Source organism: Hypanus sabinus, chromosome 26, assembly GCF_030144855.1.
Source record: "Hypanus sabinus isolate sHypSab1 chromosome 26, sHypSab1.hap1, whole genome shotgun sequence".
In the NCBI taxonomy this organism is placed as follows: Eukaryota; Metazoa; Chordata; class Chondrichthyes; order Myliobatiformes; family Dasyatidae; genus Hypanus; species Hypanus sabinus.
The window spans coordinates 34,758,638-35,046,995 of record NC_082731.1 but is presented as its reverse complement, the minus strand read 5'-3'; positions in this window follow the sequence as shown (position 1 = coordinate 35,046,995).

Sequence of the window (288,358 nt, the reverse complement as noted above, 5' to 3'; positions counted from 1 at the left end):
CCGGATTCTTCCCTCGGGGTTTACTCCCGAAGCCTTCCCCATGAGCAGAGGCTTGAGATGAGAGTTTCTCTTCTCACAGGTGAGCTGCCAACCACAGCTGACAAGACCTATCTGCCCGGCGCCGGGTGTTAACCCGCCTTTGCCCCTTCTCCTGTCAGTAGAAACGGTTCCGCCTGGCTTAGTAGCTAAGCCACTCGTGAAGGCCGGGAGCTGGAATTGGTTGTCAGGGGCTGTTTGAGGCGCACGCCGTTGGGAGCATTTAATAGTTAGTGGGTGCTTATCTCTGCTACCTCCTCCGGCTATGACAACCTTAAGGAACATTAGTCAGCACAACCATATTACAGCACCAGTGATGAGTGATCAGGGTTTACTACTGCCTCTGTCCATAAGGAGTTTGTACAATTTCCCTGTGACTCTGCGGCTTGTCTCCAGGTATTCCCATTTCCTCCCACATCCCAAAGACGTACGGCTTAGTGAGTTGTGGGCCTGCTACCTCGGTGCTGGAAGCAAGGCAAGACTTGCAGGCTGCCCCCAGACCACTGGCGATCCCAGTGACAAAACTGTACGTTTCAATGTTTTGATACACATGTGAGAAATAAAACTAATCTTTAATTTATCGATAGACGGTCAATGTTTAGTGAGGGACCCTCCAGTAAAAGGGAGTCAGAAATCTTACAGGCAGATGTGACTTTCAGATACAGAAAGACCATAAAACATAGGAGCAGGCAGACCATTTGGCCCATCGAGTCTGTGTTGCTACTCCATCATGGCTGATTTATCACCCTTTTCAACCCCATTCTCCCACCTTCTCCCCCGCAACCTTTGCCACCCTTACTAATCAAGAAGCTATCAATCTCCGCTTTAAATACACCCAATGACCTTGTCCCACAGCCAGCTGTGGCAATGAATTCCACAAATTCAACACCCTCTCGCTAAAAAATTCCTCATCTCTCTCCTAAATAGACAACCATTCTATTCTGGGACTCTGCTCCCTGGCCCTAGAAACCCCCACTAAAGGAAACACCCTCGCCACATCCACTCTATTTAGGCTTTCGATATTCGATGGAGATCTCCTCTCGTTCTTCTAAAACTCCAGCAAGTACAAGGGACGGAGCCATCAAGCGCCCCTCGTACCTTAACCCTTTCATTCCTGGGAGCATCCGCATGAAGTTCCTCTGGAGCCTACCCATCCTTTTACCCTGCCGTTTCTTCCTCATAGTTCCTGCCGTTACGATGTCTTACTTGCTGTGCACAAGCTGGGGAAGAGAGAGAGAGAGAAAGGAAATCAGTCAGACTTGATTGCTTATATGCTGCCACCAAAGCAGTTTAAGTGGTTAACCAACTCTTGGCAATAGCAGGCATTAAGAGGCTTAGTTGGATCAGCCCAGATCTCCCCAGAGTAAACAAGCAGAATGGAACAACAGGTGTTTCAGTGACTATATAAAAGAGGCTTTATGTACAAGTAATGACAAAGGTTGGAGATTCATGTCTGTACGATTTGGAACTGATCTGAGTGATTTATATTTTTTTTAATTTTTATTTTTTTAGAGAAGCGGCGCAGTGAGAGGTCCCTCAGGCCCAACGAGTGTCTTCTTTTGCCCCAATCTCTCCTTAATCGGTTCGGTATCTAACTGCGTTTCAAATTTCCACGAATGTGCACATTATACAATCTGTCTCCTTGCAGGCAGCCACAAAGCAAAGAACCCGCAAAGTAAAGAGGGCTGCCGCAGACCCAGGGCGCAGAGAAAGAAGATCAGAACGTGCAAGTAATAACTGAAAGCAAATAGCGCTCTGGGCTGAAGTCTGTAGAGAGTCCGTCCACTGGCCCATGGTTCAGCGCAGAGCTGAGGAAGCGGCGAGGAGTGGTGAGCGCAACCGGCCCGACCCTCGCCTCTGGCCTTGACACCCCGATCCTTTCAATCAGGCCCAGTGCCTAAACTGACATCTAAAGATCAGGTTCACTCACCTTAATTCACTGCCGCCTTTGATGTGCTTCTTGTTAAGTTCCCAAGAGTTTTGATGGTGTGACTTGAATGCGGGCTGCTGTTGAATACACAAGATCTCAGGGGCACCGTTGCCCCTGGTAATGTCAAAAGCACTGCATGCTACCGGTCTTGAAGGTGAGTGTATTTAGCAGAGGTGTGTCACAGTGCAGAATTTACTCCTATTGTGGAGTTTTCTTATCGATGGCCACGGCTTTTCATTTTCCCCTCCGATATCACCCCCACGAATGGGATTTATGGCATTCTCTCTCGGTCTCTGCCTCTCCTGTAGGGGCATGTTTTCTGACAACTATCGAGTCGAAGGACTTGAAAATAAATGACTCGCAGACTTTAACACCATCATCAGCCAGTTGTTTTGCTTTTGTTGGTCTCCTCGTTGTGTGACTCCTCTCTGCCCCTTTATTAGAGAGAGAGAAAGCCTGCGATATGTTGAGTTGCTGGGTGAATGATTAATCCTTGTTGGACTGCAGATCATGGTCTTTCTTGGGGGCTTTGCTATTGCTTACATAGAGGGTGGAGGGCGCTGATACTTTTTGCTGAAGTAAGTGGGAGACAGGGAGGGGAGGAGTTGATGCTATGCTTCTGCTTGTGTGTGGGAGGTGGAAGAAGGAGGCTTTGGGGTCCTAGTGTTTTTACTGTCATTCATTCTTTGGTGTACCCTTCTGTTTTTGTGGATGTCTGCTAAGAGCAAGAATTTCAGGTTGTATAGTGTATACATTCATCTGATATTAAACGGAACCATTGAATGATTGTTGGTGCCAGATGGGGTGGTTTGAGTATTTCAGAAACTGCCGATCTCCTAGGATTTCAAGCACAACGGTCTACAGGGGATGGCAGAATAAACAAAAATCATTCAGTGAGTGGCAGTTCTGTGAGCAAAACAGAGAGGGGGCAGAGGGGAGTGGCCGGACTGGTTCAAGCTGACAAAAAGGTGACAATAACTCCGATAACCATGACAGTGGTGTACAGAAAAATATCTCTGAACGCACAACTCGTTAAACTTTGAAATGGATGGGCTCCGTGGCCACTTTATTAAGTACAGGAAGTAACTCACAAAATGGCCACTGGATGTATAAATTGAAGGATAAAGGGAAGCTCTGGGTGAACACTCCCTCCAGGCCTGCTCCTGAAGCATGGCATCAGTGCACAGAACACCTTTTGATCTCTCGTTTAGTCATTGTGCATGCAGGATCTGTTCAGAGAGACCTGGCTTCCTTACTGTTCAGACCGGGAGAGAAGGCATCAGTTTGGATTGAAGACCCTTGTCTGCAGTCCTGGAATGCACAAGCCATGAGATCCAAGGTCATTATATTGAGGAATCGATGAGGGAACAAACTTATTTAAATCTGGGATTTATTTATTTATTGATATCCTGCACGGAGTAGGCCCTTCCAGCCCTTTGAGCTGTGCAGCCCAGCATTCCTCAGTTTAATCTTAGCCTAATCACAGGACAATTTGCAATGATCAATTAACTTACCAATTGGTATGCCTTTGGACTGTGGGAGGAGACCAGAGCACCCGGAGGAAACCCACATGGTCCCAGGGAGAACGTACAAACTCCTTACAGGCAGTGGTGGGAAGTGAACCTGAGTTACTGGTGCTGTGTAATGAGAATGGGTTAATGAAAAATCTGGTTCCTGGGGTTTTTAGGGAAGTGCGATGTACGCAACTTCATAGGAAGTCAAGGTTTTAAGCCTAAACAAAAGAATGAGGCTAGAGTTCGCTATGACAGTTTGGGAAATGACATAAAAAGACAGTTTTAAAGTAGTTTTAATGAAGCAGCAATGGGTAAAGAGTAAAGAATTAATGCAAGAACTCAGCATGAAAAATGATCCAACCGTAGCTATCAAGAGAATTTACAATTGGTATCAGATCAAAGGGAAAGGACATAGTGTTGCCAAAAAGAGTTATCGAATGAGGACTGGACAACGTTCAGAATTCAGACTCTCAGAATCCAGTGGAAACCGATACTGAGAGAAAAAGAAGGATATAAAAATGGACTGTATAAACTTCCATGGATATCTCAATACATAAGTACAGTGGAAAAGACAGCAAATGTGAAAGTGGGTCATTTACAGATTGAGGTTATATTGAGGTGTAAGGAAATGGCAGAGAAATTAAAAAGATATTTTATGTCTGTCTGCCCAGAATACTTCTAGTAGTACCTGAAATCTTTAACATGAGAGATTCTGCAGATGCTGGAAATCCAGAGTAAAGCACGCGCGCGCACACACACACACACACACACACACACACACACACACACACACACACACACACACACACACTCACACACACACTCACACACACACACTCACACACTCACACACACACACACACACACTCACACACTCACACACACTCACACACACACTCACACGCACACACACACACACACACTCACACACACACACACACTCACACGCACACACACACACACACACACTCACTCACACACACAAACACACACACACACACTCACACACACACACTCACACACACACACTCACTCACACACACAAACACACACACACACACACACTCACACACACACACTCACACGCACACACTCACACGCACACACACAAACACACACACACTCACAGACACACACACACACACACTCACACACTCACAGACACACACACACTCACACACACACTCACAAACACACACAAACACACACACACTCACACACACACACTCACACACACACTCACACTTACTCACACACACTTACACACACACACACTTACACACACTCACACACACACAAACACACACACTCACAGACACACACACTCTCACACAGACACACACACACTCACACTCACACAAACACACACACTCACACACACACTCACACACACACTTACACACACTCACACACACACTCACACACACAAACACACACACTCACACTCACAGACACACACACTCTCACACAGACACACACACACACACACACACACACACTCACATAAGCACACACACTCACACACACACACATATTTGGAGAGAGGAGCGGAGTTATTGACATTATCAATTATGTCTGTTGTAATATAGTAACCCAGCTTTGTTTTGTTTAGTTTAGTTTTTCTTGATTTCTAATTTGGACTTTGTTTTTTGGTATGTTTTTTTCTATCATGTTAAATACATCATGAGTTTGGAAGGCTTAGTACATTTGTGTTATACTTGTGTTATAGCTTATACTTGTATATATTGTTTATTAACTATATTTCCAATCGTTCTGTATTACTATTGTTATTACTATTACTATGTTTCAAAATTAATAAAAAGAATTAAAAAGAAAGAAAGAAGGGCAGTGCGATCATTAACCCCCAAATCCCTCTGCCTGCACAAAAAGAAAAACCTGAACAAAATGGAACAGGCACATTGACCCCCCCCAAAAAAACCTCTCCCTCCACAAAAAAATTCAGAAAGGTTGGGTGAAAAACACAGAATAAAAAAGTCTACAGGACTGAAGAAAAGAGTCTACAGTCTAAGTCCACACCCAAAATGCAGAAAACTTGGGAAACACTTTCTGGGCACAGTGGCAGGCTCTCTCCTTTCTGTAGCAGAGTGATCAAGAGGCAGGCAGCCATCGCTCACCCTCCGCAATTGCCTCAATGCTTCAATCTCCCTCGTCACTTTAATTGGCGCACAATGGAAGCTTTAGTCGGAAGCCATAGAAAGGGTGCAGAGGAGATTTACAAGGATGTTGCCTGGATTGGGGAGCGTGCCTTATGAGAATAGGTTGAGTGAACTCGGCATTTTCTCCTTGGAGTGAAGGAGGATGAGGGGTGACCTGATAGAGGTGTATAAGATGATGAGAGGCATTGATTGTGTAGATAGTCAGAGGCTTTTTCCCAGGACTGAAATGGTTGCCACAAGAGGACAGAGTTTTAAGTGCTGGGGAATAGGTACAGAGGAGATGTCAGGGGTAAGTTTTTTACTCAGAGAGTGGTGAGTGTGTGGAATGGGCTGCTGGCAACAGTGGTGGAGGCGGATACGATAGGGTCTTTTAAGAGACTTTTGGATAGGTACATGCAGCTTTGTAAAACAGAGGGCTATCGGTAAGCCTAGTAATTTCTAAGGTAGCGATGTGTTTGGCACAACTTTGTGGGCCGAAGGGCCTGTATTGTGCTGTAGGTTTTCTACGTTTCTATAGGAAACATCCTCTCCATCAAGGCCTTCCACCATTCGATAGGTTTCAATGAGGTTACCCCTCATTCCTCTGAACTCCAGTGAGTACAGGCCCAGAGCCATCAATCGTTATGTGTTATGGAGCCTAACTGTTAACCGAGGGGTCCATGGACCCCAGGTTGGGAGCCCCTGCTTTACAGCAAGTGTGAGCCGACATTTTAACTATAAAAGCACACTCCAAGGTTACAATGAATAAAGCAGAGGTGTGACAACTCTGTTGAATGGAGCTTTGGAAGAAAGCCTTGGCAGTGGTACTTTGACATTGGAACTTACTGCTCACTCGCTGGCTTATAGAAAATGGAACCCTCAGTGTCACCCTGAGCAAACTCCAGTGCAGGAATCACAGAGACTTCAGCTATTCAAAGTTGAAGATAATGAGAGGCATTGATCGTGTGGATAGTCACAGGCTTTTCCCCAGGGCTGAAATGGCTAGCATGAGAAGGCATAGTTTTAAAGTGCTTGGAAGTAGGTACAGAGGAGATGTCAGGAGTAAGTTTTTTATGCAGAGAGTGGTGAGTGGATGGAATGGGCTGCCGGCATCGGTGGTGGAGGCGGAAACAACAGGGTCCTTGAAGAGACTCCTGGATGGCTACATGGAGCTTAGAAAAATAGAGGGTTATGGGTGAAGACTAGGTGGTTCTAAGGTAGGGACATGTTCGGCACAGTTTTGTGGGCTGAAGGGCCTGCATTGTGCTGTGGGTTTTCTATGTTTCTGTGTTTCTAAAAACATCAGCTCGTGCCCCATCCCACAACCTGTCCACCATAAAGTTCTGCCTTCCGGAATCCTCTGGGAGACTGCAGAGCTCCGAAACCCCCGAATGATCTCCAAGCAGCAAATCACAGGCTCCAGCAGTTTTAGAATCACTTCCAGGACGAAAACAAAGGAAGAAGACGTAAAAGAAGTGAAATATATGGCTTCGTGATCTATCCAGGAGACGTGGACCGAAGGACCGTTATATCTTGCCTGGAAGCAAATATCAAGCATCAATCATTCCTGTGCGTTTGATTTGCTGCTGTGCCAGAGGATGATGCAACCAGAGGATACGTTTAACAGTACAGCTGTAGACATTCGTAGACTAGCTTGTGACTTGCCGAAGCTTCTTTCCTTTCTAAGGAAGTGAAGACGCCAGAGTGCCTTCCTTGTGATTGTGTCTAAGTGCTGGATCCAGCAGTGGTATGTTAGCACCTTGGAATTAACAGTTTCCAGCTCTCTCCCCCATCGATCATCCAACACAGGCAGGTGCTGTTCATCCTCCTTCCTGTTCCTGAAGCCAACTTATTAGCTCTGCAAGTTGTAAACTGTTGTCCAACGACCGTTGCTTGGAATTTTTTTTCCTCTGCTTGGGTCAAAAAGTCGCTTGATCGGTATAATCCGAGCATCCGAAGGCTAGGCAAGGAACTAAGTTTTCTGTTGGAATAATGCTCCTGTCAGATTGTATCCTTGGAAATGCCTAAAACTTTGTCTCGCCAATAAATTGTCCCCATTAATAAAACTGAATCAGCTTTTGGAGTTGAACGCAAATAACTAGGCTCATCAAAGATGAGTTCACTAGATAAGAATGTGATTATATCATTCCTGTCTGGGCCCGTCTCTGTTCAAATGGTTCAATTTAAAATCAGAGAATGTATTCTATATATATATACACACACACAATATATATACAACCGGAAGTTCTTCCTCTTCGCAAGCATCCATGAAACAGAAGCAAAACCACAAAGAATGAATGATTGAAAATGTTCGAACCGCAAAGTACCCCCCCACCCCTCGCTTACACAAGCTGCAGCAAAAGCACCAGCCCCCATCACCCACACGGAAGCAATATCAAAACCCCAGAGACCATGGTCGAGAGTCCATCTAAAACTATTGTCCATCCCAACAGTTCGACATTTGATGTGCTGACATTGGAGAGGGTTCAGAGAAGATTCACTAGAATGATTCCGGGAATGAGAGGGTTAACATATGAGGGGCATTACTTCTATCTACATTGTAACTTGTTCTTTGTTGTTGTTTTGTGCTGGTTAGTAATTACCTCTCATTCAGAGAAGATTCACTAGAATGATTCTGGGAATGAGAGGGTTAGCGTTTAACCGCTCTCGGACTGTACTCCTTGGAGTTTAGAAGAATGAGGGGGGACCTCGTAGAAACATTTCGAATGTTGAGAGGCGTGGACAGAGTGGACGTGGCAAAGTTGTTTCCCGTGGTGGGGGAGTCTAGTACGAGGGGACATGACTTGAGGATTGAAGGGCGCCCATTCAGAACAGAGATGCCAAAAATTCTTTTTAGCCAGAGGGTGGTGAATCCATGGAATTTGTTGCCGCAGGTGTCAGTGGAGGCCAAGTCATTGGGTGTATTTAAGGCAGAGATTGACGGGTATCTGAGTAGTCAGGGCATCAAAGGTTATGGTGAGAAGGTGGGGGAATGGGACTAAAGGGGAGATTGGATCAGCTCATGATGAAATGGCGGAGCAGACTCAATGGGCTGAATGGCCGACTTCTGCTCCTGTGTCTTATGGACTTATGCCACAGGATCTCTCTCTCTGCTGCAGAGAATAGGCCCTTCTGGTCCTTCGAGCTGTGCCACCCAGCAATGCCTCGATTTAGTCCTAACCTAACCACAGGACAATTTACAATGACCAATTAACCTACTGACCAGTAGGTCTTTGGACTGTGGGAGGAAACCGGATCACCCGGAGGAAACCCATGTGGTCACGGGGGAGAGAGAGATATCGCTCCTGCAACACTGAGAGGGGAGGACCAACAGCTTTGCTGTTTCAACGTTGCAGTCTGTGGCATTGCCAGTCCAAGACCCTGACTTGAGGACCAACTGGCTGTCACCCTCCGTGAGTGCGCGAGATGGAGAGAGGGAGAGTGGGACCAGGAGAGGGAGAGGGAAAGATAGTGAGGGGGAGAGAGAGGGAGTTAGTGGGAGAGAGGGAAAGGGAGGGTGAGAGAGGGGAGAAGGGGAGAGGGGGAGAGGGAAGGGGAAGGGAAGAGGGGTGGGTGAGTGGGGAGAGAGGGAGGGGAGAGGGGAAGCGGGGAGGGGTGGGGGGAGGGGACAGGAAAGGGGAGGGGGAGTGTGAAGGGGAGAGAAGTGGGAGGAGGAGGGAGGGGGTTGGGAGAGGGGCAGGGTGAGGGTGAAGAGGGAGAGGGATTGGATCTTTAGCTCCGTCATTGTCCTATCTAACCTTATTTGTTTCCAATAAGTAATAATATGACTTATCTGGCATCTCTAGTGTAGTTAAATTCCAATGTAATCTACAGAGGAGCTTCATCACAGATTGATACTGCAACCATGATAGAATGCAGGACTGAAGGTCGGGTTCAAATTGACATTAGTTTGTTACATGTACATTGAAGCATACTGGAGTCATTTGGATTTAACAACCAGCACACTCGGGATGTGCTGGGGCCGGCCGGCGGGTGTTGTCACGCATTCAGCCGAGAACGTAGCACGTCCGCCATGCTTGACAGAACAATAGAACACAGGCCTCGATAAAATGGACGCAGAGAGAAGGGGGGAATCTAGGACCAGAGGGCACCGGCTCGGAGTAGAAGGTCGTCCATTTAGAACAGAGGGTGCCTGAGGGTGGTCGATCTGTGGAATCATTCACCACAGACAGCGGTGCAGGCCAAATCATTGGGGATATTTAAGGCAGAGATTGATAGTTTCTTGATTAATCAGGATGTCAAATGTTAAGGGGAGAAGGCAGGAGAATTAGGTTGAGAGGGAGAATAAATCAACCATGATGGAGCAGATTTAATGGCCCAATTATGCTGCTATGACTTATGATCTTACGACAAAACAACAACATCAAAACAAGCCTCTTTCCTCTCTAAACATCCACCCATGCAGCACTCTGTTTCAGGAGCACTGGAGGCAAGTCTCCAAGACTCCAAGTTCCAGCCTTCAGCTACCAGACTTCCAATTAATCTTCTTGCTGCAATCATTGGTATTGATTTCTGGAGTAGATGGTGATGGTGTCCCAAACTCATGGTTCAGACTCCAGAAACGCTGACTGACCGGTCTTCGCACCTCCTGCTTGCATGGACGTCCGATCCTGGGGCTCACAGACCTGAATATTGGTGGCTCGGGTTGAGGAGTTTGACGTTGTGGTGTTCATCAAGTTTGGCAATTAGCTTGCAGATGTTTCATCACCAGTCAAGGCAACATCCTCAGTGTGAAGTTGTTGGTGTTTCTCTACGGGACTGTTTGCCTTTATACGAACCCTCTAAGAGCTAAAGAAATGTGAGCCAATACAACTCAAAGGTCTACTGAAGGGGTAGCCAATCAGGACCAAGGCAATCAAATGGGCCTACATAAACAAGAGTTCTCCCAGAGAGACCTCCAAGAACACCACAATCTCCAAGAGGTGAAATCATCGGACAAAGTCAGCATGGATTTGTGAAAGGAAAATCATGTCTGATGAATCTTATAGAACTTTTTGAAGATGTAACTAGTAGAGTGGATAGGGCAGAGCCAGTGGATGTGGTATATTTAGATTTTCAAAAGGCTTTTGACAAGGTCCCACACAGGAGATTAGTGTGCAAACTTAAAGCACACGGTATTGTGGGTATGGTATTGACGTGGATAGAGAATTGGTTGGCAGACAGGAAGCAAAGAGTGGGAGTAAACGGGACCTTTTCAGAATGGCAGGCAGTGACTAGTGGGGTACCGCAAGGCTCAGTGCTGGGACTCCAGTTGTTTACAATATATATTAATGATTTAGACAAGGGAATTAAATGCAGCATCTCCAAGTTTGCGGATGACACGAAGCTGGGCGGTGGTGTTAGCTGTAAGGAGGATGCTAAGAGGATGCAGGGTGACTTGGATAGGTTAGGTGAGTGGGCAAATTCATGGCAGATGCAATTTAATGTGGATAAATGTGAGGTTATCCACTTTGGTTGCAAGAACAGGAAAACAGATTATTATCTGAACGGTGGCCGATTAGGAAAAGGGGAGATGCAACGAGACCTGGGTGTCATTGTACACCAGTTTTTGAAGGTGGGCATGCAGGTACAGCAGGCGGTGAAAAAGGCAAATGGTATGTTGGTATTCATAGCAAAAGGATTTGAGTACAGGAGCAGGGAGGTTCTACTGCAGTTGTACAAGGCCTCGGTGAGACCGCACCTAGAGTATTGTGTGCAGTTTTGGTCCCCTAATCGGAGGAAAGACATTCTTGCCATAGAGGGAGTACAGAGAAGGTTCACCAGATTGACTCCTGGGATGGCAGGACTTTCATATGAAGAAAGACTGGATCGACTAGGCTTATACTCACTGGAATTTAGAAGATTGAGGGGGGATCTTATTGAAAAAAATTCTAAAGGGATTGGACAGGCTAGATGCAGGAAGATTCTTTCCGATGTTGGGGGAGTCCAGAACTAGGGGTCACAGTTTAAGGATAAAGGGGAAGCCTTTTAGGACTGAGATGAGGAAAAACTTCTTCACACAGAGAGTGGTGAATCTGTGGAATTCTCTGCCACAGGAAACAGTTGAGGTCGGTTCATTGGCTATATTTAAGAGGGAGTTAGATATGGCCCTTGTGGCTGAAGGGATCAGGGGGTATGGAGAGAAAGCAGGTACAGGGTTCTGAGTTGGATGATCAGCCATGATCATACTGAATGGCGGTGCAGGCTCAAAGGGCCGAATGGCCTACTCCTGCACCTATTTTCTATGTTTCTATGTTTCTAACCTTGTTGTGGTTTGGTGGCTTACGTGCCTCGGTGACCCGGGAGAGCCATGTTGGCTGGAGTCAGGGCTTTATGCTTTGGCTCTTGATAGGGTCATCCATGCCAAACAGGTCAAAGGGTAGAGGCCAGACTAAGAGTTCAGGGGGTTCAGCTCAGGGCTAACAACCTGACTGGTAAAACAAAACTGTTGCAGAAACGGCAGTGAAGAATCCTTCTACATCTGAGTGTGACGGTATTCCTGAATCAATACGGTCCATTGACTGTCGTGAAAATCGAGAGGAAGCTACTGACATGATGAAGGAAGCCCTGAACACCGACAGAGATGGAGGACCTTCATTGCTGCCCTAAATGGCCAGCAGCGTAACAGGCAATAGCACACTTCTAGAGAGAAACACCAACAACTGTGCACTGAGGATGCCAACTCTACTGGTGATGAAACGACTGCAAGCAAATCGCCATGCTCGATGAACACCACAACATCAGACAGATGAATTGAGTGAGTGGGTGGACAGTTGAAAACTGGAGTTCAACGTGGGCAAATTGCAAGGGCACGAACTTCCGTAAGTGTAGAATCAGTAGACAAGTTACTGTCCAACTGGAAACTGAAGTCAGTGAAGACCAGAGGTTATGTGTTCTTAATGCATGAATCACAAAAAGACACATGCTGTACTCCAGAGTGTTGTGGGTGCCAGATCATTAGATGCAGAAGACTGTAAAACTCAGAAAGATCAGGGAAATTAGGGCTATGGGGAACCAGAAAAGTAGTTGAGCCCTGGGGCAGATCACCGTTGATCTAATGAATGGTAGGCCAGGTTTGAGGGGTTGAGTGGCCATCTTCTGCCCCTGTTTTTTTGCAAATGCCACGAGTCTGATAGTTCTAGGAGCAATGATTTGGTGGGGTAGACTTCTTAAAGTGTCTGGAGATATAGGCTGAGTATAATCTGTACCAGAAGACCCAATTAACCTTGCAGGGCCTTGATCTTTTCTGGGTCTGACCTGCAAGGAACCTCAGACATTTGTATTATTACACACAGTGACCACAAATAATTGTAGATCATAAGACCATAAGACACAGGAGCAGAATTAGCCATTTGGCCCATCGAGACTATTTCATTTGATCATGGCTGATTCATTATCCCTCCCAACTCCATTCTCTTGACTCGTCCCCACAACCTTTTGTTGCCCTGACTAATCAAGAACCTAACATCTCTACTTTAAATATTCCCGATAGCTTGCCTCCACAGCTGTCTGTGGCAATGAATACTTCAGATTCACGACCCTCTGGCATTTTGACAGATGCTTTGGAAACTTGTGAATTCCTGAAGTGTCTGCCGCTTTTAAAACATGAGTTGTCTCCCAAAAATAATGATTCCATATAGACGGCTTAAGTTCGGTTACCCAACCTAGGTGTGGTGGGTTGGAGATGGGTGCAGCTGTATCCCCAGAAGTTCCTACTGCTGTGTTTGTATATTTTGACGGTGAGCCAAATGGTCCCCAACTACGCTGTACAACCATGCTTCTTTAAATTTACAGAATTGCAGGAAGAATGGAGATCGGGGTTACTTATGTAAGTTGAGAACTGAAGCAGCAAAATTTGCTACAAGCCTTGACAGATTCCCCTCTTGAATGGAGAGTTATCCCACCCTTCAGTGACTTATTGGAAAGAGAATTGGATCGCTGATCAGGTCAAAGGTTAAAGTGAAGCCGTTGATAATCAATCACCATTGAACTGCCTTGACTATACACTCAGTTGCCACTTTATTAGGCACTCCTGCTCGTTAATGCAAATACCTCATCAGCCAATCATGTGACAGCAACTCAGTGTGTAAAAGCATGCAGACATGGCCAAGAGGTTCGGTTGCTGTTCAGACCAAACATCAGAATGGTGAAGAAGTGTCATCTTCGAATGCGGAATGATCGTTTGTTCCGGATGGGATGGTTTGTGTATGTCAGAAACGTCTGATCTCCTGGGACTTTCACAGCGCAACAGCCTCTAGAATTTAGAGAGAATGCTGCGAAAAACAAACAAAGAAAATGTCCAGTTACGTGGGCGAAAGTACGTTGTTAACGAGAGAGGTCAGAGGAGAATGGTCAGACTGGTTCAAGCTGACAGGAAGGTGACGGTAAATCAAATAATCGTGTATTACAACAGTGGTGCGCAGAAAAGCATCTCTGAATGCACAACATGTTGAATCTTGAAGCAGAAGACCATGAACATATACTCGGTAATTAATTTATTCGGTACAGGAGGTACTGTACCTAATAAAGTGGCCACTGTGTGCATACAGCTTCAGCGGCAGGTTACTGTCAATGCAATGCTCCTCAGACAGGATGAAGAGATCATTACTCCCCAACGCCATTCGGCTCTACAATTCAACCACCAGGGGCAAGACATGTTAAAGTGCCGGGGTTAGGACTGAGCTTAAGTTACCACTCAATGCACTTTAGTAAACTATTTAAGAACTTTTTAAAAGCTATTTATTAATGCTTTTGGGAGGGTGATTTTAGATGCATATCATATTTATACTGAGTTAAATGCTGTATGTAATTAGTTTTGCTACAATAAGTGTATGGGACACTGGAAAAATGTTGAATTTCCCCTTGGGGATGAATAAAGTATCTATCTATCTATCTACAACACAAACAACACACCGGAGGAGCTCAGCAGGTCAGCCCCTCTGATGAGCTTGGCTTGGGGTGTGGGCTGGGAATAAACGGTTGACATTTCAGGGCAAGACCCTTCACCGGGACTGGAAAGAAATGTGGGAGGTGGAGGGGTACAGGACCAGAGGTCATAGATGTTACCCGCCGAGTTCCTCCGGCACTTTTTGTGTGTCGCTGAAGATTTCCAGACTCTGCAGAGTCTCCTGTGTTTGATTATCAGTCTGAAATGATCCCTCTCAGTCCGCCTGCCCACCTTCAGCAGTGGAGAGGGGCTATTGTACAGGTTAATGGAATGATGGTGGCCCGAACACACTCTTCGGAACATCCCTGAACAGGAAGGGCAAATGGCAATGGCCAATTAACTTCCCAGCGCACCCATCTTTCAAATGTATGAGGAAACCAGAACAGCCAAGAGAATTTCATGCAGTCCGTAAAATGTGGGAGGAGAACCAGGCCATTCTGTTCATCAAGTCTGCTCTGATATCCTATGGCTGATTTATTACCCCCTCAACCCCTTTCTCCTGCTTTCTCCCTTTGACTAATCAAGAACCTATCAACCTTCGCTTTAAGTATACTCAAAGACCCGGCCTCCACAGCCGTCTGTGGCTACGACTTCCACAGATTCACCACCACTCTGGATGTACCTTGATAGGGGACATCCTCTCCGCATCCACCCTACCTTGGCCTTTCAATATTCGATATGCTTCAATGAGATTCCCCCCCCCCCCCCACCACTCATTCTTCTAAACTTCAAGAAGTACGGACCGAGAGGCCATCAAACACTTCTCAGATGTTAACCCTTTTATTTCTGGAGTCATTCCCGGTCATAGAACGACTGTGCATACTCCACACAGACAGTATCAGAGGTCAAGACTGAGCCTGTATTACTGGAGCTTGGAGACGGTATGTCGGCTGGCTTTGTTACTGTGTTGTCCTTAATAATCATTACTTGCTATTGCAAATATGATTACAATCAGCAACAACTTGCCTTAGTGTAGCAGTTACAGAGTAATAAATGATTCCAAAGCACTTCAGAGATGTAATCAGACACTGAGCTTCAGAGTACAAACACAGGAGATTCTGCAGATGCCAAAAATCCACAGTAGCACAGACAAAATGGAGGAACTCAGCGGGTCAGGCAGCATCTATGGAGAGGAATCGACAGTCGACGTTTCTGGCTGAGACCCTTCATCAGGACTGGAAAGGAAGGGGGAGAAAGCTCGAGTAAGAAGGGGCGGGGAGAGGGAAAGGTGTACGAACTTGCAGGTGACGGGTGGGACTGCATGAGGGAGAATGTGGGAAGAAGGAGGGGGCTGAAGTAAAAAAAAAGTTGGGAAGGGATAGGTGGCAAAGGTAAGGCTGAAGAAGAAGGGATTTGATAGTAGAGGAGAGAGGACTAAACGAGAAAAGGAAGGACGAGGGATGTCAGAGGCAGAGGGTGGTGAAAGCCGAGTGGGGAGAAGAGAAGAGAGTAAGAGAGTGCAGCAGTAGAGGAGACCATGGACCATTACTTGAGAATGGGAACGGGAAGTAGAATTAAAATGGGTGGCCAACATGAAATCCTACCTGTTATGACAGATGAAGTGAAAGTGTTTGACAAAGCCGTTCCCCCAGTCCATGTCAGGTCCCGATCGAAAGTGGGGAGTTGGTAGTGGGGGAGATGTTTTGCGGTGGGAACCCTCGAAGATGGCGGACGTTACGAGGAATGATGTGTTGGATGCGGAGGTTAGCGGGGTGTGAGGACAGAGTCCCTTAACGACTGTTTATCCCTCTCTGTAGGTGCTACCTTACCCGACGAGTTCCTCCAGCCTCTCGCCTGTGTTGCACTGAGCTACAGAGGCAGCCTTCATTAAGTGGTACATTGAAAGGAGCGTCTGAAGGAGAGAGGAGAGTCATTGAGAGAGGGAAGTTTAAGGGTTAAGCCCCAGGCAATGTTGGACCAAAGTGCACAATATGGGAAAAGTTGAAGGGATGTAGAAATAGAGTCATTAGAACACTGGGCACCAAGAGACCAATTGGCTCACCAAATCTGTTCCATTTCTTTGAAAGAGCAATTTAAATTAGTCCTGTGCACTTGTCCTTTCCCCTAGTCCTAGGAATTATTCATGCAGTGCTCTGATTTCATTTTAAACTTACTGCAGGATCTCTTCTACCACCTTCTCCGGCACCACATTCAAGATTGTAATGATTTGTCCCGTCAAGGAGCTGAAGTCGAAGTCAACTGGGTCACATGAATGATTTTAAATTCACAGTCAAGTGAAAATCTGCGGGTGCTGGAAATCCAAGCAACACGCAAAAATGCTGGTGTTTTGTGCGTGTTGTTTAAATTCATGGTGCTATTGTTTCAGAGGACCTGTCCTGGGCACTGCCGTAAGTGCAGTTACAAAGAAAGCATGGCAGCTCCTCTACTTCCTTAGGAGATTCAGCATGACATGTAATACTTAGACAAACTTCTATAGATGGTGTAGTGGGAAGTGTACTAACTGGATGCATCATAGCCTAGAATGGAGGCACCGATGCCCTTGAGGAGAAAATCCTACAAAATGTTGTAGGTATGGCCCAACCCACCACTGAGCACATCCACATAAAGCACTGTCGCGGGAAAGCAGCATCCATCATCAGTGACCTCCCCCCCCCCCCACCACCACCCAGGCCGTGCTCTCTTCTTGCTGCTGCTATCGGGAAGAAGGTACAGGAGCCTCAGGACTTGCAGTACCCGGTTCAGGAACAGTTACTACCCCGAAACCATCAGGCTGTTAAGCCAAAGGGGAAAACTTCACTCAACTTTACTTGCACCGCCATCCCACAACAAATAGACTCACTTTCAAGAACTCTTCATCTCACGCTCTTGATGGTTATTGCTATCTATCTATCTATCTATCTATCTATCTATCTATCTATCTAATTGATTGATTGATTTAACTATCTATCTATTTATTATTCTTTCTATCTATCTATCTATCTATCTATCTAATTGATTGATTGATTTAACTATCTATCTATCCATTGATTGATTGATTTAACTATCTATCTATTTATTATTCTTTATATCTATCTATTGATTGATTTAACTATCTATCTATTTATTATTCTTTCTATCTATCTATCTATTGATTGATTTAACTATCTATTTATTATTCTTTCTATCTATCTATCGATTGATTGATTTAACTATCTATCTATTTATTATTCTTTCTATCTATCTATCTATCTATCCATTGATTGATCGATTTAACTATTTATCTATTTATTATTCTATCTATCAATTTATTTATTTATTCCTTGTTTTTTGCATTTGCATAGTTTGTTGTCCTTTGCACTCTGGTAGAATGCCCAAGTTGGATGGTCTTTCATTGATTCAGTTATGATTATTGGTCTAAATCAATTGACTTAGCAATAAAATAAATCTCAGGGTTGTATATGATATGTGCTTTGATAATACCATTTATTTTGAACCTGTATGCACGGGGACAATGAAGAACGTACTTGCAGCATCAAAGGAAGTTCAGATCGTATCAGCAGCATTCACAAGAAAAGCATAAACATAAATAATACAGGAGTTTTACAAGAAAGAGCACAATTAGAACAAAATAGAGGTCAATCTCTCCGCTACCCCAGCTCTTTGGCCAAGTGCTTTAGGGAGACCTGATGGGAGTTTATAAGATTAAGAGAGACTCACATAAAGTGGATAGTATCTCTTGTTTCCCAGGGTCAAAAGATCGAATACTAGAGGGCATTCATTTAAAGGCAACATGAGTGAATCTGCAGATGCAGGAAATAAATAAAAGATTTTTAAAAAAACACAAAATACTGGCAGTACTCAGCAGGCTAGACTGCATCTATGTGAGGAGGAAGTGACGACGTTTCAGGCCGAAACCCTTCATCAGGAGTGAAGTAACATGGGATGGTCGAGGGGGGGATAAGAAGTGGGGGGAGGGATGAGGTAGAGAGCTGGGAAGTGATAGGCTGGAGGGAAATGGACTGGGGGAAGGTGGAGAATTATGGGAAATAAAAGAGAAAGAAAGGTAGGGCTGGGGGGAGATTATAGTGAGGGGGGAAAAGAGAGAGAAAGAGAACCAGACTGAAATGATAGATAGGGATGGGGGATCTCCCGCCTAGGTATCCTCCTACCTGCCGGCATGAACATTCAACTCACAGACCTCCGTTGATACCCCTGCCCCCCCTCACCCCCATCCCTATCTATTATTTTAGTCTGGTTCTCTTTCTCTCTCTTTTTCCCCCCCTCACTATAATCTCCCCCCAGCCCTACCTTTCTTTCTCTTTTATTTCCCATAATTCTCCACATTCCCCCTAGCCCATTTCCCTTCAGCCTATCACTTCCCAGCTCTCTACTTTATCCCTCCCCCCACTTCTTATCCCCCCCTCGACCATCCCATGTTACTTCACTCCCGATGAAGGGTTTCGTCCCGAAACATCGTCTCTACCTCCTCCCACAGATGCTGTCTGGCCTGCTGAGTTCTGTCAGCATTTTGTGTTTTTAAAATTTTTTTTTAGGGCGTTCATTTAGCGCGGGGAGGAAAGTTTAAAGGGATGTGTGAGGCAGGTTTTTTTTCCCCTACAGAGAGTGGAGAGTGTCTGGACTGCATTGCCAGGAGGGAGCGAGATTAGCTTTATATGTCACGTGAAACGTGGAAACGTACAGTGAAATGCATCATTTGTGTCAAAAACCAACACAGTCTGTGGATCTGCTGGGGGCAGCCTGCAAGTGTTCCCACGCTCCCACACCGACATAGCACAGCCGTAACTTACTAACCCTCACCGGTGGGAGGGAACGGGAGCACCCAGAGGAAATCCATGTCGTCACGGGGGGTGGCGGCAAAGGGGAGAGGAACGTACAAGTTCCTTACAGCAGCAGCGGGAATTGAACCCCGATCTTCCAGTCGTTGGTACGGTAAAGCATTACTCCGACTGCTGCGCTAATGGGAGACGTTTAAGTGGATCTTAAGTAGGCACAGGTATGTGCAAAGAATGGAGGATCGTGGATGTTATTTAGGCAGAAGGTGTTTGTTTTGGTCCGAAACTGTTTATTCCCCTCCATGGATGCTGCCTGTCCATTATGCTGAGTTAGCCTAGATTTCCAGCATCTGCAGAATCTCTTGTGTCAAGGAGTTAGTTTAGTTCGGTCATCCAAGTTCAAGTTCGGTTCCATTGTCTTGTGACTGCACATCCATACAACCAAACGAAACAATGTTCCTCCGGACCACAATGCACCCGAAAAACATATAGTACGCACACAGCACGTAAACCAGAATATTATCATCACTAAGTTAACAAAATGCAACTCAAAAGCAGGCAGCACAGATCAACAGTAAACAGCTCGTTGTCCTAGTGACGAGACCTCGGTGGTGGCAGGCTATTCATTAGTCTCACAGCCTGAGGGAAGAAGCTGCTACCCAGTCTGGCAGTCCTGCATCTCCTTGGTGACATTAGCGGTTCAAAGAGGTTGTGGGATGGGTGGTGGGGATCCTCGACAATGCTTTGGCCCCTTCGCCCGCGATGCTCCTGGTAAGTGTCTCGTATAGCAGGGAGGAAGGGAGGCTCCAGTGGCCCTCTCGCTGGCTTTATCTACCTTCCGTAGGGTTCTGCGGTTGGATGCCTTGAAGTCTCTGTACCACACAATGACGCAGGCGGACAGGACACTCTCAAAGGTGCTCCTGCAGAAAGTTGTTAGAATGATGCTGTGGGGCTTTGCTCAATCTCCTCAGAAAGAGTAGAGGCTACTGTGCCTTCTTGACCAGCGAGGAAGTGTTGTGGGCCCAGGCTGGATCATCCATTATGTGCAACTTAGTTACTGTGGTACAACATCGCATACTAGTGATCTGGGAATAATGGTGCATAGTTCCCTGAAGGTGGAATCTCATGTGGGTAGGGTGGTGAAGAAAGCTTTTGGTATGCTGGCCTTTATAAATCAGAGCACTGAGTATAGGAGTTGGGATGTAATGTTAAAATTGTACAAGGCATTGGTGAGGCCAAATTGTGTACAGTTCTGGTCACCGAATTATAGGAAAGATGTCAATAAAATAGAGAGAGTGCTGAGGAGATTTACTAGAATGTTACCTGGGTTTCAGCACCTAAGTTACAGAGAAAGGTTGAACAAGTTGGGTCTTTATTCTTTGGAGCGTAGAAGGTTGAGGGGGGACTTGATAGAGGTATTTAAAATTATGAGAGGGGTAGATAGAGTTGACGTGGATAGGCTTTTTCCATTGAGAGTAGGGGATATTCAAACAAGAGGACATGAGTTGAGAGCTAAGGGGCAAAAGTTTAGGGGTAACACGAGGGGGAATTTCTTTACTCAGAGAGCGGTAGCTGTGTGGAACGAGCTTCCAGTAGAAGTGATAGAGGCAGGTTCGATTTTGTCAGTTAAAAAAATTGGTTAGGTATATGGACAGGAAAGGAATGGAGGGTTATGGGCTGAGTGCAGGTCAGGTGGGACTAGGTGAGAGTAAGCGTTCGGCACGGAGTAGAGGGGCGGAGATGGCTTGTTTCTGTGCTGTGATTGTTATATGTTATATGGTTATAAAGGGCCTGTACTTGGGCTATAGTCCTTTATGTACTACGTTCCAGAATATTTGAAGTCAACTACATTTCATTAGATACAGCTGTACACCTGCTTGTTAATGCAAACATCTAATCAGCCCAGCAACTTGATGCATAAAAGCATGCAGACATGGTCAAGAGGTTCAGTTGTTCAGACCAAATATTAGAATGGGGAAGAGATGTGATCCAAGTGATTTTGACCATGGAATGATTGTTGGTGCCAGATGGGGTGGTTGGAGTATCTCAGAAACTGCTGATCTCCTGGGATTTTCACACCCAACTGTCTCTAGAGTTTACAGAGAGTGCTACAAAAGCAAAACAAAAATAATAGATAGGGTAAGTGCAAGTAGATTTCTTTCACTGAGGTTTGATGGGACTCCAATCAGAAAATTGAAGTCCGTCCTGAGCGCTATAGGCTCATCAGGCTGGTGCTTATGCCGGTTTCCCTGGCATGAAGCCACTGAGAGTTCAAAACTCACCCCCCCCCCACCCCCCAGATAGGACGCCAGTCTATCGCGAGGTTAACTCCCAGAATTTTGCCGGTACCCATTTTCATCTGGGTGGACTGGAGCAATGTGTGGTTAAGAGCCTTGCTCAAGGACACAACACGCTGCCTTGGCCAAGGCTCGAACTCTTGACCCTCAGATCACTAGTCCGACGCCTTATCCACTTGGTCACGTGCCACACTCCAATCAGAGGTCATGGGTTAAGGGTGAAAGGAGAAAGTTTTGTGGGGAATATGAGGGGAAATCCGAGCACACACGCAAAATGCTGGAGGAACTCAGCAGGCCAGGAAGCATCTATGGAAAAGAGTCCAGTCAACGTTTTGGTCCAAGACGCTGTCCTGTTGAAGGGTTTCAGCCTGAAACGCTGACTGTTTAGTTTCTTCCACAGATGCTGCCCGGCCTGCTGAGTTCCTCCAGCATTTTGTGTGTGTTGCTCGAATTTCCAGCATCTGCACATTTTCTCTTGCTTGTGAGGGGAATTCTTCACTCAGAGAGTCGTGAGAGTGTGCGCGCGAGCTCGATTTCAACATTTAAACATGATTTGGATAGGGACATTTTTTTTTAGGGTGTCGTACCATCCGGGATGTCTGTGCTGAACTAATTAACTTGGTAACCAAACCCTTAACTAAACCAATTGCCTCATTCTCGGTGCGTTCATGTGCCTACCTTGTTGTTGCTCCTTTCTGCGCCTTGTGACGCAGCGGTACGTTTGACTGCTTTTCACGAGGCCGAGCTGCCAGCTCAGCGCTTGACCGAGCACGGATGGAAAACGTGCGAGGGGGCCGGCCGGGTTCGAACCCGGGACCACTCGCCCCAAAGTCTGGTGCTGATACCACTACGCCACCCGCCCAGCCAAATTGTCTACCTGCTAAAGGCCTATATCAGGTTTCCCTCCGCCACCGCATCAGGCAGCACGTTTCGGGTATCCACCAGTCTTTCATACTAAGAGCAGTGTAGTTATACTCTACTGATTAATTTGATGAAACTAGGCCACTGAGCCTTTACGCTGATGGCTATCCAGTGCATTTCCGATCTTTTTGGATCAGAAGATGATCTTAACTTTGCTAAAATTCCCACCTGTGCATCCGTTCACTGGCTCCTTGGAGGAATACTGCAGACTAAGAAGCTGACGGTTCTCCACAGAAGCAAAAGCACGTTGGATTCCTTCACTCCTTATCATCAAAGGGCTTTCCTATAAATAAATAATCAGGGCTCACAAAGGCAGAACTGAACGTCCAGAAGACGCTGTGGGCAGCCGTCAGTAGTGGAATTGTGGATGTTTCAACCTGTAGCTTCGAGTCTGGGAAAAAAAAGCTTAAATCTTCAATCGCCGTTAACGCGAGGAGACAGCTCCAGCTCTCTGGGAAGGTTTGGTTACAGTGATAGTCCAAAGCAGTGACCCCTGTATGTTCAGTACAAGGAATATGGTACAGCAAGGGCAAATAGCCTGACTCTTCCCAGTCGGGAAGGAAAGTGGGCAATTAACAGGGGCAGGAAAAGCTCAAGCAACCTTTCTCTCTTAACGACAGCACAATGGACAAACCTGAAGGGAAGAACCCACACTGTCTGTCAGATTCCGCGGAGAGAACAAGGGGCTGTTATAATCGTCTGTGCCACATATATGATCTCATTCGCCTCCTCCTGAGGTCACACCAGCACCCACAGACGAGCTTTCTTTGTCAGATGTACAGGAAGACATCAAAACGTGCAGTAAAATGCACGGTTGGATGTCAGTCGCCGACATTTTGCAGAGGGCAGTCCGCAAGCGTCGCCACGCCCCAGCGTCAACGTGGCATGCCCACAGCTCGCTAACCCCTAACCGTACGTCCTTGGGGTGTCGGGGGGGGGGGGAATGGGCGAGCTTGGGAGGAAGCCCGCGCGGTGACGGGGAGAACGTACAAACTCCTCACAGGCAGTGGCGGGAGTCGACCACCCCCAGTCTGCAATTTCAGGCGCAGTAAAGCAAAACGCGCTGGCCGCCCAGTCCTCATCAGTCTGTGCAACACCAAGAAGGTCTAATAAACTTGAGTGCGCGCCAGAGCATTAGAAATAAGATCAGAAGCCGGCACTTGTCCACCGAGTTTGCTCTGCTAACCATTTGAGATCATGCCCTATCTTTGAACTCAGCATGGTCCATATATTCATGATTCCTTTTGTAGCCAGAAATCTGCTGATCCCTAAACTCAAGCATTGAACAGCCCCCTGAGGTGAGAATCCCCAAAGACCACCATCCTCTGAACGAAGAGACGGCTGAGCCCTTATTCAGAGACTGAGAACCCCACAGCCACATGAAACACCTTCCCCATACAGGACCTGTTCAGTTCCATGGGAACTTTATAAACTTCAGTGAGATCTCCTCTCATTCATCTGAACGCCAGAGAACATATGGGTGCCAGAGTGGTAGGGCCTCTGCCTCACGGTGCCAGAGAGCCGGGCTCCATCCCGCCTCCACTGCTGTCTGTGTGGTGTTCGCGCATCCCCTCCCCGCGACTGTGTGGACTTTCTCCAGGTCCTCTGCTGTCCGCTCCCCCACCTCCCAAAGACTTGAGAGTTGAATGGTTAATTGCTCTGAGTACGAAGGCGAGCGGTGGATTGTGGGAGGGTCGATGGAAAAGCGGGGAGCACGAAAATAGGTTCATGAGGTTCAACTTAATATCAGAGAATGCATAGAATATACAACCTGAAATTCTTACTCTTCACAAACACCCAGAAAGCAGAAAAAAACCCAAAGAAAGAATGGCATGAAAATGTTAGCACCCCACCTCCCTAGCAGAAGCATCAACCCCCCACTTCCTTCCACACCAGCAAAAGCACCAACAACCCCCCCCCATACCCTCACCAAACAGGCAATAACAAAAGCCCCCAAATGGGTATTGATTACAGTATGTCAAAAAAAATACATTCCGTAACCCCAACACTTCGGTACGTCAGACAGGCTCCCTCTTGTTAGCGAGGGAGAGAGAGATCACTCCTGAAACAATGAGAGTGGGTCCCCCGACTCGAGGAGTGACAGGTTCTCACCCACCATCAAAAACATTGAGAGAGGGATCTTCTGACAGCAGCAGACAGCGCCTGCAGTCTCGATGTTTCAGTCTCCCACGATGCCTCAGTCCGCAACGTCGGCAAGGAACCGGGGGTCGCCTACAGGGGCTGCACCCTGAAGGCGCACGTCCTCCAGGCTGCACGTGGAGATAGCGAGACACCAGGCCGCACGACGCGTCTGAGAACACGCCGCCCGCGGAGAACCGTAGTTTGAGCAAGCAGCTGAAGATCGGGGACTCCGACAGGCCCCCAGTCACCTTGAAAAGAAAAGAAAGACGTGAGGAAAAAAAAGAAGAAGCTGTTTTGCGGATGAACTGGATTAGGGTCAGATTAGTGTAAGTGAGTGGTTGATGACTGTTTGCATGTGCTACCTCTCAGTGGATGTTGCGTCCTGGATGTCTACGTGAAACACAAACCGGGGCAGGGCAATATGGAGAGTGAGCTGTTTCCCATGTAGCAAGCATCTCCACGCATCTGATGTGCCTGAAGGAACGGCGGAGACCGATACAGTCTGATACCAGCAGCATCGCAGGAGTTGCCAGTCAGCGTTGAACTCAACGTCGGACTGCCTCGGGGACTCCAGCTCCGGTTCTTTCCCTCAGGGTTCACTCTTGAAGCCTTCCCCTTGAGCAGATATAGCCACGAGGCAGCCAAGATTTGAGATCAGAGTTTCCCTCTCCTAGATGAGCTGCCAAACACGGCTGACGGGCCCCATCTGCCCAAAGCGACTGGCTTTCAGGCGCTCGTAATCTGCCGTTGCCCCTTCCCTTATCAACAGGATTAGTAGCTAAGCCACACGTGAAGGCCGGGAGCTGGACTTAGCTGTCAGAGGCTATCTGAGGCACACGCCATTGGGAGCATTTAATAGGTAGCGGGAGCTTGTCTCCATTTTGAGGGCAGGGAGACCTCGCTCCCTTTGAAGAAAGCGACCCTATCTGAGATATCGAAGTGCTGGGTTATGGACTGTAGTTTTTGATGGGCTCTAGATCAAGGATCTTAGGGGGCATTTGTTATTGCCTGCATGGTGGTGGGGTGTAGGGGTAGGTGCTTCTGTTGGTGCAAGTGGAGGGTAGGGGGAGAGGGAGGGGGGAGGGTTGATGCTTTTTCTGCTATTTGTGCATGGGAGAGGGGGAAGGGGGCTTTGGGATTCTAATGTTACCATCATTCTTGCTTCATGGATGTCTGTGAAGATTATGACTTTCAGGTTGTACATTCTCCGATATTAAATGAAACCATTTGATTTGAACCATCTGAAGATTAAGAACACATAATCTTTTACCATTCAAAACTCCCTGCTAATCTACTTTCCACAGAAAAGTGGATAACTTCACATTTTCAACATTACATTGCATCTGCCTTGCGAACACAGAACATACTGTAAAACAAAACAGCACAATACAGGCCCTTTGGCGAGGATGGAGTGCCGCGGGAGGGGTGTGGGACAGGTTGGCAGAGAATGAGTGCCGGGGCGGGTGGCATGCGTGCGCACACACACCCAGCCTAGAGACACCAGGCAAGGCCATTTGATTCCAAACAATTGGTTTACTGATCACTACAGGTCTGCCTAAAGCTTCCCTCTCCCTCACCCTTACCTTTTTCTCTAACCCCGATTCCCCTCCCTGCTCCCTTCCCATTCTCAGTCCACAACAGAGACCCAGATCAGAATCGGGTTTATCATCTCTCACGTACATCATGAAGTTTGTTTGTTTGTTTGGCAGCAGTACAATGTGATACATAAAATTACTACAGTCCTGTGCAAAGGTCTTGAGGCACCCTACCTATATATATGCCAAAGGCTTTTTAAAAGTTTCTTAAAAGTTTTTAATGAATGTGCCTCAACCATCCCTGGCAGGGTTTTCCACGTACCCATCACTCTCTGTGTTAAAAAAAACTTACCTCTGACATTCCCCCTATACTTTCCTCCAATTGCCATAAAATTACATCCTCTGATATTTGCCACTTCTATCCTGGGAAAAAGTCTTTGACTCGATCTATGCCTCTTATTATCTGTCAAGTCACCTCTCCTCCTCCTTCACTCCAAAGAGCCCTAGCCCACTCAACCTATCCTCATAAAAACATGCACTCTGGTCCAGGCAGCATCCTGGTAAATCTTCCCTGCACCCTCTCTGACGTTTTCACATCCTTCCTTTCTCAATATTCCAAGTGATCTCTAGCCAGTGCTTTATAGAGCTGCAACATTACTTCACAGCTCTTGATCTCAATCTGCTGACTAATGAAGTACAACACCCTATATTAACCGTCCCATCAACTTGCGTAGCAACTTTGAGAGATCTATGGATCCTTCGCACTCCTCCTGCCTTCATATTTTCGCTTTCCTGCGTTGAACTCCAGTTGCCGCTTCTCAGCCCTGTTCTGCATCCACACTACTCACTGTCATAGTCCCTTCTGGCACCTGGCTATCTTCCTCAGGAATTGGGCCTTAACCACCTCGTTTAGTTCCCAATCATCCCCCGGTTTCAACAACTACAAACACCTGCATCCCATCAACCAATGCGGTATAAGAATCCTGTGACCACAACCAGAAGGTGCCAGCTCGTTGGTTGACTCGTGTACGAGTAACCTCATTCCATGGGACTTAGGATTATCAGTTCTAAGTCGAACCTCATTCCCGAAATATCTGCTAGAACCAAGACTCGGGGCAAAGGCTCCCTTGGAACCCTTTCCACGCTCGCTACGACGGCAACGCCTCCCAACTCAGCCTCCGTGCCCGCGTTTAGCACTTGGGTTTGTTCCACCGCCACGTCCATGCAGCATTCACAGCCCCCCCTAACCTTTCTGCAATCTGTGAACTTGCTAATCCACCCTCCTACTTCCTCATCCAAGTCTTTTATAAAAATAACAACAAGCAGGATATAGCCCCACTAGTCACCAATCTGCTGGGCAGTGTCTTTACAAGATGGATGATCCCAGACATTATCAATACTCTTCAGAGATTGTCTACTTGGTGTCAGTGGTGAGATAACCAGCACATGTATCTGCACCAGCCACTCATATGAACATCCACCACCTGCTCCCATGGCTTTCCATAACATAGGTCGGGGGTTTGTGGGGACGGTGAGCAAGTACTACCCCTTGCTCAAGGGTGACTTGCAGGCTAGCGGAGGGAAGGAGTGCCTTACTCCTCCTTTGGAGGGACAGATATCCACTCTGCCATCCAGGGCCTGCAACTTTAAATTTCTCAGTGCTATTATTTCAGAGAATCTGTCCTCGGCCATAAACGCAAGTGCAATTACAAAGAAAGCACTACACCGTCTCTGCATCCTTAGAAGTTTGTGAGGATTCAGCACGAAATCTGAAACTTAGACAAACTTCTATAGATGTGTGGTGGGGAGTATATTGACTGGCTGCATCATGGCCTGGTATGGAAACACCAAAGCCCTTGAACGGAAAACCCTACAAAACGTAGTGGATAGGGCCCAATCTATTAAGCCATCACCACCATTAAGCATATCAACATGGAGCACTGTCGCAGGAAAGTAGCATCAATCAGGGACCCCCAGGCCATGCTCTCTTTTCGCTTTGGCCATCAGGAAGAAAGGACTCACCCCACCGAGTTCCGGGACAGTTATTACCCCTCAAACATCAGGCTCTTAAACCAAAGGGGATAACGTCACTCAGCTTCACTTGCCCCATCATTGAAATGTTCCCACAACCTATGGACTCACTTTCAAGGGCTCTTCATCTCAGGTTTTGGATATTAATAGCTTATCAATTTATTATTTTTTCTCTCTTTCCTATTTGCAGTTAGTTGTCCTTTTCACACTGGTTGTCTGTCTGTCCTGTTGGGTGCGATCTTTCACTGATTCTATTCTGTTTCTTGGATTTATGCCTGCAGCGAAACTCAAGGTTGTATATGGTGACATAAATGCACTTTGATAATAAATTTACTTTGAACTTTGAGTGGGGATGACTGGAAGAATTGGATCAGCCCATGATTGAATGGCAGACCAGACTCGATGGGCTGAATGGACTACTTCTGCTCCTATGTCTTATGATCTTATGGGTAAAACGCCTTGTAGCTTTTCTTAATCCTACTCGCAAAGGCCTTGTCATGCCTTTGTCTAGCCCTGATCCTTGCTTGCTAATCCATAGATAAGCTTCTTGTCTATTCACTCAAAAGCCTTCTGAATCTCCTAAAGCACCATTCCACTGGTTGCCCATATCCCCTCGAAGCTTCCCCTCCCTCCTCAGTTTCCTAAATCCCCTCAATCTATTCTACCGGTCATGTCCTTCAAGAATACCAGTAGATTATTGGCCCAGATTTTCCATTCATGCTTTCCTTTCTGCTCAGTTTTATTGCCCTTCTCAAGGTATTCTGTTATTGCCATCACCATTAGAGACGCTGGGACTTTCCCTGCTCCACCCACAGTGGCAGGAGAGGAGGGCATGGGCAGGAATGGGAGCGGGGAGCGGCATGAAAATTAGAAGCCATCGGACAGAGCGAAGGTGCTCGGCCAAGAGGCCCCCCAAACTACGCCGGGTCCCGCTGATGCGCAGGATACTGTACCAGGAGCACTGGATACAGTTGCTGATCCAGACTGACTGGCAGAAGAAGTGTTGTCTCACCTGGAGGGATGGTTTGGGATGCTAAATGCTGGCCAGAGGAGGAGAAGAATTCATTCGAATGCTTAAGAAACACATCCTTTGTTCATTATGTGCTGTATCGTTTGATGGGTCGGGGCAATCATGATATTTCCATGACCATGATTGTTCCTGGCGAATTTTTCTACAGAAATAGTTTTCAATTGCCTTCTAGGCAGTGTCTTGACAAGATAATTTACAACATGGCTCAGAGTTTGTCAACCTGGCATCTGTGATCATCTAGCCAGCTGTTCAATTTGCTCTGATACAATCGTATTTCTATATTATATTGACTGTCCTGCTTTACATACTACTTATTATAAATTACATAAATAAATTGCACATTGCACCTTCAGACGGAGACATAACGTGAAGATTTTTACTCCTCGTGTATGTGAAGGATGTACGAGGGGTGATTGATAAGTTTATGGAAGGAGATGAGTTATGAACTTCAAACTTTCTGCATAATCACTCAAAGAGTTGAACTGCACGTGCATGTAACGAGAGCTGTATAACTCATCTCCTTCTACCTTAGGCCACAAACTTATCAATCACCCCGGTAAGTAATAAAGTCAATTCATTTCAATTCATACAACAATCTACCTCCTGCTCTGATGGTTTCAAGTGACCCTGATCAGGGGCCTAAGCAAGTGCTACACCTTGCCCAAGGGTGACCCGCAGGCCAGCAGAGTGAAGGAGCGTCGTACACCTCTTTTGGTTGAGATGTGTCCCACCCCAGCACCCACAAGAAACACACCGGCAGGCATTTGAAAAGGCAAGGCGGAAAAGGATACGGACTAACCTTAGTCACGTAGGGGTATGTAGATGGGGAAGGGCTAGCACGAGCATGGTGGGCTGAAGGGCCTGTGTCTGTGACTCCATGACACACAATCAAGTGCTCATAAGCCCACTAACACACGACAGTCCAAAGAAGTGCATATATTAAATATACACGCAATCATGAAAACAAACATATAGAAGAATTCCCCATATACACAAACTCACGTACAGTACCCAAAGGGGGTATAATCCTCATCATACACACATACTTTGGACTTGTAGACATATGAAGTTCACAGGACCACGCAATTACAAGGTCAATTTCAAACTTAAAAGAACTTTTATTATTTAAGCATGTACACATTATACAACCTTGTGATTTGTCTCCTTACAGGCAGCCAGTAAACAAAGAAACCCAAAAGAACCAGGTTTTAAAAATCCTCACAAACACCCAATGCACAGGGACAGAGAGAGAAAAAAGCAGAAATTGTGAAAGCGGGAGAAGTAAGCAAACAGCATTTAGTATGAAAGTGGGTCCTGAGACAAGAATGCTGGAGCAGGCCCACAGCCTCTGCCTTAGTTAGGAAAACGGGAAGTACAACGAGATCTAGAAGTCCTTGTTCATCAGTCACTGAAAGCAAGCATGCAGGTACAGCAGTCAGTGAAGAAAGCTAATGGCATGCTGGCCTTTATAACAAGGGGAGTTGAGTATAGGAGCAACGAGGTCCTTTTGCAGTCGTACTGGGTCCTGGTGAGACCCCCACCTGGAGTATTGTGTTCAGTTTTGGTCTCCAAATTTGAGGAAGGACATTCTTGCTATTGAGGGAGTTCAGCATAAGTTCACGAGGTTTATTCCTGGGATGGCGGGACTGTCATATGTTGAAAGATTGGAGTGACTGGGCTTGTATACACTGGAATTTAGAAGGATGAGAGGGGATCTGATTGAAACATATAAGATTATTAAGGGATTGGACACGCTAGAGGCAGGAAACATGTTCCCGCTGTTGGGTGAGTCCAGAACCAGAGGCCACAGTTTAAGAATAAGGGGTAGGCCATTTAGAACAGAGTTGAAGAAAAACTTTTTCACCCAGAGAGTTGTGGATCTGTGGAATGCTCTGCCTCAGAAGGCAGTGGAGGCCAAGTCTCTGGATGCTTTTGTAACCCCCTGGGTCACCTCAGGCTCGCTCAGCTCGTTCTCGTCTAGGGGGAGCAGCCTTCAGCCCCGCCAAACTGGGTAATCAGCTGGTGTGGATGCTGTGTGATGTCCCCGCCTCGCCCAAAAACAGACAGTACACCATATGCGATTAAATGAGTACAATTTATAAAGGTTGCTATAACTAAGTGATTAATAACGTTACAGTATATATGAAGGAAAAGAAAATAAAGAAAAGGCGCCAAACTTATCAAAGTCCAAACCACTTCATACACAACCGTTGGAGTTCAATTACCAAAGTCTTCTGGCCACCATTCGATCCCCTCTGAACTCCTCGACCTGCAGCTTAGGACCATCTGAAGTGGTCAACCAAGCACATCTATCTTCCTCTCCTCTCCTCGGAGTACCTCCGGGCCTTGGACCCCCACTTGGGGTCCGTTCCTCACCCAGTTTACAGCATCACGTCCTCTCTCTCTCACCCCCTCGTGCCGATCTCCCCAAAATGCCCATCAACAATCGCTTACAGACTTAGAAGAAAGAACAACATTAATCCCAATTGGTTAGCAAAAGAATACAATTCTCCTTATCAGTAAATTTTAACCCAAACAAGCTTCCAGCACTCTCTCGCAACAAAGAAGCATTCCTACTCTTAACAAAGCCATTTTGATTAACATACGCAGTAACAAAGAAAAAGAAGAAACCCCTTTACACTTTCAAGGAAGAGTGAGATAGAACTCTTAAAGACAGCAGAGTCAAGGGATATGGGGAGAAGGCAGGAACGGGGTACTGATTGTGGATGATCAGCCATGATCACAGTGAATGGCGGTGCTGGCTCGAAGGGCTGAATGGCCTCCTGCACCTATTGTCTATTGTTCAGCGCAGAGTGGGGTAAACACAGCAAAACCAGCCCAACTCTCGCCTCTGGTCCCGCCACCCTGCCTTTTCAATCCACCTGCCCCGCTTCAAAATCGTCCGGACATTGGGCCGCTCCTTGCACTAGGACCCGACCACACCGTATCGATGTAGAAACTCAACCCCCCTCGCCCCTGCCAACTAGCTCCGCCACTTACCCGACCTTTTCAAATTGGCCCAGTGCTTAGAGCAATCCAACCTTGCTCAACGTTTACGTGGACGGGCCCCGAATCTGCTGCTCCTCCGTCCGACTTTTCTCCGCCTCGCACGCCCCAACTCCACTCTGACTGCTATTAGTAAATTTCTTTCATGCTGAGAGTGCCCAGTACTTGGAATGGGGGTCCCTGGAGAGCCATGACTGCAAAAATCCTGGAATCATTTAACGAACAGTTTGATGGTACAATCTGTAATTTATCTTGAATTCTCCTCAATTTTCCTTTTAAATTGATTTCTTTTTGATCAATGGCTCAAATGGCCTCCTCGTCTGTATTTATCGCTTGATCTGGGCGAACAAAGTAGGATAGGAAATTAAAAGTTAAATGTTTTTGTGAAAGATAAGCAAATGAATGAAAAATAAGCAGCTTTAACATGTGGACAGATCACAAACAGCTCAATAGATCTTTTGACAACTGTTATAAATCACAGATATACCCAGCCCCAAAGGGGAGGAGTAGTCCGCTGTACGCATCAGCTGGACGGTGAAGGTGTTTAAAATTAAGTTACAAGCCCAGAACACCGCCTAACGCAGGAAGGAACATTCTCTCACTTTAGTCTCATCAAGCATTCTGACTTCGATCAAAGTTTTACTCGAAAGTTTACATGGAGAGCTAAAGAAGAACCTTAGGACATTCTCCTTGTGTGTCCCAGATGAATCAAAACAAAACAATTACTTCTCGGCAGCTTGAAGCAGTTCCAAGAACTTTGCGGCTTGTTAACAGCCGGCCGAGGTGATTACCTCTGGGTAAGATTTCGAGTTAAATTGCAAGCACGTTTGTCCTCCCTTTGGTCCTCTGTCTGTCATTGCTTCAGGAAGGTGCAGATGGACCATTCCCTCCCCCCCCCCACCCCCATGGCTTCTTCGTCAGTGCACCGAGTTCCTGGGAGTTCGCATCGCAGGTGACCTCGCCCCTCCCCAAACAAGAAAGCACAGGAGGCTCAGTGAGACAAACGAGGCCCCCCCCCCTCCACCACCCCTTCTGAACTGCATTTGATAGGAGCACCATTGAGAGCATCCTGAAAAGTTGTATCTCCATCTGGTGTGGGGGCAGCCAAGCATCTGCTGGGAAGTCCCTATAAAGGACTGCAAGAGCAGCTGAGAGGTTCATGGGGGCCATCCATCGGAGGCATTTATCAGGAGCTCTGCATACACGGGGCCCTTAGTATTATCAAGGGTCCTACCCATCCATCCAGCATCCTCTTTGATATTCTACCACCAGGCAGGAGACTCCGATGCATAAATACAAGAACGGTCAGGATGGGAAACAGTTTCTTCCCTCAGGCTGTTAGGCTTCTGAACTCCCTGCCACATCGCATTTAAAGTGTCACTGGTTAATCTGTTCCATACCTTATGATACTTAATTTATGCACTTTAGTTTATTTATGCATAATTCATCTGTAGTTTTTATCCTCACCTTTATAAGTTATTGTGTGTCATGCATACTGCTGTGCTTGATACCCTGGTTCAAAGAAACACTGTTGTGTTTCTATGTGTATTACGTATATAGTTAAATGACAATAAACTTGACCTGACTAGATTGCTGTGTATCCTGCCCTCCCTTCACCTCATCATCAGAAGAAGAACTTTGACCACCTGTATCCATCTCCATCGAGTTTTTGTTTGGATACAACTCCTCCTTAAACCCAAGCAGCCTGACTGGTTTCCTTGAACCTGGTCTCTGGACCAATCTCACAATCCCGAATTGTCCCAGCCAACATGGATCCCCCATCAAGCATTATCTGGTATTTTTGCTCAAGGGAGCTTGTTGTAAGATCAAAGGGCATCTTTGTTTCATTACGACTGTGGCCACATTTACTCTCCCTCCTGGACTTACCTATCATCTGCCACGTTATGTTCCTCCCCCGCAATCTTCTTGTGCTCTTCCTGATGACTGGCCTGAGGGAAGAAACTGTTTCCCATCCTGACCGTTCTCGTTTTTATGCATCGGAGTCTCCTGCCTGATGGTAGAAAGTCAAGTAGGATGCTGGATGGACGGGTGGGATCCTGGATAATTACCCTCAATAGACCATAAGGCTATAAGATATAAGAGCAGAAATAGGCCATTTGGCCTGTTGATTCTACTCTGCCATTCATTCCATCATGGCTGATTCATTTTCCCTGTCAGACCCAATCCCTTGCTTTCTCCCCTTATCCCTTCATGCTCTGACTAATCAAGAATCTAGCAACCTCTGCCTTAAATAGATGCTGCCTAGCCTGCTGAGTTCCTCCAGCATTTTGTGTGTGTTTCTCAAGGTTCCCACCATCTGCCAAATCCCTTGTGTCTTAAGCTTAAATCTTAGCTTTACTTCTCACGTGTACATCGGAACATCAAAACACGCAGAGAAATGCATCATTTGCGCCAATGGCCCACAGCGTCAGATGTTGTGCTCAAGTGTTGCCAAGTTGCTGGTGTCAACATGGCATGCCCACAACTTGCTAACTCTACTCCTAACCTGTCTGTCAATGGATTGTGGAAACAAATTGCGTATTTGATGAATACAAAAGCATCTGAACATTTTCATTCAATCGACGAAGTTAGAACCAGGTTGATATGATGTTATCACGACTTTAATCTGAATTTTACAGATTTTTTTCAATGTTCAAAGCAAAATTATTGTCAAAGTATGAGGGGTGGTTGATAAGTTTGTGGCCTAAGGTAGAAGGAGTCAATTTTAGAAAACCTAGCACATTTATTTTTCAACATAGTCCCCTCCTACATTTACACACTTAGTCCAGCGGTCATGGAGCATACGGATCTTGGACCTCCAGAAAGTGTCCACAGATAGGTGATTGATAAGATCGTGGCCACAGGTAGAAGGAGATGAGTTGTACAGCTCTCGTTACATGCACGTGCAGTTCAACTCTTTGAGTGATTATGCAGAAAGTTTGAAGTTAATAACTTATCGGGGTGATTGATAAGTTCGTGGCCTAAGGTAGAAGGAGATGAGTTAGTAACTCCTTCTACCTTAGGCCACAAACTTATCAATCACCCCTGCCGTGGACACTTTCTGTAGGTCCAAGATCCGTATGCTCCACGACTGCTGGACTAAGTGTGTAAATGTAGGAGGGGACTGTGTTGAAAAATAAATGTGCTAGGTTTTCTAAAATTGACTCCTTCTACCTTGGGCCACAAATTTATCAATCACCCCTCATATACTATCCTGAGATTCACTTTCTTGCAGGCATTCACAGTATATACATAGAGATATGATAAAACCAGTGAAAGACTACATGCAAAGACGGGCGTTTGACAAACAACCAAGGTGCAAAAGACAAACTGTGCCAATACGAAAGCAAATTGACTAAGTAAGCGAAAAATAATATTGAGAACCTGAGTCATAGAGTCCTTGAGAGTGAGTCCATGGGTTAACTGATCATTTCAGTGTTGAAGTGAGTGAACTATTCCACGCTGGTTTAGGATCCTGATGGTGAAGGGTAATAACCATTCCTGATCCTGGTGGTGAGGACCTCAGGTTCCTGCACTTTCTGCCTGATGAGGAGGGAAGAGAGAAGAAAGCTTGGCCTAGATGGTGAGAGTCCCTGAAGATGGATGCTGCTCTCTTGGGACAGCGCTCTTTGCAGACATGTTCGGTGGTGGGGAGGGCATTTCCTGTGATGGACTGGGCCGTCTCTACTACCTTTTGTTGGCTTTTCCGTTCCTAGGCACCAGTGTTTCCATACCAGTTAGGATAGTCCCCACTGTGCATCTATAGAAGTTCGTCAAAGTTTTATTTGTCCGGTTCGTTTCGAAATGAAGACAGATTTGACAACTGATCCCTATCACACTCCAGGGAGTTTTTATCATGGGTGGATTTCAGATGCTGCTCTTTCTTGGTGTAATGACTGAGTTGTGCCACAGGGTGTCAGCAGCAGCACATTGCACACTCCTTCCCTCACCCTGGGTTTGGGGAGCAGAGACGTTGAGTTCAGACACACGCAGAGTCACCCTTGCATGACGGAGAAAGCTCCAGTTGGAGCAGGGACTGAGCATTTGTGCACCAGCCCCATCCTATCCCTGCATTTAGCTAAAATTGAATCCGGACTTTGCCGAAGAAAACTAATCTTTGTCATGGCTAATGGCCCTGGTCAACCTGAGGTTCAAGTTCAAGCTCAAGTTTAATTATCATTCAACCGTACATGAATACAGCCAAAGGAAAGAGTGACCCTAAGGGGCCAAGGTGCAAAATGCATTACCAACAACACACAACACACTGCAAATAGCACACAGCAAGAACAGCACATATGGTTATGAAATGGTTCCTGTTTCCCTACCATCACACCTTGGTTACTGTGTCATTTTGTGCATGGCAAGTAACCTCAAGCAGTTTAGCAATGATCAGATAGTCTATGTGTATCAATGCTGTGACTTTTCTTCAATATTTAATCGGATTGTTCAAACTCACTGGGTGGAAACAGGTTGATCCTCAGGTTTATAGTTAACAACAGCGCCTCTTTCATCTCAGACGGTTGAAGAAGTTTGGTATTGTCTCCCGAATCCCTAGAACTTTCTACAGGGGCACAATTGAGGGCATCCTGACTGGCTGCATCACTGCCTGGTATGGGAACTGTACCTCCCTCAATCGCAGGACTCTGCAGGGAGTGGTGCAGACAGCCCAGTGCATCTGTAGTTGTGAACTTCCCACTATTCAGGACATTTACAAAGATAGGTGTGAGAAAAGGGCCTGAAGGATCACTGGGGACCCAAGTCACTCTAACCACAAACTGTTCCAGTTGCTACCATCTGGGAAACGGCACCGCAGCATAAAAGCCAGGACCAACAGGCTCTGGGACAGCTTCTTCCACCAGACTGATTAATTCATGCTGATACTATTGTATTTCTATGTTATATTGACTGTCCTGTTATACATACTATTTATTATAAATTACTATAAATTGCACATTTAGTTGGAGATGTAACATAAAGATTTTTACTCCTCATGTATATGAAGGATGTAAGAAATAAAATCAAATTCATTCATTCTCAAGTATCGGGAGTTGTAGAGTGCAGAAAGAGGCCCTTCGGCCCCGCTTTGTACTTGTCACCTGTTGAACCGATGGACCCTACTTTCCTGCATACTCACTGTGAGCTTCTGTGACTGTCTAAATGCCTCTTAAGTATTGGGGTTGCCTGCCTCAGCTCTTCATGCAGCACGTTCGGAATTGCCTCACTTCTGACCACTTTTGCACTATTTTCTAATTGTATTTATTTATTCACTTTTATTGTAACTTGTGGTAATTTTTTTTTAAGTCTTGCACTGTACTGCTGCCACAAATGCACAAATTTCCCAGTGAACGTGAGAGATAATAATCCTGACCCTGATTCTGCCTATTACTTCTCCTGCTTTGCCCCCTCACCCTGGCTTCACCTATCACCTGCCAGTTTGTACTCCTTCTCCTGCCCCCAACTTCCCATTCCAACTTCGTCCCCCTTCCTTTCCAGTCTTAATGAAGGATTTTGGCCCGAAGCATTCCTCTCTGTTTATGCTACCCGACCCGTTGAATTCCTCCACCATTTTTTGTGTGTTAATCTCAAGTTTCAGGCATATTTATGAGCTCCCGGCTTATTTTTACTTATTGAGATACAATGCGGAATAGGCCTTTCCAACCCTTCGAAAAATCTTCCAACTTAATATCTCTTACTATCTTTCCTTTCGGTTAGTCCTGATGAAGGGTCTCAGCCCGAAACGTCGACAGTGCTTCTCCCTATAGATGCTGCCTGGCCTGCCGCATTCCACCAGCATTTTGTGTGTGTTGTTGTTAACGTCGACAGTGCTTCTCCCTGTAGATGCTGCCTGGCCTGCTGCGTTCCACCAGCATTTTGTGTGTGTTGTTGTTTGAATTTCCAGCATCTGCAGATTTCCTTGTGTTTGCTCTTCCAACTTAATCCTAGCCTAATCACAGGACAGTTTACAATGACGGAACTACCTACAAATTTGGATGTCTTTGGCAATGGTGGGAGGAAACCCACGCAGTCAGGCGGAGAACATACAAACTCCGCACAGGCAGCATCAGGAATTGAACCCAGGCCGCCTGTAGTAATGCACTGTGCTAACCACCATACTCCCATGCTGACTCCTAGTCTGGCTTGAAACCCCATCTTCTTATCAAGAACATCTCCAAACTTTGGTAGAGCTGGATCCCTACACAGGAGCTACATCAGCTGGGGAAGTGGGCCACAAAGAATATCAGATGGAATTTAACTCAGACAAGTGTGAGGCGTTGCAATTTGCTAAGTTTAACGGGTGACACAGCTAATGGTAGGACATGTAGATGAAAGGCCAAGGGGTCCACGTGGGTGCGTAGTTCTCTGAAAGCGGGGCACAAGTAGACAGAAGGGTGAAGGAGGTATTTGGTATGCTTGACTTGTTCAGTCAGGGCATTGGGTACAGGAGCTGAGACGTCACATTGCCAATGTATCAGACCATGGCCAGTTGGCCACTAGATTCTTGTGTTCAGTTCTGGTTTCCCACCATCAGCTGGAAAGTGTGCAGAAAAGCCTCATGATAACATTACTGGGACTGGAGGGCTTGAGGTTTAAGGGAGACTAGACAAGTTAGGACTGTTTTCCCTGGAGTGAAGGAGGCTGAGGGGTGACCTTTAGAGGTTTATAAAATCTTGAGGGCATGGATAAGCTGAATAGTCTCAGTCTTTTCCCCAGGATCATTGTCATCATCATCATCATCTCCATCACCATCACCATCACCATCACCATCATCATCATCAACATCATCATCATCAACATCATCATCATCATCACCATCACCATCACCATCACCATCACCATCACCATCATCATCATCACCATCACCATCACCATCATCATCACCCTCATCATCACCATCATCATCATCATGTGTCGTGTCCAATGACGATCGCGGTTTCATGAATATGACTGTTCTTGGCAAATCTTTCTACCGAAGTAGCTTGCTATTTGTCACCTTCTGGGCAGTGTCTTTACAAGACAGGTGACTCCAGCCATTACCAACACTACTCTAAAATTGTCTCACACACAAAATGTTGGTGGAACACAGCAGGCCAGGCAGCATCTATAGGAAGAAGCACTGTCGACGTTTCGGGCCAAGACCCTTCATCAGGATTAACTGAAAAAAGAGAGAGCAAGAGATTTGGAAGTGGGAGGGGGAGGGGAGACCTGAAATGATAGGAGAAAGACAGGAGGGGGAGGGATGAAGCTAAGAGCTGGGAAGTTGATTGGCAAAAGGGATACAAGGCTGGAGAAGGGGGAATATCATAGGATGGAAGGCCTTGGAAGAAAGAAAGGCCAGGAAGTCCATTCATGGCCAGGCACAGGTGTGAATGTCTGTCGAAATACTTATCCTATTGGAGGTCTTCGATCCGTGACTCCTCACCGGGCAGTGTCCACTGGTGCTCTCAAAACCTCGGTATCTTGGAAAGACTCATAGATTTTGTGGAGTCATAGAGTTTAGCCCCACAGAAATGAGCCGTTCGGCCCACACGTCCCTGCTGACCATTGCACTTGCCTATACTAACCCTATTTGCCCGCATGAGGTCTGGAGGTCCAATCCTTGCGACATTGTGACAAATCTTCCCTGCCCCCTCTTCAGCACAACCCCATCAGTACTGTGGTGGCCAGAACTGCCCTTAGCACTTTGAGTCTGGTCAGATCAGAGTTTTATAGAGTTGTAACATGCTCTTCCCGCTCCGATATTCTGTGCCATGACTTATGAAGGCAGGCTTGTCATATACCCCCTTCGCCACATGTTGCCACTTTTTGGGAACAATGGATTCGTGTCCCAGGGCTTTCATCTGGCTGCTGGCACTGGGAGTGTATTCCTGCCTGTTGCACTCACATTTGGTCAACAGCGTTCCTTCCGGCCCTGACGTCTATTGTTACCCTCTTAGTAGTGCTGCTATTGGGGAACCCTCTTCCAGCTTAAACAAATCTTTCCCCTTGGGTTCCAATTGCTTTCAAACCTTCTGAGGTTAATAGGAACTGTCTGTGTTAACTCTTTCAACCAATTCTGTTCTCTCCTCCCAGAGCAACGAGCACTCAAAGTGCTGGAGGAACAGAGTGGACCGGGCAGCATTTCCGGCATCTGCAGATCTTCTTCGGTTTGAGGCCCTCCTCCCAAACGAGGGATTTAGCACCTCCCATCTCTCTCCTGGGTAGGACGACCAAGCCCAGGCCGAGAGAGTGGTACACTGTCAGTGGTACCATCTCTCAGCTGGGACATTAGACAGAGGCCCTACCTCCCCCCTCTCCAGGAGGGTGTCGAACACCCCACTTTGCAGATTACCTTTACTTGTATATCGAAGCATATAGTGAAGTGCACGTTTGCATCAAATTGGCCGCTGGGCAGCCTGCAAATGTTGTCTGGCTTCAGGCGCCAACGTAGTACGCCCATAACTCACTAACCCTAACCATATGTCTTTGGACTGTGGGAGGAAACCAGAGCAGTTGGAGGAAACCCACGCAGTTCGAGCAAACCCACGCAGTCATGGGGGAAACGTACAAAGTCCTTGAGTACTGAAGAAGGGGTCTCGGCCTAAAACGTCGATTGTTTACTCATTTCCGTAGGCGCTGCCCGGCCTGCTGAGCTCCTCCAGCATGTTGCGTGTGTTGCTTTGGACTTCCAGCATCTGCAGACATTCCTGTGTTTGTACAAACTCCTTGCAGGCATAGTGGGGAATCGAACTCTAATCAGTGGAATCTGGTGCTATAAAGTGAAATGCTATTGCCTGCACTATTGCCCCATGCCAATATTGATCCCTCAGTCACTGGCTCAAAAGCAATTTTCTCATTATCGTTCATAAGAGTAAACCTGTGTCAATTTTCCACACGGACCACGCCTTATGGCTGATTGCTGTGCGATTCGGTACCTCCTAAACACAGGCCCTTTCTCTTTATGTCTGCCTTTCTCTTTGGGCTTCACCTGACTGCACCGCACAGGCCCCCGGGTTGCTTTGAGACCGTCCCTGGAACCCGCTCGCCAGCTTTCAAGCACAGGAGTGACGGCCTGTGCTTGATTGATGCCCAACAAACAGACCGCACCACTCAGTATGAAAACAACGGGAGGGGTTTGACGTTAGCAGGTCAGGCCCCTGTGAAACAGCACTTAACCTTTCGCAGTGCTTTAAGATCGTAGGACCGTAAAACACCGAAGGATTAAGCTGTTTGGCCCATCTGCAATTCCATGATGGCTGATTTATTATCCCTCTCAACTCCATTCTTCTACCTTCTCCTCGTAATCTTTGATGCCCTTACTAATATAGAACTTCTTCAACCTCTGCCTTAAATATACTAAATGACTTGGCCTCCACAGCCCTCTGTGGCAATGAATTCCAACAACTCAGTGCTCTCTGGCTAAAGAGATTCCTCCTGATCTCTGTTCTAATGGGACGTCCTTCTATCCCGAGTTCATGCCTTTTGGTCCTAGACTTCCCCACTACGAGAAACGTCCTCTCCACATCCACTGAATCCAAAGTAGTCAAGTTCTGCTTATAGCTGTGGGGTCTGCACTGTAATGTAAACTGGAGAGAAATGTCCGAGTTTGCAGTCCCACAAATGGCAAACCTAGGTAATGTTTCCACTTCCCACTCTATAGCTGTTATTGCGGCCTCTAAGTGAGATTAGCCAATTACTGCTAAATTATAGGCAGTTTGGTGTCACGAGGTGAACTCCGCAGGGATCGAGGCTAAAACTTCCCAAACTCATTCCATGTCGAATCCTTAATAACTTTCAAAGGCAGGAGACCCAAATCCCATCTGGTCTAAACCACCGCCCAGGTTCCCAAGACAAAAGCAGGGGACCCAAATCCCATCTGGTCTAAAGCATAGACCAGGTTACCAAGACAAAGTTGCGCATACAATCTTCTTTACCTTTGTAAGTCCGATGTAAGCTCGTCCTTGCCATTTGTACGTAATTGTACTGGAGCGCTATTTCTTTGTTCATGGGTAAGTCATCCAGGAAGGCAGAAATCAAAGAGTGAGTCCAGATGGTTTTCTTTAAGCAGAGGTTTCCTGGGGTCAAGGTGCCCAAAAGTGGTGGGAGCAGAATCCATGAGGAATGTTGGTGGAGAATCTGTTTAAATACCGCGAAGAAAGGAAATGGGACTGAGTGGATAGACCCTCCAGAGAAACGGCCCTGGGAGGAATTCCCACTCACGGTCGCTACTTCTTCTGTACAGCAGTGGTTGGACTCAGGATCAACTCCTACTGTGGCAAGTAAAGAGTTTGCCCGTTCTCCGCGTGACGGTGTGGGTTTCCTCCGGATGCTCCAGTTTCCTCCCAGAGTCCAAAGACGTACTGGCGGGTAGGCTAATCGGTTGTTGTAAATTGTCCCATGATTAGGTGAACGTTAAATTGCAGGATTGTTGGGCAGGGTGGCTCAAAGAGACAGAAGGGCCTTCTCTGTGCTGAACCTCAACAAACAAACAACGAAATAAACTAACACTGGGAGTGAGGAATCTCCTTTGTGTATGGTGACATATATCTACTTTGATAATAAATTTACTTTGAACTTTGAGGGAATTTCAGCCCATCACACTCACTTCCAGCCACTTAATCAATGAATACAAAAGCGAGGGAGATGCTTACCACTATAAACAGGAGAAAGTCCCTAGAACATAAATTTGGAGTTTTATATTGCAAATTTTCAAAATACTGGCCAAAATATTTTGTGTAGTTCTTCATGGTATACCATAGGAAGCACATGGTTGCATTGGAGAGGGTTCAGAGGAGATTAATTTCGATATGGTGACTGGACTGGATGACTTTATTTATGGTAGAGATCGGAAAGGCCGTTTTCCCTGAAGTAAAGGGGGCTGAGAATAGGTTAGATACAGTCATTTTACCACAGCAGGGATAAAATGCAAACGGGTGTTCGTTTAAACGGAAAGAGAAGAACGTTAAAAGGGATGCAAGGGTAAGTTATTTTTTACACAGAGAGTTGTCGAAAGGTAGAACTTCCTGACAGAAGAGGCAGTGAAAAAGCAGGTGAAATAAGTAAGCTATGTTTAAGAGATGTTTAAACAGGCATTTAAATAAGCAAGGTATAGAAGTCAAGTCAAGTCACGTCAAGTTTATTGTCATTTAGCTATAAACATGAATACTGTCAAACGAGACAGTGTTTCTCCGCACCAAGGTGTAAGGCACAATAGTACACATAACACACATATAGCACACAAAAACTTAGGAAAGTAAGGATAAAATCTACAGATGAATTATGCATATACAAACAAAGTATGAGGGGTGATTGATAAGTTTGTGGCCTAGGGTAGAAAGAGTCGATTTTATAAAACCTAGCACATTTACTTTTCAACATAGTCCCCTCCTACATTTACACACTTAGTCCAGCGGTCGTGGAGTGTACGGATCTTGGGCCTCCAGAAAGTGTCCACAGCAGGGGTGATTGATAAGTTTGAGGCCTAAGGTAGAAGGAGATGAGATATACAGCTCTCGTTACATGCACATGCAGTTCAACTCTTTGAGTGATTATGCAGAAAGTTTGAAGTTAATAACATCTCCTTCTACCTTAGGCCACGGACTTATCAATCACCCCTGATGTGTTATTAACTGACGAGTTATTAACTTCAAACTTTCTGCATAATCACTCAGAGTTGAACTGCACGTGCATGTAATGAGAGCTGTATAACTCATCTCCTTCTACCACAGGCCACAAACTTATCAATCACCCCTGCTGTGGACACTCTCTGGATGTCCATGATCCGTATGCTCCATGACCGCTGGACTAAGTGTGTAAAAGTAGGAGGGGACTATGTTGAAAAATAAATGTGCTAGGTTTTCTAAAATTGACTCCTTCTACCTTAGGCCACAAACTTATCAATCACCCCTCGTAAAGTGAATAAATGAAATATTGTAAGGCACAGAACACTTTGAATGCGATGCGACAGGGGGTTCAGAAGCCTAATGGCCTGAGGGAAGAAACTGTTTCCCATCCTGACCATTCTTGAAGCAAGCAGACCTAAAGCAGACAAATAAGATTAGAGTACTAGCATAATAGCACAGAACCAGTCCCTTCAGCCCATCTTCTCCATCCAGACCAAGACACATACCTAGGCCAGTCTCATCTGTATTAGTGTAAATGGTCAAAATGGTCAGCATGGTTGTAATGGGTTGAAGGGCCTGTTCTATGAACCTGTGACTCTCTGACTTCATGATAGGGAGGTTAATAAGAGATAGTTATCAACAGTCGGGATTTCAGAATCAGAATCGAGTGTAATATCATCAGAATATGTTGGGAAATCTGTTGTCTTGGCACCAACAGTACAATGCAATACATAATTATAGAGGAAAAAATGTGAATTACAGTAACTATATATATATATATATTAGTTAAATTAAACAAGTAGTTCAAAATAGAAATAACAAGGTAGTGTTCATGGGTTCAATGTCCATTCAGAGATTGGATGGCAGAGGGGAAGAAGCTGTTCCTGAATTGCTGAGTGTGTGCCTTCAGGCTTCTGTACCTCCTCCCTGATGGCAACAGTGAGAAAAGACATGACCTGGGTGATGGGGAAGTGCCTTAATAATGGACGCCACCTTTTTCAGTTATGGCTCCTTGCAGATGTCCTGGATACTATGGAGGCTAGTGCCCATGATGGAACTGACTAATTTTACAACTCTGCAGCTTACTTCAATCTTGTGTAGTACCCACCCTCTCCCCGTAGCAGACAATGATGCAGCCAGTTAGGATGGTCTCCACGACACATCTGTGGAGATGGCAACGTACCGAATCTGCTCACGCTGCTCATGAAATATAAGAACTTTCTTTACTTGAGACAGGTCTCGAGAATGGGCAAGTCACTTCCCTAGGAGGTAGTTGAGAACGGTTTAGCTACATTCGGGAGGTTTGACAATAGGAGAAGGGGAAGGGAAGAGTTGTGCAGATCGATTTTCATGAGAGAAGCTGGCATGTTCTAGTTGGGTCACATGACCTGTGTCCATGCCAGGCGGACGCTGCCTCGAGATCTTTAGGCTTCGGAGTTTCATCCCCCTGTCCAACAAGTTATCTTTACACCCGCAGCAGGACTATGCTGTGAGACCTCTTTCCAGCTGCCCAAACTCTGCGAGACGGACAATAAAACAGGGCCAAATTCCACTATTCTGTGAGTTGCCTTGCGCTTGTGTGTGCAGTGGGAGCTCTACTGTGACAGTCCAAATCCATTTCACGCGAGAGACCTTGCAGCTGGAATATAGCATCATCCCAGTTTGCATCCTAACTCAGGTCTACAAGGTGAGAACTAAGAACATGAATTCCCCTTTCTGGGTGAGTTACTTCCTGGGACACATGACCCACAATCTAAGTCACAAGATGGATCTTTTTTAAATATCTAATAATGCGCAGAGACTATTTTTCTCAAAACATGAGGGAACACAATCCTCATCGAAGGATCAGAAGTGGAGAGAGTCAAGATCTCTGAGGAGCTAACCTGGTCCCAACATATCGATGCAGCTATAAAGAAGGCAAAACAGCAGCTATACTTCATTCGAGTGTGAGGAGATTTGGTGCGTCAATGAAAACACTCGAAAACTTCTACAAATGTACGCTGGGGAGCATTCTAACTGGCTGGGTTACCGTTTGGTATGGGGGGGGGGGTGGCGGTGGTCGTTGCTACTGCACAGGATTGAAGGAAGTTGCAGAAATATAAAATCAGTCAGCTCCATCTGTAGTATCCAAGATGTCTTCAAGGAGCAAGACATCTTGAGAAGGTGCTGTCCATCATTCAGGGTCCCCACCACCCAGGACGTTCAGAAATCTGCAGCCGAGGGGAAGAACCGGAATCGTTGAGTGTGTGCCTTCAGGCTTTTGTACCTGCTTTCTGATGGCGACAATGAGGAGGGGGCATGTCCTGGGTGATGGGGTCCTTAACGTTGGCCACTGCCTTTCTGAGACACCGCTCCTTGAAGGTGTCCTGGACAGTACGGAGGCTTGTGCCCATGGTGGAGCTGACTGACTTTACAACCCCGCAGCCCCACACCTACACCCCCATACCAGACAGTGACGCAGCCAGTTAGAAAGCTCTCCACAGTATACCCGTAGATATTTTCGAGCGTCTGAGGCAACAAACCAAATCTCAGACTCCTAATGAAGTGTAGCCACCGTCTTGCCTTCTTTATAGCGGTATTGATATGTTGGGACCGTGGACTAGATGGGCCGAAAGGTCTGTTGTAATGCTCTGCGACTCTAGGTATCAAGCACCTTCAGGAGGGGGGAATTGGAACTGAAAGAAAATACCAGGCGCAGCACAAAGCCTGTTAGAGATTTTTTGGATTGCAATGTTAATAATCTGCTAATGATACCATTTACATCAATTGCTCTTAAACCAAATAGAGCTGAGAAAGGCACCTTAACAAGTGACCACTCGACTTTCTGGTTCTTATTAGAGAGAAATTGCCCAAAATTAGAGTTGGCTCTGTCAGAATCAATGAGATGAATTGGCAAGGTTGTACTTCTGCCACCAGTGCTATATTTGAGTTCAGTCACGTGTGACTGAAACATTCTAATGATCCCAATTGGTGAGCGTTACCAGTCTGTTCATAATTAACTCACTTCACAAGAGATCCTTACTGCAAACACAGGCCATCTCGAAACACTTAACCATGTCTCCATACCACTTCCCCTTGACCGCACCTCACCTTCCCTGCCCCCCTCCCCGTCCACTCCACTGCACCTCGCCGGGCAGATCTTTTGTGTAATGCACACCACACAGAATCCAAACCTCTCGGGGCTGTTCTGAGTGGAAGGGAGCCCTCAAAAATGACGTAACTGTCTGCTGGGCAAACTGACTTTTCTGGGGTTCTGCTGGTTGTGAAAAGACCAAGTGATTTGGAGACTGGGAGAACCACCAAGCTGAAGTCATGTCACACGACTTTAAAGTGTCCCCTTCTCCGTTGCAGTTGGGAAATTTGTGAGAAACACAGGCAAAGGACAATTCGTTGTCAAACAGGGGCTGCTCACTTTGCAGTACCTTGATTCTTTTAGCACGTGTACCTTGCTGTTGATACACACATCACCGATGATCTCACCTGAACTGTACCACACTGGCTGTCGGCAAAGAAAAAGGCACAACAGCACCTCTTCCACTTAAGACTACTAAAGAAATTCAGCATGAGCCCCCATTTCCTCAGGACCTTCTACAGGGGCAACGTTGAGAACATCCTGACTGCCTGTATCACCGCCTGGGATGGGACCTGCACCAACCGCAGAGAGCAGTATGGACAGCCCACAGCACCAGTGGACGCAAACCTCCCTCCATTTGGGGCAATTACAGCAGCAGGTGCAGAAAGAAGGCCTGGAAGATCATCAGGGGCTCCGGTCACCCAGCTGCTTCCGTCTGGCAAACAGTACCGCAGCATTAAAGCCCGGACCAACAGGCCACAGGACAGCTTCTTTCTACAAGCCATCAGACTTATAAACTCACAAGTCTGTACATTGCGACGGAGTCATAGCACAAAGATTTTTTACTCCCTCGCGTTGAAGGATGGACGTGAGATTTAAATAAATAAATAAATGTGGTCTATCTATCTCACTGGGCAGAAGTCCTTTAGATATTCCTTTATTGCTCTTGGCTGGCCAAGAGTGAGTGATACTGGATCTGCTAATTGAGAATGAAACAGGGCAGGTGACAGAAATTTGTGTAGGGGAACACTTTGCACCTAGTGACCACAATGCCATTAGTTTTAAAGTAAATATGCAAAAAGATAGGACTGGTCTGCGAGCTGAGATCCTTAATTGGAGAAGGGCCAAATTTGATGGTATCAGAAATCATTTGGCAAGTGTAGATTGGGGCAGGCTGTTTTCCGGCAAAGGTGTACTTGATAAGTGGGAGGCCTTCGAAAGTGAAATTTTGAGAGTACAATGCTAGTTTGTACCTGTCAGAATAAAAGGTAAATGTAACAAGAGTAGGGAACCTTGGTTTTCAAGAGATATTGAGGCCTTGGTTAAGAGTAAAAAGGAGGTGCATAACATAGAAACAGGTTTCATCTTTGTCAGTTCTACTGGGGTGTCATTGACCTGAAACAGTTAGACCATAAGACCATAAAATATAGGAGCAGAATTAGGCCATTTGGCTCATCAAGTCTCCTCTGCCATTTCATCATGGCTGATCCAATTTTCCTTCTCAGCCCTAATCTTCTGCCTTCTCACCACATCCCTTCATGCCCTGACTAATCAAGAATCTATTAGCCTCTGCTTTAAATATACCCTGTGACTTGACCTCCACAGTTGCCTGTGGAGATTCACCACTCCCTGTGAATTCCTTAATTCCTCCTTATCACCATTCTAAAAGGATGCCCCTCTATTCTGAGGCTGTGACCTCTGGTCTGAGGCTCCACCACCATAGGAAGCACCCTTTCCACATCCACTCAGTCAAGGCCTTTCAATAGTCAATAGGTTTCAATGAGGTCACCCTTTATTCTGAATTCCAGTGAGTACAGGCCCTGAGCTGTCAAACACTCCTCACATGACAAGCCTTTCAATTTCAATCTCTTTCTGAATATAGTTATGTTTTGCAGTTGTATTGAGGTTAGCATTGACTTAAGCAGTTCTATGCTGTTCAATGGGGCTAAAAAAACATTCCCTGCTTATGGGAGATAAGATTGCTGAGCCTCTGGCAATGATCTTTGCATCATCAGTGGGGATGGGAGAAGTTCCGCGGGATTGGAGGATGGCAGATGTTGCTCCCTTATTCAAGAAAAGGAGTAAAGATAGCCCAGGAAATTATAGACCAGAGAGTCTTACTTCAGTGGTTGGTAATTTGATGGAAAAGATCTTGAGAGGCAGGATTTCTGAACATTTGGAGAGGCATAATATGATTAGGAATAGTTAGCATGGCTTTGTCAAAGGCAGGCTGTGCCTTACGAGCCTGATTGAATTTTTTGAGGATGTGACTAAATACATTTGATGAAGGAAGAGCAGTAGATGTAGTGTATGTGGATTTTAGCAAGGCATTTGATAAGGTACCCCATGCAAGGCTTATTGAGAAAGTAAGGAGGCATGGGATCCAAGGGGACCTTGCTTTGTGGATCCAGAATTGGCTTGCTCACAGAAGGCAAAGAGTAGTTGTAGATGGGTCATATTCTGCATGGAGGTCAGTGACCAGTGCTGTGCCTCAGGGATCTGTCTGGGACCCCTTCTTTTTGTGATTTTTATAAATGACCTGGATGAGGAAGTGGAGGGATGGATTAGTAACTTTGCTGATGACACAAAGGTTGGGGGTGTTGTGGACAGTGTGGAGGGCTGTCAGAGGTTACAGTGGGACATAACTGGATCCATAACTGGGCTGAGAAGTGGCAGATGGAGTTCAACCCAGGTAAGTGTGAGGTGGTTCATTTTGGTAGGTCAAATGTGATGGCAGAATATAGTATTAATGGTAAGACTCTTGGCAGTGTGGAGGATCAGAGGGATCTTGGGGTCCGAGTCCATAGAACATTCCAAACTTCTGCGCAGATTGACTCTGTGGTTAAGAAGGCATACGGTGTATTGGCCTTCATCAATCATAGGACTGAGTTTCAGAGCTAAGAGGTAATGTTGCAGCTATATAGGACCCTGGTCAGACCCCACTTGGAGTACCGTGCTCAGTTCTGGTCACCTCACTACAGGAAGGATGTGGAAACCATAGAAAGGGTGCAGAGGAGATTTACAAGGATGTTGCTTGGATTGGGGAGCATGCCTTATGAGAATAGGTTGAGTGAACTCGGCCTTTTCTCCTTGGAGTGTCGGAGGATGAGGGGTGACCTGATAGAGGTGTATAAGATGATGGGAGGCATTGATCGTGTGGATAGTCAGAGGCTTTCTCCTAGGGCTGAAATAGCTAACTTGAGAGAGTACAGTTTTAAGGTGCTTGGAGGTAAATACAGAGGAGATACCAGGGGCAAGTTTTTACTCAGAGAGTGCTGAGTGCGTGGAATGGGCTGCCGGCAACGGTGTTGGAGGCGGATACGATAAGGTCTTTTAAGAGACTCCTGGATAGGTAACCCTAGGTAATTTCTAAAGTAAGTACATGTTCAGCTCAGCATTGTGGGCCAAAGGGCCTGATTCGAGCTGTAGGTTTACTATGTTTCTATATAGCTAGGCTGGGCTAGTTAGAAATGGTTACCAAATAATTACCAGCAGGAGGAACACACCCAGATCTTTGAAACTGCAGCCAGTATAACAACAAAAAGGTTTCACTCACAGTCGCAGAAAGCAGCCTCACCCTTTACGGAAGCCAATACTCCTGACTTTGGTGACTGGGAACCTCACGCAGAGAGGGGAAGAAGCACCGTTCCGGTTTCTGTTCAACGAACCAGTCTAATGAAGGCTGCCTCTGACCTGTGGAGGGCATGACATGAGCCACATAGAAACAGTTGGACAGCCACAGAGCTGGGAAGTGTAATCAGCTGCAGGAGCTCCCCCACCAGGTTTTGGAGCTTTGAGCAGCAGCTACTGTCAATGCAGTCCAACTGTGAAGGGATAGTGTCATAAGGAAGATGCAATGCAACTAGATGGGGATATGGCGACTGCCACTCAAACATTAAAGGGAAGGCAGGTTGTTCTCTTTAACCATTCAGCTCTTTTGAGCAACCCTTTGACCACCTTGCACTAAAACAGACTTTGTTTCTTTGTACTATTTGCGTTTCCTTGTAAGATTGTGCTTTCTTGTAAAATTTGCACGTTATTTATTAATTGATCTCTTTCTTGTGAACGTTGGTCATATGAGGGCCATAGTTAGGGTGGTGGAGTTGAGATAGTTCTCTCCCAAACGAGGTGTAAGGTGCTACTTCCCTCCGCTAGCCTGCAGGTCACCCTTGGGCAAGGTGTAGCACCTCCTTAGCCCTCCCCAAGCAGGGTCACATGAACCCATGGGAGCAGGTGGTGGATGATCGTATGAGCAGCCGGTGCATATCACAAGTCCTGGTTATGCGACCACTGACTCCAGGCAGACAATCTCTGAAGAGGATTGATAATGGCTAGGGTCAGCCATCTTGAAAAGACACTGTCCAGAAGAAGGCAATGGCAAACCACTTCTGTAGAAAGATTTGCCAAGAACAATCATGGTCATGGAAAGACCGGGATTGCCCTCGGCACATGACAAACAAACGATATATAGGCTAGAAGCAAGCAGGTTTTTTTTCCACTGAGGTTGGCTGAGATTAGATCCGGAGGTCATGGGTTAAGGATGAAAGGTGAAAAATTCAAGGGGAACAAAAAGAGTAACTTCTTCTCTCAGAGGGGTGGTGAAAATGTGGTGAAAGTGGGCTTGATTTCAACATTCAACAGAAGTTTGCACAACAGGCACCAGAAGATCTGGGAGAATAGAGAAGGGGTGGGAGTTAAATTAGAAGAAAGGTAGGAAATTATGAAAGGTCTGAACAAACACTGACAAGCAAAATCACAGAGAATTCAAACGTGCTTTAGGTGTGCAAACAGTATAACTACAAAATGACTGTGGCTTTTAAAGAACCAGAAGGTTGTCTGTGTAAGTTAAGGTTCGAATAAGTACTTTGCCTCTGTTTCCCAAATGAAGAGAAGTGGTTAAGGTGACTGAAAATGGAATATTGGATTGAATCACCATCATTATGTGTCGTGTCGTATGATGTAGGTGATTATGACCATGATTGCAAATTACTGGATTTGGAGAACCACAGGGAAAGGAGGATTTAAGGCTTTTATCATCATTAAAAATGGATAACTTAACAGGACCAGATGAAATGTATCCCAAAGAAGCAAAAGAGGAAATTGAGGAAGATTTGACTCCAATTTGCCAATTGTTTCTGGGCACAGAAGTCATGTCAGAGAACTGGAGGAATGTGAACTTTATATTGTTTTTTTAAAGGGAAGAAGGGATACCAGCAAGTTATTATCTGAAGTCAGTATGGTTAAATAATGAAATCCTTTCAAAAGGACCTGTATGAAATTCAATTTATAAAAGCAAAAATTAATCAGTGATGTTCAATATGGATTTGTTAAGGAAAGATTATGACTGATTAATCCTTGACTGAATGAACACAGTAGGCTTGATAAACTGCAAGAGGATTTTAGGAAGGCTTTGCACATTGTCACACATGGTACGCTGGTCAAAAATATAAAGGGAGTTGTGAGAGTGACAAACTGGTTCTAGAATTGGCTCGATGATAGGAAGCAAAGGGACATGGCTGATAGGCGTTTTCTGATTGGTGAGCTGTTGCTAAGGAGATTCCATTGGCTCCATGATTGGTGCCTTACTTACTTTAGACCTGAAGGTAGTGGATGTGATAAACAAATATGGACGTGATACTAATATTGGCTATGTGGTTGATTGTGAGAAGGAAGGCTTAAGAACGCAGAACTAATTTTGGCTCTGATCAGTTGGACAAGCATTGCCAAGAATGCGAGGGAACACATTTGAGAAAGTACACCCAGGGAAGGGAATGTCCAGTGAATGTGAGGGTGGTAAGTTGGGTTCAGGGACCTTGGAACACAATTCTGCAGATCCTTGAGAGTAGCAGAACAGAGTGCGAATGAGAATCAGGCTTAATTTCACAGGCATATGTTGTGAAATTTGTTCTTATGTGGCAGCAGTACATTGAAATACATAATAATAAGACTGGTTGTCCTCTGAGGCTCCTCAGGACATAACCGTATAACCATATAACAATTACAGCACGGAAACAGGCCATCTCGGCCCTTCTAGTCCATGCCGAACGCTTACTCTCACCTAGTCCCACCGACCCGCACTCAACCCATAACCCTCCATTCCTTTCCTGTCCATATACCTATCCAGTTTTACTTTAAATGACAATACCAAACCTGCCTCTACCACTTCTACTGGAAGTTCATTCCACACAGCTACCACTCTCTGAGTAAAGAAATTCCCCCTCGTGTTACCCTTAAATTTTTGCCCCCTAACTCTCAACACATGTCCTCTTATTTGAATCTCCCTTACTCTCAATGGAAAAAAGCCTATCCACGTCAACTCTATCTATCCCCCTCATTATTTTAAATACCTCTATCAAGTCCCCCCTCAACATTCTACGCTCCAAAGAATAAAGACCTAACTTGTTCAACCTTTCCCTGTAACTTAGGTGCTGAAACTCAGGTAACATTCTGGTAAATCTCCTCTGTATTCTCTCTATTTTGTTGACACCTTTCCTATAATTTGGTGACCAGAACTGTACACAATACTCCAAATTCAGCCTCACCAATGCCTTGTACAATTTTAATATTACATCCCAACTCCTATACTCAATGCTCTGATTTATAAAGGCCAGCATTCCAAAAGCTTTCTTCACCACCCTATCCACACGAGAATCCACCTTCAGGGAACTATGCACCATTATTCCTAGATCACTCTGTTCTACTGCATTCTTCAATGCCCGACCATTTACCATGCATGTCCTATTTGGATTATTCCTACCAAAATGGTTCAGACATTCCACACAGACGCGACGGACGTCGCTCAGTTTGACGGCTCTTCTTCGGAGGCCTTCAGCATCCGCAGTGGTGTGAAGCGGGGCTGTGTGCTTGCCCCCACCCTGTTCGGCATCTTCTTCGCCGTCATGCTGAAGCAGGCCTTTGGAACATCAACTGATGGTGTCTACCTCCACACCAGATCGGACGGGAGGCTGTGCAGTCTGTCCCGGCTGAGGGCGTAAACCAAGGTTCGTGAAGTGCTCATCAGGGAGATGTTGTCTGCAGATGACGCGGCACCGGCTACACACTCTGAAAAGCAACTGCGATGCCTCATGGACAGCTTCTCACGGGCCTGCCAGGACTTCAGCTTGACCATCAGCCCGAAGAAGACCAACGTGTTGGGCCAAGGCGTTGAGCACCCCCCTGCCATTACCATCAACAACTACGAGCTGGAGGTAGTTCACGAGTTTGCATAACTTGGCCCCACCATCACGGACAGTCTCTCCCTAGACCCCGAGGTCAACAGGCGGATCGGACAAGCAGCCTCAACATTCGCCAGGCTGACAAAGAGAGTCAGGGAGAATAGAAAGCTGACGTCGCACACCAAGATTGCAGTCTACAGGGCCTGCGTCCTCAGCACACTGCTTTTCAGCAGCGAGACCTGGAGCCTCTACATCAGACAAGAGCAGCGTCTCAACGTCTTCCACTTTCGCAGCCTGAGACGCATCCTGGACATCAAGTGGACTGACCGAGTCACCTACAATGAGGTCCTGGCCCACACCCAGATACCCAGCCTCTTCACCCTGCTCCAACAACGCCATCTCCGCTGGCTGGGCCACGTATACCACATGTCAGACAGGAGGATCCCGAAAGACCTGCTGTATGGGGAACTGGCCTCCGGCAAGGGAGCACTAAGGCGGTCCCATCTTCATTTCAAAGATGTCTGCGAGGGAGACACGAAGTCACTAAACATGAACGTCGAGAGGTGGGAGGACATTGCAAGTGAGGCTGGAACTAGGCAGAGGTCTAAAAAGAGAAGAAGAGAAGCTGAGGTTGGCTGTTGAAGAAAAGTGCAGTCGCCAAGGAAACAGCTCCAAGACAACACCGGAGGACAGCGCCTTCAAGTGCAGTCGCTGCAGCTGAGACTGTCACTCCCGTGTGGGCCTCTACAGCCACAACAGACGCTGCTTTACCAACACAGACTGAAGCAAGACTTTCCAGGCGCAGGTCCATGATCTCATCAAGATCAAGCAGTAAGAAATACTCATATATATATATTAAAACATTAAATTAAATAAGTAGTGCAAAAAAGAGAAAAAAAAGTAGTGGGGTATTGTTCATGGGATCAGAAATCTGATGGCAAAGAGGAAGAAGCAATTCCTAAATCATTGAGTTTGTACTTTCAGGCTCCTGTACCTCCTCCCTGGTGGTAGCAATGAGAAGAGGACATGTCCTGGGTGATGGGTGTGGGGGTTAATGATGGATTGTGCCTTTTTGAGTTATCACTCCTTGAATGCTGGGGAGGCAAGTTCCCATGATGAAGCTGACAAATTTTTGCAGCTGACTGGAATCCTGTGCAGTGCCCCACTGCCCCCCAGCCCCATACCAGGCAGTGATGCAGCCAGTTAGACTGAGTCCACAGTAAAGAATGTCTTCGGTGACATACTGACTCACCTCAAACTCCTAATGAAGTATTGTGCCTTCTTTGCGACTGCATCGATATGTCGGGCCCAAGATAGATCTTCAGAGATGTTGACATCCAGGAACTTGAAATTCATCCCCAATCCACTCCTGATCCCTTTACGAGGACTGGTGTATGTTCCCTCATCTTACCCTCTCTGAAGTCCACAATCAACTCTTTGGTCTTACTGACGTTGAGTGCCAGGATGTTGTTGTGGCACCACTCAACGAGCTGATCTAGCTCGCTCCTGTACAACTCTTCATCAACATCTGAAATTCTGCCAACAATAATGAATAACATGTGAATAAACGGTTATACAGGAAAATTAGACACTTCGTTAGCCGAGGGGTAGGTAATAAGAGAGGGTGGTGATGCTGGAACTTGGAATGACACTCAAGTGCTCCAAAGAGTTCTGACCAGGACTGAAGAAGCAGCAAAGAAGATTTATAATGATGTTGCTTGAGCTCGAAAACTAACTATGGAGAAAGATTAGATAAATTAGGACTTTTTTCTTTGGAAATGAGGAGACAGAAGGGAAATTTAATTAATGTATACAAAATTATGAACAGTATTGATGAATAAGAAGGAGGTATTTCCATTTAGGAGACCAGGTAAAAATGAGAGAGTATTGATTACTTACTGATGAATATCATTTTCTTGTGTTGATTGTTTGCACAATTTGTTTTTTTTTCTCTCTCTGCGCAATGGGTGTCAGTTGATTTTTTTTGAGTTCTTCTTGATTTCTTATTTTGTGACTCAATTGTGACTCAATCAACACTGATTGTTTTCAATTCTGGTCACCTCATTATAGGAAGGATGTGGAAGCTATGGAGAGGGTGCAGAGGAGATTTACCAGGATGTTGCCTGGTTTAGAGAACAAGTCATATGAAGCAAGGTTAGCAGAGCTGGGGCTTTTCTCTCTGGAGCGTAGAAGAATGAGAGGGGACTTGATAGAGGTCTGCAAGATTATGAGAGGCATAGATAGGGTGGATAGTCAGTACCTGTTTCCCAGGGCACCAATAGCAAACACCAGAGGGCATATGTACAAAATTATGGGAGGGAAGTTTAGGGGAGACATCAGGGGTAAGTTTTTTACACAGAGGGTTGGAATGACTTGCCAGGGATGGTGGTGGAGGCTAAAACATTAGGGGTGTTTAAGAGCCTCTTGCACAGGCACGTGGTTGAAAGAAAAATAGAGGGTTATGGGGTAGTGTGGGTTTAGTACTTTGTTTTAAGGATTATATGGGTCGGCACAACATGGAGGGCTGAAGGGCCTGTACTGTGCTGTAGTGTTCAATGGTGACTGCCTGTAAGGAGTCGAATGTCAAGGTTGTATAATGTATACATAGCTTGATAATAAATGACCTTTGAACTTGGAACTATGTAATTGGTTGAGTAGTTAGAGCAAAAATAAGGAAACAACCTTTCGTAGGGTCTGGAACACACACTGCCAGAATGAGTAAGAAAGGAATTTGTGCCAGCATTTGTGCGCACAATTGAAGAGCTGTAACCAGAAAAGGTGTAGAGCCACAGAGCCCATGTTAGAGATAGCTCTTTCTTGTCCAGCAGCCAGGAGTATTGCTAAATTACCATCAGAAAAAAGTGGGATCTCCAACGGCCACTTCTTTTAATTCCACTTCCCATTCCTACTCCAACATGCTAATCCATGGTCTCTTCTACTGACGTGATGAGGCCACACTCAGGTTGGAGGGGGAACAGCTCTTTACCTCACCCCTCCCTCTCACCTACGAATTTGTGCTTCTTCCTCCCCTTCCCCACATTCTTACTCTTGCCCCTCATCTATTTTTCCAGTCCTGCTGAAGGGTCTCATCCTGAACTCGTGACTGTACTCTTTTCCAGAGATGCTGCCCAGCCTGCTGAGTTTCTCCAGCATTTAGCATGTGTTGCTTCGATTTCTCGTATCTGCAGACTTTCTCTTGTTTGGGACTGGATATCTTCCATCTGTGTAAATTTCCATGATTCTGTGATTCCATGATACAAAATCAATTAGGTTTTAATTCCTTGCCAATACAGCTTTTATGGGGGAAATTAAACAGTGAGTTACATTTCCAGTATGATGTAACCTGGACAGCTAATTTTTTCAGAAGTGTTGCTTCCTCAGAATTTTTTTGTTTATGATAGACCGTTTGAAGATGAACCCAAGTATAATTTTGCATAATAGTGCTGACACTTTGCAATGGTTCAACTGTTCTAAAAAAGTCTTTTTGATGATTTTCATTTGTACTCAGTGTCCAACAATAATCAGCCAGCACTGATGGATTCCAATTGCCCTGATACCATTGCTCCGTGACCACAATGTTCTGGTGGAACCTTTCACCGTGCTCGTCACTGACAGCGCCGAGATTTGCAGGAAAGAAGTCTAAATGGGAATGCAGAAAATGTATCTTTAGTGACCTGATGCACTTCATAGTTTTGTATGCTTAAAGCATGTTGTCAACCAGCTGGACGTAGTTCGGTGCTCTGTAGTTGCCTAGAAAAATTTCAACAACATCCTTGAATGCCTTCCATGCGATTTTCTCTGGTCCCACTAGAAGTTCTTCGAATTGCCTGTCATTGACGACCTGTTTGATCTGTGGACCAACAAAAAAATGCCTTCCTTAATCTTGGCATCAAATATCCTGGGAAACATCTGTCTCAAGTATTAAAATCCTTCACAGAAAAGTATAGCATTTCTAAAATCTGTCCGGCCGTGCTGTATCCGCCCTGCCTGAGCATACCTAGAAGATTGAAAACCCTTCAGCTTATATTAAGTGCAACATTTTTTTGACTTGAATTATGAATTGAAATAATGTGTTTTTTTTAAAAAATTGGTGCATGATAGGGAAATTTCATGAATATTTTCATGATCAGCAGCCCAAAATCCATAAGATACACCCAGAAGTATTCAGAAAGCAAAATCTTTGCTGCCCAATGTAGTAACAGCCAACTTAAAAAAAATCTGATTAAATCTGATTAAATATTTGTTTATTTCCAAATTGTTTATTACATTGATTTACTGTTTTTTTCACTCTACACAAAGAAACTGAAATAACAATCCATGCAGCTATGTATTCTGCAGCTTCTTTCGGTCCTGTGCAGTAGCCCCTCCATACCAGACAGCAATGCAGCCTGTTAGAATGCTCTCCACGGTACAACTATAGAAGTTTTTGAATGTATTTGTTGACATGCCATATGTCCTCAAACTGTTTGCCTTCACATACCCTCTCCCCCTTGTTTCTCTACTGAATCCCGCTTCCCACACAAAATTCTCCTTTGCACGCCCATCGCCATGCACAATCTCCTCTTCATTCCCTCCTCCTGCAGTGGCCCTCACGTTGTCTCATATACACACTGTTACATACCCTGTGGGTATCTTGTGACTGTCTTATGACCATGATGCAATTGAGCATCTGGTGAGCATGATGTAATTGTGATGGTGGGGTGATGTAATTTCCTGCCAGTATGAGGTCACATGATGTAATTTTCCAGCCAGTGGGAGGTCATGTGATGGCCTGTTCCAACAGGTATAAAAGGGGAAGGCCTTGCTGTGACACAGGTCAGTTCGTTGTTTAATTTGTCAGTTACTCCGTTATGCTGCGTATTCATCTCATGTTTGAAATTTGTTGTTTTACAGCAACAGTACAGTGTAACACATGAAGTATGTATGTATGTTATGGATCTGTGCCTGGAAATCCTTCTCCAGGGCGTAGGCCTGGGCGAGGTTGTATGGGAGACCGGCAGTTGCCCATGCAGCGAGTCTCCCCTCTCCACACCACCGATGTTGCCCAAGGGAAGGGCAAGGGCCGATACAGCTTGGCACCAGTGTCGTCGCAGGAGTTGCCGGAACGAGGTTGAAGGCAACGTCGGACTGCCTTAGGGACTCCAGCTCCGGATTTGTCCTCAGGGTTTACTCCCGAAGCCTCTCCCATGAGTGGGTATGGCTGCAAGGCAGCGGAGGTTTGAAATCAGAGTTTTCCCTCTCTTAGATGGACTGCCTTCCCAGGCTGACAAGCTCCATCTACCCAAAGTATGCTATATATTATAATAGGCAATATGCTGGAGATAAAAATCTTAAACAAGCACTGCAAAAAGAGCACAAAAGTAGCAAAACTGTTCATGGCAGAGGGCGAGGAGCTGTTCTTCAAACTTTGAGTGTGAGTCTTCAGGCTCCTCTACCTCCTCCCTGATGGCAGTAATAAGAAGAGGGCATATCCTGGATTGTGGAGGTCTTTAATAATAGACGCTGCCTTTGTGAGTATCGCCCCTGGATACTAGGGAGGCTACGCCCGCGATGGAGCCAACTGATTTTACAACTCTCTGCAACTTACTTCGATCCTATGCAGTACCGCCCCCCCAAACCCCCAATACCAGACGGTGATACAGCCAGTTAGAATGCTCTCCATGCCACATCTGTAGAAATTTGCGAGTGTCTTTTGGGACTTAGCAAACCTATTCAAACTCCTAATGAAATATAGCTGCTGTCATGCCTTCTTTGTAATTGTGTCAATATGTTGGGCAGCAATTTTCATTCCTATGACACCAATTATGCAACATAAACATTCCAAAGTTGTTAACAGAAGCAATGGCAACCAAAGCAATTGAGACTGAACCAAATAACATTAGATCTTGTTCTGTCCCCGTCCCACACCCTGTTCCTGACAAACCCTCCGCTTTCTCTGTAAAATCTCCGTCAGCTCTCAAACCCTCTTTAGTTCTGGCCTTTTCTTTCATTTGACTAGTTGCATCATCGTCTGGTGTAGGGGTGTGGGGCTATTGCACGAGATCAAGGTAAGCTGCAGAAACTTGTTAAAATTCGGCAGCTCCATCATGAGTACTAGCCTCAGTAGTATCCAGGAAACCTTCTTGGAGTGGTGCCTTAGGTAGGTGGCATCCATCATTAAGGACCCCCACCACCCAGGACATGCCCTCTCCTCATTGTTACCATCGGAAGGGAGGTACAGAAGCCTGAAGGCATGCACTCGGCAATTCAGGAACAGCTTCTGCCATTCGATTTCCAAATCGTTATTGAACCCAAGAACACTACCTCACTACTTTTTTTTATGTCGACCCCGGTAGGCCTCAGGCTCGCTCAGCTCACTTCCGTCTTGGGGGAGCAGCCTTCGGCCCCGCCAAACTGGATAATCAGCTTGTGTAGACACTGTGTGATGTTCCCACCCCGTCAAATAACAGACAGTACACCATAGGCGATTAAATGTTTACACTTTATAGATCTTACCAGAACTAACTGATTAATAACAATACAGTATATATGAAAGAAAATAAAATAAGGAAAAGGCGCCAAACTTATCGAAGTCCAAACCACTTCATGCTTGGAGCTCAAACCACTTGGAGCTCAATCAATGAAGTCTTCTAGCCACCATTTGATCCTCATCAGACATCCTTGACTCGCAGCTCAGGACCACCTGAAGTGATCAACCAAGAATGTCTGTCCTTGTCTCCTCTCCTCCCCGAAAGTCCTAGCCTCGGACCCCCGCTCAGGGTCCGTTCCGTCGCCCAGCTTACAGCATCGCGTCCTCTCTCTCTCTCTCTCTCTCTCACCCCCTCGGGCCGACTCCCCCAAAAGCCCGCCAACACTACTCGCTTAACAGGCCCACCAGAAGAATAACCTCTATCCCAACTGGTTAATAAATGAGTACAATTCTCATTATCAGCAACTCTAAACCCAAACAAGCTTTGAGAGAAAGCACTTTTCATAACAGAGAAGCATTCCTACTTTTAACAAAACAAAGAAGCCATTTTGATTAACACACGCAGTAACATAAAGAAAGAAGAAATCCCCTTACATTTATTTCTGTTTTTTTTCACATTTTTTAACTTATTAATAGATTTATATATATATACACATATCTGTGTGTGTGTGTGCGTGTGTATAATCAGTTCTTTTCTACACTGATTTATCATGTATTGCATTGTACTGTTGCTGTAAAGTTAACAAATTTCACTACATTTACCGATGATATTAAACCCGATTCTGAGTTGGGGTCCGATTCTGCCAACAGGGTCAATGAAAGGTCAAACCGGAGTGCAAATGCAAATATAAATAATCAGCAATAAATAATAAGAACAGGAAATAACAAGACAGAGCCCTTAAAGTGAGATCATTGGTTGTGGGAACATCTCAAATGATGGAGAAGTGAGAAGGCTCCCTTTTGTTCAGGAGCCTGGTGGTTGAGGGGTAGTAACTGTTCTTGAACCTGGTGGTGCAAGTCCTGAGGCTCTTGTACCTTCTACCTGGTGGTTGAGGGGTAGTAACTGTTCTTGAACCTGGTGGTGCAAGTCCTGAGGCTCTTGTACCTTCTACCTGATGGTTGAGGGGTAATAACTGTTCTTGAACCTGGTGGTGCAAGTCCTGAGGCTCTTGTACCTTCTACCTGGTGGTTGAGGGGTAGTAACTGTTCTTGAACCTGGTGGTGCAAGTCCTGAGGCTCTTGTACCTTCTACCTGATGGTTGAGGGGTAATAACTGTTCTTGAACCTGGTGGTGCAAGTCCTGAGGCTCTTGTACCTTCTACCTGGTGGTTGAGGGGTAGTAACTGTTCTTGAACCTGGTGGTGCAAGTCCTGAGGCTCTTGTACCTTCTACCTGATGGTTGAGGGGTAATAACTGTTCTTGAACCTGGTGGTGCAAGTCCTGAGGCTCTTGTACCTTCTACCTGATGGTTGAGGGGTAATAACTGTTCTTGAACCTGGTGGTGCAGGTCCTGAGGCTCTTGTACCTTCTACCTGATGGCAGCAGTGAGAAAAGAGCACGGCCTGGGTGGTGGGGGTCCCTGATGATGGACGCTGCTTTCCTGTGGAAGTGTGTCATGTTGATGTGCTCAATGGTTGGGAGGGCTTTACCCGTGAGGTACTGGGCCGAATCGATTACCTTCTGTAAGATTTTCTGTTCAAAGGCGTTGGTGTTTCCATACCAGTCCATGATGCAGCCAGTCTCTACACATCTATAGAAGTTTGTCAAAGTTTTAGATGTCATGCCAAAAGTTTGCAGTCTACTAAGGAAGTGTAAGTTTCTTTCCTACTTTATGTTGCTTAAAAAACCTACCTCTCTGACCAAGTGTTATGTGGCTCAGCCAGAATTGCTTTAGACTTACATTGCTTCTGTGAAGTCTTTTGTATTGAATTGTAGGTGTTATGGAGTATCCAGGGAGCGTTATCTCTGGTGAAGGGGCTTTCCGTGTCCGATCTGGGGCAGCTCCCTCACCTTGGTTGCACACTGGACAGTCAGCTCTCACCTGTGGCTCAGAGAAGCGCTTCGGTACCATTTTGACAGGTGGGCTAAAACAGGTGAGGGTAGCCAGCGGCCTCTTACCCCAGTGAGTGGGGGACGTACCTGCCCTGGCGTCTGAAAGTCAGCTCCGGCGGACTGGGCAGAGGAGATCTATGGTGAGATCCGATGGCCAGGGAATTCGGTACTGCAACACTCCACGGAGCGTGAAGGGCACGACGTGGCACAGAAGACATCATGGTCACCCACTGCAACCGAGGAAGAGCCAGTTTGTGACGCTTGTTCATACCACTGGACCTGGACTTCAGAGGCTGAGGGATTTAACTGCCCCAGTGCAATGGCCTTCCTTCTTTTGAAACCTCTCCCACACAGGTTTCCTATCATCGTCAGACATGGTGGACAACCACCATAGGTGCTATACAAATGAAAGACATTGTCAATGTTGGGCTCCTTTAGTTACATTTCCTCTTCACATTCACCATACCAAATTGTGCCTCTTGGCAATTCCCGACCTTAAACTGTACCCGCCGTGTATTTGCCCATTTCCCAGTCCCTCCGCTTCTCTCCTGAAGTTGATCTCTTTATTTGCTTCGGATTAATTCTCTCAATGTGAAAGAGTCACATTCTCTTATCTCCCTCATGCCTGCACGTTGTGTCACAGGACGTCAGAGTTTGTGTCCTTGGCAATTACTAAAACCGCCAAGGCATCAGCATGGGCAAGATAACCCTCACCCTATCTATCCACATACTGCTCCAGTATTCCCATGTTCTATTCTCCATACACTTGAGGACTTCTAAAACACACCTCTCTCCTGTTATAACTCAAAGTTCAAAGTACATTTATTATCGAAGTGTGTAGACATAACACAACCCTGAGATTCGTCTCCTCACAGGCAGCCATGAAAGAAGAAACCCAAAGAACCCATTTTAAAAATCCAACAAACACCCAGGGAGGAAAAAATACACAAATTGTGCAAACGGTTAAAGCAAGCAAGCAGCTTTCACAGACATCCCACCCTTGCAAAAACTCATTTCAGGGAGGTAGCACCATCAATTTGCGGGAGACTCCCGGGGGAGGCGGGATATCTGCAATAGAGTAGCTCCTTAGTAGCTAGCCAGCTAGTTTAAAAAACATTAGCTATGCTAATAAACAAATGACACCTGTTAAACTCACCTCAACATGGGCAATAGAAAAGTCACTGTTGCAAACAGTGCAGCGAACAACACTGGCATTATTTTTGACCCCTATTAGGCAGGGGTACACTTTAGTGTAGTCTGGGGTGAAGTACGTTTTTTTGGAATGTTCTGCCACGTTGCGCGCGTTCTCTCTCTCCCTCTGTCTCTCCCTCGCTCACTCTCTCTTTCTCTGTCTGTCTGTCAGTCTCTCTCTCTAACTGTCTCTGTCTCTCTCGGTCTCTCTCTTGCTTGCTCTCTCGCTCTCTCTGTCTTGCTCTCTCTATCTCCCCCTCTCGTTCGCTCGCTCTCAAGAAAGTCGATTTCCGGGATATTGTATATAATTTGCAGGTGTCAGGGAGCCGCTATCAATATGTGGGATACTCCCGGAAGTTCCGGGAGAGGTGGGATGTCTGCTTTCAGAATGAAAGTGAGTCCTTAGACACGCAGCCCAGTCTAGGCCCGCAGCCTCAGCCTCAGTGGAGTGAAGAGCAGAGCAGGTGTCTCTGAACCGGCCTGTCTCTTGCCTCTAGTCCCGACACCCTGCCTTTACAATCCATCTGGCCTGGTGTTTAAGCCATCTAAACATCAGGTCATTCCTCTCTCAAAGGATTAGGCCCTGCTGCATCGATACGCTCTGGGCCTGGACCCGGTGCCACATCCTGGCCCTTACCCGACCTTTCCAAATCGGCCTGGCGTTTAGATCAATAAAACCTCGCTCACGGTTTGGGTGGATGAGCTCCAAAGTCAGACCAGAGGGTCCGAACTTTTTTAATGTCATGGACTCTTACCATTAACCGAGGGGGTAGATGGAGCTCGTCAGCCTGGGAAGGCAGCCCAGCTAAGAAAGGGAAAACTGATTTCAAACCTCCGCGGCCACTCATGGGAAAGGCTTCGGGAGTAAACCCTGAGGACAAATCCGGAGCTGGGGTCCCTAAGGCAGTCCAACGTTGCCTTCAACCTCGTTCTGGCAGCTCCTGGGATGACACCGGTGCCAAGCTGTATCAGGCCTTGCCCTTCCCTTGGACAACATCAGTGGCATGGAGAGGGGAGACTCACTGCATGGGCAACTGCCAGTCCTCCATACAACCCTGCCCAGGCCTGCGCCCTGGAGAGGACTTTCCAGGGGCAGATCCATGATCTCGTGAGACTAATGGATACCATACATATGGACCCCAGGCTGGGAACGCCTGCTCTAGCTGGTACCTATACAGAGTTTTATAAAGCTACAATGTAACTTCCTGACTCTTGACCTCAAAGTCTCAACTAATAGAGACACAAGCATTTCCTATACCTTCTTTACCACCTAAATCACTTAAGTAACACACACAAAATGCTGGAGGAACTCAGCAGGTCAGGCAGCCTCCATGGAAATGAATAAGCAGCTAGCATTTCAGGCTGAGACCCTTCATGGGGATTGGAAAGAGAGGGAGAATAAAGGAAAAGGAGGTGGAGGGAGGGGAAGGAGGGAAGGTTGGAAGGCGTTAAGTGAAGCCAGGTGCGAGGGGGAGAGGCGATGAAAGGAGCGGCTGGAAGATGATAGGTGGAAAGGTAAAGAGGGAGGAAGGGAGGAACCTGATAGGAGAGGAGAGGGGACAGTAGGGAAAAAGGGGAGGAGACAAGGCACCGGGTAGGGGGGAGGGAATGACAGGCAGGTGAGGAGAAGAGAAGGACTAAGTGGGGAGCCAAAATAGGGAAAGTAAATGGAGAGGAGGGGGAGGTGAGAGAAATCACCTAATTTGGAGAACTTGATGTTCAGCATCTTTGGTCCTCTTCGTCATCATCATCGTCGTTTGCCGCGTCATCCTTACGCGGGTGATCACGGTCGCATCCATGACCGCGATTGTTCTCGGCAGATTTTTCTACTGAAGTGGTCTGCCATTGCCTCCTTCGGGGCAGTGTCGTGACAAGACGGGTGACCCCCAGCCACTATCAATACTCTTCAGAGATTGTCTGCCTGGAGTCAGTGGTGGCATAACCAGGACTTGTCATCTGCACCGGCTGCTCGTGCGACCATCCACCACCCGCTCCCATGGCTTCTCATTACCCTGATTGGGGGGGACTAAGTAGGTGCTACACCTTGCCCAAGGGTGACCTGCAGGCTAGTAGAGGGAAGGGGGGGCCTTACACCTCTTATCGCTCCCTGAAATCTACCTGTCTGACCAAGCCTTTGCCACCTTACCTTCAGTGGCCTGGAGACAAACTGGTCAGGCATCACTCCTTTGGCAATGCATTGGAACATTCGCTGTGTGAAACGTACTGCACAGTTATACTTCACTCTCCTGCTTCTGTAACTTTCCCTTCCTGAGGATCTCTCGGTAAACAGAATCTGAGGTCAAGCACCTGGACTCCCAAGATGGGCATTGTGTTTGCCTGGAAGAACCTGCCGAGTTCAAGGAGCTGCTTGAAGAAAAATGTGCTCAAGAGGTTTCACATTACTGCTGGAGAGAAGGTTTCAGAGCAGAAAGCAGCCGATTTATTTACAATTATCTGATCCTAAATGCATTATAAATGTTGTAGGGATTTAAGTCCACAATTGTCTGATTTTTGTGATGCTGTTTTAGTTTCTGCCATGGGGGAAGCCTGGAATCCCAAACCATCAGGCTGAAGAATAGCTAATTTCTTTCGAATCAACCTGCAGAGCCTAGCCAGTATTTTGGTATAGCAATGCTATGACCACTTTGCACTAAAACGGACTTCCCTATTTCGTTCTAATTGTGTTCTTGCTTGTAGAAGCTTGAATAATTTATCCCTATTTTATGTTTTTCCTGGTGAATTTTGTGTCGCAGGGAGCGCTGGGGAGGGGAGGTTCGCACTACCTATTAAATCAGTTGGCGAGTGGCCAAGTGGATAAGGCATTCGTCTAGCTACCTGAAGGTCGCTGGTTCGAGCCTTGGCTGAGGCAGCGTGTTGTGTCCTTGAGTGAGGCACTTAACCACACATTGCTCTGTGATGACACCAGTGCCAAGCTGCTTGGGTCCTAGTGCCCTTCCCTTGCACAACATCGGTGGCGTGGAGAGGGGAGACTTGCAGCTTGGGCAATTGCCAGTCTCCCATACAACCAGGCCTGCACCCTGGAAACTTTCCAAGGCGCAAATCCATGGTCTATCGAGACTAATGGAGGCCTACTAAGTGGTCCAAATGGCATGTGCCAAGTCCAGCTCCTGGCCTTCACGCGTGGTTTAGCTACTACGCCAAGTGGAATCATTTCTACTGACAGGAGAAGGGGCAAAGATGGGTTAAAACCAGTTGCTTCAGGCAGATGGGGTTCGTCAGCCATGGCTGGCTTCTCATCTCGGAGAAGGAAATCTCTGATCTCTGCCTTGCGGCTATAACCACTCATGAGGAATGCTTCGGGAGTAAACACTGAGGAAAAATTCAGAGCAAGAGTCCGTTCGGCTGTTCTGCGTTGAGCTGAATGCTGCCTGAGAAGTCCTGTGATGCTACCAAGCTGTATTGGTTCCTTTGGATTCATCAGCTGCATGGAGAGGGGAGTTCTAATTGTGCTCTTTCTTGTAGAAGTTTAAATAATTTATCCAACAGTTTTTTTTTCCAATCTTTTTATTAAATTTTCAAAGACAGTCATAATAGTACAAAGGGAGTGGGAGTACATTGTTGGCAATTAACACATGTGAGTAGAAACTATAGGTAACACCAATGTAATTGACCTCCCAAACTCTTAATATAGACAAGATGCAAAAAAATAAAAAGATGGAAAAAAAACCCAAATGAAAAATCAAAAACAAAGTGAACTAAACTAAACCAAACTAAAACTAAACTAAACTAAGCTGGGCTATTCTATTATATCGGATAAAGTCATTAATGTCGTCAACTCCACTCCTCTACTCAAATTGATAAATAATATAAAGGAATCGGAAAAGGTCAAATTACATTCTATGAAAGTAGTGGCCTCCAAGTTTCTTCAAATTTAACCGAGGGATCAAAGGTACCACTTCTAATTTTTTCTAAGACTAAACATGATTTGGTTTGGGAAAACCACTGAGATGCAGTTGGGGGATTCATCTCTTTACAATTCAATAAAATAGATCTTCTAGCCATTAAAGTAGCAAATGCAATCTTCTGACGAGCTGAAGAGGGCAGATCAATCATTGGTAAACCAAAAATTACGGTGATAGGGTGAGGTTGTAAATCAATGTGCAAAACTATAGAGAATGTATCAAACAACACCACACACAAAATGCTGGTGGAACACAGCAGGCCAGGCAGTGAGAGGAAATCTGCATGCTGGTTCTAATGCTGGAAATTCAAGCAACACACACAAAATGCTGGTGGAACACCAGCTGGGCAGAATCTATAGGGAGAAGCGCTGTCGACGTTTTGGGCCGAGACCCTTCGTCAGGACTAACCAAAAGGAAAGATAGTAAGAGATTTGAAAGTAGTGGGGGGAGGGGGAAATGCGAAATGATAGGAGAAGACCGGAGGGGGTGGGATGAAGCTAAGAGCTGGAAGGGTGATTGGCGAAAGTGATACAGAGCTGGAGAAGGGAAAGGATCATGGGACGGGAGGCCTCAGGAGAAAGAAAGGGGGTGGGGGGGAAGCACCAGAGGGAGATGGAGAACAGGCAAACAACTAAATATGTCAGGGATGGGGTAGGAAGGGGAGGAGGGGCATTAACGGAAGTCAATGTTCATGCCATCAGGTTGGAGGCTACCCAGCCGGTTTATAAGGTGTTGTTCCTCCAACCTGAGTTTGGATTCATTTTGAGAATAGAGGAGGCCATGGATAGACATATCAGAATGGGAATGGGACGTGGAATTAAAATGTGTGGCCACTGGGAGATCCTGCTTTTTCTGGCAGACCGAGCGTAGGTGTTCAAAATGTATCAAAAATATCTTTCCAAAATTTTTCCAGAAGAGGGCAAGGCCAAAACATATGAGTCAGACAGGCTACCTTAGAGTGACATCTATCACAAATCAGATTTATATGAGAGTAAAAACAAGCTAATTTATCATTAGCTTGCCATTATCAACAGCTTGCCCTCCATATTGTACTACTCTGGCTTGTACTTCAACTTTGAGAGCTAGGACACAGCATCCATGGTTAGCTCGGACCAATGGAGGCTATGGTTTGGTTCTCTGATGCTGATGTAAGTAGGTTTTTTTATTAGACCAGAAGACCATAAGACATAGGAGCAGAACTGGGCCATCTGGCCCATAGAGTCTGCTCCGTCGTTCAATCATGGCTGATCCTTTTTTTTTTCTCCTCCTCAACCCCAGTTCCCGGCCTTCTCCCCGTAATCTTTGATGCCGTGTCCAATCAAGAACCTATCGACCTCTGCCTTAAATGTACCCCACGACCTGGCCTCCACAGCTGCCTGTGGCAACAAATTCCACAAATTCACCACCCTTTGGCTGAAGAAATTTCTCCGCATCTCTGCTTTGAAAGGGCGCCGATCTGTCCTGAGGCTGTGCCCTCTTGTCCTAGATTCCCCCACCATGGGAAACATCCTTTCCACATCTATTCTGTCTAGGCCTTTCAAAGTTCGAAAGATTTCAATGAGATCCCCCCCTCATCCTTCTGAATTCCATACATGTACTTGTGCAGATGATAATAAACTCGGCATTGCCTTTGACTTTTGATAGAACAATGATTCAGAGACCAATATAAGGAGCACAGACAGAAGAAATAATGGAAGTATTTTCCTGTCATCAGAGGTATCTATTTTTTTGTAGGGCTGTTTGCCGAGCCTGGAGATTCAGTCGCAAACATTTTGTTGAGGTGACATCATGATAACGGAGTGGTTTTTCTGCGGTGTGCGACTCATCGTTCGGATTGGTTGGCTGTTGCGCCGGCCGCTCGTCTCTGCTGGGTCCCAGGCAGCTGGGTAGCCGGGTGATCTCCCTGGTTATCAGTCATTGTGAACATTGGTTCCTCCGGTGTCCACTGCCCAAGGCCAGGTCACTCAATCGGCCCGAAAACACCCCACCAGAATGCAGATCACGGGCTCCAACGGTAGCAGAACCACACTTGAAAGGAAAAAAAAGAGGACGCGAAAGAAGTGATTTTGTGAACTGCCGGGGGGGACGCCGCATTTGGTAGCGTTGTTCTCTGGTGCCATCTTTCTCCAGTGATTCATTCTGACGTAGCATGAATGAAGAGGGTTTGGTTGTTGGAGGTCAATCATTCCAGCCCTAGGACATCACTGCACATGTTCCCCAGTGCTGTGTCCTGCACCCAATTATCACCAGTTACTTTACTGATGTCCTCCCTTCCATCATAAGGTCAGAAGTGGGGATGTTTGCTGACGATTGCACAGGTATTACTTTCAGTCAGCTACTCAGCAAATGTAACAGTCCGTGTATTTGTACACCAAGAGTTGGACCGCACTCAGACACGCTCCAATCAGTGGAGTGTATCTTGCACGACAAATAGTGAGGCAATGATCAGCTCCACCAAGAGGAACTCAAGTCATCTACCTTTGCCACTCAATGGCATCTATCTTGCCTTGTCTCTCATCGTCAGCTGTGCAAAGGCAACCATTGACCAGAACTTAGAACACAGAACAACAGTACAGCACCGTGCAGGCCCTTCAACCCACAATGTTGTGTTGACCCTTTAACCCACTGCAAGATGAATCTAATGCTTCCCTCCCACATAGCTCTCCATTTTTCTACCATCTATGTGCACGTTTAAGAGACCCTTGAATATCATTTCATGCACCTACCGCTTTGTGTAAAATAACTTGCCGCTGACCTCCCTGCATACTTTCCTCCCAACATCTTAAAGTAATGTTCCTTTGATTTCCCATTTTTGCCCTGGGGAAACATCTCTGGCTGCCTATTCCATCCATGCCTCTTATCATCCTGAGCACTTCTATCAGGCCTCCTCTCATCCTCCTTCTCTTTTAAGATAAAAGTCCTAGCTCCCTCACCGGTCCTTGCTCTCTAATCCAGGCACCACTCTGGTAAATCTCTCTGTACCCTCTCTAAAGCTTCTGCATCCTTCCTGTAATGAAGCAACTAGAACTAAACACAAGTGTGGTTAAACCAGTGTTTTATAGAGCTGCAATACTACCTCGTGGCTCTTGAGCTCAATTGCCTGACTAACGAAGGCCAACACGATATGCCTTCTTACCAACTCTATCATCTTCACTGCAACTTGGAGGAATCTATGGCCGTGAAGCCCAAGATCCTCTGTCCCTCCACACTATTAAGAATCCTGCCATTAACTCACTATTCTCCAGATTAAGATTAAGAATCTCAACTGGATCAGGAATATAAATTGAGGTGAGTGAATCACCTCTTAACATCCCGAAGTCTTTTCACCATCACAAGGAAAAAGTCGGAATTATTGTGGAATCCATTCCTCTTGCCTAGATGAGTGTAGCTTAACAATACCTAAGAAACTCAATGCATTCAGGACAAAGGTGATCAACACATCATCCACCACCTTAAACATTTTCTCCCTCTATGAAGAGGGAAAGAGCTTTTGAATGCATTGTTTAAGGAAGTAACATTTTAAGGGTAGGCCAGCAAATGTCATCTAGATGAACTTTAGTGAGGTGCTTGACAAGGTGCTCCCTCGCAAGTACAGAATTTGCTGGGGTCCTTGCAGAGAAATTTAAAACAACCTTGGCAACAGGTGGAGTAACTGAAGGATTGGAGGATAGACAATGTTGTCCTGCTGTTTAAAAAAGGCTCTAAACGCAGACCAGGAAATTATAGGCCAGTGAGTCTGACATCAATTGTGGGTAAGTTATTGGAAGGTATATGGGTATATAAGTAAATGGATAGACTTCCCACACCTTCCCTCTCCCTTCCCCTTTTCCCAACTATGATTCCCCTCTCCCTGCTCCCTTCCCACTCTCAGTCCACAATAGAGACCCACACCAGAATCAGGTTTATCATCACTCACATATCTCATGATTATTTTTGCACAGGAGTACAGAGTTTTATAGATCTACAACATTATCTCAGGGCTCTTGAACTCGTTCCCTGATTAATGAAGGCCAATGCACAACCTTTGTAATCGGCCTATGAACTTGTGCAGCAGCTTTGAGGGATTCATGGACGAGATCTCTCTGTTCCTCCACAGTTACGACAGATTACCTATGCTTTTCATCCTGGTCTCACTATCCTCCATGTCATTCTCCTCACTGAATCCACATGGGAGTTACTCATTGAGAACCTCACCTCACCTGGTTCTACACACTGATTGCTTCTTTTGGCTCTATGGTGGCCCTGGCTGCCTTTATGCTCCTCACGTGTTTTATAGAGCCGCAAAATTACCTCATGGCTCTTGAACTCAATCGCCTGACTAACCAAGGCCAACACGGTATGCCTTCTTACCAACTCTACCATCTTCACTGCAACTTGGAGGAATCTATGGCCGTGAACCCCAAGATCCTCTGCTTGAAATTCTAAAAGCTTGATTGATTGATTGATTGATTGATTTATTGAGATGCGCTGCAGAGAAGTACGTCTTTGGACTGTGAGAGGAAACCAGAGCGCCCGGAGAACACGCGTGCATTCTGAATGGAGGACGTACAAATTCGTTACTGATGACATCGGATTTGAACTCCAAATTACAACACCCCAAGCTGTAATAGCTTCACGTTACCCTGGTGCCCGGAACCAGGTGTGAACTTTGTGACAATGTTATCAGTGTTCTGGCTTTCTCCATGTCACTTAACCCCCTCCTCTCGCTGTGGTGAACTGCCAGCTCAATATCCACACTCCGATGTTGGAATTGCAGGTTTCTGAGCAGGTTCTGGTAGACAACGTGGAGAGAGAAGAAGCAACACAAGCAAAATGCTGGAGGAACCCAGCAGGCCGGGCAGCATCCATGGGAAAAAGTACAGTCCATGTTTCGGGCTGGGAGCCTTCAGCAGGACTGGAGAAAAAAAGACTGAGGAGTAGATTTGAAAGTTCGGGGAAGGGGAGAGATAAGCACCAGGTGAAAGGTGAAACTGGGAGGGGGAGGGATGAAGCAAAGAGCTAGGAAGCTGATTGGGGAAAGAGACAGTAGGCCAGTAGAAAGAAAAAAAGGGGAGGGTGGGAGGAGAACTAGAGGGAGGCGATGGGAGGGCAAGGAGGTAGCATGAGAGAGGGACAGGGGGATGGGAAGTACTGAAGAGGTGGGGGAGGCATTATGGGCAGTTTGAGAAATTGATGTTCATGCCATCAGGTTGGAAGCTACCCAAACAGAATATAAGGTGTTGTTCCCTCAACCTAAGTGTGACCTCATTGCGACAGTGGAGGAGGCCATTGATGGACTATCAGAATGGGAATGGGACGTGGAATTAAAATGGGTGCCAACTGGGAGATCCCTCCGGTGATTTCCTTGCCTGCCCATTGCCTTCCTCTGGTGCTCCTCCCCTCCCACCACCTTTCAAATCTACTTCTCAGCTTTTTTTCCTCCTGCCCTGCCAAAGGATTTGGGCCTGAAACATCGACTATACTTTTTTCCAGAGATGGCCTGCTGAGTTCTTCCACAATTGTGTGTGTGTGTGTGTGTGTGTTGCTCAGATTTCCAGCATCTGCGGATTTTCTCTTGTTTGTGGAGAGAGAAGAGCGTTTGTTGAAGGGCAGTACTTTGACATCCTGCATGACATCACTCATATCCTGTTCTAAGCTCTGCATTCTCTTCCTAAATCTTTCTGTCCTCCAAGAGGACCACAACCTCATCGTGGTTTGGAGATTTCCCCACCTCAATGACCCGGAGAGCTACGTTGGCTGGAGTCAGGGGCTTTATGCTTTGGCTCTTGGTGGGGTCACCCATGCCAAACAGGTCAAAGGGTAGAGGCCAGACTAAGAGTGGTCCACCGGTCCACCCAGTTCAGGGGTTCACCTCAGGGCTCAGAACCATAGAACATTACAGCACAGAAACAGGTCCTTCGGCCCTACTTGGCTGTGCCAAACCATTTTTCTGCCTAGTCCCACTGACCTGCACCTGGACCATATCCCTCTATTCCCCTCTCATCCATGTAACAACCCTGACTGGTAAAACAAAATTGTTACAGAAACAGCAATGAAGAATCCTTCTACATCTGAGTGCGATGGTATCCCTGAATCACCACCCAGGACTTGCAAGACTGATAGAGGTGAAAACCGGGAGGAAGCTGCTGACTTGAAGTCCACCAAAGATGGAGGACCTTCATTGCTGCTGTAACAGGCAGTAAGTAAGTAAATTTCTCTCTAGCTTTTGAAGATATCTACTTCTCCCCATTCCTTGCCTTTTGGCTTTCCCTAAATCCCTCTTCAGCTCCCAAATTCTGGAATTCTCTCCCTAAATCCTTGTGCCTCCTTTTCCTCATAGAAATGCTCTTTAAGAATTATGCCCTCAATCAAAGATTTGCTTCTCCAGCATCCCCGGACATGGTCCAATGCCCAACAGCTCTGCCTTGATGTGACTTTCGCATTGTGATTCAGGGAGACGGCAGGAGATTGGGGCTGGGAGGGAAAGTGGATCAGCCATGATGAAATGGTGGGACAGTCTCGGTGGGACAGTCTCAGTGGGCCGAATGGCCTAATTCTACTCTATAAACACAGACCGGTGTTGCTAGATCATTGGTGATTGGATTAATAAAAGTTAATAAGAGAATTCACAATAGAAAGGGAGGGATTTCACTGATAAAAGGGGAGTGAGGGGTTGATGAAGGCTTTTTTTCCTGCAGGGGTTTATTCTGATTTGTGATATAGTGTGCATGTAGTGTAGCAGGGGTGGGTAGAGTAATTGTGAAAAGGTAATTGGATAAACATCATCCCAATAAAGGAAATGGGTGCATGACCATGAGTGTGAGGAAGCAGGTGAGATCACTCTCTCAAAGAGCCAGCAGACACGAAGGGTGGAATAGCCACACTCTAGCCTGTCTGGGGACACACCAAAACAGATAAGTGGAAGGATTCCATCATGAGGGCCTGCGCTGGCTTTGTTCCTTCCTCACCGATTCTGGCAAAGGGACGGGAGGTCTTGCGGAGAACCCTCCGCAGGGATTGTAAAACTGCCGAGACACAGCCCTGCCTGTCACATCCCAGCCGGCTTGTTGCAATGTGTGGAATTTCCTGTTGCTGGTGGTTTCCTCAGACTTAGGTTACTGGAAAACTCACTGACAGGTCGGGAGGTGTCCCTGTGGCGAGGGGCGGTGGGGGGTGGCCGGAGGGTTCTCCTGTCTGGACCCTTACTCTCTCACTCTCTCCCACTCAGGGAGCACATCAGAACAGCACCGATATGTGAAATCCTGAAATCTAGATTCTAGGCTTTCCAAAGAAGTACTTGATGACCACAATCTTGTCGTGGTTTGGAGATTTGTATGCATCAGTGACCCACCCGGAGAGCTATGCTGGCTGGAGTCAGGGCTTTATGTTTTGGCTCTTGGTAGGGTCACCCATGCCCAACAGGTCAAAGGGTAGAGGCCAGGCTAAGAGTGGCCCACCGGTCCTCCAGGTTCAGGGGTTCAGCTCAGGTCTAGTGACTGGTCAAACAAAACTGTTACAGAAACAGTGAAGAAGAATCTTTCTACATCTGAGTGTGACAGTATTCCAGAGTCTCCACCCGCGACTTGTGTGACTGACAGTGATGAAAAGTGAAAGGAAGCTACTGACACGATGAAAGAAGCCCTGAACATCGCCAGAGATGGAGGATCTTCCTTGCTTCCGTAAATGCCAGCAGCCTGACTGGCGTTAGGTAAGCACTTGATCTTAAAGGACTATGTTATCCCATGGAAAGGTTAAAACTGACCAGGTGCTGGTAATCTGAAATAAAACAAGGAGCATCGGAACTACTCAGCGGGTCAGTCAGCATCCATGGAAGGTAAAGCGGAGTCAATAAATCAGGTTGATAAACTTTCATCAGAATTGAGCTACGGGGGAGGGGGTGTTTGATAAGTTCATGACCTAAGATAGAAGGAGTCAATCTTAGAAAGCCTAGCACATTTGTATTTCAACATAGTCCCCTCCTACATTTACACACTTAGTCCAGCGGTCATGGAGCGTACGGATCTTGGATTTCCGGAAAGTGTCCACAGCAGGGGTGATTGATAAGTTCATGGCCTAAGGTAGAAGGAGATGAGTTATACAGCTCTCGTTACATGCACATGCAGTTCAAATCTTTGAGTGATTATGCAGAAAGTTTGAAGTTAATCACTCATTGGGGTGATTGATAAGTTTCTGGCCTCGGGTAGAAGGAGATGAGTTATTATCTTCAAACTTTCTGCATAACCACTCAAAGAGTTGAACTGCATGTGCATGTGACGAGAGCTGTATAACTCATCTCCTTCTACCTTAGGCCACGAACTTATCAATCACCGTGTGTGTGTAATCACAGCTCTGTTGGCACAGTGCCATTGCTCATTGTCCCTTTACTCAGCAAGACTTCAAATCCACAGGAGCACAAAAAGTTGCAAGAAAGACCATAAAATCATAAGATATAGGAGCAGAATTAGGCTATTTGGCTCCATTTCATCATGGTTTCCTTCTTCTCCAGCCCTTTACCTTTCCCACCCACTTGGCTTCAACAATCACCTTCCGGCCACCCTCCTTCCCCTCCACCCCTCAACCCTTTCTACTCTGGCACCTCCCTGCTTCTGTTTCAGTCCCGAAGAAGGGTCTCGGCCCGAAAGTTGGCCTCTTTATTCATTTCCATAGATGCTGAGTTCCTCCAGCATTGTTGTGTGGGTTGCTTTGTGCCTTTTGCTTGAAGAGTACTCCAATGCACCATAGGATGTTTGTCGAGTCAATCGTGCCAGCGATGGGATTCTTCTCCATTCTTTCAAATGGGATCTGTATCCCTTAGGGCATAACCTGTAATCCAGCTGAGAGCTAGCTCAAAAAACGGGATCTTTACTTCACCAGCAGGCTATCCCGGAAGCCGGGAACGGGAACTCATGCTCCAGGTTAGACTGTGCTCAGGATTCACAGCGTGCTAATATAGAGCACGTAAACCCACTAGTCCCCATGCACAGAGCACCTGAACAGGTTATCACACAAGAAATCCATGGGTCAGGCAGCTGGAAATGGATAGTCGACGTTTCAGGTGCAGTCACTCTTTCACAAGATCACAAGACAAAGGAGCAGAAGTAGGCCATTCGGCCCATCGAGTCTGCTCCGCCACTCCACCATGAGCTAAACTATTCTCCCATCTAGTTCCAATTTCTGGCTTTTTCCCCATATCCCTTGATACCCTGACTAATTAGATACCTATCAATCTCCTCCTTAAACACCCTCAATGATCGGGCCTCCACAGTTGTATGTGGCAACGAATTCCATAAATCCACGACCCTCTGGCCAAAAAAATTTCTCCTCATCTTTGTTTTCAATGGGTACCCTCTAATTCTAAGACTGTGAACTCTTGTCCTGGACTCACCCACCAAGGGAAACAGCCTTTCCACATCTACTCTGTCCAACCCTTTCAACATTCAAACATTCACCTGGAGTGAAAGGTAGTTGGTATGAACAGGTGAGGGGGAGGGGTGGAGCAAGAGGTGGATCCAGGTGAGGGTGTGTCGGGAAGGTGGGGGTTGATAGGCAGACGAAAGAACAGTACCAGGAGCTCGGAGATGATATGTGGAAGCGGCAAAGGAACTGAAGGTAATGGAAACAACACACATAAAATGCTGGTGGAACACAGCAGACCAGGCAGCATCTATAAGGAGAAGCACTGTTGATGTTTCGGGTCGAGACTCTTCGTCAGGACTAACTGATAGGAGAGATACTAAGAGATTTGAAAGTAGTGGGGGGAGGGGGAAATGCGAAATGATAGGAGAAGACCGGAAGAGGTGGGATGAAGCTAAGAGCTGGAAAGGTGATTGGTGAAAGTGATACAGAGCTGGAGAAGGGAAAGGATCGTGGGACGGGAGGCCTAGGGAGAAAGAAGGGGGGGAGCACCAGAGGGAGATGGAGAACAGGCAGAGTGATGGGCAGAGAGAGAGAGAAAAAAAAACAAACAACTAAATATATCAGGGATGGGGTAAGAAGGGGAGGAGGGGCATTAACAGAAGTTAGAGAAGTCAATGTTCATGCCATCAGGTTGGATGCTACCCAGCCGGTATATAAGGTGTTGTTCCTCCAACCTGAGTTTGGCTTCATCTTGACAGTAGAGAGGCCATGGATAGACATATCAGAATGGGAATGGGACGTGGAATTAAAATTTGTGGCCACTGGGAGACCCTGCTTTCTCTGGTGGACCAAGCGTAGGTGATCAGTGAAACGGTCTCCCAGTCTGTGTCGGGTCTCACCAATATATAAAAGGCCACACCGGGAGCACCGGACGCAGTATACCACACCAACCGACTCACAGGTGAAGTGTCGCCTCACCTGGAAGGACTGTCTGGGGCCCTGAATGGTGGTGAGGGAGGAAGCGTAAGGGCAGGTGTAGTACTTGTTCCGCTTACAAGGATAAGTGCCAGGAGGGAGATCGGTGGGAAGGGATGGGGGGGACGAGTGGACAAGGGAGTCGCGTAGGGAGCGATCCCTGCGGAAAGCAGGAGGGGGAAGGAAAGACGTGCTGGGTAGTGGGATCCCGTTGGAGGTGGCGGAAGTTACGGAGAATCTGAGTGGGGGAGGGGTGGAAGGTGAGGCATGAAAGTGAAGGAGGAGTGAGAGGAACAGTGGGGGGGGTAGGGGACAGTGAGGAGTGTGTGGGGTGATGGGCAGGTGGACAATCTGGCGGAGGGGAATGAGAGAAGGTGATGGGGGCTGGGTCAGGGTCAGAAGGGAGGTGGAAAGGGACAGAGGCAGAATATTTCACTCGAAGTTGGAGAATTCAAGGTTCGAAACATCAACTATCCATTCCCCCCCCACCCCACCTCAGAGATTCTGACCCAATGAGTCCTTTCAACTCTTTGGATCTTATATCTTTGAATCTGCACTCTCTTCTCGCCGTCATCCACTTTAACAGGAATAACCTCCTACCTTCCCCGTGTTATTATGTGTGTACATGATAAAGAACTTCAGTTCCCAGCGTGCCGTGTGGGCGGTTCACCCGGAACCAGAAGCGGCTTTGGTGAGCTGGTCGCACCCGCGCAGGTCGAGCTGAAGCCAAGAGCTGGTCGCATGCACTCGTGACAGACTGGAATGTTCTGAATGAAATGTGTTAGCTTTACCCACGCTAACTTTGTCTTTTATCAAGAACAAACTTAACACCTTCCCGCCCCCACTCCCCAAAGATGGGCGCATTCTCCTAATTCTGATCTCTTCAGTACCTCCTTCACCTTGCTGTGGCCCTACCCGACCAGTACCTGAATTTTATTTCTTTTTCTGGGAACCTCGCTGCCTCTTTACCTCCCTTTCATCCTTTCAGATGCTCCTCGGAGCCCATTTATTTAGCATCGTCTTTACTCGGCTGCAGTTGGTAAATCATTCCTCGCTTCCCTCTCGGTGAGGATGATTTTGCTGAACAGAAGAAGCCGAACAAGCAGAGCTGGACTCTCAGCTTGGCCTAAATAATGCAGCTGCTGTTTTCATCTGCCTTTGCTAGTCAGCGATGATATACCCAGAGGCTGGCTACAGGCAAGTCTAACCAACCTTTGCATTGCTGTGTCAGCCCAGAGAGCGTGGGTGAGTGATAGACACACTTCAACTGTCTCCATCTGTTCACCAAGCTGTCTATCTGTCTGTCTGCCTATAATGTTATAACTACCATGACTTTATTCCCCCACATTATCCATCGAATGTACCTCTATTATTTAATCTTGGTCTACTTATCTCTGTATGTACACCATCCACCTTGTTCTCTCAGTTTATCTATCAAATTCTGCCTATGGTTTTCGATTTATGGACTCTCTGTGTATATTATCCAATGGCCCTTACCTGATCTGGGCTGGGTTTCTTTGTTTTGTGGCCGCCTGTAAAGGGAAGGATCTCAAGGTTGTATATCAGAATCAGAATCTATCAGACAACACTCACAAAATGCTGATGGAACGCAGCAGGCCAGGCAGCATCTATAGGGAGAAGCGCTGTCGACGTTAACAACAACACACACAAAACGCTGGTGGAACGCAGCAGGCCAGGCAGCATCTATAGGGAGAAGCACTGTCGACGTTAACAACAACACACACAAAATGCTGGTGGAACGCAGCAGGCCAGGCAGCATCTACAGGGAGAAGCACTGTCGACGTTAACAACAACACACACAAAATGCTGGTGGAACACAGCAGGCCAGGCAGCATCTATAGGGAGAAGCACTGTCGACGTTAACAACAACACACACAAAATGCTGGTGGAACACAGCAGGCCAGGCAGCATCTATAGGGAGAAGCACTGTCGACGTTAACAACAACACACACAAAATGCTGTTGGAACGCAGCAGGCCAGGCAGCATCTATAGGGAGAAGCACTGTCGACGTTAACAACAACACACACAAAATGCTGGTGGAACGCAGCAGGCCAGGCAGCATCTATAGGGAGAAGCACTGTCGACGTTAACAACAACATACACAAAATGCTGGTGGAACACAGCAGGCCAGGCAGCATCTATAGGGAGAAGCACAGTCGACGTTTCAATAGACAATAGGTGCAAGAGTAGGCCATTCAGCCTTTCGAGCCAGCACCTCCATTCAATGTGATCATGGCTGATCATCCACAATCAGTACCCCTTTCCTGCCCTCTCCCCATATCCTTTGACTCCGCTATCTTTAAGAATTCTATCTAACTCTCTCTTGAAAGCATCCAGAGAATTGGACTCCACTGCCTTCTGAGACGGAGCATTCCACAGATCCACAAGTCTCTGGGTGAAAAAGTTTTTCCTCAACTCTGTTCTAAATGGCCTGTCCCTTATTCTTAAACTGCGGCCTCTGGTTCTGGACTCTCCCAACATCGGGAACATGTTTCCTGCCTCTAGCGTGTCCTATCCCTTATTAATCTTACATGTTTCAATCAGATCCCCTCTTATCCTTCTAAATTCCAGTGTATACAAGTTTTAGTACTGATGAAGGGTCTCGACCTGAAACGTCGACAGTACTTCTCCCTATAGATGCTGCCTGGCCTGCTGCGTTCCACCAGCATTTTGTGTGTGTTGCTTGAATTTCCAGCATCTGCAGTGTTTGCCAGTAAAATGTCTGACAGGTTAGACTTTCTGAACTTGCTATCCTCCTGACACTAGCTGCCCAGGCTATCCTATTCTCCTGACACTAGTCCCACAGTACAGGATCAGAATCAGAATCAGGTTTATTATCACCGGCATGTGTCGTGAAATTTGTTAACTTAGCAGCAGCAGTTCAATACAATATATAATCTAGAGGAAGAAATAAATAAATCACGGTATATGTATATTGAATAGAGTAAAATATTGTGCAAAAGCAGAAGTAATATATATTAACAAAGTGAGGTAGTGTTCATGGGTTCAACATCCATTCAGGAATCAGGTGGCAGAGGGGAAAAAGCTGTCACTGAATCGCTGAGTGTGTGCCTTCAGGCTTCTGTACCTCCTACCCAGTAGATGGTAACAGTGAGAAAAGGGCACACCCTGGGTGCTGGAGGTCCTTAATAATGGACGCTGCCTTTCTGAGACACTGCTCCCCGAAGATGACCTGGATACTTCGTAGACCAGAACCCAAGATGGAGCCGACTAGATTTACAACCCACTGCAGCTTCTTTCGGACCTGTGCAGTAGCCCCCCACCCCCATACCAGACAGTGATGCAGCCTGTCAGAATGCTCTCCACAGTACATCTAGAGAAGATTTTGAGTGTTTTTGTTGACATTCCAAATCTTTTCAAACTCTGTGTCTTGCCTTTTTAGCTGGATCGATAAGTTGGGACCAAGGTTAGATCCTCAGAGATCTTGACAACCAGGAACTTGAAACTGCTCACTCTCTCCACTTCTGATCCCTCTATGAGGATTGGTATGTGTTCCTTCGCCTTACCCTTCCTGAAGTCCCAATCGGCTCTTCCGTTTCAGTGACGTTGAGTGCCAGGTTGTTGCTGTGGCACCACTCCACTAGTTGGCATATCTCGCTAGTATACACACTTTGATAATAAATGTACTTGGAACTTTTTCGTCTCGTTATTTTTATTGCTTCTCTTTTCCATCAATCTACCTTCTAGCTATCCATGTCTACATCTAATTATCTATCTATCAATCAATGTCTACATCTATCATACATTTATCTATGAAACTATCTTTCTATCTATCTGCTGTATGTATCTACACTACTACTGGGCAGGTCCTAGGTAGATAGATATATATATATAAAAAACCATATAACGATTACAGCACAGTAACAGGCCATCTCAGCCCTTCTAGTCCGTGCTGAATGCTTACTCTCACCTAGTCCCACCGACCTGCACTCAGCCCATAACCCTCCATTCCTTTCCTGCCCATATACCTATCCAATTTTTTTTTTAATGACAATATCAAAGCTGCCTCTACCACTTCTACTGGAAGCTCGTTCCACACAGCTACCACTCTCTGAGTAAAGAAGTTCCCTCTCGTGCTCACCCTAAACTTTTCCCCCCTAACTCTCAAGTCCTCTTGTTTGAATCTCCCCTACTCTCAATGGAAAAAGCCAATCCACGTCAACTCTATCTACTCCCCTCGTAATTTTAAATACCTCTATCAAGTCTCCCCTCAACCTTCTACGTTCCAAAGAATAAAGACCTAACTTGTTCAACCTTTCTCTGTAACTTAGGTGCTGAAACCCAGGTAACATTCTAGTAAATCTCCTCTGTACTCTCTCTGTTTTGTTGACATCTTATAGCTAGGATGTCTAAAGTTCTTGTATCGTTCTGTAGTAATTTTATGTGGTTGTTCTGAGCAGAAATGTTGATTGGCGTACAGCATCATGAGGCTGCAGAGATGGGACTCGTGTACCGGACTGTTACCTGGAACATAGTGATGAAAAACTGTGAATATTCCACAGACCTGCATTTGGGCATCCACATAAATATTTTGGCTACCAGGGCAGGTCAGAGGCTGGGAAGCCTACAGTGAGTGACTCACCTCCTGACATCTCAAAGCCCGTCCACCATCCACAAGGAGGAAGTCTGGGGTGCGGTGGAGTGTTGTCCAGAGGGCTGACGACACTGCACGGACTGGCCTAATCTCAAACAATAATGAGGTGGCCTACAGGGAAGAAGTCAACCCTCTGACACAGTGGTGTCAAGAAAACAATCTCTCCCTCAGTCGCAAAAACAAAGGAGCTGGTTGTGGACTACAGGAGGAATGGAGACAGGCTAACCCCTATTGACATCGATGAATCTGGGGCTGAGTTCCTCGGCATCCACATCACCGAGGAGATTACGTGGTCTGTACACACCAGCTGTGTGGTGAAAAAGACACAACAGCGCCTCTTTCACCTCAGGCAGTTGAGGAAGTGTGGTGAACTACATATACCTGTCTGGACACGCCCCCTGCTGACTGCTCTTGTGGCTCCTCCCACAGACCCCGGTATAAAGGCGATCGAGGCCTGAGCCCGGCCTCTCAGTCTCCAGGATGTAGTATGGTGGTCAACCACTGCTTGTTCCTTCTTCCAGTCAATGAAAGCCGATATCTTGCCTTCACGTCTCAGAGTGAGTTATTGATAGTGCATCAGGAAGTTTGATTTGGGCCTCCAAATCCTAAGAACTTTCTACAGGGGCACAACTGGGGGCATCCTGACTGGCTGCATCACTGCCTGGTATGGGAACTGTACTTCCCTCAATCGCAGGACTCTGCAGACAGTTGTGCAGACAGCTCAATGCATCCGTAGTTATGCTTCGTAAGATTCAGGACAGTTACAAAGACAGGTGTGACAGAAGGGCACAAAGGATCATCGGGGACCTGAGTCACCCCAACCACAATCTATCCCAGCTACTACCATCTGGGAAACGGTACGGCAGCATAAAAGCCAGGACCAACAGGCTCCGGGGACAGCCTCTTCTGCCAGGCCATCAGACTGATTAACTTACGCTGACTTGAGTATTGACTGTTCTATTTATTATAAATTACTATGATTGCACATTGCACATTTCGACGGAGAGGTAATGCAAAGATTTTTACTCCTCATGTTTGTGAAGGATGTAAGAAATAAAGTCAATTCAGATATTCTAATTCAAATTCAATTCAAATCCACTTGGCTGGGTGAGAGCAGTTGTGATACAAGGCGGGTTTAACACAACCCGGGACAAAGCAGCCCGTTTGTCTGACATCCCATGCATCACACCCAAGCAGGAGTTCACAACCTATTTTATGCCAAGGACCCCTACCATTAAAGGAGGCGTCTGAGGACTCCAGGTTGGAAATCCCTGCCCAAAAGACTTACTCCCCTCCAAAACACCCTGCACCTATTGGCATAGCCTAATCTGACAATCCTCGGTGAATGCACGTAGGCTTTGTCCCCTCAGGTTGGGTAGGACTGGAACTAAAGGTCATAGGTTTAGAGTGAAAAGTGAAATATTTATGGGGAATTGAGGGGAGATTTCATGAAAATGATTCTATTGAATGGCTCGTCATCTGAAGAGCGTTTGATGGCTCTGGGCCTGTATTCACTGGTATTCAGAAGAATGAGGGGTGACCTATCGAACGATGAAAGGCCTTGGTAGTGTGGATGTGGAGAGGACGTTTCTTGTGGTGGGAGAGTCTGAGACCAGAGGACACAGCCTCCGAATAGAAGGGTGTCCTTTTCGAACAAAGATAAGGAGGAATTTCAAGCAACACACACAAAATGCTGGTGGAACACAGCAGGTCAGGCAGCATCTATAGGGAGAAGCAGCGTCAATGTTTCGGGCCGAGACCCTTCGTCGGGAATTTCTTTAGCCAGGGAGTGCTGAATCTGTGGAATTCCTTGCCACAGGCAGCTGTGGAGGCCAAGTCATTGGGTATATTTAAGGAAGAGGTTAATAGATTCTTGATTGATCAGAGCATGAAGGGAAGAAGGCAGGAGATTGGGGCTGAGAGGGAAATGGATCAGCCATGATGAAATGTCAGAACATACTTGATGGGCCAAATGGCCTAGTTCAACACCTATACCTTATGGTCTCATACTTTAAATTTCTTCATTCAGTGGGTAGTGAAAGTGTGGAATTAGCTGCCAGTGGAACTGGTAGAACAAGTTCCATTACAACCCTAAAGAGAAATTTGGATAGGTACAACAGTTTGCAAACGTCTTCAGCACAGAAGTGTAGCTAGAGTGCCTAAGACCTTTGCAGAGCGCAGTACTGTCGTAATTCTATGTATCACACTGTACTGCTGCCACAAAAAAAAAACAAATTTCATGACATATGTGAGTGATGATAAACCTGATTCTGATCTGGGTCCCTATTGTGGACTGAGAGTGGGAAGGGGGCAGGGAAAGGGGAGAGAGTGAGAAGCACCAGAGAGACATTCTGTAATGATCAATAAACCAATTGTTTAGAATCAAATGATCTTGCCTGGTGTCTCAGGGCTGGCTGTGTCTGCCACCTCCTCTGTCACTGCTTCTCTGCCACCTGTCTCACACTGCTCCCGCGATGCTCCACCCTTGCTATTCTGAACACCCTTTGCTGCCGCCATATATTTACAAACATGCTCTCTGCTCCACGTTGCCAAAAACAGTACTGTGTAAAAGTCTTAGGCACCCCAGCTATCTGTGTGTGTGTGTCTATATATATATATACACACACACACACATATATACATATACCTATACATACATATATATATGTGTGTGTGTGTGTGTGTGCCTAAAACTTTTGCACAGTACTGTATTTGTCAATGTGGAGCAGTAAGATGTGGAGAACTGTATTTGTCAATATATCTATCTATCTATCTATTTATCTACCTTTCTGTCTATCTACAGAGTCAGCAGCTTTTAATTTCTGGGTATTAACATATTGGATGACTTGTCCTGAGCCCAGCCCATAGTTGCATTTATAATGAAAGTGTTCCTCAGGAGGTTAAGGAGCTTTGGCTTATCATTGAGCACTCTAACAATCTTCTACAGAGGTACTGTTGAAAGTATCCCGACTGATAGCACCAGGGTCTGGAAAAGGTAGTCCGAATGTGCAGGAACTTAGGGAGCTGCAGAGAGTAGTGGACTCTCAGCAGAGGCGCACCCTTCTCCACCACTACAGGAGGCGCTACATCTGGTATCAGAATCAGGTTTAATATCACTGGCATATGTCGTGAAATCTGTTAATTTGCAACAGCATTACAATACAAAACATGATACTGGTCACCTCACTACAGGAGGGATGTGGATACTATAGAGGGAGCGCAGAGGAGATTTGAAAGGATGTTGCCTGGATTGGAGAGTGTGCCTTATGAAAACAGGTTGTGTGAACGTGGCCTTTTCTCCTCGGAGCGACGGAGGATGAGAAGTGACTTTAATAGAGGCGTATAAGATGATGAGCAGCATTGCTCGTGTGGACAGCCAGAGACCTTTTCCCAGGGCTGAAATGGCTAGCACGAGGGGGGCATAGTTTTGAAGTGATTGGAAGTAAGAGGGAAAGTCAGAGGCAAGTTTCCAGCTGCTACCATCTGGGAGACGGTACCGCAGCATAAAAGCCAGGACCAACAGGCTCCGGGACAGCTTCTTCCACCAGGCCATCAGACTGATTAACTCATGCCGACACAACTATATTTCTATGTTATATTGACTATCCTGTCATAATACTATTTATTATAAATGACATTGCACATTAAGACGGAGATTAAGACGTAAGACGGACATTAAGACGTAAAGATTTTTACTCATTTATGTGAAGGATGTAAATAATGTCAATTCAGTTCAATTCAAAATTCAATTCAATTCTCACAGAGAGTGGTGAGTGCATGGAATGCACTGCCAGTGATGGTGTTGGAGGTGGATGCCATAGGGTCTTTTAAAAGACTCTCAGAGAGGTATATGGAGCTTAGAAAAACATGAGGGGTAATTGATAAGTTCGTGGCCTAAGGTAGGAGATGAGTTATACAGCTCTCATTACATGCACATGCAGTTCAACTCTTCGATTATGCAGAAAGTTTGAAGTTAATAATTCATTTGGGTGATTGATAAGCTCGTGGCCTAAGGAAGAAGGAGATGAGTTATTAAAGGGCTAATCGGTAGGGTAATTCTAGGCAGTTTCTAGAGTGGGTTACACAGTCGGCACAAAATTGTGGGCCGAAGGGCCTGTAATCTGCTGTAGATCCCTACGTTCTATTCTCTATATAAATAAATATAGATAAAAAACAGAATTACATTAAGTCTGTATATGTCTATTAAATAGTTAAGTTAAAATAAGTAGTACAAAAAATAGCTGAAATAAAAAAGTAGTGAGGTAGTGTTCATGGGTTCAATGACCATTCAGGAATCTGATGACAGGGGGGAATAAGCTGCTCCTGAATCATTGAGTGTGTGGCTTCAGACTTCTGAATGTCCTTCCCAACAGTAACAATGAGAAGAGGGCACATCCTGGAACACTTTCCTTGAGCTGGGCCCAGAGCAAGTCATCCAATACGTTAACACCCAGGAATTTAAAGCTGCTGTATATCTATAGATAGATAGAAATGTAGATAAGTAGGAGGTAGATTGACAGATAGAGTGCTGTGCAGAAGTCTTGGGCATATATACAGAACTCTGTACAGCTCGGCTGCCTATGACTTTTACACGATCAAAGATCTCCACAGCCCGAGTCATGCCATCTTTTTGCAGCTACCATCGGATAGGAGATACAGAAGCCTGAAGTCACCCATCACCGGCTTCAAGAATAGCTACTTCCCTTCAATCATTCGGACTTGAACCAACTGGCAAATTCCAAATCACTACTCTTTAGTAGCACTAATGTTATGTCTTGATTAAATTTAGAGAAGATTCGCCGTTCTATTTCTGAACCTAAACAAGGTTTTTTAACATTGTGGGGACCTTTTTGGAATTAATTTAAAAATCTTTGATTTGCTATTAAGCACAGATGTTGGCTAACAATATGCTTTACTATATGTTAAGGATTTTTTCTTTTTCTTTTTTTTTAACCAAACAGCTGTTTTTTTTCTGGTAGTGGGTTTAGATTTTTTTGTATCATAAATTACTTCTTTTCAATTTTATGTTTACATTTAATCTATATGGATATGGGGTAATTACACTTCATCTGTGATCTCAATATATTGTAATTGATATATATTATGTATCTTACTGTACCCTGCATTCTGTTAGGTAAGAAATTAATAAAAATAATGAAAAAGAAAGTAGCACTATGAAACTTTGCATAACATGGAATATATTTTAATTTTAATTTTTTTTCTTATAAAACATGTATAAATTAAGCTTAATTATGTTTTTTATACTTGTGATGCAATGAGTAAGGTTTTCATTGCACCTGTGCAGACAGGTATTTGAGCAAATGTTAATAAACTCAACTTTATCAGTCCAACTACCTATTTAGTTATCTCTCTGTCTGTCTGTGTGTCACTGTGTCTGTCCATCCTGAAGAAGGGTCTCTTCCCAATATGTCAACTGTCTACTCTTTTCCATAGATGCTGCCTGGCCTGCTGAGTTCCTCCAGCATCTTATGTGTGTTTCTTTGGATTGTCAGCATCTGTCTGTCTGTCTACCTGTCTGTCTATCTGTCTGTCTGCTACCAACCACCGTATCTGAAATCTTTCTATAACTGTCTTATAATGAACAAAAATTTCAGTGGATTCACAACAGTGGCTGAAATGCTTCAGGCCATTTCAATTAGTTTTATTCTGACTACTAGACAAGATGTTGGACTACTGATGGATTTTAACACTCCCGTATTGTAGAGGAGACACAGTATTTACTTTATCATTGGGAACACTGATATTATGTGAATAACGTATCACACCTTACACAGTTCAGTGCATTACAACTTACAGATTTTGTGGTAAAAAAAGAGACTTAAAAGTTTCGAAAGAGTTCATTATCAGAGATCCCCATCACCGTGGCCGTGCTCTTTTCTCGCTGCTGCCATCAGGCAGAAGGTTCAGGAGCCTCAGGACTCACACCCCCAGGTTCAAGAACATTTACTACCCCTCAACAATCAGGCTCTTGAACAAAAGGGGATAACTACACTCACTTGCCCATCCATTGAGATGTTCCCACAACCAATTATCTCACTTTAAGGACTCTTTATCTCGTTATTTATTGCTATTTATATTTGCGCTCACACAGTTTGTTTTCTTCTGCACTCTGTTCAATCTTCACCGATCAGAATCAGGTTTAATATCACTGGCATATGTCGTGAAATTCGTTAAATTAGTGGCAGCAGTACAGTGCAATACACAATAATATAGAAAAAATAAATAAGGAAATCAATTACAGTAAGTATATATGTATATTAAATTGTTAAAAATAGTGCAAAATCAGAAATAATATAAAAAAGTGAGGTAGTGTTCATGGGTTCAATTTCCATTTAGAAGTTGGATGGCAGAGGGGAAGAAGCTGTTCCTGAATCACTGAGTGTGTGTCTTCAGGCTTCTGGTCCTCCTCCCTGATGGTAACAATGAGAAGAGGGCATGTCCTGGGTGGCTGGGGTCCTTAAAGATGGACTTTGCCCCTTCTCCTGTAGAAATTATTCTGCCAGGCTTAGTAGCTGAGCCACACGTGAAAAGGCCAGGAGTTGGACTTGGTTGTCAGAGGCTATTTAAGACGCACGCCATTGGGAGAATATAATAGGTAGTGGGGCTTGTCCTTGCTACACCCCTAACTATGACAACCTTAAGGAACCTAGTAATAAGTACAACAAGAAACAACGTGACAAGCACAACACATTAGAATAGTGCACAGTACAGTAGTGCAAGAGGAAAAGTTAGTCTTCTTGCACTACTTCAGTTTGCACTACTGTACAAGAAGACGTAGAATGAAAGGTTTGTCAATGTAGCGGTAACACCGGGGAGGCGATGTGGAAGTCATAAAGGGGATCTATGAAGTAACGTGCTACGGTAAAGAAGGCAAGACAGCAGCTTTATTTCACTTGGAGTTTGAGATTCGCTATTTCAAAAAAACAACTGTAAATTTCTACAGATGTACTGTGGAGAGCATTCTAACTGGATGCATCACTGTCTGGAATGCGTGGGGTGCGGGGGCAACTATTGTACAGGATTGAAGTAAGCTGCAGAGAGTTGTAAACTTAGCGAGTCCATCATCAATGTTCCCTCTAATTTGTAGTGACCAGTGCACATATCTTGTGTTGTGCATTCTTTTGTCCAATGTGCGCACTGAATAATTTCTTCAATAAAAACAGTATAAGTAAGCCAGTTCTAAAATCTGCAGACAAATCATCGCAGACTGCAAGTTGTCACCACCGTCGGCTTCAGAAACTGGCAAAGGAAATGTGGTTGTGTACAATCGTGAAATATGCTTAACACGCCAACACAAGGGAGAGAGTGACAACCTTTTGTGCGCGGGTCAAATTCCTCGGTGCGCTCGCAGCAAAAGATGTGTGCGTGCGCCCACCTTAGCGGGAACATTGTCCATCATGGGCGCTAGCCTCCACAGTATCCAGCCACATCTCCAAGGAGCAATGCGGTGTCCATCACCCAAGGTCATGCCTTGTTCTCATTGTTACCATCAGGGAGGAGGTACAGAAGCCTGAAGACACACACTCAGTGATTCAGGTACAGCTTCTTCCCCTCTGCCATCTGATTTGTGAATGGATATTGAATCCACGAACACTACTTCACTACTTTTATCCTCTCTTTTTGAACAATGATTTAATATACATATTTTATAGATTTGGTCTATTATTATGTTTTGCTGCCACAAAGTCAACAAATCTCACGACATATGCCGGTGATATTAAACCCGATTCTGATTGTAAAAGAGGTACTCAAAGAGTTAAAGCACTTTTACCAAGCAAAGTAAAACTAAAATCTTTGCCAAGTGTTTGAAAAGTACAAATTCTAAAGCTAAGCATTTAGTTTTCTTCTGGGACTTTTTTTGATGTTTGTTGCAGTTATTTGATGTTGTTTTTGCAGCTTTGGTAATTTCCCCACAGTCTCCCTTCCTTTCTGTAAAAAGGTTGCACCCCCCTCTCACTTCCAGTAACATCTTCTCTTGCTCGAAAGGCTGAACTCTGGAATAGGAGTCAGGAGAATTAGTCCAACATTGGCATCTCTCTCCCCTGGGTGCTCAAGAGGGAGTTTTAAACTTACCTAAATTGAATGGCCCCGGGCTGTTATTGAACAAGAGGGGAAGCGGCTCACAGTACACAAGACATTTTCTAGTGTGCGCGCTCAGCCTGTCTGCGGGCTCCACTGCAGGTCCGTTTCACATGAGCTGCGTCCAGCCCTGGCCCAGGCGCACCAAGAGCAGCTCTGTTAACCATTTCAGCGCCAGTTCCTGCTGCTTCATCTTTCCATGGAAACTCCTGAAATAAGGAACTTGCGTCGATTGGTGTCTTCAGAATCAGAATCAGGTTTAATATCACTGGCGTACGTTGTGAAAATTAATAAACTACATGATAATATAGAAAAAGCCTGTGTATTACAGTATGTGTCTATATCTATCTATTTTACATATATAAATTAAGATTAAGATATAAATCGATTAAAATATAATCTAATAATAATATAATAGATTAAAATATTAAAATAATATAGATTAAAATTTAGATATAAATTAAGATATTATTTATTAATAGAGAATATTAAGTAGAGAAAACACAGAAATAAAAAAGTGGTGAGGTGGTGTTCATGGGTTCAATGTCCATTCAGAAATCTGATGGTAGAGGCGTAAAAGCTGTTCCTGAATCGCTGAGTGTGTGCTTTCAGGCTGCTGTACCTCCTTCCTGATGGCAGCAGTGAGAAGGGGGCATGTCCTGGGTGGTGGGGGTCCTTAGTGATGGACGCTGCCTTCCCGAGGCACCGCTCCTTGAAGATGTCCTGGATACAACGGACGCTAGTGCCCACAATGGAGCTGACTGAGTTTACAACTCTCTGCAGTTTGCTTCAATCTTGTGCAGTAGCCCCCACCCTCATACCGAACGGTGATGCAACAGTCAGAATGATCTCCATGGAATATCTGTGGAAGTTTTCCTCGAGCTCCTCAAACTCCGAATGAAGTATTTCCGCCATCTTGCCTTCTTTATAGCTGCCTCGATATGTTGGGACCAGGTTAGGTCCTCAGAGATCCTGGCACCCAGAAACTTGAAATTGCTCACCCTTTCCACTTCTGATCTCTCTTTGACAATTGGCATAAGTCCCCCCATCTTACCCTTTCTGAAGTCCACAATCAGCTCTCTGGTCTTACTGACGTTGAGTGGCAGGTTGTTGCTACGACACCACTCAACTAGCTGGTATATCTCACTCCTGTACGCCCTCTCGTTTCCATCTGAGATTCTGCCAACAACTGTTCCATCATCAGCAAACCTACAGATGATGTCTGAGCTGTCATTAGAGATGCACTGATGTGAGAGATGTAACTTATCTATAAAGAAACATTGAACAATTCACCCAGCTGATTAACACACATTCGTAATGGAAATGACAGTCAGAGTGAACTTTATTAGGTATCTCCTGTACCTAGTAAAGTGGTCACTGCGTGTACGTTCGTAGCTTACTGCTGCTGTAGCCCATCTACTTTAAGGTTAGATGTGTTGTGTGTTCAGACATTCTTTTCTTCACACCACTGTTGTAATGTCACTTTCCTGCCAGCTTGAACTAGTCTGCCCATTCTCCTCTGTCCTCTCTCATTAACAAGATGTTTTCACCCACGGAACTGACCCTCACTGGATGATTTTTTTGTTTCCCCGCACCACCCTCTGTAAACCCTAGAGACTGTCCCACACGAAAATCCCAGGAGATCAGCTGTTTCTGAGATACTCGAACCACCCCGTCTGGCACCAGCAATCAAAGTTGCTGAGACCACGTTTGTTCCCCATTCTTACATTTGGTCTGAACAACAACTGAACCTTTTGACTGTGTCAGCATGCTTTTATGCATTGAGCTGTTGCCTCATGATTGGCTGATTAGATATTTGCATCATCGAGCAGGTGTGCAAGTGTATCTAATAAACTGGCCACTGAGTTTATATATTATTTATTAATGTACATACGAGGGGTGATTGATAAGTTTGTGGCCTAAGGTAGAAGGCGTCGATTTTAGAAAACCTAGCACATTTATTTTTCATCATAGTCCCCTCCAACATTTACACACTTAGTCCAGCGGTCGTGGAGCATACGGATCTTGGACCTCCAGAAAGTGTCCACGGCAGGGGTGATTGATAAGTTTGTGGCCTAAGGTAGAAGGAGATGAGTTATACAGCTCTCGTTACATGCACGTGCAGTTCAACTCTTTGAGTGATTATGCAGAAAGTTTGAAGTTAATAACTCATCTCCTTCCACCTTAGGCCACGAACTTATCAATCACCCCTGCTGTGGACGCTTTCTGGATGTCCAAGATCCGTATGCCCCACGACCGCTGGACTAAGTGTGTAAATGTAGGAGGGGACGATGTTGAAAAATAAATGTGCTAGGTTTTCTAAAATTGACTCCTTCTACCTGAGGCCAGGAACTTATCAATCACCCTTGGTGTGTGTGTGTGTGTGTGTGTGTGTGTGTGTGTGTGTGTGTGTGTGTGTGTGTGTGTGTGTGTGCGTGTGTGTGCGCGCGCACACGCCTGTATATTTGCGTTTCGGTGCATGACCGATGTTGCCTCGCCTGCTCAGTGATTCCAGCATTTCATAGAACATAGAAAATCTACAGTACATTACTGGCCCTTCGGCCCACAATGTTGTGCCGACCATGTAACCTACTCTAGAAACTGCCTGGAATTTCCCTACTGCATAGCCCTCTGTTTTTCTAAGCTCCGTGTCCTCAATTTAAGAGCTCTAAGAGTCTCTTAAAAGACCCTATTGTATCTGCCTCTACCACTGTCACTGGCAGTGCATTCCATGCACCAACCACTCTCTGTGTAAAGAAATTACCTCTGACATCACCTCTGTACCTACTTCCAAGCACCTTAAAACTATGCCCCCTTGTGTTAGCCATTTCTGCCCTGAGAGAAAGCCTCTGGTTGTCCACGTGATCAATGCCTCTCATCATCTTGTACACCTCTATCAGGTCACCTCTCATCCTCCGTCGCTCAAAGGAGAAAAGGCCGAGTTCACTCAACCTACTCTCATAAGGCATGCACTTCCTGTAGTGATGTGATTTCTGGAATGTTTTACAGTGATCTGGTTATTCTATGATTGTCATTATGAGAAGGATTAAATAACCAAAATGCTTTAAAAAAATAAAAGATTGCATCCAATAAACTAAAAAAAAGTTACAATTGTAATGCCCTGGTTCATATTTTTACAGTTATGCTGTATGTATTTCATTTTTGGCAGCTCTGTAACAGCAGTCTGCTCTGTTTTCATGCTTGTTTGGGTTATTATTGAAGATAAGGGACGAGGGGAAATGTGTTGCCATCCAATTAAGATGGTCAAATTTAGGGGTGGTTTTTCTGTTGAGCAACACTAAGGTTGGGTTTGGGAGTTTTGTTCAAGAGGAGATGAAGAAGCAGGAGAGAGGAGGTAGTCAGATTCGACCCAGAGTGGGACCGTGACTCGACGAAGCCAGGGGTGAAATCGATGGAGGATCGGTGACTGTGGAGAAACTGTGAGCTCCAACTTGTGCACATTCGACTGTTTGATTAAAATGGGCCCTTTTCTCTTCTTTTTTTTGTTCTTTACTAAGCCTTTAGTCAAATTAAGAATCATGAAGATAATCTTTCAGTCGTGTGCGGTGTACCGTCTGGTATTTCGTGGCGCTAATTTGTAACAGGGTAGCAAATGACACAGCATCCACACAAACAGCGGCTTGGGATGGGGAGACCAGCTCAATCTCACGAGTTTGGTTGGGCCAGAGGTTGTCTTCCTGAGACTTATGCAGCCAAGGAAACCAAGGAACGATCAAAATAATATATTGAAGGACGGACAAGAATGTGCAAACAGATCTATGCCAGCCCTCGCCAGAAACAGACATCCTGTAAGCGCACGAACTGCTGTGCAGAAATGGAGCCACTGACACTGAGACGTATAGGTATAAACGCCTGAAAAATGCATCCGTCCTGCATTTGCAGCATGAGACGCAGTTGGCAAGATAGAACACTTGTCAACCCTGCCCTTGCATTCAGAAACGTAACACTGGTCCTTAGCATCGCATACAACACACTGGAGGAACTCAGCAGGCCAGACAGCGTCGATAGTAAAGAGTAAACAGTTGACGTTTTGGGTCAAGTCCCTCCATCAGGACTCGCTAGTCCTTATACCAGTTATCTTCCCTCACCACTTTTAGTCCTGATGCGGGTCTTCACTCTGAAACGTTGGCAATTCTCTTCCACCTCTAGGTGCTGTCTAATCTATTTATTTCCTGCAGCCGACTGTCTACTACTTCAGATTCTAGCATCTGCATGCTGGTCTAATCTTGGACTCAACTCCACCTTCCTGTCCAGTCTTCATAACGTTTGTCTTCCCTGTGGGCCCGTAATCTCTCAATCGTGGTCCCGAATATACTCCGCGATCAAATTCCACTGCTCCTTGGAGTAGAGCATTCCACAGAGTAGTTCAGTGGTCAGCACAACGTTTTACAGTACCGGTGCCCAGGGTTCAATTCCCACCAATGACTGTAAGGAGCTTGTACGTTCTCCCTGTGACCATGTCGGTTTCCTCCGGGTGCTCTGGTTTACTCGCCCAGTCCAAAGACGTATGTAGGGCTATTAGTACCATTAACTGTGGTGTTAACTTTTCAGGCTAACAAAATGGCTTCTCTGTAATGTTACTTAATGCTGTAATGGGTTTCTGAATCTGGAATGTTTGGGTTATAACTGCAGATAAGGGGTGAATTAACCAATGGAGAATTGTTATGCCATCTTGCATCTTGTATGTTTAAGTTGAGTGGGAGTTCGCGGTCTTTTTCGGGAGGTGAGCGAGCGGACAGCGGTTCCAGGGCCGCGGATACTGGACGTTGGCGGTTCGGACGGTGGCCGAAGGCTCGGAAGGTCGTTGTGGATGGAACCGGAGGCGTGAGCTCCAACGTATTAAAATATTATGCGCACAAACTGATAAACTTACTGATTTGGCGCCTTTAGGTTATCTGTTTCTACTAACCCATCACTAAGAAATAACTATAAAGTTGTAATTATTTACTCACCTTTGGTGTATTGTCTGGTATCTGTGTTGCGAGCGTGTACTGGGGGGGGGGCATTACTCCATATTTACACCAAAGTATTGCACTGTTGGTTGGGCGACCGCAGTTCACCCCAGGTGAATGGGGGTAAATTGGGACATGGATGCTACACGTACAAGTTGTTAGGTTAATTAGGCATTGTGTTTAGGCTAGGATTAAATTGGGGGATTGGTGGACAGAATGGCCTACTCTGTGCTGCATAGCAATAAACAAGTATGTTCAGAAACCTTTGCGGGAAGAACTTCTTCATCTCCCTCTGAAACGGGTATTCTAATGTCTATACATCTACCTTGTAAACCCTCCACAGAATCTGATACACTTGGTGAGATCACATCTCATTCTTCTAAGCTCCAGTGAGTACACAGTACGTAGCTACAATGTGCTCAACCTTTCTTTGTAAAAAGCCCCTTAATCACAGAAATCAACCACATGAATCCTCCTTAACCATCTTATGTGTCTTTCCATTAATATGATGACCAAAACAGCGTGCAGTTTCTGCCGCCTTTAATGAGATGAGACCTTCTCCTTCACTCCCTGTTCAGCATTTTGAGAGAGTTCTCCTCTAAACAAATGTCTGGACTACTCTTCCACCACTACCAATCACTCCCTCCTTATAACACTTCCCCATGCCCACAACAAATCCAACACTTAGCCTCTTGTTTTTGCCTTTCCCACCTTCCAGGGACCCAAATAATCTTTCCAGGTAAACCAGCGATTCACTTGTGTTTTTTTCAGTCTAGCGTAGTGCCAGAAATGGGTTGTTCAGCTTAACTTGTCCAAGCAAGTCAAGTTGCCTACCAGAGCTAGGCCCATCTGTCTGCGTTTGGCCCCTATCCCTCTAAACCAAAGTTCCCAACCTTTTTTATGCCATGGTCCAATGCAAGCGGTCCGTGGACCCCCATTGTGGAACCCCTGCTTTAAGGTCATGGTTATCCATAAACCAGTTTAAATTTCCAGGATGACCAACTCATACCTGCCACTATCACTTCTTATGACAGATCCATAAAACCCCCCACCCTCTGTTTGAAAAAATTGCCTATCAGGTCCTGTTTGAAACTTTAAAGTCTGTGCCCTCTAGATCTAAATTTCCTTAAGTTAAAGTCCGTCCTTAGCCTTATAGGCTCATTAGGCTGGTGCTTATCTGTGGCATGAAGTGACTGAGAGTACGAGACTCCCCCCACCCCCCCCAGATAGGACGCCAGTCTATTGCGAGGTTAGCCCCCAGCATTTTGCCGGTACCATTTTCAGCTGGGTGGACTGGAGCAATGTGTGGTTAAGTGCCTTGCTCAAGGACACACACGCTGCCTCGGCCAAGGCTCGAACTCACAACCTTCAGATCGCTAGTCCAACGCTTTAACCACTTGGCCATGTGCCAAGGAAAAAGGCTGTGACCCCTGAGGTCTCATCTAGCCTCCTTGGCTCCAGGGAAAACAGTCCCACCCTGTCTAGGTTCTCCTCATAACTCAAGCCCTGTAGTCCTAGTGAATCTTTTCTGCGCTCTCTCCAGCCTAATTGCATCCTTCCTGTGTTAGGCGGCCAAAACTGTGCACAAGACTGCAGCTGTGGTCTCAGCAGCAACTATAACCTGATGACCAACTCATAAGACCATAAGACATAGGAGCAGTATTTGGCCACTCAGCCCATCAAGCCTGCTCCACCATTCTGTCATGGCTAATTTATGATCCCTCTCAACCCCATTCTCTTCCCGTAACATTCCACACCCTGATTCATCAAGAAGCTATCAACATCTGCCTTCACTATACCCAACGACTTGGCCTCCAAAAGTGCCTGTCGCAACAAATTCCACAGATTCACCACTCTCTGGCTAAAGAAATTCCACTCTCATCTCTGTACTAAATGGGTGCCCCCCTAGACTCAGGCTGTGCCCTCTGGTCCTAGACTCTCACATTATAGGAAACATCCTCTACACATTCATGCTATGTAGGCCTTTCGATATTCAATATGTTTCAATGAGATCCCCCTCCCCCCCCAACTCTTTCTTCTAAATTTCAGCAAGTACAGGTCCCAAACCATCAAACGCTGCTCATATGTTAACCTTTTCATTCCTGGGATCATCCTCATGAGCCTCTTCTGGACCCTCTCCAAAGCCAGCACGTGTCTTATTAGACAAGGGTACCAAAGCAGTAAACAATACTCAAAGTGCAGTCTCAAACAAGTCTCAACCCTCTACAGATGCTGGAAATCCGAGCAACACACACAAAACGGCGGAGGAACTCAGCAGGCCAGGCAGCGCGAGGAAATCTGCAGATGCTGGAAATCCGAGCAACACACACAAAATGCTGGTGGAGCGCAGCAGGCCAGGCAGCATCTATAGGGAGAAGCGCAATCGATGTTTCGGGCCGAGACCCTTCGTTCCACCAGCAGTTTTTGTGTGAGGCCAGGCAGGATCTGGGCATTTTATGTCTGTTGCTCAAGAAGGAAGGATCTCGGCCCAAATCATCGACTGTATTCTTTTCCGTAGATACTGCCTGGCCTGCTGAGTTCCTCCAGCATTTTGTGTGAGTTGCTCAAAGTCCAGTCTGACCAGTTTGAAAACTCATAATCTCATAAAACCTCAGCATTACTTCCTTGCTTTAGCATACTAGTTCTCTTAAAATGAATGTTAAGATTGCACTTGTCCTCCATAACACCAACGCAGCCTGCAAGTTAACTTTCAGCGAATCCTGCATGAGGATTCCCTAATCCCTTTGCACCTCAGATTTGTGATTTTTCTCCCCATTTACAAAATAGTCCACATCTTTATTCCTTCTGCCACACTGTGTGGCCATGCTTTTCCCTACGTCTGTCACTTCTTTGCCCATTCTCCCAACCTGTCTAGGACCTTCTGTAGACGCCCTGCTTCCTCAACACTACCTACCCCTCCACCTATCTTTAGATCATTCAGAAAGTCATGAATTCCTGCATCCAAATCACTGACACATAACAAGAAAAGATGTGGTCCCAACATCGAGCCCTGCAGCACGCTACTAGTCACCAGCAGATATCTGAAAAGGCTCTTTTATTCCACTCTGCCTCCTGCCAGTCAGCCAATCTTCTATCCATGCTAGTACCTGTCCCATAATACCATGGGGTCTTGTCAAGTGGCCTCATGTCACGGTACCTTGTAAAAGTCCCTCTGAGAATCCAAATAAACATCTTCCACTGATTCTATTCTGTCTGTCCTGCCTGTTAGTACCTCAAAGAATTCAAACAAATTTATTACAGAAGATTTCTCCTTGATAAAACAATGCTGACTCAGGACTATTTTATCACGAGCTTCCAGGTACCCTTCAACTGCATTCTTAATAATAGATTCTAACATTTTTCCAGTCGGTGAAGCCAGACTAACTGGTCTTATAACTTGCTTTCTTCTGTTCCTCCCCCATCCACCCCCCACTTCTTAAAGTGTGACGTGAGATTTGCAATTTTCCAGACCTCCGGGACCATTCCTTTTACTAATGCCTCCACCATCTCTTCAGCTTCCCCTTTCAGAACATCGGGATGCAGCCCATCTGGTGCAGGTGACTTATCTAATCAGTCTTTTCAGCTCCCCAGGCACCTTCTCCTCAGTTATGGCAATGACTCTCACTCTAGCTCCCGACTCTCCCACGTTTCTGGCATACTGCAGGTGTCTTCCACAGTGATGACTGACGCAAAATACTTATTCAGGTTTTTCTGCCATTTCTTTGCCCCCCATCGCTACCTCTCCAGCAACATTTTCCAGAGGTCCGATATTTACTCTCATCTCTATTTTATTCTTCATATAGATTAAAAATTCTTATTGTATCCTATTATATCATTGGCCACCTTTCCTTATATTTCATCTTTTCCTCCTTATTGCTTTCTTAGTTGCCCTCTGTTGGTTTTTAAATGCTTCCCAATCCTCTAACTTTTTGCAATATTATATGCTTTCTCATATCTTTTATGCTGTCTTTGACTTCATCTGTCAGCCACGTTTGCCTCATGCTCCCTTTAGAATACTTATCTTTAGAATATATCTTTCTGCACCTTCCAAACTTCCCTGAGAAACACCAGCCATTGCTTTTCTGCTGTCTTCCCTGCTGGTGTTCCCTTCCAATCAACTTTGGCCAACTCCTCTCTTGTGCTTCTGTAATTTCCTTTGCTCCACTGTAATACTGGTACATCTGGTTTTAGCTTCTCCTTCTCAAATTGCAGGGTGAATTCCACCATATTATGATCACTGCCTCTTAAGGGCTCCTTTCAACTCCAGATCATTATATAACACCCAAACCCAGAATTGCTATACCCCTAGTGGGCCCAATGACAAGCTGCTCAGAAAGCCATTGTGTAGGCATTCTATAAACTCTCTCTCTTGGAATCCAGCACCAACCTAATTTTCCCAATCTACTTGCTTATTGAAGTCATCCATGATTATCACAACATTGGCCTTTTTACAGGCCCTTTTCTATCTCTCCTTGTAATTTGTAGCCCAGTTCCTGGTCACAGTTCACAGGCCTGTAAATAACTCCCATCAGGGTCTTTTTGCCCTTGCAGTTTCTTAACTCTACCCACAAGAAGTCTACTTCTTATATTCCTGTGTCATTGCTTTCCAAGGATCTGATTGTATTTTTTAACCAGTCTTTCAGCATACCTGCCTGCCTTTTCATTACAATTTGTATCCTTGGATGTTAAGCTCCCAACTATAATCTTCTTTCACCATTATCAGAGTTTTACAGTATGGGGCCACCCTATGACATTATATGATTATCTTGCACTTCACTATTAAATCTTCCAGTAACTAGCACGCCAGGATAGTGTTGAATAAGCTCCCAGAACAATACTGGGCCAACAGCTCCACTTATTAATCAAAAATGCATCAAATTTGTTATATGCAAAATAAGATGTTTTCAGTATGCAACTAGAATACAAGGACCAAGGTAAATAAAATCTGTTTCCAGTTACAATTCCACTTGGAGTTTAACTTACCCTGAAGGCATCTGATCAGCTGAAATGGCCCATGTCCAATACATGCAAGCATGCCATAGACCTTCTTAAGCCCATAAGATATAGGAACAGAATTAGGCCATTTGGCCCATTATGGCATCAATTTTCTTCTTAGCCCCAACCTCCTGCCTTCTCCCAGTATCCCTTCATGCCCTGACCAATTAAGGATCCATCAACCTCTGCCTTAAATATACATAAAGACATGGCCTCCATAGCTGGCTGGGCAAAGAATTCACATTCACGATGTGTTGGCTAAAGAAATTCCTCCTAAGAGGATGCCCCTCTATTCTGAGGCTGTGTCCTCTGCTCCTAGACTCTCCTACCATAGGAAACATCCTCTCCACATCAATTCTATCGAGGCATTTCACCATTCAATTGGTTTCAATGAGTTTCCCTCAGTTTTCTAAATTCCAGTGAACACAGGTCCAAAACCATCAAATGCTCTTCATACGACAGACCATTCTATCCTGAAATCATTTTCTGGAACCTCCTTTGAACTCTCTCCAGTATCATCACATCCTTTCTAAGATATGGGGCCCAAAACTGCTCACAATACTCCAAATGAGGTCTCACCACTGCTTTATAAAGTCTCAACATTACATCCTTGCTTTTTTATTCTAGTCCTCTTGAAATAAATGCTAGCGTTGCTTTTGCCTTCCTCACCACAGATTCAACCTCAAATTAAGCTTTAGGGAATCCTACACAAATCCCTTAGTACTTCCGATTTTTGTATATTGTTTCTCCATTTAGAAAATAGTTAACCTTCATTTCTTCTATCAAATTGCATCACCATGCACTTCCCTACGCCGTATTCCTTCTGCCACTTCTTTGCCCGTTCTTGCAGAAATTCCAGCCGTCGCTGCCCTTCTGTCATCCCTGCCAGTGTTCTTTTCTAATCAATTCTGACCAACTCCTCTCTCGTGACTCTGTAATTCCCTTTACTCCACTGTAATGCTGATACATCTGACTTTAGCTTCTCCCTCTCAAATTTCAGGGTGAATTCAATCATATTATGATCATTTCCCCTAAGGGTTCCTTTACCTTAGGCTCTCTAATCAATTCTGGTTCATTGCAAAACACTTCTTCATGTGGTACTGCAGTGAATATCTTTGTTTGGCGTACCATCTATATAGATAATTTCACAATGTTAGTTGATAGGTGGGTTATGACTAAAGAAAAAAAATGAGTAGAGTCACTTAGCATTTTAGTGCAAGGGTGCATCAAAAATCAAACTTACAAAAATTAAAGAAAATAGTGAAAAGAAAGCTGCCAATATTTACAAAAACTCATCGACCGGAAAACACAATACTATAACCATATAACAATTACAGCATGGAAACAGGCCATCTCGGCCCTTCTAGTCTGTGCTGAACACTTACCCTCACCTTGTCCCACCAACCTGCACTCAGCCCATAACCCTCCACTCCTTTCCTGTCCATATACCTATCCAATTTTTTTTTAAATGACAATATCGAACCTGCCTCTACCACTTCTACTGGAAGCTCGTTCCACACAGCTACCACTCTCTGAGTAAAGAAGTTTCCCCTCGTGTTACCCTTAAACTTTTGGCCTTTAACTCTCAACTCATGTCCTCTTGTTTGAATCTCCCCTACTCTCAATGGAAAAAGCCTATCCATGTCAACTCTATCTATCCCCCTCATAATTTTAAATACCTCTATCAAGTCCCCCCTCAACCTTCTACGCTCCAAAGAATAAAGACCTAACTTGTTCAACCTTTCCCTGTAACTTAGGTGCTGAAACCCAGGTAACATTCTCGTAAATCTCCTCTGTACTCTGTCTATTTTGTTGACATCTTTCCTGTAAGTCGGTGACCAGAACTGTACACAATACTCCAAATTTGGCCTCACCAGTGCCTTGTACAATTTTAATATTACATCCCAACTCCTATACTCCATGCTCTGATTTATAAAGGCCAGCGTACCAAAAGCTTTCTTCACCACCCTATCCACTATCCACATGAGATTCTAATACTCAATCCACTCTCATGCCTCCAGTGTGAATTCCTGGCAGCCCCTATCTCTTTCTCTCTCTTACTGAGGGCAATCTGCTCCTGATTTTTAGGCCCTAGGACATACTATCTTTAATTACCAGCAAAGTTAACTTAAGACGATACATGAATTAGAATATGATGCATCCCACAATGTAGTTACAAACATGCCGGCACAGTAGTGCAGAGGTTAGCACAAAACGTTTTACAATACCAGCGTACCAGGTTCAGTTCCTGCCACTTTATTCGTTCTCCCTGTGACCGTGTGGGTTTCCTCTGGGTGATCCGGTTTCCTCCCACAGACCAAAGAGATACCGGTTGATAGGTTGATTGGTCCTGTCAGATAGGATTAAATTGGGAGTTGCTGGGCAGTGCAGCTCGAAGGGGCAGATGGGCCTATTCCATGCTGTATCTCAATAAATAAAAACACATAAACTGAAGTACCTATCTTATTTAGAAGATTGAGGGGGGATCTTATTGAAACATATAAAATTCTAAAAGGATTGGACAGGCTAGATGCAGGAAGATTGTTTCCGATGTTGGGGAAGTCCAGAACGAGGGGTCACAGTTTAAGGATAAAGGGGAAGCCTTTTAGGACCGAGATGAGGAAAAACTTCTTCACACGGAGAGTGGTGAATCTGTGGAATTCTCTGCCACAGGAAACAGTTGAGGCCGGTTCATTGGCTATATTTAAGAGGAAGTTAGATATGGCCCTTGTGGCTAAAGGGATCAGGGGGTATGGAGAGAAAGCAGGTACAGGGTTCTGAGTTGGATAATCAGCCATGATCATACTGAATGGCGGTGCAGGTTCGAAGGGCCGAATGGCCTACTCCTGCACCTATTTTCTATGTTTCTAAAAATAGTATACAAATTATATATGCTCATTAATGGAATATCCTGCCGAATGTGACAGGAAAGGCACCATAAAACCAACCCAAATGCATCAGCTCAGTTTAGGACCCATTAGGAGAACGTACCAGGGAAGATGGTGAAATGTGTACACTCAGCACAAGGCGATGTTTGTGTGTGTGTGTTATGAATGAAGGCATCCGTTAGTCTCACGAGACCATGGATTTGCACCCTTAGAAGGTTTCCAGGGTGCAGGCCTGGGCAGGGTTGTATGGGAGACTGGCAGCTGCCCGTGCTGCAAGTCTCCCCTCTCCACGACACCGATGTTGTCCAAGGGAAGGGCACTACGACCCAAGCAGCTTGGCACCGGTGTCGTCGCAGAGCAATGTGTGGTTAAGTGCCTTGCTCAAGAACACAATGTGCTGCCTCAGCTGAGGCTCGAACCAGTGACCTTCAGATCACTAGACCGATGCCTTATCCACTAGGCCACGCGCCAACACGTGTTATGCAATGTGCGTGTGTAAATGTTATGTATAATGAGTGTTCTCTGTCATAGCGATACGTCAAGGTTGAACCAAAGAAGAGCTACAACAGAATGCAGAACTTACTGTCAAGAGAAATGCACTGCAGGTAGACAATCAGGTGCAGGTCAACGATGATTTGATGATGAGGTCAAGGAGCCATCTTAATGTTCTATTCAATGGTCATGTAACTGTCCTTAAAGCTAGGGTGATGTGCTTTCGAGGTTTTGCACCACTTTCCCTTTGAGAAAAGAAAGAAGAGAAAATGTCCAAGGTGGGCAGAGTCTTTAATTAGTTTGGCTACTTTCCTGAGGCAGTGAGAAGTGTCAACAGGGTCCATGGAGGTGACGATGAATCAGAATTAATATCACCAGCAGATGTCATGAAACTTGTTAACTTTGCGGCAGCAATACATGATAAGGGAGAGAAAAAGAACTGGATTACAGTAAGAATCCAGCGGCTCTGGCGGCACTTTCATTGTGCGCTGCGTCCGCGAGGCTGAGTCCAGCGGTGCCGTGGAAGTCCATAGCGGGGGTATTCCCTACTGCCACTTGCGTGGGATGAAGAGTCCATTGGGACCCTGAGGACTTGTGGAAACTGTGTGGTAGTTTCTTTCAAACTTATAGTCTTTTAACATCTTTGGACTATTTTTACTGTGCCCATGGTCCGTTTTAATCAATTATGGTATTGTTTGCACTGTTGTAACTATATGTTAACTATAACTATATGTAACTATGTGGTTTTGTGCAGGTCTTGTAGCTTTAGATTTTGGTTTGTTGGGTGGTAGAGTTGGTCTCCTGACTTGGTGTGTCTGGGTAGTCTTGTTTTGTCTGGTGAATTTGGAGCTCCTTTCCGGGGAATGCGCTAAGACGGTAGCGCGATATTAATACGCAGCAGCCTCTCCGGACTCTAGATTTGGGGATTGCTAAATGTTATGTGAATTTTCTGGTGTAGTCTGTTTTGTCGTGTGCTTTTGTAATATCATTCTGGAGGAGCGTTGTCTCATTTTTTAACTGCATTGCAGTTATGGTTTCTAAATGACAATAAACTGAAATTCAATTCAATATGTATTGAATAGTTAAATTAAGCAAGTAGTGCAAAAATAGAAATAAAACCATAGTGAGGTAGTGTTCATGGGTTCAACGTACATTCAGAAATCTGATGGCAGAGGGGAAGAAGTTGTTTCTGAATCATTCAGTGTGTATCTTCACTATCTGTTCCTCCTTCCTGATGGTAACAATGAGAACAAGGCATGTCCTTAGCTAGTTCATTGATGATAAAAAAATACCCAATGTAATAAGCTCCATTGCTGCAAAAATTTTTATGACACCTTCTAAAAACCCAGAAAGATTACATCAACAATATTTCCCTATATCTCCATAAAGAATATCAATTTTCTTTTTATAAAATTATGCTAATCTGCTCAATTAATATATAATACCTCTCTATGGACAGCTGAGTGGAGATACATCTGTAGCAAAGGAGGTGTAAGGTGCTCCTTCAATCAGGGTCATGTGAAGCCACGGGAGCAGGTGGTGGATGGCCGTATGAGCAGCTGGCGCAGATCACAAGTCCTGGCAACCTCTTGACGCCAGGCAAACAACCTCTGAAGAAATAATGGCTGTAAGTCCATAAGACAAAGGAGCAGAAGTCAGCCATTCGGCCCATTGAGTCTGCTCCGCCATTTCATCATGAGCTGATCCAATCTCCCCTTTAGTCCCATTCCCCCACCTTCTCACCATAACCTTTGATGCCCTGACTACTCAGATACCTATCAATCGCTGCCTTAAATACACTCAATGACTCGGCCTCCACTGCTGCCCGTGGCAACAAATTCCATGGATTCACCACCCTCTGGCTAAAAAATTTTTTTGGCATCTCTGTTCTGAATGGGTGCCCTGCAATCCCCAAGTCATGTCCTCTCGTACTAGACTCCCCCACCGTGGGAAACAACTTTGCCACATCCACTCTGTCCATGCCTTTCAGCATTCGATATGTTTCTATGAGGCCCCCTCCCCTCATTCTTCTAAACTCCAAAGAGTCACTGGACTTGTGAAGGCTCTACCCAGAAGAAGGCAATGACAATCCACTTCTGTGGAAAAATTTGCCAAGAACAATCCTGGTCATGGAAAGGGAACGATCACCCACGTTACACGACACGGCATATAATGAATGAAAGACTGGATCTCCTACTGTTATTCCCAATTTACAGCAGTTAAACACCTACATATGTACACAGATGAAATACAAGCGCATGCATTATCAAAACAGCACATCCACAAAATGCAGTAACTACATACAGTTGACCACCTTGTTCTCATGATTGTACATACAGAAGACACGATGTGTCACCTCTTGGCCAGCAGCCTCGCTCCCAGTTCCAAGACCACACTGTTTTTGTCCTGATCCCTTCGGGCTAGCAAGGAGCACCCGGTAGCAGCAGGTCTCGACGCACCTGAATGCCATTCATTTCAGTTTATTAAAGTTGCTTAATGACCACTCTCATCATTAAGCTGTCAAAGTGATTTTTTATGACACTTGTTATGTGAATAGTTTCCTTATGCTTCTCGTTCTTAAGTGATTAGTTTTTGATTTTGGCCCACATGGGTTGTTGGAGTCTGATGCTGTATTTAAGGTTATTCTCGAGCAGGGTTCATTGCTGAGCCCTGGATTTGAGTTCTCTGTGAACTATTGTTTTGAGTGCTCAAGTCCCAAGTGAGTGAGCTCTTTGTTTGATTATTCCTTGTATTGTTCTCTAAATAATTTTTCATTGTTAATTCCTGCTGCTGTATCCTGAGTTTGTTAGCACCGAGGGTGTCAGGGGTCATGAAGTGTGCGCAGTTACCATTGCTAGGAGAAGGTTTCTTGGGGAAGTGAAATCTCTGAAGTTTCTGGACCAGATACTTCAGAGTTCAGATAAGTCACCTGAACCAGATGGTGTACACCCCAGGGTTCGGAAGGAGGTGGCCGAAGTGATTGTGGAGGCATTAGCAATGATCTTTCAAGAATCACTAGATTCTGGAATGGTTCTGGAAGACTGGAAAATTGTAAACGTCGCTCCACACTTCTGGAAGGGAGAGAAGCAGAAGGAGGTAAGGTATAGGCCAGTTAGCCTGACAGCAGTGGTTGGGAAGATGTAGGAATCGATTATTGAGGATTTAGATCTCAGTGTACTTGGAAGCACATGATAAAATAGACCATGGTCATCATGGCTTCCTCAAGGGAAAATCTTACCTGACAAATCTGTTGGAATTCTTTGAAGAAATAACAAGCAGGTTAGACAAAGGAGAATCAGTTGATGTGTATTTGGATTTTCAGAAGGTCTTTGACAAGGTTCCACAGATGAGGCTGCTTAACAAGCTAAGAGCCCATGATATAACAGAAAAGGTTCTAGCATGCATAAAGCAGTGTCTGGCTGCCAGGAGGCAAACTGTGTGAATTAAAGGGAGCCTTTTCTCATTGGCAGTTGATGGCTAGTAGCTTTCTATAGAGGTCTGTGTTGGAGCCAATTCTTTTTACATTATATATTAATGATTTAGATGATGGTATTGATGGCATTGTTGCAAAGTTGGCAGATGATCCAAAGATCGATGGAGAGGAAGGTAGTTTTGAGGAAGTAGAGAGGCTACAGAAGGATAGACAGAGTAGGAGAATGGGCAAAGAAGTGGCAGATGGAAGCCAGCATTGGGAAGTGTCTGGTAATGCACATTGGTAGAAGAAGTGAAAGGGTTGACTATTTTCTAAATGGAGAGAAAACACAAAAACCTGAGGTGCAAGTGGATTTGGAAGAACTTGTGCAGGATTCACGAAGGGTTGATTTGCAGGTCGAGTCTGTGGTGAGGAAGGCAACTGGGATGCTAGCATTCATTTGGAGAGGGCTAGAATACAAAAGCAAGGATGTAATGTTCAGACTTTATAAAGCACTGGTGAGGCCTCACTCGGAGTATTGTGAGCAGGGGTTGGATCTGAAAAAGGATGTGCTGACACTGGAGCGGGTTCAAAGGAGGTTCTCGAAAATGATTCCAGGATTAAACGGCTTGTCACATGAAGAGCGTTTCATGGCTCTGGGCCTGTATTCACTGGAATTCAGAAACCTGTTGAATCGTGAAAGACCTTGATGGTGTGGATGTCAAGAGGATATATCCTATGGTGGGAGAGTCTAAAACCAGAGGACAAGGCCTCAGAACAGAGAAGATGAGGAGGAATATCTTTAGCCAGCGGGTGGTAAATGTGTGGGATTCGTTCCCACAGGCAGCTGTGGAGGCCAAGCCTATGTGTATATTTAAGGCAGAGGTTGATAGATTCTTGATTGGTCAGGGCATGAAGTGATACAGGGAGAAGGGAGGAGATTGGGGCTGAGAGGGCAAAAGGATCAGCCATGATGAAGTGGTGATGCAGACTCAATGGGCCGAATGGTCTAATTCTGTGGTCTTATGGACTTGCATGACTCAAAGAAGTGAGATCTGAGAGGAAGCTACTGATATGATGAAGCAAGCCTTGAACACCGCCAGAGATGGAGGACCTTCAATGCTGCCCTACATGCCAATGGCCCAATAAGCAGTAACTAAGTAGATGGCCTGTGTGGGGCGCTAGAGAGTATTGGAAGCCGAGGTTTTCAGAGCACATTAATTGTTTGTTTTTCAACAACAGTTGTTAATCATTTAGAGTTCCTTGTGTTTTTTCTCAAGTGTCTCATTATCTGTAATGTGGTCTCCTGATGTTTTCTGTTTAAACTTGTTAAGTTTATTTTGATAGGCTCAGGGATTCTGTGTTAATTGTATTATTTAAATGGATGCCCAACTAGCACTAATTGAGGGGTCCTAGTTCTGAGAACGCTGCTACTTGCAGTGTTGCTGGGCCGAATCATCAATGTTCTTTTGGGATTATTATGAATAAACTCTTTTTGCTGTTTCTACAGCAAGCGTCTGTCTCTCCACTTGGGTTCCAACATGGCCAGTGCACATTGTGACACAGCATCACAGCTAATACAGGTTCGAAGGCATCAAGAGGTCCATAGAGGCTGGGCCAACATTGTCCAGTGAAGGTTTCACCCTCCCCTGTGAGGTAGTGGAGGGAAGAGGGTGATCACAGTTGAGGGCACATCATTCCGATCATTGGCAAGGGCGAAAGAGAGAAAGACGGCATATAAAGCTGTGCCTTCCGTGTTTAGCACACAGTATGGGGGGGGGGGGGGAAATGTAGTTCTGATGGCGGGGCACAATTTTTCACTTTCCAGTGTAATGCTTGCAGTGGGGATGTGAAGCGACCTTCCCTGGGGCGTGGTCAGTGAGGGCAGACGCCAGTGGGGCACCCGGTGTGATGCACAGACCACCACTGTTTTTAATTATTTGTGTATGTCTGCCATGAGGTAATGGTTCGGGCATCTACGCAGGGCCAGCGAGCTGACAGGCAGTTATAACAGCTCAGCTCAGAGCTCGTCAAACTGAACCCCTTACAAACGCTGACATTTGGCTTATGTGAACAACTGCCTTGTGTTGTGGCCAAGATAGTGATTAACTTCTCAACCATTAAACCCAAGGAAAACGCACCCCACCCTTTAGAAATCACATTGGCGTTGAACGATTAAGCTGGCTCCAGTGCTCGGTGCTCCTTCCAAGTGGTAGGTGGCGGATATTTGGCTCCTGTCATGGTTGCCCCCCCGTCTCCTCGTTGGTTCCCTGTTCTCATAATATGGTTCATCAAATGCCTTGTTCTGCTCTCACCTCCAGTTCAATATTGGGCTGCCAAAGGATTTTCTCATCACTGACCTCAAAAGTGTTCAGAAGTAGCCTCTGCTTTCTCTACCATCTCCCCTCCTTTTACCCATGGCATTAATTAGCTCAGCACAGTGGATTGTCCCACCAAGAGGACCACAACCTTGTTGGACTTGAGGCTTGCATGTCTCAATGACCCAGAGAGCGATGTTGGCTGGAGTCAGGGAACTATGCTTTGATTCTCGGTAGAGTCACTTATGCCAAAAAAGGTCAAATGGTAGAAGACAGACTAAGAGTGGTTCTAGGTTTACCGCGACTGGTAAAACAAAATTGTTACAGAAACAGCAATGAAGAATTCTTCTACATCTGAGTGCGATGGTATTCCTGAGTCTCCACCTGGGATTTGTATCACTGACGGTAGTGAAAACTGAGAGGAAGCTACTGACGCGATGAAGGAAGCCCTGAACACCGCCAGAGATGGAGGACCTTTCATTGCTGCCCTAATCGCCAATGGTGTAACAGACAGTAAGTAAGTACAGTGAATGATCTGGCCATGGTGAGCGTTGTAAAAAAAGAGAGACAAAGTTAACAAATGCCCAGAAAAGGCAAGGAGCTGAAGCTGTTTGGCATGATTGCCTTCATCGGATGAAGGATGGGATACAAGAGGTGGGATGTCATAACCTTGCATGTGACACCCTGCTTGGAGAATTGCGTGCATTTTTGATCACTCAGCTACTAAGAAGGACATGATTAAGCTGGAAAGGTGAGGAACCCAGCAGGTCAGGCAGCATCCATGGAGAGGAATATAGTTGACATTTCGGGAGGAGATCCATCTTGGGTACTAAAAAGGAAGGGGGGAAGATCCAGAATTTAAAAAAAAAAGGCTTGGGGGAGAGGAAGGAGGCTAGCCAGAAGGTGCTAGGTGAAGCTGGGCGGAAAGGTAAAGGGCTAGAGAAGAAGAAATCTGATGGGAGAGGAGAATGGACCACAGGAGCAAGGGAAAGAGGAGAGGACCCAGTGGGAAGTTAGTCAGGTGAGAATAGGTCAAAGGTGAGAGTGAGGAATGGAAAGGGGGTGGAATTTGAGGGTAAGCCTAGAAGATTCACGAGGATGTTGCCAGGCTTGAGTTACATGAAGAGTCTGGTTAGGCAGGGATTGTTTTCCTTGGAGTGTAGGAGGCTCAGGAGTGACTTTTTGAGGTCTTTATGGATAAGGTGGATAAGGGTAGGGAAGTCTAAAATGAGATTGATGCATAACTTTAAGGTGATAGGAAAATAATTAAAAGGAGACTTAAGAGAGTAAGGTTGCTACACAGTGCTAGACTTGGTTACAATGCTGATGTTTAAGACGTGGATAGGAAATATTCAGAAGGGTGACAGGTAGACAAAAGCAATTTGCTCTGGAGTGCCCATGGATGAGTTAGAACATAGAAATCTACAGCACATTACAGGCCCTTCAGCCCACAATGTTGTGCTGACTATGGAACCTACTCTAGAAACTGTTTAGAATTGCCCTACCGCATAGCCCTTTATTTTCCTAAGCTGCTTATACCTATCTAAGAGTCTCTTAAAAGATCCTATTGTATCCAACTCTACCATCATCACTGGCAGTGCATTCCACGCACCCACCACTCTCTGTGTGGAAAAATTGTACCTACTTCCAAGCATCTTCAAAACTATGTCCCCTCATGTTAGTCATTCCAGCCCTGGGAAAAAGCCTCTGGCTATCCACATGATCAATGCCTCTCATTATCTTGTACACCTCTATCAGGTGTGTTGGCCTTCATCAACTATAGGATTGAGTTCAAGGGCTATGAGGTAATGTTACAGCTATATAAGACCTTGGTCAGACCCCATTTGGAGTACTGTGCTCAGTTCTGGTCACCTCACTACAGGAAGGACGTGGAAACCATAGAAAGGGTGCAGAGGAGATTTACAAGGATGTTGCCTGGGTTGGGGAGCATGCCTTACGAGAATACGCTGAGTGAACTTGGCCTTTTCTCCTTGGAGTGACGGAGGATGAGAAGTGACCTGATAGAGGTGTATAAGGTATCGCCTCATGCTCGGTCGTGGGGAGTTTCATGCCTGTGGTGAAGCTTGTTGAGTCGACAGTCCTCTGCGGCCTCTTCTGAGCCAGTGCAAAGGAGCCTCCATACCAGGCTGTGTTGCAATGTGTTCTCCATAGTGCACCTATCAAAATTTTGAATCTTTGTTGACAGAACAAGTCTCTTCAGGCTCTAGGCCTTCTTCATTATTGCATCAACATTCTGGTCCCAAGGCAGATCCTCTGCAATCTTTGACCCACCCATACAACAGCTGTTTGCAAGACCCATCAGTGAAAGCCAACAGCCACCACTCCACTGGTTTCCCCTTCTAATCCCTTCTCCATGCCTCAGGCCGAGTCCTCTTTTGCTGGTGTCCTCATGCATACAAGTCTCAGACGTCCCTTGCTCTGAACTCGGTGCTTCTCCTTGTGTAGGACAGCTCAGCCGGGCCTGATCCATTGGGACCAGCCTATGAGAATTTCGAAGTGACAGACCGCTGGATTTGGTGCACCATGCAGTCACCGGTCAATAGGCCCCTGAGGAAACATTCTGCTGATTCCTCTGTTCCTCTCCTTCTAGTTATCATTTTCTCACTCTCTCGTACCCTTTTGCTGTTTCCTCTTTGATTCTTTCTTTTCCAATTTGCTCTTTCTCTCTTTTTGTGGTGAACTACGTATACCTGTCTGGACACGCCCCCTGCTGACTGCCCCTGTGGCTCCTCCCACAGACCCCTGTATAAAGGCGATTGAGGCCTGAGCCCGGCCTCTCAGTCTCCAGGATGTAGCATGGTGGTCAATTGCTGCTTGTTCTTTCTTCCAGTCAATAAAAGCCAATATCTTGACTTCACGTCTCAGAGAGTTATTGATGGTGCAGCAATTTTATTGACTGGAAGTTTTAAAACATGGAAAGCGTTTTATGTCCAGAGAGATTGGATTTGGACCCCCAAGACCCTGAAGCAGCTCTTGCCTATGAACTCTGGCTTGCATGCTTCCAATCATACTTGGAGGAGGTTAGTGTAACTGAACTCGCTGTTATGCACTGAATTCTCCTCTCGAGGGTCACCCCGAAAGTTTACTCACTTATCAGGGGCCTGCCGACCTATGAAGGGGCACTGGATGCCCTCAAAAGACAGTACCTGCGGCCGGTGAACACCATCTACGCAAGACATCGTTTAGCTACCCGGCGACAGCGGCCTGCAGAGTTGAGCGCCGAGTTTCTCTGAGTCCTACAGACACTCGTCCGAACTTGTGACTGCAAAACGCTCACGGCAGAACAGCATGCGAAGCTCCTGGTACGAGACGCCTTTGTTACAGGAATCAGGTCAGTGTACATACGCCAGCGGCTGCTGGAAAATGCTGATCTTACCTTGTGCTCGGCGATCGAGACGGCCGACACGCTGGAGGCTGCTCTGCACAACGCTGACGCTGTCCAGCCGCGAGATTCCGTGGACACCTCAGACCCCGCCGCCGGTTCCCGCGAGCGAATTCGCCAACGCCGCTGCCAGTCGCAATTCCACAAACTCCCCGAACCTGACCACAGCTGCTGCCAGTCGCAAGCCTGCGCAGTGTTACTTCTGCGGACTCGAAAGGCACCCCCGAAAACGCTGCCTGGCCCGAGAAGTGACCTGCTCCAGCTGTGGGAAGAAGGGCCATTTCGCCAAGGTCTGTAAGTCTAAACCACGAGCGGGGTCGGGCAGCGCTGCGTGTGAGGCATGGGGGCCGTCATCTTGCCTGCCCGCCTCGTGCGAGGCATGGGGGCCGCCATCTTGCATGCCCGGATGCGGGCAGCCATCATTGTTGGCGCCACCTCGCCCCGCCCCCTACCCACCGGTGCTTACCGGGCACCAAGACGGCAGTTCAACTCTGGCCTCCACAACCCTTGACCAAAGTGCTCCCCACCAGCTTGCAAGGTCAATGATGGACATCCTGGTGGAGGGGCACAGGACTAGCTGCCTGTTTGACACGGGCAGCACTGAGAGTTTTATTGACCCGGACACAGTGCAACGCTGTGGACTCCTGACACGGCCGGTAAGTCAGAGGGTCACCTTGGCTTCTGCGTCGCATTCCACAGACATCCGGGGGGGTTGTGTAGTGACATTGGTGGTGCAGGGCACAGAATATTGGAACTTTGCGCTACTGGTCGTGCCTCAACTGTGCGCGCCTGTGTTATTGGGGCTGGACTTCCAGAGCCACCTCGAAAGTGTGACTATGGCATATGACGGGCCCCTCCCACCACTCACTGTCAGGAATCCTCGGTTTTGTGGCACTTCGCCATATACCCCGCTACTGACCACACACACACACCGAACCACACATCCCACCCAGCACCATGCCGACAGCTGCGCCACTGACTCCACTTGCAGCCTCTCCACCCTCAAGATCCCTCCCCCACCGCTGTTTGCCAACCTGACCCCCCAACTGTAAACCCGTGGCAACTAAAAGCAGGAGGTACAGCGCGGGGGACAGGGCCTTCATTCAGTCAGAGGTGCAGCGGCTGCTCAGGGAGGGGATCATTGAGCCAAGCACAAGTCCTTGGAGGGCCCAGGTGGTTGTTGTTCGGACTGGGCAGAAAAATAGGATGGTGGTGGACTATAGTCAAACCATCAATAGGTTTACACAGCTTGACGCGTACCCCCTACCCCACATCGCGGATATGGTCAACCAGATAGCTCAGTACAAGGTGTACTCGACAACAGATCTGAAATCCGCTTATCACCAGCTCCCAGAGGACCGCCCCTACACCGCCTTCGAGGCGGGCGGCAGGCTCTACCACTTCCTGTGCGTCCCCTTCTGTGTCACAAATGGTGTCTCTGTCTTCCAGAGGGAAATGGACCGGATGGTGGACCAGTGCCAACTGAAGGCCACATTTCCCTATCTGGATAACATCACCGTCTGCGGTCACATCAAGCAACCGCCAATGATTTTTCCAAGTGGCCAAAGCCCTGAACCTTACTTGTAATAGGGACAAGTGTGTGTTCGGAACCACCCGACTCGCTATCCTTGGGTATGTCATGGAAAACGGGGTCATTGGCCCTGATCCCAACCATATGCACCCCCTGTTAGAATTCCCTCTTCCCACCACTCTCAAAGCCCTCAGACGGAGCCTGGGCTTCTTTTCCTATTACGCCCAATGGGTCCCCCATTATGCAGACAAGGCCCGCCCCCTGGTCAAGTCTACCACTTTTCCCCTCTCTGCCGAGGCCTGCGTGGCCTTCAGCTGCATTAAAGGGGACATTGCCAAAGCAACGATGCATGCGGTGGACGAGACCATTCCCTTCCAAGTAGAGTGTGACGCCTCCGATTTCGCGCTTGCTGCTACCCTCCATCAGGAAGGCAGGCCAGTAGCATTCTTTTCTCGCACCCTCCAAGGCTCTGAAATTCGGCACTCCGCGGTGGAGAAAGAAGCCCAGGCCATAGTGGAAGCTATTAGGCACTGGAGGTACTATCTCGCCGGCAAAAGTTTCACCTTGCTGACTAACCAACGCTCAGTTGCATTCATGTTCAGCAACTAACAGCGGGGCAACTATCATGAGGGATAAAATTTTGCGGTGGAGAATAGAACTCTCCACCTACAACTATGATATCCTGTACTGGCCTGGAAGGCTCAGTGAGCCCCCTGATGCCCTATCCCGGGGAGCATGTGCTAGCGCACAGCTCGACCAGCTATACGCCCTCCATGCACATCTTTGCCACCCGGGGGTCACCTGATTTTACCATTTTGTGAAAGCCGGGAACCTGCCGTACTCCCTTGAGGACATCAGGACGATGACCAGGGACTGCCAAGTCTGCGCTGAGTGCAAACCGCACTTCTACCATCCTGAAAAGGCGCAACTTATCAAGGCTACCCGCCCTTTTGAGCGACTGAGTGTTGACTTTAAGGGCCCCCTTCCCTCCGCTGATCGCAATGTCTACTTTCTCAATATTATTGACGAGTACTCGCGGTTCCCCTTTGCCATCCCCTGCCCCAACACCGCTACCACGTCCGTCATAAAAGCCCTGCGCCAGCTCTTCACTCTGTTCGGATATCCCTGCTATATCCACAGTGATAGAGGGTCCTCCTTTATGAGTGACGAGCTGCGCCGGTACCTGCTGGCTAGGGGCATTGCTACTAGTCGGACCACGAGTTATAATCCCCGGGGAAATGGACAGGTGGAGAGGGAGAATGCCACAGTGTGGCAGGCCACACTTTTAGCCCTTAATTCAAAGGGTTGCCGGTCTCTCGATGGCAGGAGGTCCTCCCTGAGGCACTGCACTCTATCCGCTCTCTGTTATGTACGTCCACCAATGCCACCCCTCACGAGCGCCTATTCTCTTTTCCCAGGAAGTCTGTCACTGGGACCACCCTACCAGCTTGGCTGACATCCCCAGGGCCAGTGCTGCTCCGGAAACATGTGAGGAGCAATAAATACTCCCCGCTGGTAGAGAGGGTTCACCTTCTACATGCGAACCCCCAGTATGCTTACGTGGTCTTACCTGATGGGCGGGAGGACACGGTCTCCGTTCGCGACCTGGCGCCCGCAGGAGCAGCAGACCGCTACCCCGAACACTCCCCGGTAACTATGAACCCTGTACCCGAGGTGACACCACGCACACCAAGCCCTACACAGACTCCTCATGACACTCCTATACTGGGCGTCTCGTACGCGCGTATACCAGGCGCCTCGCACACGCATGAGGGATCACTGACGCCTAGTGGGCTGACACCTCCAGTTAGGCCGGAACCAACACAACCTCCGTCTCCGGTGCAATCACCACCGGCACCTGTGCAATCACAGTGGGTGCTACGTAGATCACAGAAACAGATTTGACCACCTGATAGACAACCTGTAAATATACTTGTAAAAAACTTCGCCCCATGGGGACTCTCTTTTAAAACAAAGAATGTACTGAACTACATATACCTGTCTGGACACGCCCCCTGCTGACCGCTCCTGTGGCTCCTCCCACAGACCCCGGTATAATGGCGATTGAGGCCTGAGCCCAGCCTCTCAGTCTCCAGGATGTAGTATGGTGGTCACTCACTGCTTGTTCCTTCTTCCAGTCAATAAAAGCTGACATCTCGCCTTCACGTCTCAGAGAGAGTTATTGATGCATCACTTTTCTTTTTTTTTCTCCTCAAGGATCACAGCACTCTTTCTCTCTCACTCTCTCTCTCTCTCTCTCTCTCTCTCTCTCTCTCTCCAGAGCATTGCGATACCTCTTGGGAGGCCCCGCTGTGAAGCAAACACCATGAATCCTCAATATTAACTGCACCTGACAACCATCCAATTACAGGGGGAAGTTGTTATTTCTGGTTTAACATTGTAATGATTAACTCTACAAATGACTGATAGAACGGGGCAGTGTGAGACTTGGAGGCTGTGCCCATTGCAACACACCCACTTGCTCCCTAAATTATTCAGGGACCAATGTAGAGAGGAGCAGGGATCTGTGACTAATACTTGACGGTGTGGGTATGATTTACGCTGTCTCCAGTACAACATGCCGCGCGGATGGCATCTGAATGATCCTGCAAAGTGATTTTGATTTGAATTTGCACAATCCTGCCCACTAAATGCTTGTCATTAAACAGCCGTAGGCTTTGCAAACCATCAATGCCTGACAAAGTGTTGGCTATCAAATAGATTACTGCTTTTGAACCATGCTTAATAACATCATCGAGTTAAAGGGCAAAGTAATGAGAAGGGGTCAGCTTGGATTCCCCTGAGTTTAAAATTAAATAATTGAGGGTAAGGAAGGATTTAATAATTTGAAAGCATTTAAATGATCTGCCATGCTGGGGAATCCAGAATGGAGAGGACAGAATATTAAAATTACCACTAATAACCGATAGAGAACAGGAATTGTTCTCTTCAAAAGCTTTGGACTCTGGATAACGAACCACTCCATGTCAGACATCAGTAGGTTTCTGTGTGATGGGAATAGCAGAAGATGGAACTGTTAGGATATGCACACGACTGCGTCAGCTTGCTAAGATTTAAACGCTCAAACTTCCCAGAATATGGCTCGCTGGCGTGGCCCGCTGATTGGTGGCCATGTTTTGGCACCAGAATCTTAGTATTTAAAGAGCACCTGAATAGGGGTTTGCAGCTTCATTGTCAGCTCTAGTTGGACTCTCATTTCGTTTAGTACCCTCTTCTCGTTTCAGTCTCGTATCACGTCTCGATTCTACTCTCTGGTCCTCCAGCACTTGGGTCCTAACCATTCTTGCCTAGGTCTCTTGTCTCTAGAACGTAGAAGAGTATGGCACAGGAACAGGCCCTTCGGCCCACAATGTTGTGCTGACCCTGCTAAAAATCAGAAAAACTCTCAAAACGAATCCCTTGTACCCAAACGATGTCCATATCTCTCCATCTTCCTCATATTCCTGTGCCTATGTAAATGTCTCTTGAGAGCCTCTAATATAGAACATAGTTTATAGAACAGTACGGCATTGGGACAGGTTCTTTGGCTCACAATGTTGTGCCAATCCAATTAAATTAGTAATCAAGTGGCCAACTAAACTAATCCCTTCTGCCTACACAATGTCTATTTCTCTCACATGCTTGTGCCATTATCAATACACTTCAGAGATTGTCTGCCTGGCGTCAGTGGTCACATAACCAGGACCTGTGATCTACACCGGCTGCTCGTACGACCGTCCGCCACCCATTCCCTTGGCTTCACGTGACCCTGATCGGGGGCTAAGCAGGTCCTACCCCTTGCCCAAGGGTGACCTGCAGGCTAGCGGAGGGACAGAGCACATTACACCTCCTCCTCAATCGTTCCATATTTCCATTTAATGTCAGGGAATGTACACAATATACAATCGAAAATTCTTGTTCTGCACAGACACCCACAGAAACCGAAGTGTATCCTAAAGAATGGGTGACAGTAAAAACATTAAATCACCAAAGCCCCCTCCCCTACTCTCCCTCCCCCACACAAGCAGCAGCAAAGTATCAACCTCCCCCTCAGCAAAAAGCATCAACGCCCTCCACCTCCCAAGCAAGCAATAGCAAAGCCCCCAAGGTGGTAGAGACGGATGTCCACCCCACCGCCTGCTCTAAATAAACTTTAAAAAAAAATTAAATAAGATAAAGATCAGTCATGATCTCATTAGATGAGTAAAAAAGATCTGCTTGAACAAGTCAATGGGTTGAGTCATATTCACGGAGGCAAAGGAGTAGTTGAGTCCAGGGTCTGCATCAAGACTGGGAGCTTAAAAGGAAGATTAAAGGTGAGAGGGAGGGATCGGACAGATGCTGGAAGGTGATAGGTGGAACCAGAGAAGGGACGAGTGATGATGGACCGATCGGACCAGCCAGAGAAGTGTTGTGTCTGGATTCTTGGGGTGGGGGTGGTGTGTGGGTGTGCAGATTACATAGTGGACTAGTGGGGGAAGGTACTTGGACTAGTAGGGGAAGGTAGGTGGTCTGGTGGGGAGAAAGTAGCTGGTCTGGTGGGGGAAAGGTAGCTGGTCTGGTGGGGGGAGGGTAGGTGGTCTGGTGGGGGAAAGGTAGCTGGTCTGGTGGGGGGGAGGGTAGGTGGTCTGGTGGGGGGAGGGTAGGTGGTCTGGTGGGGAGAAGGTAGGTGGACCATCGGGGGAAGGTAGCTGGTCTGGTGGGGGGAGGGTAGGTGGTCTGGTGGGGGAAAGGTAGCTGGTCCGGTGGGGGGAGGGTAGGTGGTCTGGTGGGGGGAGGGTAGCTGGTCTGGTGGGGGGAGGGGAGGTGGACCATCGGGGGAAGGTAGCTGGTCTAGTGGGGGGAGGGTAGGTGGTCTGGTGGGGGGAAGTTAGGTGGACCATCGGGGGAAGGTAGGTGGTCTGGTGGAGGGAGGGTAGGTGGTCTGGTGGGGGGAAGTTAGGTGGACCATCGGGGGAAGGTAGGTGGTCTGGTGGGGGGAGGGTAGGTGGTCTGGTGGGGGGAGGGTAGGTGGACCATCGGGGGAAGGTAGCTGGTCTAGTGGGGGGAGGGTAGGTGGTCTGGTGGGGGGAAGTTAGGTGGACCATCGGGGGAAGGTAGGTGGTCTGGTGGGGGGAGGGTAGGTGGTCTGGTTGGGGGAAGTTAGGTGGACCATCGGGGGAAGGTAGGTGGTCTGGTGGGGGGAGGGTAGGTGGTCTGGTGGGGGAAAGGTAGCTGGTCTGGTGGGGGGAGGGTAGGTGGTCTGGTGGGGAGAAGGTAGGTGGACCATCGGGGGAAGGTAGCTGGTCTGATGGGGGGAGGGTAGGTGGTCTGGTGGGGGAAAGGTAGCTGGTCCGGTGGGGGGAGGGTAGGTGGTCTGGTGGGGGGAAGTTAGGTGGACCATCGGGGGAAGGTAGCTGGTCTGGTGGGGGGAGGGTAGGTGGTCTGGTGGGGGAAAGGTAGCTGGTCTGGTGGGGGGAGGGTAGGTGGTCTGGTGGGGGGAGGGTAGGTGGTCTGGTGGGGAGAAGGTAGGTGGACCATCGGGGGAAGGTAGCTGGTCTGATGGGGGGAGGGTAGGTGGTCTGGTGGGGGGAGGTTAGGTGGACCATCGGGGGAAGGTAGCTGGTCCGGTGGGGGGAGGGTAGGTGGTCTGGTGGGGGGAAGTTAGGTGGACCATCGGGGGAAGGTAGGTGGTCTGGTGGGGGGAGGGTAGGTGGTCTGGTGGGGGGAAATTAGGTGGACCATCGGGGGAAGGTAGCTGGTCTGGTGGGGGGAGGGTAGGTGGTCTGGTGGGGGGAAGTTAGGTGGACCATCGGGGGAAGGTAGCTGGTCTGGTGGGGGGAAGGTAGCTGGTCTGGTGGGGAGAAGGTAGCTGGTCTGGTGGGGAGAAGGTAGCTGGTCTGGTGGGGGGAGGGTAGGTGGTCTGGTGGGGGGAAGTTAGGTGGACCATCGGGGGAAGGTAGGTGGTCTGGTGGGGGGAAGGTAGGTGGTCTGGTGGGGGGAAGGTAGGTGGTCTGGTGGGGGGAAGGTAGCTGGTCTGGTGAGGGGAAGGTAGGTGGTCTGGTGGGGGGAGGGTAGGTGGTCTGGTGGGGGGAAGTTAGGTGGACCATCGGGGGAAGGTAGGTGGTCTGGTGGGGAGAAGGTAGCTGGTCTGGTGGGGAGAAGGTAGCTGGTCTGGTGGGGAGAAGGTAGCTGGTCTGGTGGGGAGAAGGTAGGTGTTCTGGTGGGGGGAAGGTAGCTGGTCTGGTGGAGGGAAGTTAGGTGGGCCATCGGGGGAAGGTAGCTGGTCTGGTGGGGGGAGGGTAGGTGTTCTGGTGGGGGGCAGGTAGCTGGTCTGGTGGAGGGAAGGTAGGTGGTCTGGTGAGGGGAAGTTAGGTGGGCCATCGGGGGAAGGTAGGTGGTCTGGTGGGGAGAAGGTAGCTGGTCTGGTGGGGAGAAGGTAGGTGTTCTGGTGGGGGGAAGGTAGCTGGTCTGGTGGAGGGAAGTTAGGTGGGCCATCGGGGGAAGGTAGCTGGTCTGGTGGGGGGAGGGTAGGTGGTCTGGTGGGGAGAAGGTAGCTGGTCTGGTGGGGAGAAGGTAGGTGTTCTGGTGGGGGGAAGGTAGCTGGTCTGGTGGAGGGAAGGTAGGTGGTCTGGTGAGGGGAAGTTAGGTGGGCCATCGGGGGAAGGTAGGTGGTCTGGTGGGGAGAAGGTAGCTGGTCTGGTGGGGGGAAGGTAGGTGGACCATCGGGGGAAGGTAGCTCGTCTGGTGGGGGGAAGATAGCTGGTCTGGTGGGAGGAAGGTAGGTGGTCTGGTGGGGGGAAGTTAGGTGGACCATTGGGGGAAGGTAGATGGTCTGGTGGGGAGAAGGTAGTTGGTCTGGTGGAGAGAAGGTAGCTGGTCTGGTGGGGAGAAGGTAGCTGGTCTGGTGGGGAGAAGGTAGCTGGTCTGGTGGGGAGAAGGTAGATGGTCTGGTGGGGAGAAGGTAGTTGGTCTGGTGGAGAGAAGGTAGCTGGTCTGGTGGGGAGAAGGTAGCTGGTCTGGTGGGGAGAAGGTAGCTGGTCTGGTGGGGAGAAGGTAGCTGGTCTGGTGGGGAGAAGGTAGCTGGTCTGGTGGAGAGAAGGTAGCTGGTCTGGTGGGGAGAAGGTAGCTGGTCTGGTGGGGAGAAGGTAGCTGGTCTGGTGGGGAGAAGGTAGCTGGTCTGGTGGAGAGAAGGTAGCTGGTCTGGTGGGGAGAAGGTAGCTGGTCTGGTGGAGAGAAGGTAGGTGGTCTGGTGGGGGGAGGGTAGGTGGACCATCGGGGGAAGGTAGCTGGTCTAGTGGGGGGAGGGTAGGTGGTCTGGTGGGGGGAAGTTAGGTGGACCATCGGGGGAAGGTAGGTGGTCTGGTGGGGGGAGGGTAGGTGGTCTGGTTGGGGGAAGTTAGGTGGACCATCGGGGGAAGGTAGGTGGTCTGGTGGGGGGAGGGTAGGTGGTCTGGTGGGGGAAAGGTAGCTGGTCTGGTGGGGGGAGGGTAGGTGGTCTGGTGGGGAGAAGGTAGGTGGACCATCGGGGGAAGGTAGCTGGTCTGATGGGGGGAGGGTAGGTGGTCTGGTGGGGGAAAGGTAGCTGGTCCGGTGGGGGGAGGGTAGGTGGTCTGGTGGGGGGAAGTTAGGTGGACCATCGGGGGAAGGTAGCTGGTCTGGTGGGGGGAGGGTAGGTGGTCTGGTGGGGGAAAGGTAGCTGGTCTGGTGGGGGGAGGGTAGGTGGTCTGGTGGGGGGAGGGTAGGTGGTCTGGTGGGGGGAAATTAGGTGGACCATCGGGGGAAGGTAGCTGGTCTGGTGGGGGGAGGGTAGGTGGTCTGGTGGGGGGAAGTTAGGTGGACCATCGGGGGAAGGTAGCTGGTCTGGTGGGGGGAAGGTAGCTGGTCTGGTGGGGAGAAGGTAGCTGGTCTGGTGGGGAGAAGGTAGCTGGTCTGGTGGGGGGAGGGTAGGTGGTCTGGTGGGGGGAAGTTAGGTGGACCATCGGGGGAAGGTAGGTGGTCTGGTGGGGGGAAGGTAGGTGGTCTGGTGGGGGGAAGGTAGGTGGTTTGGTGGGGGGAAGGTAGCTGGTCTGGTGGGGAGAAGGTAGGTGTTCTGGTGGGGGGAAGGTAGCTGGTCTGGTGGAGGGAAGTTAGGTGGGCCATCGGGGGAAGGTAGCTGGTCTGGTGGGGGGAGGGTAGGTGTTCTGGTGGGGGGCAGGTAGCTGGTCTGGTGGAGGGAAGGTAGGTGGTCTGGTGAGGGGAAGTTAGGTGGGCCATCGGGGGAAGGTAGGTGGTCTGGTGGGGAGAAGGTAGCTGGTCTGGTGGGGAGAAGGTAGGTGTTCTGGTGGGGGGAAGGTAGCTGGTCTGGTGGAGGGAAGTTAGGTGGGCCATCGGGGGAAGGTAGCTGGTCTGGTGGGGGGAGGGTAGGTGGTCTGGTGGGGAGAAGGTAGCTGGTCTGGTGGGGAGAAGGTAGGTGTTCTGGTGGGGGGAAGGTAGCTGGTCTGGTGGAGGGAAGGTAGGTGGTCTGGTGAGGGGAAGTTAGGTGGGCCATCGGGGGAAGGTAGGTGGTCTGGTGGGGAGAAGGTAGCTGGTCTGGTGGGGGGAAGGTAGGTGGACCATCGGGGGAAGGTAGCTCGTCTGGTGGGGGGAAGATAGCTGGTCTGGTGGGAGGAAGGTAGGTGGTCTGGTGGGGGGAAGTTAGGTGGACCATTGGGGGAAGGTAGATGGTCTGGTGGGGAGAAGGTAGTTGGTCTGGTGGAGAGAAGGTAGCTGGTCTGGTGGGGAGAAGGTAGCTGGTCTGGTGGGGAGAAGGTAGCTGGTCTGGTGGGGAGAAGGTAGATGGTCTGGTGGGGAGAAGGTAGTTGGTCTGGTGGAGAGAAGGTAGCTGGTCTGGTGGGGAGAAGGTAGCTGGTCTGGTGGGGGGAGGGTAGGTGGTCTGGTGGGGGAAAGGTAGCTGGTCTGGTGGGGGGGAGGGTAGGTGGTCTGGTGGGGGGAGGGTAGGTGGTCTGGTGGGGAGAAGGTAGGTGGACCATCGGGGGAAGGTAGCTGGTCTGGTGGGGGGAGGGTAGGTGGTCTGGTGGGGGAAAGGTAGCTGGTCCGGTGGGGGGAGGGTAGGTGGTCTGGTGGGGGGAGGGTAGCTGGTCTGGTGGGGGGAGGGGAGGTGGACCATCGGGGGAAGGTAGCTGGTCTAGTGGGGGGAGGGTAGGTGGTCTGGTGGGGGGAAGTTAGGTGGACCATCGGGGGAAGGTAGGTGGTCTGGTGGAGGGAGGGTAGGTGGTCTGGTGGGGGGAAGTTAGGTGGACCATCGGGGGAAGGTAGGTGGTCTGGTGGGGGGAGGGTAGGTGGTCTGGTGGGGGGAGGGTAGGTGGACCATCGGGGGAAGGTAGCTGGTCTAGTGGGGGGAGGGTAGGTGGTCTGGTGGGGGGAAGTTAGGTGGACCATCGGGGGAAGGTAGGTGGTCTGGTGGGGGGAGGGTAGGTGGTCTGGTTGGGGGAAGTTAGGTGGACCATCGGGGGAAGGTAGGTGGTCTGGTGGGGGGAGGGTAGGTGGTCTGGTGGGGGAAAGGTAGCTGGTCTGGTGGGGGGAGGGTAGGTGGTCTGGTGGGGAGAAGGTAGGTGGACCATCGGGGGAAGGTAGCTGGTCTGATGGGGGGAGGGTAGGTGGTCTGGTGGGGGAAAGGTAGCTGGTCCGGTGGGGGGAGGGTAGGTGGTCTGGTGGGGGGAAGTTAGGTGGACCATCGGGGGAAGGTAGCTGGTCTGGTGGGGGGAGGGTAGGTGGTCTGGTGGGGGAAAGGTAGCTGGTCTGGTGGGGGGAGGGTAGGTGGTCTGGTGGGGGGAGGGTAGGTGGTCTGGTGGGGAGAAGGTAGGTGGACCATCGGGGGAAGGTAGCTGGTCTGATGGGGGGAGGGTAGGTGGTCTGGTGGGGGGAGGTTAGGTGGACCATCGGGGGAAGGTAGCTGGTCCGGTGGGGGGAGGGTAGGTGGTCTGGTGGGGGGAAGTTAGGTGGACCATCGGGGGAAGGTAGGTGGTCTGGTGGGGGGAGGGTAGGTGGTCTGGTGGGGGGAAATTAGGTGGACCATCGGGGGAAGGTAGCTGGTCTGGTGGGGGGAGGGTAGGTGGTCTGGTGGGGGGAAGTTAGGTGGACCATCGGGGGAAGGTAGCTGGTCTGGTGGGGGGAAGGTAGCTGGTCTGGTGGGGAGAAGGTAGCTGGTCTGGTGGGGAGAAGGTAGCTGGTCTGGTGGGGGGAGGGTAGGTGGTCTGGTGGGGGGAAGTTAGGTGGACCATCGGGGGAAGGTAGGTGGTCTGGTGGGGGGAAGGTAGGTGGTCTGGTGGGGGGAAGGTAGGTGGTCTGGTGGGGGGAAGGTAGCTGGTCTGGTGAGGGGAAGGTAGGTGGTCTGGTGGGGGGAGGGTAGGTGGTCTGGTGGGGGGAAGTTAGGTGGACCATCGGGGGAAGGTAGGTGGTCTGGTGGGGAGAAGGTAGCTGGTCTGGTGGGGAGAAGGTAGCTGGTCTGGTGGGGAGAAGGTAGCTGGTCTGGTGGGGAGAAGGTAGGTGTTCTGGTGGGGGGAAGGTAGCTGGTCTGGTGGAGGGAAGTTAGGTGGGCCATCGGGGGAAGGTAGCTGGTCTGGTGGGGGGAGGGTAGGTGTTCTGGTGGGGGGCAGGTAGCTGGTCTGGTGGAGGGAAGGTAGGTGGTCTGGTGAGGGGAAGTTAGGTGGGCCATCGGGGGAAGGTAGGTGGTCTGGTGGGGAGAAGGTAGCTGGTCTGGTGGGGAGAAGGTAGGTGTTCTGGTGGGGGGAAGGTAGCTGGTCTGGTGGAGGGAAGTTAGGTGGGCCATCGGGGGAAGGTAGCTGGTCTGGTGGGGGGAGGGTAGGTGGTCTGGTGGGGAGAAGGTAGCTGGTCTGGTGGGGAGAAGGTAGGTGTTCTGGTGGGGGGAAGGTAGCTGGTCTGGTGGAGGGAAGGTAGGTGGTCTGGTGAGGGGAAGTTAGGTGGGCCATCGGGGGAAGGTAGGTGGTCTGGTGGGGAGAAGGTAGCTGGTCTGGTGGGGGGAAGGTAGGTGGACCATCGGGGGAAGGTAGCTCGTCTGGTGGGGGGAAGATAGCTGGTCTGGTGGGAGGAAGGTAGGTGGTCTGGTGGGGGGAAGTTAGGTGGACCATTGGGGGAAGGTAGATGGTCTGGTGGGGAGAAGGTAGTTGGTCTGGTGGAGAGAAGGTAGCTGGTCTGGTGGGGAGAAGGTAGCTGGTCTGGTGGGGAGAAGGTAGCTGGTCTGGTGGGGAGAAGGTAGATGGTCTGGTGGGGAGAAGGTAGTTGGTCTGGTGGAGAGAAGGTAGCTGGTCTGGTGGGGAGAAGGTAGCTGGTCTGGTGGGGAGAAGGTAGCTGGTCTGGTGGGGAGAAGGTAGCTGGTCTGGTGGGGAGAAGGTAGCTGGTCTGGTGGAGAGAAGGTAGCTGGTCTGGTGGGGAGAAGGTAGCTGGTCTGGTGGGGAGAAGGTAGCTGGTCTGGTGGGGAGAAGGTAGCTGGTCTGGTGGAGAGAAGGTAGCTGGTCTGGTGGGGAGAAGGTAGCTGGTCTGGTGGAGAGAAGGTAGCTGGTCTGGTGGGGAGAAGGTAGTTGGTCTGGTGGAGAGAAGGTAGCTGGTCTGGTGGAGAGAAGGTAGCTGGTCTGGTGGGGAGAAGGTAGCTGGTCTGGTGGGGAGAAGGTAGCTGGTCTGGTGGGGGAAGGTAGGTGGACCATCGGGGGACGGTAGGTGGTCTGGTGGGGAGAAGTTAGGTGGACCATCGGGGGAAGGTAGCTGTTCTGGTGGAGGAGGAAAGGAACAGAAAGATTGTGGGTTACTTGACATCGGAAAATCCAATGCCCATACCATTGGGTTTGATGCATTATCATCCTTTGCCACTCTGCTGTCATCCTTGTCCTCTCCCGCCCTTTCTGCTTTCCACAGGAACAACCCCCTCCCTCACTCACTGGTTCACTCATCCCTCTCCACGCACCCCACCATTCAGCACACCTACAAGGGGTACTGCCACAAGGAAGCGGCATCCATCATCAAGGACGGACATTATCCAGGCCATGATCTCTTCTCACTGCTGCCATCGTTACAGGCGCTTTAGGTCCCACACCACCATATTCAGGAACAGTTATTACCATTCAACCATCGGGCTCCTAAACCGGAGTGGATAACTTCACTTACCTCAACTCTGAACTGATTCCACAACCTATGGGTTTACTTTAAATGACTCTACAACCCATGGTCTCAGCATATTTATGTAGTTATTTACTTATTATTATTGGAAAAAGGATCCAGTGCTTTCCCGGCATATATGATGAATAAACTCTTCTTGGGCTTCCAACCGAGTACGGTATCAACTTTGACCTACGTTTCAATAACAAACCCTGCCATCTTCATCAGGGATGATGCAGAGGCATGTCTAGTCTGGTGGTACTTATACCCCCATCATCACAATGGAGGAATGTCCATTTAGAACAGAGATGAGGAATTTATTTAGCCAACGAGCGGTGAATCTGTGCAATTTACCACCACAGATGGCTATGGAGGCCAAGTCATTGAGTGTATTTAAAACGGAGGTTGATAACTTGATTAGGAAGGGTATCAAAGATTATGGGGAGAAGGCAGGAGAATGGGGTTGAGAGGGAGAATAAATCAGCCATATTGGAATAGCGGAGAAGACTTGATGGGTCTAATTCTGCTCCTATGCCTTATGCTCTTATGGTATTAATCTACCTCACACCCTATGTGTTCCTTCTTTACTTCCACCAGTCCAGCTGGGTTACCTCTCCTTTCTCCTCCCACCCCCACCAAGTCAAGTCAAGTCACTTTTTATTGTCATTTCGACCATAACTGCTGGTACAGTACACAGTAAAAATGAGACAATGTTTTTTCAGGACAAAAACTAGACTGAACTACATAAAAAAACAACACAGAAAAAAACTACACTAGACTACAGACCTATCCAGGACAGCATAAAGTGCACAAAACAGTGCAGGCATTACAATAAATAATAAACAAGGCAATAGGGCAGTAAGGTGTCAGTCCAGGCTCTGGGTAATAGAATAATCACCCCAGTTGCCTAGAATTCCTCCACAAGTTGGCTCCATCTGCCCATCGTTCCTCCCTTTATGGTTTCACCCAACTACTCTCTCATTTCTGCACACCAGCATTTTTCCCGCCACACCCTCAGTTCTGATGCTCACTCTTTACCTGAAATGTTGACGACTTCTTTGCTTCCACAGTTACTGCTGACTTTTTCCACCAATTGGGTTTTTTGTTTCTGCGGCAGGTTCCAGCATCTGCGGCCTCTTGTGTCTCTCACTGGCTGGAGAATAGGCGTGAGGGAATGAACTGTGATTGCCTGGCAGAGCAACCAGAGGACACTTATACTGATCTCTGTGTTATGCCTGCTCATTTTCACGTTGCTGATCAAGTGGGTCAGAGAGAGAAAAAAGCAGCAGGGCTGTGACAATAGAGCAGGAAAGCAGTAACAAAACATACTTCAGATTAGAATTGTGTTGAAGATCCTTTGGTATCATCTGGGCTTTAGTGTGTGTGTTAGAGTGGGTCCCGGATTTGTCATTTGCTCAGTTGTGATGTTAAGGCAAGAGGAAAACGTACCTAGTGTCAGTATCAATGTCAGCACCAATCGATTTGTTTATATGCTTGTCCGCCTGCCCGTCCCCAACAGTTATTTACCATTTCTGAAATGGATACACTCCTTATCTCTCTCTCACTCTTAAATTGATTTGCCTTTCTATCTCAATTCAGGTTTATTTGTCATTCAACCATACACGAATACTCATGAATACATCTAAACGAGACAGTGTTACTCTGGGACCAAAGTGCAAAACAAAACACCAACAGTCACACACAGCACAAAGCCCGCACAGTACGCACAAGACAGCGAAAACAAGCAGTGTCACAAGCACGCAATAAAAGAGTGCAATCTCCAGCCATCGGTCTACAGTTGACCTCAATCGAGGTTGTCTTCTGCTGAGCAGATACCGATTGGGGTGGGGGGGACCGAGCGACTCCAGTACGAGTACCGCGCCACACCGTCCGCGATGGAGCGCATCAGCTCCGATACCTTTCTCAGGCGGCACCACGGCTTGAGGCTAGTCCTCACATGTAGTGTACAAGATAACAAGCTCATATGCGAGAGGTGATTGATAAGTTTGTGGCCTAAGGTAGAAAGAGCCAGTTTAAGAAAACCTAGCACATTTATTTTTTCAACATAGTCCCCTCCTACATTTACACACAGTCCAGCGGTTGTGGAGCATACGGATCTTGGACCTCCAGAAAGTCAGGGGTGATTGATAAGTTTGTGGCCTAAGGTAGAAGCAGATGAGTTGTACAGCTCTCGTTACATGCACATGCAGTTCAACTCTTTGAGTGATTATGCAGAAAGCTTGAAGTTAATATCTCACCTCCTTCTACCTTAGGCCATGAACTTATCAATTACCCTGATTAGTTATTAACTGATGAATTATTAACAAACTTTCTGCATAATCAGTCAAAGAGTTGAACCATGTGCATGTAACAAGAGCTGTATAACTCATCTCCTTCTACCTTAGGCCACAAACTTATCAATCACCCCTCGTAGAATGTAAGTGAAATACAGTCACACAATCTATATGTATATAGTCCAGGCCATTAGGTCCATTGAAATCCTCAGTTAGCCACAATAGAGATTGAATTCTATTTGAGTATCACGTTTATCTATTAATTACTTACTCTTTAGCTATTAGAACATTAATCTATCTGTCCATCTATCCATCTACTTGTCTATCTATCTACCCACAGTACTACGCAAAATCTTAGGCACCCTGGACTACTTGGATGGTTTCAGATGGTCTGGCCTCCACAGAGCCCTGATCTCAACATCATCGAGGCTGTCTGGGATCACCGGGAGAGACAGAAGCAAGCGAGACAGCCAAGGTCTGCAGAAGAACTGTGGCAAGTTCTCCAAGATGCTCGGAACATCTTGCCAGCCGAGTTTCTTAACAAACTTCATGACAGTGTACCTTGGAGAATTGACGCTAGTTTGAGAGTAAAGGGTGGTCACACCAAATATTGATTTGATTTAATTTTTTATTGTTAACTTCCCTTCATGGTTTTTTTTATATTTAGAAGCTTTTCATTGTTTTTAAAGCACCTTTGCTTTACAGAATTTATTTATTTGTGGTTAAGTCTTTTTGCACAGGACTGCACCAATCTAACTATATCTAGCCCAGTGCCATTACAGCTCAGGATATTGTAGTTCGGAGTTCAATTCTGACATCATCTCTAAGGAGTCTGTATGCCCTCCCTGTGGAATGTGTAGGTTTTCTCCAGGACTGTGAGTTTCCTCCCACAGTCCAAAGTTATGCCGATTCGTAGGTTAATTGATCATTGTAAATTATCCTATGATTAGGCTAGGGTTGAATTGGGGAGTGCCGGTTGGCAGGGATCCAAGGGTTGGAAGGCTTTACCTCAATAAATAAGTAACAATCTACCCAAATAGTTAGTCATTTTTCTTTGTCGGATCTCTGTCCCGCGTGGAATGAATCACAAACTGCGGCTCTGACTCCAGTAGTGCTACAATAGCCGGATTGCCGGATTACAATGATTTGATAACTCTGGGTACAGCCTTGTGCCTGACACTGCCTGAAGATGAGATAATGTGAGCCAGTGACGGGTTAAGGGATAGCCGCTAGGAGCCAGAAGCACTGCCCGCTGTGAGCTGTATCGGGGCCACGACCTGTTCCCAAACTCGGAATTAAATTATGATTCTGTTCCGCAGGGAATCTTCCCTGCATCCCAGGAATAACACAACAGGCCATAAGTCATGCAGCTGCCAAGGCAAGAATGTGTTTACTCAGTATTTAGAAAAGGGGATAAGTACAGAGAGACCAGGAGGGAGGAAGTGAAGGAGGTAGGATTGTGAAGATTTGCCCAAACGCTTCTTACTATAAAATATAGAACTTGCAATCTTTGTTTTATCTGATGTTATAGATAGCCAAAGAGCTCAGAGAAGCAGTAAAACTTTGTGATGCAAAGGGCCTTGGGAGTCCTTGTGCAGGATTCCCAAAAGATTAACTTGCAGGTTGAGTCTGTGGTGAGGAAGGCAAATGCAATGTTTGCATTCGTTTCAAGAGGTCTGGAATATAAAAGCAAAGATGAAATGGTGATGCTTTATAAGGCATTGGCCAGGCTGCGCATGGTGTACTGTGAGCAGTTTCGGGCACCTTACAAGGATGTGCTGGCAATGGAGAGGGTCTGGAGGAGGTTCAAGAGTATGATTCCAGGATGGAAAGGGTTAACATATGAGGAGCTTTTGATGGCTTTGGGGCTGTACCCATTGGAGTTTAGAAGAATGAGGGGAGACCTCAATGAATCTCAATGAACAAACAGGGTCCTCGTGGTGGGAGATTTTAATTTCCCCAATATTGATTGGCATCTCCTCAGAGCAAGGGGTTTAGATGGGGTGCAGTTCATCAGGTATGTTCAGGAAGGTTTCCTGACACAATAAGCCTACAAGAGGAGAGGCTGTACTTGAGCTAGTATTGGGAAATGAACCTGGTCAGGTGTCAGATCTCTCAGTGGGAGAGCATTTTGGAGATGGTGATCACAATTCTATCTCCTTTGCCATAGCATTGGAGAGGGACAGGAACAGACAAGTTAGGAAAGCATTTAGTTGGAGTAAAGGGAAATATGAAGCTAAATGTCTCAGGGAAATGTACAGCAGAAATTTGGCAAATGTTCAGGAGATAATTGCATGGCGTTCTGCAGAAGTACGTTCTAATGAGACAGGGAAAGGATGGTAGGCTACAGGAACCGTGGTGTACAAAGGCTGTTGAAAATCTAGTTGAAAAGAAAAGCTTACAAAAGGTTCAAACAACTAGGTAATGATAAAGATCTAGAAGATTATAAGGCTAGCAGGAAGGAGCTTAAGAATGAAATTAGGAGAGCCAAAAGGGGCCATGAGAAGGTTTTGGAGAAGGCATTTTACAAGTATGCGAAGACCAAGAGGATAAAACGTGAGAGAATAGGACTAATCAAGTGTGACAGTAGAAAGGTGTGTATGGAACCAGTGGAGATAGCGGAGGTACTTAATGAATACTTGGCTTCAGTATTCAGTACGGAAAAGGACTTTAATAAGAGATGCAGAGATGGCAGAGGAACTAAAAGCGTATTTCACATCAGTCTTCACAGTGGAAGATGTCTGTAGTGTACCGGACATTCAAGAGTGACAGGGAATTACAACTTGTGCAGTGAAAATAACGACTGTGAAGGTGCTCAGGGAGCTTAATGGTCTGAGGGTGGATAAATCTCCTGGACCTGATGGAATGCACCCTTGGGTTCTGAAGGAAGAATCAATAGATTCTGGCATTGTATCGGATGACTGGAAAATTGCAACTGTTACTCCATTATTTAAGAAGGATGGGAGGCAGCAGAAAGGAAACTATAGAGCTGTTAGCCTAACATCAGTGGTTGGGAAGTTGTTGGAATCGATTGTTAGGGATGAGATTATGATGTACCTGGAGGCACATGACAAGATAGGCCAAAGCCAGCTTGTTTTCCTGAATGGAAAATCCTGCCTGATAAACCTACTGCAATACTTTGAGGAAATTACGACCAGGGTAGATAAAGGAGATGCAGTAGATGTGGTGAACTTGGATTTTCAGAAGGCCTTTGATAAGGTGCTGCACATGAGGCTGCTTAGCAAGATAAGAGCCCATGGAATTACAGGGAAGTTACGAGCAGGAGTGGAGCATTGACTGGTCGGTAGAAAACAGAAAGTGGGAATAAAACGATCCTATTCTGGCTGGCTGCTGATTGCCAGTGGAGTTCCACAGGGGTCGGTGTTGAGATCACTGCTCTTTATAATGTATGTCAATGAATTAGAATAAAGTATTAATGGATTTGTGGCTAGATTTGCCGATGATACAAAGATAGGTGGAGGAGCAGGTAGTGTTGAGGAAACAGAGAGCCTGCAGAGAGACTTAGATAGTTTAGGGGAATGGGCAAAGAAGTGGCAAGTGAAATATAGTGTTGGAAATGGTATGGTCATGCACTTTGGTGGATGAAATAAACGAGCAGTCTATTACTTAGATGGGGAGAAAATCAAAATGAAGAGATGCAAAGGGACTTGGGAGACTTTGTGCAAGATACCCTTAAGGTTAACCTCCAGGTTGAGTTGGTGGTGAAGAAGGTGAATGCAATGTTGGCATTCATTTCTAGAGGTATAGAATATAAGAGAAGGGATGTGATGTTGAGGATCTATAAGGCACTCATGAGACCACACATGGAGAATTGTATGCAGTTTTGGGCTCCTTATTTTAGAAAGGATATACTGATATTGGAGGGGGCTCAGAGAAGATTCACAAGAATGATTCCAGGAATGAAAGGGTTACCATATGAGAAACGTCTGGTAGCTCTTGGGCTGTATTCTCTGGAGTTCAGGAGAATGAGGGGGGATCTCATAGAAACATTCTGAATGTTAAAAAGCCTGAACAGATAAGATATGGCAGTTATTTTCCATGGTAGGAGATTTTAGGACAAAAGGGCACAACTTCAGGATTGAAGGACATCCATTTAGAACAGAGGTGCGGAGAAATTACTTTAGTCAGATGATGATAAATCTATGGAATTTGTTGCCACGAGTGGCTGTGGAGGCCAAGTCACTGGGTGTATTTAAGGCAGAGATAGGTAGGTTCTTGATTAGCCAGGGCATCAAAGGGTATCGGGAGAAGGCAGGGCAGTGGGGATGACTGGAAGAATTGGATTAGCCCATGATTGAATGGCGGTGCAGACTCAATGGGTTGAATGGCCTACTTCTGCTCCTATATCTTATGGTCTTATGATTGTAGGGATGACTTACAGCGGACTGAAAAGCTTGAGCATAAGACATTAAGAAAGGGGATGTGCTGGAGATTTTGGAAAGCATCAAGTTGGATAAGTCACAGACACCAGGCAAGATAGACTCCAGGCTACGGTGGGAGGTGAGGGAGGAGATTGCTGAGCCTCTGGCAATGATCTTTGCATTATCAATGGAGGCGAGAGAGGTTCTGGAGGATTACAGATGTTGTCCCCTTATTCAAGACAGGGAGTAGAGATAACCCAGGAAATTATAGACCAGTCAGTCTTTCTTCAGTGGTTGCTAAGTTAATAGAGAAGATCCTGAGAGACAGGATTTATGAACATATGGAGAGGCATAATATGATCAGGTATAGTCAGCATGGCTTTGTCAAAGGTAGGTTGTGCCTTATGAGCATTATTGAATTTTTTTGAGGATGTGACTAAACACATTGATGAAGGAAGAGCAGTAGATGTAGTGTGTATGGAGTTCAGCAAGGTACCCCATGCAAGACATTGAGAAAGTAAGGATGCATGAGATCCAAGGGGCATTGCTTTGTGGATCCAGAACTGGCTTGCCCACAAAAAGCAAGGAATGGTTGTAGACAGGTCATATTCTGCATTTGTGATTTTTATAAATGACCTGGATGAGGAAATGGAGGGATGGGTTAGTAAGTTTGCTGATGACACAAAGGTTGGAGGTGTTGTGGATAGTGTGGAGGGCTGTCAGAGGTTACAGCGGGACATCAATAGGATGCAAAACTGTACTGAGAAGTGGCAGGTGGAGTTCAACCCAGATAAGTGTGAGGTGGTTCATTTTGGTAGGTCAAATATGTTGACAGAATATAGTAATAATGGTAAGACTCTTGACAGTGTGGAGGATCAGAGGGATCTTGGGGGTTAGAGTCCATAGGACATTCCAAGCTTCTGTGCAGGTTGACTGTGTGATTAAGAAGGCACTTGGTGCATTGGCCTTCATCAACCATGGGATTGAATTCAAGAGCCGAGAGGTAATGTTGCAGCTATATAGGACCCTGGTCAGACCCCACTTGGAGTACTTTCTGGTTCTGGTCACCTCACTACAGGAAGGATGTGGAAACTATTGAAAGGGTGTAGAGGAGATTTACAAGGATGTTGCCTGGATTGGGGAGCATGCCTTATGAGGATAGGTTGAGTGAACTCGGCCTTTCCTCCTTGGAGCGACGGAGGATGAGGGGTGACCTGAGAGAGGTGTACAAGATGATGAGGCACTGATCATGTGATAGTCAGAGGCTTGCTCCCAGAGCTGAAATGGCTAGCATGAGAGGGCACAGCTTAAAGCTGCTTGAAAGTAGGTACAGAGGAGGTGTCAGAGGTGTTTTACATAGAGAGTGGTGAGTGCGTGGAATGGGCTGGATGGTGCGTGGATGGTGGTGGAGGCAGATACTACAGGGTTTTTTTTAAGAGACTCTTGTATAGGTACATGGAGCTTAGAAACATAGAGAGCTATGGGTAACCCAAGGTAATTTCTAAAGTAAGTATATGTTCAGCACAGCATTGCGGGCTGAAGGGCCTGTATTGTGCTGTAGGTTTTCTATGTTTTTAATCCTATACATTATTGAAAGGCCTAGATAGAATGTTTGTTGAAAGGATATTTCCAGTAGTCAGGTTGTCTAGGACCAGGGAGCACAGCCTCAGAATACAAGGACATCCCTTTGGAACAAAGATGAGGAGGGATTTCTTTTCCCTGAGGGTGGTGAATCTGTGGAATTCATTGCCACCGATGGCTGTGGAGGCAAGTCATTGGCTGCACTTAAAGCAGAGTAGGGAGTTCGTGAAGGTTCCTTTGTGCTTTGAAGGTCAAAGTGAGCATAGAAGGCATTGAGCTTATCTGGAAGTGAATCCTTGTTGCCACCTCTGTCACTTGGTGTCATTTGCAATCGAGTCTTGTCGAGCGTCCTTCAGCGATTCGCATCTGAGATGAATTTCTGGAGATTTTACCTGGACCTCTCTACCTTGGTCGCTAGTCCCTGAGTGTCACTTACCTAGCCCTCAGCAGACGGTTTCAGATAAGTGTGGTGGCACATTCTTCTATGACTGTTTTTATAAAGTCTGTGACAACTGTGGTATATTCATTCAGGTCCTTTGATAAATCCTTGAACACAGCGCAACCCATCAAATTGAAGTAACACTGAAGCCGCTTCTGTCTCCCATGACCACTCGTTATCTGTCCTTATCTCTGGAGCATTAGTCTCCAGCCTTTGCCTCTATGGAGGTTGAAGGACAGCCAAGAAATATGGTCTAGGCATGGAATGGTAGGTATTTCTAATTGTTGCACAGTGGTGCTCGAGTGTATTGGGACTCCTGGTGCTGAGAGCTATACGCTGATGATAATTGGGCAGAGATCACTTCAAACCAGCCTGATTGAAGTCCCCGCGAATGATGTGAAAGGTGACGAGGTATGTTGTTTCTTGTTTGCTACTGGCGGCATTCAATATCTCGAGTGCCTGATAAGCATTGGCCTTTGTCGGTATGTAAACTGCAGTGAGGATCATGGAGGAAAAGACTCTTGCTGAGTGGAATGGACAGCACTTAATTGTTAAACGTTCCAGGTTGAGGGAACAAAAGTGCAACCAGACCGCTGCACCATAAAGCACCACAAAGAGTTATAAACACAAAGTGCACTGTAGGTGCTGTGGTCAAATCAAGACATACAAAAAAGCTGGATGTACTCAGCAGGTCGGGCACCACAAAGAGTTTGTCATGAAACACAGACACCCAGCTTTTGCCTTCTCTGAATCAACAAACCAGTCTGTCCTGCAAATCAAGAAGTCCTCAGGTCTTAAGGACGCATCCAGTGTGGCTGTAGCAAGCCATGTCTCCGTGAAACACAGAATGCTGCAATTTCCCATCTCTATCCGATACAACAATCTTGTCCTTAGGTCCTCAGTCTTGTTTTCCAGAAACTTTACATTTGCTAACAAATGCTGGGTAGAGGAAGCTTCATTGCACTGTGTTTTAGTCTAGCTTGGAGTCTTCCCATTCTCCTCTTATGGCCATGGTGAAGTACCCTCATCTGCTTAAAGGTCCTTGCTAGTTCAATATAATGGTTCTAACTTACACTACCTTAAGGGATATCACAGGCTGCAGATTGCAGAGACGGTGGTTCAGAAGTATCTTCAGACGTTTCGTAAACAAAAGTTGCCTCCTACCACCCACAATGCAAGCAACAGCAAAGCTCTCAGAGACCATGATCTAGAGTCCATCCCAAATCTTTGACATCTCAGACAGGTTCTACCTCTCACTCATAAGGGGGAGAGAGATATCGCCCCTGCCACAGCAAAGGGGAAGACCACCAGCTCGCTGCTTCAACGTTACAATCTGCTGTGTCACTGGTCTGAATCTCCACCCCACCACGACTCAAGGACCAGCAGTCTTTCAGTCGCCAGTGAGAGAGATTGCTCGAGTGCAGAGGCCTTATTTCTACAACAGCATACACCACCTGCTGTCTCAATATTTCTATCTCCTGTGATGCTTCAGCTGGTGACTCCACTGAGGAACCAGGTTGACCACAGGGCCACTTCCCGACGGTGCACGTCTTCCAGGCTGCACCTGGAGATATCGAACGCCAGGCCGCTCAGCGAGTTCCAAAAGTGAGAACCCACCGCCAATGGAGAACCGTAGTTTGAGTTGCAGCTGTAGTTCATAGACTCCGACAAGACCCCTGCAACCTTGATAAGGAAAATGAGAAGAGAAGAATAATCTGAATACATGTTGGGCTGAATGGCCTAATTCAGCACCTATGTCTTATAGTCTTATAAGCAGCTAGATAAAACACCAACAGACCTTGTTGCACTTTCATAAACGCATTGAAAGTAGTCGGTCGTCTTTCTCAGCATACTGTACAGGCCAACCAATCACAGCAAGCCAACAGATAATCATTGAAGCATTACTTGGCAATCTTAACAAAGGATTTCTTCAAACGCATGATTAAAATAGCAGAGGCAAGAAAGAAGTCATCTGTTAAGTGTTAATTCTGCCAAGTTATTGCTGAGGTGAATGGAGAAATTTCAACATATTGCGTCACACGAGTGCAAGTAACCTGAGATTGCTCGTCTTATTTGGACTGGTACTTAAACCACCGCGTCCTAACCTCTGGCATGCACAAGTATCTCATTTAGAAGCTGAAACATTTGACCTTAATTACTTCAGCAATGAGGGGACTCTGAGATCATGCCTATCAGATTGCCACTATGGATAATTGCTCCGGGATAAATCTGGTAAAGAATGAATGAGGAATTTTGCTGGAACAGTGAAAGCCAGATGTTTACAAATGATGCTGCTCACACCCCTTCATTTAATTATCAAGAACAGTGCCACCATCAATGAGACTAAGTGCCAAAATAATTTAGCATTTAAACCGTGGCATTTACAGAAAGCAGAGCTAAGGTATTTGCTCTGAGTAGTTATCAAGCTGCCACATACAAAGCATACTCGGGGTTGGAGTTAAGTAAGCCAAGAGGAGGAGGAGGAGGAGGAGGAGTAAGGTACGGCCAGCAACGAGGCCGTAGATGGCAGAAGGCACGTGGAAGCAATGAGCACCCTGAAGCTAGAGGAACACAACTGGACAAGCAACATCTGTGGGTTGGGGTGTGGGCGGGAAAGATATTATCAATATTTTGAGTCTGGTTTATAATCCTAAAGAACATAGGGACACACATATCTACCAGTCACACAGTAGTCCACGATCTCCCGCTAGGTCATACAGAGAGAAGCATGCTCATCCCCGTGGGTCATACAGGGACAGCGAGAAGTCACTAGGCCTATCAGCACATCTCACTCAATTATTTTGTGGCCATCACCAACATGACTTTTCCTTCACTTCCTCCGTCATCACCTCCTCCAAGACGTTTTGCATTACCTCCCTTACCATCACCTCCACAACCTCCTCCATTGTCTCTTCTGTCACCTCCACAATCATTTCCAATATCACCTACATCATCACTTCCTCCAATAACATCCTCCTCCATCACCTCCAACATCTCGTCTTCCATCCACCTCCATTATGTCTAATGATATCCCCTCCAACATCATCTCCTCCATCACCACCTCCATTACATCTAACAATATCCCCTTCAACATCTCGTCTCCCATCACCTCCTCCATTAAGTCTTATGATATCCCCTCCAACACCATCTCCTCCATCAACTCCACCTCATTCCACCAGCTCCTCCACCAGCTCCTCCACCATCAGCTCCCTATCACCTTGTCTCCTGCACCTTCTCCATCACCTCCTCCATGCCTCCTCTAACACCTTCTCCATATACACCTCCATCTTTTCCTCCATCACCTGCAATGCATCACTTGATCAGTTCCTCCATCTCCTCCTCAATCTCCTTATCCTTCTCCACTTTGTTTTCCTCCTTTATTTGCTCATCCTTCTCCTCCATCAGTAACTCTGTCTTCTCTTCCACTACCTCCTCCATCACCTTCTCCTCCATCTCCTCCACCATTGCCTAGTCTAATATATCCTCAGTCAGCTACTCCATCTATTCCTCCAGCGGCTTTTCCATCCCATCCTCCATCTCTCATTATTCTCCTGCACCATTTTCTTACCCTTGTCCTCCTCCATCAGCTCCTCCATTATCTCCATCATAAGCTCCCCATTTCCTCCCCTATTTCCTCATCCACTCCCATCATTCCCTTCCCTAACAGTTCCTCCATCTCTTTTTCCATCACCTCTTCTACCATCAAATCCTTCACCACCTTCTCCATCATGTCCTCCATCACCTCCACCATTTCCTCCTCTAACCCCACCATCAAATCCATCATTACCTCCACTAAAACCTCCTCTATCTCCACCTTAGTTAGATTCTCCATCTCCTACTTCTATCACATCCTTCAACACTTCCTCTATCATTTCCTCATCCAAGACCTCCTGCTCAAGCACCTCCAATATCACCTGCACCATCACTTCCTTCAGTACCTTCTCAGTCAGTTCCTCCATCACGTCCTCAACCCTCATCTGTTCCTCCATCACCTTCAGGTCGCCTCACCTATCACAACACTTCCATCACTGCCTTTTCTGACCTTTCCTCCATATTCATACAATCAGCTCCTTCATCTCTTGCTCCATCACCCCACCATCATCTTTTCTAACAGTTCTTCCATCACCTCCTCTATTACTTCCTCAATGCCTCCTCCATCTCGACCTCCATAAATTGCTTCATCAACTCCTACTCTTTCTTCATTACTTCCACCTCCATCACCTCTTATCTGCTCCAACACCTCCTCCATCATTTCATCCTTCTCTTCATCTTTCTTTTCCTACATTGGCACCTCAATCATCTCCTTCAGCAGCTCCTACATGTCCTCCTCCATTTCCTCATCCATTTACTTATCCACCTCCTCTTCCTTAGCTCCTCCATCATCTGCTTCATCACCTCCTCCATCAGCTTCTCTCTCCTCATCTTTCTCCATTTCCATCACCTCTTCTGTCAACACCTCTTCCATTTCACCTCTTCCCCATCGCCTCCTCCATTTCATCCTCCTACATCAACTTGACCTCCATTACCACTTCTAATATCACCACCTACTCCATCACCAGCACTATCACCTCCAACATCACACCTTACATTATCATCTCTTCCTCCATCAGCTCCTCTATCACCTCATCCTTCTCCTCCTCCATCACCTTTTCCTCCAGCACCTCTTCCTCTATTGCCTCTTCCATCTACACCATCACCTCCTACACCACCTCCTCCTCTACCTTCTCTATCTCCACCACCTCCTCCATTACCACTTCCAATATCACCACCTACACCAGGGGTCGGCAACCCGTGGCTCCGGAGCCGCATGTGACTCTTTCATCTCTGTGTTGCGGCTCCCCGTGGTTTGTTAGTTTTTGAAATGTAATTCGAAATTTGAAGATTATGTTGATCTTGCACAATCTAAATAAAGCATTGTGGCGACCCCATTTCCTGGCACATCCGAACCGGCTCACAATTAGCCACCGTTCCGGCTAAGGGAGATAGCCTACGGGGGTTTGTGAGTATGTGTCTTTTGGAGCATCCGCGCCCACGGGGACGGGTTGAGGGAGGCTTTAAAGCAAGGCCGTTTAGTTCAAATAAAGTTATCTTTGACTGCAGTGTCGTTATTTTAGCGCTGCGTGAAGCACACAGCCACAACGTGTTTTTTATCGCTATTAATATACGTCACCACTGCCAATCCCTGACACCCGCCAGTGCGCGATTTCTTTTAATTTTTCGATCGAAGGTAGGCTAACTATGGAGTAACCTTCAACCCAACGTCTTTTTTTCAGAGTTCAAAATGTTTTTGTTGCATGCAGAAATGTAATTTTGTTTTCTCTGCAGGAGTTCATCAATTTCATAAATGCAACACATTATAGTTTGTTTACACATAGCATAAAGGCAAAAAAAAACCGTTGTATGCAGTGTTATTTCATTTTAAATGTCAAACGGGTTTTGTGGCTCCCAGTGTTTTCTTTTCTGTGGGAAATGGGTCCATATGGCTCTTTCAGTGGTAATGGTTGCCGACCCCTGACCTACACCATTACCTCCTCTTCCATCACTTCTTGCATCACCCCCAACATCAACTCCTCCATCACATTCTCCATCTGCTCCACAGTCTTCTTATCCTTCTCCTCCATCTCTTTATCCTTCTCCACCTTTATCTCCAAGTTCTGTCCTCCATCTCTTCCTTCATCTTCTCATCCTCATTTATCAGCTTCACCATCTGCTTCTCCTTCTCAGACATCACCACCTCAAGTATCACACCCACCTTACTTCCACTAACAACTCCTCCATCTCCATTTCTATCAATTTCTCCATCTCTTCCTGCATCATTTCTTCCAGCATCAAAACACTCACCAACTCCTCCATCACTTCCACTGTTGCCTTCTCTAACATGCCCTCCATCATCTGCAAGGTCACTTCCCCCATTGCCTCATCCATCGCTCCCACCATTGCCTTTTCTTCCTCCATCTCTTCCTCCAAAACTTCTTCCAGCATCAAATCATCCAATACTTACACCAACAAGCTATTAAGAGGAATAGACAGAGTGGACAGCCAGCACCTCTTCCCCAGGGCACCACTGCTCAGTACAAGAGGACATGGCTTTAAGGTAAGGGGGAGGGAAGTTCAAGGGGGATATTAGAGGAAGGTTTTTTACTCAGAGAGTGGTTGGTGCGTGGAATGCACTGCCTGAGTCAGATACACTAGTGAAATTTAAGAGACTACTAGACAGATATATGGAGGAATTTAAGGTGAAGGTTTATATGGGATGCAGGGTTTAAGGGCTGCCACAACACTGTGGGCCGAAGGACCTGTACTGTGTCGTATTGTTCTATGTTCTACATCCTCCATCACCTACACCATCTCCTCCAGCATTACTACCTCGATCACCTCCTTCATCATCTCTTCCAGCTCCTCTTCCAACAACTCCTCCATTACCTTCTTCACTGCCTCTCACTCCTCCATCTCTACCTCAGTCAGATCTTCCATGCCCCCTCCATCAATAACACCATCACCTCCTCCATCATCACCTTAGACATGACCTCCTCCAATTGTCACCTCCACAATTACATCCACCATCACAATTCTTCAGTATCACCTCCATTATTTCCTCATCCCTCACCTGCTTCTCCATCACCTTCACAATCCCCTCCACCATTACACTCACCACAGCCTCCTGCAGCCCCTCCGACATCACTTCCACCATCACCTACTTCGTAACCTCCTCTTCCATCATCAACTCCAATATCAATGCCTACACTATCGCATTCATTGCCACCTTATCTGTCACTTCTTCCATTACCTTAATCACCTCCTCCTTCATCATTTCCACCATCAACTTTAATATCAACAACTCCACCATCACCTTCTACATCAGCTCCACCACCTCCTCCACCTTCTACACCACCTCTTCCATCATTTCCACCATTGTCTCTTTGATCACTTGCTCCATCACCTCCTTATGCAACATCTCCTTCTTCAGCACCTCCAATGTCACCTCCACTATTGCTTCATTCAGCTCCTCATCCATCACTTTCTTATACCTTATCTGCCCTCCATCACCTTCAATATCACCTCAGCCATCACATCCAACATCACCATCTCCATCACTTGCACCATTGCCTTTTCTAGCAATTCATCCATATCCACCTTAAACAGCTCCTCATCTCTTCTTCCATCATCTTCACCATTTCCTCTTCTAACAGTTCCTCCATCACCTCCTCCATCACTTCTTTTATCACCTTCTCCATAAACTGCTTCATTACCTCATCCATCACCCCACTTCACCTCCAACATCAATTCTTCCTCCATCACCTCTTTCATCACATCCTCCATCTCTTCATCTACTCCTCTGTCTCCTCATCCATTTCCTCCTCTGTCTCCTCATCCCTTTCCTCCTCTGTCTCCTCATCAATGCCTTCTTCTATCAGCTCATCTATTTCCTTTTTCACCAGCACCTCTTACCCCACTTCCTCATTCACTTCCTCTTCGAACAGTTCCATCATCACCCACTCTAAGACCTTTTCTATCTCCTCCTGCAACAGCTACTCCAGTTCTTCCTGCAATAGATACTCTATCTCCTCCTTCTCTTACTTAATCATCTCATCCATCTCTTCTCTCACATCCTCCATAATCTCCTTCATTACCTCCTCCATCATATCTATCATTATCACTAATATCATCTCTACCATCATCTCCAGCACCACTTCCACCAGCATCCCCACTGTTACTCCTTCATCAGATCTGCTATCACTTCACAACCTCCTCCATCATCACCACCTTCTCTATCAACTCTATTACCATCACCTCCTCTAAAAAAAATGGGAGGAGGTCCTGAAAGCAGAATACTAGGAGTTAGGAAGGAAGATGAGAAGCAGGACATCAAGGGTAGTAATCTCAGAATTGCTGCCTGTGCCATGCGACAGTGGGTATAGGAATAGAATAAGGTGGTGGATAATTGCATGGCTGAAGGATTGGAGCAGGGGGAAGGAAATCAGATTTCTGGATCATAGGGACCTCTTCTGCTTGCACTTGAATCTAAGGGGGGTTAATATCCTAGTGGGGAGGTTTGTTAATGCTGTTGGGGAGCATTTAAACTAGATTTTCAGGAGGGTGGGAAGCAAAATGAAGAGGCAGAGGATGGGGCAGTTGGCACACAAGTAGAGGCAGCTTGTAGGGAGTTTGTGAGGAAAGAGAGGCAGATGTTAGAGAAAAGATGCATTCAGCCTGATGGTTTGAGATGCGTCTATTTTAATGCAAAGAATATCATAAACAAAGCGGATGAACTTAGAGCATGGATCAATATATGGAACTATGACGTTATGGTCATTACAGAGACTAGGATGTCTCAGAGGCAGGAATGGCTGCAGAGCATGCCAGGCTTTAAATGTTTCAAAAAGAACAGAGAGGGAGGCCAAAGAGGTGTGGGGGGGGGGCCTGGCATTGCTAGTCAGGGATAATACCACGGCTGCAGAAAAGGAGAAAGTCATGGAGGGATTATCTACTGAGTCAGTGTGGGTGGAAGTCAGAAACAGGAAGAGGAAAGTAACTCTACTAGATGTTGTTTATAGACCTCCCCAATAGTAACAGGGACATCGAGAAGCAGATAGGGAGACAGATTTTGGAATGGTGCAATAATAATAGGGTTGTTGTGATGGGAGGTTTTAATTTTCTTAATATTGACTGGCATCTCCTTAGAGCAAGGGGTTTAGATGGGGTGGAGTTTGTTAGGTGTGTTCAGGAAGGTTTCCTGAAGCAGTATGTAGATAAGCCAAGTAGAGGAGAGACTGTACTTGATCTGGTATCGGGAAATGAACCTGGTCATTTGTTAGATCTCTCAGTAGGAGAGCATTTTGGAGGTGGTGATCACAACTCTATGTGAATAGTGTGGAGGGCTGTCAGAGGTTACAACGGGACATCAATAGGATGCAGAACTGGGCTGAGAAGTGGCAGGTGGAGTTCAACCCAGATAAGTGTGAAGTGATTCATTTTGGTAGGTCAAATATGAAGACAGAATATAATATTAACAGTAAGACTTTTGGCAGAGTGGAGGATCAGAGAGATCTTCAGGTCTGTGTCCATAGGACACTCAAAGCTGCTGCGCAGGTTGGCAGTGTTGTTAAGAAGACGTATGGTGTGTTGGCCTTCATCAGCCGGGGGATTGAGTTCAAGAGCTGTGAGGTAATGTTACAGCTATATAAGACCTTGGTCAGACCCCACTTGGAGTACTGTGCTCAGTTCTGGTCACCTCACTACAGGTAGAATGTGGATACTATAGAAAGAGTGCTAAGGAGATTTACAAGGATGTTGCCTGGATTGGAGAGTGTGCCTTATGAGAATAGGTTGAGTGAACTTGGCCTCTTCTCCTTGGAGCAATGGAGGATGAGAGGTGACCTGACAGAAGTGTATAAGATGATGTGAGGCCAGAGACATTTTCCCAAGGCTGAAACGGTTAACACGAGGTGTATAGTTTTAAGGTGCTTGGAAGTAGGTACAGAGGGGATGTCAGAAGTAATTTTTCATAGAGTGGTGGGTGCGTGGAATACACTGCTAGCGATGGTGATGGAGGCAGATACAATAGGGTTTTTTAAAGAAACTCTTAGATAGGTACATGAAGGTTAAAAAAAATAGATGGCTATGCGGTAGGATAATTCTAGGCAGTTCCTAGAGCAGGTCGGCGCAACATTGTGGGCCAAAGGGCCTGTAATGTGCTGTAGATTTTTATGTTCTGATGGCAGAGGAGAAGAAGCTGTTCCTAAATTGTTGAGTGTGCCTTCAGGCTTCTGTACCTCCTCTCTGATGGTAGCAATGAGAAGAAGGCATGCTCTGGGTGAATGGGGATATCACCTCAATGACGGATGCCTCAGTTTTGTGGCATCACTTCTTGAAGATGTCCTGGATGCTGGAAAGGACTGTGTGGTCTCTGTCCGAAGAACGTTACCCAGGTTTTCTGCGTTATGGATATAGACTTGGACTGTGGACTTCTTTTAGCCTTATAGATTTTTATGTTCTGTGTTTTTCACCCAATCTTTTTTGTTTTTTGTGTGTGGGGGAGTGGGATTTTCAGGTGAATGAACCAGTTCTGTTTTGGTTCATTTTTTGGGCTGGAAGGGTGGATTTGAGGGTAGATGATTGTACCATGATTCCTTTCTTTCTTGCTTTCGTGGCTACCTGGAGAAGAAGAATTTCAGAGTTGTATACATTGATAATAAATGAACCTTTGAAACTATTTTAAACTTTTTATTTTGCCAGATGACATGCGGCATGAAGCATTGCTGCTGAAAGCACCATAGGAACTGTATCCCATCCATTATAATATCCAATTAACAAAGCAAGGTACTCTGACAGCAGTTGCATCTTGGTTTGGTCAGTCGACCAGAGAATTTTGTTGATTCTTCTGAGAAGAATCACATTCTATGATACAGAACAAGCGACTAGTAAGATATGGGTCGTGTAGAACATTACAAACAAGGAGAGAGAGCTGGTATGGTTAGGGAACTCCAGAGCTAAGAGCATGGAGAAGTAGAATTTGGTATAATCCTTCAGGCCCAAAGGATTTCGCTGACATTTAATCAGGTTATACATGATCAGAATGGTTTGTGGATGAAAGAGCATTACAAAAGGAGGCAATGGAAGCAATACAAATCTTAGTGGTTTGTAGGGCAGGAGAGGGTTACAGAGCTAGGTGAGACAACAGATGTCTTCAAGGAATTAATTATAGGCTGTGAAGTCAATTGGGTCTTGAACTGAGTAACAATGAGATGTCCTTCAGTCACACAGCAGATGTGGTTACAGTAATGGGTTCTCATTATTATCTTTAAGCAGAAGGGAAAAAAACTCACAAAAAATCTATTTTTATCTCTAATGAGAAGTGGCATTCTTGTTTCCACATAGAACAATTGCTCTTTAGAGCTATTGATTATGCGCTGAGGTGGTGAAACTTTTAATCACTTCCTGACTGGTTTCTCCTTATCATCAGTTACTTTAATCCATATCTGGCCGCAACTGTTTGCTAACCAGGACCTCAGGGTTCTTTTCAGCCATCTGGATTTATGATTTCCTTGATCTGAATGGAAAAGCCTGAATCGGCTGAATTATTACCAATGCCTAAACCCAGAAATTTTACCCTTGTTACTTCTGGCAGGGGTAGACGTCTGGCACCCATTTCCCTCTCCACCTCCTGACCTCACAGACCACATTTATTGGTCGTAATCTACATGGTGCTCAAGCAAGTTAGGTTGTAGGGGTTAAGGCTGAGCTGCAGGAGGAACTCAACGGGTCGGGCAGCATCTGTAGAGGGAGATGGGTCATTGATGTTTCGGGTTCAGGCCTGTCATCTGGACTTGTCAGTTGCTGGAAATGGTTCGAGAGAGATGGGCAAAGGTCACAGTGGAGTGTCCAAAGAGGAAGACACGTTTTTGAGAAGGGAGAAATGCTCGGCTGTTTCTTGCCACTAAGTCAGGAGGGGATCAGTTCAAGTCGCACAAGAGACCCGCATAAAATTTTTCAGTGTGGTGCTGAGGGAGTGCATGAGTGTAGGAGATGAAGCCATTTGGTCTCCAGGATAAACACCACCACAAATAAATTTGTAGATGGGTTCAAAGGATTACTTACACCGTCCCTTGTAGCTGGGAAAGCAACAATCCAGACCATTAATTGTCGAAGGCAGGCATCACTGGCTGGACAATATTTTGAGCAGTCAAACAGTATGAGGTCCAAATCACTCATTATACCAAGTGTTTGATTTGGCCTCTTATCAATTGTGACCTTAAGCAAAACTGTCAATAAAATCATATGTTGCTCGTACTGCCGAAAGCCACACCATTGACCACCTTCTCTTTGAAGATGAGAGTGCACCCTAATTATTGATTACTGATTATTGAGTCTCTTTCTGAGGTGAATTCCAGTCAATATACATCCCAAAATTCTCTCCTCCCCACTCCCATCCTCTCCTAGATACATCCACTGATGTATCTGGGATTAAAAACTCCATAACTTCTGATAAACACTAGCTCCCGTGTCATTCATTAATTCTCTGTCACATTTAGCTAGATTTCTAGGTACATAACTTCATCACATGATATCATACGACATGGGAGCAAATTAGGCCACTAGGCCCATTGAGTCTGCTCCACCATTCAATCATGGCAGTTTGTTTTCCCTCTCGGTCCCATTCTCCTGCCTTCTCCCTGTAATCTTTGACTCTTTTACTAATCAAGAACATATCAATCTCAGCTTTAAGTATACCCAATGACTTGGCCTCCCCAGCCGCCCCTGGCAATGAATTCCAGAGATTCTCCACCCTCTGGCTAAGGAAATTAATTCTGTGCCACCTGCTCCTGGACTCTCCCACTACTGGAAACATCTTTCCCACCACCACTCTATCTTGGCCTTTTAATAATATCTATCAATCATCCTCTAGTTCAGAGGATCCAAACCATTTTTATGCCATGGACTAATACCATTAAGCAAGGGGCCTGTGGACTCAGGGATGGAAAACCCTGCTCTATAGTCAAGCCCTTGACCACACTTCTTGCTGTACTGTGTTGGCCATCCAGCATCGACCTGGGTTAAGGGTTTAAGAAGAGGTTTAAGGGTATATCGCCAGGGATGGAGATGATTGAGGTAAGAATAGTCGGGATAGGTTGTGGTCGCTGCAACAGTGGAAGCAGAGAGAGATATACCTGAGGTGCATAAGTTTATCTGCCACCCGCTCCCACGGCTTCGCGTGACCCTGATCGGGGATGGGGGTGCCAAACAAGTGCTACATCTTGCCCAACCAAGGGTGACCTGCGGGGTCGTGGAGGAAAGGAGCACCTCACAAACTCCTCTGGTAGGGACGTATCTCCACCCCACCACCCTTACTTACGCTTTAGAGTATGTCACATATATACTAGCTACAGATTCATTTTCTTGCGGGCATTTACAGGGAAATAAAGAAGAGCAAAAGAATTAATGAAAAACTCTACCTAAGCAAAAAAAATGGACAAATAAAACAATGGCAAATACAATTCATCTCCATCCCTGGCGATATACCCTTAAAACTCTTCTTAAACCCTTAACCCAGGTCGATGCTGGGTGGCCAACACAGTACAGCAAGAAGTGTGGTCAAGGGCTTGACTATAGAGCAGGGTTTTCCATCCCTGGGTCCACAGGCCCCTTGCTTAATGGTATTAGTCCATGGCATAAAAATGGTTTGGATCTTCTGAACTAGAGGATGATTGATAGATATTATTAAAAGGCCAAGATAGAGTGGTGGTGGGGAAGATGTTTCCAATAGTGGGAGAGTCCAGGAGCAGGTGGCACAGAATTAATTTCCTTAGCCAGAGGGTGGAGAATCTCTGGAATTCATTGCCAGGGGCGGCTGGGGAGGCCAAGTCATTGGGTATACTTAAAGCTGAGATTGATATGTTCTTGATTAGGGATATCACTGTACTGAGACTGTGACCCAACAATGAGGCACACAGATGATGTCTACAACTCTTACGCTTTGCATTTTAGCTAATGATGGCAAATGTCCCATCTTAAACATAAGGAAGTCTGCAGATGCTGGAAATCCAAAGCAACATACTCAAGATGCTGAAGGAACTGAGGGAGCATCTATGGGGAGGAATAAACAGTCACCATTTTGGGCTGAAATCCTTCTTCAGGGCTGTCAACTGTCTATTCATTTCCATAGGTGCTTCCTGACTTGCTAAGTATCGCATCATGCTCTTTAAATGGCCAGGCAGCATCTATAGGAAAGAACAAACAGTCGGTGTTTCAGGCCAAAACCTTTCTTCAAAGTTCAAAGTCCAATGTAAACTTTATCATCCGAGTGCATGCATGTCACCACATACAATCCTGAGATTCTTTTTCCTGCAGGCATACTTTAGCAAATCTGTAGAACAGTATCTGTAAACATTATCAATGAACAACAAACTGTGCAAATGCAAATATAAATAAATAGCAATAAATAACTAGTGCATGAAAGAACAAGATAAAGAGCCCTTAAAGTGAGATCATTGGCTGTGGGAACACCAGAAATAGAGTGAGTGTAGTTATTTCAAAGGCAACACGAGTGAATCTGCAGATGCTGGAAATAAATAAAAGACAACATCAATGGAAGGAGGTAGTAACGACGTTTAGGGCTGAAATGCTTCATCCAGTTGTCTCTACCTCCTCCCATAGATGCTGTCTGGCCTGCTGAGTTCTGCCAGCATTTTGTGTTTTTATGAGTGTAGTTATCCCATTTTGTTGGTTGAGGGGTAGTAATTTTTCTTGAACCTGGTGGTGGGAGTCCTGAGGCTCTTGTACCTTCTACCTGATGGCAGCAGTGAGAAAAGAGCATGGCCTGGGTGGTGGAGATTTTTGATGATGGATGCTGCTTTTCTATGACAATGTTTCATGGTTGGGAGGGTTTTTACCCGTGATGGCCTATGGAAAGTGGCCAGTGAGTGAGTGGGCTGGTGAAGGAGTGGAGATTTGAGGCTTTGACTCAAGAGGCTTTGACGAGAAGAGGTGGCGGACGAGCTTCACTCCAAGTGAGGTAAGGCCGGGTAAGTTCCTTTCAAAGGAGAAAGTTTCAAAAGTTGAGGCAAGTATTGGGTAGGTCATGGCAGCTGAGATTGGCCCCGTGGTTTGTTCATTCTGCAGCATGTGGGAAATCAGGGATACTTCCAGTGTCCCTGACGACTATGTGTGCAGGAAGTGTGTCCAACTGCAGCTTCTGGCAGACCACATTGAGCGTCTGAGCCTGCGATTGGATTCATACTGGAGCATCCGCGATGCTGAGAAAGTTGTGAATAGCACGTTCAGTGAGTTGGCCACACCGCAGGTAAAGACTACACAGGCAGAAAGGGAAGGGGTGGCCACTAGACAGCGTAGCAGTAGGCAGGTAGTGCAGGAGTCCCCTGGGGTCATCTCCCTCCTAAACAGATATACTGTTTTGGATACTGTTGGGGGAGACGTCTCATCAGGGGAAGGAAGCAGCAGCCGAGTTCAATGCACCATGGGTGGCTCTGCGGCACAGGAGGGAAGGAAAAGGAGTGGGAAAGCTATAGTGATAGGGGATTCGATTGTAAGGGGGATAGATGGGTGTTTCTGTGGCCACAGATGAGACTCCAGGATGGTATGTTGCCTCCCTGGTGCAAGGGTCAAGGATGTCTCTGAGCGGCTGCAGGACATTCTGGAACGGGAGACGGGAGGGTGAACAGCCAGTGGTCGTGGTGCACGTAGGTACCAACGATATAGGTAAAAAATGGGATGAGGTCCTACAAGGTGAATTTAGGGAGTTAGGAGACAAACTAAAAAGTAGGACCACAAAGGTAATAATCTCTGGGTTACTACCAGGGCAACGTGCTAGTCAGAGTAGAAATAGGAGGATATTTCAGATGAATACATGGCTTGAAAATGGTGCATGGGGGAGGGATTCAAATTTCTGGGGCATTGAAACCAGTTATTGGGGAGGTGGGACCGCTATAAACAGGACAGTCTACACCTGGACTGGACTGGAACCAATATCTTAGGGGAAGCGTTTGCTACTGCTGTTCAGAGGCTTTAAACTAATGTGGCAGGGGGATGGGAACAAGTGCAGAGAGACAGAGGGGTGTAAAATGAGGGTAGAAGCAAAAAGTAATGTGAAAAGTAAAAGTGGCAGGCAGGCAAATCCAGGGCAAAAAGCAAAAAGGGCCACTTTTCAACATAATTATATAAGGGCTAAGAGTGTTGTAAAAACAAACCTGAAGGCTTTGTGTGTCAATGCGAGGAGCATTCGTAACAAGGTGGATGAATTGAATGTGCAGATAGTTATTAATGAATATGATATAGTTGGGATCACAGAGACATGGCTCCAGGGTGGCCAAGGATGGGAGCTCAACATCCAGGGATATTTAATATTCAGGAGGGATAAACAGGAAAGAAAAGGAGGTGGGGTAGCATTGCTGGTTAGAGAGGAGATTAACGCAATAGAAAGGAAGGACATTAGCTTGGAGGATGTGTCTCATTGGAACATACCTATGCAGAACCCCACACAAACCTTCTTTCCCATATCTCTTTCCTCTACACTCATCTTGTTCCTTTATAAATGTCAGAGATGCCCAACCTAGGGTCCAGTGACACCTTGGTATTGGCCCCGGGCATAAAAAGTGTTGGGGAGCCCTAATCTAAGGAATGCTGACATCAGGTATTATCTTATCTACAGTACAATTTCCTTAACTATCTGACACCATATCAATACACACAAAATACTGGAGGAATGTATTGTGTGGAGGTAAATGTACAATCGGCATTCTGGGCCAAGATGCCTGAATCATCCACTGTTCATTTCCCATCTGTAGATAGTCCCTGACCTGCTGAGTTCCTCCAGCATTTTTCTGTGTGTTACTCCATTCCAGCACACCTGCAGTCTTTGTTGAGTAGTAGTGAGGTTGGGGATGGCATTAAACAGGAAATTAGAAATGCATGCAATAAAGGAACAGTAGTTATAATGGGTGACTTCAATCTACATATAGATTGGGTGAACCAAATTGGTAAGGGTGCTGAGGAAGCGGATTTCTTGGAATGTATGCGGGATGGTTTTCTGAACCAACATGTCGAGGAACCAACTAGAGAGCAGGCCATTCTAGATTGGGTATTGAGCAATGAGGAAGGGTTAGTTAGCAATCTTGTCGTGCGAGGCCCCTTGGGTAAGAGTGACCATAATATGGTGGAATTCTTCATTAAGATAGAGAGTGACATAGTTAATTCAGAAACAAAGGTTCTGAACTTAAAGAAGGGTAAGTTTGAAGGTATGAGACGTGAATTAGCTAAGATAGACTGGCAAATGATACTTCAAGGGCTGACGGTGGATATGCAATGGCAAGCATTTAAAGATTGCATGGATGAACTACAACAATTGTTCATCCCCGTTTGGCAAAAGAATAAACCAGGGAAGGTAGTGCACCCATGGCTGACAAGGGAAATTAGGGATAGTATCAAGTCCAAAGAAGAAACATATAAATTAGCAAAAAAAAGTGGCACACCTGAGGACTGGGAGAAATTCAGAGACCAGAAGAGGAGGACAAAGGAAAGGGAAAAAAGATTATGAGAGAAAGCTGGCAGGGAACATAAAAACTGACTGTAAAAGCTTTTATAGATACATGAAAAGAAAAAGATTGCTCAAGACAAATGTAGGTCCCTTACAGTCAGAAACAGGTGAATTGATCATAGGGAACAAAGACATGGCAGACCAATTGAATAACTACTTTGGTTCTGTCTTCACTAAGGAGGACATAAATAATCTTCCGGAAATAGTAAGGGACCGAGGGTCTAGTGAGATGGAGGAACTGAGGGAAATACATGTTAGTGGGGAAGTAGTGTTAGGTAAATTGAAGGGATTAAAGGCAGATAAATCCCTAGGGTCAGATGGTCTGTATCCCAGAGTGCTTAAGGAAGCAGCCCAAGAAATAGTGGATGCATTAGTGATAATTTTTTCAAAATTCCTTAGATTCTGGATTAGTTCCTGAGGATTGGAGAGTAGCTAATGTAACCCCACTTTTTAAAAAAGGAGGGAGAAAGAAACCGGGGAATTATAGACCGATTAGTCTGACATTGGTGGTGGGGAAAATGCTAGAGTCGATTATCAAAGATGTGATAACAGCACATTTGGAAAGAGGTGAAATCATCGGACAAAGTCAGCATGGATTTGTGAAAGGAAAATCAAGTCTGACGAATCTTATAGAATTTTTTGAAGATGTAACTAGTAGAGTGGATGGGGGAGAGCCAGTGGATGTGGTATATTTAGATTTTCAAAAGGCTTTTCACAAGATCCCACACAGGAGATTAGTGTGCAAACTTAAAGCACACAGTATTGGAGGTATGGTATTGATGTGGATCGAGAATTGGTTGGCAGACAGGAAGCAAAGAGTGGGAGTAAACGGGACCTTTTCAGAATGGCAGGCAGTGACTAGTGGGGTACTGCAAGGCTCAGTGCTGGGACCCCAGTTGTTTACAATATATATTAATGATTTAGACAAGCGAGTTAAATGCAGCATCTCCAAGTTTGCGGATGACATGAAGCTGGGCGGCAGTGTTAGCTGTGAGGAGGATGCTGAGAGGATGCAGGTTGACTTGGATAGGTTAGGTGAGTGGGCAAATTCATGGCAGATGCAATTTAATGTGGATAAATGTGAGGTTATCCATTTTGGTTGCAAGAACAGGAAAACAGATTATTATCTGAACGGTGGCCGATTAGGAAAAGGGGAGATGCAATGAGACCTGGGTGTCATTGTACACCAGTCATTGAAGGTGGGCATGCAGGTACAGCAGGCGGTGAAAAAGGCAAATGGTATGTTGGTATTCATAGCAAGAGGATTTGAGTACAGGAGCAGTGAGGTTCTACTGCAGTTGTACAAGGCCTTGGTGAGACCGCACCTAGAATACTGTGTGCAGTTTTGGTCCCCTAATCCGAGGAAAGACATTCTTGCTATAGAGGGAGTACAGAGAAGGTTCACCAGATTGATTCCTGGAATGGCAGGACTTTCATATGAAGAAAGACTGGATCTGCTAGGCTTATGCTCACTGGAATTTAGAAGATTGAGAGGGGATTTTATTGAAACGTATAAAATTCTAAAGGGATTGGACAGGCTAGATGCAGGAAGATTGTTTCCGATGCTGGGGAAGTCCAGAATGAGGGGTCACAGTTTAAGGATAAAGGGGAAGCCTTTTAGGACCGAGATGAGGAAAAACTTCTTCACACAGAGAGTGGTGAATCTGTGGAATTCTCTGCCACAGGAAACAGTTGAGGCCGGTTCATTGGCTATATTTAAGAGGAAGTTAGATATGGCCCTTGTGGCTAAAGGGATCAGGGGGTATGGAGAGAAAGCAGGTACAGGGTTCTTAGTTGGATGATCAGCCATGATCATACTGAATGGCGCTGCAGGCTCGAACGGCCGAATGGCCTACTCCTGCACCTATTTTCTATGTTTCTATGTAATGGGCCAAATCCACTACCTCTTGTAAGACTTCTTCAGGACTGATGAAGGGTCTCAACCCAATGCTGCCTGACCTGCTGAGTTTCTCCAGCGTTTTGTGTTGGTTGTTTTGGATTCCCAAAAATATCTGCAGACTTTCTCTTGTTTGCTCTTTAACTGTGCCATTACACTTCGTTGAGAGGCTGATCACTCCGCTCCTGACCTAGTGCAGCAGTATCTCAATATTCCCCCGACCAACTTGTTTAAGCTTTCCAGGATTCAGCTCAAGAGCACTAACAGAGCCAGAGGTCACGAGCGATCTGCGGCTAAGTCAAGCCTGCACTTGGGGGGATCACAACATTCACCCCGAGAGAATGCCCGCTGGCGCTAATGAGCATTGCTTTAAAATGCATGAGATTTGCATCTCTGGAGCCGAGTTTACGACCGCGGGATGTAAAAAAACTCCTTATGTCCTGATCACTGAGCTGGTTCTGCCAAAGCCAAGCTGTATCCTGCAAGAACACATGGGGGTGACATGGCAGTGTAGAGGACAGCATCAAAATCAGAATCGGGTTTAATATCGCGGCAGATGATGTGAAATTTCTGAGCAGTACAATGCAATACAGGATAATAGAGGGAAAAAGGTAACCATGAACTTCAATAAGTACTACACGAGGGGTGGTTGATAAGTTTGTGGCCTAAGGTAGAAGGAGTCAATTTTAGAAAACCTAGCAGATTTATTTTTCAACATAGTCCCCTCCTACATTTACACACTTAGTCCAGCGGTCGTGGAGCATACGGATCTTGGACCCACAGAAAGTGTCCACAGCAGGGGTGATTGATAAGTTTGTGGCCTAAGGTACAGCTCTCGTTACATGCACGTGCAAGTCAACTCTTTGAGTGATTAGTTTGAAAGTTAATAATTCATCAATTAATCACTCATTGGGGTGATTGATAAGTTTGTGGCCTATGGTAGAAGGAGATGAGTTATTAACTTCAAACTTTCTGTATAAGCAGTGTTGGCGCGTGGCCTAGCGGATAAGGCATCGGTCTAGCGGTCTGAAGGTCACTGATTCGAACCTCAGCTGAGGCAGCGCGTTGTGTCCTTGAGCAAGGCACTTAACCACACATTGCTCTGTGACGACACCGGTGCCAAGCTGCTTGGGTCCTTCCTTTGGACAACATCGGTGGTGTGGAGAGGGGAGACTTGCAGCTTGGGCAACTGCCGGTCTCCCATACAACCCTGCCCAGGCCTGTGCCCTGGAAACCTCCAAGGCACAAATCCATGGTCTCACGAGACTAACGGATGCCTAAAGGAAATACGGCAGAATCTGGAGTTCAGCTTCTTATCAGCAGTCCTGTGAGTCGTTAGATATTCAGTTGAGGGAGTGAGGTGGGTCGCAGTTTGTCACGTTGCTCAGAATCAGGTCTTCTAGCACCTCAGCACTGGGAGGGAATGTTAGTCTATTGCACTCGATGGGGGTCCGGCCTGGTACCTGAGCCTTCAGCTTTCCCACTCAGAGCTGAGGCAGTCACGCCAAAACCTTTAATAAACCATCAAACCCAACTGAAAGTGGTATCGTGGGAAGATGGGGTGGTGAAGAAGGCATTTGGCACAAGGGCCTTCATCTGTCAGGGAACTTTATCTGTCGTCATTGTATCATAAGACCATAAGATAAAGGAGCAGAATTAGGCCCTTTGGCCCATCGAGTCTGTCAGCCATTTCATCATGACTGATCCATTTCCTCTCTGCCCAAAGTCTTGCCTTCTGCCTGTATCCCTTTCTGCCCACACTAATCAAGAATCTATCAACTTCTGCCTTAAATGCACCCAATGACTTGGCCTCCACAGCTGCCTGTGGCAAGGAATTCCACAGATTCCCCTCTCCCTGGGTGAAGAAATTCCTCTTCATCTCCACTCCATCTGTCTGTAAGCAATCGCGACGCATTTCAAATTATGGTCGGGGACCTTAACCAGGCCTGTCTGAAGAAAACCCTGCCCAGTTATCACTGGCATGTAACCTGGTGTACCAGAGGTCCCAACACACTATGATCAAGAATGCCTGTCATTCCCTCCCGAGACCACATTTTGTCACGTGGGTTCATTTGGCGTTACTCCTGCTACCTGCACACAGACAGAGCCTAAAGAGTCAGGCTCCAGAGATCAAGACAACTAACAGGTGGTCGCCGGAGGCCGAAGAATGGTTACAGGATTGCCTTGAGTCAGTGGACTGGGCCGTGTTCAAGGACACATCCGAGGACTTGAACGACTACATTAGGGTCGTTATGGACATTATGAAAACAGCTGTGGACGAGTGTGTCCCCACAAAGTCGTTCAGGGTTTTCCCCAATCAGAAGCCCTGGATGAACAATGAAATCCGGAACCTGCTGAGAGCCAGATCTGAGGCACTCATGTTCGGGGATCAAGAATGCTACAAGCGGTGCAGGTAGGATCCATGTGAAGTCATCTTCTGGGCAAAGTGGCGATTCCGGACTAGACTGGAATCAATGCGGGATGCTCGACAGGGGTTGAAAGTCATAACCTCCTACAAAGATAATCTTGCGACATAAGGGACAGCAGAACTTCACTTCCAGATTAACTCAATTCCTTCTACGCTCACTTTGACCACCAGAACAGGGAGGAACCCACACGCACCCCCACGTCTCCCGATAATCCTTTGATGTCAGTATCTGAAGACGATGTGCAGGCAGCTTTCAAGAGAGTGAATCCAAGGAAAGAGGAAATAAGAGGAATAGACAGAGTGGACAGCCAGCGCCTCTTCCCCAGGGCATCACTGCTCAATACAAGAGGACATGGCTTTAAGGTAAGGGGAGGGAAGTTCAAGGGGGATATTAGAGGAAGGTTTTTCACTCAGAGAGTGGAATGCACTGCCTGAGTCAGTGGTGGAGGTAGATACACTAGTGAAGTTTAAGAGACTACTAGACAGGTATATGGAGGAATTTAAGGTGGGGAGTTATATGTGAGGCAGGGCTTAAGGGTCAGCACAACATTGTGGGCCGAAGGGCCTGTACTGTGCTGTACTATTCTATGTTCTACATTCTATAAAGCATCCGGTCTGGATGGAATACTTGCCCAAGTACAGAAGACCTGTGCTGACCAACCGGCTGGTGTATTCACAGATACCTTCAACCCCTCACTCCAGCAGTGTGTGTACCCACCTGCTTCGAGTAGGTTTCTACCGCACTGGCGCCCAAGAAGAGCATGTTAATCTGTCGAAATGACAATGGCCCAGTGGCACTTTCATCCACAGTGATGAAGTATTTTGAGAGGCTGGTGTTGAAGCATATCAGCTCCTGTCTGAATGGTGGTTTTGATCCATTCCAATACACCTAGTGAAGCAACAGGTCCACAGCAGAAGTCATCTCCTTGGCTCTTCTCACAACCCTGGAACATCTGGACAGCAAAGGTGCAAACATCAGGATGCTCTTTATCGATTACAGCTCAGCATTTAACACCATCACCCCCTCAAGACTAATCAGCAATTTCCAAGACCTGGGCCTCAATACCCCCTTGTGGAATTGGATCTTGGATTTCCTCACTTGTAGGCCCCAGTCAGTTCAGGTTGGCAAAAGCATCTCCTCCACAATCTCCACAGGGATATGTACTTAGTCCCCCTGCTCTATGCACCGTCCACCTATGACTGTGTGGCCAAGTACAGCTCCAACACCATATACAAGTTTGCTGATGATGCCACTGACATGGGCATTTTTCAAAGGGGGTGATGAATCAGCATACAGGAGGGAGACTGAAAATTTTGCTGGGTGGTGTAATAACAATCTCTCACTGAATAAAACTAAAGAACTGATTGTAGATTTCAAAAGAAGAAAACCAGAGATCCATGAACACTTCCATGCTGACCCAGCACACTAGACTTAGAACATAGAATAGTACAGCACATTACAATGTTGTGCTGACCCTCAAACCCTGCCTCCCATATAACCCCCCACCTTAAATTCCTCCATATACCTGTCTAATAGTCTCTTAAACTTCACTAGTGTATCTGCCTCCACCACTGACTCAGGCAGTGCATTCCACGCACCAACCACTCTCTGAGTGAAAAACCTTCCTCTAATATCCCCCTTGAACTTCCCTCCCCTTACCTTAAAGCCATGTCCTCTTGTACTGAGCGGTGGTGCCCTGGGGAAGAGGCGCTGGCTATCCACTCTGTCTATTCCTCTTAATATCTTGTACACCTCTATCATGTCTCCTCTCATCCTCCTTCTCTCCAGAGAGTAAAGCCCTAGTTCCCGTAATCTCTGAACATAATCCGTACTCTCTAAACCAGACAGCATCCTGGTAAATCTCCTCTGTACCCTTTCCAATGCTTCCACATCCTTTCTATAGTGAGGCGACCAAAACTGGACACAGTACTCCAAGTGAGGCCTAACTAGAGTTTTATACAGTTGCATCATTACATCGCGTCTCTTAAACTCTGTCCCTCGACTTATGAAAGCTAACACCCCATAAACTTTCTTAACTACCCTATCTACCTGTGAGGCAACTTTCAGGGATCTGTGGACATGTACCCCCAGATCCTTTTGCTCCTCCACACTACCAAGTATCCTGCCATTAACCTTGTACTCTGCTTTGGAGTTTGTCCTTCCAAAGTGTACCACCTCACACTTCTCCAGGTTGAACTCCATCTGCCACTTCTTAGCCCACTTCTGCAACCTATCAATGTCTCTCTGCAATCTTCGACAATCCTCTACACTATCCACAATACCACCAGCCTTTGTGTCGTCTGCAAACTTGCCAACCCACCCTTCTACCCCCACATCCAGGTCGTTAATAAAAATCACAAAAAAGTAGAGGTCCCAGAACAGATCCTTGTGGGACACCACTAGTCACAACCCTCTTGCATACAACTTACTTGCATACAATTGGCCTACATCCCTCTGATGCACATATTTAGACAAATATCCTTTTCGCCCCACAGAGATACTGTATCTGTCTCTGTGTAAAGAAGTTTCCCCTTAGGTTCCTTTTCAAATGGTTCAAATTGATCCATTTAATATCAGAGAATGTATACAGCATACAACTTGAAATTCATACTCTTCACAAACATCCATGAAACAAGAAATCCCAAAGAATGAATGATAGTGACCCCAAAGCTCCCCTCCCCCCTGACCCTCCCCCTCTCTCCCCCCACCTGCACCAACCCCACCCCCACCCCATGCAAGAAATAACGAAAGCCCCCAAAGAGACGTTGATTTAGAATCCATCAAAACCACAGATCATGAGCCAGCACTTCAACAACTCCGACAAGCTCTCTCTCCTTCGAGGGAGAGAGATCGTTCTTTGGACGCTGGAAATCTGGACGTCAAACGCCCAGATGCTGCCGAGTTCCTCCTGAATTTTCTGGGGGTTTCCAGCATCTGCGGATTTCCTGCAGGCTGTGGGAGGTACTCAGCGGGTCAGGCAGCATCTTTGGAAGGAAATAGATCTTCGACGTTTCAGGCTGAGACCCTTTATCGGGAGGGCCGAAACCGCGACTGTTTATTGCCCTCCATAGATGCCGACTGACTTGCCGAGTCCCTCCAGCGTTTCGTGTGCATTGTAAAAGGTTCTGAACTGCAGCCCTCTGAACCCCTTCATGACAATGGCCGATGAGCCACAGGGTCACGTGACAGGGAATCATCATGGCGACAGTCCGAGTGCACTCAGGGCTTCAGTCCTTGCGTCTCCCCTGGGTTTAGACCCGGTTGCCAACAATCGAGCGATTCAACTTTCTCATTGAAAGGGAGTGAGACAGTTTAGCTGGCTGTCTAGCTGTCACCTAAAACTCCTGATGGGGAGAGAATTTCAGCAAAATAGCGATTGATTGCTACAATTACAGCCTGTTAAAGCGTCGTGTAAAAATAGAACAAAGGGCCCTTTTAACAGCACTTACTGCAACCCTGAATGTGCTGGGGAGGAATTAATAGCGGCAACAGCTAAAAGGTTTGATCAGCATCGAAAGAAATTAATTTTTCTTGTTATTTCATTTCAAGTGACTTTAATTTTCCACCAAACCCTCACAGGGATGCTGAGGTCATGAGGAGATGCCAGGCTGGTTGTCTCAGCTTCACCATTGAAAACAAAACCTCATCCTGCGATCGGGAGCAAAGTTAAAATAGTGAGGAGGCAGAGGTTTGCTAGGAGGGAGATTGTGATCTATTTTGGAGGCCCACTCACCAGACTCTGATCTCCTAATGAGGGGTCTTGGCCTGAAATGCCGATTGTTTATTCCTCTCCATCGATGCCCTCTGATCCTCCAGCATTTGCTGTGCCTTCCGCTAACCAGGGTCTCTTCTTTCAAACAGGGCGTTTCATTTCCTTCCTGACCTAGAAGGAGGTTGTTCAGCCCACTAAGTCCATACTGGTTCAGGTCAACTGCACCAACTCATTTATTTCTCTGTAACCTAATCAAACTTTTTGTTACCCCCCCCCCCCCCCCCCGCTTTTCTTCTATTCCCCACTCAGGCCCTTACCACTTCCCACCTGACAATGACCTTCCCTGGGTCTCCTCCTTTTCTTTCCCCTATGGTCCACTCTCTTTTTCTATCAGATTCCTTCCTCTCCAGCCCTTTACTGTTACCACCTCTCGAGTTCAAGAGCTAAGAGGTAATGTTGCAGCTACATAAGACCTTGGTCAGACCCCACTTGAACTACTATGCTCAGTTCTGGTCGCCTCACTACAGGAAGGACGTGGAAACCGTAGAAAGGATGCAGAGGAGATTTACAAGGATGTTGCCTGGATTGGGGGGAGTACCTTATGAGAATAGGTTGAGTGAACTTGGCCTTTTCTCCTTGGAGTGACGGAGGATGAGAGGTGACCTGATAGAGGTGTATAAGATGATGAGAGGCATTGATAGTGTGGATAGTCAGAGGCTTTTTCCCAGGGCTGAATTGACTAACACAAGGGGGCATAGTTTTAAGGTGCTTGGAAGTAGGTACAGAGGGGATGTCAGGGATAAGATTTTCACACTGAGCATCATGGTTGCATGGAATGCACTGCTGGCAAAGGTGGTGGAGACGGATTCAATAGGCTCTTTTAAGAGACTTAGACAGATCTTAGAAAAATACAGGGCTATGTGGTAGGGTAGTACTAGACAGTTTCTAGAGTGGGGTACATGGTCAGCAAAACATTGTGGGCTGAAGGGCCTGTAATGAGTTGCAGATTTCTATGTTCCATGTAGCTGGCTTCATCTATCAGCTTCTAGCTATCCTCCTTCCCCTCTGTGGTGAACTACGTATACCTGTCTGGACACGTCCCCTGCTGACTGCTCCTGTGGCTCCTCCCACAGACCCCGGTATAAAGGCGATCGAGGCCTGAGCCCGGCCTCTCAGTCTCCAGGATGTTGTATGGTGGTCACTCACTGCTTGTTCCTTCTTCCAGTCAATAAAAGCCGATATCTCGCCTTCACGTCTCAGAGAGAGTTATTGATGGTGCATCACCCTCCACCCCACCTTTTTGTTCTGTCATCTTCCTTTCCAGTCCTGAGCAAGGATCTCGGGCCAAATCATCGACGGCTTATTCATTTCCATAGGTGCTGTCTGAGCTGCTGCATTCCTCCAGTATTTTGCTTTGGATTTCCAGCATCTGCAAAAAAAAAAATTCTGCGTTTACTATTAATCTTAGATTCCTGTTTGGCGTATTATTGTCAAGTTATGGCGAAAGGCTTTCGTTTTGAATGCCTTCCAAAATATTGAAGACAAGTCTTTCACTGCGTCTCGGTACGTGTGACAATAACAAACCTTCCAATTTTAACTCCAGACAGATCAATCCGTTCATCAAGGTGGTTCAAAAGGGGGAAAAGAAACAAAATGCAGAAACGCCCATCAGTACGCCTTTATGTACTCAGAGAAGCTGACAGTCAGAGGGAGAACATGCAAACTCCACACTGACAGCATCAGAAGTCAGGGTCAAACCCACGCCTCTGGACCATGAGGCTGCAGTGTAATCTGCTGCCTGTTCTCCTTGCACGGTGCACCAACTTCTCCATAAAAATCATGTCGCAGATTCCAGTTCCCCGCAGGGAGCTTGGGGATGGGTTCTAGCATGAGGTAGACAGCATCGGTGCCAGGGATGTCTGCTCTTCAGACGAGGCGTGGAGCCAGGGCTCCCTTTCCCCAAGAACATCTGTAAGAACCACGGTGTTCTTGAGGGAGAGGGGAGGGAGAGAGGGAGAGGCAGAGGGGAGGGGAGAGAGGGGGAGAGGGGGAGAGGGAAAGGGAGATGGAGGGAGGGATAGGAGGGGGAGAGGGAGAGAGGGGAGGGTAGGGGAGAGGGAAAGGGAGAGGGATAGGGGAGAGGGAGGGAAAGAGGGGAGACGGGAAATTTGGAAATAATATGTCTTGAGAATATATCCACTATTTTTAGTTTAACTATTTAATGTACATATATACTGTATTGTTACTACAATTAATTTTTATATATATTTAACCTGTTTTGCATTGTACTGCTGCCACTAACATAACAAATTCCATGACTTATGCTGGTGATATTAAACCTGATTCTGATGCCTGAGAAACCGCTCGCCTTTCAAATCACTCAGACCACAATATTGACAGGGATGTTCGGAACAATGTTTCTAGGACCATGCAGTGACCAGTGTGGGTTTGGGGATTTCATATATTTCAATAGTAATTGCACGTTAACAGCACAGAATTATTAATTGGCTGAAAAACAATTTAGGAGATTCTGAGACTAGAAAAAGGCAAGCATTAATTTTCTTTAAAGCAACCAGTAGCCTGAGGAATTTCAGGATTCTGACTGATAACAGATTTGCAGAAAATATTGCTTCAGTGTCTTTCAGACAAATGGAGGCCTTTTAGAAGACAGGCTTGATGAGACAAAAGTAATAAGCTTTGAGCTAGGCTTCTGTTCCAGCCTGGACTTAAGTTGTAGCAGTCTTTCCTTTCCTTTCAAACATCACCAACTTTTGCTCTCAAACACCCACCAACTTTCTCACACTCCTACTTTTAACCTTCTCTCTCTCCCACAATCTGTTCCAGCTCTCTTTCTCTCTCTCCCCCTCTCTTTCTCTCTCCTTTCTCCCCACTACTCTTTCCAACTCTCCCCCTCTCATCTCTCTCCCTTCTCTCCACTCCCCCTCTCTCCCTTCTCTCCCCTCTTGCCCCCTCACCACCACTCCCAATTCCCCACTTCCCACTCTCCTCACCCCTCTCCCCCTTTCTCCTGTCTCTCCAGTCCTCTCCCCAAATTTCTTTCAATTTCTAATTTTCTCCTCCCTCCAACCTTCACTTTCTCTCTCCATTCTCTCTTTCTTCATTTCTCTCTTGCTCACCTCCGCGCTCCGTGCCGAATGCTTACTCTCACCTAGTCCCACCGACCTGCACTCAGCCCATAACCCTCCATTCCTTTCCTGTCCATATACCTATCCAATTTTTTTTTAAATGACAATATCAAACCTGCCTCTACCACTTCTACTGGAAGCTCGTTTAACATAGCTACCACTCTCTGAGTAAAGAAGTTCCCCCTCGTGTTACCCTTAAAATTTTGCCCCTTAACTCTCAACTCATGTCCTCATGTTTGAATTTCCCCTACTCTCAATGGAAAAAGCCTATCCACATCAACTCAATCTATCCCCCTCATAATTTTAAATACCTCTGTCAAGTCCCCCCTCAAGCCCCACTTCTCTTTCCTCTCTCTCAATCTCTAACATCTCTACTTTTCTCTCCTTCTTTCCAACCTTCTCTCTTCCTCTGTTAATCATTCCCACTTCCTCTCCCTTCTTTGGTGAGGCCAAATTTGGAGTATTGTGTACAGTTCTGGTCACTGAATTATTGGAAAGATGTCAACAAATTAGAGAGAGTACAGAGAAGATTTACTGGGTTTCAGCACCTAAGTTACAGGGAAAGGTTGAACAAGTTAGGTCTTTATTCTTTGGAGCGTAGAAGGTTGAGGGGGGACTTGACAGAGGGTTATGGGCTGAGTGCAGGTTGGTGGGACTAGGTGAGAGTAAGCATTCGGCACGGACTAGAAGGGCCGAGTTGGCCTGTTTCCGTGCTGTAATTGTTATATGGTTTCTCACTCCCTCTTTCCTTAGCTACCTCTCTCTAACCTTCTCTGTATCTCACTGCTCTCAGCTTCCCTGCAGCCCTCTATCATGCTTCCTAACCTTTTCCTGTTCTCCGGTCTTCATCCATCCAGTCTCTTTCTCAACTCCTCCATTCTCCCCTCTGTTCCTTCCCTACTCTTTCCCTCCATCTTCTCTTTTTGATCTCCAACTGTCATGGTCTCTCCCTTCACTTTGACCTTACTCTCACTCTTCCTCTGAGGCTACATCCACACTAGACCGGATAATTTTGAAAACGCCGGTTTCGCATAAAAACAATAGGCGTCCACACGATGCATTTCTAAAAATATCTCTGTCCACATTGAAACGGAAATTTTGGCGTATCTCCTACTGTGCATGCGCAGGACACATCTACCGCAAACAAGCAACATGTTTTGTGTCAAATCTCGCCGTAAAAGTGTGTGTTTCTGTAGTTACAGACTAGAAAAAATTAAAACGACAGACAGTTGTTGACTCTCATGCAGGAGAACTTAAAAGTAAAAACAAATACTGGAGTGTACGGCGGCAACGGACAGGGAGTTCACGGACAGATTGACCCGGCTGACGACGAACATTGAAAAACTGACTAACTCTGTTGCATTAATAAAGCACCTTGTTAAATGTATAAAACATGTCCACATCAGTGTTACCTTGTATTTCAATACAATGTTACATTCGGCTGTTACACATCTATTGTCAGAGAAGTACTTGCATAAATAGGTAAACCACCTTCATACGAGCAAGGACAGAAAACAGGGCAAAGTGAGTATACTTATTTATTCAGTAAGTTATGGGTCAAAGTATTTGGTGAGTACATTTCTAACTCTTCTGGCTTCAGTCTCGTTGCCGTCTGTTCTGAAATTGTTAGGTTGCGTTCAGGAAAACAATAAAATGGTGCGCTGCTGTCTGACAGCGTTTTCAGATTTCTCAGGTTACCCCGTCCACACTGATCTGTCCGAGCAGCATTTTTAAAAATACCCACCCTGGAAAGCGTTTCTGAAAAGCTCAGGTTTCAGGGGACAAAAATGCTGTTTTAGTGTGGATGGAGGGTAAAAACGAAGAGAAAAAGCTTTGATTACGGATTTATCCAGTGTAGCATGGACGTAGCCTTAAAGACTCTAATCTACTTTCACTTTCCAATTCTCTCATTTATCCTGACATTCTCACTCACTTCAATCGTTATTTTTCAATCCTTCAGACTTCAATTATCACAAAACAACATGAAATCTCCCACATTCAGCAGAACAAGCCCACTGGTCCATTTTTCTCTATTTTTTTCTCAAATAATTTGTCAACGTGGAGCGTAGAGTGAGTGTGCAGATCTGGTGGAAGCAAAGGATGTTGGGAATGGCAAGAGTGGAGCGCTGTGGGACAGGTGGCAGAGAAGGAGTGTCTGGGGGGGGGCGGGTTTGGTGCAGTTGCAGACACACCCATCCCCGAGACACCAGGCAGGGTCATTTGATTCCAAAGAACTGGTTTATTGATCATTACAGAATGTCTTTCTGGTGCTTCCCACTCCCTTCCCCCATTCCCAACCATGATTCCTCTCTCCCTGCCCCTATTTTTCCCACTCTCAGTCCACAATAGAGACTGGTAACAGATTTAGGTTTATCATCACTCACATATGTTATAAAATTTGTTTTTTTTTGTGGCAGCAGTACAGTGCAATACATAAAATTACTACATTACTGTGCAAAAGTCTTAGGCACCCAAGCTTTGTATATACCTAAGTACTGTACATCTCTCTTTCTCTCCTTTGTGGTCTGTCTCTCACCTCTTTTTTTCCTCCAACTGCTCTCTCTTTTGTCCACATTTTCTTTCCTCCAATTTTTTTCACATTCCGTTTTTCTGCTTTCTCATTACCTCTCTCCCACTCCCTCACAAAAGAAAATTTTAAAACACCACAGATGCTAAAAATATATTGCCAATACTCAGCAAGTTGACTAACATTTATGACATTTGTCAAAGGTGAAGATGTATTTAGCACTATCGGCTATTGCTTCACTCTCTCTCCCATCTAATTTCTCATTCCAGGTTTACTCCACATGTTTTCCAATTATAATCAATCTCTTTCTATTGGTTATTTATTGTAAATGTATTCCTTTCACAAGTCCTGGTTATCGACCACTGACAATCTCTGAAGAGTATTGATAATGGCTGGGTGGGGAGGGGGGGTCACCCGTCTTGCAAGCCACTCCTGGGATAAAAAAATTGCCGAGAATAATCATAGTCATGGAAAGACCATGATCGCCCATGTCCTACGACACAGCACGTAACAAACGATGATTCCTGTCGCCTCGTTTCACTTTATATTAATTTGTAGGATTAGCCCTTGCATAGAACAGTACAGGAGCAGGCCATTCAGCCCACAATGCCTGCACTGTTCATGATGCCAGTCTAGCTAATCCCAACCACCTGCATATGGTCCATATGCTTCCATTGCTTGTTTGTTCATGTGTCTATCTGAATCACTGGTTCCCAACCTGGTGGTTAATGGTATTGATCCATGGCATAAAACAAAGTTGGGAACTCCTGGTCTAAATGCTTCTTAAGCATTGCTATTATATCTGGCTCAGGCCCCTCCCTGGCTTCGTGCCTACCTCTTGCTCATCGGCCGGTGAAATACCTCAGAAACAGGCATCTCTCTAAGGCTGTCGGGTCTCAACCTTAACCCTAAATTAGACCAAATCAAATCCTTCTATGACATTTAGAAATCCTGGCCTTTATAAGTCAAAGTATTGAGTATAAGAGTTGGAATGTTATGGTGAGGTTGTATAAGGCAATGGTGAGGCCGAATTTGGAGTATTGTGTACAGTTTTGGTCACTGAATTGCAGGAAGGATATTAATAAGGTTGAAAGAGTGCAGAGAAGGTTTACAAGGATGTCGCCAGGACTTGAGAAACTGAGTTACAGAGAAAGGTTGAATAGGTTAGGACTTTATTCCATGGAGCATAGAAGAATGAGGGGAGATTTGGTAGAGGTATAATGGTTATAGACAGAGTGAATGCAAGCAGGCTTTTTCCAATGAGATTAGGGGAGGTAAAAACCAGAGGACATGGGTTAAGGATGAAGGAGGAAAAGTTTAAAGGGAACATTGGGGGGGGGGGAGGGGCTGAGGTACATGGATGAGAGGGGTATGGAGGGATATGGTCCAGATGCAGGTCAGTGGGACTAGGCAGAAAAATGGTTCAGCATAGCTAAGAAGGGCCAAAAGGCCTGTTTCTGTGCTGTAATGTTCTATGGTTCTATGGAAAAGTCCTGAAGAAGGGTCTGGGCTCGAAACGTCGACTCTCTGTTCACTTCCATAGATGCTGCCTGCCCTGCTGAGTTCCTCCAGCGGATTGCGTGTGCTGCTTTGGACTTCCAGCATCTGTAGACTTCCTCGTGTCGACGCTTAACGGTGGCTGTTTCTGCCTGGCATTTCAAAGAGCCAGTCAGATAAAATTCTGAGCCTGAACGTGGAACTGTACAGCACGGGAACAAGTCCTTCAGCCCAGAGTGTATGTGTGCTGAACTAATTAAAGTGGTAATGAAATACCTATTTAAGCTAATCCTTTCTGCCTGCACAATGTCCATATCCCTTCATGCTCTGCACATTATGTGCCTATCAACTTACTTCTTGCCCGTTATGTTCAGGGCTGCAATGAAGGTCCTCTGTCTTTGTCTGTATAGAAAGATTCTTCATTGCTGTTTCCATAACAGTGATCACAATAGCATTAGCTTCAATATAATTATGGAGAAGGACAGGACAGGACCTAGAGTTGAGATTTTTGATTGGAGAAAGGCTAACTTTGAGGAGATGCAAAGGGATTTAGAGAGGGTGGATTGGGTCGTTGTTTTATGGGAAGGATGTAATAGAGAAATAGAGGTCATTTAAGGGTGAAATTATGAGGGTACAGAATCTTTATGTTCCTGTTAGGTTGAAAGGAAAGGTTAAAGGTTTGAAAGCACCATGGTTTTCAAGAGATATTAGAAATTTGGTTCGGAAAAAGAGGGATGTCTACAATAGATATCGGCAGCATGGAGTAAAGGAATTGCTCGAGGAATATAAAGAATGTGAAAGGAATCTTAAGAAAGATTAGAAAAGCTAAAAGAAGATACGAGGTTGGTTTGGCAAATAAAGTGAAAGTAAATCTGAAAGGTTTCTACAGTTATATTAAAAGCAAGAGGATAGTGAGGGATAAAATTGGCCCCTTTGAGAATCAGAGTGGTCAGCTATGTGTGGAGCCGAGGGAGATGGGAGAGATTTTGAACAATTTCTTCTCTTCGGTATTCACTAAGGAGAAGGATATTAAATTGTGTAAGGTGTAGGAAACAAGTAAGGAAGTTATGGAACCTATGACAATTAAAGAGGTGGAAGTACTGGCGCTTTTAAGAAATTTAAAAGTGGATAAATCTCCGGGTCCTGACAGGATATTCCCCAGGACCTTGAGGGAAGTTTGTGTAGAAATAGCAGGAGCTCTGACGGAGATCTTTAAGATGTCATTAGAAACGGGGATTGTGCCAGAGGATTGGCGTATTGCTCATGTGGTTTCATTGTTTAAAAAGGGTTCTAGAAGTAAGCCTAGCAATTATAGACCTGTCAGTTTGACATCAGTGGTGGGTAAATTAATGGAAAGTATTCTTAGAGATAGTATTAATAATTATCTGGATAGACAGGATCTGATTAGGAGTAGCCAGCATGGATTTGTGCGTGGAAGGTCATGTTTGACAAACCTTATTGAATTTTTTGAAGAAGTTACGAGGAATGTTGACGAGGGTAAGGCAATAGAAGTAGTCTATATGGACTTCAGCAAAGCCTTTGACAAAGTTCCACATGGAAGGTTAGTTAAGAAGGTTCCGTCGTTAGGTATTAATGCTGGAGTAATAAAATGGATTCAACAGTGGCTAGATGGGAGATGCCAGAGAGTAGTGGTGGATAATTGTTTATCGGGATGGAGGCCGGTGACTAGCAGGGATCTGTTTTGGGCCCAATGTTGTTTGTAATATACATAAATGATCTGGATGATGGGGTGGTAAATTGGATTAGTAAGTATGCCGATGATACTAAGGTAGGAGGTGTTGTGGATAATGAGGTGGGTTTTCAAAGCTTGCAGGGAGATTTATGCTGGTTAGAAGAATGGGCTGAATGTTGGCAGATGGAGTTTCATGCTGAGAAGTGTGAGGTTCTACATTTTGGCACAATAATCCAAATAGAACATACAGGGTAAATGGTAGGGCATTGAGGAATGCAGAGGAACAGAGAGATCTAGGAATAACAGTGCATAGTTCCCTGAAGGTGGAGTCTCATGTAGATAGGGTGGTGAAGAAGGTTTTTGGAACGCTGGCCTTTATAAATCAAAGCATTGAGTACAGAAGTTCGAATGTAATGTTAAAATTGTACAAGGCATTGGTAAGGCCAAATTTAGAATATTGTGTGCAGTTCTGGTCACCAAATTATAGGAAAGATATCAATAAATTAGAGAGAGTGCAGAGACGATTTACTAGGATGTTACCTGGGTTTCAGCACTTAAGTTACAGAGAAAGGTTGAACAAGTTAGGTCTCTATTCGTTGGAGTGTAGAAGGTTGAGGGGGGATTTGATCGAGGTATTTAAAATTTTGAGAGGGATAGATAGAGTTGAAGTGAATAGGCTGTTTCCATTGAGAGTAGGGGAGATTCAAATGAGAGGACATGATTTGAGAATTAGGGGGCAGAAGTTTAAGGGAAACACGAAGGGGTATTTCTTTACTCAGAGAGTGATAGCTGTGTGGAATGAGCTTCCTGTAGAAGTAGTAGAGGCCAGTTCAGTTGTGTCATTTAAGGTAAAATTGGTTAGGTATATGGACAGGAAAGGAATGGAGGGTTATGGGCTGAGTGCGGGTAGGTGGGACTAGGTGAGATTAAGAGTTCGGCACGGACTAGGAGGGCTGAGATGGCCTGTTTCCGTGCTGTGATTGTTATATGGTTATATGGTTACTAGCTGTCTATCCAAATTATGACACTCATAATTTTACACACTTCTATGTGGCCCTCCCTCAGCCTCTGCTGCTCAAAAGACAACCCAAACTTGTTCATCTTCTTCTTATGCTTTCTGATCCAGACAGCATCCTGATAAACCTCTTTTGAACCTTCACAAAAGCTCTCACATACTTCCTTTAAGGGGGGGGGGGGGGGAGAAGAGGGCATCTAGAATTTAATCCGTGGAATCTTATACAGCTTTAACGCACTGAACTTCAATTACGCATCAGTGTCCCAGAAACCCAGCTCTGTGGTCAAAATTGTCATTAGTGAAATAAGGGAGTTTTGAATCTAATGAAAGATGAGAACATTCGGAGACAATCAGAGACGGCCTGAGCATTCAGTGGGTGGCTAGACTCGATGGGCCAAATGGCCTAATTCTGCTCCTAATTATGGTCTACCACAAAGGGAACCTCAACCAACTCCTCAATTCGGGCATTCACTGAGATTTGTGGGTTTTAATCTCTGGACTGGCCCACTTTGGATGAAAGGCAGGATCAGGAACGTCATAACTGGAAAGCGAAATTGGGAGAAGGTAACCCTGAGGATGGCAGATTGAGGGAATCGGGTCATTGCACCGAGGGCAGGTGAGTGCTGGAGCCCATCAAAGAAATGAAAAACGCTGGGGGTTGCAGGTTGTCTGATGGACAACACAAAGATGGGGCTGGGGGTATTAGGAATGGCAGGGGAAGGCTGCTAGAGGGAGAGTGGATGTAAGGTACAAAACTGGAAGGCTTGACAGTCTGTATCATTCCACGTCACAAGGTGGGCGTTGAGAGTGGACCAAAATGCAAGACACAGACACCGAAGTACCAGGGACAGGACTAGATGTGATAAGAAAGCAAGGGAATTGGGGAAGAAATGACACTGGACAAGACTAGGATACAGGGCCTGGGCTAGGACTAGACTGGGAAAGTGGGACCTGGACAAGGACTCCGAGCCAGAGACTGGACAGGGACCCGGAACCTGGGTCTTGACTCGGGCTCGGACTCCGGATCTAGGTGGGGCTCCAGCCAAGGGCTACAGAAAGAAGGGGAAGGGAAGGGAAGGGAAGGGAACAGTTCAGCTTCAGGGTAACAGCAAAGATGGCCTGACTTACCCAACAGAGGCAAGGACGGGCAACTGACCAGACCAGCACCCACACTCAAACCCAGGGCCACTTATATTCCAGCACCAATATAAGAATCAGGTGCCTGTGATTAAGCCCAAATGAAACAAGGGACAGCCAGAAGACCCGGAGTCCGGAGTCCACGGACCGGACCCTGAACCAGAACGCGGACTTCACGGAACGGACCATGACATTCCAGGGCTGGACATCCCAGACACATGACCTTATTACTCCAGTCTCATCATCCGATGGGTGCTCCAGTGAGTTAATAGTTCCTGCTTCTATGTTCTTGAGCCAATTCCAGACCTTGATCTTGTGTAGAACTTTGCTGCATCTATCCCTGGGCAGCTGGTTGCCCGCTTGAAATAAATCATTCAATTTGAGAGACCTACCTCCACTATTTGCCAAGAGCAATCATGGTCATGAGACCTCGACTGCCTACGTCGTGCGACATGACACATAATGATGGTGATGGTCGCCACTTAACACAATAGCCTCCGGCCAAGATTTCCAAAGCTTCAATAAGTTACTTGCTTGACCATTAAAATAATAGAAATTAAGGATTTTATTTTTGTAGCCCTTGTTTCACAACTCAGCAGCTAATCCAGAACAAGATCCCAAAAACCAGGCAAAGACATTGGCCAGATAATCTAGATTAGTGGAATTGGTTGGAAAATAAACATTGGCTCAGAGATTGGGGTGAGTCTTCTATGACTAATATGGCGGGTAGAGCAAAGTTAAGATGGTGCTAAGCAGCCAGTCCTTTGCTTGCATCATCGGAAACGGCTCTATTTCCATCTTTAATATCTTTATTTTTCCCTCTCAGGGTTCTTTTGAAGACCCTGACCTGGGGTTAACACGCTGGCTTCGGTTCTTTGCGGGAACGGGACCCGTTCTTGGGGTTTCAGGACTGGCCTTTGTTCAAGGGTTTGGCCCGACAGCCTGACTTGAACTCAGAAGCCTAAAATCTCGGGGCTCTGGAGTCGGGAGGATCAAGGGTTGGTGTCACGGTAGGAGACCCCTGTGTTGCCGGGGGGAGTCGGGATATAGGCTGTGGGCCCGAAATCCCGAGATCTTTGCCGTCTTCGGGCACAAAGCTGGAGAAAAGCGACGTAATGGACTTTTAACATCGTAAGCCAGCGAGCTGTTTGTTATGTCTCCCTGCTCACTGGGCAAATGGAGACACCTTTTCCTCCCTTATTAGGGAGAGAGAGAATCTGCGGTATGCCGAACGCTGGGTGTAACGCAAAATCTTTGGGGAAACTGCAAGTCTATGTCTTTGCTATTGCTTTGCTCATGTTTGAGTGCTTGATGGCGGTGCCGATGCTTGATTTTTTTTGCCATGGGGGGAGTGGGGGATTGTTGCTCGCTGCCGCTTCTGCGTGGGAGGGAGGGGAGCTGGTGGTGGTGGGGGGAGTACTTTCGGGTTCTTATCTGTCATTCATTCTTTGGGACACTTCTTTGTTTTCGTGGATGTTTGCCAAGAAAAAGCATCTCATGATGTATATTGTACCCATTTCTCTCACGTTAAATTGGACCTTTCAACTTCTGACCTTCGAAATCTTCAATATCCGCTCTGGTAGGAAAGGCGAAGATATCCAAAAGATGACATCCTAGTCTTGGTGCTACATTGAACCCTCAGCCTTGGTCTTGTACTCAAACCTCTGGAAGCGGGCTTGAGTCCCTTAATGTTCCAACTTATCACAGTGCAGGATCTTGCACATCGACCCAGAACCTGAGTCAGCATCGGATGATCTATCCTGAAGATGCAATCATGAAGAAGACACACCACTGGCTATACTTCAGTAGGAGTTTGAGGAGATTCGGGATTTGACTCTTGCAGATTTTTATAGATGTACAGTGGAGAGCATTCTAACTGGTTGCATCAATGCCTGGCATGGAGGCTCCAGTGCACAGGGTCACAAGTGGCTGCAGAGGGTTGTAACCTCATCCATTTCCATCATAAAAACAACCCTACTCACCAATGAGGGTTCCTTCAAAAGGCAGTGTCTCAAAAAGGCAGCATCTACCATTAATGACCCTCACCCTCACTCTCTTCTCATTACGGTCATCGGGAGGAGGTCCAGGAGCCTGAAGACCCCCACTCAATGTTTTAAGAATAGGTTCTGCTTCTCTGCAATCAGGGCTCTGACCGTTCCATGAACACCACCTCATTATTCATCTTTTGCACAATTTATTTTGTAACGTATTGTAGACTGATTCGGGGATCCGTTGAGTGAAACAGGAGAGTCAGTTTCTGAATGGCGACATTAACCATCTGTTTATAAATGAACAGTGAGACACTGGACTGGGCATCAAGCTAAACAAGTGCCCATCTAAACTACACAGAGATACAACACTGAACATTCAGTCACCCTTTTACTCTATGGGTGCTACATTAAACTTCCCAAATTAGAAGACTGAAGAACTAAGCACGTTACAGACAAATACTTAATGAATCAAACTAAGTGGAGGGGGGGGGTCGCTTTCTATCTCTGCAATGCTCTTTCCCAATTGCCCTTCAGCACTGGTCATGACAGAAGCAGGTCCAGGAGACACAGGAAAGAGACCAAGTTCCGAAAAAAAGACCTTTGACCTGCGGGCAATCCGGACGTTGGAAGTTTGGAGGCGTGGGGTCTTCAATCAAGTTCACTAACCGAGGACAGAAGGTGGCGGCAGTGAGAAAGAGCTTTGGCGGGCGACCAATTACCATTTAGGATTGTTTAGTAAGAGCAAGTTAAAGGAAGGCAGGGGCAAGCACAGCAGCCATTGTTGCAGCGGCCGTCATCTGAGTGGATAGAGCCCGTGAACTTGAGGCCTCGCTTAGAGAAAGCGAAGGAAAGAACAGCCCGAGTTTTTTTCTCCTTCTCTTCTTTATATCTGCGCAGCTAGGACAGTAGAGCTGTCAGGCAGGATGGTGAGATGCTCCTCTTGCAGGACGTGGGAAGGCAGGGAGACCTCCAGTGTCCCTGACGACTAAAACTGCAAGAAGTGCACCTGGCAGCAGCTTCTAACAAACTGCATTAAAGAACTGGATGGACCCCAGATCATTTGGGAAGCTGAGGGGGGGTGGTAGATAAGACATACAGAGAGGTAATTACACCCAAGGTACAGGACACAGGAAGTTGAGTGACAGTCAGGAAAGGAACAGGTTAAGGAGCCATTGAGGGTACCCCTGTGGCCATCCCCCCTCAACAACAGGTATATCACTTTGGATGCTCTCTCCAAACTTCCTTTGAGAAGGAGAAGCTGAAGTCAGATGTATCAGTATTTCAGGGAAGTAAGGGGAACTACAGAGGCGTGAGAGAGGAATTAGCCAGAATTGAGTGGAAAAGAACACTAACAGGGCTGACAGCAGAGCAGCAATGGCTGGAATCTCTGGAAGCAATTTGGAAGGCACAGAATATATACACCCCAAAGAGGAAGAGGTATTCTAAAGGAAAGATGACACAACCATGGCTAACAAGAGAAGTCAATGCCAATATAAAAGCCAAAGAGATGGCATATTATAAAGCAAAAGTTAGTGGGAAGTTAGCAGATTGAGAAGCTTTTAAAAAACAACAGAAGACAACTTAAGCAGTAATTAAGAAGGTAAAGATGGAATTCAGGAGCTAACCAATAGCATTAAAGAGGATACCAAAAGTTTCTTCAGATACATAAAGTGTGAAAGAGAAGTGACGTGAAGTGTGTGAAGTTATCATAACTACAGAGAAGGTTCTTGGGAAACTGAAAGGTCTGAAGGTAGACAAGACCACCTGGACCAGATGGTATACACCATGGGTTTCTGAAAGAGGTGGCTGAAGAGATCGTGGAGGCATTAGTAATGATCTTTCAAGAATCACTAGATTCTGGAATGGTTCTGAAAGACTGGAAAATTGCAAATGTCACTTCAGTCGTCAAGAAGGGAGAAAGGAAGACGAAAAGAAACTATAGGCCAGTTAGTCTGACCTCAATGGTTGGGGAGATGCTGGAGACAATTATTGAGGGTGTGGTTTCGGGGTGTTTGGACTGTAGTCATTATGGTTTCCTCAATGGAAAATTTTGCCCGACAAACCTGTTGGAATTCTTTGAAGAAATAACAAGCAGGGTAAACAATGGAGAATTGGTTGCTGTTGGGTACTTGGGTTTTCAGAAAGCCTTTGACCAGGTGCCACACATGAGGCTGCTTAACATGCTATGAGCCCATGTATTACAGGAAAGATTCTAGCATGGATAAAACAGTGGCTGACTGGCGAGGCAACTATTGGGAATGAAGGAAACCTATTCTGACTGGCTTTTGGTGAGTAGAGCTTTTCCACAGGGGTCTGTGTTGGGACCGATTCTTTTCATGTTCTATGTCAGTGATTTGGATGATGGAATTGATGGCTTTGTTGCAAAGTTTTCAGTGAATATGAAGGCAGATGGAGGGGCAGGTAGTTTTGAGGAAGTAGAGAGGCTACAGGAGGATGGACAGATTTGGAGAATGGGCAAAGAAGTGACAGATGGAATACAGTGTCGGAAAGTGTACGGCCATGCACTTTGGTAGAAGAAATGAAAGGATTGACTATTTTCTAAATGGACAGAAAATACAAAACAAACTGAGAGGCAAAGGGAGTCTTTGTGTAGGATTCCCTCAGGTTTATTTGCAGTTTGAGTTGTTCGGTGAGGGAAGCAAATGCAATGTTTGCATTCATTTCAAGAGGACTAGGATACAAAAGCAAGGACGAAATGTTGGAAATTTATAAAGCACTGGTGAGTCCTCACTTGAAGTATTGTGGGCAGATTTGGGGCCCTTCTCTTAGAAAAGATGTGCTGAAACTGGAGAGGGTTCAAAGAAGGTTCACAAAAATGATTTCAGGATTAAACGGCTTGTCACATGAAGAACGTTTGATGGCTCTGGGCCTGTATTCACTGGAATTCAGAACAACGAGTGGTGACATTGCTGAAAGCTATCAAATGGCAAAAGGCCTTGATAGACTGGATGTTTCCTATGATGGGAGAGTCTAAGACCAGAGGACATATCCTCAGAATGGAGGGGCATCCTTTTAGTGCAGAACTGATGAAGAATTTCTTTCACCAGGGTGGTGAATCTGTGGAATTCTTTGCCATAGGCAGCTGTGGAGGCCAAGTCTTTATGTATGTTTAAGACAGAGGCTGATAGATTCTTAATTGGTCAGGGCATGAAGGGATGCGGGGAGAAGGTAGGAGACTGGGGCTGAGAGGAAAATTGGATCAGCCATGATGAAATGATGGAGCAGACTAGATGGGCCAAATGGCCTAATTCTGCTCCCATATCTTATGGTCTTATTGTATCAGGTACACCTGTACACCTCTTCATTAATGCAAATCAGCCAATCACGAGGCAGGAACTCAATGAATAAAGCCTACAGGCCTGATCAGGAGATTGAGTTGTCGTTCTTGGGCATGTGCTGTCCTTATACCCCCGAGGTGCTTCGAACCAGAAACCAGTGCGTGGCACAAAAGGCAACAAAAGAGCAGCCACACTTAGACTGGGCCAACCAATGACTGTCACAGTGGAAGCAGCTTTCAACAGGCAAATAAATCAACCCCTCACATGATGCTTTTTTTTTTGTTTCCAAGATGGTGGCGCGACGCAGCTTGCAGCAGCCACTCCGGAGCTGATTATCTGTTATTTGTGAAGCGGGGTGCCGTGCGCAACCATAATCAATTGAAAATGGATGTGGGAGCATGGAGGAACATCGGGAAATCTCCAGGAAGACCTTTTTTGTTGCTGCTGCTACTGTGAGGTCCGGGGCTCTGCTGGGAAGAACAGGCCCCCAGTCCTCGGGGTCACGTTGCCGATGGCCATTGGCGGGGCGGTCTTCATACATTCGAAAGAGGATGGTGCTCAGAGAAGCTGTGCCGGAGGAGAATGGCGTCGGCCCGGAGGTTCAATGGACTCGGAGTCCGCTGCGGTCAGGTCGCTTTCAGTGTGTGCTGCGTCTGTGAGGCTGAGTTGGGCGGCACCATGGAAGTCCATAGCGGGGGTATTCCCTTCTGCCGCCGGCATGGGATGGCGAGTCTGTCGGGACCCTGGGGACTTGTGGAAACTGTGTGGTGATTTCTTTTGAACTTATAGTCCTTTAACATCTTTGAACTATTTTTACTGTGCCCATGGTCTGTTTTTTAATCAATTATGCTATTGCTTGCACTGTTGTAACTATATGGTGTAACTATGTAGTTTTATGCAGGTCTTGTAGCTTTAGATTTTGGTCTTATTTGTCTGGTGGATTGGGAGCTCCTTTCCGGGGAACGCGCTAAGACGGTAGCGCGATATTAATACTCAGCAACCTCTCCGGACTCTGGATTGGGGATTGCCAAACGTTATGTGGATTTTCCGGTGTAGTCTGTTTTGTCGTGTGCTTTTGTGATATCACTCTGGAGGAACGTTGTCTCATTTTTTAACTGCATTGCATTTGTGGTTTCTAAATGACAATAAACTGAATCTGAATCTGAATATAGTAATTTTATGCTTTGAACTGTACTGCCACAACAAAACAACAAATTGATGTCAGTGATAATAACTCTGATTCTCGTCCTGATCACTTTCCTGCACTGCTGAGAGCCCTGGGTCTTCCTCTTCATCGTCCTGCATTTGTGTGCCTTGGTCACCTTGTGGTAACGGGATCTTTCACCCTTCATTGAACATGAAAACTTTGGCTCCTTCTGCAGAAGTGAAGCACATGTTGTTTCTCGCTATGGATCAACCTGGAGGATTCTGAGAAATATATTGGGGCAGAGTTGTGACCAGTAACTTGAGGACAAAACCAAACTTGAGGGAAAAAGCAAAGTGCCAATGCTTGGAATCCTTACTCGTCCCTTCAGGTAGATATTGAAGATCTGAGGACTCAGATTTTGGTTTGGGATGTTGTTGTTTACTTCAATTGTTTGCATGATGTGTTTTTTTCTTTCTTTCTGTTATGTATCGGGTGTTGGTCTTTTAATTTGTATTCTTTTTTAGCTTTAATTGGGTTCTTTTGGGTTTCTCGCTTTGTGGCTACCTGTGAGCAAGCAAATTTCAAGGTTGTATGATTTATACATCCTTTGATAATAAATGTACTTTCAGTCTTTGAAGATTCCACCTTATTGCCCTAATCTCCAGGCCAGGATTTAGTTTCCAGCAAATTGAACCTGCAGAGAAGTTACTAAGATCCTCACAGAGCTGGCCTCATTCACCATTCCAATCCCTTGGATCTCCTCAGACCTGCACTCTCTTCTTCAGTGTAGGAAAGAACAGAAATAACTGCCCATTTTAATCATTTTCTGTGCTAGACTCTTGCAGGAGCTTTCATTGAGATTAAAATTTTTTGGGCATCAAAATATCCAATTTCTTGCCATCTCTTAAGAGATGTAGGGTTGGTTGCTGTCTGAACAAGGAGCTTTATTTCAATGGAACCTTTAATAGTAATTCGATAGAAAGTGGGGCATGATTTAATTGCAGCTGGATCTTGTAAGCACAATCAAAGCAGTCTGCCATCGTTCACTGGATGATATGCTGCCCTCTGTGGGCAGACTTCTCCAGTACCTGTTCCTGATGATACACTCCCTCCGTTGTGAAAGGGAGCCTCCCAGATGGCTGATGCTTCCACGTCTGCTCGGATCAAAGAGTAACCCAGGCCTGGGTTACATTCCAGGCCCAATGAAGGACCTCCAATCAAATCCTTAACCGGCATTTCCTCTTACAGATGCTTGCAGACTGCCGGGTGTCACTCTCAGTCAATGGTGGAATCTCAGGTTGCTGGTAATTTAGCTCTCTTAGAAAGCATTACTGCACCCAGGCACAGAGCAACATACACACACTCTCGCTCACAAAGGCAGACAGACAGACACACACACACACGCGCGCGCAGGTAGACAACGTACTCACATACCCATGGACTGTGGCCAGAGTTCGCTGTTGAATTGTTGAATCTCCCAGAGATTGGAGTTTATTGATTGAGATAGAGGGCGGAATAGGCTTTCCTCAGCTGTACTGTCCAGCGATCCCCCGATTTAAGGCTAGCCTGATGAGATTTAAAGCTAGCCTAATGACGGAACAGTTTACAATGAACGATTAACCTACCAAATGGTTAACCGGTACATCTTTGGACTGTGGGACGTACGTCTTTGGACTGTGGGACGAAGCCCAGTGCTCACAGGGAGAGCAGACAAACCCTTTCGGGAATCGAACCCGGGTCGCCCGTACTGTAAAGCGTTGTGCTAACCACTACGCTACCGTGCCGTATCTCTTTTCCATGTTGCTCGAGGGCCTGAAGCCCTCTCTTCACGTTGCGGAGGCGCCTGCACAACTGTGTGCGGGGCTGTGCGTTGACGTGTAGTTGGGCAGACTGCCACACACACGTACAAGTGGAAACATATACATGTGCGCACAGACCCGCGCACATGCATATCGTACACACACACACACACACTGATATATACAGGAGTAGGAAAACTCACATGCGTTTAAGTTGCCTACTGGTGTAGTGGCATCCACACCGGGTTTTGAGGCCGGTGGACCCCGTCTCGAATCCGGCCAGCCCCTTGCGTGCTTTCCAAACAGCCTTTTAAGAAAAAAAACAGATAAGATGCTAAAGATACAGCAAGGTTGCCACCCGACGCGCCAAGAGGCGCGGAGAGGAACAATAACAACACTGGTACAAACGCAGGCGGTGGATATTGAAAAGTCACCCGCGTCACACAGCACCAACATACATGGCACACAGAGGCCAGGAGACACATGTGGTGAAGAGCCAGACACCCATGCACTCGCATAAATGGAAAGCACACAGGAATAAGGAAGGCTAGACAATGTAAATAAATTTTATTGCGGCCATTGAATAAAGCAAAACAGAGAAACAGTAAGTGCATCAAACGGTGTCCCTGATTAAAGAGCTATTAAACGCTCAATATCTGCAGGGCAGCTTGTTCAAATTAGTGCTGCAATCATTAAAATGCGTTTCCAAATCTAAATCTAATGATCCAGCTTGCTGGCTCGAATCCCCAGAGCTGATCCAGCACGGATACAGTCAATTCATTTAAGAGAATACCTGATAAGTGAATATTAACTAAAAATCCCGCAATCTACTCTTACTGCTTGATCGTTGTATCATTTCCTGTAACTTTATCCTTTTCAGTGGTGAATTCCTGCTAAATGATTTTTTTATTTTGTGGTAAGCAGCGCAGATTCAATGTAAGCAGCTCTATGCGGATAATTACCTAACTGCTGCCCTGCCTAGTTGGCCTGTTAAGTGTTCTCGGTTTGTCGATGGAAAAGTAATAATTTTACATTGACCGTAACGCTCTTAAGTAATTTTACGTCTTGTTCAGACCTCTGGTTTGGCACTGTTTAAGCTCCTGAACCATGGTGCAGCGGCATCCGCTCCGGACTTCGAGGCGAGTGGTCCTGGGTTCGAATCCGGCCGGCTCCTTGCACACGTGCAACTCGGCCAAAGAGACGGCAAGGTTGGCGCCCAATGCGCCACAAGGCGCAGCGAGGAACGGCAAGCTCCCGAATGAGAAAGGGTTAAAATCAATTTGAGGCAACTTCTTAAAATCTGTCTAATTCCGGGCTCTGGGAGGGATTAGGTTGAGTTGATTTAATGTGAAACTTGGCAGAGTCGGTGTGGTCTCTCTGCTTCTCACCTATCCAATCCACAGGCTACTCAAGAGTTGTGCAGTTTCTGAACTTATGATCCAGGCTCACTGGTGTCATATACTGCAAAGAAGTGGACCCACCAAGGCCAGGACTGCAATGGTGCACCCGTTTCTGCCAATCCTTGCACTCATCCCACCTTGTTCTCCCCACATTCCCAAGCACCACCTCCCCCCCCCCCCACTTTGTCTTCCCTCTGGAATAAATCATAACCCGCCCCGGAAGAGCAGGAACCTCCTCCGATTCTGAGCCACCAGTTGCCCCTGAGATACGTCAGGTTGTCTTCATGAAGGGCGAGCACATGATAAAAGTTCGAAAGTACAAAATAAAATTATTATCAAGGAACATAAATGTTACTATATACTACCCTGAGATTCATTTTACTGTCGGCATACTCAATGAATACAAAGAAACTCACGAAAGCCAATGAAAAATATGTGAACAATAATATGGACAAACAGCCAGTGTGCAAAAGACAACAAACTGTGCGAATGCAAAAAAAGAAATAGTAATAAAAAATAAATAAATAAACAATAAATATTGAGAACATGAGATGAAGAGTCCTTGAAAGTGAATCTACAGGTTGTGGGAACAGTTCAGTGATGGGGCAAGTGAAATGGAGTCAAGTTACTTCCTCTGGTTCAAGAGCCTGATGGCTGAGGGGTAGTAACTGTTCCTGCACTTGCTGTGAGAGTCCTGAGGCTCCTGTACCTTCTTCCTGATGGCAGCAGCGAGAGGAGAGCATGACCTGGGTGGTGAGGGATCTCTGATGTGCTCCATGTAGATGTGCTCAATGGAGGTGAGGTCTTTAGCCACTACAAGTTGTGCAGTTACACAAATAAAAACTGAAACAATAACAATAATAAGTAAATAAGCAATATTCAGTAATTAGTACTTTCAGCCAGAGACTCATTCCACCGAGATGCAACACTGAGCGTCATAGGAAGTCATTCCTACCTGTGGCCATCAAACTTTACAACTCCTCCCTCGGAGTGTCAGACACCCTGAGCCAATAAGCTGGTCCTGGACTTATTTCCACTTGGCATAATTTACCTATTATTATTTAATTATTTATGGTTTTATATTGCTATATTTCTAGACTATTCTTGGTTGGTGCGACTGTAATGAAACCCAATTTCCCTCGGGATCAATAAAGTATGTCTGTCTGTAATAAACATCAAGAACATGAGATGAAGGTGGTGGAAGCGGTTCAGAGTGGGGGTGTATGAAGTTGGGTGAAGTTACCTCTCTGGTTCAAAAGACTGATGGTTGAGGGGTAATAGATTTATACAGTATAGGAACAGGCCCTTCAGCCCATGATATCAATTCCAACCATCCAGTGCCTAGCTGTATTAATTCCATTTTCCTGCACTTGGTCCAACAGTTGTTAACCATTAGGCTCCTGAACAAGACTGGGTTACTTCACTCACCTCAACAGTGAACTCATTTATTTATTGAGATGAGGTGAAGAATAGGCACTTCTGGCACTCTGAGACACACCGCCCAGCCTAATTTAACCCTAGCCTAATCACGGGACAGTTTACAATGACCAATTAACCTACTGACCGGTAGGTGTTTGGACTGTGGGAGGAAACCAGAGCACCCAGAGGAAACCCACACGGTCACGGGCAGAACGTCCAAAATCCTTACAGGCATCGGCGGGGATTGAACCTGGGCCATTTGAACCGTAAACCGTTGTGCTAACCACTACGCTACCATGATACCATAACTACTGAACTGATTCCACAACTTACAGACTCAAGGACTTTATAACTCAAGTTCTCAGTTTTATTCACTAACTTTATTATTACATTCTTTTGTACTTACACTGCTTGCCTTTTGCACAGTGGTCATTTTGTCAGTCTTGGCAAGTAGTTTGTCAATGATTCTATTGTATTTCTTTATTCCACTGAGTATGTCTGCAAGAAAATGAAGCTCAGAGTAGTATACGGTGACATTTATTTATTTTGTTCTTTTTTTAGGGAGATTTCATTCCGTTATTTAAAGTTGAACGCAAGTGAAACATTCATCTGCAGCTCCAGCTGGACGTGAACCCAGGGACTCAGCCATCAGTCAGGACACGTGGGCACTGCGCATTGGCCACTAAAGGCCAAACTATTCCCGAATCCATTCTCGCGCCCCCCCCCCCCCCGGTACAGCATCCCTGGCCCAAGGAACTGAGTCCTCATTTCTGCATCTCCACTCTGAGTCACAGCGCTGCGGAAAAGATGCGGGTTTTCACGTGCTTAACGCTGAGGCCTCGGGAGCGGTGGAAGCTTGCGGAGGCCAGCCCATTCCAGATGGGAAACTCAACACCATCCAGGGCCCTCGGTCAGCAGCTCCTCCATTACTGTAGGCAGCCAATGTTTCCCCACCGTCACTGGGTGGATCATCCGTCTGCTGAGGGGCAACTCGTCAACACACGTCCCAAAACTCTTCAGTGTTGTCATTTCAAAACAATAAACTAATCCAAAGGAAGACACGGGAGTCCAGGCACGTTGGTCTAACTTCACGTTTACTTTAAGCGAGGTGCACATGTATCAGTTGGTCGTGTGATGCCGTATGCAATTCACGTATTGATACATAGAACCCATAATTAATTATTTAAATGAAAAAGAAAGCTCAATCAACTAACATATAGGATTATTCAAATACTACTGAAATATTAAAACCTGTGACCCTCTCTGCTTGGATAGATACGCTATGCATTTAGAGTAGTGTGCAAAAGTCTGAGGCACATATATATATATTCTACCTTTTGCAGAATAGTGTAGTTGTCAATGTGGAGCAGAGGGAATTTGTAAATCTTGCAAAGGGCGTTGGAAGTGGTGAGGGTGGAGCACCGCGGCGGGGGGGGGGGGGGCGGGTGGGACAGGTGGCGGAGAAGGAGTGCCGGGGCGGGTGCAGATGCCAGGTGGAATCATTTGATCCCAAACAATTGGTTTAGTGGTCATTACAGAACGTTTCTCTGGTGCGTGCTGCTCCCTCCCGTCTCCCTTCCTCCTTTTCCCAACCGTGATTACCCCTCTCCCTGCCCCCTTCCCACTCAGTCCACAACAGAGACCCACATCAGAATCACGTTTATCATCACTCGCATAGGTCATGAACTTTTTTTTTGCGGCAGCAGTACAGTGCGATACATAAAATTACTACAGTACTGTGCAAAAGTCTTAGGCACCCAAGCTATATATAAGTACCTAAGAGTTTTTCACAGAGCTGTAGTTAACACCTCTAATGTAAAACATCTCTTACAAGTTTAGGAAAGCACCTCAGTCTCCAAGTCACACAATTCCTTGCCATAAAACCATAAAACATAGGAACAGAACTAGACTATTCAGTCCATCGAGCCAATACATCATGGCTGATTCATTGTCCCTCTCAATACCATTTTCCTCAGATGGTGAAGGCCAAGTCATTGGGTATACTTAAAGCAAAAGTTGATAGGCTCTTGATTAGTCAGGGTGTCAAAGGTTATGGAGAGAAGGCAGGAGAAAAGAATTGAGAGAGATAGTAAATCAAACATGGTGGAGTTGCAGAGTGGATTCGATGGCCCATATGATCTAATTCTGGTCCTATGTCTTATAGTCCTGCCTTCTCCCTGTAACCTCTGATGCCCTTACTAATCAGGAACCTATAAACCTCTGCTTTAGGTGTACCCCATGACGAGGCCTCCACATCCATCTCTGGCAATGAATTAACCAGATTCACCACCATCTGGTTAAAGAAGTTCCTCTTCATCTCTGTTCCACATGGACATCCTTGTATTCTGGGGCTGTGCTCCCTGGTCCTAGACTCCCCCATTATAGGAAACACTCTCTCCATGTCCACTCTATCTAGGCCTTTTGTTAGATTTCAATGAGATCTCTACTCACTTCTCTAACCTCCATCGAGTACAGGCCCAGAGCCATCAAACACTCCTCATACATTAACCCTTTCATTCCCAGGATCACTCTCGTGAACCTGCCTTGTTTACACATCACAGCTCTTTCATCAAAACAGTACAAAATCCAAGAACTCCCTACCTAATATCACCTTCATCAATAGGAATGTTGTGGATTCAAGGCCTGCGAGACTTGGTTTATACATCCCAGCCTTGTCAGTCAGTCACACGTTCTGAGAGTGAAGTTTTTAACACTTCAAAGTAAACCAAAATTATTTTCTATCCTTTTTCTCTCTCACTTCCTGTGTCGCAGAATCACAATTTTATTCTTCTTTCTGTCTCTCACATTTTACCTCTCCCATTTCCTTTCTTTCTCTAATTGTCTCTCATTTTCACTCTTAAATTCTCTCTCACTTTCTCCATCATTTTTCTTTCACACATTCCCTTTCTTGCATTTTTCACACGTTCTCTCTCTCTCTCTCTCTCTCTCTCTCTCTCTCTCTCTCTCTCTCTCTCTCTCTCTCTCTCTCTCTCTCTCTCTCTCTCTCTCTCTCTCTCTCTCTCTCTCTCTCTCTCTCTCTCTCTCTCTCTCTCTCTCTCCTCTTTCACCTGATCAATTTAGTAGGCAAGACAAACCATCATAAGATAATGGGCCTTTCACTGATCAGGCCCCTCTCTGAAGAACTTGAGTGAACCATCAGTCTTGCTGTTCTGTACCCCAGCATAAGGCTCAGGGAAGTGTTGGATTATTCTGAATGTGTACTTATCAACAAAATTCTACCTTACAGAATATCTGCTTCCAACTGTGATCAGGCCTGTGAGTCAAAACCTCACCGTTTTCTGATTACTTTTACCTCAAAGCGTTGGCCTGAGGGAAGCACCTATTTTCCCTGTCAGTCAAACTTCCACATCCACTAAAACTGAACAAAACGTCTAATTTCTCTTTCCCCTGAACTTCTGCATGGCGCCTGTTTTTCACTTTCAGCCCTGAAATTCAGTTTCTCTTGATTTCCAAAGGGATTTCCATAACACAAACATGGGCAAAGCTGCAAGCTGCTGTGCTCCAGTCATTTCTGGAGGCTGGGCCTAGCAGACAAAAACGGCCATTACCCAATTTTCAGTAATTAGGGGGCCACAGAGTGACTAATCAAAAGCAGATGCTCAAGAGCTTTCGATTACCCACACTACCTGCAAACTACCCTTTCTGAAGAATTCAGCGCCGTGGTTCTTAAAGCCACACACAGAATGGAGCCAGACAGTTACTTAATTAACAGTAATCGTCTAGAAAATTAAACCATTTCCATCCATCTTGCCTTCTTCTCCCAGCCCTGCAGCCCCACGTTCCGGGCAGGTCGCTCACTGAAAGTGGAGTTCGCTCCTTCTGCAGCTCCCCGCCCGCGCGCGCACCCCGCTACTGTCCGCGTTGCTGTTCAGTCCTGGGAGACGGTTTGTACACAGCAAGATCCCACTATCCGTTGGATTGGTCTGCACGCACAAAAAGCTGGAGGTCCATGGAGAGATGTCGTTTTGGGCCGAGACCCTTCGCCGGGGCGAGAAATGACGGGGGAGGCTGCCAGAATAAGGTGTGGGGTGGGAAAGGAGGACATGCTGGAAGGTGATAGGTGAAGACAGATGAGGGGTGAGGCAGGTGGGTGGCGGGGTTAGGGGCAATGAAGAGAGAAGCTGGGACGCAATAGGTGGACAAGGTTCTTCTTCTGACTTGTAATGGTGGCTGGCTGTCCAACTTAAAGGTGCATTACCGCCATCAACTGGACTGGAGTAAGGGGCAAAAGTTTAGGGATAACATGAGGGGAAACTTCTTTACTCAGAGAGTGGTAGCTGTGTGGAACGAGCTTCCAGTAGAAGTGGTAGAGGCAGAATCGATTTTGTCATTTAAAAAAAAATGAATAGGTATATGGGCAGGAAAGGAATGGAGGGTTATGGGCTGAGTGCAGGCTGGTGGGACTAGGTGAGAGTAAGCGTTCGGCATGGACTAGAAGGGCCTGTTTCCGTGCTGTGATTGTTATATGGTTACGTGGAGTGTGGTGGAGAGAGTTGGGAAATGAAAAACCCTTACTAGTTATTTATCAAATGAAAACTAATTAACCCCAAAAAAAGTCCTAAAGATATAAATAATGAAAGACAATATTGTGAATTAAATTAAAGTTACTTCCATAACTTAATAAAGTTTTAAAATGAAAACTGTCAAGCCCAAAGATAGTAGCGCAGCCTGCATTTGATTTCTTTCACCCTTATATGGTTCACATTGTAACAGAATGTGTCCAGCTGCTTCATAATGATGACAACACCTACACTCCCCAGAGTATGTTTTCCAACAAGGAATAATTAGGCATAAACATGCCCAATTCGAAGTCGTGTCAATATGATTCCTTACTCTCTTGCTTTACCCTTTTCTCCCGTCAACCCAACAGTTTAAGAGAAAAAGGTAAAGAGCTAATGAAGAAGGAATGGTAGGAGAGGAGAGTGGACCATGGGAGAAAGGAAAGGAGGAGGGGCACCAGAGGGTGGTGGTAGGCAGTGAGGAGAAGAGAATGGGTACGTGGGCAGCTAGAATGAGAAATGGGAAATGAGGCGGCAGAGTAGAAATTATGAGAAGACGGACAAATCGATATATGAGGCTGCACAGATGGAATGTGAGGTTAGATTAATCTTTTAAGCAGCCATTGTTGATGGCATTAATTGTATGAAAAATATTTGTCTGGACACCAGCTGGTCTCTCTGTACCTCCGGTATATTATTAGAATGTATGATAAAAATCTCAGACGAAGAGAGGGAAGGCATTGAGCCTCTCACAGCCATGCCAGCTAAAGAAAAGATTCTAAGTAAATTCCATTCTCTAGTTCCCAGTCCAGAACTCTGTAAATTATTTTCTACAAAAGGCTACTGTGGGAGGTGAGGGAGGAAAATGCTGACCCTCTAGCCATGATCTTTGCATCATCAACGGGGACGGGAGAGGTTCCGCAGGATTGCAGAGTTGTGGATGTTGTTCCCTTATTCAAGAAAAGGAGTAGAGATAGCCCAGTAAATTATAGACCAGTGAGTCTTAATTTAGTGGTTGGTAAGTTGATGGAGACGATCCTGAGATGCAGGATTTATGAACATTTAGAGAGGCATAATATGATTAGGAATAGTCAGCATTGTCAAAGGCAGGTCGCGCCTTACGAGCCTGATTGAATTTTTTGAAAATGTGACTAAACACATTGATGGTTGTAGTGTATATGGATTTCAGCAAGGCATTTGATAAGGTACCCCATGCAAGGCTTACTGAGAAAGTAAGGAGGCATGGGATCCAAGGGGACATTGCTTTGTGAATCCAGAACTGGCTTGCCTGCAGAAGGCAAAGAGTGGTTGTAGACGGGTCATATTCTGCATGGAGGTCGGTCACCAGTGGAGTGCCTCAGGGATCTGTTCTGGGACCCTTACTCTTTGTGATTTTCATAAATGACCTGGATGAGGAAGTGGAGAGATGGGTTAGTAAATTTTCTGATGACACAGAGGGTGGGGGATGTTGTGGATGGTGTGGAGGGCTGTCAGAGGTTACAGTGAGACATTGATAGGATGCAAAACTGGGCTGAGAAGTGGCAGATGGAGTTCAACCCTGATAAGTGTGAAGTGGTTCATTTTGGTAGGTCAAATATGATGGCATAATATAGTATTAATGGTAAGACTCTTGGCAGTGTGGAGGATCAGAGGGATCTTGGGGTCCGGGTCCATAGGATGCTCAAAGCTGCTGCACAGGTTGACTCTGTGGTTAAGAAGGCATATGGTGTATTGGCCTTCATCAACCATGGGATTGAGTTCATTAGCTTAGAGATGATGTTACAGCTGTATACGACCCTGGTCAGACCCCACTTGGAGTACTGTGCTCAGTTCTGGGCACCTCACTACAGGATGGATGTGGAAGCTATAGAAAGGGTGCAAAGGAGATTTACAAGGACGTTTACGAGGATGATTGGGGAGCATGCCTTATGAGAACAGGTTGAGTGAACTCGGCCTTTTCTCCTTGGAGCGACAGAGGATGAAAGGTGACCTAAAAGAGGTGCACAAGATAATGAGAGCCATTGATTGTGTGGATAGTCAGAGGCTTTTTCCTGGGACTGAAATGGCTAGCATGAGGGGGCACAGTTTTAAGGTGCTTGGAAGAAGGTACAGAGGAGATGTCAGGGGTAAGGTTTTTATGCAGAGCGTGGCAAGTGCATGGAATGGGCTGCCGGTGACGGTGGTGGAGGTGGATACGATAGGATCTTTTAAGAGACTCCTGGATAGGTACATGGAGCTTAGAAACATAGAGGGCTATGTGTGATGCTAGGTCATTTCTAAGGTAGGGACATATTCAGCACAGCTTTGTGGGCTGAAGGGCCTGTATTGTGTTGTAGGTTTTCTACGTTTCTTTGTTTCTACATTTCTAAAAGCTAGATTTATTCACACACTTTTGTGAGTGGTTTTCGGAACTATCATCATTATTATGTGTCGAGTCGTATGACATGGGCGATTGGTCCCTATCTCACCAGGGCGTGAAGCCGTCAGCTACCTTCAACTGGCTTAGCCTGCCCGTCGAAGCAACATACTGGGCTGAGGTTATTTGACAGCTACTTGGAGCCTCAGGTGAGGGCTGAGTGTCCGGTGGGGACCAAAGGAGAGTGAGCTGCCCCAGAACGGACAAGAGGAGCCCCTTCACCAGAGGTGCTGGACACCCCATATCCCCCACTGAATCTAAACTGGTGTAAAAGACAGACTTGCTCTTGTCAGCCTTTGGCTGTAGGATAAACAAGTGCAGATCCGCGGTGTACAATGAGAATTGTATTGGTCTGTGTTACATTCTGTCCTGTTCTGTGCGCTTATTATGAACACAGCTAGTCTGGTAAACATCTGAGCTGCTTATGCTTATAGAACACATACGCCTGTGCTGTCCTCTATCTTTGCAAAAAGCACTGAATTACCTACCATTTCTTCCACCGTGTTCCTCCCCTATCTTTTAGGAATCTGGAATGAGCTGCCAGAGGAAGTGATGCGGACAGGAACAGTAACAACGTTTAAGAGACATTGGGACAGGTACTTGATTTATGTTAGAACTTGGAACAGCCAGCACAGGAACGGGCCTCCAGCCATAATGTCTGTGGCGACCATGATGCCAAGGTAAACGTCACAGTAACAAAGCCAGCTATTGGCTCAGTTAAGATTTGATGGGGTTTATGCTCCACACAAGATGGTGTTCTCCCCAGACTTCGAGAATGGTTCAGGGTTCAAATCCGGCTGGCTCCTTGCACACTGTACATTCGTGCTGGGTGGAGCTCGGCCTCATAAAAAACAGACAGATGCTAAGGAAACAGCAAGATTGCGGCCCGATGCAGCACAAGGCGCGGAGAGGAGCAACAAGCCACAAGATGCCTCCCATCTGACTTCACTGTACTTCTTCAGCATAACATTCTGTTCTTTCCTCCCTCGGTGTCCTATCCACACGTCTGTATGTTTTCCCCAGTGGTACTACTCCGTCAGCTCAGGCCTAGGGAGCCAGCGTAAGGCAAGGCCCCTGTGGTAGTGAGTTCTGTATTGGGTCTTAATTGGAATTTATTGAAAATTTTTTTGGAGTTGTTGACAATTGTCTAACACTTTTGTCCATTGTATTATATCCAGCCATGACCATCAACCCTATCTTGTATTCTTTTCTAGATTTGCCATGCCTTCAGTTTTTTGACTTCTCCAGTGCATTCAACACCATCCACCCTGCTCTGCTGGGTGAGAAGCTGACAGTGATGCAGGTGGATGCTTCCCTGGTGTCATGGATTATTGATTACCTGACTGGCAGACCACAGTACGTGCGCTTGCAACACTGTGTGTCAGACAGAGTGGTCAGCAGCACTGGGGCTCCACAGGGGACTGTCCTGTCTCCCTTTCTCTTCACCATCTACACCTCGGACTTCAACTACAACACAGAGTCTTGCCATCTTCAGAAGTTTTCTGATGACTCTGCCATAGTTGGATGCATCAGCAAGGGAGATGAGGCTGAGTACAGGGCTACGGTGGGAAACTTTGTCACATGGTGCGAGCAGAATCATCTGCAGCTTAATGTGAAAAAGACTAAGGAGCTGGTGGTGGACCTGAGGAGGGCTAAGGCACCGGTGACCCCTGTTTCCATCCAAGGGGTCAGTGTGGACATGGTGGAGGATTACAAATACCTGGGGATACGAATTGACAATAAACTGGACTGGTCAAAGAACACTGAGCCTGTCTACAAGAAGGGTCAGAGCCGTCTCTATTTCCTGAGAAGACTGAGGTCCTTTAACATCTACCGGATGATGCTGAGGATGTTCTACGAGGCTGAGGTGGCCAGTGCTATTGTGTTTGCTATTGTATGCTGGGGTAGCAGGCACCAACAGAATCAACATTCATTTGGGTGTTACCAAAACAGTTGCAAATTTTCCGTGAAAAGCATTCTGACAGGCTCCATCACCGTCTGGTATGGAGGTGAGGGGGGGGGGGGGGGGGGGTGGGGGTGGCTACTGCACGGGATCGAAGAAAGCTGCAGAGAGTTATAAAATTAGCCAATTCCGTCATCGACACCGGCCTCTGTAGCGGTCTTGACATCTTCAAGGAGCGTTGCCTCAAAATGGTGGCTTCCATCATTAAAGACCCCCATCCCCCACGACCTGCCCTCCTTTCGTTGTTACCATCAGGGAGGGGGTACAGGAATCTGAAGGCACACACTCAGCAATTCAGGATCACTTCTTCCCCTCCACCATCCAATTTCTAAATGAACCCATGAACACTGCCTCATTAATTTTTTTATTTTTGCACTTCTTTAACTATATATGTATCATTGTAATCAATTTTCTTTCTCTACCCATTATTATATATTTTATTGTACTGCTGCCGCAAAGTTAACAAATTTTGCATCATGTGCCGGTGATATTAAACCTGATTCTGACTCTGATGACAGGTTTGCAGCAGAAATTAGCCCAATTGTGACATCTTCCTTTTAGTCCCAAGCACTCACGGCAAAATTTACATGAAAAAGGAAGGGGTAAAAAAAATGAGCTGTCGGGCTAAGACTCGAGTAAGTGGGAGCTTGAAGAGCAGGCTGTCAAAAAAACGAACAAGTCGTTTTACTGGGAATTGGTTTATGCGAGAAGAGGGTAAAGTCTGCTCTGACAATGCACTAGTTAGCACGTGAGCTTTAAATGCATGCTGTCTGAGGTGGTCACTAAAGTGATAACTCTAACTTGGATACAAATCACGCAGTAATTGTGCGTGAATGCATTACCAGTGTTTTACCAGAAGAGATAGCCCCTCAATCTGCCTGCACTTCAGAATCATTCGTGAATTGGATAGAAAATGACTTCAAACCTAAACGTAACAGAAGAGAAAGACAGGGACAAAGAAAGTTTTCTCTGGCATGGTCCATTCTGAGTAATTCAGCTCCATCTTTCCTAATCACTTCTAGTCCATGTCTTTTTACCCAATGTACATAGAACAACATGCAACAGGAACAAGATCTCTGGCCCTCGATGTCTACCTCAAACACAGGTAGGTAGGTAGGCCTCTGTTAGTCTCGATAGACCATGGATTTGAGCCTTAGAAAGGGCACAAGTGTGGGCAAGGTGTTTTTTTATGTATGGAAGACAGGCAGTTGCCCAAGCCTCCCCTCTCCACGCCACTGATGTTGACCAAGGGAAGGGTATTAGGACCCATACAGCTTGGCACTGGTGTCGTCGCAGAGCAATGTGTGGTTAAGTGCCTTGCTCAAGGACACACACGCAGCCTCAGCCAAGGCTCGAACTAGCGACCTTCAGACAAACACCTTAACCACTTGGCCACGCACCAACACATCGAACACAACGCTGAATTAACCTAACTCTCTTCTGCTGGTAATGATCCAATTCTCCCCATGCTTTTTATATTCGTGTCTCTATCTAACAGCCCTTTAAACAGTACCATCGTATCTGCCTCCACCAGCACATTCCAGGCACCGTCTTGCTCTTCTCTTTGTTTGTTGTCTTGTAAATATTCTTGTATCTCAGAACGTCGTCGCAGAAAAGCAACAGCCATTATCAGGGAAGCCCCCCCCCCCCCCACCCCACTACCAGCTCTCTTTTCACAGATGCCATCAGGAAGAAGGTAAAGGAGCCCCAGGACTCACACTGCCAGGTTCAGGAACAGTTGCTACCCCTCAACCATCAGGCTTCTGAACCAAAGGGGATAGATAACTTCACTCAGCTTCACTGAACTGTTTCCACAACCTATGAACTCACTATGAAGGACTCTTCATCTCACGTTCTCGATATTTATTGCTTATTTATTATTATTGTATTTTTATTTTTTCTCAGCTCAAGCTGGTAAAACCTGAGCTACAGGCATAGCCAAGCTTACTCATTTCTCAAATGCTGGAACTTTCGATCTTTTCTAGTGGTGTTTAGTCTTGTGGCTTTCTGGAGGTTTACATTAAAATTACTGTGTAGGCCTAATTGTTCAATGCTATTGTGCAGCCAGTTGCTGATATTACTATCGGGGCAATGTATACCCTGTTCACGTTCCATAGTCTATCAATTTCCTCTTCTAATTCAGCAAATTTCTGGTGTTTTCCAATTATTTCTGGACAGTTATTGTGGATTGTCCTGCCTATAATAATGGATGGGTTGTAGTATAATTTGTAGGACTGATTCTAAATCTGGATTAGGCTTGTATCTATTGTAAGGTATGGTGCCTTTTATGAGTTAAATGGTCTGTACAACTATACACTTAAAATAACCAAAAGTGATGTTATCACAGCCAGTGCTAACAGAATCATGATCTGTGAGCGTGTGAGATTTAAGGAGAGAGAAGTGGTGACGTGCGTCTCCATGGTTCTGATTGCCCACGGGGTAAGATATTTTCTAAAATAAAATGAAAATACAGCATGCAACACAGTACAAGTACACTTAACCAGGCAAGGCCGAGAAGGGCACATCTCCGTCGAGCTCCACAGCTCTATCCGTCAAAAGCAGGACTTCCCGACGGCTAAATACTTTAATTCCCATTCCCATTCCAGTTCCAACATGTCTTTCCATGGTCTCCTTTTGTACCAAGATGAAGCCACCCTCAGAATGGAAGAGCAACACCTTATATTCTGTCTGGGTACCTCCAACCTGATGGCATGAATATTGATTTCTCCATCCGTTTAAAAAGAATCCCTCCCCTCCCCGCTTCCTCTATTACCCTCTCTGGCCTTTTACCCATTCTCGCTTGCCAGTCATTTCCCCCTGTATCCCCTCCTCCTTCTCCTATCAGATTCCTTCCTCCCAGCCCTTTACCTTTCCTGCCCACCTGGCTTCACCTATCACCTTCCAGCCAGCCTTCTCCTCCCCTACCCACCGCCATTTTATTCCACCTTCCTTCTCAGTCCTGAAGAACAGCCTTGGCCTGAAAGGTCAACTGTGACTACCCGACATGTTGTGTGTGTTGCTCTGGATTTCCGGCGTCCGCAGAATTTGGAGAAGGTTGCAGTCCTAATGGCTAAAGAGGAAATTGTGAATGAGGAAAAAAAGGGTCAGTATGACTTGATGGGTTGAAGGGCCTGTTTCTGTGTTGTATGACTCCAAGATTTAATGATAATTACAGAGTAGATTTTATCCCTAAATACCTTTGGGTAGTGGGCTGGAGATACGTCTCTACCAAAGGAGGTGTAAATTGTTCCTTCTCTTCACTAGCTCGAAGGTCACCCCTGGGCAAGGTGGAGCACAGCTGAGTCCCCCGATCAGGGTCATGTGAAGCCACTGGAGCAGGTGGTGGATGGTCGTACGAGCAGCCGGTGCAGATCACAAGTCCTGGTTATGCCACAACTGAGGCCAGGCAGACAATCTCTGAAGAGTATTGATAATGGTTGGGGTCACCCATCTTGTAAAGACACTGCCCAGATGGAGGCAATGGCAAACCACTTCTGTTGAAAAATTTTTGCAAAGAACAGTCACAGTCAAGACAGATAGAAGACTATGATAGCCCACGTCATATGATGATGATGAGTTATAAGACTTCAGGAAAATATTTCAGTTGCCATAGTTTACGCTTGTTCACAGAAAGAATTTCATATCAGTGTGCAATCAGCTGGTCCTAGCAACAGAGATGCCTGTATAACAGTCACAGGGTGTGACAGGGAGCGCTCGGTAAACACATTCTATACATTTGAGCATTTACACACACACACACAGAGCCATGTCATTCAGCTGCCATGCTGAGTGTGCGCACTTCAATGTCTTCCCCCGGTACATTCCTATAAAGGGTTGGCTTTATGCTGCCTTCCCCACCATGCACGGTGAAACATTCCACTTCTTCAGTAATGGGGATGTGTAAGTTGGTTGCATGCTGGTATTTAAGATTTATTTTGTAATATGATTGTGACTAAATTGTGGGGTGCATCATATCCTGATTCATGTGTAGTCTAAAGTTAACTTTGTGGGTAATTAAAGATGGTGTAACTGCACCGGTCCAAGGAAATAATGGCCACGCAACATACAGATGTCCTTGATGATTTATTTCATTTCTCTCTCTCTTTCTTCAGTAGGCACTGTGAAAACTACAAGAAAATAAAGGTCATAACAGGTTTGAAACATACATCGCTCACTGTTCTGAAGTCTCTCAAGCTAGTGTCCGCCGATAAACAGGCCTGAATGCGTTAGCCCACCAGAAGTGCGCTGAAATCAAATAAATCACTAAAAAACATATCACACTGTCCATATACAGGCACATCAACAACATTGTACAGGATATATAAATAAGTGAAACAATTACCGTGTGCACCTCTTGGATCACGTGCAGAATAAGGTTACTTTAGGGCCATGTGTCTTACTCTGCTTCCATGTTGGTTCTGACCCATAATGCCACAGTCAAGCCTTTACGAAACTGTGGTCATGTGACCCATTAAACTCTGGTCCTTAAATAAAACCTTACATAAAATATTTTAAGATGATAAACAAAAACAGGTAAACATCCCAATGAAACCTGTCTCTGAGACAGTTACATTGGCATGTCCTGATACCTAAAAAAAGGCAGCAGATCGGAGAGAGAGAGAGAGAGACAGACAGACAGACAGAGAGAGAGAGGGAGAGAGACAGAGAGAGAGAACAGAGGTAACAGCGGACAGAGGCGCCAGAGGCAGCGGACATCCCAGCCATGTGGGGAGGGAAGAGTAAAGCGCATTGATTCTGGCCAGGAATGTGAGGACGTGAGTCCAATGAAGGGGAAGCCATGATCATAATCATTCATGGCTGGAGGGGTTTTGGCTGAAAGGTAAGACCTCTTGGTGCTGATTCAGGGAAAGGGTAAATGGCCAGGACTTCCGCATGTTTCGATCAATCATTCAGCAGTTGTAGAAGAACAGGGAAAAGAGGAATTCCACATGACTCAAGCCCGTCAATGTGTTTGGCTGCCAGTGGTCCTCTGAAATCACCCATAAAGCCGTCCAGTTGAAATGTTTGGCAGGGATTGCTTGTCAAGCCCATATTAGGCAATTTATTCACAGCCGGTGGACACATAGATAGGGAGTATTTTGTTGTTAAGCTAGTTTGTAACCTAAAAATAAATATAATTAATAAGCAATAAATATTGAGAACATACGAGGGGGGTTGATAAGTTCGTGGCCTTAGGTAGAAGGAGTCAATTTTAGAAAACCTAGCACATTTATTTTTCAACATAGTCCCCTCCTACATTTACACACTTAGTCCAGCGGTCGTGGAGCATACGGATCTTGGACTTCCAGAAAGTGTCCACGGCATGGGGTGATTGATAAGTTCGTGGCCTAAGGTATAAGGAGTTGAGTTATTAACTTCAAACTTTCTGCATAATCACTCAAAGAGTTGAACTGCACGTGCATGTAACGAGAGCTGTATAACTCATCTCCTTCTACCTTAGGCCACAAACTTATCAATCACCCCTGCTGTGGACACTTTCTGGAGGTCCAAGATCCATATGCTCCACAACCGCTGGACTAAGTGTGTAAATGTAGGAGGGGATTATGTTGAAAAATAAATGTGCTAGGTTTTCTAAAATTGACTCCTTCTACCTTAGGCCATGAACTTATCAATCACCCCTGGTAAGGTGAAGAGTCCATAGGTTGCAGGAACATTTCAATGACGGGGCAAATGAAGTTGAGTGAAGTTACCCCCTTTGGTTCAAGAGCCTCAAGGTTGAGGGCAGAACCTGGTGGTGTAAATCCTGATGGCAGCAGTGAGAAGAGAGCATGTCCTGGTTGGTGGGAGGGGTCCCTGATGATGGATGCTGCTTTCCTGCGACAGCGGTCTGTATAGATGTGCTCAACGGTGGGGAGGGCTTTAGTCGTGACAGACCGGGCCACATCCACTACCTGTTACAGGAATTTCCGTTCAAAGGGATTGGTGTTTCTGTGATGCAGCTAGTCAGTATGCTCTCCATTGCACATCTATAGAAGCTTGTCTAAGTTTTAGCTGCCATGCTGAATCTTCACAAACTCCTGAGGAAGTAGAGGTGCTGCCATGTGTAACTGCACTTACCTGCTGGCCGCAGGTCAGTCCCAGGAGTGGTGTCTCGGAAAGGCAGCTTCCATTATTGAGGACCTCCAACACCCAGGGCATGCCCGTTTCTCACTGTTACCATCAGGGAGGAGGTACAGGAGCCTGAAGGCCCACACACTCAGCGATTCAGGAACAGCTTCTTCCCCTCTGCCGTCTGATTCCTAAACGGACACTGAACCCGTGAACACTACCTCACTTTTTTAATATATATTATTTCTGTTTTTTTTGCATGATTTTTACTCTATTCAATATATGTATACAGTAATTGATTTACTTAGTTATTTTTTCCTTCTATATTATGTATTGCATTGACTGCTGCAAAGTTAACAAATTTCATGACACATGCCAGTGAGAATAAGCCTGATTCTGATTCTAAGTCCCTCTGAAACAATAGCACTGAAGAGATGAAAGTTGTTGTGTTGCCATTGCTGTACGTGGGATTGTTGTACATAAGTGGTCTGCCATGTTTCTACATTGAGATACTTTGCTGTTTGCTCCTCACGGACAACAATGGAAGAGCAGCTCCGCACCACCCGCCACAAACAGGACTTTCCTGTGGCCAAACTTTTCCTTTCTGATTCCCATTCCCGTTTCAAGGTGTCAGCCCATTGCCTCCTCTCGTGCCAAGATGAGGACACCCTCAGGGCACGTCATCTGGGAACCCTCCAAATTTCTGATCAACTTCTCTTTCCAATAACAGAATTCCTCCCCACCCACCCTTCCTCTGTTCCCCCACTCTAACCTTTCACTCCTTAGCTACCCGCACACTATTTCCTCCTTCCCTTTCTCCTACAGCCCACTCTCCACTCCTTTCTTCTCCGGCCCTTGACCTTTCCCACCCGCCTGGTTTCACCCGTCACCTTCCAGCTCGCCTCGCTCCCCCTCCCCACCACCTTTCAATTCAGGCATCTCTCCCCCACCTTCCCTCTCAGTCCTGATGAAACGTCGATCGTTTACTCTTTTCCGTGGATGCTGCCTGGCCTGCTGAGCCCCTCCAGCATTTTGTGGGTGCTGTTGTAATTGGAAGTCTGGTTGAACTAGTTATAGTCAGTGTACTGGATCCAGCACCGTATAAACCTAGGCACTCTCTCCTGACCGGAAAGCCCGTGTGTCCTAATTTAGCGTTATTGTAACGAACGCCCTGGTTCACATGGCTGATATTTTTTCTCTGTTATGCTTTTCTGTTCTGTGTTTGAGTTACTGTTGAAGATAAGAGATAGGAGAACTGTGTACAGTTCTGGTCACCGAATTATAGGAAAGATGTCAACAAAAGAGAGAGAGTACAGAGAAGATTTATTAGAACGTTACCTGAGTTTCAGCATCTAAGTTACAGAGAAAGGTTGAACAAGTTAGGTCTTTATTCTTTGGAGCGTAGAAGGCTGAGGGGGGATTTGATAGAGGTATTTAAGATTATGAGGGGGATAGATAGAGTTGACGTGGATAGGCTTTTTCCATTGGGAGTAGGGGAGATTCAAACAAGAGGACATGAGTTGAGAGTTAGGGGGCAACAGTTTAAAAGGTAACACGAGGGGGAATTTCTTTACTCAGAGAGCGGTAGCTGTGTGGAATGAGCTTCCAGTAGAAGTGGTAGAGGCAGGTTCGGTATAAAGTAAAATTGGATAGGTATATGGACAGGAAAGGAATGGAGGGTTATGGGCTGAGTGCAGGTCGGTGGGACTAGGTGAGAGTGAGCGTTCGGCATGGAGTAGAAGGGCCGAGATGGCCTGTTTCTGTGCTGTAGTTGTTACATGGTTATATGACTGTGTGCCATCCAATTGGGATGAACGGATTCAGGGGAGGTCTCTCTGGTGAGGGGCACTGAGGCTGGGCTTGGGGTTTTGGAGAGGGGAGACGAGAGAAGTGGTCAGGTGAGTCGACCCGGAGCGGGGCCGAGATTCGACGAAGCCCGGAAAGATCGAAGGAAGATGGGCGAAGGGGGAACTGAGACCTCCAACTCGAGCATGTTAGACTGTTCCTTTCAAAATGGGCCCTTTTCTTGCCTTTCCTTTACTAACCCTTTAGTCAAATTAAGGAACTATAAAGCCGAATCTTTAACTGTACGCGGGGTACAGTCTGTAAGTTTGTTTGTAACAGAGTAACGAATCGCGCAGCATGCTCACAAACGGGGGGGACTTGCATTTCAATCTCCCACGTTTGGCGGGGCAGGAGGGAGTCTTCCCCAGCTGACGGAACCAGAGTCTTACTTTAGGGTTCTGTTTTCAGCCTTTAAATAGTTTTATACCCTTTCTATTATAAGTGGGAACCTACTGACTGGGGGACCGCATCCCCTTAACCCGTTTTACCAACCGTGCCTGAGCTGTCCGACATCATTAGTGGTCAAGGATTGATAGCATGATTTTTTTTTTTTGTGAGGGTTAAAGCTGCAATGACCTCCTCGGGGGGCCACAACTGCCCGAGGTGAGCACGCAAGGAAGGGGCAGTGCTCGTCACAGGCGCGCGCACGAAAAGCGCACACGCGCACCAGACTCCGCGCCCTGCCGAGCCCCCCGGGGGAGGGGGGGTTCTGTCCCGACTGGGCAACGTAAACAAGTAAAATAGGGAGCTTCCATTTATGTTTGCTCCTTTCAAAACATCAGGGCATTTTCCGTCAGCAAATTGCTTCTGAAATGTTGTTCCTGCTGCGGTGTGGAATGCAAGATCCGAGATGTGGAAAATGATTGTAACTCGGCCTCTGTGCTCACAGCAACGTGAGTGCGGGGGTGACCTAATGGAAGCCTATCAAATGTTGATAGTCGATGTGGAGAGCATGTTTCCTATGGATTGGGGAGGGGGCTGAATCTAAGACCAGAGGACACAGCCTCAGAACAGAGGGATGTCCATTTGAAACAGAGATGAGGAGGAACTCAATGGCCGAAATGGCTCCTATATATTACGGGGTCGTGGTCTTATGGAATTTATTTCACCAGAGTGGTGAATGTGTGGAAGTCATTGTCACAGACAGTTGCAGAGGCCAAGGCATTGAGTACATTTAAAGTGGAGGTTGATAGGTTCTTGATTTGTTCTGGAGAGAAGGCAGGAGAGTGGGGTTGAGAGGGATAGTAAATCAGCTATGTTGGAATGACAGAGCAGACCCGATGGGCTGAATGGCCTTATCCTGCCCTTATGTTTATAGGTTTAGAGAGAGAGGGAGGGAGGGAGAGAGAAAGAGAGAGAGAGAGATGTCATCAGCAATCTAAAAGCAAAGTTTTAATGAAGGGACTGAGGCATTAACTCCGGTTTAGCCCTCCACGGGCACTCTCTGACCTACCTCCAGTCATTTTCGATTTCAATGCCATCTCTATCACTGTACACTTGAGCTCTCCATTCTGTTCTCCCACCACCCCCTGAGCCTACGGCACACACAAGATGTTATGGTCCGTTAAGTTACTGCTCTAGCCACACAATGACTCCAACCTTACCCCGTCTCTGTAACTGTCTCTGACACCACAGTCCTCCAAAGTCTCCATGCTGAACTATTTCTGTTTCTATCCTCCTTGCATTCTTGTCGGCTTCCTCCAAGTGAAGACACAAAATATTGCAGATGCTGGTATTTGGGGCAACACGCGAAAAGATGGAGAAACTCAGGGGGTCTGGTAGCATCTGTGGAGGGAAGTAGTTGGTGTTTTGGGTCGAGATCATAAGACCTTAAGGTATATAAACAGAATTAGGCCATTTTGCTCATCGAGTCTGCGCTGCCATTTCATCTTGCCTGATCCGTTTTCCCCCTCAGCTCCAATCTCCTGTTTTCTCCCCACGTCCCTTCATTCCCTCTCAATCCAAAACCTAGCCTGTTAATTTCCCTCCATAGTTGCTGCTAGATCTGCTGAGATCCTGCAGCACTTTATGTGACGTTTAAATGTCCGTTGCCTGATTACCTTTAGATTCTTGAGCTACAATCCTTCCCAAAATTGTTAAATTCTCTTTTTTTATTGAAGTTGTCCTTAAAACCCTCAGGGGTTGATCAAGCTGTTGGTCACTGCCCCAATATGTATTTATAGGACTCAGTGAAGCACGATGGGATACTTTAGAAGAAGCCATGGCATATACAGCACTGTGCGAAAGTCTTAGTCGCACACATATATATAGCTCGGGTGCCTGACACCTCTGAACAGTACTGTAGTAATTTTATGTGTTGCACTGTACTGCTGCAAAAAAAAAAAAAAAAATTCATGACACACGTGAGTGATGATAAACCTGATTCTGATGTGGGTCTCTATTGTGGACTGAGAGTGGGAAGGGGGCAGGGAGAGGGGAATCATGGTTGGGAAAAGGGGAAGGGAGAGGGGAATCATGGTTGGGAAAAGGGGCAGGGAGAGGGGAATCATGGTTGGGAAAAGAGGAAGGGAGAGGGGAAGGAGCAAGAAGCACCAGAGAGACATTTTGTAACAATCTGTAAACCAATTGTTCGGAATCAAATGATATTGCCCGGTGTCTCAGGGCTGGGTGTGTCTATGCTTACGTCAACCCCTCCCCACTCTGGCTCTCCTTCTCTGCCTCCTGTCCCTCATCCCTCCCGCGGCGCTCTACCCTGGCCATTCCCAGCATCCTTTTCTCCCGCCAGATTCACAGCCTCGCTCGCTGCTCCATGTTGACAAATACAGTACTGTGCAGAAGATATGGGCACCCCAGCTTTATATATGTGCCTAAGACTTTTAAACAATTCTGTATCCATCACCAGGACTGGGAAAAGAGATGAGAAATCAGTGAGAGGGTGGGGGCAGGGGAGGAAGGTGATAGGTGGTGGGTGAAACCAGGAGGGGGAGGTGTGAGGTAAAGAGCTGGGAAGTTGATTGGTGAAGGAGTTACAGGGCTGGAGAAGGGGGAATCTGATAGGAGAGGACAGAAGGGCACGAAAGAAAGAAAAGGGGAGGAACACCAGAGGGAGGTGATAGGACGGCAAGGAGAGGGCAAAAAGGGGGTGGTGGGGGGGGAATGGTGGGGGGGGGGAACATTACCGGAAATTCAAGGAATCGATGATCATGCCATCGGGCTGGAGGCTACCCAGACGGTATATAAAGTGTTGCTCCTCCAACCTGAGTGTGGCCTCATCACGACAATCATGGATCGACATGTCGGAATGGGAATGGGAAGTGGAGCTAAAATGGATGGCTACCGCTTTTTCTCGCGGATGGAGGGTACGTGCTCGGCGAAGCGGTCTCCCAATCTAGGTCGGGGACTCCCCGATACACTGGAGGCCACACCGGGAGCACTGGACGCAGGATATGACCCCCAACAGGCTCACAGGTGAAGTGTCGCCTCACCTGTAAGGACTGTTTGGGGGCCTGAATGGTCCCTGTATAATTTATACAGTCCTTGATGATAAACGTGCTTTGAGTCTTTGAATTGGCATGACACAGAGGCAACAGATGAAATTCTGGACTAATGGGATGAGAACAGATTAGTATTTGATGCTCAGCATTGCCAGATGGGCCAAATGGCCCGTTACTATGTTGTGATCTCCATGCTCTTTGTATTCCATTCCCCAGCTTACAACGCATTGCCTATGTGCCGCCTTAGCCAGTTTATCTACCAACGCTGTTACATCTGGGGTTTTACAGATGTGCACCCCAGTTCTCTCCCTTCCTCTGCACCAGGGGTTCCCAACCTGGGGTCCCCGAATTCCTCGGCTCACGGCTGGGGTCCGTGGTATAACAAAAGGTTGGGAACCCCTGCTCTCAGCTCAGTTTCTCACAACCCTCCGTCTCCTGCCCGTAACCGAACGGGCTCGCATTTTAAAAAAAGCCAGACGCTGCGCACTTTGGCACGTCTCATTCCGGAAACCGGATCCCAGTTGGAGCCAGGGCGCTCAGCAAGGGAAGCAGGAAATTTGGGCGAGGGATTGACATCATTCCCATTGCAGAAGGTGACTTCTGTGATTTGCCTCGAGGACAGAGGTACAACTCTCTGTTGCTCTTTCTGTCACCATTTCAAGTTATTGCAAACCCCAAATAACCAGACTCGTGTAGACGGCTAATCTTAACCTTCATACCATTCCCTATACAGAGCCAGGGGTCCAATTAGTTGTGGATAACCTCTTCCCCGGCCCTCATGAGAAAAGTCATAGGAGATCAGGTCTCCCCCTCTGGATTAAATTAGGTACTTATGCCACATGGGTCATGGCTTCTATCGACCTGACAGAGGGGAGGTAGTGCCAGTGTCTTACATCGTTTACTCTATCTTGCCTCTAAAGAAACACTACCTTTGACCATTTGGCTGCAGGCCTCGGCTTTTGCTTCCTGTATTTAGTCTGTAACACCGTCTCCTTGGGCACAGAGCAATCAGTGAGCGCGGCATTATGTGTCCCATAATCAAGCTACTTCTTTAACCCTTTCGGTGCAGGGGGCCGGACATGCAGCAGGGCCGGACTCTCGGCAACCTCCCAACTTTTGCCTTTGTCTAGTTGCGAGGCTTTCGTTCCTGCACGCGTGTTTTGTTTCCACTAAAAATCACACGGAAAGGCACCCAAATGGCCTGTCAAGTACATTCTGGGCTTGACTTTGAAGCACAGCAGGAATCTGACAAACTGCCGCTAGAATGGAGTGATGTTCCTTTGTACTCTCCATTTCCTGGGCTTTAGAACAGTTCAGAATCAGGTTTAATATCACTGGTGTGTGTCATGAAACTTGTTGTTTTGCAGCAGCAGTACATTGCAATGCATAATAATAAAAATGACCTGGGAATTACAGAAGAAAAAAAATATAAAACTGTTAATCAAATAAGTAGTGCAAAAATAGAAGTAAAGAAGTAGTGAGGTAGTGTTCATGGGTTCAATGTCCATTCAGAAATCAGATGGCAGAGGGGAAGAAGCTGTTCCTGAATCATTGAGAGTGTGTCTTCAGGCTTCTGTACCTCCGTCCCGATGGTGACAATGAGAACAGGGATGCCACATCTCCTTGAAGATGTCCTGGATGCTGGAGAGGCTGGAGACATGAAGAAGCTGACTGAGTTCACACCGTTCTTCAGCTTCTTCAATCCTGTGCATTGGCTCCTTGAAGATGTTCTGGATACCACGGAGGCTGGTGGCCATGGTGGTGCTGACTAAATTTATCTCCCTCTGCAGCCTGCTACAATCCCGTGCAGTCGACAACCCCCCCCCCACCCCGCCCCTCCATACCAGACGGTGATGCAGCCTGTCAGAGCGCTCTCCGCAGTACATCTGTAGAAATCTCCCGAGTGTCTTTGGTGACAAACCATATCTCCCCAAACTCCTATCACCTTGTACTTCTTCCTCCCCCTCACCCAACCTGTTTCTCTGATGTCTCCTCTTCTTTTCCAGTCCTGATGAAGGGTCTCGGCCCGAAACGTTGACTGTTTACTCTTTTTCATAGATACAGCCTGGCCTGCGGAGTTCCTCCGGCATTTTGTGTGAGTTGCTTTTGGATTTCTGGCATCTACAGGTTTTCTGGTGTTTGTGATACCAAAACAAATGTGTTTGTACATCTTGATCACTGTCATTCCCACCGCTCATATAGACAGAGCATGGAAACAAGCCCTTTGGCCCAAGTTCTCCATCCTGAGCTGGACCCGTGTGCTAGCATTTGGCCAAGATCTCTCAAAGAGTGTTCCTTTCCACATACATGTCCAAGCACTGTAAGACAAGGGAACAGGGACACACACCAGTCCTTGTCAAGGGATCAGAAGTGGAAAGAGTTAGCAACTTCAAGTTCCTGGGTGTCAACATCTCTGAGGGTCTACCCTGGGCCCAACATTTTGATGCAACTACAAAGAAGGCACGACAGTGACTATACTTCATTAGGAGTTTGAAGAGATTTGGTGCGTCACCAATGGCACCGGTATATTTCTACAAATGTACCGTGGAGAGCATTCTGACTGGCTGCATTAGGGGGTGGGGGGATGCTACTGCACAGGATTGTAACAAGCAGCTGGAAGTGGTAACGTTAGTCAGCACCAGCATGGGTACTAGCCGCTGTAGTATCAAGAACATCTTAAGGGACTGTGTCTCTAATAGGTGGCATCCAGCATTAAGGACCCCCATCACCCAGGCCATTCCTTGTTCTGACTCAGGGAGGAGGTACAGAAGCCTGAAGCCACACACTCAATGATTCAGGACCAGCTTCTTCCCATTTGCCGTCCGATTTCTCAATGGACGTTGGACCCATGAACATTACCTCATTACTTTTATTTCTATTTTTGCACTACTTACTTAAAGTATTTTATGTATATAGATGGTTACTGTAATTCACATACATTGCAATGTACAGCTGCTGGAAAGACAACAGATTTCTCGACATATGCCAGTGACATTAAACCTGGCCTTGTTTATACACGTGTGTGCACTGCGATGTTGCTGAGTTATGTTTCACACACGTCCGCTCTTATCCCATCCTCCCGCCACGCTCCCAGAGATAGGGTTCCTCTTGTCCTCACCTACCACCCCATCAGCCTCCGTGTCCAGCACGAAATTCTCCAAAACGTCCGCCACTTCCAACTGGATGCCACATCCTTCCCTTCTCCCCTCACTTCCCACAGGGACCGCTCCCCTATGCGACCCCCTTGTCCATTCTTCCCTCCCGGCGCCTATCCTTGCAAGTGGAACAAGTGCTACACCTCCTCCCTCACCACCATTCAGGGCCCCAAACAGTCCTTCCAGGTGAGTCGACACCTCGCCCGTGAGTATGCTGGGGACACCGTGTGTCCGGTGCTCCCGGTGTGGCCTCCTGTATATCAGGGAGACTGCTTTGCTGAGCATTGAAGCTTCGTCCACCAGAACAAGCGGGATCTCCCAGTGGCCGTCCATTTCAATTCCACTTCCCATTCCGATACGTCCATCCACGGTCTCCTCCACTGTCAGGATGAAGCCACACTCAGGTTGGAGGAACAACACCTCATATTCCGTTTGGGTAGCCCCCAGCATGAACATTGACTTGTCAAACTTCCGTTAATGCCTCCACCACCTCCCCACTTCACCATTTACCATCCACGTCCCTCTCTCATGTTATCTCCTTGCCCGCCCATCACCTCCCTCTGGTGCTTTTCCACCCCGCTCATGTTGTTTTCCTTTTTCCATGGCCTTCTGTCTCTTTCACCAATCAACTTCCTAGCTCGTTGCTTCATTCCTCGCCCTCCCAGTATCACCAATCGCCTGGCCTTTCTCTCTACCCTCCCCCCCACCTTTCAAATCTACTCCTCAGCTTTTTCCTCTCCAGTCCCGCGGAAGGCTTTTGGCCCGAAACGTCGGCTGTGCTTTTTTTCCATAGAAGCTGCCCGGCTGGCTGAGTCCCTCCACCATTTTGTGTGTGTTGCTCAGATTTCCAGCATCCGCAGAGTTTCCCTTGATAGGGGAGTCGTATGTTATGTCATAGGCACTCAGCAGGAAATTAAGACCCAAGATTTATGTAACTTGAGCATTAAGGTCCTCCCCCACATACAAGTTCAAGTTCAGTTTATTACCATCTGACTGTACCTACGTACAACCAAATGGAGCAACGTTTCTCTGGACTGCGGTGCACCCTCAGAGCAGAAAACACACATGACACCTAAACTAAAATACTACCATAAATAGGTCAATAAAATATAATTCAAAGTGCATGTAGTGTGCAGCATAGGTAAGCAGTAAAAGGCTTGCTACCCTAATGACGAGACCGCGGAGCTGGCAGGGTATTCATTAGTCGCCCAGCCTGAGGGAAGAAGCTGTTACCTAGCCTTGGCGGCCTCCGTGGGTCCTGACGGCAGCGGGTCAAAGAGATTGCATGATGGGCGGCAGGGATCCTCAACAAAGCTGTGGGGCCCTCGTCTGCAATGCTCCTAGTAAATGTCACAAATAGGGCATTCTTTGCCGTTCTCTGCAGGCTCTCGCGGTCCGATTCCTTGCAGCTCCCGCACCACACAATGATGCAGTCGGATAGGACACTCTCAATGTGGTTCCTTTAGAAAGTTAATTGGGTATGGGCCTGGAATGTGCTGCAGATTTCTATGTCCTATGTTTCTGTGCACACGTCGCCTGTGACCCCAGTGATAATGTCACCTGCCACACCCAAGTGACATCCACTGTTACGCCAATGCCCACATCATCTGGGATGCCATTGCCAACGTCACCTGGGACCACAATACCACTCCGTACCTCAGAGAGTGTAGACGTTGCTGTGCTTTCTTGACCAGTGAGGAGGTGGTGTGGGCCCAGGTCAGGCCGTCCGTTAGCACTCCTCACTCTTTCCACAGCAGGGCCATTGAGGGAGAGTGGTCGACCTGTGTCTTCTTGTAGTCCTCAATCATCTCTTTCGTCTCATCGACACTGAGACTCAGACTGTTGTTCCGGCACCATTTGACAAGCCTCTCAGCTTCCAGCTGTGTTGATGTTGCCAATGAGGCCAACCACTGTAATATCATCAGTGAATGTGATGATGCGATCTGGCATGGGTCAACAATGTGAACAGCAGTGGGCTGAGCACACCTTGCTGGGGTGGGCAGGGGGGGCACCAGTGATGGAGCTTGAGATGTTTCTGCCTATTCAGACTGATTTAGGTCTTTCCGCCAAGAAGTCCAAGATCCGGTTACAGATTAGGGTGCTCAGTCCCAATGAGGGCAGTTTACCCACCAGCTTCCGAGGGACGATCATACTAAATGCCAAGCTGAAGTCATTGAGCAACATCCTGGCAAATGAGGCATAGTTTTCTCGGTGGGACAGGACGAGGTAGAGGGCTGAGGCTATTGTATTATCAGTGGACCAGTTTGAGTGGTCGGCGACAGGAAAGGGCCCAACGTGGCTGGAAGGTGGGATTTTATACGATCCATTACCAGCCGTTCAAAGTGCTTCATGATTGTTGAAGCCAGCGCTACTGGGCAGTAACCGCTTAGGCCAGTTACTGTCGCTCTCTTGGGTTGGAACGATGGCGGCTCCCTTGAAGCCTGCGGGGAGCAGTGGACTGTCTCAAAGAGATATAAAGATGTTCGTTAAGACCTCTATTAGCAGGGCCACACAATCCGTCAGCACCTGACCAGGTACATTGTCCAGCCCCGCAGTTTTGTGTAGGTTCTCCCTGGCCAGGATCGTCCTCGCCTCAGCTACAGTCAGAGAGGGTGCCTGTTCCTTCAGGAGAGAGGGGGCTTTCCTTGATGTCATATCATTCAATGCATCGTATTTTTTCCATGGCTTCTTCCCTCTTCCCTTCCAGTCCCATTGAAGGGTCTTGGGCCTGAAACATCAATTGTTTATTCCTCTCCATCGATACTGCTCGACCCTATGAGCTCTTCCTGCATTTTGTGTGTGTTGCTCTGAAATTCCAGTACCTGCAGAATCCCTTGAGCTTGTCACTTAAGTATTCTTGTTTGCAAATGAACCACAATGTATTCATGAATATGTCGAAGGTTGTACCTTATTATTCCGGAATTATTTGATTAAATTAAATCCATTCGTGGGATTTGAACTCACACGTTCATAGTAACATATCTAGATCTCTAGATATGAGCCCAATTATTTAACCTGAATCTGTTGGATGAGGTTACCACTGAGTCACGCTGACTGAAGAACAGATATAATTGCGATGCCGTGACTTGATGATGTGTGGGACACCATCGACATTTGATAGACACAAAGGAGCGAGAATAGCAGTGGGAGTGTGGTTGCCATGGGAATGTGGTCCCAGGTGACGTTGGCAATGGCATCCCGGATGATGTGGGCATTGGGATAACAGCTGATGTCGCTTGGGTCACAGGGGTCATTGGCACTGGGGTCACAGGTGATGTGTGTATAGAAACATAGAGCATAGAAATCTACAGCACATTACAGGCCCTTCGGCCCACAATGTTGTGCCGACCATGTAACCCGCTCTAGAAACTGCCTAGAATTTCCCTACCGCAGAGCCCTCTATTTTTCTAAGCACCATGTACCTATCCAAGAGCCTCTTCTCTGAGTGAAAAACTTACCCTGATATCCCTCTTGTACCTACTTCCAAGCACCTTAAAACTACGCCCCCTCATGTTAGCCACTTCAACCCTGGGAAAAAGCCTCTGGCTATCCACATGAACAATGCCTCTCATCATTGTATACACCTCTATCAGGTCACCTCTCATCCTCTGTTGCTCCAAGGAGAAAAGGCCAAGCTCACTCAACCAAGGCCAAGTTCACTCAACTGTGGTGTCACAGTTGGCGTCACTAGGGTCACGGGTGATGTGGACGTGGGGGTCACAGTTGACATCACTATGGTCAAAGATGATGTCATAGGACTGGGGTCAAAGGACTGAGTCATTAGTGAAATACTAGCACAAGGGCTTCAGGTAGCACATTAAGGAGGTGTTGGAGAATCAGAAAACATAGAAAACTATAGAAGAAGTGGTGACAGTAAGGAAAAGGAAATTGATGGATCAGTTGTGCTGAAGGATCGGGTTATGCACTGTAAATGCCACGTCCATGTGAGATGACCACCAGGTAATAGATTTAGGGGGACTCAGGAGACCAATGAGTATGTGGAGGCCATGGAGCCACTGGCAACATGGCTCGGAGGGATGAGGGGAGATGCTGAAGGAGCGAGATGAAAAAAGCATAAACACCAGACCACGGAGCAGCTGAAGTGTGAGGTAAATTCTCGGCAATCGAGGTTTCTTGTGACAACACCTTAAAAACGGGAATTGATAGATAATCGCGGCCGAGGACAAAGAGGGTGAGGGGTCCAACTGGGCAGCAAAGGTTCGGAATCAGTAAGATGGACAGGAAGGCCTGCACTTCTGATGTAAAACTCCATGAGGACCTCAGTCAGACAATAAGCAGGAGACTGGTCTGATTCAAAACTTAAAATGTTCGTCTAGCCTTTCTCGCTGAGGGTACAGGGCCAAAATGGATGTAATACCTTATAAACAACACCTTATATACGGGCTGGGTAGCCTCCAACCTGATGGCATGAACATTGACTTCTCTAACTTCCATTAATGCCCCTCCTCCCCTTCTTACCCCATCCCTGACATATTTAGTTGTTTGTCTGTTCTCCATCTCCCTCTGGTGCTTCCCCTCCCCCTTTCTTTCTCCCTAGGCCTCCCGTCCCGTGATCCTTTCCCTTCTCCGGCTCTGTATCACTTTCACCAATCACCTTTCCAGCTCTTAGCTTCATCCCACCCACTCCGGTCTTCTATCATTTCGCATTTCCCCCTCCCCCCTCTACTTTCAAATCTCTTACTATCTTTCCTTTCGGTTAGTCCTGACGAAGGGTCTTGGCCCGAAACGTTGACAGCGCTTCTCCCTATAGATGTTGCCTGGCCTGCTGTGTTCCACCAGCATTTTGTGTGTGTTGTTGTTTGAATTTCCAGCATCTGCAGATTTCCCCGTGTTTGGATGTAATACCATCCTTGTTGATCCATCTCTGGGACGAAGAAAGCTGCTCTGCCATTTCCTCATGGGCGCTAGCCTCCACAGCATTAGGCCATCTTCGAAAGATGATACATTAAAAAGGCAGCATCCATAACGCAGGACCCCCATCACCCAGGACATGCCCTCTTCTCATTGACTACATCAAGGAGGAGGCACAGGAGCCTGAAGACAAACACACAATGTTTCAGGAACAGCTTCTTCCCCTCCACCATCAGATTTCTGAATAGACAATAAGAACTTGAACAGTACCTCACTGATTCTGCTTCCTCACTTTTTACACTGGTTATTTAATTTACTTTTTTATTTCTACTTCATGTAATTTATATATTTTGTTATGCATTGCGAAACAACAAACTTCATGAGATACTGCACTGTGCAAAAGTCACATTTATATAGCTAGGGTGCTGAAGACTTTTCCACCGTACTGTATTTGTCAATGTGGCGTTTGTAAATCTAACAGGAGCCAAGGATGTCGGAGTGCCACCAGAGGAGTGTGGGATGGGTGGCAGGAAGGAGTGCCGGGGTGTGAGGTGGCGCGGGTGCAGACACAGCCAGCCCTGAGACACCAGGCAGGATCGTTTGATTCCAAACAATCGGTTTACTGATCATTACAGAATGTCTCTCTGATGCTTCCCTCTCCCTCCCCCTTTTCTCAGCCATTGATTCCCCTCTCCGTGCCCCCTTCTCACTCTCAGTCCACAATAGGGACTCAGATCAGAATCAGGTTTATCATCACTCACATAGGTCAAGAAATTTGTTGGGTTTTTTTTTTGCTGCAGCAGTACATCAAATGACTACAGTACTGCGCTAAGGTTACGGGCACCCTAGCTATGTCTATGTGGCTAAGACTTTTGCACAGTACTGTAAGCCAGTAATATTAAGCTAGGTTCTGGTTCGATTACTCCGGAGCAGTTCTGGGAGCCCATTACGATGGATAGCAGTGCAAGGCATCATGGGTTGGGGAGAGAAATTATCCTTTTCTCCTTCCCCATTATTCTTGAGAGAGCCCGATAACGTTCTGGAGCCGTTTATGGCCAAAAGATGCTCAGATGCAGCATGTTGCTATCGATAAAAAGGGAGGGAGGATCTACTTAACGGGGAATTGAAGATGGAACTGTGGGATCTTTGTCTGCCAGTGCCAGAGGCAGGGTCACTCTAAAGAGCAGGGCCGGTGTGGCTTCAGATTGTTTATGCTGAATTGAAAAATCAATGCGATTCTGAGGAGAGAAAGCAAAAAGCTAAAAAAAAACCACTACAAGATATTGAAGCGAAGCCTCTAGTGGAAGTTAGGAGACTACAGATAACTGCCACAGGCACTACTTAGTGAGAGAAGAAAAATAAAAAAAAATCAGTTAAATGGCTCTATGTGTATTGTGAGGAGAAAGAAAATGAGAAACAGCGAGACTACAGAAGCCGAGGAAGAATGTAAGGCACCGGGATGAAGTGGAATAAATAGGCTATATGGTCTTTCTGGGATGTTTCTTTAACCTCGGTAATGAAAATTCCAGCGCCGTGGACGAACTGAGGTTGTGGGGCACGCTGGGTAACTCTTTCCAAAGGACCGGCACAAGCACATGGGCCAAGCAACCTTCCTTGGTGCTGTTTCATTCAGTTGATTCGAAGATATAAGAGCATAAGGCATAGGATCACAATTAGGCCAATTGGCCCATCGGTTCTGGTCACCGAATTATAGGAAAGATATCAACAAAATAGAGAGAGTACAGAGGAGATTTACTAGAATGTTACCTGGGTTTCAGCACCTAAGTTACAGAGAAAGGTTGAACAAGTTAGGTCTTTATTCTTTGGAACGTAGAAGGTTGAGGGGGGACTTGATAGAGGTATTTAAAATTATGAGGGGGGTAGATAGGGTTGACGTGGATAGGCTTTTTCCATTGGGAGTAGGGGAGATTCAAACAAAAGGACATGATTTGAGAGTTAAGGGGCAAAAGTTTAAGGGTAGTACGAGGGGGAATGTCTTTACTCAGAGAGTGGTAGCTGTGTGGAACGAGCTTCCAGTAGAAGTGGTAGAAGCAGGTTCAGTATAGTCATTTAAAGTAAAATTGGATAGGGATATGGACAGGAAAGGAATGGAGGGTTATGGGCTGAGTGCAGGTTGGTGGGACTAGGTGAGAGTAAACGTTCGGCACGGACTAGAAGGGCCGAGATGGCCTGTTTCTGTGCTGTAATTGTTATATGGTTATATCACACCTGCTGTACCATTCCAACATGGCTGATTTCAGAATCAGTTTTAATATCGCTAGCATGTTGTCGTGAAATTTGTTAACTTCACAGCAGCAGTTCAATGCAATGCATAACACAGAAGAAAAAAATAGTAAAATGAATAAGTAAGTAAATCAATTACAGTATATGTGTACTGAATAGATTAAAATTGTGCAAAAACAGATGTAATACATATTAAAAAAAAGTGGAGGGGGGCTAGTGTTCATGGGTTCAATGTCCATTTAGGAATCGGATGGCAGAGGGGAAGAAGCTGTTCCTGAATTGCTGAGTGTTTGCCTTCAGGCTTCTGTACTTTCTACCTGATGGTAACAGTGAGAAAAAGGGCATGCCCTGGGTGCTGGGGGTCCTTAATAATGGACGATGCCTTTCTGAGACCCGGCTCCTTGAAGATGTCCTGGGTACTTTGTAAGCTAGTGCCTAAGATGGAGCCGACTAAATTTACAACCCTCTGCAGCTTCTTTCGATCTTCTGCAGTAGCACCCCCCCCATACCAGATATTATTATCCTTCTCAATCCCAATCTCGTGCTTTCTTCCCGTAAACTTTGACTCTCTGACCAATAAAGAACTTATCAGCCTCTACTTTGAATATTTCTGTGCTCATTGATTACTCCAGCATTGCTTGTTATTCAGGGTAGGAAAGGTTTGGATTAAGTACCATTATCAAAATTGGTGGGTTAGGCTCTCTACCAAAGGAGGTGCAAGGTGCTCCTTCCCCCCACTATCCTGCAGGTGTAGCCCCCCCAAAATAAGGGTCATGTGAAGCCAGGTGGTGGATGGTCGTACGAGCAGCTGCTTCGTATCACAAGTCCTGGTTATGCGACCACTGACGCCAGGCAGACAATCTCTGAAGAGTATGGATAAAGGCTGGGGGGAAGGGGGTCACCCATCTTGTAAAGACACTGCCCAGAAGAAGGCAATGGCAAACCACTTCTGTGGAAGATTTTCCCAAGAACAATCGTGGTCACGGCCCATACGTCATACGATAAGGCGCAGAATGATGATGTCATATGGCACGGCACATAGTGATGATGTCATACAGCATGGCACGTAGTGACGATGATGCTGAGTGTTGAGGAATACCATTTACTCAGAGAGACCAGACATCAAACATGACCATATTGCCCTCACAGGCACCGGGAACAAAATGTCTGCCCTCGGCTGCTTGTACATCACCTGAGATGTTGAACCATTGTACCTGAGAGAACTGAGCTTCAGACTTCAACCCACGTTCATTGTTTCATATTTAATGGGTGTGACCCAAGAAAAAATGGCTATCTATTTGGCACCCAAAATCTCAGTGGGTGGGGTCCTCAACATTGAGACAGATACTTTGGGATCGTTTCCCTCTTCAGAGCTGTGAGCATAAAGTCTGCTCTGTGTAGTACTGAGGGAGTGCTACACACATTTGACTTTTGTCTTCCCTCTTACACAAGAGAACAATGAGTGGACAGCCGGGGGCTTTTCCCTTGGGCTGAAATGAGGGGGCACGCAGTACTGTGCAAAAGTCTCAGGCACATGTCTACAGATAGGGCGCCTAAGACTGTTAATCAGTACTGTATTTGTCAACTTGGAGCAGAGAGTGAGTCTGTAAACCTGGCAGGAGCAAAGGATGTTGGGAGTGGCGAGGGTGGAGTGCTGCAGTGGTGGCAGCAGAGAAGGAGCGCCAGGGGTGGGGGTTGGTGCAGGTGCAGACACCAGGTAAGGTAATTTGATTACAAACAATTGGTTTCTTGATCATTACGGAATGTCTTTGTGGTGCTTCCAGCTCCTTCCCCTCTCCATTTCCCTTTTACCCAACCACGATTTCCCCTCTCCCTGACCCCTTCCCACTCTCATTCCGCAAAAGAGACCTTCCAGAGCAGCTGTATCACTGCCTCATTCCGAAGTTGCACCATCTCGGATCGCAAGACCCTGCAGCGGATAGTGAGGTCAGCTGAGAAGATCATCGGGGTATCTCTTCCCGCCATCACGGACATTTACACGACACGCTGCATCCGCAAAGGAAACAGCATTATGAAGGACCCCATGCACCCCATGCACAATCTCTTCTTCATCCTGCCATCTGGGAAAAGGCTCCGAAACATTTGGGCTCTCACAACCAGACTATGTAACAGTTTCTTCCCCCAAGCTATCAGACCCCTCAATACCCGAAGCCTGACACCTTACTGCCCTATTGTCTTGTTTATTATTTATTGTAATGCCTGCACTATTTTGTGCACTTTACGCAGTCCTGGGTAGGTCTGTAGTCTAGTGTAGCTTTCTCTGTGTTGTTTTTTTATTACGTAGTTCAGTCTAGTTTTTGTAATGTGTCATGTAACACCATGGTCCTGAAAAATGTCATCTCATTTATACTATGTACTGTACCAGCAGTTATGGTCGAAATGACAATAAAAAATGACTTAACTTGACATATCAGAGCAACACACACACACAAAATGCCAAAAGGTAACGTTGACTGTACCTTTTTTCCATAGATGCTGCCTGGCCTGCTGAGTTCCTCCAATATTTCATGTGGGTCACTCAGATTTCCAGCATCTGCAGATATTCTTTTGTTAGAGACCCAGATCAGAACCAGGTTTGTCATCACTCACTCATGTCACAAAATGTGTTTTTTTTATTTGCGGCAGCAGTACGATGCAAAAGTCTTGGGCACCCTGGCTAAAAATACATGCCTAAGAGTTTCGCTCAGTGCTGTAGTTTCAAGGTGATTTGAGGAAAGTCTCGTGGGGATTTCAGAAAGTGGTGGGTGTGTGGAATGCCCTGCCAGGGTGATGGTAGAGGCAAATACATCGGAGGATTTTAAGAAATTCTTGGATAGGTAGATGGATGAAAGAAGAATGGAGGGCTATGTATGAGGGAAGGGTTAGATTGATTTTAGAGTAGGTCAGGATAACATCTTGGGCTGAAGGATCCATACTATGTTCTATGTTCTGTTTTCTTTTAGAAGAATATAACCTAACTCTGGAGGAGCAGGGAGTTTCTTCCATTCCACACCGATGCTTATTCCTCACATACTCACCATTACGCGGTGGGTGGGCGGGGGGGGTGGTGCGTACAGTGGCCAATTTAACCCATAAACGTTGGGATGTGGGTGGACTCAGACTTGGTCACACAGGCAGAACAGAAGGTCAGGATAGGGTGGTGAAGAAAGCTTTTGGTATGCTGGCCTTTATAAATCAGAGCATTCAGTACAGGAGTTGGGATGTAATGTTAAAATTGTACAAGGCATCAGTGAGGCCAAATTTGGAGTATTGTGTACAGTTCTGGTCACCGAATTATAGGAAAGATGTCAACAAAATAGAGAGAGTACAGAGGAGATTTACTAGAATGTTACCTGGGTTTCAGCACCTAAGTTACAGAGAAAGGTTGAACAAGTTGGGTCTTTATTCTTTGGAGCGTAGAAGGTTGAGGGGAGACTTGATAGGGGTATTTAAAATGATGAGGGGGATAGATAGAGTTGACGTGGATAGGCTTTTTCCATTGAGAGTAGGGGAGATTCAAACAAGAGGACATGAGTTGAGAGTTAGGGGACAAAAGTTTAGGGGTAACATGAGGGGGAACTTCTTTACTCAGAGAGTGGTAGCTGTGTGGAATGAGCTTCCAGTAGAAGTGGTAGAGGCAGGTTCGATTTTGTCATTTAAAGAAAAATTGGATAGGTATATGGACAGGAAAGGAATGGAGGGTTATGGGCTGAGTGCAGGTCGGTGGGACTAAGCGAGAGTAAGCATTCGGCATGGACTAGAAGGGCCGAGATGGCCTGTTTCTGTGCTGTGATTGTTATATGGTTATATGGCTATATACCTCAGATTGCCAGCTCATCATGAGGAGTCATCAAGTGATAGAATCCTACAGGCCCTTCAGCCCTTCTATGCTAACCACCCAGTGCCTAATTGCACGTAACCCATTAACCAGCTAGCCTCTCCTTCCCACATTCACATCAACTGCCAACCCAGATTCTACTACTCATCATTACGCGGTGGGTGGAGGGGGAGAGTTTACATGAGCCACACGTCTTCGGGATGTGGGTGGACGCCTACGTGGTCACACAGGCAGAACGGAAGGTCAGAATAGAATCCAGATCACTGGAGCTGTGAGCCAGCGGCTCTAAGATTGTTCCTTTGTGTCACTCACTGTCTTCAGTCTGAAACTTTAACTCTGTTTAGATCTCTCTGTCGTACGACTCCTTAATGGACATTGAACCCATGAACACTGCCTGGCATTTATTCTTTCTGCCCTTGCACTATTTTTAATTTCAATAGGTACACGCAACATCGGAGAAATGTATACAATATACATCTTGAAACTCTCCTTCTTTGCAAACATCCATGAAAACAGCGGAGTGCCCAAAGAATGAATGACAGTTAAATGTTAGAACCCCAAAGCCCTCCCCCCCCAGCTCCCTCCACGCATAAACAGTATTTATACTTCCTGTGGTTGATTTGCTTTTTTTTCTATATTGGTCTTGTATTGCATTGTACTGTTGCTGCTAAGTTAACAAATTTCCTAACATATGCTGGTGATATTAAACCTAATTCTGATTTTGTTTGATTCTCCACAGATGCTGCCTGACCCACTGAGTGTCTCCAGCACCTTCTGCATTATTTTGCAAGCATGTCAATAGTTACCCTTCATGCCCACATTTTATTGGGAACACCTGCACACCTGCTGGTTAACGCAAATATCTAATCAGCCAACTGTGCGGCAGCAACTCAATGCATAAAAGCACGTGGACATGGTCAAGAGGCTCAGCTGTTGTTCAGGTCAAAGATCAGAACTGGGAAGAAACGTGATCTAAGTGACTTTGATTGTGGAGTGACTGTTGGTGCCAGATGGGGTGGTTTGAGTATCTCAGAAACTGCTGATCTCCTGGGATTTTCAGGAACAACAGAATCTGGAGTTTGTGAAGAGCTAAAATATCCAATGAGTGGCAGTTTTTAAAGATATTTTATTTAGAGATACACCACAGAATAGGCCACCCAGCAATCCTCTGATTTAATCCTAGCCTAATCACGGGACAATTTACAATGCCCGATGAACCTACCAACAAGAAATCGGAGCACCCGGAGGAAACCCACGTGGTCACAGGGAGTCCTGTGGGCAAAAATGCCCTGTTAAGTGAGGGATGTCACAAGAGAAGGGACAAACTGGTCCAAGCTCACAGGAAGGTGACAGTGACCCAAATAACCACAGGTGACAATAGTAGTGTGCAGAAGAGCACAACATGTCAGATCTTGGCACGTACAGTTTACAGCAACAGAAGAACTCAAATGTATTATTAGATTAAGGAGGTACGTAATGAAATGGTCACTGAGTGTAGGAATCAGTTCTGTACATCCTCCTTGTGGAATGCAGTCCAAAGGCCTAACAGGTAGATTAATTGGAGAAGATGATGGCCTCTCTGGAGAATGGATATCCGTTCCGTGTTAAGTAGGGGTCCGTGCACAATCCTGATTTGATGGAGACAGACGTGAGAGCGTGGAGGAACATCTGGAGAAACTTCTGAAATGCCCGCTTCGCTGCCGCTGCTACCGTGCGGTCCGGAATCTCCGGAGGAGAAGGCCAACGAGACCTCGGCTTTGCTTGTTTAAGCGGTCGGGACGAGGTCGAAGGCGCTTGGCAGAGGATGGCGCTCGGGAGGCTGTATCGGAGGGGCTGGTCGGAGGCTTGAAGTTTTCGGACGGACTCAGAGTCTGCTGTGGTCGGGTGCTTCCCAGGCATCAGTTGTCAGTGCCTGGAAGTTTATGGCAGGGAGAGTTTCTCCCTTTTGCTGCCTGATAGCGGGGGCTATTGGAGTCGATCGGGACTGAGACTTTTTTTTTAAACCGTGCCCATGGTCTGCTTTTATTAAATTATGGTATTGCTTTGCACTGTTGTAACTATATGCTATAATTATATGTTTTTGTCAGTGTGAGTCTTCGGTTTGTCCTTTTTTTGTGATATCACTCTGGAGGAACATTGTATCATTTCTTAATGCGTGCATGCATTTCTAAATGACAATAAACGAGGACTGAATGTCCTCATAATCTAATCTAAAATCTAAATTGGTCATTGTAAACTGTCCCGTGATTAGTTTAGGGTTAAACCAGTGTTTGCAGGGCAGTGAGGCTCCAAAGGGCCGGAGGGACCCATTCTGCACCATTTCTTAATAAAAAATAAATATAACAACAACAGACTGGGGCCCAACGATGCAACGGCCTTCCTTTACAAAGCTCAAATGAGACATTGAAGCTACTAGGTCTCAACACCTCCCTCTGCAATGGGACACTGGACTTGTTGACGGTAAGGCCGCAGCCAGTCCGTGTGGGCAGCGACATCTCTTGTTCTATTATGCTGAGCACCGGCGCCCCACACAGCTGGGTGCTCAGCCCGCCGCTGACGAATGACCGTGTCGCTCAAACCGCGTCATCAAGTCTGCGGGTGACGCAGCGACGGTTGGTCATGTTAAGAACGATGACAGGACAGAGTACAGAGAGGAAGTGGATTGGTGTGAGAGAACAACCTAAGCCTGAACTTGGGGAAGACAAAGGAAGTCATTGTGGACTTCAGGAAGGTGCAGACAAACCATGCCCCTCTGCGATTACATGGCTCCTCTGTACAGAGAGTTAAATGCACCACGTTCCCGGGAATTCACATCACGGATGACCTTACCTGGTCCCTCAGTGTCACCTACTTGAGCAAGAAGGCACAGAAGTGCCTCCGTTTCCTAAGAAGATTGAGGCAAGCAAGGATCTCCCCCCATCACCACCTTAACTGTGTTTTACAGAAGCACTATTGAGAGCGTCCCGACACGTTCGCAATACAGTGCGGAGTAGGCCATTCAGGCCATTTGAACCATGCTACCCCAGTTACCCGACAACCCCGAATACCCTAATCTTGGGACAACTTGCAATGACCAATTAGCCTAACTGGACATCTTTGGACTGTGGGAGGAAACTGAAGGACTCAGGGAAAACTCATAGATTCCATGAGGAGAATGTACATTCCTTACAGAGGTCACCAGGATTGACACCGCAGGCTGTAATAGCATTGCACTAACCGCTACTCCACCATGGCATATCTCTAAATAAAAATAAAGAGTAATAAAAAATAATTTCAAGGATCTGGTATCAATGGAGTTAAAATATAAATCAGTCAATGTCCACTTGATGACATCTTTGTAGAGTTGTGTGGATTTTTACTCCAAAAGCGGGCCTAGCTGTGTCCCGATTGATTGAAAAGGAATGTGTGATGTAGTGTGCAAAATGGAGGGAAGTGTGGAGATGGGAAAAATTCAGGAAAATTCAGCCCCTCCAGCAACTTTTGGCCTCCATTTAGATCATGGCTAACCTGTATATTAGGAGGATGAGGGGGGATCTAATGGAAACATATAAGATTATTAAGGGATTGGACATGCAAGAGGCAGGAAACATGTTCCCGCTGTTGGGGGAGTGCAGAACCAGAGGCCACAGTTTAAGAATAAGGGGTAGGCCATTTAGAACGGAGTTGAGGAAAAACTCTTTCACCCAGAGAGTTGTGGATCTGTGGAATGCTCTGCCTCAGAAGGCAGTGGATGCCAATTCTCTGGATGCTTTCAAGAAAGAGATAGATAGAGCTCTTAAAGATAGCGGAGTCAAGGGATATGGGGAGAAGGCAGGAACGGGGTACTGATTGTGGATGATCAGCCATGATCACATTGAATGGTGGTGCTGGCTCGAAGGGCTGAAAGGCCTACTCCTGCACCTATTGTCTATTGTCTATATTTATCTTTTCACCCACCTGGGCTGCATATCCTTCAATAGACATACCAAAGTTCTCAGTTGAATTCGCCTCTCCCACCCCTGCACTGGCCACATAATTTTGTGGGAGAGAGGTTCACCCTTTTAAGATCATAAGTCAAAGGAGCAGAATTAGATCATTCAGCTCAACGAGTCTACTCTGCCATTCCATCATGGCTGATCCCGGATCCTACTCAACCCCATACACCTGCCTTCTCGCCCTGTCCTTTGATGCCCTGGCCGACCAGGAAGCAATCAACTTCCGCCTTAATTATACACATGGACTTGGCCTCCACTGTAGTCTGTGATAGAGCATTCCACTGATTCACTACTCGCTGGCGAAAAAAAATCCTCCTTATCTTACCTCTGTTCTAAAAGGTCGCCCCACAATTTCGAGGCTGCGCCCTCTAGTTCTGGGTACCCAACCATAGTAAACAGCTTCTGAACATCCACCCTGTCTAGTCCTTTCAACGTCTGGTAGGCTTCAGTGCGATCCCCCCCCCACCCCGTATTCCAGCGCGTACAGGCCCAAAGCTGCCAAACGCTCCTCATATGTTTTGTGTGAAGGCTGCTTTATCCTGAAGGTGAAACGTAAGTTCCTCCCCCCCCTCCTCCACACCTGCTTTGGTGCATCGAGCAGCAACCAATCCATTTCTTTAGCGTCTGTCTGTTATTACGAGGCCGAGTTGCCGGCTCAACGCACAAACCAGCACGGATGGAAAGCGTGCAAGGAGCCAGCCGGAGTCGAATCCAGTGATACATTTGTCTCTTAACAAAGACAAACTCTGAGCAGGATTCCAAACGCAAGGGCATTTACGAGGGGTGATTGATAAGTTCATGACCTGAGGTAGAAGGAGTCAATTTTAAAAAACCTAATACATTTATTTTTCGACATAGTCGCCTCCTACATTTACACACTTAGTCCAGCGGTCGTGGAGAATATGGATCCCTTCTTTGTAGAAGTGGTCCACAGCAGGGGTGATTGATGAGTTTGTGGCCTAAGGTAGAAGGAGACGAGTTATTAACTTCAAACTTTCTGCATTTTCAGTCAGAGAGTTGAAGTGCAGGTGCATTTAACGAGAGCGTCTTGCACCTCCAGGTGGTCCACAGCAGGGGTGACTGATAAGTTTGTGGTCTAAGGTAGAAGGAGATGAGTTATCCAGCTCTCGTTACATGCACGTGCAGTTCAACTTTGAGTGAAAATGCAGAAAGTTTGAAGTTAATAACATCTCCTTCTACCTCAGGCCACAAACTTATCAATCACCCCCTGCTGTGGACCACTTCTGGAGGTCCAAGATGCCGACTTCTACAAAGAAGGGATCCGTATGCTCCACGACCGCTGGACTAAGTGTGTACATGTAGAAAAAATAAACACTCTAGGTTTTCTAAAACTGACTCCTTCTACCTCGGGCCACGAACTTATCAATCACCCCTCATATTAACAATCACAGCTTCCAGCTGCACACCCAGTTCACCACTGTTACTTCCTGTTCCAGGTAAACCACCTGCATTGCACAGCGGGAAATGAAGTTCTTTATTACGTACGCACATAAGAACGCACCTAGGAAATCTTGTTCCGACATCTGGGTGTGTATGACACTACACCACCAACATTTATTCTGAAGAGCTTGTCTTTATTTTATTGCCTTCTCACTGTGATCTTCCTTCAGATTTAGATTAAATTTGGATCTGTTTATTGTCGGATACAGCACACCAGGGTAAAATTAAATTCCTTGTTCACATAGTGCTCACAGAGTAAACAGTGTATGGAGAAGTGATAAATGCAACAATAAAGAGCAAAGAGCTGAAAACAACTGAATGGTAGAAAGATTCTATTGCAACCTGAAGCGGTGAAAAAAAGAGAAGTTCAAGGACAATAATGGAATTAATAGTGGAAGTCTGAGCACCTCTGGGAAGCAGCTGTGAAAGAGGTGATTGTTTTGGGAACCTGATAACAGTGGAGATAAAACTTTTAGAATCATAGAGCACTACAGCACAGATGCAGGCCATTCGGCCCATCCAGTCCATGCTGAACCATCGATCTGCACTAGGACCATAGCCCTCCAAAGCCCTACTATCCTTGCACCAATCCAAACCCCTCTTAAATTTTGAAATCGAGCTCGCATACACCACTTGTGTTGGCAGCTCATTCCACACTCTCATGACCCTCTGATGAAGAAGTTTGCCCTAATGTTTCCTTAAACTTCTCATCTTTCTTTCTTTATCAATCTTTTTATTAGTTAAATAAAAAGGTACATATAAACAAGAGGAGAATTGTCTTAAAAATCTATATCAATAACAATTCAAATAGAAGGAAAAATACAAATTATCACAATCAAACATAGAATTAATCTAATAGTATATAATAAAAAAGAGATAATTGATTTTCTTCCTATCCATAACAAGAAGAAAAAAGATGAAGAAACTTTTATAATTGAAATGTACATTGAAAAAAAACCCAAAACACCAAAAAAACCCCAAAAAAGCAGGAGAGTAAAAGCAGGAAATTTTTTGATCAAATCCAAAACTTCAGAAAGGTAACTGGGAGGGCTGTAAGTCAGAGCCTTTGAAAATAACGAATAAAGGGTCGCCGTTTCCTCAAATTTAAAGGATGTATCCGAGGTCCGACTCATCTTTCACCCTTAACCCATGACCTCTTGTAGTCCCACCCAACCTCAGTGGAAAAAGGCCTGCTTGCATTTGCCCTATCTCTACCCCTCATAATTTTGTATACCTCTATCAAATCCCCTCTCAATCTTCTATGTTCTAAAGAATAAAATCCTAACCTACTCAATCTTTCCCTGGAACTCAAGTCCCAGCAAAATCCCTGTAAATTTTCTCTGTACTCTTTCAGTCTTATTTCCATCTTTCCTGTAGGTAGGTGACCAAAACTGCACACAATACTCTCAATTAGGACTCAACAATGTCTTAACAACTTCAATGTAACGTCACAACTCCTGTGCTCAATCCATTGATTCATGAAGTCCAATATGCCAAAAGCTTTCTTTATGACTCTATCTACCTGTGACACCAGTTTCAAGGAGTCATGGACCCGTATTCCCAGATCTCTGTATTCTATTGCTCTCTGTGTAAGACTTGCCCTGGTTGGTCCTTCCCAAAGTGCAAAACCTTACACTTGTCTGCATTAAATTACATCTGCCATGTTTCAGCCATTGCAAGCTTTGCCAGTCATTCTTGCAATCTACTCAACACCCAGTCTTGTTGTCATCCTGCAAATTTGCTGATCCACCACATTATCATCCAGATCATTGATACAGATAAAAAGCAACAGTTCTAGCACTGATCCCTGCGGCTCACCACTAGTCACACACCTCAAGTCTGAGAGAGGCAACCTCTCTGGCTCCACCTTCTTTCACAAAGCCAATGTCCAATCCAATTTGCTACCTCATCTTGAATGCCAAGCCACTGAACCTTCTTGGTCACCCTCCTATGTAGAGGCCTTGCTAAAGTCCATGCAGATAACATTCACTGCCTTGCCCTCATCCACTTCACTGGTAGCTTCATCAAGTGATTCTGTAAGATTAGCTAGACATGACTTATTAAGTACAAAGCCATGTTGACTATCCCTAATCAGACCCCAGTTACCCAAATACTTGTATATCCGGTTCCTTAGAATACCTTCCAATAACTTTCCCACTACTGATATCACTCTCACTGAGCTATAAGCTTTCTTGTTTATTCTTAGAGCCTTTCTTAAACAATGGAATCACTTTAGCTATGCTCCAACCCTCCTGCTCCTCTCCTGTGCCTAGGGTCCCTGCAATTACAGCACTAGCTTCTCACAGGGTCCGAGGGAACAGCTTGTCAGGCCTTGTGGATTTATCCACCTTAATTTGCCTCAAGACAGCAAACACCTTCTCTTCTGTAATCGGTATAGGGTCCGTGACCTCGCTGGTGCTTTGTCTCACTGAGTCAGTTCCCTGAGTAAATACAGACGTAAAAAATATATTTAAGATTTCCCCCACCTCTTTCAGCTCCACACATAGATTACCACTCTGATCTTCAAGAGGACCACTTTCGTCTCTTGCTCTTAATATATCTGTAGAAGTCCTTGGGATTTTCCTTCACCTTGTCTGCTGGAGCAACCTCAGGCCTTTTTCAGCCTCCTGATTTCTTAGCTGTTCTCCTACATTTCTTACGATCCGTAAGTACCTCATTTGTTCCTACCAGCTATGCACCTCCTTCTTTTTCATAAACGTGGCCTTAATATTTCTCAAACCAAGATTCCAGAAACTTTATCCTTTCCTTTTATTCTGAGAGATATATGCAAATTTTGTACCCTCAAAATTTCACTTGTGAAGGTCTCCCACTTACCAAGCACATTTTTGCCAGAAAAAAAATCCTGTCCCAATCCACACGTGCTAGATCCTATCTAATACCACCAGTATTGACCTTTCTCTAATTTGGAATCTCAGCCCAAGGACCAAACCCATCTTTTTACCCTGAAGCTAATGACATGATGATCACTGGATGCAAAGAGCTCCCCTGCACAAACTGCTGTCACCTGTCCTGTCTCATTCCCTAATAGATCTAGTATTACGCTCTCTGGAGTAGGGGCTTCTATGTACTGATTATTGAAACTTCCCTAAACGTATTTGACAAATTCTTTCTCATCCAGCCCTTTTACAGTATCAATCTCAATCAATAGGTGGAAAGTTAAAACCACCTACTGCCATAAGCCTATGTTCTTGCAACAGTCAGTGATCTCTCTACAGATTTGCTCCTCTAAATCCTGTGGGCTGTTGGTGGTCTTTAATAATATACATAATCCCATTAACATGGTCACACCTTTCGCATTCGTCAGTTCTGCCAATAAAGGCCCACTGGACGAGTTCTCCAATTTGTACTGATTGAGCACTACTATGAGATTTTTCCTGATGAGTAATTTCCACCCTTCACCCTTTGATCCCTCCAATTTTGTCACGTCTAAGGCAATGGAAACCTGGAACATTGAATATCCAGTCCCGCCTCTCCTGCAACCAAGTCTCTGTTCTGCCACTCAGGATCCCATTCCCCTGCAACTCTAGTTTAACTCCTGTCGGGATATTAGTTCCCCCACCAGTCCAGGTGCAAACCATCCGTTCTGTATTGGTCCCACCTTCCCTGGATCCAAAAATCTTAAGCCCTTCCTCCTGCACCATCTCCTAAACAATGATCTTCCTATTTCAAGCCTCACAAGCACGTTCTACAGCTAGCAATCCTGAGATCACAGACCTGGAGGTCCAGTCCTTTAACTTAGCACCTAATTCCCTGAACTCACTTTGCAGGACCTCGTCACCCCTTCTAGACATGTCATTGGTATCGATGTAAACCACAACCTCTGGCTGCTCACCCTCCCTCTGAAGAACGCCGTGGACTAGATCAGCGACGTTTCTGATCCTGGCTCCCAGGTCGTCATGGGTGTAGAGGGAGTGGAGCAGTGGGCTAAGCACACACCCCTGAGGAGCGCCAGTGTTGATCATCAGCGAGGAGGACAATACCAATTCACACAGATTGTGGTCTTCTAATCAGGAAGCTGAAGATCCAATTGCAGAAGCCCAGGTTCTGCAGCTTAATGATTAGGTCTGTGGGAATGATGGTGTTAAGTGCTGAGCTATAGTCAACAAATGGCATCCTGACACAGGTGTTTGTCTTGTTTGGGTGATCTAGGGCCATGTGAAGAGCCATCGAGATTGCATCTGCCATAGACCTATTGTGGCAATAGGCAAATTTCAGTAGGTTCAGGTTCTTGCTGAGGCAGGAGTTGATTCTAGTCATGACCAACCTCTCAAAGCATTTCATCACCGTAAATGTGAGTGCTACTGGAGGAAAGTCATTAAGGTAGCTCACTCTACTCTTCTTGGGCACTAGTATCATTGTTGCCCTTTTGAAGCAGGTGGAAAATTCCAACCATAGCTGTGAGAGGTTGAAAATATCCTTGAATGTTCCCGCCGTCTGGTTGACACAAGTTTTCAGAGCCAAGTATTCCATTGGGGCCACCACATTGCGAAGGTTGACACTCTTGATAGACAGCCCAATATTGGCCTCCGAGACAGAGATCACAGAGTCACCAGGTGCAGTAGGGTGGAGTTATATTCTCTCTTTCAATGTTGAGCTTGTCTGGGAGTGAAGCATCACAGCTATTCATGCTGTTGGGTTTCACTCTGTAGGAAGCAATGTCCTACAATCCCTGACAGAGTTGACGTGCACCCAATGTCGCCTCCAACTTCGCTTGGAATTGTTTCTCGGCTCTTGAGTAGCCCAGGTCTTACCTGGTTTTCTTGTGCAGACTGGGTCACCAGGTTTCAATGCCATAAACCTAGCCCTCAGCAGGCAATGAATCTTCTGGTTCAACATGGCTCCTGGTTTGAATGTACAGCAAGTTTCAATAGGCACACACTCATCCACAGAGGTTTTAATGACGCTGGTAACAACTGCAGCACACTCGTCCAGATTTGAAGATGAATCCCTGAGTACGGTCCAGTTCACCGATTCAAAGCAGTCCTGTAATCGCTCCTGTGCTTCCCCTGTCCATACCTGCCTGGTCCTCACTACTGGTGCTGCAGTCTTCAGCCTATGCTCGGAGAGTAGAAGTACAGCAGGTGATCAGATTTTCTGATGTTTGGACATCAAATAGCACGGCAAGCACTCTTGATGGTGGTGCTCAATTGCTTAGGACTTTACTCCATGGAGCATAGGAGAATCAGGAATGATTTGATAGAAGTGGTTGGCATCCATCTGTCTCGAAGGACAATGGTTGATGATCATCAACACAAGCCTGGGTAGAAGGTATGGAGATCCTGAGATGCTCAGTCATCAAGATCCCCCTCTCGGCCCCACCAAAGGAAAGCTGACGAAGCAATATGCCTGGCAGCGGGAGATTCTGGAAGGATATTCACTGCCCTTGGGGCTCCATTCCAGATTTGCTGTCCCGTAGCCTTTGTCTCTCCCAGAGGCTGCCGACAAGTCAGTGGGGCTATTTACCCATAGCTGGAGATCTGGTTCGCGAGCACGAGGGGGTGTCCACACACCGGTGGGCCTGCATGCTATGTGTGCAGGGGTCAGATCTCCTCCCCGTCCCCTGTAGTTCAGCCTGAGTCCAAAATGAGTTTAGCTTCCATGAGGCTTGCTGTTGGAGAGGCTACTTACACATTCATCTCTCCTTTTTCCGAGTCTGCTCGCCAACGGTGGAGGCTGAAAGTGAGAGTGACAAGCACCACCCACCACTCTACCTCACTAGACTTCCATAACAACCATTTTAACACTTTGACAGGAGTACTGAGAGTGGTATAGATAGGGTAAATGCAAACAGGCTTTTAGCCTCCAACCTGATGGCATAAACATTGACTTCTCTAACTTCCGTTAATGCCCCTCCTCCCCTTCTTACCCCATCCCTGAGATATTTAGTTGCTTGCCTGTTCTCCATCTCCTTCTGGTGCTTCCCCCCTCCTTTCTTTCTCCCGAAGCCTCCTGTCCCATGATCCTTTCCCTTCTCCGGCTCTGTATCACTTTTGCCAATCACCTTTCCAGCTCTTAGCTTCATCCCACCCACTCCGGTCTTCTCCTATCATTTCACATTTCCCCCTCCCCCTCCTACTTAAAAATCTCTTACTATCTTTCCTTTCGGTTAGTCCTGACGAAGGGTCTCGGCCCGAAACGTCGATATTGCTTCTCCCTATAGACGCTGCCTGGCCTGCTGTGTTCCACCAGCATTTTGTGTGTGTTGTTGTTAATGTCGACAGTGCTTCTCCCTATAGATGCTGCCTGGCCTGTTGCGTTCCACCAGCATTTTGTGTGTGTTGTTTGAATTTCCAGCATCTGCAGATTTCCTCATGTTTACTCTTTTTCCACTGAGGTTGGGTGAGACTAGAACGAGAGGTCATGGATTAAGGGTGAAAGTTGAACACGAAGGGTATCTTCTTCACAGAGAGGTGCAAGGGTGTGAACCTATCTGCCAGTGGAAGTAGTGGCCAGTGGCCTCAACAAATGGGTTAATCAGTTACATGGTGCAATTGGGCAGAATACTCGCATAGAAACATGGAAAAACCTGCTTCTGATTCTGTCCATTTGGCGAAGGGCCACAAACAAGGGGACGAACTAACTGAGCGCCTGGAAGGAACCAGAAAGGTCTTGCGTTTGCATAGAGCCACAAGACGGCCAGTCCTAATATCTCCTGATTAACCATATTAGTAGTCTGCTTGGAGAGATCAGCAGCCTGCCTTTTACTGGACTCACACTGTGAGAGCTTTAAAAAGAACAAAAAAAAAGGAAAGGAAATGGTGCACCGGTGCGTAAAATGTCTCTGTTTTTATCGTGCTGTCAGTTCTGTACACATTTCAGCCGCGTTTTTTCCAGTTGAGGAGGAGGGGGAGCAGGCGGGCACCCTTCCACCCTATGGAATTTATGATGATGTGGGAAATTATCGTCTCATCTCAAAGTGCCTTTAATGGCTTGTTAATCTCCTGATGTACAACCAGCAGCCTAATTTGAATCGGATTTCCATGGCTAATGTTTTCGGTTCTGCACGATTCTCTTCCAACAACACAAAGAATATGCTGGGGAGAATGACAGGATAATTTGGCCCAAATGGCTGCTGAAGTCATTCATGGCTGCTTGAACCCTCATTAAGTTGAAGAGCCCTAATGAAGCTGAAGCTCAGCATCTCCTCCTGCACCGCGAGCTTCATTTGCATTCCTTCGCGTTGTGTGTCTACACAGAGGCTGCCAATGAGTCCCCCCCTTCCCTCCCCTATCCATCTCCCCTCCCCTTCATGGCCTCAGCAGACCAGCTTTGCGATGCTCCCGTCTCATCTGTCACCACCGAATTCCACTGTGACAAAATTATTACAGAATGGAGGAAGCTCCTTGGCCAATTGAGTGCACGCCAGCTCCAAGAATCAGGATTAGCATCGCCGGCGTGTGTCGTGAAATTGGCCCCTTTATCACGGGTCAGAAGGACCACCATGCACAAGTCCCTGGACAACGGGGGCAAAAACGTTCCCAATGTCGCCCTCACCCTGATGGCCAGCTTCGTGTGTGGCTGCATCAGGTTGTGTGTGGACCCCCGGTATGTGGGCACCAAGTACCTCCATGTGCCCAGGTTCTACCTGTCGCCCTGGCTACAAAGGATGGGTCTGGCCCCTTTCCCGCGCAACACCCCTGTCAGCTGGTTGTTGCCGCCATACCTGTCCTTCGTAGAGAAGTTCTTCCAGGTCAATGTCTTTGACCACAGGGCCATTAGGCAGTGGTCAGCACGTAAGGTCCTGCAGGAGAAGGATGAGATGGACACAGTGGGCTGGTTCCCTGAGCAGACCGTCCAGTTCCTGGCAAAATGCCTCATTGCCAGATCTCACCAACAGGCACCAAGACCTCGCCTGGCTGGTGGTGAGAGGGGCCCTCCCAGTGCAATCCCTCCTGTACGCCTGGAACGTTGACTCCACACCCCGCGGCCCACGGGAGGACTGCAGTGAGGAGGAGTCGGTGACCCACCTCTTTGCACACTGTGGATTCGCGGAGAAGGTGTGGAGGAGGATGGAAGGGACGGTGTTGAGGTTCATCCCCAGCAGCTGCGTAACAGAGGACTCTCTGATCTACGGACTGTTCCCGGGGGACGCACACCGAGACCAACATCCGGTGCTGCTGGCAGATCATCAACTCGGTGAAAGACGCGCTTTGGTCGTCCTGAAACTTGATGGTCTACCAGCACACGGAGATGTCCGTGGGGGAGTGCTGCCGACTGGCTTGTCTATCTGTCCGTCTGCCTTTATTTCTGCCTACGGGCCTGTCTGTATAATGGTCAGTCTGTGTAACCTGTGTTCCTAATCAAATAGGAGGAATAAAACTAGAAGAAGGTGGGGTAACTTGTTAATGTTGATGCCATCATATATATAATATAACCATATAACAATTACAGCACAGAAACAGGCCATCTCAGCCCTTCTAGTCCATGCCAAACGCTTACTTTCACCAACCTGCACTCAGCCCATAACCCTCCATTCCTTTCCTGTCCATATACCTATCCAATTTTTTTTTAATGACAAAATTGAACCTGCCTCTACCACTTCTACTGGAAGCTCATTGCGCACAGCTACCACTCTCTGAGTAAAGAAATTTCCCCTCCTGTTACCCCTAAACTTTTGCCCCTTCACTCTCAACTCATGTCCTCTTGTTTGTACTCATGTACTCTCAATGGAAAAAGCCTATCCATGTCAACTCTATCTATCCCCCTCGTAATTTTAAATACCTCTATCAAGTTCCCCCTCAACCTTCTACGCTCCAAAGAATAAAGACCTAACTTGTTCAACCTTTCTCTGTAACTTAGGTGCTGAAATCCAGGTAACATTCTAGTAAATCTTCTCTGTACTCTTTCTAATTTGTTGATATCTTTCCTATAATTCGGTGACCAGAACAGTACACAATACTCCAAATTTGGCCTCACCAAAGTCTTGTACAATTTTAACATTACATCTCAACTCCTGTACTCAATGCTCTGATTTATAAAGGCCAGCATACCAAAAGCTTTCTTCACCACCCTATCCACATGAGATTCCACCTTCAGGGAACTATACACCATTATTCCTAGATCACTCTGTTCTACTGCATTCTTCATTGCCCGACCATTTACCATGTATGTCCTATTTTGATTATTCTTACCAAAATGTAGCACCTCACACTTATCAGCATTAAACTCCATCTGCCATCGTTCAGCCCACTCTTCTATACATGCAGGAGTTCATCAGAGCTCTGCCAACTTCCACACTGTCCAACTACGAGCCTTCTGAGCCTGCTGGGAGAAAGGTGGGAATTCTCTGTGAATGTAAATACTAGCTCAATCTTTTAAAATCGATTTTAACAATGTTCGTGTGTGTATGTGTGTGCGTGTGTATATGTGTGTGATGTGTGCGCATGTTTATGTGCTTCTACTCATTTGTGTAAGTGTTTATGTGTGAGTGTATGAGTGTTTATGTATGAGTATGTGTGAGAGCGTGTGTATGTTTGTGTGTGTGTGTCTGTTTATGTGTGAATATGTGTGTATGAGTGTGTTGACGTGTGTGTGTGTTCATGTGTGTGTATCAGAGCTTGAATGAGTGAGGGTACCTGTGTTTTACAAAAGCACAATAATTTAAATTGTGTTTTACGAAAGCTCAATGATTTAAATACTTTAAAAGGTCCCAAGTGACCCTGAATGCTTGTGCATGTCAAAGGCAATCATGAACAATCAGTGATAGATGATAGATTTGGAGCCAGCGGTTGGTGACCTTGCCTGCTGTCAAAGCCATTGTATCAGAGCGGCCATCACAGGTTGAGAAAAGTCCTGTCCTATGCTGGGCCTCACCGCCCTGCTGAGAGCCAGATATCTCTGTCGTGGACCACAGTGGGGAGCGTGATGCAGAGAGGGGAGGCCAGTGACGCTGGGCAGCCAAGGATCTGTCCCATAACTACTTAAAATATATCACCATCAACATGGTCTCCCTCGTTGCACCACATCTCTCAAACAACCAGAACTGGCCAGAAGCCTCTACGTTCTTCCTTTCGTTTGTTATAAGCCTTATTGTATGATGTGGGTGATCGTGATCTTTTCTTGACCATGATTGTTCTTGACAACTCTTGGGAATTCAATGGTTTGCCAATGCCTTCTTCTGGGCGGTGTCTTTACAAGATGGGTGATCTGTCCATTATCGATACTCTTCAGAGATGCCAGGTGTCAGTGGTCACATAACCAGGACTTGTGATATGCACCGGCTGCTCGTACGACCATCCACCACCTGCTCCCATGGCTTCACGTGACCCTGATCGGAGGGTTAAGTAGGTGCCACACATTGCCCAAGGGTGACCTGCAGGCTAGCGGAGGGAAGGAGCACCTTACACCTCCTTTGGTAGGGATGTATCCCCACCCCGTCATCCTGTGCATGTATGAACACGTTGAGAAGCAGGCTCTTAAAAAAATAGTGAATATATAAATTCTGAAGGATTGAAATTTCTAGCTGGCGCAGAATTCCATATGGAAATGTAGATTGAAAAGTCCCAACTGTGTGATTGTGGGGTGACATGTAAAATTAAAATCTAAAGTCCATTTTCTAAATATACTTTGTTTTCCTTCTCCCATTGTTTCGAACAATGCACTTTTGCCTCTGCTAGAGATACAGATACAAAATTCCCTAAAAGTGGTGTCACAGGTAGATAGGGTAGTAAAGAGAGTTTTTGGTACATTGGCCTTTATAAATCAAAGTGTTGAGTATAAAAGTTGGAATGTTATGGTGAGGTTGTATAAGGCATTGGTTAGGCCAAATTTGGAGTATTGTGTGCAGTTTTGGTCACCGAATTACAGGAAGGATATTAATAAGGTTGAAAGAGTGCAGAGAAGGTTTATAAGGATATTGCTGGGACTTGAGAAACTGAGTTACAGAGAAAGGTTGAATAGGTTAGGACTTTATTCCCTGGTGCGTAGAAGAATGAAGGGAGATTTGATAGAGGTATATAAAATTATGATGGGTATAGATAGAGTGAATGCAAGCAGGCTTTTTCAACAGAGGCTAGGGGAGAAAACATCCAGAGGTTAACGTTGAAGGGGGAAAAGTTTAAAGGGAACATTGGGGGGGGGGGGTGCTTCTTCACACAGCAGAGAGTGGCGTGAGTGCGGAATGAGCTGCCAGATGAAGTGGTAAATGAGGGCTCACTTTTAACATTTAAGAAAAACTTGGACAGGTACATGGATGAGAGGTGTATGGAGGGGTATGGGCCGTGTGCAGGTCAGTGGGACTAGGCAAAAAATTGGTTCGGCACAGCCAAGAAGGGCCAAAAGGCCTGTTTCTGTGCTGTAATGTTCTATGGTTCTATGTTTGTGATGCACAACATCAACTTCCAGCTCTCCCACCCCCAGGCTCAAAGATCTAACGTTTCAAAATACGTTTATTATCAAACTGTGTTTACAGGATACAACCCTGAGATTTGTCCCCCCTCAGGCAGCCACAAAACCAAGAAACACCATGGAACCTGTTCAAGAAAACGTCAAACACCCAACGAGCGGAAAATAAACAAATTGTGCAAATGGCAGAAAGTGAGCAGACAGGGCATAGAATATCAAGTATCAAACCAGGAGTCCGATAGCATCCAGTTTAGTTCAGAGTAGCACTGCTCCGCTAGCCCCCTGCAAATTGTTCTTTGCTGAAGCATCCCGGACTACAGTGATCACCCCGATTGAACCACTCAAAAACCACTCCTGTAAAGAGAAGAGAAACCAGAATCCAAGAACACATGTAACATGAACTTCAAAGTGCCCCAAAATGGGTCCTCAGCCTTGCCGATCGACCCTTGAAAATGCGGAACCCAAGATTCCTGCAGTTTCCTTCAGCAATAGGGAGAGGAAGACCCGCCAAAAGCAGGCAGCTGGCGCCAAACACCCTCCCGTCCTCCGCTCTTGTCCTTGTTAGCTTCAACCTTGCTTGATGCTTCAATCGGAGAGAAGCAATGGAGTCGATCAGGGGTTTACTGGCCTCCAGGCCTCAGGCTTCCAGGCCACTAGGCCTCCAGGCCTCCAGACATTATTATCCATAATCCTTGGTTCTTCTAGGTACCTTCTGGGGGTTCTCCTGTCACCCTGGAATCATCATGATAGAACAAGAGGAGGTGCAGTATAGATGTTGTCTGACCATGGAACTTACAGGCCTCATGCCCAACCCTACACTGTGCACAACTCTCTCCAACTTTGTGGATCTGTACTTGAAGTGCTCTCCTCTTCAATGGTTCAATGGCTCTATTTACAGTCAGGCAATGTATACAATACTTAGCCTTCTCAGACCATATAACCACATAACAATTACAGCACGGAAACAGGCCATTTCGGCCCTTCTACTCCGTGCCAAATGCTAACTCTCACCTAGTCCCACTGGCCCGCACTCAACCCATAACCCTCCATTCCTTTCCTGTCCATATACCTATGCAATTTTACTTTAAATGACAATATCGAACCTGCCTCTACCACTTCTACTGGAAGCTCATTCCACACAGCTACCGCTCTCTGAGTAAAGAAATTCCCCCTTGTGTTACCCTTAAACTTTTGCCCCTTAACTCTCAACTCATGTCCTCTTGTTTGAATCTCCCCTACTCTCAATGGAAAAAGCCTATCCACATCAACTCTATCCATCCTCCTCATAATTTTAAATACCTCTATCAAGTCCCCCCTCAACCTTCTACACTCCAAAGAATAAAGACCTAACTTGTTCAACCTTTCCCTGTAACTTAGGTGCTGAAACCCAGATAACATCTATGAAAAACAGAAGAACCCCAATGAATGAACAACTCTGACTCTCCACTATCATCCGTGCCGTCCGCGCCCTCACACTCTCCAGTCTTGCTCTGTATCCGATAGTCTCCCAATCGCTCTCTATCTCTGCACAACATTCTGTGATCTCTAACTGTCTCACACTCTCCGACTCTATGGCAGCAGGGAGATGATAGGCGCTGGGATCTGAATCGACAAATAATCTCCTGGAGGACCTCAGTGCCTCAAGCATTTTATTCCATTTCGGTACTTAAACATCTGGCGCCAGAGGTTTTTCCGAGAAACAGCATACTTTTCTCTTCTCGTGTCCCCTTTTGACTCTTCAAGGTGGTTGGGGTCCTGTCGGAGTCTGTGAGCTACAGCTGCACTCAAACTACAGTTCTTCATGGACAGTGGCTTCTCGCTCTGGGACTCGCTGGGTGTCCTGGCGAGTCGATTATCTCCAAGAACGGTCTGGATGTTGTGTGTCTTCGTGGCGCGGCCAGGGTGGACAGCCAGATTCCTCAACTGAAGCGTCGCGGGAGATTGAATTGTCGTACGCTACTGTTGAAGGAAGGCCCCAGCCCTCTCTCTCTCTCTCTCTCTCTCTCTCAATGGTGAATGAGACTTTGCTGGTCCTCGAGCCGGGGAACTCAGGCAAGCAATGCGCGTAACATCGAAACAGAGAGCTGGTTGTCTCCTCTCTCGCTCGTGCAGGAGCGATATCTATCTCTCCCTTGCTAATCAGAGAGAGAGCCTGACTAAGTGTCGAAGTTGGTGGGGTGGACAGTAGTTTCTGATGAGCTTGACCTCATGGTCTCTGGGGCTTTGCTCCTGCTTGCATGGTGGTTGGTGGTGGTGGGGGTGTTGATGTTTTTGCTGGAGCAAACGGGGGGCAGGGTTGATGCTTTTGCTACTGCTTGTGTGTGTGTGAGTGGGGAGGAGGGGTTTTGGGCTTCTAACATTCTCTGTCATTCATTATTTTGTTTTTTTTTCTGTTTTGTGGATGTCTGTGAAGAGTAAGAATTTCAGGCTGTATATTGTATACATTCTCTCATATTAAGTGGAACCATTTGTAGCATCTGTGCCCCCCAATTTACCCCCGTTCGCCTAGGGTGAACCGCCATTGCCCTGCCAACAGTGCAATACTTTGGTGTAATGCCCCCCAGTACACGCTCGCAACACAAATATCAGACAATACACCAAAGGCGAGTAAATAATTACTACTTTATAGGTATTTCTTAGTGATGGGTTAGTAGAAACCGATAATCTGAAGGCACCAAGTCAGTAAGTTTATCAGTTTTGTGCACATAATATTTTAATGAGTTGGAGCTCACGCCTCCGGTTCCATCCACAACGACCTTCCGAGCCTTCGGCCACCGTCCGAACCGCCGACGTCCAGTATCCGCTGCTCTGGAACCGCTGTCCGCTCCACACATGTCCGTCCCCCTCGCTCACCTCCCGAAAAAGACCACAAACTCCCGCTCAGCTCACACATACAAGATAGCATAGCCATTCTCCATTGGTTAGTTCCCCCCTTATCTGCAGTCATAACCCAAACATTCCAGACTCAGAAACCCATTACAGCATTGAATAACATTACAGAGAAGTCATTTTGTTAGCCTGAACAGTTAACACCGCAGTTAGTGGTGCTGCGAGCCCTACACGTTGAACCAACAGAAACACTTGAACTTGCAGCTGAATTCACTAAATGTGATGGTTAACTATCAACATAGAGTTATTTATACTTCCTCCCGTGAGTGAGGCTGCTGGAGCTCCAGCAGGATTGGTCGACTGAGTAAATCTCGTGGGTTCACACAGGACAGGGGGGCACTCCCCATTGCCTCACAAGTTGGGATAGCTGAGTGAACCCCTCCCCGCGGTCTGAGCAGGCGAACGGCCTCTCCACAAGAGAGAGCTAGGCTGCGGTGTCTAAATGTTGGGGTGGACAGCAGTTTGTGATGGACCCTGGACCGTGGTCTCTTTGGGGAGCTTTGCTGTGCTTGCATGGTGGGTGGTGGGAGGCCGATGTCTTTGCAGGAGCAAGTGGGGGGTAGTGTTGCTGCTTTTGCTGCTGATTGTGTGTGGGAGGGGTGGAGGGGCATCGGTGTTTTAGCATTTTCTGTCATTCATTATTTTATTTTATTTTCCTGTTTCGTGGATGTCGGTGAAGAGTAAGAATTTCACGTGGTATACTGTGTACATTCTCTGATATTAAGTTGAACCTTTGAATTGGATAATTCTTTACTCTTTACAGGTGGCCCCCATTTTTCGAACGTTCGCTTTACGACAGCTCACTGTTACGAAAGAGCTACATTAGTCATAAAATGCTGGTGGAACACAACAGGCCAGGCAGCATCTATAGAGAGAAGCACTGTCAACGTTAACAACAACACACACAAAATGCTGGTGGAACACAGCAGGCCAGGCAGCATCTATAGAGAGAAGCACTGTCAACGTTAACAACAACACACACAAAATGCTGGTGGAACACAGCAGGCCAGGTAGCATCTATAGGGAGAAGCGCTGTCGACTGACGAAGGGTCTCATCAGGACTGACGAAGGGTCTTGGCCCGAAACGTCGACAGCGCTTCTCCCTGTAGATGCTGCCTGGCCTGCTGTGTTCCACCAGCATTTTGTGTGTGTTGTTGTTTGAATGTCCTCGTGTTTGAGCTACATTAGTGCCCGTTTTCCCTAACCAAAGAGGATTTTCACTTTTATGATAAAAAGACGCCCGTTTTATACATGTGTTTACCCTGAGAAAGACTACCGTGACCGCGAAGCCTTGTACGGGCAGTTGTGTGTGCATGCGTGTACATGCGTATGGATGTACGTGTGTAGGCGTGTCCATGTGCATGCGCATAAATGCCAATTTTTTTTCTACAAATCGATTTCAGCTCGCTGTCTACCTGATTCTGATAAGTGATACTACACCGTACATACAATATTTCTACTTTACATAGGCTGTATATTTATCATATAATTCCTGCTTTTACTATATGTTCATGTTATCTTAGATTTTATGTGTTATTTGGTTTTTGGGTCTGGGAACGCTCAAAAAATTTTCCCATATAAATTAATGGTAATTGCTTCTTCGCTTTACGACATTTCAGCTTACAGCAATGCTCCACCTTTGGATAGCGGAGGAAATCTGTATAATTTTAGAATATTGTTACCATCACACCACAACAAATTCCTAATGCATGTAAATATACATATGGTGAATAAAGCTGATTCTTGATCCTTCATCCGTGAGAAGAAAAGAAATTTCAACTCCCTGGGTCAGAACCTGGAGTCAGGATTCCAAATCTATACATATCTCATGGTCTCTGGCTTTCTAATTCTGCACACCAACTCTCCCATAATCTCTACTTAAGTTCCATTGCTCGCGGGTAATTACAAAATAATCACCAAAATAAATGACACAGTGAAGCAAGACAATTTAAACGTTTTGCTTAAATGTTACCTACCACCTCGCCAGCCTCTGCGTGCGGCACATAATGCTCCACAACTTTCACCATCTCCAAGGGGATCCCACCATCAAGCACATCTCCCCACCCTCCCTCATTCTCTATGCAACTCCCATCTCAATTTGTCCCTCCTCACTGATCTCTCTCCTGGCACTTACCCTTGCAAGCAGAACAAGCGCCCCACACACACACACAGTGCTGGAGGAGCTCAGCGGGCCATGTAGCATCTATGCAAAAGAGTCAACAGTCGATGTTTAGGATGGAGACACTTCAGCAGGACTACATCTGTCCACCACACCTCCTCTATCACTACCATTCAGGGCTCCAGTCCTTTCAGTGAAGCGTCACTCTCCTGCGAGTCTGTTGGGGTCATCTACTGTATCCAGTGCTCCCGGTGTAGCCCCTTGTACACCGGTGTGACCCAACGTAGATTGGGAGACCGCTTCGCCGAACTCCTACACTCCATCCGTCAGAAAAGTCAGGACATCCCAGTGCCCACCCACTTCGATTCAGCTTCCCGTTCCCATTCTGACATGTCAGTGTCCGTCTACTGTCGCAAACAGGCCAGACTCCGGTTGGAGGAACAACACCTCATATTCAGTCAGGGTGTTAACGCGTGGCCAAGTGGTTAAGGCGTTCGTCTAGTTATCTGAAGGTCGCTAGTTCGAGCCTTGGCTGAGGCAGCGTGTTGTGTCCTTGAGCAAGGCACTTAACCACACATTGCTCTGCGACGACACCAGTGCCAAGCTGTATGGGTCCTAATGCCCTTACCTTGGACAACATCGGTGGCGTGGAGAGGGGAGACTTGCAGCTTGGGCAACTGCTGGTCTCCCATAAAAAAAAACCCTGCCCGGGCCTGCACTCTAGTAACTTTCCAAGGTGCAAATGCATGGTCTATCGAGACTAACTGAGGCTTACATTGATTTCTTGAACTTCTGGTAATTGTGCCCCCCCCCTCACTTCTCCTTCTCTGTACCCCATTCCCATTTCCCACTCTAACGGTATCTCCTAACCTGCCCATCACCTCCCTCTGGTGCTGCTCCTGCTTCCCATTCTTCCATGGCCTTCTGTCCTCTCCTATTAGATTCCCCCTTCTCCAGCCCTTTATCTCTTTGATCAGTTGACTTCCCAGCTCTTTACATCAACTCTCTCCCCTTCCTGGTTTCACCTACCACATACTTCTTCCTCCCCTCACTGCACGTTCTTATTCTGATTTCTCGTCTTTCTTTCCAGTCCCGATGAAGGGTCTCGGCCGGAAACGTCGACTGTTCACTCTTTCCCATAGGTGCTGCCTGGCCTGCTGCATTCCTCCAGCATTTTGTGTGTGCTGCTTGGATTTCCAGTGTCTGCAGATTTTCTTGTGTGGTTGGACATCTTGACTTTGGGACGCCTCAGAGAAAGGCAGGATAGCCCAAAAGCTTCACAGCTGGAAGAGAATTTCTGTTGTAAGGTGAGAGAAACACCCACTGCTCTCCCCACACACAACAATGAGATGCACTGTGCACTGGGAGAGTCAACAGTGGTAGAATCTTCATGAAGTTATGAAGATCTCTTTATTCTTTACAGTTTAAAGGCTAAGAAATCACACCAAGTACGGCTATTTCCATTCTAATGAACGGCAGACACCAACAGCCTGTGCCTCCTGTTCCAAATAAAGTGGCTACTGAGTATATATCTTTGTAGTCTTTTGCTGCAATAGCGCAATCACCTCAAGGTTCGACACGTTCTGCATTCAGAGGTGTTCTTCTGCATACCAATGTTATAATGCATGCTTATTTGAGTTACTGTTGCTTTCCAACAACACACACAAAATGCTGGTGGAACGCAGCAGGCCAGGCAGCATCTATAGGGAGAAGCGCCATCGACATTTCGGGCCAAGACACTTCGAAGGGTCTTGGCCCGATGGATGCTGCCTGACCTGCTGCGTTCCACCAGCATTTTGTGTGTATTGTTGTTTGAATTTCCAGCATCTGCAGATTTCCTCGTGTTTGAATATTAAAACATACTTATTTTTGAGGGAATCATTTTTTTTTCAATTTGCAAACTGCAAAAAAAAAGATTACAGTCAGGAACTGTGACCCAGAAATAGAAAATACTGGTGAGGTCAGCTAAGCAAACAGCAACTCCGGAAGGAGAAAATAGAAGGTTAGTGGTGTTGTGGGTTGTGTAGAAGTTTGTCGTACGTGATGATGGGGCAATGACAGGGTGTTGAACCCGGGCTGAGAAATCAGAGATGGAGTTCAACGCAGAAAAATGTGAAGTGTTTCACTTTGCAAGGTTGAACTTGAAGAGCTACAAAGTGATACTGTAACTCTACAAAACCCGGGTTAGAGTACACATGAAGTATTGCATTCTGTCCTGACAAAGGGTCTCAGCCCAAACGTTGACTGCTCGTTTCCACGGATGCTGCCCGACCTGCTGAGTTCCTCCAGCGTGTTGTACGCGTTGCATTCTGTCTGTTTGCCTCATTACAGAAGTATTAGAAAGGGTGCTGTGGAGAAATACCAGTGTTTTATCTCTTTCCGCTATCCACTCCAGGCTTTTATCTCTTTCTCCAATCAACTTCTTGGCTACTGTATTTACTTCACCCCCTCCCCTTCTCCTGGTTTCACCTATACCCTACCACCGTGTACTTCTACCACCCTCTCCCCCAGCACCTTCTTGGCCTGGCTCCTCCCCCCTTCATTTTCAGTCCTGATGAGAGGGGCAATAACGGAAGTTAGAGAAATTAATGTTCATGCCATCAAGTTGGAGGCTACCCTCCCCTTCTTACCCCATCCCTGATTCATTTATTTTTCCCCCTTCCCCTTTTTGTTCTCTCTCTACCCTTCACTCTGCCTGCTCTCCATCTCCCTCTGGTGCTCCCCTCCCCCTTTCTTTCTCCCTAGACTTCCTGCCCCATGATCCTTTCCCTTGTCCAGCTCTCTATCCCTTTTGCCAATCATCCTTCCAGCTCTTAGTTTCATCCCACCCCCTCCGGTCTTCTCCTATCATTTCGCATTTCCGCCTCCCCCTCCTACTTTCAAGTCTCTTACTACCTTTCCTTTCAGTTAGTCCTGACGAAGGGTCTCGGCCCGAAACGTCGACAGCGCTTCTCCCTATAGATGCTGCCTGGCCTGCTGCGTTCCACCAGCATTTTGTGTGTGTTGTCTGCAAATTCTCTCATGTTTAAGATTCACCAGGATACTGCCTGGATTGGAGAGTATGTCTTTATGAGGGTGGTTTGAGTGGTGTTGGAGACGGTCCAGAGGAGGTTCTCAAGCATGATTCCAAGAGTGAAAGCGTTACTATAAGAGGGACGTTTGATGGCTGTGGACCTGTACTCTCTGGAAATTGGAAGGATCAGTGGAGATCTCATTGAAACCTTTCAAATGATGACAGGCCTAGGCAGAGCGGATGTGGAAATTTCTTTAGCCAGAGGGTGGTGAATTTGCTATCACAGGCAGCTCGTTGGGAGTATTTAAGGCAGAGATTGACAGGTTCTTGATTGGACGCGGCATCAAAGGTTACGGGGAGAAGGCCGGAGAGTGGGGTTGAGGAGGGGAGAAAAGGATCAGCCATGATGAAATGGCGGAGCAGACTCAGGGGGGCCAAATGGCCTAATTCTGCTCCTATCTCTTATGGAGCTAAGGCTTTTCTCTTTGGAGTGAAGGAGGTGAGAGATGACTTGATAAAATGATGAGAAGCAAAAATAGAATGGACAGCCAGCCTCTTTTCCCTAGAGGGCAACGGCTAATACGGGAGCACGTAATTTTAAGGTGATTGGAGGAGAGTGTGGGGCGGGATGTCAGAGGTAGTTTTATTACACAGAGAGCAGTGGGTGTGAGGAACACACAGCCTGGGGTGACGGTAGAACTAGATATAGTAGAGGCTTTTAGGAGACTCTTAGATAGGCACATGGATGAAAAGAGCATAGAAACATAGAAAACCTACAGCACAATACAGGCCCTTCAGCCCTCAAAGTTGTGTCGAACATTTCCCTACCTCAGAAATTACTAGGCTTACCCATAGCCCTCTATTTCTCTAAGCTCCATGTACCTATCTAAAAGTCTCTTAAAAGCCCTATCGTATCCGCCTCCAACACTGTTGCCGGCAGCCCATCCCACACACTCACCACTCTCTGAGTAAAAACTTACCCCTCACATCTCCATGAATGTGGAGAGCGAAAAGTGAGATTGATCTTGAAGTAGGCTAAAATGCCGGCACGATATTGTGGGCTGAAGGACTTGTTCGATACTGTATGTTTTAAGTCTATGGTCTTAAAAAATTCATTCAAATCACAACAATATTACAGAAATACACTATTATACAATATTCAGTACTCTCTAAAACACACTATTTCCATTTACAAATTTAAATATGGTTATCACTATCTACAGCACACCTGAGGGTCTCACTGTACCCAGATTTCTCCCTTGTACCTGTGGACATCACTTACTCCTGTGGGCCTTTTCACAGTCTCAGGGAATCGGAAAGCAGGGCACACGGGAGCCTGAGGGGAGGGGAGAGAAACAGCAAGCCGTAGAAATTCCACTCCAGAATCGCAGGGGAAGCCCCACTTCCACCATCTCCTGGAATCTTCTGACCAGCCTCAAGCCCCTTATTATCCGATGCTTTCTAGCCAGTCTTTTGTCTGCATGCCTTCTGCTGCGCCCTCGCAAGGGATGGAAATTACAGGCTTTTCTCTTTTAACCATTTTTATGGGTTAGGGAGCAATGGGTTGAGCAATTCAGAATAAAATAGTCAATGGGATGATAAAAATCGGACAATGGGCAGAGGCGAGCAGTGACCCGATGTCTAATCCCCTTGCTGATAGTGCTCTTGGTACTTGAACAATGGCAGCAATAGGCAAAGACAATGGATAACGTGACACAGGAGGAGTAAGAAAGCACGCATTCTTCCCTACTTTGTCCCCCCGCCAGCCTTTCCTGATACGCGCAGCTGTTCAAATGCATCTCTTTGTCCAGCTGCCACTCGGCACTTTGCTGGGGTCTGGGGGATATTAGTTCACAAGCTCACGATTACCGTCCCGGCCGAAGATATCACCCCGCACCCCATCCACTCTGACTATCAGTGTCAGGACAGGGGCTAACATTTCAAAAGATTTCAAAGTTCATTTATAGTCAAAAGAATATGTAGGTTATGCAGCCTCGAGATTTGTCTGCTCGCAGGCAGCCGCAAAGCGAGAAACTCGAAAGGACCTAATTAAAAAAAATAACGACCAACCCTCGATGCGCAGAGGGAATAAAAAATAAAACAAATTGTGCAAACAGCAAAAGTGAGCAACAACAACAGCATTCTGAACCACATTGAGTCGTTCGATCGAAATTCCCGGAGCAGCCTGGGTTGGGCCCAAAGCCTCGGTATAAGTTCACCATATTAGAACATAGAACATAGAATAGCACAGCACATTACAGGCCCTTCGGCCCACAATGTTGTGCCAACCCTCAAACCCTGCCTCCCTTAAATTCCTCCATATACCTGTCTAGTAGTCTCTTAAACTTCACTAGTGTATCTGCCTCCACCACTGGCTCAGGCAGTGCATTCCATGCACCAACCACTCTTTGAGTGAAAAACCTTCCCCTAATATCCCCCTTGAACTTCCCACCCCTTACCTTAAAGCTATGTCCTCTTGTACTGAGCAGTGGTGCCCTGGGGAAGAGGTGCTGGCTGTCCACTCTGTCTATTCCTCTTAATGTCTTGTACACCTCTATCATGTCTCCTCTCATCCTCCTTCTCTCCAAAGAGTAAAGCCCTAGCTCCCTTAATCTCTGATCATAATCCATACTCTTTAAACCAGGCAGCATTCTGGTAAATCTCCTCTGTACCCTTTCCAATGCTTCCACATCCTTCCTATACTGAGGTGACCAGAACTGGACACAGTACTCCAAGTGTTGCCTAACTGAAGTTTTATAGAGCTGCATCACTACATTGCATCTCTTAAACTCTATCCCTCGACTTATGAAAGCTAACACCCCATAAGCTTTCTTAACTACCCAATGTATCTGTGAGGCAACTTTCAGGGATCTGTGGACATGTACCCCCAGATCCCTCTGCTCCTCCACACTATCAAGTATCCTGCCATTTACTTTGTACTGTGCCTTGCCTTGGAGTTTGTCCTTCCAAAGTGTACCACCTCACACTTCTCGGAGTTGAACTCCATCTGCCACTTCTCAGCTCACTTCTGCATCCTATCAATATCTCTCTGCAATCTTTGACAATCCTCTACACTATCTACAACACCACCAACCTCTGTGTCGTCTGCAAACTTGCCAACCCACCCTTCTGCCCCCACATCTAGGTCGTTAATAAAAATCACAAAAAATAGAGGTCCCAGAACAGATCTTTGTGGGACACCACTAGTCACAACCCTCCAATCTGAATGTACTCCCTCCACCACAACCCTCTGCCTTCTGCAGGCAAACCAATTCTGAATCCACCTGGCCAAACTTCCCTGGATCCCATGCCTTCTGACTTTCTGAATAAGCCTACCATGTGGAACCTTGTCAAATGCCATACTAAAATCCATGTAGTAAATTGCCGCAAAGTTTGCAGACACGCAGTACAGCAGACAGGGGCGGTCTCACAGCCTCAGGTCACAGAGACAGGACTGAACACAACGGGAGAGTGAGTGAAATAGGCCCAACTCTGGACACCCTGCCTTCCCAATCTAACTGGGCCGGTGTTCAAGTTATCCAAATGGCAGGTCATACCTCGCATCAGGACCTAGGTTCCACTGCGGCAGATCGCTCCGGGCCTAGAACATCCCACCCAGCAATTCACTTCGGGCCTAGATTTTGCTGCCAAAGAAGCTGTTCTTTGCCTCTCCCAAATTGGCTCGGCACTTTGAGCGATCCACACACGGGCTGGTTGACAAGTGGCTGATGCGGTGAACTGCTATGATCAGGTGGGTGTACTTATCCTGGTCATAGATCGACTTTGAAATTGGTCGCGTCTCCCTCATCGTCATTGGGCCTAGTGCAGGCAAAGGGACAGTTGGAGCATCACACACCACATGGCCTACTTGTAGTTCATTAAGTTAGACACAAGGGATTCTGCAGATGCTGAAGGGAAATGAACAGTCAATGGTCGAGGCCTACTTTCAGGACAAGTCCTAATGCAGGGTCTCCCTCAGCTGGAAATGCCTGTGCATTCCCCTAAATAGATGCTGCCTGACTTGCCAAGTTACTCCAGTATTTTGTGTGTGTTCCTAGTTAAATTAGATCATTTAGGATGGGCAATAATTACTCTGGCCTTATCACTTAAGCCTATATCCATTCCTACAAGGGTCGCTCTCCACAGAAATCAAAATCTGCATCAAAACCAACTGACATACAGTTGGTTGAGGCCTTTGTCAGTCAGGGTCAGCCATGGATGGTGCATCCTAGCTGTCTACATACGCAAGCCTGGGCAGTACAATACGGAGAGCTAGCTGTTGCCCGTGTAGCAAGCTCCCCCTCTCCACGCATCCGATAAACCCAAAGGAACGGCAGAGACCGATACAGTTTGTGCACCAGGAGTTGCCAGTCGGCATTGAACTCAACGTAGGACTGCCTTAGGGACTCCAGCTCCGGAATTTTCCGCAGGGTTTACGCCCGAAGACTTCCCCATGAGTGGGCATGGCTGCAAAAACAGCGGAGATCTGAGATCAGTAATTTCACACAGTACGTCATGAAATTTGTTGTTCTGCGGCAGCAGTACAGCAGAATTACTATAAATTAGAAAATAAATCAATAGTGCAAAAGATGAATAACAAGGTAGTGATCATGGGTTCATGGCCTGTCCTGAAATCTTATGGATCTGAATGGAATAAACTGTTCTTAAAACACTGAGTGCAGTTCTTCAGGTTCCTGTACTCCCCCCCACCCCCCCACTGGGGATAGTGTTGTGTATTCAATATTTGAGCAATCATTGAGTAATCTTGTAAATATATTCCAAACAAGCGAAAATCTGCAGGTGCTGGAAACCCAGAGCAACAACACAAAATGCTGGAGAAACTCAGCAGGCCAGGCAGCCACCATGCACTCGGCAGGCAGCAGAGATCACAGAGGGGGAGCACTGAGAAAGCTGAACTCCTGCCGAAGGGAAGATTTAATCTCCTTCAGGCTAGGCATCCCTGTTCACTCCTTTCCGTAGACGCTGCCTGGCCTGCTGAGTTCCTCCAGCATTTTGTGTGTGTTGCTTTGTATATAAATATTGTTCGATTAAGCATTCTTGTATATTTAAATAATCCATTGCAGGTTCGATGTATAAAGACATGAATTGTCTAAGTCATCATGCTACCATGTGATACGTGGGCGCCTCGCTGTAAGCAAACTCGAAGTTAGTCCCACATTCCTGGGCTCCCATGTCTTCCTTTGAAATAGTTTAATGTTTTAACAGGCAATATTCTGGATGGTGAGATGTTTTAGTAACTAGCCGTCCCGTATTATGTGGACAACAAAGAAAAACTTTGCAGGGTAATGTCGGTCCGCAGTCTGTGTTCAGTTATTTGTTCTCAAGCTCGGGATTTGACGCTGGGGGAAGCAGGAAGGTTTTGGGAGCACTGGTGGATGTGAAGTATGCTCCCTGTGCCCTTACTGCTCCAAACCTGGAGACCAATGCTGCCATTGGAGCAGGCCAATAGGTTGCTACGTTGAAGACGTATAAGATGGTCATGAGGTCTAATCTAGATTCAACGACCTACCGGAAAAATGTAAATAAGTTTGAAAAAGAACGGAGAAAATTTACAAGGATGTTGCCAGGACCTGAGTTATAAGGAAAGATTGAATAGGTTGGGACTTTCTTCCATAGAATGTAGAAAACCGAGAGGAGATTTGATAGAGGTATACAAAATTATGAGGGGTATAGAGAGGGCAAATGCAAGCAGACCTTTTGCAACTGAGGTTGGATGGGACTACAACCAGAGGTCATGTGTTAAGGGTGAAAGGTGAAAAGTTTAAAGGAATCATAGGGGGAGGCTTCTTCACTCAGAGTTGCGAGAGTGCGGAACGAGCATGTGAGCTCAATTTCAATGTTTAAGAGAAGTTTCGACAGGTGCATGAATGTTAGGGGTATGGAGAGCTGTGGTCCCAATGCAGGTCGATGGGAGTCGACTCAAGACTAGATGGGCCAAAGGGCCTGTTTCTGTGCTGTACTTTTCCATGACTTTGAAGAACCCTGTGCTAACTAAATCTCTGTCTTCCACTAATATTCTCTGCCAGGGAAGTTTTCTCAGCTGGTTTAGAACCCTTGACGGATTGTCAGCTGTCTCTAGTGTTGTGCATGACGCACTGTCACATGACAAGGAGTCCGACGTTGGGCTCATCTTCCAGTGCGGTATCTTTAGGTACAAAACACAATCTGCTGGAAGAACTCAGCAGGTCTAGCAGCATTGCCGGAAGGAAAGAAATTGTCAATGTTTCTGGTTGAAATATCACTTTGTTCCAGATCCCAGCACCCTCTTGTGTCTGCAGTATTTTTGAAAGTGGCACTGTTTCATTTCCCTATGACACAGAATTGGGCCACAGAGTCCACACTAGCTCCCAACGGATATATCCCTTCAGCCTCATTCTCGTTGTTTTGGTTTCAGTTATTATTGCCACATGCACAACATGGCGGGGTGGAGACACGTCTCTACCAAAGGAGGTGTAAGGTGCTCCTTCCCTCCTCTAGTCTGAAGGTCACCCTTGGGCAAGGTGTAGCACCTGCTTAGCCCCTGATCAGGGTCACGTAAAACCTTGGGAGCAGGTGGTGGATGGTCGTATGAGCAGCCGGTGCAGATCACAGGTCCTGGTTATGTGACCACTGACGCCAGGCAGACAATCCCTGAAGAGTATTGATAGTGGCTGGGGGTCACCCGTCTTGTCATGACACTGCCCAGAAGAAGGCGATGGCAAAGCGCTTCTGAAGAGAAATTTGCCCAGAGCAATCATGGTCATGGACAGACCGTGATCGCCCGTGTCATATGAGACAGCACATAATGATGATGGTGGTGATGACATACTAACACACTGTGAAAAGCCTGTCATGTATACTGTTATAGAAATTAAACCCTACACAGAAATTTGAGGTAGAATATGGTAAAACAGTAAGAATGCGATAAGCGTCAAAGCAGCACAGGTAAATGATAAAGTGAGAGATCAAAACTACTTTCCCCAGTAACCTAGTCACTCTTACGTTTATTAACTCCAACTTGGTTATTCCTCCTATGTGTCTCGAAGTTTCATAAGCTGGAGTGCCCGAGGGAAACACAGGCAGAGCGTGCAGGCTCAGCTCAGGCTTGAACCTGGGGTCCCTGGAGACATGAGGCAGGGGCTCTACCTGCTGCACCGCTGTGCTGCCTTTTTCCGCGGGATATACGCAGTTAAGAGGTTTCGGGACAGGTGACTGAGCAGCAGGGAATGGCAGGATATGGACCATCTAAACTGGCACGATGGTCAACGCAGAAGTTGTGTCCTGAAGGATGGTTCGATATGAAGAGAAATAGGTGTAGCTTGTCTATGGCATGAAGGGAGAAGATTATTCCCATGGCTTTGAATAGACGACCAGCCGGGGATATATTAGGATGAGATATAAGAGCCCGAATAGGACACTTGCCCTTTGTGCTTGCTCCTCCATTCTACAATCAGGACCACATTCCCACCCTAACCCAACATCCCTTGACTTCTCCAATACACAAAATCTCATTAATCATCGCCGATTTAAATGCAGTCAGCGATTGACTCTCTACAGCTCCTTGGGTTAGGGAATACCACAGGGTAATGTGGAGGAATGCGTGCAACAGTAGACCCTCCCGCTTCTCTGCTCAAACTTTGGTTAAGGATACATGTGGATTTTGAAGACCCTTTGATGGGGGAAATGATTGCAGGCGCGTCTTCAAGGTGAATAAAAGCAGGTCCTATGGACGTACCTGCACCTCGTGACAAGCTCAGTGTTGAGAATAATCTGTGTTGCACACGGGGTTGTGCAATTTGTTTGGATATTCAAAGCAAAATCAATAATGTTGACTTTGGGGAGATCGCCAGAAACATAGAAACATAGAAAATAGGTGCAGGAGTAGGCCATTCGGCCCTTCGAGCCTGCACCGCCATTTAGTACGATCATGGCTGATCATCCAACTCAGTACCCTGTACCTGCTTTCTCTCCATACCCCCTGATCCCTTTAGGAACAAGGGCCATATCTAACATATCTAACAGAAGGAACAAACTGAAGATTGCACATGATCCCGTTCTACACAGTCTCAAATGTGTTGGCAAAAAGTGGCAGAAGGTAAAGCTCTGCCCAAAGTTTATGTTACATTCCCTACAGAACAGAAACCTGATTGTCAGACGGATGAAAACACAATGGATTTGGTTTAGAGCATCTGTATATTCCAAAGAGGCTAAGCAGAAGGAATTCAGCGGTTCCCAACCTGCTGTCCACAGACCCAAATGTTGACGGTAGGGGTCATTGGAATCCCCTGCCTTAAGGGGTTGTCCATTGGAGGGTCCTCAGATGGCTGTGGAAGCCAATCCAAGATCCACGTATTCTGGTGCAGAACGGACAAGAGTAAAGCCTGATTTATACTCCTGCGTCGCATCTATGCCGTAGGTACTGCGTACCCTATGCCGTAGGGTGACGTGCACCTCCGCAAAAAAGTAACTCACACGTCGTGGCAACGCAGACCGCAACAACTGTGATTGGTCCGCTTGGTAGCATAGCATTTCCGGCTGCTTTTTCTCCGCCATGTCTGTACTCCGACGCGAAATAGATGAACCAAATCGTCAAATCTAGTTGCCGACATGCGAAAATGTTTGAAATGCATTTCCTCGCCCATGTCTCTCACGAAGAAACTCAACACAGTGGCATAGAAACCCCACCCGCCAGCTAGCGTTTTGGCGCACACCAACCCATGCTCACTATGGCATAGCCCATACACACGAGTATAAATCAGCCTTAAGTGGAGGCTGTGGTTAGTGGTCGGATCTTTTGGTAGCTCAGACTCTCTTTTCGCAGTTGCTGCTTGTTCTATGTAGCACAGCGGAGGTTGCTGTCATGTAGCGAGGTTCCCTCTTGAACAGATTTCCTCAGGTGACTCTGTTGAGTGCAGAGTGCAATGGCTTAGTTAGATGTAGTGGTGAATTTCTTCGGGCTGGAAGCCTTTGCCCACTAAGTATGATGTTTTCCTAACGGTGGGGTCCTCACTTTCCTTTACCCACCAGGGTCTCGTTGACCATCCACCAACTGGGAGTGAAGGATCTGTTTGGGGAGACACGAGTTGGACGTTTGGAGTGCATTGGAGTTTGAGTTGCTTTATGGTAGTGGAGATGCTCTTCAAGTTGGCCTCCTCCAGTACACTGGTGTGTCTGTCCATGCAGATAATCCTCCAGATCTTCTGTAAGGACTGCAGGTGGTATTGTTGCAGGGCCTTCAGGTGCCTACTGTAGGGGGATATGATTCAGCTCCAAACGTTTACCGTAGGGGGGGATGACTGCTCTGTCGACCATATATTTTGCTGGGACCTGTAGGTCACAGACTCTTCTCCTCAATCTTGCACAGGCTGCACTAACACTACTCGAAAATGCAGCAGACAGAGGCAACCCTTATACTTTGCTTCCATGGACTTGAGAAAGGAATTTGATACAGTAGACCGCCAAGCTCTCTGGCATACACTAGCAAGACTTGGCTTCTCTGAGAAGCACATTTGAATACTGAGACCACTGCGTGACGGCATGCCAGCCACAATACTCAATGACGGTGGGCGATTATGCACGTGCAGGTCACATTAGACTGTGAGACTGGATGTCGGGGTGTATCACAGAGGTATTGCACCAGTGTATCATCTGGTACATCTGGGTGAGTCACATCTACAGCATCCTCGGGACCACCTTTGACATTGGACATTATGTCCATTGACTCAACCAGGCAGCAGTGAAGGAACCGAACTTTTCCCTGTCGTCCTGCAACCTGCCAGTGATGTCCAGCAAAAGATGAGACTTTGTGTTCACAGACAGTAAGGCTGACTCTGCTGATGGGGACCTCTTGGTTTTATAGTTCTGTTGAGATAAGATAGAGGAAGGAAAGTTGCTCCAAACTGGTAGGTGGAACTTGAATTAGGGGGACGTAGCATTACGTTTCGGGGGAGTAGATTTGGGACGGAGATGAGGAGGAACTGCTTTCCCAGAGGGTGGTGAATCTGTGGAATTCTCTGCCCAATGAAGCAGTGGAGGCTACCTCAGTAAATATATTTAAGACAAGGTTGGATAGATTTTTGCATAGTAGGGGAATTAAGGATTATGGGGAAAAGGTGGGTAGATGGAGATGAGTCCATGGCCAGATCAGGTAAGACCTTATGGAATGGCAGAGCAGACTCAGCAAGCCAGATGACCGATTCCTGCTCCTATTTCTTATCTTCTTATGTAACTTAACACTTCGTGTGTGTGTGCGTCTATGCCTGTGTCTGTGTCTGAGTGCGTGTGCGTGTGTGCGTCTGTGTCTGTGTGCGTGTGCATGTGCGCGTGTGCATGTGCGTGTGCGTGTGCATGTGTGTGTGATATTTTGTGTGGGTATAAACTCAGTAGTCACTTTATCTAACCAGCCAATCATGTTGCAGCAACTCAATGCACGAAAGCAGTGGACATGGTCAAGAGGTTCAGTTGTTGGTCAAATATCGGAAAGGGGAAGAAAAGTGATTTAAGTGGTTTTGACTGTGGAATGATTGTTGTGTGCCAGATGGGGTGTTCATAGGTTCATTATTCATTCGGAAGGTTGAGGGGGGACTTGATAGAGGTATTTAAAATTATGAGAGGGATAGATACAGTTGACATGGATACGCATTTTCCATTGAGAGTAGGGGAGATTCAAACAAGAGGACATGAGTTGAGAGTTAGGGGGCAAAAGTTTAGGGGTAACACGAGAGGGAACTTCTTTACTCAGAGAGTGGTAGCTGTGTGGAATGAGCTTCCAGTAGAAGTGATAGAGGCAGGTTCGATATTGTCATTTAAAGTAAAATTGGATAGGTATATGGACAGGAAAGGAATGGAGGGTTATGGGCTGAGTGCAGGTCGGTGGGACTAGGTGAGAGTAAGCATTTGGCACGGACTAGAAGGGCCTAGATGGCCTGTTTCCCTGCTGTAATTGTTATATGGTTATATGTTATATGAAACTCTAATGGTGGTGACAAAGAAGCTCAGGAATGGCTCCTGAATTTCCTGTAACTTCTTCTTGATGGTAGCAATGAGAAGGTGGCATGTTTTGGGTGATAGTTGTCCTTGATAATGGGACCTGTACTTCTTCACAATTACAGTAGTGAAAAGAGAGCATGGCCTGGGTGGTGAGGGTCATTGCTGCTTTCCTGTGGCAGCACTGCTTAATGGTGGGGACGACCTCTCCTGGAATGGACTGGGCTGTGTCCAGTTCTGACCAGGCAGAGGCATGCTTTGTGTCGATGACAAGCTTCTCCAATATCACACAACCTGCCACAGCCAATCCCAGGGAACTTCCCCGCACAGGCTCCGGTATGAAAAACGGCCACAAGCTCTCTCTGCTCTAGCCATCGCCATGGTTACTGATGTAAATGCTAAATATAGAATTAGGCCTAGTAATTTTAGCCTTAAATAAATCTCTGGAATGGTCACTGAAAAGTGCTTTAATACACTCCATTAATTGAGAAAGCAAAGTAGTCCATAGCAAATGTTAAAACCATATCGGGATATTTATAACATATACATTTAAATGAATGTTTCCTCTATCAACTCTCTGCCCTTTCCCCTTTACATCATAGAATAGAAGTACTTTCTGCTGTTCTCACTGTAATTCCTTCTCCTCTGCAATAGAGAAGGGAGGAAGGGTTTCCATGGAGTTAAACACAGCATCGTTCAACGTCAAGCATCAAACACCCAGTGAAATGTGTTTAATAGGTGAAGTGGGTTATTGCTTTGGGATGGCAAATGGAGGAGGTGGCAAGGATCTGTGTGGCTACGCCCCATCCCCTTCATTAGTAAGAGTGTCGCGATCACTCCAGTTCAGTGTGATGTTCTTCTCAGGGGTCGTCTGTTGGTGGGTTCTCAGCTGGCTGTAGAGGTTGGTCTGCGATCCACGTATTCTGGTGCAGCGTGTGTGCAAACGTAAGTGGTGGCAGTGGTGATGCACCATCAGTAACTCACTCTGAGACGTGAAGGCAAGATATCGGCTTTTATTGACGAGAAGAAGGAACAGGCAGTGGTTGACCACCATACTACATCCTGGAGACTGAGAGGCCGGGCTCAGGCCTTGATCGCCTTTATACAGGGGTCTGTGGGGGGAGCCACAGGAGCAGTCAGCAGGGGGCGTGTCCAGACAGGTATATGTAGTTCACCACAAGTGGTTAGCTGGGTCTTTCCTTTCTCAGTCGCTTGTTCTCTGCGGTACGGTGTAGGTCCCTAGTGAACAGATTTTCTTCAGGTATATATATACCATGGATTTGCGCCTTGGAAGGTTTCCAGGGCGCGGGCCTGGGCAGGGTTGTATGGGAGACTGGTAATTGCCCAAGCTGCAAGTCTCCCCTCTCCATGCCACCGATGTTGTCCAAGGGAAGGGCACTAGGACCCAAGCAGCTTGGCACCGGTGCCATCGCAGAGCAATGTGTGGTTAAGTGCCTTGCTCAAGGACACAACACGCTGCCTCAGCCGAGGCTCGAACCACTGACCTTCAGATCACTAGAACGATGCCTTATCCACTTGGCCACGCGCCAACACTATAGATAACAAAATCACCTTTAAGACCAGTGGTGGGTCGATACTCTCCAAGTGCCAACAACGGCTACTTTTTCCTTAGAGAGATGCAAAAACTTTAGGTCCAGCCATTGATTCTCCAGACGTTTTATAAAAGCTCCAGTAAATCAATATTAACCTGCAACATCCCGACTTGGTTAGGAGCAATGAGCACTATCAACCTCGGCCCACTCCACAGAATTGTCAGAGTAAGTAGTAAGATCATTGGCCAGGAACAAGAACCACTTAGCAGCATCCGTAAGAGATGGACAATTAAGAAAGTTCAACGAATAGTAGAGGACATTACACATGCACTTCCCACTACTACACTCTCATGTCAACTGGACGCTGCTACAGGTCCCTACCCATCGGCACCAGACGAGCCTTATCCCGTTTTGGGCTTTCCTCTGTTCGTCTCCTCAACACCCAACTTTGAATATGGATAGTATGGATATGAAGTATATATGAAGGATGTGAAGTATGGATAGCACCTTTGACAGTAAAAACAGCCAGTTCTATTATGTGTATTTGTATTTTAAATCACATGTATTTATTATCTAATATGAGTATTTTATAGTGTGTTTAGCTATATTAGTGTGCTGTCATGTATCTCAAGTTCTGTGATGTTGTCGTTACCACTGCATAGATGAAGATCCTCATGGAACATGAAGTGTCAAGGAAACACCCTCTCCCTCAATGTCACAAAAAAAAAGGAGCTGGTTGTGGATTACAGGAGGAATGGAGACAGGCTAACCCCTATTGATGTCAGTGGATCTGGGGTTGAGAGGGTGAACAGCTTTAAGTTCCTCAGCATAAACATCACTGAGGATCTCACGTGGTCTGTACATACCGGCTGTGCGGTGATAAAATCACAACAGCGCCTCTTTCACCTCAGACAGATGAGGAAGTTTGGTATTGGCCCCCAAATCCTAAGAACTTTCTACAGGAGTACAATTGAGAGCATTCTGACTGGCTGCATCACTGCCTGGTATGGGAACTGTACCTCCCTCAATCGCAGGACTCTGCAGAGAGTGGTGCGGACAGCCCAGCGCATCTGTAGATGTGAACTTCCCACTATTCAGGACATTTACAGAGACAGCTGTTTAAAATCGAAGGATCATTGGGGACCTAAGTCACCCCAACCACAAACTGTTCCAGCTGCTACCATCCGGGAAACTGTACCGCAGCATAAAAACCAGGACCGACAGGCTCCGGGACAGCTTCTCCCACCAGGCCATCAGACTGATTAATTCATGCTGATGCAACTGTATTTCTGTGCTATATTGACTGTCCTGTTGTACATACTATTTATCATAAATTATTATAAATTGCACATTGCACATTTAGACGGAGACATAACACAAAGATTTTTACTCCTCATGTATGTGAAGGATGTAAGTAATAAAGTCAATTCAATTCAATTCAAGAGATATTAGACTCAATCAAGAGCAATGTCTTGCCAGTTTGTAAATGTAATGTTGAATTTATTCGAGCTGATTTTGATATTGCCTTTAAAGTATTTACCTTGTCCATCAAGGTCCCCTTCATCAAAAAGAGGGCGATCCACACAGAGTGAGCATGTGATCTCATCTCCACAAAATATCAAGCGCGCCATTTAATGGGGGTTTAAACGACTGGAGGTAAGACTGATCTACAATTGCTTTTTTGGGGTGGGGGAATGGAGGTGAAGTGATTGTCCATTGTTCCCCCTCCCACCAGCAATGACAAGTCTTTGTAATGCCATTGGAGTGGTATTTCTGACAGGCCCAAAAGATTATTCTGTCCTCAGATGCTACTGAAGTGATACGTATTGTGGTCACCATCAAGTGGTGGGATTTGGACCCTTCATCTGCTGTTGACTGGCTGGGAAGTTGAAATGCAACTTGCGCCGTATTGGTCTGTGCTTCAAGTGCATTATACAAAGATACCCAAGGGAGGGCAAAGAATGACCTTCGACCCATGAGAGTATCCGGCATATACCAAGGTAATCGGATAATTGGGAGAAATATTCAGAAAGGGTAACCTTGCACTTGTATTTCACCTTTTATATACCTTCCACCTTCCACGATTTCCCATTGTACTTAAGGGCAGCAGAATAGAGTAGCCAGTAAATCTGCTACCTCAGAGCTCCTGTCACCCAGGTTTAGTCCTGATCTCCGTTATTGACAAAGTTCAAAGTAAACTCATTATCAAAGGACGTATATGTCACCTTGAGATTTACTTTTTGTCTATGTGAGTTAAAAGACTAACGGTTAAATATAAGACTTATTGGTCACATGTACAGTACACTGAAACAGCAAAATATGACGCTGCTCAAGGTTCAAAGTTCAAACTTATTATCGAAGTATGTATACACTATACAACCTTGAGATTTGTCTCCTTCCAGGAAGCCACAGAAGTATACATACTTTGAAAATAAATGTACTTTACAAATTACAAACACCTGGGGATATGAAGTGACAATAAACTGGACTGGTCTAAGAACACTGAGGCTGCCTATAAGAAGGGTCAGAGCCGTCTCTATTTCCTGAGGAGACTGAGGTCCTTTAACATCTGCCGGACGATGCTGAGGATGTTCTACGAGGCTGTGGTGGCCAGTGCTATCATGTTTGCTGTTGTGTGCTGGGGCAGCAGGGTGAGGGTAGTGGACACCAACAGAATCAACAAACTCATTCGTAAGGCCAGTGATGTTGTGGGGGTGGAACTGGACTCTCTGACGGTGGTGTCTGAAAAGAGGATGCTGTCCAAGTTGCACGCCATCTTGGACAATGTCTCCCATCCACTCCATAACGTACTGGTTAGGCACAGGAGTACATTCAGCCAGAGACTCATACCACCGAGATGTAACACTGAGCGTCATAGGAAGTCATTCCTACCTGCGGCCATCAAACTTTACAACTCCTCCCTCGAAGTGTCAGACACCCTAAGTCAATAGGCTGGTCCTGGACTAATTTCCACTTGGCATTATTTACTTATTACTATTTAATTATTTATGGTTTCATTTTGCTATATTTCTACACTATTCTTGGTTGGTGCGACTGTAACGAAACCCAGTTTCCCTCGGGATCAACAAAGTAAGTCTGCCTGTCTGTTTAACCATTGCACTTTGGACAGTGACGTATTTTGTTGCACAGACTTCTACTATTTTCATTCCGGCATTCTTCCCCTTTCCTTCCCAGTCCTGGCGAAGGGTCTCAGCCCAGAACATAGGCTCTTTATTCATTTCCGTGGATGCTGCCTGACTTGCTGAGTTCCTCCGGCTTTTTGTGTGGGGGTTCTTCTGTGTGCTCCAGCTTCCTCCCACTTTATTTTTTAATGTTTTGTTCAGTGATACCGCGCGGAGCAGGCCCCTCTGGCCCAACGAGCTGCACCGCCCAGCAACCCACATATTTAACCCTAGCGTAATAACTGGACAATTCACAATAACTAACTAACCTTTTAACCAGAGCGTCTTTGGACTGTGGGCGGAAACCTGTGCTCTGGGGGGGGGGGGGGAGTCTTATATGGTCATGGGGAGAACGTACAAACCCTTTACAGGCAGCAAGAGGAATTGAATTCTAAGCACTGGAATGTCCTGAGTTGCATTGGAGTCACGCTAACTGCTATCTGAAGATGTACACGTTTGGAAGGTTAATCTGTCATTTTTAAAAAGGAGATTTTTGTTTGCTAGTTGGTATGTGAATTGTATTTTCTCAGCGTCACCTCATGGGTATGTGTTGGATTGTTTACATTTCACGACTGACCACTTGTCTTTGGACCAGCTCTGGTCTTTCATTTGTGATCATGGGGACTGTTAAACTCTCTTTGTATTCATCACTTTTATTCAATTTGCGTTAATTTAATTAGCATGGGTTTTCAATGTCTGGTATTCCTGTGAGCTCCAGGGTGAATTATAGGGAGCCACACCAACCCCTCTTTGTCGGAGTTGTGGTTCCTCGTCGGTTGAAATCCAGACCAAATTCTTCTGTGTATTATGAGTAATTTCTTGTATTGTCCGCCTGAGCTCCTGTTAGCTTTTCTAGTTAATGTTTGCAATAAATCTCCAGACTTGTCTGAATCGCTGAAGTCTCGGTGATTCTTGCACTTGAGCTCGCTGGTGACTCTCACGTAATTGGTTGCTGCAATCTTACAAGGAAGCGGGTGAGTGATGAATTTATTGGGAATGTGGGAAGATTAAAGTACATTAGGATAGGATTAGTGTGTAAGTGGGAGTGTGATGGTCACTGTGAATTCTGTGGGCTGAAGAGGATGTTTCATTCTGACTCTGACACTTTACAATCACTGAGTGAATAATAGCCACAAATTAGTGCTCACCTGGCTGCCCACAAGCAGCTAATAAGATATAGTTTGGTATTGTTGAGGGGTATAGAGACGGTAAATTCAAGCAGGCTTTTTCCGCTGAGGTTGGGTGAGACTACTACCAGAAGCCATGGGATAAGGGCAAAAGGTAAAAAGTTTGAGGGGAATATGAGGGGAAAATTCTTCTCTCTGCGAGAGTGTGAAACGAGCTGCCAGCACAAGTGGTGCACGCAAGCTCAATTTCAATGTTTAAGAGAAGTTTGGACGGGTACATGGATGGTGGGGATATGGAGGGTTATGGACCCCAGTGGAGGTCGATGGGAGTAAGCAGTGTAAATGGTTTGGCACACTCCAAATGGGCCAAAGGGCCTGTTTGTGCATTGTACTTTACTATGAATCTGACAGGTGAGCGTGGTATGAATATTGGCCAGGAGGCCGAGGACCACCCCCCCTTCAGCGTGGTCCCCTCCGATTCTCTCTCTACGCTAGATGTCTCGGGTGAATACTTCATACAAATGATTGTGCCGCAGACAATGCAGCACCGGAGGGCAATGACAAGTGTCTGGAGTGGCACTTGAACCCCAAACCTGATAATCGAGCGCGCACTATTGATCCCAGCTGATGTTAAATCAACCTGAGAAAGCCGTAGATCCCACTTCCAAAATAACACTCTCCTTTCGAAAAGCATCAGTGTAGTTCGATGTAGGCAGCTGTATTAACCCCTGAAGGACTAATAAATACAGTAATAACACTATTTTGAAGGGGTTTTATGGTTATTACTGCCACTGAAGTGTTCATTAGAGGTCTGGGCACAGAATGTGCAATTATCTGCGCTTTACGAGACTGGGCAGTTGGCTTTCTTTTAAACTGTTGACACTGTGACAGCACGTTTTTGAACGGTTCCCATTTTTCACCTGTCAGCCAGCTACTTAGGTTGGAAATTCACTGACTGCTTTAACTGTCGCTCTGAGGATGGATCATCTGATGTCAATGGGATGTTTGACAGGCTGACAGGAAATTTGCCAAGTGAATGATTGGCCCTGGGCTGTTTCATTAGCGCCCCAGACAAGTCATCATTTGGCCAAATGGATTGAGAATGCAATCAGCTCCAAATAGGCATGTACTTCATTGTGGCTATTGGCCCGAACTCCCAGTGGAGCAGACCTTTCCCATTCCTTCCCCCAGTGCAGAACTCCGATAGTTGAAACCTCTCCTATTCACTCTCATTGTACGGAATCCCAATGAGATTCAAAGTACATTTTTCCACTTATGGGTCCAAATCGTTCAAACTGTTTATTATTTACATACGTTCTGAATGGGTTAACCTATCTTTGTTTCCATGAAAGCTCTTTTCCCGTAGGCAGCACCCAATGCATCGAGACCTTCTTGTTCACTCCTGTGTCTGGAAATATTCCTGCTACTTATAAAAAGACTGGATTGCTTCATGTACAAGATGACAAAAGGCATCGACTGTGTGGATAATCAGAGGCTCTTTCCCAGGGCTGAAGTGGCTAGCACGAGAGGGCATAGGTTTAAGGTGCTTGGAAGTAGGTACAGAGGAGATGTCAGGGCTAAGTTTTTTACACAGAGAGTGGTGAATGCGTGGAATGGGCTGCGATAGGGTCTTTTAAGCGACTCCTGGATAGGTACATGGAACTTAGAGAAATAGAGGGCTATGGGTAACCCGAGGTAATTTCTAAGGTAAGGACATGTTCGGCACAGCTTTGTGGGCAGAAGGGCTTGTTCTGTGCTGCAGGTTTTCTATGTTTCTATGCTTAAACCGTTTTGGATGGATCATATCCAGGGAAAAATAATCTCTGGACTCCATGGAAATGGAGTGGATTCCTTTGATCCACTCCTGTCAGGGACGAGGATTATCCCCACTGGACTCAACAGTTACTTGCCCCAAGCGGTCAGGCCAATCGGCAAACAACCCCCCAATCTACCCCCACCGCTACTGCTTTATCATTTCCTGTCAGAGTCACCTTATGTATGGACACCCCTGTGCCTTGTGTCACAGTCAGCCGACATATATAAGCTACCTGTTCGTGTGTAGGGGTGTGGCTAATTTGCCAGTCGAAAGCCGATTGTTGATTGGCCGGTTTAAAACCGCAGCAGCTCTTCCAATTGGTTGGCTTGTGCGCCAAGGCCCCTAGCGTCCGGTTACAAACTCTCCGGGTGTAAAGAATATCACGCGCTGCAGGCTTGCTCTCCCAGTTCTGTCCTTAAAGCATGCTGCATAGAAACTTTGGGAAGGTATACTCCGTGCACAGTTTGAACTAAGTATCTGTCGAGTATTTAGATCTGTAGTTTGTGTAACTTGGGGTAATGAATGTTTGGTTGTTTTTTTTTAACTATTTGCAAATAAATTATTAATACACTTCTTCGCACTAGGCATCGGTCTAGTGATCTGAAGGTCACTGGTTCAAGCCTCAGCTGATGCAACTTGTTGTGTCCTTGAGCAAGACACTTAACCACACATTGCTCTGCGACGACACCGGTGCCAAGCTGCTTGGGTCCTAGTGCCCTTCCCTTGGACAACATCGGTGGTGTGGAGAGGGGAGACTTGCAGCTTGGGCAACCGCCAGTCTCCCATACAACCCTGCTCAGGCCTGCGCCCTGGAAACCTTCCAAGGCGCAAATCCATGGTGTCACGAGACTAACGGATGCCTATAATATGCAGTCGTATTTTCTGTCTCACTCTCTAATGCCACGAACCCCATGTTACTCTTAGGCATTTCAATTTATTGTTTTTTTAAAAATTATTGTGTTCTTTATCTACATCGTACCTGCAGTAAAAATTATTCCCCCCCATTCCTTCCCCCCGATCTCCCTCCTGGCACTTATCCTTGCAAGCGGAACAAGTGCTACACCTGCCCTTACACTTCTTCCCTCACCACCATTCAGGGCCCCAGACAGTCCTTCCAGGTGAGGCGACACTTCACCTGTGAGTCGGCTGGTGTGGTATACTGTGTCCGGTGCTCCCGGTGTGGCCTTTTATATATTGGTGAGACCTGACACAGACTGGGAGACCATTTCGCTGATCACCTACGCTCAGTCCGCCAGAGAAAGCAGGATCTCCCAGTGGCCACACATTTTAATTCCACGTCCCATTCCCATTCTGATATGTCTGTCCATGGCCTCCTCTACTGTCAAGATGAAGCCACACTCAGGTTGGAGGAACAACACCTTATATACCGGCTGGGTAGCCTCCAACCTGATGGCATGAACATTGACTTCTCTAACTTTTGTTAATGCCCCTCCTCCTCTTCTTACCCCATCCCTGATATATTTGGTTTTTATCTCTCTCTCTGCCCATCACTCTGCCTGTTCTCCATCTCCCTCTGGTGCTCCCCTCCCTCTTTCTTTCTCCCTAGGCCTCCCGTCCCATGACCCTTTCCCTTCTCTAGTTCTGTATCCCTTTTGCCAATCACCTGTCTGGCTTTTAGTTTCATCCCACCCACTCCGGTCTTCTCCTATCATTTCGCATTTCCCCGCTCCCCCCACTACTTTCAAATCTCTTACCATCTTTCCTTTCAGTTAGTCCTGACGAAGGGTCTTGGCCCGAAATGTCGACAGCGCTTCTCCCTATAGATGCTGCCTGGCCTGCTGCGTTCCACCAGCATTTTGTGTGTGTTGCTAAAAATTATTTTGTTCTCATTTACACTTGTGTACTGGAAATGACATGAAACAATCTCGAACTCTCGAATCCTTGACATGGTCCTGGCCCTGTCTAAGAATCATAGCAACACACACAAAATGCAGGAGGGGTTCCGCAAGCCAGGCAGTGTCTGTGGAAAAAAGTGCAGTCGTCGTTTCATGCCGAGACCCTTCATCGGGACTGGAAATAAAGATGAGGAGGAAGTGGTGGTGGGAAGGGTGGAGGGAGAACCAAAAGGTGATAGGTGAAACCGGGGAGGGGGAGGCATGAAGTAAGGAGCTGGGGAGTTGATCGGTGAAAGAGATTTGGGCTGGAGAAGGGGGAATCTAATAGGAGAGGACGGAAGGCCGTGGAAGAAAGAAAATGGGGAGGAACACCAGAGGGAGGTGATAGGGAGGTATGGAGATAAGGTGGGAGAGGGAAATGAGAATGGCGAATGGTGAAGAGGTGGGGGAGCATTACTGGAAATTCGAGAAATCAATGTTTATGCCATCATATATATAGCTAGAGTGCCTGAGACTTTTGCACAGTACGGTAAGTTGGAAACATTACTACGGAGACGAGGGTTGATGGAAATCAAAAACATGTCAATGTTGAAGTAAACTTGAAGTAAATACCAAAAATGCTGCAGATTCTCACCAGGTCAGGCAGCATCTGTAGAGAGAGAAGCAGAGCTTCAGATTCAGGACCTTCATTCTAACCCACCACTTTCACAAGTGGCGTGTGGCCAAGTGGTTCAGGCGTAGGACTAGCGACCTGAAGGTTGTGAGTTTGAGCCCTGGTCGAGGCAGCGTGTTGTGTCCTTGAGCAAGGCACTTAACCACCCAGCTGAAAATGGGTCCCGGCAAAATGCTGGGAGTTAACCTCATGATAGACTGGCATCCTGGAGGTGGGGCAGTCTCGTACTCTCAGTCGCCACGGAAACCGGCCTAAGCAACGGCCTGATGAGCCTGCAAGGCTCGGGACAGACTTTAACTTTCACAATGGGCCCTTCTCAATTTGCATGCAGCGACCTATTCCCTTGCATGTGCTCTTCAACATTACCTGTCAGGAGCAACGTACACTTTATTGGGTAAACCTTTCTATTTGCGCGTTAATGCAAGTATCTAATCAGATAATCATGAGGCATCAACAAAATGCATAAAAGCATACAGGCACGGTCAAGAGGTTCCGCTGTTGTTCACACCAAACGTCAAGAAATATGATCTAAGAGATTTTGACCGTGGAATGATTGTTTCTGCCAGATTGGGAGGTTTAGGTTCTCAGAAACCTCTTGATCTCCTGGGATTTTCATGCACAACAGTCTCCAGAGTTTACAGAGAGTTCATCACGATTTTTGATTGTTTGCCTGAGCTCCTGTTAGTTTTCCTAGTTAATTTTTGCAATAAATCTTTAGTCTATTTTGAATCGCTGAAGTCTCCGTGATTCCTGCGCTTGAGCTTGCTGGTGACTCTCACGTAATTGGTTGCTGCAATCTTACAAGGGAGCGGGTGAGTGATGAATTTATTGGGAATGTGGGAAGATTAAAGTACATTAGGATAGGATTAGTGTGTAAGTGGGAGTGTGATGGTCACTGTGAATTCTGTGGGCTGAAGAGGATGTTTCATTCTGACTCTGACACTTTACAATCACTGAGTGAATAATAGCCACAAATTAGTGCTCACCTGGCTCCCACAAGCAGCCAATAAGATATATGTTAGTATTGATGATGGGTTAAGATAGGGTAGAGTTTATAGGGTTTACAGGAAGTGGTGTGAGAAACAAAGCACGTCCAGTGAGCCGCAGTTCTGAGGGTGAAAACAAGAGAGGTCAGACTGGTTCAAGCTGACAGTGACTCCAATAACCACACGTTACAACAGTGGGGTGCAGAAGAGCATCAGTCACTGAAGGTGAATGAGCAAGTGCAGCAGGCAGTGAAGAAGGCTAATGGAATGTTGGCCTTTATTACAAAGGGAATTGAGTACAAGAGCAAGGAAATCCGCTTGCATTTGTACAGGGCCCTGGTGAGACCACACCAGGAGTATTGTGTACAGTTTTGGTCTCCAGTGTTAAGGAAGGACATCCTGGCTGTAGAGGAAGTGCAGCGTAGATTCACGAGGTTAATTCCTGGGATATCCAGACTGTCTTACGCAGAGAGGTTAGAGAGACTGGGCTTGTACACGTTGGAATTAAGGAGATTGAGAGGGGATCTGATTGCAACATATAAGATTATTAAGGGATTGGACAAGATAGAGGCAGGAAATATGTTCCAGATGCTGGGAGAGTCCAGTACCAGAGGGCATGGTTTGCAAATAAGGGGTTGGCCATTTAGGACAGAGTTAAGGAAAAACTTCTTCTCCCAGAGAGTTGTGGGGGTTTGGAATGCACTGCCTCGGAAGGCAGTGGAGGCCAATTCTCTGGATGCTTTCAAGAAGGAGCTAGATATGTATCTTATGGATAGGGAAATCAAGGGATATGGGGACAAGGCAGGAACCGGGTATTGATAGTAGATGATCAGCTATGATCTCAGAATGGCGGTGCAGGCTCGAAGGGCTGAATGGTCTACTTCTGCACCTATTGTCTATTGTCTATCTCTGAATTCACAACACGTTGAACCTTGATGTGGATGGGCTGCAACAACAGAAGACCACAAACATAGACTTGGTGTACACCAACTGATTAACCCACCAGATCATCTCTAGAATGTGAGAGGAAACTGGAGCACGTGCAGGAAACCCATACAGTTAGAGGGAGAACGTGCAAACTCCACACGGACAGCCCCTGAGGTTAGGATCAAAACTGGGTCACCATGATATTAATGTCTTTGTGATTTTATGCTTCCATTTACTCCTAGAGGACCACATCCTTGTTGAAGAGTTTGGAGGCTTGCGTGCCTCAATAACCCAGAGAGCATTGTTGGCTGGAGTCAGAGCTTTATGCTTTGGCTCTGGGTAGGGTCACCCATGCCAAACAGGTCAAAGGGCAGAGGCTGGACTAAGAGTGGTCCACCGGTGCTCCAGGTTCAATGGGTTCAGCTCCGAGCTAGCAACCCTGATTGGTCAAGCAAAGCCATTATGCAAACAGCAATGAAGGATCCTTCTGCATTTGAGTGGGCAAGACGAGACTGAGATGGAGGGTCTTCATTGCTGCCCTAAACACTGGCAACGTAATGGGAGGCAAGGAAGGATTTGCACTCCCTGGAACGGTGCCTACTGTTTTGTCATTGGCAAATTGGGCCATGTGGCACTCTATCCCATCATTAATGTTTTTAATAATTATGTTAAGTGGTTCCACCCACCTACGCAGATCATTGTGTCTCTGCCGGTAACATCCTGCCTGTCTTTTCTCCCTCCTTCCAGATGGTGAGCCAATTTCACAAACATGTCAGCAATTTCCCTTCACAGAAATGAGCTTCAAATTGAGACAGCATTGGTGATTAAAGGCCAGAACTGCAGATTCTGGAAAGCAGAATTTTCAACAGAAAATGCCGGAAGTCACAACAGGCCAAACAGCATCCATGGGACGAGGTACAGGTGAATCTTTCAGCTCTGATGAAGCAACATCAACTCTGTCCCCTCACCTGATGGGTGCTGACTTTCGGACTTATCTGTAATTGGACAAGACTCAAGAAATACAGCGGATGCTGGAAGTCCAGACCAATACACAGAAAGCTCAGCAGGAGCTCAGCAAGGCAAGAAGCATCGACGAATGGGAATAGTCGGTCAACATTTCGATCGGAGACCCTTCATCAGGACTGGAAAGGGAGGGGAGAAGTCAGAATGAGATGCTGGGGGGAGAGGAGGAGGAGGTGTCATGTGGCAGGTGATAGGTAAACCGGGAGAGGGGGAGGAATGAAGTAAAGCGTTGGGAAGATTATTGGTGGAAGAGATAAGGGGCTGGAGAAGGGGGAATCTGGTAGGAAAGGACAGAAGGCTGTAGAAGCAAGGCAAGGGTGAGGGCCACGCGGGGCAGGTAAGGGAAGGTGTGAGAGGGAAATAAGAATGGAGAGCGCTGAAGGAATGCGAGAGGGAGTGAGAGAGAGGCACCTTCTTCCGGCAGCTTCGAGCAAGAGGGCGCTGAACACTCGCTCGCCTCACCGTTTACAATCTTCCTCGACAATCTTCCACGGCGAGACTGGTGAGAAATGCAGTCGAGCATGGGCCTCGAGGCCGCTCGCCCCCCGAAGCCTTCTCAGAGACAGCAAAGCGGCTGATCGCTCAATCGGCGTGAAAACACGCCATCCAACTGTAGGTCAGAGGCTCCAACAGCACCAGGATCGCGTTTAAAAGGAAATGGGGACATAAGAGAAGTGAAAGGAACAAATTTGTGGACCATCTGGAGGACGTTGGCCGCAGCAGCATTGTTCCCTGGCGCCATCCTCTTCCAGATGTTGCACCCTTAGTGAAGGGTCCTGGTCCAAGTTAGAGGAAGTCCAGCAGATCTGTCTGTTGGTGAAAATGTGTGCAACAATGGCCACAGCTCCAGATACCTGGGTTCAATCATGACCGACTGGCTGTGTGGAGTTGGCACGTTCTCCCTAAAACCGCAAGTGTTCCCTCCGGATGCTCTGGCTTTCTCCTCTGTCAGAGAGATGTGCGGGTTGGTAGGCTAATTGTCAGTGGTAAATTGTCCAGAGTGACTAGGCGACAGTTAGAATTGGGGGGATGTGAGTGAATGGGAATTTAGAGAGAATGGGTGATACAGAAAATTAAAGGGAGAATGGGATTGCTCTTTGAGTTGGCATAAATACAATATGTCAAACAGCCTCCTACCTTGCAAGGAAATATGGATCTGCAGAAGGGAACATCTGTGAGAATCTCAGATAAAACATCCCATTTACCACAAAAACAGGTGCTCTGTTTTCTTTAGAAATGCTTTTCATAATCATCTTAAAACATTAGCTGATGAGTTGTTTATTTAGGTGTTTTAAAGTACTCTGAAGTCTTTTTTGAATATTATTTTATCTTTTAATTTCAATGCTGCAGCATTTTTGAGACTTTGAGTTTGATTTCGCCTGGACTGTACACACCGGCTCCGTAGCAAAAAATGATCCGCAGCTTCTCTTCGGCCTCAGGCGACTGAAGAAGTTTGGCACGGGCCCCCAAATCCTCAAGACCTTCTACAGGGGCCCCATCGAGAGCATCCGGACTGGCTGTAGCCTGGTACGGAAATGGCACTGACCTTGATCGCTGGGCACTGCGGAGAGTGGTACAGGCAGCCCAGCACATCTGTGGATGTGAACTTCCCTCCATTGAGGACATTTACAGCAGCAGGTGCAGGAGGAAGGCCTGGAAGATCATGGAGGACACCAATCACTGTTTCAGCTGCTTCCATCTGGCCAATGGTACCGCAGCATTAAAGCCAGGACAAATGGGCTACGGGACAGCTTCTTTCTACAAGCCATTGGACTCTTTAAGTCACATGTCTCTACATTATGACAGAGTCATAATGCAAAGATTTTTACTCCCTCGCATTGTGGGATATATGTTAGATTTAAATATATTTAAATTCAAATTCAAATTTGATTTCAAAGTTTTCTGTTTTTGGAATATTAGATAGAAGTCTGATAGTTGTTAGGGCAGTGAGGAATGTGATAGAGGAAAGGGATCTGGGAATCCAGGTCCATAATTCATTGAAAATGGTGTCAACAGGTTGATAGGGTCATAAAGAAAGCTTTTGGCACATTGGACTTCATGATCTGACTATTGAGTACAGGAGATGGGATGTTATGTTGAAGTTTAAGACATTGGATGGGCTAATTTGGAGTATGTGTGCAGTTTTGGTCGCCTTCCTACAGGAAGGCTGTACATAAGGTTGAAAGATTCAGGGAAAATTTACAAGGATGTTGCTGGGTCTGGAGGAGCTGAGTTATTAGGAAAGATTGAATAGGTTAGGACTTTACCTAACCTAGACCGTAGAAGATTGAGAGGAGATTTGATAGTGGTATACAAAATTATGAGGGCTATAGACAGGGTAAATGCAAGCAAGCTTTTTCCACTGAGGTTGGGTGGGACTACAACAAGAGGTCAAGGGTTAAGGGTGAAAGGTGGGGAGTTTAATGGGAACATGAGGGGAAATTTCTTCACTTAAAGGATCTTGGAAGTGTGGAGTGAGCTGCCAACACAAGTGGTGCATTCAAGGTCAACTTTAATGTGTCAGAGGGGTTTGGATAGTGTGTAGATAGGGGTATGGAGAGTTCTGGTCCTGGTGCACATCAATCGTTGTCATCGTCGTGGCTATCCCTTGAGGTCGAGGATGATGGTCTATGTCCCGTTAATCTATTTATGGGCTCTCAGGCCCACAGAGTGAAGACGCCTGCGCGTGTATTTGTTTAACGTGTACTTGACGTTGCACTCCAAGAAGCTCACGACACTTCACAAATCAACCAACTGATTCCAATGGGATGGAAACCACGACGATTGGAGCTGATGGATTTGTTGCAGCCTTCGTCTGCCTTCACAGCCATTGAGTTTGAAGTAACTTTGTCCGCCTGTTCCACCGTTGAGGTCTTGGTTGGATTGTTCTTTGTCAGGGACCTCACCCTCGACCTCACCGCCATGGGTGACCCTACCAGGAGCACAGCTCCAGACGGCATCGCTCTTGGGATCTCAGGACCACACGAGCTTCTCCACCATGACAAGGTGACAATCCATGGAGAAGGCACACTGATGGGAGTAGGCAGTTTAAGTGGTTTCAGCATAGACTAGATGGCCTGTTTCTGTGCTTCTGTACTTCTCTATGACTCTAAGTTGAAATTTGCTGGTGTTTTAATGTTTTGAAATCCTTTGTTTTGAGTTTCAGATTAGTTCAGGGCATCATTCTTTCAGTGAAAGTCAAAAGAACTGCCAGTGCCCTTTCTCCTTTTGGTAGTCGGTGGGTTGCCCATGTTCTACCATGGGGACCATTATACTCTGCAAAGTCTTGATGCCAAGGATCATTTGTGTCATGTTCTGCATTCTTGTAAAGGGTGGGCTTCAAAATCCAGTTTGGTCAGCAGCGATCTCAGCTGATCCCCACATCCAAGCCCACGTCAAGCACAACGAACAACCTGCTGGAGACACGTTGTTCTGCCTCCAGCAGATTGCTTCTTAGCAGGCGGTTGAGAACAATTCATCATCGCTTCTCAACTCATCAGCAGGTCGAGCCATGTCCCAGGGGTGAAAGGAATTGTTGATGTTTTGATTTGAAACCCTGACCGAGGATTCTCTGACAAGTGCACTTTGGAAGTTCACAGACCCTACACCAAGTGTTCTTTACTGGCATGACCGCTGTTTGTAAGGAGTTTATACATTCTCCCAGTGAGCCTGCGTTTCCTCCCACATTCCAAAGGCGTATCGGTTGGTAGGTTAATTGTAAACTATCTCATGATTAGGCTAGGGTTAGATCGGGTAGCCTGAGGACCTATTGCACGCTGTATCTCAATAAAATAAAATAAAACTCTTTATAATTATGATCAAGGGCCATTTAGCTTGAAACTTTATACGAACGCAAATTGCATGTAACCAGTCTCTCTCTTCCTCTCGCCCAATGCTGCTGGAGTCTTGGGTCTTGGGCAAGGTTTAATCAAAGAGGTTTGTGTCTGTTATATGTGCCTCTGGTTTCTTGGTACTCCCTTATTTATTGCTATTTTGTGCAATTTTGATTGAGGCAGACTGGCCCTGCGGCCTGCCATCAACAAATGACACATTGCTAAATTGAACTGAACTAAACTGAACGGTCCTAGACTGTTTCAAACACTCTGTGGTTTTGACGTTTTATATTCTGCGATTTCCACTCATTTTATGCCATTTGCACGATTCATTCTTTTTTTTTCCATGTTGGATGTCTGATACAGTCTTTGAACGGGTTCCATGGTGTCTCTTTGTGTCGTGGCCGTCTGTGGGAAGACGAACCCCAGGGCTGTGTACCGCATGCATACTTTGATGCTAAATGTACTTTGAATCTTTGAGATACTGGGTGCTTTCTGTTTTTATTTCAGATTACCGTAAGACCGTAAGGCATGGGAGAAGAACTAGGCTCTGCTATTCCACCATTGCTTTTTGTAGACATGGCCCATTGTACAACACCACAGTAAGGTTGGAAATATGCAAAATGGGTTCAATACAAAGAAGACCAAAAGACTGTAGGAGCAGAATTAGGCTATTCAGCCCATTGAGTCTGCTCTGCCATTTCATCATGGCTGATTTATTTTCCTTCTCAACCCCATTCTCCTGCCTCCTCCCCATAACCTTTGCCACCCTGACTAACCCCGTCAAACTCCCCTTCAAGTATACTCAATTACCTGGCCTCCGCAGCCATCTGTGCCAATGAATGTCATCAGTTGTGGTTCTTCGCAAGCTATGATATTTCTCTGTGATCAACTGAAAGTGATTGGTGTACTGTTACCCTATGTGGTTGTGTCACGTTGGTGCATTTCCTTTTACAGAATACTGTTTCTCACTAAGACAATGGGCCTAAGTTTGGATAGTATGCCCATTATCTTGTGTACACAAATAAGAAAGCAGCCGTTATATTAGTGAATTTAATTGAATTGAATTTCAGTTCATTGTCATTTAGAAACCACAAATGCAATGCAGTTAAAAAATGAGACAATGTTCCTCCAGAATGGTATCACAAAAGCACACGACAAAACAGACTACACCGGAAAATCCACGTAATGTTTGGCAATCCCCAAATCCAGAGTCCGGAGAGTCTGCTGCGTATTAATATCGCGCTACCGTCTAGCGCGTTCCCCGGAAAGGAGCTCCAAATCCACCAGACAAAACAAGACTACCCAGACACACCAAGTCAGGAGACCAACTCTACCACCCAACAAACCAAAAACTAAAGCTACAAGACCTACACATAGTTACATATAGTTATAGTTAACATATAGTTTCAACAGTGCAAACAATACCATAATTGATAAATATATAGACCACAGGCACAATAAAAATAGTCCAAAGATGTTAAAAGACTATAAGTTCGAAAGAAACCACCACATAGTTTCCACAAGTCCTCAGGGTCCCGATAGACTCGTCATCCCATGCAGGCGGCAGAAGGGAATTCCCCCGCTATGGACTTTCACAGTGCCACCAGACCCAGCCTCGCAGGTGCAGCACACAGTGAAAACGTCATTGTATTCATCAAAAGCTATATAGTTAATCATAGTTACAGATAACAGTTGAAAATATTAATTTTATTTATTGAGATACAGCATGGAACAGGCCATTCATGGAACACGCCACCCAGCAACCCTCCCAAATTTAATCTCAGCCTTATCACAGGACAATTTAATTAACCTACCAACTGGTATATCTTCGGACTGTGGGAGGAAACTGGAGCACCCGGAGGAAACTACACAGTCACAGGGAGAATGTACAAGCTTCTCACAGGCAGTGTTGGGAATTGAACCTGGGTCTTCCTGTGCAGTGAAGTGTTGCATTAACCACTGCACTACCGTGTCGCTCCAAAAGCTGTTCAGTCACTCTTCCCTTCATTAGTGGGTCTTGTAATTTCATGGCGCCAAACATCAATTGGTCCTTAATTCTGTGGGCTCCCTTTTTCTCATTTCTACGTAGTGGAGAAAAATTTGCAGTTTCCTAATCCAAATGATCTGATATTGAGGAAAGCTGTGGCTCTGCTTTCTGTAATGGTCTCCCAATTCCTTTAACACACTCGGAGGCAAATGAACTAGTCTTGGGTACCTGCCACAGTTTAGGGCCAGTATCTTGATGATTGCCTTTTTTTTTGTCAATTTTCAGAAGGTCCGTTGCCCTGAATCTGTAATAGTTTTAGCATAGCATAGAGTCAAAGGGCTGAGTCCTCCCTCTCTATCATAAGTAAATATGAATTAACAATGAATAAAAAGGACAAGGTGAGACATGAGAATTCTGGGAAGTTGGTAGGAAAGGAAACATGCACGAAATTACGAAAAGAAAAATCGGAAGCATATATACTCAGTAGGCACTCGGGTATCTCCTGCACCTAATAAAGTGGCTACTGAGTGTATGGACATGTCCTTCTGCTCCTGTAGCCCATCCACTTCAAGCTTCAACGTGTTGTGAGTTCAGAGATGGTGTTCTGCCCGCTGCCCTTGTAGCGTGTGGTTATTTGAGTGACCTTCCTGTCAGCTTGAATGAGTTTGGCTGTTCTCCCCTGGCCTTGATCACTAACATTTCATATTTTCTTGTGATATGGAGGGATGATGTTCGGCCCATTCAATATATGCTGGCTCTCAGAGCCACCTCATTGACATGGTGTTTTTGCCTGCAGAGCTGCGTCTCACTGGATAGAGACATAGAGCCATAGAAAAGTACAGCACAGAAATGGGCTCTTTGGCCCATCTAGTCCATGCTGAATTCATTTAAACTGCCTACTCCCATTGACCTGTACCCGGAAACATAGCCCTCCATCCATGTACCTAACTAAACTTCTCTTAAATGTTGAAATCGAGCTCGCATGCATCACGTGCACTGGCATCTCATCCCAAACTCTCATTATCATCTGACTGAAGAAGTTTCCCCTCATGTTCCCCTCAATCTTCTTACCTTCCACCCTTAGCCCATGAGCTTTGGCTATAGTCTCACCCACCCTCAATGGAAAAAGCCTGCTTGGATTTACCCTATCTATACCCCCCATAATTCTGTACTCCTCTATCAAATCTCCTCTCAATCTTTTACGTTCCAAGGAATAAATTCGTAACCTATAACCATATAACCATACAACAATTATAGCACGGAAACAGGCCATCTCGGCCCTTCTGGTCTGTGTCAAAACTATTCAATCTTTCCTCATGACCCTGGTCCTCCAGACCCAGCAACATTCTTGTAAGTTTTCTCTCAACTCTTTCAACCTTATTTACATAAGCTGCACATGATATTCCAAATTAGGCCTCCCCAATGTCTCATAAACACCTTCGATGTACTTTAGTTTTTCACACCATTCTCTGTAAACTCCAGATGTGTGTGGAAATCGCAGGAGATCAGCAGTTTCTGAGATCCTCAAACTGCCCCATCTGGCACCAGCAACCATTCCACGGTCAAAATCACATAGATGACATCTCTTCCCCATTCAGAAGTTTGGTCAGAACAGCAAGTGAATCGCCTTACCATGCCTGCCTGCTTTTATGCATGGAGTTGATGCCACATGATTGGCTGAATGAATATTTATATTAATGAACAGGTGTACAGGTGTGCCTAATAAAGTAGCCATGAGCATAAATTTGAATTTCAATGGAGTGGGAGTCGACATTGTAAATACGGACAAAAAAGCTGGATGAACTCAGCAGGTCGGGCAGCATCCGTTGAAATAAGCAGTCAATGTTTCGGGTCGAAACGTCCTGACGAAGGGTTTCGACACGAAACATTGACTGCTTATTTCAACAGATGCTGCTCGACCTGCTGAGTTCATCCAGCTTTTTTGTACGTCTTGATTTGACCACAGCATCTGCAGTGCACTTTGTGTTTTGTAAATACGGAGTTGTCCTTTGACGTTTGGCGTATAAAATAGGGCCAAATTGGGCCAGCAGACCTTCCCACTGAAAGCGTCTCCATATGATGCCTGCTGTGCCTTGCTTTCTCGAATAAAGAAGCTGCTTTGTATCTACCAGTAATTTCCTCTGGCAACTTCACTCACACAACAGCAACCGGGACCTGCCAACATGTCATCCAGGGAAGTTTCACTAACCTTTGTTCAGGCATGGCAAAGCCTTCAAAAAGTTAGCACAGCAGAAGAGGTTCAATCTCACTTCCAGAAAAAGTTTGATCTAATTTCCGTAAGGATTAGAATGAGAAAAAAAGATTCTTAAAAGATGTTTAAAGAGGACATTAGTTCAATTAATTTGATTGGAATAATTTTTAAATGGTTCCAGCTGAGTGCCTCCAATTTAAAATCTAATGAAATAACCAGAAAATAAGTTACCGATATTTTCAATTTCAGGTGTCTAACTTATGGAGATGAATCTTCGGGTTTTGACACTTCCCCTTCATCAGCTGCCTGTGTGAGCTCAGATTCTGCTTCGGAGAGTGAAACCATTTTATGGTGTTCTCCAATTTCAATTTAAGCTTTGATGGAACAGCGTTTGAGTAAAAAGAAGTCCCATTCCACAGAATTGGTCCATTTATTAAGTGTGCTACTTATTGCCTGATCAAGTAGATTTTATTACTGTGATATAATTCACGCATATCTAGCAGTTAATTACATAATCCTTGCGATATTCTCAAATGAGATTGCCTGAAGGGATACTGTGGAAACAGACCACATATCACACTTAATTCTCTCTTGTATAAATTAATGGTCCAGGACATTATATAACAGCAGTAATGGATCTGAAGCTGTGCATTAATTGCCTGTTAATGTACCATGTCAGTTTGTAGACACTTGACTTTACTTTATTCAAAAAAATAAAGGGACCCCAGCTTTGGCTTCTGCGTAATCATAAAGTGCTGGGTCTAGTATTGTAATCTGTATCATTGCTAATGAACTCTTCTCGGGTTTCGATGGCAAACTCTGCCACCTTCATCTGGGTTGATGCCTAGGCATGTCCAGTCTGCTGGTATACATACCCCCATCATCCATCCCTCCTGATTGGTTAGTCCTCACCCAATCTGCTGATTGACTTCTCTAACTTCCGTTAATGCCCTTCCTCCCCTTCTTACCCCATCCCTGACATATTTAGTCGTTTTTTTCTCTATCTCTGCCCATCACTCTGCCTGTTCTCCATCTCCCTCTGGTGCTCCCCTCCCCCTTTCTTTCTCCCGAGGCCTCCCGTCCCATGATCCTTTCCCTTCTCCAGCTCTGTATCACTTTCCGCAATCACCTTTCCAGCTCTTAGCTTCATCCCACCCCCTCCGGTCTTCTCCTATAATTTTGCATTTCCCCCTCCCCCTCCTACTTTCAAATCTCTTAGTATCTTTCCTTTCAGTTAGTTCTGACGAAGGGTCTCAGCCCGAAACGTCAACAGTGCTTCTCCCTATAGACGCTGCCTGGCCTGCTGCATTCCACCAGCATTTTGCGTGTGTTGTTGTTTGAATTTCCAGCATCTGCAGATTTCCTCGAGTTCCGTTGTCCCACCTTGTTTACAATCGAATTCTGGTTCTTACTTAGAGCGAGACCTTCGTCTTTGTTAAAATTGTTTTTTCTCTAGTTTTATTTCAATAGCTTCCTTCACCAGGTGGTCCCAAAAGCCATTGGCACAGCACAGTAGTTTTGTGCTGTCGAAGTCCTACAGCATTGTAATGTCTAACGAGGACGAAGGTTTCACTCTAAGTAAGAACTGGAACTCGGCTGTAAGCATGGTGGAACAGCAGAAACCTGATTGGATGAAGATTAACCAATCAGGAGGGACAGATGATGGAGTAGCTATATCACTGGACTAAGCATTATCCCTGATGAAGATGGCAGAGTCCCCTTGCCGAAGAAATCTTCAGAGTTCTGCCTAAATGACTACCGTCCCATTGCATTCACCGCTATCATCATGAAGTGTTTCGAGAGGCTCATCATGAGGCATATCAAGACCCTGCTGCCTCCCTCACTGGACCCCCTGCAGTTTGCATACCATCCCAACTGCCCAACAGATGACGCCATTGCCATCACCCTCCACCTTACCCTAACCCACCTGGACAAAAAAGACACGTACGTTCGAATGCTGTTCATAGACTTCAGTTCAGCATTCAACACAATCATCCCTCAGAAACTGATTGGAAAGCTGAGCCTGAACACCTCCCTCTGCAACTGGATCCTAGACTTCCTGACTGGGAGACCTCAGTCAGTCTGGATCGGGAGCAGCATCTCCAACACCATCACACTGAGTACGGGGGCTCCCCAGGGCTGTGTGCTCAGTCCACTGCTGTTCACTCTGCTGACCCACAACTGTGCTGCAACACACAGCTCGAACCACATCATCAAGTTCGCCGATGACACAACCATGCAAGAATGACGCGTCAGCTTACAGAGAGGAGGTGCAGCGGATAACGGACTGGTGCAGAGCCAACAACTTGTCTCTGAATGTGAACAAAACAGAAGAGATGGTTGTTGACTTCAGGAGGGCACAGAGCGACCACTCCCCGCTGAACATCGACGGCTCCTCGGTAGAGATAGTTAAGAGCACCAAATTTTTTGGTGTTTACCTGATAGAGAATCTCACCTGGTCCCTCAACACCAGCTCCATAGCAAATAAAGCCCAGCAGCATTTCTACTTTCTGCGAAGGCTGAGGAAAGTCCATCTCCCACCCTTCACCCTCATCACATTCTACAGGGGTTGTATTGAGAGCATCCTGAGCAGCTGCATCACTGTCTGATTTGGAAATTGCACCATCTCGGATCACAAGACCCTACAGCAGATAGTGAGGTTAGCTGAGAAGATCATCAGGGTCTCTTTTCCCACCATCTCGGACATTTACACTACACGCTGCATCCACAAAGGAAACAGCATTATTCTGGGAAAAGGCACCAAAGCATTTGGGCTCTCACGACCAGACTATGTAACAGTTTCTTCCTCCAAGCTGTCAGAATCCTCAATACCCAGAGCCTGGACTAACACCAACTTACTGCCCTTCACTGTGCCTATTGTCTTGTTTATTATTTATTGTAATGCCTGCACTGTTTCGTGCACTTTACGCAGTCCTGGGTAGGTCTGTAGTCTAGTGTAGTTTTATTTCTGTGTTGTTTTTTATGTAGTTCAGTCTAGTTTTTGTACTGTGTCATGTAACACCACGGTCCTGAAAAACATTGTCTCATTTGTACTGTGTACTGTACCAGCAGTTATGGTCCAAATGACAATAAAAAGTGACTTGACTTGACTTGAGAGTTTGTCATCAACACATCAGTTAAAATCGATACCTGTATGCGGCTGGAAGCCAGAGAAGAGTTTATTCATCATGTACACCAGGAAAGTAATAGATCCTTTATCATTGCTCTTTACCAACCTCATGGCAAAGCAATATGGTAATAGGCTTGGCTCAGTACATCACGGGTAAAGCGCCCCCCAGCCATTGAGCACATCTGCATGAAACTCCACCGTAGGAAAGCTGCATCAATTGTCAAATCCTTACCACCCAGACCATGTCTTTTCTTGCAGCTGCTATTGTGTAGAAGTTACAATTGTCTTAGGACTCAGATCACCAGGTTCAAGAACAGTTACTACAACCATCAGGGGATAACAACACTAATTTGCTCCATCATTGAGATGTAACCACTGCCACTGATCTCACTTCAAGGACTCCTTTACCTCATTATCTCATGTTCTGATTATTTATTACGAGTTATAGCTTAACGTTCAAGGAATGCTCGGGAGGCAGTGATCATAATATGTGAGAACTCACCTTGCAGTTTGGGAGGGAGAGGATGAAATCAGATGCATCGGAGGAGTAAACGGATTTACAGAGGCATGAGGAAGGAGCTGGCCAAAGTTGACTGTAAGGGGACACTAGCAGAATGATGGCTGAACAGCAATGGCTGGAGTTTCTGGAGGCAATCTGGAAGTGTAGGATAGATACACTCCAAAGAGGAAGAAGCATTCTAAAGGGAGGATGAGGCAACCGTGTCTGACAAGGGAAATCAAAGACAGCATAAAAGCAAATAATATAGCAAAATATAGTGATAAGTTAGAGATTGGGAAGCTTTTAAAAACCATGAGAAGGTAACTAGGAAACCATAACAAGAGAAAAGATGAAAGCTAGCCAAAATATCAATGGGGATACCAAAAGTTCTTTTCAGTTATATAAAGAGGAAAAGAGAGGCAATAATGGATATTGGACCACTGGAAATTGATGCTGGAGAGGCAGTAATGGGGAACAAAGAAATGGCAGAAAAACTTTTCTTTTTTGCCAGTCTTCATTAATGAAGATACTAGTCAGTATACTGGAAATTCGAGAGTATGTGGGGAGCAGAAATGAGTGTAGTTGCTATTACCAAGAAGAAGTTGCCTGAGACGTTGAAAGGTCTGAAGGTACTGTGGATACATCACCTGGACCAGATAATGCACACCCCAGGGTTCTGAAAGAGGTAGCTGAAGAGATTGTGCAGGCATTAGTAATGATCTCTCAAGAACTACTAGATTCTGGAATGGTTCTGAAGGACTGAAAGATGACATGTCACTCCACTCTTTAAGAAGGGAGGAAGGCAGAAGAAAGAAAATTTACGCTATCCTTACTCCAGGGTCAATTAGAGATGAGGAGTAAATGCTGGCATTGTCAGTGACATAGACTTAGTTGTTTTTTTAAGTTTTTAGGGATAGTATTGTTGGTAGCAAGGTGTGCTAGGGGTCACGTTTAGTGTTTAGGAACAGGGATGTAGAGCAGTTGGAGATCAGACGTCCATTCCATGCTATATGTTCGGTCCAGTGACTTGGACATAGGATGAAAGGCATCGAGAGACTAGGCCTCTATTCCACGCTTGAAGTGGTGAGGGACATTGAGAACCTAGGCCTCCACTCCATCCTTGAAATGGTGAGGGACGTTGAGAATCTAGGCCTCCACTCCATTCTTGAAATGGTGAGGGACATTGAAAATCTAGGCCTCCACTCCATCCTTGAAATGGTGAGGGGCATTGAAAATCTAGGCCTCCACTCCATCCTTGAAATGGTGAGGGACATTGAGAATCTAGGCCTCCACTCCATCCTTGAAATGGTGAGGGGCATTGAGAATCTAGGCCTCCACTCCATCCTTGAAGGCCAATAATGTGGATGGGTAATGAAGGAGATCTGTGAATATAAACTCTCCCAGGTTGTCAGTTGGGCCCAGGATCGGTTGTCTGTGTGAGCAGGCGGTGTGAAGCCCGGTCAATTGGAGAGCCTGGAGTTCAGGGTCCTATCATTGGCTAGTCCGGTTGTCGGTACCGGAAATCAAAGCCTGAAATCCATCAGAAGTTGGGAAGTCAAAGCCCAATGGCTGAAGCCAGAAGAATGGAGACTGGAAGCCCGGATGCCTGTTCTGGATTTGGAGGACTGTCCATATATATGGCTGAGTGCCCTCATCCTGGCACAAGATGATGTCCATGTAAATGGGTTTAATTTGGAAGAGTACGATAGTTGGCATGGCATGTTGGCCTATTTCTACACTGTATCTGATCTCTCCTAAGAATGATCATTAAATCAGTGCATTAAATTGGCCCTGGAGAAGTAATCTCATATTAAAATGGGATTTTTATGTTGTGCTCGTGACACTTTATGAAGGATTAAACAGTCCTTGCAAATTCAAAGGAATTAACTTTGCATCAGAAAAAGCAACGAAGGGGTAACTACTAATAGAGTCATAGAAAACAGCCCCTTCAGCCCTTCTAGTCCATGCTGAACCATTTACACTGCCTAGTCGAATGTTCATTTCTGGTAGACCCTTGATCTCCGCAGGGTCCCTGCGGTTCACACATTTAGCACCTCCCTTTGAAAGACTGCACTCTACTTTATGGAAAGGGAGATTTGGATCAGATCTAATTCTCCAGTTCCCTGAGCTTGTAAACAACCTGTATATATCAAGAAAAATTGTGGCCTGATATTCCAATTGCTTTTCATGACTATTTAATTTCTAAATAAGTATGATAGATTATCCTGCATTGTAAAATACATTATTAGATGATTGAACTTGCGGTGAGAATCCTACAAACCTCTTCTAGCAGGTTTAACTGTTTGGAAAACATGGTTAATAATAAATCCAAGGCAGTTATTAGAATAAGATCAAACAATTTTTTCCTATTTGCCTGTTCCATCCTTCCATGGAAGACTAAAGTCCTAAAACACCAAAGTTCAAAGTAACATGTACAAACAAGCTGGATGAACTCAGCAGGTTGGGCAGCATCCGTTGAAAGAGGCAGTCAACGTTTCGGGTCGAAACCCTTCGTCAGGACTGAAACATTGACTGCTCCTTTCAATGGATGCTGCCCGACCTGCTGAGTTCATCCAGCTTGTTTGTACGTGTTGATTTAACCACAGCATCTGCAGTGTACTTTGTGTTTCTTAAAGTTCAAAAAGTAAATTTATTATCAAAGTACATGTATGTCACAATATACAACCCTGAGGTTTGTGTTCTTGCGGGCATCCTCAATGAAGCTGTAGAATAATAACCCGAACACAATCAATGAAAGACTGCCCCAGATTGGGCGCTCAACCACTGTGTAAAAGACAACAAACTGTATAAGTGAAAAAAGAACAAGTTAATAATAATAAATAAGTAATAAATATCATGAACGTGAGATGAAGAGTCCTTGAAAGTGAATTCATTAGGTGCAGGAACATTTCAATGATGGGGCAAGTGAAGTTGAGTGAAGTTATCTCCTTTGGTTCAAGAGCCTGATGGTTGAGGATATAACTCTTCCTGAGCACGGTGGTCCGAGTCCAGATTCAGGAACAGCTACTTCCTTGAACCATTTGGCAGAACTCCAATCACTACAGCTTAGCAAGACGATGACCACTTTGATCACTCTGCATTAAGTTGACTTTTTTGTTCTAATTGTGTTCTTGTAAAAAATAGTTTCTCTTATGACTGCTGCTTATATGATGTTATGAGCCCGCGATGCTTCTGCAGGTAAGCTTTTCATTGCTCCTGTCCTGACATGAACTGGTGACAATACTTGGACTTTGACTTTGAATTCAGAACAGAAGCAGGTGATGCCGGAAAGACTCAGAAGGCCAGGCGGCGCCTGCGGGGAGAGGAACAACGATGACACTTCAGATTGAAGATCGTGAGTGGCACAGAGCTGCTGCGTCACGGTTCCAGTGATTCCGAGACCCCTTCACCAGAACCGTTAACCTTTTTTTCTTTTAGAAATATAGAAAACCTACAGCATAATACAGGCCCTCCGGCCAACAAAGCTGTGCTGAACATGTCCTTACCTTAGGATTTACCTAGGCTTACCTATAGCCCTCTATTTTTCTGAGCTGCGTGTACCTGTCCAGGACTCTCTTAATGGACCCTATCGTATCTGCCTTCACCACTGTCGCTGGCAGCCCATTCCACGAACTCACCACTCTCTGCGTAAAAAACTTACCCCTGACATCTCCTCTGCACCTACTTCCAAGCACCTTAAAGCTGTGCCCTCCTGTGCTAGACATTTCAGCCCTGAGAGAAAGCTTCTGACTATCCACATGATCAATGCCTCTCATTATCTTGTATCCGTCCATCAGGTCACCTCTCATTCTCCTTCGCTCCAAGGAGAAAAGGCCGAGTTCACTCAACCTATTCTCATAAGGCACGCCACCCCCCCCCCCCCCCAATCCAGGCAACATTGTAAATCTCCTCTGCACCCTTTCTATGGCTTTCACATCCTTCCTGTAGTGAGGTGACCAGAACTGAGCACAGTAATCCAAGTGGGGTCTGACCAGGGTCCTATATAGCTACAACATTACCTCTTGGCTCCTAAACTCAATCCCACGGTTGATGAAGGCCAATATACCGTATGTGTTCTTAACCACAGAGTCAATCTGCGCCTTAGCTTTGAGTGTCCTATGGACTCAGACCCTGAGATCCCCCTGATCCTCCACACTGCCAAGAGTCTTACCATTAGTACTATATTCTGCCATCATATTTGACCTACCAAAATGAACCACCTCACACTTATCTGAGTTGAAGTCCATTGTTCTGAAAGTGTTTCCTAAGTAGCTGAGTGTAACTGTGGTCAGCTTGTTATCATTACATGTATCAAGATAACTGTGAAATACTTTCGTTTACATGCTGTCCAATCATTTCAGTCACAGGTACATCAAGATATTCAGAAATCAGAATATAATCGCCAGTCTCGCTGATCAAAGTGCCGGGGAAGATTGAAATCATGGAGGTGGCGTGTGGAAGGTGAGAGAGCGTTCGGCACCACCTACCAGCCTCTCGCTCACTGCTCTCGAGGGAAGGTCCTTGCATTCAAGTGACCTCCCTCTCCCTCAATGCTGGTACCGGGGCAAGGTTTAATTGACACCAGTTGTACATATGGATTCTAACTCGGGTTTATGGTGTGTTCTAGTTTCCATTTCTAGTCCTCTTTCGTTACAGCCTTTAGGAGGTCCTGCTGATAATGAACACTGAGCTGGACGGTACTGAACTAAGCCTTTAATTTTGTGTTTTATATTCCATGTTTCCTTTTTTTTTCTTGTTGCTGTTTGTGCAAGTTTTTTTGCATGGGGGGGAGTCAGTGTTTGCTGTTCATGTTTTTCTTTGAGTGGGTTCCATGTTTTGTGGCTGTCTGTGGTGAGGTTGAATCTTGGGGTTGTATGCTGCATACATACTTTGATGATAAATGCACTTTGAATCTCTGAATTTTGAAAAAAGTTCAAGACGCAAAGTTACATAGAAAGTTAAGTACAGGAAGACAAATGCAGTGCAGGAGCCACGAAGGGGTAGACCCGGAGGTCAAGAGTTCATCTTTATCATACTCGAGGTCCATTCAAGAGTCTTGTAACAGTGGGGCAGATGCAATTCTTGAACATGAGGGTTTACGTCTCCAACTTCTGTATCTTCTGCCTGATGGGTTTGGGGAGATGATGGTGGGAGGGGCCTTTCATTATGTTAGCTGCTTTTCTGAGGCAGTGAGAAGTGTAGACAGAGTCACCGGAGGGGACACAAAATACACTGCAGATGCTGTGGTCAGATCAACACGTACAAACGAGCCGGAGGAACTCAGCAGGTCGGGCAGCATCTGTGGAAACGAGCAGTCAACGTTTCGGGCCGGAACCCGACGGAGTCCCAATGAAGAGTTTCAGCCCGAAACGTTGCCCGACCTGCTGAGTTCCTCCAGCTTGTTTGTACGTGTCAGTGGAGGGGAGGCTGGCTTCTCAGGTGGGCTGGGCTGTGTTCATAACTCTGTTCTTTTGTGGTCTTGAACGGAACAGTTGTCACGCCAAGCTGTGATGCATCTGTAGGAATTGTGATGACTGACGGGGACATTAGGAGTTTGATCAGATTTGATTTGTCATATAAAACTTTTGAAAATTTCTGCAGATGTACCATGGAGAGTATTCTGGCTGCCTGCATCACTGTCTGGTATGGGGGTGGGGGGGGAGGGTCTACTCCACAGGATCGAAAGAAGGTGCAGTAAGTCAGCTTCAACATGGGTACTAGCCTCCGTAGTGTCCAAGACATCTCCAAGTAGTGACGCCTCAGAAAGGCTGCTTCCATTATTAAGGATTCCCATCACCCAAGACATACCCTGTTTTGTTACTGTGAGGTAGGAGGTACAGAAGCCTGAAGGCACATACTCACCGATTCAGCAACAGCCACACCGATTCACCCTCTGCCATCCGATTCCTGAGGCTACATCCACACTAGACCAGATCATTTTGAAAACGCCAGTTCCACGTAAAAACGACGGGCGTCCACACTATGCGTTTTAAAAAATATCTCTGTCCACATTGAAATGGAGATTTCGGTGAATCACCTCCTCCTGCGCATGCGCAGGACACATCTACAGAAAACAAGCGACATGTTTGGCGTCGAATCTCGCCGTAAAAGTGCGAGTTTGTGCAGTTACAGATTAGCAAAACTTAAAACGACGGACAGCTGTTGGCTCTCACGCAGGAGGACTTAAAACTAAAAAAACAAATACTGGAGCATACGGAGGCAACCGACAGGGAGTTCACGGACAGTATGACCCGGCTGATGATGAACATTGAAAAACTGACTAACTCTGTTGCATTAAATGTATAAAACATGTCTGCATCAGTGTTATCTTGTATTTCCATACAATGTTACATTAGGCTGTTACACATCTATTGTCAGAGAAGTACTTGCATAAATAGGTAAACCACCTTCATACGAGCAAGGACAGAAAACAGGGCAAAGTGAGTATACTTATTTATTCAGTAAGTTATGGGTCAAAGTATTTGGTGAGTACATTTCTAACTCTTCTGGCTTCAGTCTCGTCATCTGTTCTGAAATTGTTAGGTTGCATTCAGGAAAACAATGAAATGGCGCACTGCAGTCTGACAGCGTTTTCAGATATCACCAGTTACCCCGTCCACACTGATCTGCCTGAGCAGTGTTTTCAAAAATACCTGCCCTGGAAAGCGTTTCTGAAAAGCTCCCAGTTTCGGGGGATGAAAACGCCGTTTTAGTGTGGATGGAGGGCAAAATCAAAGAGAAAAAACCGGACAAGGGTTTTTTTTAAAACTTGCAGTTGCCCAAGCTGGGGGTCTCCCTTCTCCACGCCACTGCTGTTGTCCAAGGGAAGGGCACTAGGACCCATACAGCTTGGCACCGGTGTCGTCGCAGAGCAATGTGTGGTTAAGTGCCTTGCTCAAGGATACAAACACGCTGCCCCAGCCAAGGCTCGAACTAGCGACCTTCAGATCACTAGACCAACGCCTTAACCACTTGGCCACGCACCAACACACAGTATATAACTACTGTAATTCATTTACTTTGTGTCTGGATTTCTCATGTATTGCATTGCACTGCAACTGCAAAGTTAACAAATTTCATGACAGATGCCAGTTATATTAAAGCTGATTCTGTTTCTGACATGCTGACTGCTCTTAGCCTTCTGGGGAAGTAGATGCAATGGGGTACTTCCATGGTGATGACATCTGAGCAGCTGGACCAGGACAACTTGCTGGTGACACTTATACTGAGAACTTGAAGACAAATTGTTGGCGATATTTCCAGCGGTTTCTGTTCTCCTTAAAGGATTTAGTATTCTTGAGGACAGTGAGGATAAAGTAATCTTTGGACATATGTACAGTGACAGGACAGCATCAATATCAGTCGCGAAGTATATAATTTTCACCCACAGTGAGGTACCAGCTCAACTACAGTACTACGCAAAAGTTTTCACCACATATCATGTAGGCATATAAATAGATAGATAGATAAGGTGCCTAAGACTTTTGCATAGTTCTGTAGTAATTTTATGTATTGCACTGTACTGCTGCCGCAAAAAAAATCATGACACACGTGAGTGATGATAGACCTGATTCTGATACGGGTCTCTATTGTGGACTAAGTGGGAAGGGGGCAGGGAGAGGGGGCAGGAGAGGTGAGGGAGTGGGAAGCACCAGAGAGACATTCTGTAATGATCAATAAAGCAACACGAGTGAATCTGCGGATGCTGGAAATAAATGAAAACACAAAATGTTGGCAGAACTCAGCAGGCCAGACAGCATCTATGGGAGGAGGTAGTGACAACGTTTCAGGCCTGATGAAGGGTTTCGGCCCGAAACATCGTCACTGCCTCCTCCCATAGATGCCATCTAGCCTGCTGAGTTCTGCCAGCATTTTGTGTTTTTATTGATCAATAAAGCAATAGTTTTGAATCAAATGACCTTGCCTGGTGAATTAACGCTGCAAGTGTCCGCACACCACCCCTCCCCAGCCTCTGGCGTTCCTTCTCCACCACCCATTCCACACCCCTCTCACGACGCTCCAACCCCGCTACCTTTCGCTCCCGCCAGATTTACAAACCCACTCTCCACGTGGACAAATACAGTCCTGGGCAAAACTCTTAGGCACCCTAGCTGTAGATTTCCGCACGCCGCGTCAGAGAAATGTCTGTCTTCCAATGAGTGCCCCGCGCCCTGCTTGAGAGAACACGTGAGTCCTTGGACTGCCTGACGTGTGACCCACTTTGACAAGGCTGTTAGAAGAATGCGTAACCCTCACACTCCCCGCACTCGCTCCCTGCTGGGTTCATCGTAACAGGCTGAATCTCTGTAATTGTACTGGACACACCACTCCAGTGTCTAATGACCACTGCTGCACTGGCGTCTCCCTCTCTGAGGCTTCACTTTGTGTTTAACTTCAGGCTTTACATCATTAGACTGCTCATGTTCACTGTTTATACTGCACCTGCTCTAATTCCTGTTGGCTGTTAAACTCTTTATCACAGTAGCTGTTTTGCCATATTGGAAATTAACTTCTTAAAGCACCTTATCCATCTGTCAGTATTGTCGGGGATAATTAATTCTCAGTAGCTAACTTCTTTCCCTCTTAATAAGGCTTGGGCTTTATCTTTTATTTCACATCTTGCAGCTAATTGCTAGATTTCTGGGGAGGGTAGGATGTCCCATCTTTGAAGGTGTGATAAGACTGTAAGTTCAAAGTTCAAACTTCGGAGTAAACTTTATTACCAATTTGTTTGTACATGTCACCACATACAACCCTAGATTCATTTTCCTTTGGGTGTACTCAGTAAATCTATAGAATAGTAACTATAACAGGGTCAGTGTAAATCAACCAGAGTGCAGAAGACAACAAACTGTGCAAACGCAAATATAAATAAATAGCAATAAATAACGAGAACATGAGATAAAGAGTCCTTAAAGTGAGATCATTGGTTGTGGGAACATCTCAATAGGTGAGTGCAGTTGTGCTCTTTGGTTCCAGGGTCGTAACTGGCACCACCCAGTTCAGGAGACCTTACATCTCGTTTGGTAGAGACTTATCTCCACCTTGCTGCCCAACAAGGTGTCTTCTCTTGTACATGCCTAATTTGTATGCTCATTCCTCATTTGTATGTTTGTCCATCTGCATGTTCCTAAGAAGCAGTTCTGGTGATAGGAAGCTTTGTTGGACTTGGTTCAAAAGGCAACATCCTTTATATGCGTCCAAAAATCAATCACCTCAATTAAATGTTGTTTCTCAGTGGTATGGATCTCCCTGTGAATTTGAAGTTAATGATTCAACGGCTCAACGGTTCCATTTAATACCAGAGAACGTATCCAGTTTACAACCTGAAATTCTTACTCTCCAGAGACATCTGCGAAACAGAAGAATGAATGACAGGTTAGAACCCCTTACTAATTTTGTTAAATTTGTATCTGGACAGCATATTACTAAGAGATGTCAGGAGAAATACTTGCTGAATTATCTGTCCACATCAACACGATGTACACTGTGTTACATTGTCAAAGTGAATATCGGAAGTGAATTATAATTTGAGCGACGGACCAATAAGAAAGGTTGAAGAAGAAGAGTTTTGGGGCATGAGGTAAATTAGTGTCATCGAGTTATGAAGCATGGGAAGGGGCTCTTTAGCCCAACTTGTCCAGAGGCGAATACAGAAGGTGAGCACGTGCTGCCTGCCTTTTGATTGCTGGTGGGATCGCTGTGCTGACAGAGAGGGGAGATTGTGTGATGGTGCTGGAGAATGTTACCAAGGTTTTCTGCATTTTTGGATATGGATGAGGAATTGGACTATGGGTTATGGATTTTTTTTTTCAGTCTGAAAGTTTTTTTTTATTCCATGTTTTTCACCTGATCTTGCTTTTTTTTTTGTGCGGAGGAGGGGGATTTGGGGGTTGATGTTACTGTTCTGTTTTGGTCCATTTTTCTTTGTGCTGGAAGTGAGGGATTTAGGAGTTTGTATCTGGAGAAGAAAAACATTCAGAATTATATACTTTGATAACAAATGAACCTTTGAACCTTTGCAGGGGCATCCATTTAGAACAGAAATGAGCAGGGACTTCTTTAGCCATAGGGTGGTGAATCTGTGGAATTCATTGATACAGGCAGCTGTGGAGGCCAAGTCACTGGGTGCTTTTAAGGCAGAGGCTGATAGGTTCTTGATTAGTCAGGGCTTGAAAGGTTATGGGGAGAAGGCATGAGAACGGGGTTGAGAGAGATACTAAATCAGCCATGAAGAAATGGCAAAGCAGATCCTATGGATGAAATGGCCTAATTCTGCTCTTTTAGCTTATGGTGCTATTCTAATCAAAGACTTCTATTCTCCTGCCCTTATCACACATTGCTCTAGACCCTTCCTATCCATGACTTGTCCAAATATCCTTTAAACATTATAATTATATCCTCCTAAGTTTGTCATAGCCGGGGTTGGTAGTGGGGATAAGCTCCCACTACCTATAAATTACTCCAAATGGTGTACGTCTCTAACAGCCTCTGACAACCAAGTCCAACTCTTGCCCGTCATGTGTGGCCTAGTTACTAGGCCCAGTGGAACTGTTTCTACTGA